General features: G+C 39.9%; 1 protein-coding gene across 1 annotated transcript; it reads right to left on the minus strand.

Moving 5' to 3' along the window:
- Positions 1 to 3,951: 3,951 nt before the first annotated feature.
- adamts6 (ADAM metallopeptidase with thrombospondin type 1 motif, 6) lies at positions 3,952 to 209,803 on the minus strand. Its single transcript, XM_052044773.1, has 24 exons — positions 209,450 to 209,803; positions 208,385 to 208,749; positions 207,149 to 207,320; positions 184,450 to 184,664; positions 177,428 to 177,511; positions 176,910 to 177,055; positions 115,654 to 115,697; positions 113,925 to 114,030; positions 99,796 to 99,942; positions 90,092 to 90,233; positions 82,559 to 82,666; positions 56,178 to 56,323; positions 49,617 to 49,680; positions 44,051 to 44,153; positions 43,001 to 43,134; positions 39,310 to 39,433; positions 32,344 to 32,424; positions 31,735 to 31,898; positions 23,717 to 23,855; positions 20,573 to 20,702; positions 16,491 to 16,695; positions 12,281 to 12,457; positions 6,080 to 6,236; positions 3,952 to 4,061 (listed from the first exon to the last, which is right to left on the minus strand). The coding sequence occupies exons 1-24, from the start codon at positions 209,544 to 209,546 to the stop codon at positions 3,952 to 3,954; spliced, it is 3,360 nt and encodes a 1,119-aa protein (XP_051900733.1). The 5' UTR covers positions 209,547 to 209,803.
- Between the last annotated feature and the right edge of the window lie 49,163 nt (positions 209,804 to 258,966).

Raw genomic sequence — 258,966 nt, forward strand, 5'->3', positions numbered from 1 at the left:
TTGTTGACATTCAGTTACACTTCTTTTGATTTCAGTTTCATTTATGTGGTGTAGTGGTACTTGAAACAAATATTGTGCCATTTTTAAAGTTTTATCTTACTGTTGACATTAAGCATATATCACAACAGCACAATCAAATACGCTTCAGGCTATTAGAGGATGTTTAAAAGCCAGCTGTAGTATCCCAATAGCCTGTGACTAATTGCAACCACTATATAGAAGTGTGTAAGTATATATTTACAGAACATTTATTCAGTGAGAGAAAAGTGTATTGTTGCAAATAAGCAAAATGGCAATAAATCAGGATCAAAATCATTTACTTGTACAGTGGAAGAACTTAGGTCTTATGCTAACCGAAAATGTATTTTATTTCTTCAGTTGAATTAGTGATATGTGATGTAAATGTTCCAGCTCTAATAGCAGCACCATAACAAATTATCAAATACACTACACTGGATCATCTCGAGGAAAGTATCATTTGGAAAACAACTTTTGCAATCAATTAGTTTACATGCACAGAACTACGACAGATATTGCAGAAGGTCAGGAAATGCTTTTCTACAAGATTGTATATGAGAAAACTAGATCCGGATTCTAGCTGGTTTTAACATGACTCTGCAAATGAAGTCTAGAGTTATATAGTTGCTTCAAGACATATATATTGGACTATATATGCATTACAAGGTTATATTACCCAGCAGATGCTTTATATAATTAATCTATTAAAAAAACAGCAGGGTTACAAGATTGTTTCTATGTTTAGAAGCTGCACTTTTATTGTTTTAAATTACCTAGGAAAAAACAGTCCTGTGTCACAAATACGGAACACCATTTCACTGCATTCAGCATTAACTTTCAATATACGTTGTGAAATGAATGGAGAACAAGTGTCATGAAACATTGCAATAAATTAGCATATAATTACAAAAAAGGAAATATTTAATAACAGTGTACCACATTAATACTGAATGTAAAATATAAGCAACTAATCACAATAATACAATGCTAGTTCCATTCTGGATAAGGATATTTATGTGACATTCAGTGATTAATAGAGTCCATAATTAAATGTACCGCTCCATGAAGTATGCACCTTGGGGGTATTTCTGTGAACAAGCCCTTTCTTAGTCTGTATGACCAGATGCTGATAATACTGCAGTGGTCGCCTTGGGCTCTTCATTGTACTGGCTACAATGTACAGTTCTTCTCAGTATTGCAGGCCTGTCAAACTCCTTTACAGCTTGCACAATTAACTGTTATCAGCTTGAAAACTACAGAGAGGATTCAATTTCTGATACAACTTTGTGGCTACAAGGTAGCAGCAGCAATAAACTGTGCTATTTGAACAGTTTCTGGTCCAATTTCAGTTTATTTGGGTCCCAGTTGGAAATTTCTTTTCCTCTTAGTTTATTAATTCAAAATATTTTGCATCCTTTTCCCTTTAATAATGTTATCCAATATAGCTTGAGGGAGTTGCATTAATTCCACTGTCAGTGCTGTCCTATAGTGTAGATATACATTCAACTCCCTTGTTATATAGCACCAATACCACAAAATAAAATAAAAAAACCAATCCATGGAAACAAGTCTTTGCAATGTTAATACCTAATTTGAGGTAAAGAGGAGTTATTTAAGTATATTTCCTTGTTGAAATGAAACATTTATTGATTAACACATTCATGCCCTGGAGTATTAAGCACTGATTCTTGGGATTGTCTTAGCAACACTGTTCCCTTTATGATAGCTCAGATTTCTCAAGGCATGACAGCACCAAGGTAGACTGATCAGTTTTATTCAAAAGGATGTCCAATATATGGAACTAGTTTGTTAAGCAAGCCCAGTGATAGGCATTTGAACAAGCACCACATTGGCATGGCCAGTTGTATTGTGGAAGAAAGCAGTTTTAAAAATACTGTCGAGAGGTAGTAGATGACAGACAAGATTTTCATGGCTATGATTGAGTGTGCAGCACAACATCCTATATAGATTGTCAAAAACTATGTTGTTCTGCATTACATCCGAAAGGTTTTCTCGTACCTATGACTTCATAAAAAAATATGTGAAATGACAATTTCCTCTGTGCAAGCTGCCATCAGAGGAAATTGGTCAACTTGTACATTTTTGTTTAAGAAATGACATCCTTGCTGATTAATATTTTAGCTGATGTATAATTAGCTAGTTAGTTTTCTTTATTTAAAAAATCACATTTTTTTCACGAAAATTACTTTAAAATAATTCCTTTGAAATGAAAATAAATGTACTCTACTAAACATTTGTTTCATTCAAAATCTACAGAATCTCACTTAACTGATGAAAAGTGCCCTGTTTTGCATGTTAATGGATTTTGTACACAATGATTTACAAATATTCTCACTTAAGATAGGTTCATTGCACTAGACAAAAGAGGCACAGTTCAACACAAATGCACATTCATTAAAGTACTTGCTGCTATCTGCAAGTGTTCAAGTACTATAGTAATATGAACAAGTATCCTCTTTTATTATCTCCATATTGAGTCTTTAATCAAGCTAGGCCATTTACTTTGCAAGCACTGGGCTTTGGAATCATGTCTGTTTTTACCTTTAGTGTACAAATACTATGTGGTTTCACATTTAAATATTATTTAAACACTACATTGTCAAATCTAAACATAATGTATTGCTAATATTCCTACTGAGAGTTAGTGCTACTAAATATTCTAATGTCATTTATATTTTCTCTTTTTCAAATATTCTTTGGCTGCATTTATCTCTACAGCAGCACAAAAATGATTTTGAAACAGGTGTTTCCCCTTTTGAAACAGAGAAGCATCTGGAGCATTTTTTTGTTTTTTTATTACAAGCTTTCTTTAAAGGTGTGCCTCATTTCAAAGTAGATAGTCTGTGTGTTATACCTAGCATGGTGGTCTCAACCAGAACTGCTTGAACGGAGCCTGGTTTAAGAAACTTGATACCTGTGTGGTCAAAGCCACTCCAAAACCAGTGGTGTAAACAAGGGCAGTTAGAGCAGTACATTTCAGGCTGTGGGCATCATTTATAGTGGGAGTGCAGTAGTTGAGTGCATGATCTCTGCCTTCCCTCACTTCACAATGGTAAAGGAACATCCATGTTTCCCTTTAATTTGTTTAAAAAAATTGTCAAATTGAAAGGTATTAAGATTATTTTGTACACATATCTTAATCTGAAATTTCAAGTCTGGTTGGCAGCAAGAAATCTTCATTGATTTGGATGCACACTGCATCCTTACTGGAATAATGTTTCAATTCGCTTTCATTTTTAAATGGAGTAACTCTGACTCAGATTTCCAGTGTTGGAGTATCATGTTTTTAAACCACATAGCCTTGAAAAGTAGGAGTTTTAGTGGAAAGGACTAGAAATTTAGCACCATGTACAGAAGAGAATCTGTTCCATTTTTGGTTTTTATTAAATAACTTATCTGTTGATACTATAAAACTTCTTTTGTCACTGTTGTGAGAGATAAATAATTGTAATTGTTCCTAAAGTGTGTTGAAAGCATATCTTTCAGAGTTTTTAATTCAGCTAGGCAAGCTCAGATAATTATTATTTCTGCTTTATCAGCTTTTGAACATATACAAACTGTTCTCTCCTTATTTAGGTCCAATATATATTACATTAACTTTCTGGTCCCTGGAGATGAACCAACTATTCAATTTGTTCAAGTGAACGTGCGTGTCCTTAACAGCTGAGTGTTTTTTCATGTTGCTGAGCAGAAAACTTAGAACTGGCATCTCCTCCGCTCTGTGTCCAGCACCTTAGTAAAAAAAAATCCCACTTCACAGAAGTTAAAATAACAGCAAATTATTGTCAGCTGAAGCTGACCAGTGGTTACAATTTCCACAGGGTAGAGTTTGTGGGACGTCAAATCCCGATCCTTGTTGAATTCAGGGCAGGCACGTTTTTCCATGACAGAATTAACGAGGCTTGCTTTGGGTCAGTGTCCTTGGCAGGTCTTACAGCACATCTGTCTAAAGTACGCCCTGCTGCAGAACTTGAACTTCAGCACCAGTGGGCAGTAAGCCACTTTGTTCACATCTTTGCATTCTATGAAGTAAAAGAATTGACAGCACTGAGTAAAGCTACAAAACTAACTCACTTCCAAGATGTACATGTCTCTACCGGAAACATCCCACATCCTCCAAATGGATGAACTAAATTTTTAATGAACTGTTGTGGAATTTTTCTCCATGTTTTTCTTTATTTGTGGTGCAGAAACCACTTGTTTTTTTAAAATCTTTCTTGCTTTTCCATACATAATCATTCATATGGTACACATATGGATACATTCCCCAGACCTGTACTCATTGTGGGGAACTAACTTTAAGGAAGCACAGGTCAGAGATACGTTTAAAACATTCTAGCCCTGTCTCTCTGAATCATGTTTCCGTCAAGCTCAAATCTTCACTGGCATTTATCCTATAATTTGTTGCTATGAGAACTTCTGGTTGGTCATATACAGAAGCTTTATATTATGGTTTCCAAAAATCTGTCAAATATCTTTTTTTAAAATATGATATTTGGCTTAGTCCAACCATATTGAAAACACATTAAAATTTCATCATTCGTAAAAATACAACATCAACTGTAAACAATGTCAAAATTAACTTGTTCCTGAGAAAATTATGTGTTTATCAGGTCTGACGATGGATTCTCTCCAGAAGATTAATCAGTATTTCTCTTTCAGATACCGTGCTTATTTTCAGCATTTCCAGTTTTTACTTTAGATTTATGACATTCATAGTTTACCTTTGTTTAATGATTTACTTCTGCAAAATGTACAATAACCATGAGTGAAATGTTCTCTGTGAAACTTGCCTAGCCATTGGTTAAAATAATACTTCGTCTGGAATCAATGAATCGTAAGGAATATCCATGTCTTGACTTACAGATGTGGAATACACCAAGGATATACATTACGGTCAAAACAATAAATACTAAATGGCAAAGTACTTGCAGCTACTGTGAGGGGTGCATTAACACGCTACATAAACTACAAAGGAACTTGAAACTGCATGAAAAATGATTAAAATGCCATTTTGGTTCAGGTTTCGGATGACCTTGGACTGTCTGGATCCTGCAGCCACACACGTACTTTAAAAGAAATGGTACAGAACTGTATTTCATCCACTGTAGCTGTGGTTGGACTATTGGTGTTTGTACTACAGTATAGTCTCAACAGCAAATGTAACATTACACTTAACAGAAGCAATCCCTCAAAGTCTGGCTTCAAAAAAATACTGTAATTCAAAAGTACAACTCAAGAATTCAAACAGATGCTGAGTTCAACATCATGTCTTTCATTGATATAAACTTTCACAACTGGTTAAAATTGTTCTGCTAAATGCAGCCTCACTTCTGTCATCAATTGAGAAAACATACAGATATCTCCTTCAAAACTTTTTTAAAACTGATTTATTGCAAGGAACTGATTTTGACTGTTTGCAAATGCCTGATATGCTCCAAAACCAGGCACCATATTTAACACTAAGCAAGGAGAGTAGAAGAAGCTGACTTTGTCAGTTACTCAAGATGAGAACAGTGCACTAGTTAGATTGTTTCATTATAAATAGCAATCTTGCATGAGGTTCGGCTGGCAGCGACATTATTTTTTCATACTTCCTTTTAAAATCTGGTGTTATTTATATGGTGAAATGATCTATCAAATTGTGCATGTCATCAAATTAAATACTTGAATGAACTGACCTTTATCAGTATATTAAACTAATTTTTTGCCATTTGTAATAAAAAGCTTACGTCAAATGACATAAATCTGCTGCTTTGTTACAAATTACTACGTAAGTATGATTCTTTTGAAATATTACTGAGGAAAAGCCCAATGTTTGCAAATTCCATGGTTTTAACTTGGCAGAAAATTTTTTGGCACAATTAAGAGACCCAGGCACTCAAACAGCAAGCAGCACACCACACTGGAGCAATTTAGAAAGCTACAGTGTCAGAGAACATGTGTACAAAAATTCTTGAAATGATTCAAATTGAAGAGATCCTAAAAGAATCATTCTTGAAATGTCACCCACTCAAGCTGTGTATTTGTAAGTACTTACCTTCTGCATTGGTGATAGGAGTAGCATCACATTTACTCTCACACTGTTGCATTGAGGGTGGTCGAAGTGTTTCAGGACACTCAGTGGATGGCTGGCCGGTATATGAAAGACATTGAACTGTCCTCATCTGCTGGCCAAGACCACACTGTGCAGAACACTGCAATAAATAAAGAACAAAAATGCATGTTAAAGGCTGTCCTGGTAGACCCCTGGTTTCAGCCTGTTCTTGTCCCACAGAACATATTTCTTCCTACTTCAATTCTGTTCATTACCCATTGTTTAGTCTTTTCCCATTTGCAGACATGAAACCTCTGATGCCCTCCAACACTTTGACAGTCTCTAGTTTTGGGTCGCAGCAGGTTTATTTCCACCATGGATCTCCAAACCTCTATTTCATAACAGGATGTTTTGGGGGCATTTCTCTATCTTAAGAGGCCCAACTAGTCCCCCTCCACCACTACCTTCATTTGCCAAAATGAACTTCTTCTTACATTTCACAACTTCACTTTTAACTCCTCTCACTTCCTCCAAATCAAAGGTATGGCTATGGTTATATGGGTCTAAGCTACGGCTGACTCTTTGTGCAATACTCAGAATAGTTTTTGTTCCAGTCCAAATCTAGTAAACTGTAATCTTCCCTCTCTATAGATACTGCCTGACCTGCTGAGTATCTACAGCATTCTGTTTTTATTCAGATTTCCAACATCTGCAGCATCTCATATCTTGCAGGTTCCAGCAACTTTTGCCTTTCATTTATCTCCTTCTATTTACCATGTCCTCCAACAGATCAGCTATGATTCACAAGCCTTCACCACCTGCTCTCAACTGGCATCACCACCACTATTGTTATTCTCTCTCCCTTGTTCTCCACCCTATCAACCCTTTATTCTCTCTCCCCCTTACCACCCCCCTGTTCTGCAACCTAAAACACAATTAATTTCTCAAATCTGACAATGGGTCATTCATTGGAAATGTTTCAATCCATAGATGCTGCCTGGCCTAAAGAGTATTTTCTGTTTTATCTCAGGTTTCCAGAATCTGCATTTTTTTTTGCTTTTTAATCCATGTTTAATTTTAACGTTCATCCAGAGAAAGTGGACAATAAAAATATGATCAACTTAAAAAAAAGTTACAATTTTAATTCTGCAAAGTCATCTTGGACTAAGCTTTTACTCTATGGTAGTTATATTGCAAAGGTCGGCCATAATGTCAGCAGGAGTGTAATAGGGAATTCAGTTGGCTGCAAGTATGTACAGCTGGTTTCAGACATCTGAATAATCTTGGTGGGCTTCATATCTCTATTTAGAGGAATGCACTGCTCTGGTGTAAGATAACCCTTAGCTTCCTGCAGTGAGAACCTTCTCTTGGCTTTTTATGAATAATTCATCTCACTTTCTGACAACTTTCTGAAACCTAACCAGTCTGTTCACAGTCTTGAGATGTGCTTCAGAATACTTCAGGCACGAAGACTACCTAATTCTACTTCTGTAATATTGTTCAACCTTGTCCAGGTTCAGATCCTCTACCACAAAACTCTCCTTCCAATGTATGTTATGTCCATAGCCTACTACTGCAATGCCCACCTGCTGGCCTCACTCATTCTATCCTCCAAGGTTCTCCCAAATTCTGCATCCGTACTCTCATTGAAGACCCTTTCACCAACACTCACTCACAACTTAATGTAACTTACAGTTAAACAACAGCTTGATTTTAAAATTTCCATCCTGATTTCAAGTTGCTCCACGGTCTTTTTCGTGTTATCTCTGTAGTATCTTAAAGCTTTACAAACATTCAAAATAACAGTGCTCTTCCTAATCTGACATCTTGATCAATATAATTTTATTCCTTGCAGCACTGACAGTTGTGTCTTTAATCTTAAACTCTAGAATTCCTTCCATGAGTATCTCATGTGCTCTGGAACTGGCTGTGTCTCTAGTCAAGCTGTTCCAATACACTTACAACACTGAGGTCAATCCAACAATGTGAAAATTGCCCAGGTACATCATGTTCACAAAAAGCAGGACTAATCAGTGGCATCACAAGTAGACAGGATGGTGAAGAAGGCATTTGGCACACTGGCCTTCATCAGTCAGGGCACTGAGTATAGGAATTGGGATGTTATACTGCAGTTGTACAAGACGTTGGTGAGGCCACACCTGAAGTATTGTGTACAGTTTTTGTTACCCTGTTATAGGAAAGATGTCATTGGGCTGTAAAGAGTGCAAAGAAAATATAGACAGTGGAGTGCTGCAAGGATCAGTGCTGGAGGTCTAGCTGTTCACAGGCTATATCAATGATTTGGATGAAGGAATTAAGTATAATATATCCAAGTTTGCTGATGATACAAAGCTAAGTGACAGTGTGGGCTTTATGGAGGATGCAGAGAGGCTTCATGGAGGATATAGCCAGCTTAAGTGAATGGGCAAGGACCTGACAGATAATGTGGAAATGTGAGAGGCGATTAACTTAGACAGAAAAAATAGAAGCGTGGAGTACTTCTTAAATGATGAAGGACTGAATGGTGCTAATGTTCAAAGGGACATTAACATGCAGGTTCAGCAAACAATGGGGAAAGTGAACAGCATGTCAGCTTTACTGCAAAAGAACTGAGTACAAGAGCAATTATATTGGGCCCAGGGGAGATGACATTTGGAACATCGTGCACAGGTCCGGTCTTCCTACCTAAGGAAGAATATACTTGTGATAGAAGGAGTGAAGTGAAGTGAAGGTTCACCAAATTGATACCCGAGGAATTCGTCATATAAAGAAAGATTAATGTAGGGAAGTGCTGTTGAGATAAAAAAAAATTGGCCCTGATCTTGTACAAGGGACAGAATGCTTCTCTACTTTTGTTCTTAACCGATTCACTGATGCTCAGCTTGGGTTTCAGCAGGACCACTCAGCTTCAACCTTATGACGGCCTCGACAGGCAATGACCATCTCCAACAAGAGGGAGATTAACAACCAACCTTTGAAATGGAATGGCATTACCTACACCAGATCCCCTACCATTAATGTCCTTTGGGTCACCTTGGACAAAAAACTTCATAGAATCAATGACAAAAATACAATGGGTACAAGAACAGATCGGAGGCTGGGCTTTTCCTCATTCTGTTATTGTTCTTCTTTGTTCTGTTATTGCTTTTCCCTACAACCTCAATGTACTTACGTTTTGAAATGATCTTTATGGCCGGCTTGCAAAAACTAAGTTTTTCACTGTATCTCGGTACATGTGACAAAAAGAAACCAATTCCAACGGTTATCTGCAGTGAATGACTCACCTCTTGACATCCCAAAGTCTTTCAAAGTCAAGGCTCAAGACAGGACAGTGATGGAATACCCTCCATTTTCTTGAACCAGTGCAGGTCTAACAACACTTAAGAAGCTTGATGCCATTCCAGACTAAGCAGACCACGAGATTGGTACCCCACTTGCCACTCTAAAATCCACCAGCAATGCACAGTGACTGCATGTTTATCACCTACAAAATGCAGTTTCTTGCCTCAGCTACTTTGATAGCACTTCCCAAACCTATCACACCTACCACGAAGAAGGACAAACGCAGCTGGTGCACAGGAAAACAAACTAAGATATAAGGCGCCTTGATTTGGAAATTTATCACCACTCCTTCATTGTTTCTTGGTCTTGCAATTCCATACCCAACAGCACTGCTGAAGTCTTCATCAGGACTGCAGCAGTTCAATAAAACGGCTCAAAGGAAATTAGGGATGGGAAATAAATGCTGGCCTTTCCAGTAATAACCAGATCCCAAAAAGTGAAAGAAGAACAAAAAACGTAACTTATTCCAGAAAATGCATAGTTAAATTTCACAAGTGGAATGAGCTGCCAGAAAAAGTGGTTGAGGTAGGTCCAGTAACAACAGTCAAAAGACATTTGGATAAGCATATGGATAGGAGGGGATTAGCCGGGATATGGGCCAAATGCTGGGAAATGGTCTAGTTAGGTGGGCACGGTCGGCATTGATAAGTTGGGCCGAAGGCTCTGTGTGCTGCAGTACTCTATAACTCTACAAGTGACACAAAATAACGCAGGAATGGCTGTAATTGTGTTTCACTCCACAAAAGAGCAAAATTGATGTTCATTTTCAGAGCATGGATAAAAAGGTTTATGCAGCTGAATTTCTTGGTAAGCATTGTGTCAATTTAATGAGAACTTTGATCTGTAATGAGCTTCAAAGTCAAAAAAGGCTGGAAGGAAATGAAGAGTGAAAAGCAGTAACCATTAGAGTTTCATCTCCTGTGTGCAATGTACTTTTCATAAGATCATTGTTATGAAACTATATCAACATTCCCCAAGTTATATGTGTTATGACAGGTTCACATCTCATTTATAGAAGCTTCTTCTTCTCCTGTAGGCCCATCAGAAGATAAACCGATTTAGTACCAGTGTAGATTGCACCGCTGTGGTAAAACTGCATTTAGTAAAGAGTAGATACACAAAGTGGTTGTGATGTGGAACTTGCCGACACATGGAGTGTGGCAGCAGCATATAAGATTGTAGCATTTAAATGGATGCAAGGAGGAGAAGGGAATGAAGAGATACAGAGCCACGGCAAAAAATGGCAATTTGTTTGGGTGGTGGATTGTGTGGAATATAAATACATCATGGATAATTTGGCTGAAAACACAATTCCTGTGTAGGGGGTACTTTGGCCCTGATGTCTATGCAGTTGCAAGTTCACAGTAGGATATGGACAGAAACACGGGAGTCCGGGCTTCTGAATGTCCTGCATGTTTTAACTTTGGCTCTGGTTGCTGCACTTTTATTTTTCTCATTGGTTTTGCTTCCAACAATCAGTCTGAATGGCAGGCTGACTGTGCATTGAGCAGGAAAGCCTGCAGTGGAAAGGATGAGTGGGGATACTGGGCATAAAGAGTTTGCATTTGAAGAGGTCTACTTGAGTGGAGGACATGAGGTCATAGTAGAAGAGGGGATGGGTAGCTCAGGAATAGATTGATAATTGATAGATAGATTAAATATGGTTGTTTTTCCATCTATTGGAAGTTACAACCTACAATCTTTAATTTAAAATGTTGGGACAGGTATCTTATGAAGGGGATACATTCTGGGAAATAAAAAAAGACATTTCCCATTAGTTTCAATGTAAAATCTCTGGTTGCATAAATCTGGTTGCTCAAGAATTTCAGTCAATAAAAATTTACACTTAAAAATACATCAATACAAATATGTGAAATAATAAGATATTATTTTATTGGCAATTAAATCTTAAGGAAATAATATACATAATGTAACCATTCAAGGACTCACTCAGTGAGACATACCAAATGCCACCCTCCTACTCCCACCCCTGGCCCTCTCCGAACAATCCTGCTGTGAACCCCTCGCTCTTATCCTCTCATTCTTTTCCGCCTTTACATCCCTCATCCCCACACCCTTTTCTCCACCCCCAACTTCTTCAACCTCCTGTAGACGTTGCCTGTACCCCACAGCCCACCCCCTCATCCCATTTAATCTCCACTCCCCTTTCCCTTCCCCATTCTACCCTCTCCTTCCTCACTCTGGCTCTTCCCATTCCCCACTGCCCCCCTCCTCTACTCCACTCTCCCTCTTCCCTTCCTCACTTTCCCCTTTCTAATTCCTGACTCTCTTATTTTCCTCATCCCTACACCCACTTCTCCCCTTTTCCATTCTCAACTCTTCCCTTCCCACTCTCTCTATTCCCCTTTTCTCCACTCTTTCCCCACTGTCCCTCCCTTAGGTAGCTGTGTCAGGTGGTTTGCAATCTTTATTGAGACAACTGAGCAGCTCTGCTGTGTCAACAAAGATCATAATCCAGTCAGGTTATTTCAGTTGCATGGAATTTCAATCACCATTTATTGTGAAAATAAAGCATTATTCATTTTTGTAAAAAATACTTCATAAATTAAGGACATAGATCCTAAACAGTCAATTGATAAAAATGATAACAATTTGTAAATGGAATGTTCCAAAATTGAAAGATACCTATATTCATATGATTTAGGTTTGTATGAGATAATAAAAAAAGAATGTATAAAACAGAAACTTGTACAATCTGGAGATCATGATGGACTCTTCAAAACTATTTATACAATTTCTTTGCATCAAGTGCAGCTCATGTTAATTTACGCACCAGGAATTGTCAGGTAAATGAGTGTTAAGGAAGCAGAACACTATAACTTTAAATTAGTGCCAACTTACCAGGCCCCATTCTCCGGTGACCCATCGAGGAGGTGGGCATCGCCCAAGGCTGCAGCGAATCCGGGCTGGAGGTTTGCTTTCATTAGAGCAATGGGAGGGTGGGAAAGTCTTGCTCAGGTCGCTGCTCTTACATAAAACAATTCGATGCTTAAACCCTGGGCCACATTTTGGAGTACACTGCAAAAGAAGATGGGATTACACTTAATATTTCATCAGTCATGATATTCATAAAACATTAAAGCCTATTCAGGTTTTCCAGTTGTATTGGACATTGTAATGTCTACACTCAAGACACAAATGACATCAGCAGCATATAGTGATGGTAGTTTAAGGAATTTGGAAAAAATCTTTACTTTTGTTTGTAAGTATTTGGCATAAATATTTATAAATCACTGTGATTACTATGTAGTGAGATACCAAATGTGAAAAAGCTTTCAACATTCACAAACTGACCAAATTTGGCATTGCAATCATTACTGTGAGCTACTGGATGTCAGCTGATCATAGGTTAGAACTCAACATCATTGCTCTGATGCAAAATAATTGCTGTCATTCATAATCTAGGCATACAAAGAAGGGTGCCAGAAAGAAGACAGTAGAATACTAAAACTGCATTACTCTAAAGTTTCAGGTCAACAGCAGCAAAACACTCCCAGGATGCAACAAATACCTGCCACCAACACAGGTGACAAAATATTACAAAGGAATACATTTGACACAGGAGTCAATAATTCTTGCCACCATATACTCAGCAGAAAATCAGAATCCTCAGAAAAACAGCGTGATCAGTAATACCTCTGCCACGATTATTCTCAACACTGGTGCTCCACAAGGCTGCATCCTCAGCCCCCTACTCTACTCCCTATACACTCACGACTGTGTGATCAGATTCTGCTCTAACTCCATCTACAAGTTTGCAGATGATACCACCATAGTGGGCTCTATCTCAAGTAACGATGAGTCAGAGTATAGGAAGGAAATAGAGAGCCTAATGACATGGTGTCACAACAACAACAACCCTTCCGTCAATGTCAACAGAACAAAAGAGCTGGTCATTGACTTCAAGAAGGGGGGCGGTGCAGATGCTCCTGTCTGCATCAACGGTGCTGAGGTTGAAAGGGTTGAGAGCTTCAAGTTCCTAGAGTGAGCATTACCAGATAGCCTGTTCTGGTCCAACCATGTAGACACCATGGCCTAAGAAAGCTCACCAGCGACTCTACTTCCTCAGGAGGCTAAGATATTGGTATTCCCCTTTCGCCCTCTACCAATTTTTATTGATGCACCATAGAAAGCTCCTAGTCCAGACGCATCACTGCCTGGTATGGCAACTGCTCTGTCCGTGACCGCAAGAAACTGCAGAGAGCTGTGGACACAGCTCAGCACATCACGGAAACCAGCCTCCCCACCATGGACTCGGTCTATACTTCTCACTGCCTTGGTAATGCGGCCAGCATAATCAAAGACCCCACCCACCATGGACATTTCTCTTCTCCACTCTCCCATCGGACAGAAGGTACAAAAGCCTGAAAGCACGAACCACCAGGCTCAAGGACAGCTTCTATCCCATTGCTATAAGATGATTGAACGCTTCCCTAGTACAATAAGATGGACTCTTGATCTTACAATCTACCTCATTATGACCTTATTGTACACCTGTACTGCACTTTCTCTAACTGTAACACTTTATTCTGCATTCTGTTATTGTTTTCCCTGTACTACCTCAATGCGCTGTGTAGTGAATTGATCTGTATGAACGTTATGCAAGACAAGTGTTTTACTGTACCTCAGTACATGTGACTATAATAAACCATTTTACCAATTTGATCAGGCGTATATACCTTTCTTCCAAGGCTTTGTTTATTTTGTGCTGAAATCATGATAGGAAAACAGGAATCCTCAGTTGGAACTCTTTCTCTGTGCTTAGAAGGAGTCCCATGAATCAAGTTCTCCTATCTCCTATCATGAAACTCCATGAGAAGAGCAAAGCCTTTAAATCTTTGCTTCTAAACTGTATCCCCAGGTTGAGCCCTGCTAATAACCTGAACAACATCTAAAATTGATGAGACCAAAGGGAAACAGACCAGCCCAGCCTACTCAACTCTGCCTTATGTCTGAGAGTCCGCCTTTAGGAAGAAGGAACAAGCTGACATTCATTCAGCACTTTTCACAACCTTAGAATGTCCCAAAGTACCCTTACAATCAATGAAGTACTTTTGAAGTACTGCTATACGGTAGGGGAATGTTGTAAAAATAATTTAAATATCTGACAGGACTCCACGCTAATTTGTTTCTTTCATATTTTTAAAACAAAACTTTAACTATCAATGATTGGATAAACAAAACACAGCCAGAGATCCCAGCACCTATACAACTCAGAAATCAATTTGAATAAATTTATGACGACTGAGCTCAGACTTACTTGGAAAGCAGAATCATGACCAGCTGGAAGACATGTCAAACCTGTTCAGGGACAGTAATTTAAGTTTAGAAATATAACCTGTCTTGAAAACTGCATGCAGCTTGGCAGAACTGCAAGTTTGGATGCCAATTCCATTCACTGTCCCACTGGTGAAAGGTGACTTCTTGTGCACCAGAAATGTAAAAACCTGTCCAGAGGGCAAGGGTCTATGTCTTAGCAGTGGAAGAAGAAAAAAATGTGTCCTTGGCCATCTGCTGATGCACTGGGCTGGTAACAGAGTCACAAAAGGACGCCATTCAGCCCATCGAGATCTCTATTTACAGCAATGCAGCTAGTCCCACATGCCTAAAATCTTTTGGTAAATCTCTTCAGCAACCCCTCTAAAACCTTCATATCTTCCCTAAAATATTATACCTAAAACTGGAGACCAAACCAATGTTTTATGAAAGTTCATCAGGATTTCATTGGCATTGCTCTTTATGCCTCCCTTTATAAAGTCCAGGATCCTACTCTGCCACATTCAAATAATTATGCACATATACTCCAAGTTAGCTTGTACCCCTTTTAGAATTGCTCCCTCCAATTTATATTGCTTCTTCTCATTCTTCCAATCAAAATATAACTGTGCATTTCTCAGCATTAAATTTCATCCTGCCATCGATCCACCCATCCTGCCAGATGGTTTATATCTCTGTAAAGCTTGTCCTATTGAACGGCAGAGCAAGCACAAGGGGTTGAATACTATTTCCTGTGTTCTTATAGTTATATCCTTATGGTTCTCATAGTTCACTACATCTCCAGGTTTGTGTCATCGGCAAATTTGGAAGTTGTGTCCCAGACACTGAGGTTGATAACCAGCCTTTGTAGTTAGTTGACAAAACGAATTTGACCTCTTCTCTTTTGTGCTCGCCCTCCCCTGCCTTTGGGCAGTATATCAGGGTTATCATGAGGAATTATATCATCCCACGGGGGACCTCTTACCATTTTCTGATGTCACATCAAAAGGGGAAAAATAGAAGCAATGTTTACCCATCCTTAACCAACTCCTTATCCAGATGTAATGGCACAAAGAATCCACAGCACCCCTCAATTTCTGTTCACATGAGACCTCTTCCACCTTCCCCAATAATCCCAATAGTAGGCCAGGTGCCCTGAGGAAATTAAGAATCCGTGCACTGATCCATATCTCACAAGTAAACATTTCCTGAAGGAAATGGATAATTACTAGTGCAGTTCTACTGAAGAGATTGAGACAACTGTTTGGTCCCCAGTAAAGAGTTTTACTCTCAACCACTATCCCTCATCTTGATAAACAACCAAAAGGACAATCCTGTCTCAAAAGTAGTGCCAATGAAGCAGTGCTCAGAAAACATGTTAAACTTGCACAAAATCAGTTTTTATAATAACTTGGCAAGCAGAGAAAGCATATAAGAACTGCATCATAAAAATCTGTAAATGACATTACAAGTTTGCAGGCCATGAAACTGCACCCCTAAATGTTTTGATAACCAATGCAGAATATCAGATGACAGTAGGTTTCTTAGCTATAGAAAGTTCAGTCATAAATCGTCCTTTTCACTAAGCACCCTGCAGAGAATGTTCAGGGTATAAAATAAGCACATGTGAGACTCATTACTCAGCAATAATACCAAAGTGGTGTTCCTTGTTTTCCTTTTTCTTAAGCTAGCTTGAGTTTGTACTTGTAATTACAACAAATGTCAAGAATTGCAAATGCCTTTGAACAGAGTAAACATGAGTAGCAAAAGCAGGGAAGCACATTGGTGTCTGTACCTCGGACCAATCCAGCGCAACCCACTGTGGAGGACAGGACTGATTGTTACAGGGCTCTTTCTCAATAGGCCTGTGCGTGAGACAGTGGCTGTCATCTAGAGTTTCTTCCTCAGAAGGTCCAATTTTCCTAATGCACAATACAGTTCGTATACGCATTCCACCATCACATGTTTTGCTGCATTCTGACCAATCTCCAATAAACCATCTGGAAGTCAGAGAAGATAAAGTTAGAGTTACAGAATCATACACACAGAAGGCCAGTTAGTCCATCGTGCCAGTGCAGCCTCATTGAAAGGGCTATCCGATTAGTCCCATTTCTTTTCATGTACATGCCCAATACCCTTTGGAAATTGTTATTGAATCTGATACAAAATGTCAAAACTTTCCTCATATTGCAACAACACAACTAAAACCTTGAAACACTCACATAAAAATGTAACATTAAAATTACTTAGGTGGCTTGCATAAATGTGTTGGCCAGAGAATGGCCCTTCTGATGGCAGAAACTGCTAATACCAATACACTTGTTCAAGGATCACAAATGCATTGTCCAAGAAGCCCATCTAGATACCAAAGGGTTATCAAGAAGAGGATCCTTATAGTTTAACAAATTTCATAATGTTGCCTGATGTTGTGTGATCCCAGAATTCAAAGTGTGGGCTTGGTGCTGCCACACACAGCTGGCAGCACATACAGTGCTTCCTCCCACCCCAAGCAGAACTCCCTGCAGCTTTGTAACCAGATAATCCTTATTGTCAATAAGGAACTGATTGTGGACTTCAGGAAGGGGAAGTCAGGACAACACGCACCAGTCTTCATTAGGGGGTCAGTGCTGGAAGGGGTGAGCAGCTTCAAATTCCTGGGCATCAACATCTCAGAGGATCCTATCTTGGGCCCAACACATTGATGTAATCATGAAGGAGGCATGCCAGCAGATCTACTTCATTCAGGGTTTGAGGAAATTTGGTGTGTCACCAAAGACTCTTGCAAATTTCTCTAGATGCATGGTGGAGAACATTCTGATTGGTTGCATCACCGCCTGGTACGGAGGCTCCAATGTGCAGGATCGAAAGAGGCTGCAGAGGGTTGTAGACTCAGCCAGCTCCATCATGGGCACAATCCTCCCTGCTATTGAGGACATCTTCAAGAGGCGGTGCCTCAAGAAGGCAGCATCCATCATTAAGGACCCTCACCTCCCAGGACATGCTCTCTTCACGTTGCTACCATTGGGGAGGAGGTACAGGAGCCTGAAGACCCACACTCAATGTTTCAGGAACAGCTTCTTCCCCTCCACCATCAGATTACTGAACCGTCCATGAACCCATGAACACTACCTCATTATTCTTCTTTTGCAATATTCATTTTCGTAACTTAGAGTAATCTTTATGTCTTTCTGTCTTGCTCTGTACTGCTGCCACAAAACAACAAATTTCATGACATATGTCAGTGATAATAAACCTGATTCCGATGAATCAGAATACACTCAACTATGAAGTGAATTAGGAGCTTTTTGTAAGGAAGTTATTGAGCATGTTTTATGGAAGTCTCAGTCCAACATATCAAAGGCTATTCCAAAATCCACCAAGGGGATCACTTCCTCCAACAGGTCTGTCCAGCAGAATTTCTGTATTCTGAATCATGACTGAATACCGTTTACAAGACCATTGTTTTATACATGATCCTTGTTTATTTCTGAGAAGCAATTCCATTTGTTTACTTTGCAGTGAAGTAATACAAATTGAAACGTTGAATATTAGCATCACATGAATCTGTCTGCTGGTACCCCTTAGTGTTCATTTCTCTGGTGGCCACTGATGCTTCACCAAGCACCTTTCTGGAATAGATATAATTCACCTATGAGGTTCCTTTGTTTTTAACCTATTTACTATGTTAGGACTTTAATTTCATTTGTATTATTTGAAATCATTAATTCTACGTAGTTGCACCAAGATAGGGAGATCATTATGCTTGTGAAAAGGCCTTTAATTTTATAAACCTCTTTTAGGCTAGGTTGTTTCGTTTCCAATTTTCTAAGTGCTTCTATTAAAATTTCAACAGTACAAGGTTTTAATAAAGAAATCTTACACTTGCGATTGGTGGTTATGATTTCTGCCATGTCTCTTTCTGCCTTGATCATCTCTTCAATGTGTTTCTCCAAGTTCCTCCATTCATTCCAGTCTGCTGTTTCCTCCCTGAATTATTTATACAGGTTGTTCTTCCTCTTTATTTTGCTTTTGATTTGGGTCATGCTTGTTTAGTCTAGGTCTTTTGACCTTAGGTATTCATTTATCCTTCATGTTCAGCAGTATGTATTACTTATCTTCTGAAATATGTAAGAAGCCCAACCGATCAACCTACTTAAGATGCTTCCAGATTGCTTTTAAATTAGACTTTGCTCATGGTTCTTTGAATTTCCAGATGTCATATCATACCGAAGTTGGTAATTTTGAGGTCACAGTTCCCTTATGATGATACCAATTTTCTTTCCTGCATTTTCTCTGGATATTACAAAGTTAAATGTGCATCGTCTCTCAAGGCTTTCTTGATACACTTGATCACCAAGCAGTTATGTACCTCAGACTCCAAATTACTTGGGTATTCCCAAATTAATGAAATTGCTCAGAAAATAACCTTCCTGTTTAGATGTGCCCTTCTTATCTATTAAAAAATCAGTCTTCCATCTTTTTTCTAACTTAGTGAGCTGTAATACACCTCTAGTGTTTTGTTTGTTTCTTTAAAAATATTAAACCCAAGGAATACAGTTTTAACTTCACAGCTCCTATAGAATCAACTTCATTAACCTCCCATGTGTCTCTGACATATAGAACTGCACTACCCCCTTTCCTGTCTGCTGCTACTTTGTTGAGTGCTGTATACTCCTGTATGTTGTATTCATTACAATCCTCCAGAGTCAATCATGTCTCTGATTTTCTTATCAGATTGCATTCCTTACTGCTGTAATGGCTTCCATTTCCAGCATAACCAATGCTTCTGGTAATTCACATAGAGAATATTTTAACTGTAGATTTGCATCCTTTCTCAGGGCTGTGCCTGCCTGCTCCTTGTTCTGCCTCCTATTTGTCCTAGGTTTCTGAGCTGTATGTGAGCATGTACCTTCCACCCTGTGATCAGCTCTGACTGGGATCTAATTTCCTCTCTGCCCTCTCCCCTGCCTATCTGGTTTAAATTATTCTTGCTAGCTGTCTCCTACGTTCCTTGGAAGTCTCATGTTCCTGCTTATTTAGGTCCTGATCCAGTCCTTATTTTCTCCAAAGTATTCACAATTAAACAAGAAGAAATATTTTTGCTCCTGATATCTGCCACTTCTTTACATCCTTAGATTTCTTGGTCAATGCTTTAACAAAATGCTAAATACCAAATAACATTACTTTGCATTCCTATTCTTTGAATTCTTAAATAATCCTCAGGCGGCTTTAAGAGCTGTATATTTTTTCTCTCTATATGCTTACTGCTACATAAATTAGTACCATTGGATCCTTTCCTGTATAGTTCAGTTAGTGTCTTCAATGTGCTTTGCCATAACTTCAGGTAAACAAGCCACCATCCTAAAGTTACTATCCTTTGGGCACACCAGAAATTCCACATTCTTAAGAAGAGAGTTCCTGCACCAGATGGATTATCGAGCTGATTAAAGGGTAGGCAATCCATTTTGAAGGACTTTCTGCTATGTAGTGAACTATTATTTCCTTTATGACCAAAATGAATAAAGTATTGCACTTATATAGCACCCTTAACAGAATCAAACATTCTAGGTTGGTTCACAAGAGCAGTCTCTGGCAAAATCTGCCACAGAGCAATGAAAGGTAATTCTAGTGGGAGTAACAAGAAGCTTTACCAAAAAAGGGAGCAAAAAATGAGATAGAGAGGTTTGGGGAAGAAATTCTGTAAGTTAAAGATTATGCAGTTTAAGGGATGGCCACTTATGGAGATAAAAGGTTAATTTACCCTGCGTTACATATCTCATCCTATGACGTCTCTTGACTTAAATTGCACTTGGAAAAAAACAATGTTACTGCTTCTAGAATGGACATAAGTACAAAGAAAAAAATCTGAAAACTTACTCTGGTGGACACGGCTCTGTGTTGCAAGCTCTCTGAGTTTCTGGTGGCTTACTGTCAGGGTCACAGTAACTATTCTGGACAATGGAATTGTCATCTAATCTTTTACAAACTACTTCTTGTTTCTGTGCACCTGTAAAAAAGAAGTGTTTTATCCCTCTTTATTATGAATAGTACATTTTAAAAGTAATAATTCATTATTAAAAAATCTTTGTTAATATATCTTAATTGAAGAAATGGGAATACTTTGAGATTTGTTGGGATCCTTTGAAAAATATTTGACATATAGCGTTACATTCTGAATTTGCCATAGTATGAAAATGTTTATTTACCAAAAGGATCCAACTTTTTGCATGACAATAGATCTCGTATCACCCAGCATACATCAATAAATCATAGCTAGAGGGATGCTACTTTTCTAACATGTGCATATAATGTTTAGACAGATAAATTTCATAATTTTTTTAATATTACTCAGTGGAGGGGGATAGTAGCAGACTTTGGGAGGACACAGATGTGTAGGGAAATTTAATGCAGATGTGTATGAATGATGCCTTTTGGAAAGAAAAATTAGAAAAGATGTTATAAACTAAATGATAAAATTTTAAAAGCTCTTGCAGAAAAAGAGACCTGGGGTTTCACATGCACAAATCTTTGGAGACATCAGGACAATTTATAAGGCTGTTAAAAAAAATAATGGATTCTTGGCATTATAAAGGAGATAGAGAGATTTATTAAGTCTGTATAAAGCAGTATTTCAGTTTTAGCTGGAGCATTATGTCTAGTTCTGGGCACCAGGCAATAAGAAGGATTTCAAGGCTTTGAAGAAGGTGTGAAAGAGATTTACCAAAGTGTTACCAGGGATGAAGGACATTGGTTATTATGTAAAGACTGATTAATCTGGGATTATTCTCCTAAATGCATTGAGGGTTCAATGGAGATTTAATAGTATTGTTCAAAATTGTGTACAGTTTTTGAAAGAATGTGTTTGAGCAAACTGTTTCCACTGATAGAAGGTTCAGGAGGCTTATATTTAAGACAAGGGCAAAAATGCATGTGGAAATAACAGACTTTATTTTTAGCAGTGAATTGCTTACTACAATCCTGAAGAATGGAGTTCAGATTTAATTGTAACTTTAAAAATGGAATTGTATATATGGTTGAGAAGAATAACTTCACAGAACTATGATCAAATGCTGCGGTGTCAGATTAGTAGGATCGTCTTCTAAAGAGCCAGGATTGTCATAGCGGTTCATGGCTTCCTTCCGCGCTTTTCATTACTTGTACATGTAAAACAGGACCACAACAAAAGTAGAATAGGTGGAAATACTCAACGAGCAGGCCAAATCCTGAAGAAAGGACAGATTCATATTTCAAGTGCAGAAGCATTATCATGACCAAGTGAACTTAACAGCTAAATTTCTGATTAATCATTAAGACTGAGGGATAACTTCATGTAAGAAATTCACTTTAACTATAAAAAGTTGCTTAGTTCAATTTTCCTTCAGCTTTAAGCATCATTACTATATTGATGTTATTCTTTCCCATACTATTCTCAAAGTCAATAGGTGGAGAAGTGCTGAAGACAACATTTACATCATCTTCCAGGAGCTCTGGCTGCCTTCTGCTGAAGCAAGAGCTTGTGATTACACTAATCCCTTGGAAATTCAAGCCCATTGCATTTGAGGTGATGTAGTTTGATTACATGCAGTTATCCCTCAATTTTGTTAATTATTAATCGGAAATTCAGCTGTTATAATTTGATTGCTGAAATCACCTGAGTAAGTAACTCATGAATTCAGTATCCTTATTAGAAATAATCACCACTGGGGAAAAAAACAATAGAATTCTTTTCTCCTCTTCAAAATATTAAGGGTCAATTTCAAATGTGTATCAGCACTTTATGAAACCAGGCAGTAAGCAGCAGCAAGATGGTCAAATGTGGAATATGTCAGGGCTGCATCCAATTCTACTGTCACCCTACTTCCAGATTTTCCATGAAAGTCAAGATTTGGAGCAGGAATCATGGCCAAATTTCCTCTCTTGCCCAGGTGAGCCAAATTCAACAGTATACATTTACTGCTGCCTAGCGTGATTCAAAAAGATTTGCATAGGATGAAAATTGTGCCAACATGTTAGTGTGGCCTCACCCTGCTGGAACTATGTTCTTTGTTCTATCTATCCCTCTACCACTCTCTGCAACTTAAAACTAACTTGTTTTCTCTGTTACCCAGTTCAGATGAAAGGTCTTTGACCTGAAGCATTTACTCTTGTTTCTCTTTTCACAAATGCTGTCTGACCCACTAAAAGTTTCCAATAATTTCTGTTTTTATTACATTCTGGTGTGTATGGCTTACCAAGCAATCCTTTATCCCCATTAGACTATTTGATAAATTATAACTGACCCTTAATGAGGTCTTTTATTTCCTCTTAAATGTAACTTAAAGAGTGGCACAACGGCACAACTAGTAGATATGCAACCTCACAGCGCCCAAGACCTGGGTTCAATCCTGATCTCGGGTGTTGTCTGTGCAGCGTTTGTACCCAAGGCCACATGGGTTTCCTCCGAGTGTTCTGATATCTTCCCACATCACCAAAGATGTGTGGGTTGACAGGCTAATTAGTTGTTGTAAATTGTTTCTAGCACGTAGGTGAGTGGTAGCACTTTGGGGGAGTTGACAAGAATATGGGGAGAATAAAAATAAATGGGAATGATGTAGGATTAGTGTTGTAATTGGGTGGTCGATGGTTAGTGTGGACTTGCTGGGTTGAAGGGCCTGTTTCTTTGCTGTGTCTCTATGACTCTATGTAACATCTAACACAGCAAGGAAATATGATAATATCATATTATTGCCGATTTCCAAAGTGGCGAAGGAGCAGAAAGTGGGACTAATTGAATAATTCCCTCTTTGGACCAAACAGCCTCCTTCACCACTGCATAATTTTGAGATTCCAAATACTGCAAACTGTATTATAATCAGACATGAATATTTGGGGAAATGACTTTAACAATCGATTTAAATACACCCTAGAAAGATTTCATAACAAGTGCAGTTACACCGCTTTGGGATTTTTACACAAGATCGTTAAAATCCAGGTTAAGAATCAGGGGTTATCTATACTTCTGCAGTATTCATGTGATTCTACCTCCAGCACAGGTGGCTGAGCATTCTGACCATGGCAGATGATGCCATGCAAATCCCACTTCTGTATCACCACTACCAGAACGAATGATTGGAACGTTAAACTTGTACCGAATCCCCTGGTTTGGTTCTTGTAGAAGCACCTAAGACAAAACAAAACAGAATTCAGTCTAGAACCCTGTTTAAAAGGTTCATGTACACCATAACGCCATACATATAATGCTATTCCATGTAACTTTTAACATAACAACTTTATTGCATTTCACTGCCTAAAGAAAAAGTACTTATCTATTTATCAACTTCTTCCATACTAATTAAACAATGATATCAGTGCCACATGATTGGATACTTTATACATATTTGCAAACCATTATTATCTATGAGATTCCCCAGTCAGGAGTTTGCAGTATTTCTAGCACTGTAGGCCAATAATGGGACTGATGTAGCTAAAAGCCAGAAACTTGTGGTGAAAACCATTTACACTTGCTCTCTGCTTTCTTTGGGGGTTTACAGAAGAGTGAGGGTGGGCAAGTCTTGAGTCCAACCCACCAAACTGATGAAAGGGTGGCAACATCCAGTAGAATTCCACACAATCCTGCCTCTTATTTTTGGAAGGCACAGGGAGCTTTAGGAAATAGCTATATTGATTTAGAAAACATTAGTGGAGGAGGAGAAAGAAAGAAAGAATTTTGGGGAGAGCAATCAGACAGTGGAAACGTGGGGGCGCAAGTAGAAACAGGAAACATGCAGAACTCTAGTAGAAGCCATCTGCAGACAGCCTCAGAGGGAGTATATGTCAATATGGAGATCAAAGCAGCATGTTGCAAAAACAATGTGGTGGTCAAAATGGGAATTTTTAGTTTTCATATAGACTGGGAGATGCACAGCTTAAATGGCAAGCAAAATAACTTAGAAATTGGACCAAGCTCAAACTGGGGTGCTGTCCAGGAGCAACACAAACTGGAATGTGGCTAGACTGTAGGACCTTGGTTTGCCTGTCTCAAATGTGCTGAAATTTGGATGCCATGGGTGGCACCAGGTTCACCCTGACGACTGCAGGGGATAAAGCAAGTTTGTCTGGCTCAGAATCTAGCCCAGGGACTCAAGAGGAGCTGGGTAAGAGGAGGAGAGACAATTGGCTGAAGGTGTGAACACTGACCAGCAACGGTTCACAGTCTCATATAGAACTTGGAAGGCTAAACCTGCTCCTCGTGGTTCCACATTAAGTGTTGCAAATTTGAAAAATCTTGGATAAAGGAATTTCATGCCAATGTATTAATTCATTTACAGTTGCACTAAGAAACTTAATTGGAAATGAATTCAACTGTTTCTCTTGTCAAAAGTTAAATGGAGTTTCTTGAGCCTGCAGGTTCTGCTGGCAAGGAAATAAACCTTGCTGCATGTTACCCCAGAAAAGCCATTGCAATGCCAGCTAAGAGCAGATTTACTAATAGCTGACAAAGGTCAAACGCTAACTGAATGCTCAGTTCTACCAAGGGCTCCTATGGAGGTGATTCCACAAAGCACAATTTCCACAAATATGAAGGGGCAATTTTCAAAGTCATCAGCTTGAAAGTTATTTCAGCAATTAAGTATGCAGGGTTAAAGAATAAGGCACATACTGTAGACAGAGAAAATGAACAGAGAAATAGAGTCAGCTTTAAAATCCTTGTCCAGGCCCACAATAGTAGTAAAATGGTAGATTTTATTTAATGCGATATTTTTTGCAGTTTGATCACATTTAAGTGACACAGTTTTGGTTTCCACATTACTATCAACTCCATTGTAATCATAATCTTTTAAGTTTTAAGTCCTTCTCAAATGCTCTCAACCATATTGTGAGGGTGTAATTTGGTAATTTGTGGATTGTCATTGTATGCCATCCCCAACTGCTAGTAAATTTAATGTTAATGGAATCTAAGGGAAAGCTACCAGTGACTATATTCATACCTGCCATAAAGGACATTGTTTGTGTCTGTCTGAGGTCAATATTCAAAACAAGAGTCCTCAGAGAAACATACTCAGGCTAACATCTTCCGTATTTTTATCTTCTGCATTAACATCTTCTGTCTTTTCCTCAATCGTGATGTCACACATGATTCCAAACTGCTCAGTCCATTCACTGCTCCTCTGGTAATGAAGCAGGCACTGCCTCCTGTAGCCCTTGAGTAAAACTGAAGCTTGGCTGGACCCATGGTAGGTAATACTCAATCAAGAGGAAGCAGAGCCAAATGACCTTATCACTAGTTTTGAGCCTGATCAACATCTTCAGCGCTGTAATTAATCAGCTATATCTTTTTATTTTATTCATTAATTTTTGGATGCAGTTGACAAGACCAGCATTTATTGTCATCCCAAGTTCCCTTGTAAGGCTTCTGGTGAAAGTACTCCCACAGTGCTGTTGGAGCAAGGATTCCATGATTTAGACCCAGCAATGATGAACTAATGGTGATATGTCCCCAAGATAGCATGGAGTGAGACTTGGGGGGGCGGGGTGTGGGGGAAACATGGTTTTCTCATGTGGCTGCTACATTGTCCTTCCTGTTGATAGAGGTCATAGGTTTGGGAGCTGCTGTCAGAGTAACCCAGGTGAGTAGCTTTGGGAATGGTGTCCTGGTTTTTGAAGGGAATAGGAATTTAGGTTGGTGGATGGGGTACCAGTCAAGTGGGCTGCTTTTCTATTGAGCTTCCTGAGTGTTGTTATGCCTGTACCCATCCAGGCAAGTGGTGAATATTATATCATGTGCCCTATAGATGATGGAAAGTCCCTCACTGCAGAAGACCCAGCTTCTGACCTATTGGTGCAGCCACAGTATTTATGTGGCTGATTCAATTTGAGTTTCAAGTCAATCATGACCCAAGGTCATTGATGGTTATGGGCTCGGTGATGGTATTGCCATTGAATGTTAAGGGTAGGTGGTCAGACTCTCTTTTTTGGGGGGATGGTCATTGACTGGTAGCGTTGTGGTGAGAATGTTACTTGCCACTTATCACCCCACACCAGAATGTTGTGTGTGTGATGTTGCTGCATGCAGGCATGGGCTGCTTCACTTGCTGAGGAGTTGCAAATGGAATTAAACATTGTGCAATCGTCAATGCAATTACCCTCCTCTGTCCTGGTGGAAGGGAAGTCATTGATGAAACAGCTGAAGATGGTTGGATCTAGGATATTACCTTGAGGATCTCATGCAGTGATTCCTGAGACTAGGATGATTGACCACTAACAGCCATGACCACCCTCCCATTGTCATGTAGATGTCTATTTGGCCAGAGGTTAATTTGCTATAATGGCTACAACAGCAGGGCATAGGATAGTACCCTGCAATAAACTGCTCACCTCCTAACATTTCAAAGCTTCTCTACCATCAACCAGACTCAGGTTCAGATGGAAATAACTACAGCAATGCTCAAGAGCTCAACATCATTTATGACTAATCTGTTCACTTGGTTGGTGCCCTTGCTACTAGACTCGATGTTAATTCTGCTCCATCAACAACATACTGTGTCTGCAAGGTGCATTGCAACAACTCACCAATATTACCTGGATATCAAGCCACACCACCACCTTTTCTGCAATCTCTATGACCCAGAAGGAAAACCAAAACACGAATATCATGAGAATTCCAGCACCTTCAAGTCACATATTATCCTGATTTGGTCAGATAAGTTGTCATTCTTTCCATCATTCAGTTAACAACCTGTGATTCCATGCAAGCATCACTGTGCAAACAGTGTTAGCTGGTGGGCAGTGTGGCAAAGAGAAGGCTCACCACCATCTTCTAAGCGATATGCAATAAAAGTGCCCTTATCATATTTGACCATTTTCCAAAAATATATTTTTTAAATGGTGAGCAACTACCACAGGATTAAAAAGTCAGAACTACACCCCAGTGAATGAATGAAGAGAATTGGGTAACTCAGTTACAGTGAAGTATTGCAAGACCTGCTGACCAATATGTCCAAATTCCTAAATGCCCTCTCTATAGATAAATCTCAGTACTTGGAATATGGATTTTTAAGGTTCTTTTATGGCCATGAACACATTTCCTTGGACAGATTCCAGCTCACATAATTTCAAATGAGCCAGATGAGTAAATATATAAATGAAGACGACACGTTTATGACCCTTCATTAATTCTGATGAAGTCTTTGACCTGAATCATTAACTCTGTTGCTCTTTCCAAAGATGCTACCTGACCTGCTAAGTGTTTCCAGTATTTTCTGTTTTCATTTCAGATTTCCAGCATCGGTAGTTCTTTTTTATTTCAAGATGTGTTTATGTTTGATAAGCTCTTTTTTATTTAGCGAGGGAGTATATCCAGAAGAGCTTTACTCCCAATGAGGGCTTGAAAATTGATATAGTGATGCATTCTGACATGATTACTGTCATCACATTGTGTGCTTGTAAACAACAAAAAAAACGTTTTTGACATCTGGTAAAACTAGTGTCCTTAGATTAACAGGGCAGGCTGGTATTCAAGAGGATAAGTGATATAAAGCATTGCTAGTTGCCAAAACAAATTTCAACCACTCCAATACAGGGCACCAACACATTAGCAGTTCTGTATGCACCTACTTCTCCCTGCAAATATCCATAACCACAAACCCTTTCATTTCTGTAACGCACGACAGCAACCTTCAGTTTTCCAGCAAAATGTCCGCATTAACAGAAATCTCTGAGTGGCATGATATGTCTACACCAAGTAAATCTTATTACAGCAACTGCCTTTTCATCTTAACCTAGTCCTGCAGTTCTCCTGGGTGGTACTTGAGCAGAAGAGACAGTCCACTACACTTGTAAAGAAGTCTAAAGAGATCCACGTGAATCTCATCTCTTGATAGCTAAATTGTGAGATGGATCTGCTCATACTTCATATTCGATCAAGTGCTGGTGCCTGAAGAGGCCATCAAGGGAACACAGATCTGCTGAAGTACTGCGACCACAACCATTCCCGGTTTGTTATTACTGATGGGACCACCAGTTCAGCATGGTTTTTGAATGGTGGGAAAACAAACCTCATTGTTCCAAAGAAATCAGTGATGCACAGTCTCATAGTTGTCTGCAACCAGTCAGGATTGCCAATCTGGCACCGTAGGCGTTCATAGCAACACTGCGGGAAAGGGACAAAGCTCCCCCACAGACTGTACAAGAGCTGCTGTAACTGCAAGAATCTCTGGAGCTGCCATATGCTGCATGGAGGCCCATGGTGTTACATAACAATTCTGTAATGAACTGTACATTAAACCGATGAAAACCTCCAGCCAGCATCTGATATGACTCCTCATGAATAATGCCCAATGTTCTTTTTTAAACAGGACCTCCAAGATCTAAATTTATTGAATCTTCCAACAAGAAATGATGTGTCCTGACTCCTCGATCAGCAGCACACCTTCCTCAAATGACAGTGCCTGCTGATATGGTGTGTTAACAATGCACTCATCTCAGCCTCACTTCCTGAGCTGGATGTATCTGAGGGGCTGGCTGAAAAACAGAGCACACATTACTTTCAGCCGAAGGGATAACGGGTTTCAGAATATAATTCAGTGAATATTAACAAAGGAAGAAAAAGAGGCAAAAAGCCTTCACGAACCAGTATGCTCTCTTGCTCTTAGACCTCTGACATCCTCTATAGCCTCCCACCATAGGATTTGGCACACTCTCTCCTCATGGGTTTGGCTGACCGTTTTCATCTGAGAAGTAAGGAGCTGGGAAAGGAGGGTGGAGAATGAAGGGTTCTGTGGATGGAAACCCATACCCCTTAGATATCTGGACTCAGATATTTCTAAGAAAATAGATAATTGAGAGCTCTAAAACTGATAGTGGTGGTGGAGATGATGTCTGGTCTATTCCCCATTCCAACATTTAAATTCTGCAACAGCCCATGGACAAGCATTTCAGGCCTTCCCTTTATTAATTCCTTTGCAGAACTGAGATGACAGGGAAGGGAAAGGATATGGATCCCCTCACAATCCCATCCTCTATAATAGTCCTGATTTTTTGCCTTTCATCCAAAATACAAGAATTTTTTTTCAGCAGGATTTTGGCTCATATAACAAGCATCAGTAGTAGGGCACTTCAATGAACATCGCCATGCCCTCTCTGAATATGATGGTAATATATTAGTTAGCTATGGTCAAGGGAACGTAGGGTTCTCCCGTTATAGTGGTCAACATTTGCCCCTCAACCTATTCCATTAAGCTGGACAGCCCAGTCAGTGCTCTGTAGGAATTGACTGCCAGGTTTACTTCATCACACCTACATATTTAAAAAAACTCAACTGCCTATAAAGTGGTTTGGAAAGCCACCATATAAATACAAATACTAACTTTTTTTCAAATCATTGTGAAGGGCAGAAGTTTCAAAAGGCCAAAGACACTTTGCAATTTCATAAAAACTCCAGATCTAGTCCCTTTATCTGCTTCAGCCCGACAGGAGGACAATTAATCAGTGACATCCCTCGAGCCTCAGCATTTTACTATCTTGAGGCTATAGATTTTCCACACAGAGGTGATGTATTATTTCTTACAAGTGATGACATGTGGGCAGTTTTGAATTTTCAACCTTTTAAAAGTAATTTAAAAAAATTAACTGAAGAGATGTCACAAATGTAGTTGAAATACGCATCATCAACTTTGTGCTTGTTTCGGTCACATTAAGTTATTCTCCTGTGATTCAAAAACAAATACAAGCACTTCCCAAGATTTACACAATAACAATTCTGCAAAACACCACAGATTGAAAAAGTGAAATGCTTTGAAGATAATGTCTGACACATCTCAAAGTTAACACACTGTGAGCATCAGCCAATGTTAAACAGTGCTCTTCTGCTAAACTGAGCTCACATTGAACAGCACAGCAAATTTAGACTCTATGTGCATGACTGGCATATTTTTGCTTGATAATACTCCTATAAAGTGTCTGCAAATATTTTACATTAATTTATCTATGAACTGCTGTTACATGATGTAAAATAATTCTACTCCTGAAAAATATTAATTCTTATCTTCACGAGAACAAAAACCCAGTTAGTAAAATATGAGCCAAGTAGTTTCTGCACCAATGCAAAGGCAAAGTAGGATGGATTTATCCTGACCTGGCCCACTACCTGAATTTGCAAGCTGTCAAAGACTGTGTAACAACTTCTAAATGTTTCTGACAGTCAGAGACATTTAAAAAATAATCGAGTAGAGTGAAATAATTAAAAAATAATAAAACATATTTAAAATAAAAAATATAAAGTACAAATAATCAAAAACACTGAAATAAAGTTAAGCAAATCAAAGGTTGGCAAACCCATTTTAATGAATGGATAGTCCAGCAGTGGCAAGAGAGTATTGACAAATGAGCAGATATATTATACGAATCAAGCGGGCAGAGGGTTGATCCTAGACATACCTGATTTCAGCTGGGGCACAAAAATATGCACTGGTGGACCTAAACTAGAAGGCAAAAATCCACGAGAATTCCAGCCACTGTTTGGAAATATGGATAGGGACGGGGTCTAATGTGGCTATAGTTGTTGCCTGCAGATACTTGTTCTCAAGGCAACAAGTAAAGAGTGGACAGTAAACAGCCCATCAGAACTAACACAAGGAATTTTTCATATTTTCTCAATACACAGACCATTTGGCCCACTGAGTTCTCAGAGCAAATTCATTCCCACTAATTTCCCTGTAACCCATTTTCTTTCACAGGCCCATCCACTCTACCCTTATTCTTCTACCACTCACCTTTGCGCCAGCATCAGCTAACAATGGCCAATTGACCTACTGACCAGTACATCTTTGGGAAGTGGGAGCACCTGGGGGAAACCCACATGGGCACAGGGAGGAAGAGCAAACTCCACACAGACAACACTGGAGGTCAGGATGAACCCAGGCCACGAGCCGTGAGGTATCAGCATTACCTGCTGCACCACTCTAATGCCCATAGTGACACATTTGAAAAGGAAGGAGAGGGTGAAAATAGACAGAATAAATAGGAAGAAAGTAAATTAATGCAGATTTTTTTACATAAGTTACCATGACAACTAAATTTTCTGTGGTGGGCCCTAATGCCTCCAAAGACTCTGGCTCGTCTGCAGGTCGCCTATAATGGAAAGCTGTGCCAGCAACGTCAAATTTTCTCGGCCAGTCAATAGTCCAGGCACCGTTTATGTAATATTCATCACCTTCAGATTTCAAAGCTACAAGTAAAAATGTTTCAAATTATTCTTAAAGCAAAACTATAACAACTTCAAAATCAAAAAAAGAAAAACAAATGCATGTAGTTTGTATGTAATATAGAAGTGTTCAATTTAAAATTGCAACAAAATGCTGGAAGAGCTCAGCAGGTCAGACAGCTTCCGTGGGGGGAGGAGGGAGGGAGGGAGGGAGAGCTGACATTTCAGGTCAATCCTGCCTGCAGTACTGAGTGCCTCCAGCATTTTCTATTTATATTTCAGTTTTCCAACATCTCTGACGTTTTGCATTTGATTTTACTGCTTAAAAGTTGTTTCACCAAATCAGTTTAAACATTTAAAAAACTGATAGTTTATTTAAAATTTATAAGATTAGCACTCAGTTTTAATTTTTGCAAAGAAAAACTTCAAATAAATTAAGCAATTAACCCATCTCCATACGCATACTCACCAATATAGTTTTTTGACATTGCCAGTTCCTGTATTTCAATATGGACCGATCCTCTTGGAATCTGAACTACTTCCATGTACCCTAAAAACACAAAGTTTGTATCCTGAATTATTTCATGTAGTTGGAAAGACTGAAAAATAACCATTTTTTATTATACCTTTTATTTAAAAAAAACAGCCTTAATTGGTTTTGTCATTTATTTTCACATATGCCAAATACAAAATGAAATTCCAATTACCATTGTAACTTACCTCAAAAGGATTTGATCTGAATGATGTTCCAATGCAAAACAGCTGAAAACAGGGAGACAATAAACCAAATATCCTTTGGAAAAATTACATTTGTTGTTTTAATGCTGTCAGTCCTCGTATCCTTCCATGTAAATGAATTCCTAAATGCTAATCTACATCACACCATTCTTTTCAGCTTCTTCCCAATGACACCCTTCATCTCTGTGATGAAGTTAATTCTTTCAAATGGCTCATGACCCATTTGATCACATTGGTCTCTTGAGGGTGAATATGTCTCTGCATCACTGACCTGAACCATTTCTCATTCATTTCCTTTTTCATTGTGTGCTCACAGTAAGGGTTGCTCATTGGTAGAAATGTAACATTTTTCTACTTGTGCATTCATTGTCAGCATCAAGAACTCTGTTAGCAGGAAGGCCACGTGATGGTCCTGTTCTGATGAAGGGTCATCAACCTGAAATGTTGACTGTTTCATTCTCCAGAGATGCTGCTTGACTGGCTGAGTATCCCCTGGCATTCTCCGTTTTTATTTCAGATTTCTAGCATCTGTGGGCTTTGCTTTTCTATATGATGTGTCCCTCTGCTTTGAGATTGAATTTCTTGCACCTCAATCCATTTTTAAGTGGGAATGGGTTAGCAGCTGAAGGCAAATTGCAAAAGTGAGACACAGTTTTGTAGAATGCCATGACGTAAATGTCCAAGGTGTTTTTTAAGGCAGAAATGGATAGATTCTTGCTAAGGAAGGGGTTGGAAGATTACGAGGAGTAGGCAGGAACACAGAATTCAGTTAATAATCACATTAGCCATGATCTTATTAAATGGAAGAGAAGGCTCGAGGAGCCAACTGGTCTACACCTGCTCCTGATTTGTATATTGGTATGAATTAATTTTTTTTGAATTACTTTTTTAAGGATCATTGGTAAGGTTACAATGTCTGCTGCAACTAAGCGGAACCTGTGAGATAAAATGTTTCACCCTTCTGATCTTGAATTTGCTATTTAAGGGACAGGCATTTAAGCAGATGTAACATGCTGCTGGCACAGTTTGGGTAAGACAGATCACAATCTGTAATTTTGGGATTTTACAAAGAAGGAAAACACACAGCTGTTGATTGAATTTCTTTCCATTTTTTTCTTAATTCCACCCTTGGAGAAACATATAATGCACCAGCCCAAATAGCTCCCCATGTCTCTGATCGCCTCTGTAAATGTCAAAACCAAATCAGTGCTAATGAGGCATGTTATTAGCACTATAGCGATATATACTTAAACCTACCATAATTGAATAAAAGATAATTTTTTACCAAAAACTTAATTTATTTTTGCATCATGTATTACCTGCTATATCTTCAGTATATTTCAACTCCACTAAGACAGTTATTATTCCAGGTTTGTATGTGAGTTTCAAATAAATAAATATTTTCAAAAGCTGCACGAGGTTTAAGTCACAGTCTTGGTCAATAATTTCTTGATAAACCGAATTTTACGAGATTTTCTTTCAGTGCAATTTACATTTTCTGAGCACAACATTCATAAGCAGATTAGGTGATTAGCTTGTTCTAGCTTTTACTATTAATCTTGATCATTAAAAATAAATCTACTGGATGCTACCATTTGTGTGGACTTCTTTGGTACTAATTTCTCAAATTGCTTTTTTTGTTTTCTGACTAACTATGTATTAAAGGACTTCAATTGCATCTGCTAGGAGGGCAAAATTGTTTGGATACCCAAGACTATCAGTCACTCAGCCAACAAATGTTACACCCCATCATCAGAAATTTGATTATGTGTTTTAGAATGTGTTGATCAGGCCTGGGTTGCTTATGAAGACTTATCTCAATCCTTCCAAATCACCAACTATTTCATCTGTTATCTGCTTGAACTGTACATTTCTCTGTGGTATAGTGAAGGACTGTAAAGGATTGATGGTGTGAAATGGAAAGTACATTTGTTAATGTTAGCAGATACTGTGAAACAGTCATTGCTCTACTAATGTTAGAACTATCCTTTAGAAGAGCCAAAGGGATGAGTTCCCAGATCATTGATAAAGAGTGTCTGGCATTAACATGTGCTGCAACTCTACCAGAGTAGGCTACAGACCACTGGATTCAAAGGGGGAGAATGAGAACTTGGTTGAGATAAGGATATTGATCATGTTCTCCCCCATCCTTTCCCCATTGTTAGACATAGATCATATTCTAGGTCATGAACATCTGATTTCTCTGATAATCCAGTGCTTGAACAGTAAGCAATATCACCAGAGTCCACACCAGAGGTAGGACAGTATCCTTTCTGGATTATAAACTTAAAAGGTAGACAACTCCAGTAATTTTTACAGAAAGCTTTGTTTATTTCTGCACCACTTTTCACCTAAGTCTCAGTAACTTCAACTCTGCTGAGGCAGTTATTATCCTAGCTTTGAATGTGTGTACAAGTTTTAGATAAATAAATATTTCTAAAATCTGAGCGTTAAAGGTATATTTAGGTCTCAATCTTGGTTAATAATTTCTTGATAGTGCTGCTGCTTCACACGCTTGTGGCCTGCGTTAGGTGCAGAATAGAATTTGCATGCCGTCCCTGTAACTGCGCAGATTTTGCCTGGGTGCTCCAATTTCCTCCCACATCCCAAGGTGTGCTGACTGGTGATTAGCTACTGTAAATTACCTCTAGTGTAAGTAAGTGGCTAAAGAAGTAAATGGGACTTGACAGGCATGCAAGAGGAAATAAGTTGCAAGGTTACAAGGAAACAAGAGAGAGAATGGACATGTGTTTCCTCTGCTGGGCGCCAGCATGGACTCAATGCGCTGAATGACCACCTTCTGTGTCAAAGTAAGTAAATTAATCCAAATGGAAAAGTAAGACCACAGTTCTCAAAAAATTGTACTGCACAGCACCATGTTTTTGTGCACCATGCGATTCAGTTTCAATAAAAAAACAAAACAATCAGGAACATAACCATGTGGGTTGCAAAGTTTGCAGTCTTTCTTGCAGGGCTGACCTGCTAATGCACAGAGAATCCCTTATGTGTGCAATGGTGTCAAATGATGGGCAGCACACAACTGAACACCTACTTCCGCAATTTTCATTCACGTTTGCTGAACCCATACTTTCCACTTGGGACGCAAACAGCAGGTATCTGTGCCTATGTGGCCTGCTTTCTCATTACTTGAAGGACCACCTGAGCATATTCAAATCTGGCATCAAGAGCCTGAATCATCTGGGTCCTCTTCAACTACTTTATTTACCTGTCTCTCACACCCAATCTTGCCTCCCAATCCTGGTACTGAATCCCATGCCTCCACAAACTTTTTAACCCTTAAGCTACTCCTTCCTTCACTCAGAATCTGTCACCTTCCACACCATACATCCTCCCTGTAGATTTCCTCAGAGCCCTCCATCCAGATGATCACCTCCTCAAACACCTATCCCCTCATCATCTCTTGTCCTCATGATCATCTTGCCAAATCCTCCAATTGTCTCCGGCTTTAATCATCTGCAGTTCCCACCCTACCACAATCATTTCCATAATATCCCTTGGTCAACCCTGATCACTTCCACAATCCACCCCTACTAATCATCTTCCACCAATATGACGCTCCACCCCCACCCCGCCCGCACCATTCCCCCTGAAGTATCTAGTAGGGGTGCAATTGGCAAAAAATGCTGGCAGATTGTGTTGGGGCACTTTGGTCAAGTTTCTATGCAAACTCATTAATGTTCACCTATATTGCCATAAATCTGTCAAATTGCACAATGTAATCAATTCATAGTGACTCAGCACATTCTTTATGGCTGGCATGGATATGATGGATCAAATGGCTCTTACTGTGAATTAAGTGTTATGATTCACATAGAAGAATAGCATTGATAGGAAATAAACCTTTCTCCAACTGACTAATTTAATGTTCTTGTTCTTACATTTTAAACTGGTTTCAATTGATGGCTTGGATATAAAAGGTTCATGATCTGCAGTCCATTAAGAGAAATTTAAAAGAACTGGTGTTTAGACAGACCTTGTACACAAATCACTGAACATTAATGTGTAGGTACAGCTAACAATTAGGAAGTCTAATAAACGTTGATGTCTATTCCAAGAGGATATGAGTACAAGAGAAAAGATATCTTACTGCAGTTGTATGGGCCCCTGGACTATTGTATGCAGGTCTGATCTCCCTATCTAATGAATGAGATACTTATGATGGAGGACATGCAATGAAGTTCACCAGATTGATTCCTGAATGGCAGATTTGTCCCATAAGGATGAGATTAAGGAATATGAGTTTAGACAAATGCAAAGTGAATTCATTGAAACTAACAAAATGCTTAATAGGTTGACAGGGTAGATGCAGGGATGATGTTTTCCTTGGCTGCAGTGGCTGGAACCAGGAATCGATATCTCAAAATAAGGGGGTGGCCATACTGGATAGGAATAATTTCTTCAACCAGAGGGTGGTGAATCTTTGGAACTCTCTACCCAGAAAGTGCTATGGAGACCCAGTCGCTGAATACAATGAAGACAGTGATTGATATATGTTTTGATATTAAGGGAAAGTGTCACTAAGGTAAATGCTCAGCCACGATCTTATTGAATGTTGGAGTTGGCATAAGGGGCTGAATGACCTGCTCATGTGTCTATTTCTTATGCTCTTATGACCAGAAAAGGATGGCAGATTTTCCTCCCAGACAATCATTAGTGAACCAGATGGGTTTTTACGACTATCTAATAGACTTATGATGACTTTAGTTCAACTAGATATCTTTTAATTTTCCAGATTTATTTAATTACTTGAATTTGAAATCCACAGCTGCCTTGATGGGTTTGAATTCATATCACTGGGTCAATGGTCCAGAACTTAGTTTGCTACTCTCGTAACTTAACCACTATAATAACCTACTGAGGGATAGTACATCAATGTGATGTCCAGGGAGGTTAAGAATAGATACTTCAACACCTGAGAAGGGGTGAAGAGCCAATGCAGCTGCTTCACGAAGTATGATTTGATAAGTAAGACCAAACAGGAACAGTTCCATACATGTGACAAGACAGGATGGGTAGATGAACTATGTTGCAGGCTGCTGTTTGGTCCAGATGACAATGAATAGATTACCATGGTCACAGTTCCAGAAAATGACATTTGTTACACAGCAAAGCATGGATTCACCACTCTGACAGGGCATGAAATGAGATTGGAAGGACTCAACTCAGATCTCATTAAAACCTTTGCTACACATCTCCTAAAGCATAGCTAGCTGCAATCTTGCATTGTGCTCTGCTTACTGACCTACATTAGCTAAGAAATCTTGATTTTAAAATTTCCCCCCAAGGCCTCATCAGTTCTTATCTGAATTTACCAGAATTAGTGCAGTCGTTCCTTGAACTTGGTATTTGTAAGATTCTAAGAACCCTAAGCACTCTGGTGTTAGGTTTGTGCATTCTTTAAACTCAGTGGTTTTGGCACCATCTGCTCTCTGAACTCTATTGTGTTGGTGCTATGTATTCTCTGAATGTGATTGTGTTAGTACTGTATATTTTCTGAACTCTGTAGTTTTTGCATAGCAACATCTTCTGAAATAGTTTTAGCAATCAGTATTCTCTGAACTCCAGTGTTGATCCTCTGTTCTCTGGACGTATTGTTAATCCTGTCCATTCCCTGAACTCCAGTCTGTTAGTACTGTGTTCTCAGAATTTATTAGGACTGCTGTAGTGTGTTCTGTGAACTCAATGTTTGCACCTATACCCATTGCCTGAACTTCATACTTTTGTATTGTGTATTCTCTGAATCTGAACTCGATAGCAGTGGTGCTGTGGGTTCTCTAAAATAAATAATGTTAGCACTATGACTTTTCTGATCTCAGCAGCCTGCCTGACAATGACCAGATCATATTATGCATAGCATGAACTTGTATTACTCTACTACAAACTGTATCAAATTACACATACCAGACAAGTGCTGGCTGAGTACTGTACTCATATACGTTATACTGGTAAAAATAAGAAATTCAGGTACTTGCATCACAATGATGTTAAAAAGGGAGATGAATCACATGAGTTCCTCCCACAAAAAGTAAAAGACGTATGGAATCCAAGAAGAACTGATTGGGTGTAATGATGAGAGGACACAAGGATGTTTCTAATCTGAATGTGCTGGAAGGCTTTTTCCATTCTTGTGATGTTTTGAAATTTTGGGTAAGTTTCATAGCAGAAATTATAGGCAGTTGGACAGGTCTAAAATTTTAAACCTGAATCACAGTTGAAGGTTAACTTGCAAACAAGTTCTGATTGCACCTAGATACAGCAGACATTCAAAATGGCCAAACGAAAGACATAAGAATACAGTCAAACTGCAGCTGCTCTTCATAAAAAGTACTTATCACTTTATCAGCTTCTGTTCCTCTATCTTCTATTAGAAATAGAACAAGTTATGAATAACTTGTCAATGAATAATATAATATGTGAATGAATAAAAATATGTAATATTCAAAGCAGAGAGGTCCCACATAGCAATAATGTTTTGATTGAATGTCTAGCTGGTCTACTTTTCAGAGAAAATCCACATAAATTTGCTACATTACAATTGCTTTCTCTTAATCAAAAAGTGATCTGGCTGACAAAATTATTTAACTCTAAGGAAAATAATCAGTTTTGCTGCTATCCAAGAACGAAACTTATCGCTATGGTTTACTTTATCGGCAGAATTAAAATAATGTACACCAACCTCCACGAGGCAGGGAATCATTGAATAAACCTTCTGTTGCTTCACAAGTGCTTCCATCACCCCCACAAACACGACATCTGTCTTCTTTTGCATCAGAGCCCAAAATGTGATCGCAGCCTACATGCTACAGAGGGAAAGAAATATGAAAACAAAACAGTTCAGCTCATACTGTAACACTGACTGAAATAAAACTACTTAAGAATAATTCATGCTGTACGATCGGTATGCAAGACAAGTTTTTCACTGTACCTCGGTACAAGTGACAATAATAAACCAATTCCAATACCAATATAAAAATCAATTGTAAAGAAAGTGTAATATACTCTTTACATTAAAGAATATCAAGCATAAACTTTCTGTGCCTCTTCAACTTCTGTAACTACTGCGCACATAAACTTCTTCAGTTTTGCAAAGAATGTGAATCTTACATTAGGTTTCAACCTCTATCAGTTGAACTGTATCATTCAGCAGTTAAACCTAATGATTATGTAAATAAATTGACAATTTCAGAGTAAAGGTCTAACCTTTGCCCTTCACTCCTTATGTATGCTTGTTTGATAGGGAAAAAAGTAGGGGACTGTTTTACGAACAGCAATTAAAATGTGACCTTTACCCATTTGTGCCAAACATTCTAAATATCGACTGCTGCAAGATTTCTTTCACCAAAATAAATGTTTACAAGAGCTTTTTTGTTGATCTAACAATGTGGGAGGGAATGAAAGAAAGAATGGAGCATTTTTTGGAACACTTGCTGTAGATTGTGGCCATCGACAGTATCTATTTGTTATTTTTGTGTGGCGTCTGTGCAGGTGTAGTCTATCTTTAAACATTCTAAATATTGGATATGTGGATACACAAGGGATTTACAGATTTCTCTTTGGGTTGATGGAGGGGAAAGCCTGTACAAAGATCCTGCTGCTTTTGTATTTCTGTGCTTCGTAGCATTTGCAGCTGTAGGAATTATCATTTTGTTTTATTCTGATGCTTTCTTTTAATCAAATTCCTTGGTTAGTTTAAATGGGTTAGCCTGAAGAATTAGGGCTAGAAATTCAATGCCTGAGAACAATGTGCTAAAATGGCACAACCCAGGGGATTTATGCCAGTTTCCTTTGAGATTGCAAATAGCCATTGTCTTACACACAAAATGTACAAGTACCATGAACATTGCATTACTCATATAATCTCACACAAAATCTGCATGTTCACATCTTTAAATGTGATATTCTGTCACAATGAGAGCAATTTGAGAAGCAACACCTCACATAAAGGAGACACAAAAAAACCAACACCTCACGTAATGGGTCTGATTTGCAATTGTTTTGCCTTTGATTCATGTGCAGTAATGGATGACATTACCCTGAGATATCCTACAGTTAGAAGTAAGGCCTCAAGGTATGATTGGAATCTCTGTTACTCCAAGAAAGGAAAAGTCCTTACTTGTGAGATCAAATACATGGGACCATCTGCAAGACTTTCAGAGCTTTCTTCCCTGGCAGAATCCCTAACAGCAACTGAGGCACATACAGCCTGTAACTTACACTGGTGCAGGCCTTCACCCCAGCTAATGGGGTGCTCTTGCACTTGAGGGGCATGCCAATTCTGAAGCATGTTTGCATGAAACAATAATGCAGAAGTGACATGAATCAGATGTGCTGCACTTTGACCAAGGTCACTTAAGCACATTCCCTGGTGTCCTTGTGAAATCACTTTCTATATTGCACGACTGCCATAGTATTTATCACAGCACCTGAAAGTGCCAATGGGTTCTAGCGGTGTATGTGTGCTTCCATAGCATTATGTAAAATATTAAAATATTGTGCTACATGACAGAATGTCTTGCCCTTAGCAGTGTTAAATACTTTAAAACACGGAAGTCAGCAGGTTGAGACTTCTTAAACTTGACAGTGAACTTTGAAAGGTTGCATTACTGCAAATTCACTTGTTTTCATTCTTTCCCGGGATGATGTATACCCAGGAAAAATGGAAGACATGGAAGATTGAAATCCTGATGAACTCCACCACTGTTCAGGAAAATAAAAACAATATTTACAAAATAACTGTGGAGGGATTATAACTTTAGAGCATTTAGAAGTAAATCTCAATATCATTTTGTCATTGTTACAAATAAAAAACATTAACCAGCGTCCATGTCCCTTCTGCTTCCTTCGCTATTTTTATTTATTTAAATGATGAACTTAGTGGGAATTAAGCTTACAGGATAATACTTATTAATATATCAAATGGAGGTGAGCACTGGGTCACATGGGTTAGTATCATTATTATGCTCTAACTTAAATTTAGTTTCTCATTGAAGTTTTAGCTTAATCAGGGCTCCAATTATTCTACCTCATGCAAGTGTTGGATTACGTTAAGCATAGATAAAAGTATCTCTCTCTCTATAGTCAATGACTCTTCCTGTGTGTTCATGATCAAAATACTTTTTTATAATCCTGTTCTACTCTCTGACGAGATCATTTGTCAGTCAGACAGATCCATGAATATGCAAATCAATAGTAGGTGTTTATACACTGTATTTACATGGATATGTTACGATACATCACAGGCACATCCCTCCCCACCATTAATAGTATCTACAGGAGGCACTGCCTCAAGAAGGCAACATCCACAGGTCCCCACCATCTGGGCCATCCCCTCTTCTTGCAGCTACCATCAGGCAGGAGGTACAGAAACCTCAAGTCCCACACCACCAGGTTCAAGAACAGCTACTTCCCTTCAACCATTTGGTTCTTGAACCAACCGGCACAACCCTAATCACTGCAGTTTAGCAACACTATGACCACTTTGATCACGTTGCACTAAAATAGACTTTGTTTTTTTTTTGCCCTAATTGTGTTCTTTCTTGTAAAATTTGTATATAATTTATGTTTAAATTATGTTTTTCTTGTGAATGCTGCTTATATGATGTTGTGTGCCTGTGATGCTGCTGCAAGTAAGCTTCTCATTGCACCTGGGCATACATGTACTTGTGCTTATGGCACTAAACTGACTTTGACTATACTAATAACTGTAGAAACTTTTTCTCCATTTTAATGGATGTGACCAAAAGAGGCCAAACTGAGGTAGGACAGCTTAAACCACTAAACTGAAGAATGAGCTTGTTCATGAAGATAGGCAGTTGTTAACCATTGTACAGTATTACTACTGTGAATTGGTTACGTGAAATTCACTTCTGTATGTTCTGTTGAGATTGTTCCATTTGACATATCTGAGAAGTAGATGACATGGAAAAAGAGCTATTCAATCCAATGTGTTTACTTGCCTCTCTCAAAAAGCTACAATCTCTTTCTCCTGAGATTTCTACATAACCAAAAATTATTTCTTTCAATTATCAATCCCTTTCTCTTTTAGAAGTTATTCCTTGTTTATCTTCTCAAAACACATCATAATTTTTAATTCGTCTATTAGATGTCCTCTCAGCTTTCTTTTAATGAAAAGTTTGAGGTTTCCTCTAATATTTTCAGATTCAATTAACTTCTTAGAAGTTAAAAAAGGGTGGATTTATTTAATTCAAGTTTTTTTTACAATTTGACATTAATTTTTAACAAAGAGAAAGAATTTTATAAGTTCATCACTGGGCGCAATATTTTCTCATAGCTTTTCATGAAATGCTTAAAAGGCATGAGGAAATGGGAACTATTTCTGAATGGTTTAACAGTAAAGTATATGGAACCTTGCATTCTCCATTGATACAGATGTCCAGTGAGTCTGCATGACAGCGAGTTCCATCAATAACTGCAGGAGACCGTTCAGTGTAAAAGTTATATCCTTCCGCCAAGCAGTTTAAAGCACATGGCTTAACACCACCTGATGAATGAACAGAAATAGTTAAATGCAAATGAAGTGCTTTAGTGGTACTTTTTAAAGGTAAAACTTCAGAAAAGCAACATTTCATATAGTGTATTCAGCTTTAATCTTCTGAGTTCATAAATGTTCCCTATAACAAGAAAATTAAAACACTGTGACCAGTTCTATCGGTCATCTTCTTTCACCTGTCCTGGAACCCATGGCTGATGCTCGGACCTAGCTACAACGGCAGCGTCAGCTTCCTAACCTCCCATCCATAAAACCTTAGATCACTTTCAAGCCTAGACAACCAGTGAAAGATTTTAACTTTTGGCAAGGATTGGACCATAAGCAGTTGAAGACAAGAAGTATACCAGACAAGGTGTATATCAGGCAGCTGGTGTCTAACCATTCACTGACATTAAGACCTAAGTTTCAGTGTTTAAAGGAATTTTGTCCTAGGGTGGGATGTGGAAATGCTTCTAATGAAAGACATTTCCAACATTTCCTGTCAATCATAGACAAGTGCTTTATGTTTCATATAGATACATTACTTGTTACTAATATTAAATGAAATTAAGAATTAAGGAATGGCTTCTTTGATTTCATCAGTATTTACTATTATAAATAGAGAGCAGAATAACACAGAACTTCAAAGCAACAGCAACAAAGTAAGGCATGTTTGTTTCTGTGCTTCTTATATTTGTTGGCACAGGAAGCAGATGCAAGATCCAGTAACAAGGGAGGGAAAAAAATATTTAGTTGCCTTCACATTTCATCCTAGGATCAATTATAGAGTAGGATTGATAGCGAACTATTAGTTGCTTGTCCCATTGGTTTGAGAATTACTTGGTCAAAGCAGACTGCTAAGGGAAAAAGGAAAAATAGTGAGATAAATGGTAAACAAAAAGCCCAAGTGAGACACCATCACACTAACCTCCAGTGTATGGCTTCCAGTTGTAATACTTTCCACGGAAAGGTAAGTTATCAAAGTCTGCACACTGCTTTTCACGAAAGTCTCGTGATCCAATTGGACATGGCTAAATGGAGGGGGTGGGGGCAGAGAAAGACATTTTTTTGCTTTATTTTGTACAATTTTTTTTCAGTTTCTGACAATATTTTTCTCCCAAGAACAATTACATTTCTGTCATCACCTGCTACAGGAATTGAATGTACTTAGCACTGAACAGACATCTTATAAATAAAGAAATTATTTTTCTACAGAAAATGAGAACGTTTCTTGAAACGTAGCCATGTACTGACCTTGAAAGTCTGAAGTCTGAAGTTTAGCTTTAGATACATGTAAGAAAATAACTACAAATATATTATTATCTAATTTAAAAATCAAATTGTAGCTGAGTACTTATTATCAAGTATGTTTAGCATTTGAGTGTATTGATGTTGAAACCTGAAGCAGAACAAGGCAAAACTTATCTATCCCTAATAAATAGTCTATCATGATAATTTCGTTACAGACCATATAACGTCTTATTGTCACTGCAATAGGATCACTTTTGAGTCTCTCCACTGTTACTGACAGTCAAACAGGAACACTTTAGCAAATCACAATGGACAATCGTGATTAACAATTAATTTTAAATGCTAGACAATTGTCAAAGCGTTTGCATAGCATTTGCTATTTATGCAAATAAAAATCAACATGAAGTGAATTAGACAGTCAGTTTCTATCATTTTTGTTGCTGAGTCCAAATTGGTTATTGGCTTGTGTTTTTTAGTTGTGGCACTACATACATCAGAATTGGAAATAGGTATGCGAGTGGTGTTCCACAAATTATAAAAGGCACCTGTCAGAATAATATAGACGATTAAGTTGAATCCAAAGATATTTGCTCACTTTGATGACAACAACAGAAACTGACTTAAGACTGCACTGGAGAGAGTGCAAAGGAGATTCACCTTTGATTGGATTGGAGGACTTCAGTTATAAAGAGAAACTGGATAAGCTGGGCTTGTTTTTTCTGGACTGAGGGAGGCTGAGGAATGATCCAATAGAGATATATAAAATCATGAGAAGTACAGATAGGGTAGATAGAATCTTTTTCCCATGACAGGGCTGTCAAAAACAAAAGGGCAAAGATTTAAGATGAGTGAAAGGAGTTTTAAAGGGGATCTGAGGGGGAAAATATTTCTCACAGAGAGTGGATGATATCTGGAGCATGCTGCCAGAGGAGGTGGTGGAGTCAGATAGAACATAGAACAATTACAGCACAATTCAGGCCCTTCGGTCCACAAAGCTGTGCCGAACATGTCCCTACCCTAGAAATTACTAGGCTTACCCATAGCCCTCTATTTTACTCAGCTCTATATACCTATCTAACAGTCTCTTGAAAGACCCTATCGTATCAGCCTCCACCACCGTTTCCAGCAGCCCATTCCATGCACTCACCACTCTCTGAGTAAAAAAACTTACCTCTGACATCTCCTCTATATCTACTCCCCAGCACCTTAAACCTATGTCCTCTTGTGGCCACCAATTCAGCCCTGGGGAAAAGCCTCTGACTATCTACCCTATCAATACCTCTCATCATCTTATACACCTCAATCAGGTCCCCCCTCATCCTCCATCTCTCCAAGGAGAAAAGGCCGAGTTCCCTCAACCTGCTTTCATAAGGCATGCTCCGCATTCCAGGCAGCATCCTTGTAAATCTCCTCTGCACCCTCTCTATGGCTTCCACATCTTTCCTGTAGTGAGGCGACCAGAACTAAGCACAATACTCTAAGTGGGGTCTGACCAAGGGACCTATATAGATACAACTATATGTTTAAAGAAGGATCTATACAAACACCTGAATAGACAAGGCATGGAAGGATATGGACTTAATGCAGGCAAATGGGATTAGTGCAGATGAACAAAATGGTCAACATGGATGTGGTGGGTTGCAGGTCCATCTCTGTGCTGTATGATTCTATGACTCTAATGAAATAAAATTCAAAATGACATTTTATCTCACCTTAACTCAAATGTGCCTTCTGCAAAACTATCCTGAAGTGAAACACTATATACTGATTAGATTCATTGCAGTGTGTTACCACAGGGGCAGCACAATGGTACAGCTTGCAGAGTCACTGCCTCACAGGTCTGGTAACCCAGGTTCAAGCCTAACCTCTGGTGCAATCTGTGCACAGTTTGCACGTTCTCCATGTGACTGTGCGAGTTTTCTCTGGATTCTCCAGTTTCTTCTCACATCCCAAAAGTGTTCAGTTTGGTAGGTTATTTAGCCACAGTAGTGTGTAGATGAGTGGTGGAATCTAGAGTAGTCTATGGGAATATAGGCTAGGGTATAAGAGTGTTAAAATGGGTGCTTGATGATTAGTGGGATTAGTGGGCTGAAGGGCCTGTTTCCATGCTGTATTTTTATCTATAAATATATTGAGATTGAAAATCCCTGTAGCTGACGTCCAGGCAGAAGTGACAGGATGCATCTGCTCAGGACTATTGATGTTGACCTGCAAAGTTCATGGCTAGATAATGATCTCAACTGGTTAGGTGCCGATTCCAGTTGCAGCATAACTCAGGAGCTGGCCAGATGAAGGAATCACAACTGAGTCAGTCATGTCTGGTGCCAGGACCATCCAAATAAGAAGGGTTCCATTCCCACTCTATAAATGTGGGTATATTTTATTTAATATACACATCAGTGCTCGGCTCCGCACAGGGATGCAGAACTCCCTAGTTTGCTCCCTTCTCTACCACTGGCTTTTCTGGTGGGTGGGTCGAGGTTATGTTTCAAAAAAGCCTCTAAGAAACTTTGGAGTAAGTCAGGAACCCCAACTGCATCCACACCCAGGTAATTTGCAGCAATCTCCACCCACCCTCCCCAACTCTACCTCACCCCACCAAGAGACACTCAGTGGCCCTAAGGTGGGACTGCACTGGAGAACTTCTGTTTTTTAAGCTCATTAATTTATTTGCAGACAGTTGTGTATATCAGTTTAGCTTTGCCTGACTTGGGCCACAAGGAGGGCACCACAACTGCAGGCTGACCAGAAGTGTTTCTACATGAGAGTGATCTGAGGCATGGAGATACTGAAATTCCTGTTGGAGGGAATCCTCAGCCCCCCTTATCACAATGCCTTTGTTTATGACAGGTTGCAGCTCCAGACATCAAATACCACCCACAGCCTTCAGTACAAAACTGCTTCATGGTGTATCCAACAATGGCCTGGTTTCTGGCTGAAGTCACAGCCAAAATATCTTTGAATTTTTGCAATAGTCTCTTTGGGTTTTTAAAAACCATTTTCTCTATTTTGTATACGAGTGAACTGAATTAGTTGCCGGTACTGCTCAAACTATTATAATTGTCTTTGACAGATGTCCAGGGACTGTTTGTGTCCAAAGTAAAACTATACAACTTTCTCTGGAGCTTCCCTTCCCCACATGCTGATTTTTAATACATTTTTTCAAACATTACTCTGTTGCTCTACTGGCCATTGGTAATAAATCTGCAACAAGACATGTTCTTGAAACTGCTGCCTGATGTGAATGCTTCCACCACACAAGGTCAAAGCTGCATATCAAACTGAGCTTCTAAACTATTCACAAGTCTGAAAAAAAAACTGGAAAAGCACTTCATTATAATGGACACTTTCACTAGTTATAAGGAGAAGATAATGCAGAAATAAACAGCTTTCTCTATGATGTGCTTGCAATATAATTAATGCAATTATTCAGCAAGAAAATGCATATTACAAAGTTCAGTTGTAAGTTTCTACTGCTGATGAATTTTATCTGTTCAAATTTTGAATGGTTTAACTATACCCAAGAAGAGATAGCTTTTTAAACATCGCACAAAAGAAATCACACCACATTGAAATCTTATTCTCTGAAAGGTGACATTTTGCTCAATTGTTAGCTGATACCTGCCTGTCTTCTTTGGCATTGCCAGCAACATGAAATTAAACATAGTACAACAAAATGACCCCCAACGTTGTTTCAAATTCTGGACTCAAATTATCTGAGACACTTTAATACCGTTTTGAACTAGCCTGGAGCATTTTCAGGCAAGTTCAAATTGGTTCTTTCTTCTTAAATCACATACCTGCTGCTAATCTACAGATCTATTATAGATTACTAATAGACAATTTAATTGTTTGAAAGGGTTTAGGGAGCATTAAAAAAATTGTAGAGGAGAAAAGGAAGATTCTAGAGAAAGCTGTGTTGTTTAATGGTGGACCCTAACAGTCAGGTAAATATTGTTGTCTGCACTATTACTTTGGCCCAAATCTCAAAGGACAAATAACAAATTTCAAATTGAGCTCTCCAAAAAACTTTCAGGCCTTCTCAATGCTTCAACTATACTTTGAATCTTGAACACAGTCTAGTTAGCAATTCTCATAGGAATAAAGTTATAAAAGTTTCTGGATTCTATTATTATATTTTAGTGAAGGAATCCACAACTGACTGGTTGTCATGAAGTTTAGGAACAGGCCATCTCGTGCAAGGTCACAGCTGGCTGATGTTTAGTGCTGGGTCTTTTGTATGGGGAACAATTCAAATACCAAAATCTAAAAATATTGGCCTAGAAATTCTTTCACACAGCATAAAATTTTAGTGTACTACACAAAGGAATTTAATCAAAAGCCCAATTGCATACAGCATGGGTCACTTTTGGAGAAACATCTCTCACAAAACAAGCAAGGCTTGCTTCTACAGAACTTAAAGGGTATCATCCAAGGCCATGGAATCTGGAGTATGGATCCACCTACAAATGGATCCCCTTAAGGTTTTTCTTATTCTCTCTTGGTTCCATATTCTCTCGCTGTATGTCCTTCAGGGCCCACACAAATGAACTCTGACTCCTGGTCCTGACTCCCAGTGTCATAACCTCTGCCTACACTAAATGAGGCCCAACGTGATCCACTAGATCCTGATCCCCTACCAACAAGACAGGCATCCCTCAACTGCCACAATCTCTGCCCCTACAAATCATTTCTGCTTCCCTACATTAGCTCCACTATGGCGAGACTAGCAAAAGAATGGTCTATTTGTACATACAGGGCCCAATCTATTGCACACATGCCTTGGCCTTTGGGGAGTCTACCCACAAAACATATGTTGGCCTTGTCCCCCACCCCACATCACTGGTTTAATGCAACTCAAGAATTTCAAGGCCACAGTTTAAATGCTTTACACAAAAGATAGAGTGAAATTTAAATTGAGTGTGCTATTCCAAAGTCAAAAAGAGAAACTAAGAATACTGAAAACCTGAAAAAAATGCAAAATACGTATCAGGTCAGCCAAAATTTAATAGGCTTATACGAGTTACTGCTTCTTCAGAACAATTATAAAGGAAAGGTCCCATGGAACTATAAACCAATCTTTCAGGTGCAAATTATGATTAGATGAATGTATATTTCCAGAGCATTCTGTGTTTAAACTCAGGTCAATAGTTGTTTCCTCTGGGGGGCTGAATAATTGCACAAATAAAAGTTTACATTTTTATCCATTACTATTGCAAGCAAATGGTAAAGGTTCTACTTACATCAGTGTTACAGGAGCGATAACGTTTTCTTTCTCCAAGGCAGTACTTCCCTCCACCAGAAGGCCTATTTTACAATTTTAAAAGAAGTGATTAGTGAAATAGTACTCTTATTTTCCTACACAGGATTGAGAAGTCAACAAAATAAAAAATTAAGCTGACCTTAGAATAAAATTACCTAAGCAATCACTTAAATGAAACATGGAAAATTAAGCCGTATTTTACCACCTTTGTTCACAGGAGCAAAATGTTCACAGTGGGAAGGGAATTTAAAATATCAACTGAATATTGCTGTAACAATTGTTTTTGCAGAAGAACCATTGTGAACTTATTATTAAAATCTCTTGGAATATTCTACATACACCAACCAAAGATATGTGCCCAAAAATTCATCTGCTCTGTGACTGGAGCCCTAATACAGCATTGTGCAGTTCACCCACACCAATTCATGGCAGTGCATTGGGACTGAACTTCAGCTCGCAATCCTAGTGCGACAACACAGGCTTGTTTTTGCTAGGCCATGCTACTTAATAAGGGAGGCAGCACAGATCCCCGATACTTTGTAACTAATGTCAGTGCAACTACTGGTACTTAGCTGTGCAGCAAATACATCACGGCTTGAGTGCCTCTTCACAAAGTAACATCACTGCTACCGGTAGTGAGACTTCCTCAAAAGAGAGAGTGAGAGTGAGAGAGAGATAAAAGGAGAGGAAGCATAGCTGATGTAGAGGGGTGTGCTTTGTGCCAGAGAAACCAGGAGGACTTTCAGCAACCAAGTGAACCAGGCGTAAGTTTGGTACAAGGAGGATACACATCACAATATGCAGGGAGGACAAAAAATGTATCAAGGTGTCAACTTTCATTTCAAAGCACATCTCAAATGTGCTGACTTCAGCTTTAGCACCCCCTCACATCTACCCAGCACCCCTTCTGTACAGACATAGGTAGGCACATGTACATGCCTACACCTGACATTCAAGGATGGGCAGGTATCTCCTGCTCCATACGTACACATATCTCCCAGTTACCACCACCTCACACTCAGACACAGGTAGGCATAATCTCCACACACCCTCCAATACTCATAGGGAGGTTAGAAACACACCCACAAAACCTCCAAATTCAAAGACAGGGAGGCATGTTCCGATACACAACTCCCCTCTAGAGGCAAACCATCACACACTCCCTTCAACAGAGATAGATGGGTGCACACTCAGACACAAGCAGGCACACACCTACACACCCTCTTACCCCACACTAAAACACAAGCAGCTACACAATCACACATGCCCCCTTACCCTCACACACACAGGTACACAGTCACAAGACACATAAAAAAAGTGTCCTGAAGAAGGGCCTCAGCCTAAAATGTCGACTGTTCATTTCCCTCCAATAGATAGAAACATAGAAAACCTACAGCACAATTCAGGCCCTTCGGTCCACAAAGTTGTGCCGAACATGTCCCTACCTTAGAAATTACTAGGCTTGCCCATAGCCCTCTATTTTTCTCAGCTCCATGTACCTAATCCAAAAATCTCTTAAGAGACCCTATTGTATCTGCCTCCACCACCATTGCCAGCAGCCCATTCCACACACTCACCACTCTCTGAGTAAAAAACTTACCCCTGACATCTCCTCTATACCTACTCCCCAGCACCTTAGACCTATGTCCTCTTGTGGCAACCATTTCAGCCCTGGGAAAAAGCCTCTGACTATCTACCCAATCAATGCCTCTCATCATCTTATATACCTCTGTCAGGTCCCCCCTCATCCTCCATCGCTCCAAGGAGGAATTGTATTGTACCATTTAGTAGTTGACAAAACAAAGATTTAATAAGTTCTGCAAATGGATACCGAGTGCATTTATTTAGAATCAAATGGAATAGTACAGTAATTTACATTCTAGACTCCATGATCAAAAGGAGTCCATGATACGATGACCCAATTCAGCATTCAGATGCTGCCTGTCCTGCTGAGTTCCTCCAGTATTTTGTGTGTGTTGCTCCAGATTTCCAGCAACTGCAGTCTCTCTTGCGTCTACACAGTCACACAGAAACCCATGTTCAGTAATAGTAGAGAACTACCTTTTGTGTATTTTTGGGAGCACTTTGCTGCCAAAAAGAATGCCACCTTCTGATAGCTTCAGCATGTGGAGTTAAGGGGAAGGCAGCCACTGTGCTCACCAAGAGCCCTTGGTCAATGATAATAAATGGCTGTGACTGTATCCTTAATCCCATACTAGTGGTACATTGGTTTCCTTGCAGTGGCTCTCAGCGGTGGTGACTGATGAAAGGACAGCTGTCACGTGCCAAAAAAGGAAGGGAGAACCCATCTCTCCCAAGTTACAGCCCTTGGGACTGTGCTGCCCTTGAAATAAGGCAGGCAAGGCAATGAGGAGTTATGCAAGTTCCCTAGATACCTGAAATTGACCGTGAATGCAATACTGGCAAATCCATGCGTGCACTCAGCTTCACATTCTCTGCAAAAGGAAAAGTCGAGAAAGATCCTTTTCATTGGATGCAGGGCATCAATGACCTCTGTAACACTGCAGGGAACTATAAACTGCAAGGTTAGACCACACTTGGAGTATTGTGTTCAGTTCTGGTCGCCTCATTATAGGAGGATGTGGAAGCTTTAGACAGGGTGCAGAGGAGATTTAGCAGGATGTTGCTTAGATTGGAGGGCATGTCTTATGAGGACAGGTTGAGTGAGCTAGGGCTTTTCTCTTTGGAGAGAAGGAGGATGAGAGGTGACTTGATAGAGGTGTATAAGATGATAAGAGACATAGATCGAGTAGACAGTCAGAGACTTTTTCCCAGAGTGACAAAGGCTAACACGAGGGGACATAATTTTAAGGTGATTGGAGGAAGATATAAGGGGGATGTCAGGGGTAGGTGTTTTACCACAGAGAGTGGTGGGTGTGAGGAACGCACTGCCAGCAGAGTATGCGGGGGCAGATACTTTATGGACATTTAAGAAACTCTTAGGTAGACACATGAATGATAGAGAAATGGGGTGCTATGTGGGAGTGAAAGGTTAGATAGATCTTAGAGCAGGATAAAATGTCGGCTCAACATTGTGCGCTGAAGGGCCTGTACTGTGCTGTAATGTTCTATGTTAAGATGTGCCTTGGGTCGGCTGATGTGGCCTGAAATAAGTTGAAGGCTAGGATATTAAAGTGACAGTGATTTTGACTTCAGTGGGCAGAGCAGTGTAAGGAAAGGTACACGCCTGAAGTTGTTGCTGCAGGAGGTTACAGATCTCTGTCACAAATGACTGGCAAACTCTCCAAACCCTCCAAAGATTTTGCTCTTTGAAAAAGGCCAGGGTAAGAGTGTGGGTTCTTGCTTACTCAATAGGGCATGGTGTTAGGCCCTGCAATTATAAGTCCCTCCTGGGCTTCCTCCCTCAGGGTCTTCGGCTGTGTTGAATGGTAAAGATATCATGCAAAGTACCGCAGGCTGAGGCTCAGCAGTCACCCTCCAAAATGTTCTGCAGCAGTAGACTACAGAAGTTTGAACACCTTAAGTGTGCAGCTGCACAGCAAAAAAATACCATAACAACCTTGTTCTCTTGTCACTAATCAATAACTGATTTTATCTGGATCAGAGACTAATTTCTCCCTACCATGCTTCAAGGAAGTACGACACAGGGATTTATTTCATTACATGAATGTCCCACACAGAAAATGCCTTATTTGCACAAGTGCCAATCTTTATGAGAAGTGTATAGTGAAATTTCTACGGTAAGTTGGACTATAAAACACAAAATTGCATTCCATTCTGAAGAGCAATAATCTTCCACCATGTAGTGCTGAGAAAGCCAGTGCAATGCAGTTTTTGATCTGTGCAAATAATAAACAAATTGTTATTACTGTAACATTGCAGCTTCCTTACACTTCCCAAATACCTCAGCCCTTTCCCCCTAGAAAGCGAAAGTGATCAACACAAGAGGCTCATTGGAGATCCCCATGCTGTTGGTTCAGTTGAAGGATGGCCCAAATTGAAACAGGACCAGTGAACTGCATGTGGAAATGGGATCCCTGGGCCACTGCAATATCAGATGAGGCTGGTAGGTCAGTCATTTAAGTGAAGCCCAGAAGAACCCTGTTCCTTCTATAAGCACTCTTAAAAGTGAATACTCACCTCCTGGCTCTTCTTTGACACAGCCCCCAGCCAGAGTGAACTTGCTCCACCCAGTTAAAATCAGAGTTTTGTTGACATCATTCACAGACTGAGTTAAGCATCCAATTAGTAGTCTGCTTGTTTCTTGCAACCACCTGCTTTAAAGATCTCTATATATGGGTTATGGCTATAGCAAGGCAAGGATGTGGGAGAGAATGTTTTCTTAAAATATTAGGATTGCCAAGAAGCTTCAAAATTTTTCCCAATTTGTACTCAGATATAACACATTCAATATTGATCACCCATTATAAACCTTGCCAATCTTACATCGTCTATTTAGATCCCACCAAAATTTAGTTCACCGTACCTACAAGTCTCTCTGAATCTTTCTTAATTTCATACCAATAGACATCTGTGTTGTCTTGTCATAGAGACTCTGAAAGTTTAAGTACACCACATCCACTGCAGTCCACCAAACTTATCTTTTCCTCAAAGAATTCTTATTTGTTAAACACAATTTCCCTTTACGATTTTTACTTTATCATGATATTTAATAATTTTAATCTTCAACTAAAGAGTCAAAATTTTCTCAGGAAAGAATATTAATATTGACTATATTTACTTGGGTTAGCATGGGATACCTGCTTAAAAATTGAAATTAGATTCACCAGTGTCCAATACCCTGACATGCTCTACTCTGAATGGCATGCTAAAATATAATGGGTGAATTTTCATAACTATTTGTCCAAGAAGGCCATCTTTAAAAATTTTCCAAGTTTGTTGAGATAGGAGAACACTAATATACACCTAACTCAAAATATTTGCACCATCAATCACTCTTAACATTCTCTGTCAAGATCCTTGGATATGTTCCATCAGATTCTGTGATTTTGTTCTCTTTAAGTCAAAGAATAAAATTTCTCTCTATATCCTGATCACTAATAAGAAACATTATTTTAGACTAGATCTGTTTTATATTTATTAAGGGAAAAAAAAGAAAACTGAAGATTTATTTCCTTTGAGGACAAAAGATTTCTTTGTGTTGACAGCAGTGCTTCATGCTCATCATGACTCATTGAGGAAACTTTAATTTGTTGCAAATGGTGTTAATGGGTGGTAACTGTTTCAAAGTAGATTGGTAGCCTTAACCCTATCCTCCCACCCAGTTAATTCAAACAATATTGCAAACACATTTCAGAAAGGCCTACCACAGGAGAGGGCCAGTTGAGAGAATCTGATTACTTCATGTGATATACCCTTGAAAGACCCTGACAGTTCAAAGGCAATAGGTTGTGGATGCCAAATAAGGGTAAGTTTGCTTTGGGACACAGCAAAGCAGAACTGTTTGTCTTGGGACCTACAACATTACTTATGGACTACTGTTGACCTGGTACCCTCTCCTCACATTTGCCTTGCAGTTGTCTTGGGCTGAATATTCATCAGGATGATTTGAAGTTTAAATTATGAGGACAACTTGGCTTGCCATCCTTGGATTTATTGGATTAAGAATAAACCAAATCATCAATGGATTTGTTAGGGTAGATGTAGAAACCTATTTCTACAGGCAGGAGAATCCACAATAAGAGGCGTACACATAATAGCTAGGTTGTTTATGTGCGAGAAAAATTGATGGATACTGAAATCTGAAGCTTGGTCTGAAAATAAGTTCCCAGTGTTGGGTCAACTGAACTTTTCTAAACGGTGAGATCAACATATATTTTTTTGTTAAGTGTATCATGAGATTTGCAGCAAAGATAGGTAAATGAAGTTGAGGTACTGATCAACAATGATCTAAGTTAATGGTGAGTAGTCTAGCCCTGTCACCATGCGTGGATTTCAGAGGTGAGACTTAATCAGATAAGGCACCATTAGGTCAATACAAATGGGGCCAAGCCATAAAACTGCTGCCATTCCTTCCCCATGACTAAGTTGCTGGTGTCCCAAATTAACATTGTATGTCACTAGCTTCTGTAACAAGGAGGACATCTAAAACAGGCATAACTGGTTCTTACCTATGTATCAAGACTTTTTTTAAAATGGATACATTTAAAGTGGATAAGCATCACCTCTTCAGTTAGACCATAGGTTGTCGATATGAATATATAGATATTTTATAATGGGTATGTTATTTAATAGTGACTTGATATCCCACTATTTTGGTAAAGGTCTCTGAACAATACATAAATATCTTACAGGTGCTTCATTGATAGAAATACTGACAATTGAACGTTATCCAACTCATACAATTTAACCATTGTCTGTGATCAGAGGCATGGGATAAATAGTATAATTTACAGGTGTTATTTTAGAATTATAGAATTTTTATATAATCTTATTCTACCATAACCCTTCTGATTCACTTTATAGCAAATACATGAAATAAAGTTACTGTGCTGTTTTCAAGTATGTCTTTTTGCTCTGGCTTACTTTAGTTACTTACGCTGGACTGTCACAGTGCCTCAGAGATGAGGAGACTCCTCCCCCACATGTTCTACTGCATTCTCCCCATATGGACCATGGTCCCCAGCCCCCATCTATACTCTGAGGCCAAGTACCAAAAGGTACACATTCGCCTTGATAACACCACTGTAAGAGACCAGAAAACACAATTAGCTTTTTAAGTGACATAGTGCAAACAGTCCTACACATTAAGCAATGATGAATTGGAGCCATGAATATTCCTGACAAAATGTAAACTATAGTGTTAAATACCAAACATTTCTGTAAAACTATTAAAGTTTCAAAGTTAGAGGTATCAGAAGTAAAAAAAAATTCTGATTCCTCTGAAAAACTATTCTGAAAGTTTGTATTCATTTCATGATCATAAAGTTGAGTATAATACATTAAATAATATTGTTCAAAATTGCTATAATTGAAATTATATTAGTTCTTGGATATAAATATGTACGGAAGTTGGTTCTGATAAGTGCAACATTTCTTCACATAGCATCAGCATCAGAAATTCAAAAATTTAGTTCTGACCATCAGATAATGGTCAACTTTCACTCTGCATTGTCTCATTAAGATGCTTTAACCCCAATTTAAGAAATGAATCTATTACTGCACCTGTGCAAATTTTTGTTTTCCATTCCAACCAACCTTATAACTTTTCTGACAAATGGAGCAGACTCGAAGGGCCGAATGGCCTAATTCTGCTCCAATGTCTTATGATCTAAATATCATCGATTTAGTGTTAAATATATATAGATTTGTGCTTTGGTTAACATCCACAAGAACTAAGATGAGACTGCCCACATCAACGAGACAGTGGACCCAGGCAAAAATGAAGAGTGAGAGACTGGTGAATGGGTACAAAGAGTGAGGCGTCAGTGAGAGCAGAGAGAATGGGCCTGGGCAGTAACAGGCAGGGACTCAAATTAGGCAGTGGTCTGAAAGTGTGATGTCAGGGTTCAAAAATTTCCAGCAAAAGGCAGATACATCATAGGTGAGTAGCTGATGAGTACTTTCATCTGTCGAAGTTCAGCTTTATAATTGATAATCAAAGACCCCACCCACCCCGGTCATTCTCTCTTCTCTCCTCTTCCATCAGGTAGAAGATACAGGAGCCTGAGGGCACATACCACCAGACTTAAGGACAGCTTCTATCCCACTGTGATAAGACTACTGAACGGTTCCCTTATATGATGAGATGGACTCTGACCTCACGATCTACCTTGTTGTGACCATGCATCTTATTGCACTGCACTTTCTCTGTAGCTGTGACACTTTACTCTGTACTGTTATTGTTTTTACCTGTACTACCTCAATGCACTCTGTACTAACTCAATGTAACTGCACTGGGTAATGAATTGACCTGTACGATCAGTATGCAAGACAAGTTGTTCACTGTACCTCGGTACAAGTGACAATAATACACCAATACCAATATGCTATAAAGGTATGGAATGGTAGGGCAGGCTGGCTGAATAGAATGTGTAACCTGTGCTACAATGAGGAAGGTTAGGATGCATCCACTCATCTATGCAGCCATATGCATAGGATGTGCTTCCAGTTGCATAGCTTGAACTCTGGATTACAGAGCTTGAAGAACAGCTGAAGTCACTGTGGTATATCCACCAGCCTGAATCACTGTATCCTTTCTTACTGAGATTTTCTCTTTTGGATACTGGTGGGGGTAATGGTTTCTTTTAGGGCAGTGTCGCCGGAGAAGGGACTATAGTGGCTCAGCTGCACAAGAGGACAAGAAGAAGAGTGAGAGAGCAAATGTGACATGGGATTCAATAAACAAGGGGACAAAAAGACGTTTGGTAACCATATAGGTGAGTCTGGGATGGTATGTTGCCTCCTGATACTAGGACCAATGATGTCACTGTGCAGCTGCATGACATTCTGAAGGGGAGGTTTAACAAATAGATGCTGTGGTCCACATTGGTATTTTAGGGAGTAAGGGAAAATGTTAAAAAGTAGTAATTTCAGTATTACTCCCATTGCTATGTGCTAACAAGTACAGAAATAAGAAGACAGAGGGACTGAATCTGTGGCTGGAGAGATGGCACAGGAGAGACCGTCTTAGACTTCTGAGCCATTGGAACAATTTTTGGGCAGGTGGGACGTGTGCTAGTTTGACTGCTTCCATCTCAGCAGGATCAGGACCAATATCCACACGGGCTGTTCAGGAAGATTTCAACTAGCCTGGCAGGGGGATAAGCACCTCAGAAGGCATTCAGTAAGGTGAGAAACAAAGCAGGAAGTGGAAGTTAGAAAAGTAAAATGCAAAATAAATACGACAGGAAACAAAGGCAGCAATAAAATGAGGTCAAAGTATAGTAAATATTAAATGGACAAGGTTAAAGTTGTTTTACCTAAATGCATGCAGCATTCTCAACAAGGCAGATGAATTAATAGCACAAATAAAAGTAATGAGATATGACCTAAGTACTACAAAGCTTAAAGTTCAAGGGTATTCAACATTCGGGAAGAATTAGCAAAAAGGAAAAGGAGTTGGTAGCACTGTTAACAAGGGATGAGATTAGTACAGCAGTGAGGAATGATCTTTGCACAATAGATCAAGATGTAATATTAGAATCAGTTTGAGTGGAGCTGAGAAAGGAAAAATGGCAGAAAACCTCTATGGAAGTTACAAAATAGTAGTTGTAATGCTGAAAATAGCATAAATCAGGAAATTAAGAATGCCACATGGCTAATGCAGTATTAATGGGAGAGTGGACAGGTCAAATTAGCAGTAATATGGTGGAGGATGAATTCATGCAATGTACCAGAGGTAGAAAAGAGTAGTTTAGTGTTGTGCAATGAGAATGGTTTATTAATAATCTGGTTGTAAAAAGGCCTTTAGGGATGAGTGACCATAATAACATAGAATTCGACATTGGATTTGAAAGTAAACATAGAATTCGACATTCAATCTGAAACAAAGGTTTTAAATCTAAACAAAGCAGATTACAATATTGTAAGGGGAGAGTTGGCAATGGTTAATGGGAAATAAAGGTATACTGGTGGACAGGCATTGAAAGAAATATACATGATTTGCAAAAATAAAATTGTTTTAAGGCACAAAAACCCAACAGGTAAAGTGGTCTGTTCATGATTTACAACAGAAATTAATGACTTCATAAAATCCAAGGGAGAGGCTAATAAAGTTGCCAGAAATAGCAGCAGGCCTGATGATTAGGAGCATTTTAGAACTCAGCAAAGGAGGACCAAGAAATTGATAAAGGGAAGGCAGAATATGAGAGTAATCTGGTGAGAAACATAAAAATGGAATCTAAACCATCATTTGGGACTTGTAAAAGTAACTATGGGTTCCTCATAAACAGAAACGGGATCATTTAAAATAGCGAATCAGAAAAAATTAAATATTTACTTTGTATCTGTTTTAGTGGAAGAACACAAAAAAAACTGCCAGAAAAAAAATACCAACAAACTGAGGGCCAAAAGATTGATAGATTTCTGGATATTAAGGGAGTTGAGGGATATTGAGATAGTGAATGAGATTGGTGCTTATGTTGAAGATTAAGAGATCTTAGACGTTCCAAAGACATACAGGTTAGGAAGTTGTGGGCATGCTATGTTGGCGCCGGAAGCGTGGCGACACTTGCAGGCTGCCCCCAGAACATTCTATGCAAAGATGCATTTCACTGTGTGTTTTGATGTACATGTGACTAATAAAGATCTTATCTTATTTTAAGATTAGCTATGGAAAAACAAAAGTGTGGCAGAAAGATAGAAAGGTGATATATTACTTAAAAAGAATTAAATCGGTAAGTATTAGTGTACGATGAAGCATAGGTGTCGTTGTACTACAAACATGCAGGTGCAGCAGGCAATTAGGAAGGCAACTAATATGTTGACCTTCCCAGCAAGATAATCTGAGTTGAGGAGCTACAAATAGACTGATACAAATACAGCTGCTACAAATACAGCTGCTACAAATATACAGAGATTTGGTGAGACCATACTTGGCAATGTTGTGTACAATTTTGGTCTGTTTACCTCAGAAAGGATATATTTGCCATTGAGACCAATTGAGATTTACCAATCTGATGATGGGACTGCCATATGAGGACTGATGAAATGAACAAGGTCTGAATTCACTAAACCTTAGAAGAATGAGAGTAGATGTGATTGAAAATTACAAAATTCTCAGAGTTAGACAGACCGGATGTGGAGAGGATGTTTCCCCTGGCTGTGGGTCTAGAACAAAGGATCACAGCCTCAGGTTAAAGAGCAAGAGGTTTAGAACTGAGCTGAAGCGAAGTTTCTTCACTCAGAGGCTGGTGAAACTATGGAATTTGCTACAACAGAAGGCCATGGAAGCCAAGTCACTGAACATTTTGAAGAAGTTCTAGACACAAAAGAGATCAAGAGAATGGCAATGTGGTACTGATGTATATGATCAACAATGATCATTGAGAATGGTGGAGCAGGCTCGAAGGGTCAAATGCTCGACTCTTTCTCCTATTTTCCATTTTTCCATTCCAACTTTGATGAATGTTGCAGCTGGTGCAAAGAGCCAGATGGCCTACTACTGTTCCTAATTCTTATGTTTTGTTTACATTTCTTAATTCAGTGCCAAACTCTTGTTAATCCATCAATCTAAAACAGTTTCAAGCACAAGCTTTTGGGTGAGTGTTATTCCCTTCTATCACCCATCTTCCCAAATGAAAATATTTTATTGCTGATAATTATATATTTTCATTATGGACTATTTAAATTCAAAACATTTTCTAACATGTTCTGCATTTTGCATTAAAAGTGTTTTCCAAAATGAATGCACTGTTTCAATCCATTTAACAGACACAAGTACAATACATTAAAAATGTAAAAAAAACACCAAGCTATTCATTTTAAATTGATGCCATGAACTCCCGTCCAGCACCTCTGACTATTCCATTCATTACAGGAAATAAAGTGAAAGGAAAGAAAATGGGAGATGTCCATTTTCACACACTGGTTGAAGATCTCCCACCACATCATTCAGACAGATTATTGAAATATCAAGATGGATTTTTTAAATATCCATATTATCAAATGTACAGCAAAATTTCAAAAAATTTATTTAACTTCTACTCGAGAATTGCCAAATCTCACTTGCATCTTTTAGTTCATGAGTACATGACATATCTTGGATATAAACAAATCACATTAATCTAATGCATTTATTCAAGAGTAAATAGGGAATTCAGAAAGATTTTACAGGAAAATTAATGGGCATAATAAACAAGTGAAAAGTAAAGCCCTTTAACTAAATTGGTTCGAACACCAACTAGTTTTGTTCCTATAAGAGGCAATGAATTGATATGGGAGAAATGCTGACATAGGATTAAGATGCTTACATCGGGTTAAAGTGTCACAATGCCTACATTTGCCCATGCATACATAGCATTTTTTCGCATTCATAGTAAGCTTTTGGTGTAAGGTCTTAAGGTATATGCAAGGCAGGGAAAAAACTCTAAATAATCAAGTGGGAAAGTTAACTAAATTGGCCCAAAGAAACAGATAGATTGTGAAGTTCAGTCTGCCATAATGGGAAGAGTAGTAGCACATGTAATACTTCCATTCAGTGAAAGGACACAGGGTATCTGGATTAAGACTTTGGTCACAGTGCAATGCTGAGCTGATGCCAACCACTGTCGAACTGGATCATAACAATCCAACTACTGGAATGCTTTCAATTTGGAGAGATGACAGAGAGTTTAACATCAAGAAGTAGCCCCTGGCCCATTCACCCAAATTGTGCCTTTCAGAAAGGTGACTTGCAGGTTTGTATATGTTTCAGTTAGATAGTGCTAGTTGAAGTTAGTTACACACTAGTCTTGTTCCAGATGTTGTGGTCATTTTGGTAACCTTCAATAGTTGGTTTTACAGAAGGGTGTGAGTGTGCATTTCTTTTAAGCTTCAAAACAACGCATTGCTTCCAGATCTAGGTGCAGCATGATAGAGAGAATAAGGAGAGGGCATACCATGCAGTGCCAAGGTAAGAAGGAAAATCACCTTCAGCTGGAGGATTCATCCAGTATAGGTGCTTAGGGAACATTTTTCCTACATACAACTCAGTGAGAAGCAGTGTCTTGGGAGACTCTGCTTCATGAACAAAGCCCGAGATATGCCACATGCTGCAGCCACAACCGCACTTACTGAAGAGCCCCAGAATCATTTTGCTGTTAAGATCAAAGTAGGTGTAATGTCTTCACAAAGATATTCATGTATATCCAAAGAAGCAATGAGTTATTTGCAAGACAACACACTTTAGCTACTTCCACACTGATTCCTCAAACTATTTAAGAGACAACAGAATTATTGTGACATGTAACACTGCCACAAATTGCAATCCTATTGGACCAGACACACACATGGCACTCATGTCCAACAGGATCTCAATATGAATACAAACATGGGTACATAAAGAATAGTATGTTTCATGCTTAACAGTAGAGCAGAGTGTCTAACAGTTTTATGCCTTTAGATCTGTTCATGCTAGTTCATCTACAACATTTCACACTTTGCAGACAATAGCAGGAAGCAAAAGCTTACAGACCTGCCAGCACTATGAGATTCCTAACGATCCATGGTATCAGCAACAGCACTTACACTGAGATTTGGGCAGCATATCTGAATGCCGAGGTGTTCTGTAAGCGAAAATACCTTAGTTTGAAGTTAGTTAGCGTCCATACTCAGAGCATCATGATGGTTACTGCTCAATAGACAGGTTTTTAGCAAAAACAGTCTTCTACTTCTAAGCCACAATTAGAGACCAAAACGTTGGCTATTAGAGATGTGCTATGCTCTCAGCATTTGACTCCTGTCTCTAGTGAGAAACCCTGGATGAAAATATGCCTAGAACAAGAGTCACCCTGTCATCCATAACCTCATCCAGAGATTATCAGCATACTCAAATAACTCTTTCACTGCTTGGATGTGATAGCAGCCGTGAGTTTCAAAACACTAAGATCTGCTTCAGGAGGTATCTCACTTCTCCACTTAGCATCCAAGGAGGCCATGGAAGAAGAGGAAGGGACTGGCATTTAAGGTGAAAGGGGGCAAGTATAAAGGAGATGCGTGGGGCAAGCATTTTTTTTTACAGAGTGGTAGGTACCTGGAACAGGTTGCCAGGGGTAGTGGTGGAAGCAGTTATGATAGTTATGTTTAAGATGCTGTTAAATAGACATATGAGTCTGCAGGGAATGGAGACATATGGATCATGTACAAGCAGAAGAGATTTAGTTTAATGCAACATCATGTTTGGTGCAGACATTGTGGGCTGAAGGGCCTGTTCCTGTGCTGTCCTGTTTGTTTTGAACACTTTGATTGAACCTGGCTGGAGACTTCATGATTTTAAGTACCTCTCTCAGATACCCTCTCAAGCTCTTCTATTCCAAGGAAAATCCTGATTGCTCCAGACTATCTAGTCCCTCAGCTCTAGAATCATTCCAGTAAATCCCTTCTGTACATTCTCTGAGGTATGTCTGTTGTGCATTTTTAGTTGAGACAATTATTTTGAGCATTTGGTTCCAAAATGGTAGTGTTGGTCTCAAAACAGCATCGTACAATGAGTGACTGATGTCATGATCTGCCTAGGCTTTATACTTCCTCTGGCTATTCATTGTGCAAGTACTAATGCCCTATCTTATATGATGCCCAACGCTACCTGTTCCACAAGGATGCACACACTGCAATTCCATTTTGAACCTCTAAGGTTCTCATAACATTCGGAAACAATCAATTGTGGATAGAAGGTTCTTAAAAATCAGCAAACAACCAGACTTTATGACTGTTGGTGCTTTTTAAGGGGAAAGTGGTTGCGAAGTCAACAGGATAACTCTTTGCTCTTTTATATTCACTCAAAGAAGCAGACTTAATGTCACATCTGAAATGGTGCTGAATTGTCAGCCTAGAATTTTCTGTATGTGAACCATGTCACTGTTGCAGCTTCTAAAAAAAGATAGATTGGCTAGCAGCCTAAGGGGAACTTGTCCTTGGGTTTCCAGGGTGAGATCAATTACATTCCCATTGGTGCAGCAACGTACATCAAACAGATATAATCAGTTGAACTACTTAGAAAATCCCAAATCTACGACCTCCACCCAGAAGGGCAAGGGCACCAGATGCATGGGAACACCAACACCTGCAAGTTCTACTCTAAAATGACATACAACCCTGGCTTGGAAATATACTGTTTTTCTTCATTGTCACTGAACCTCAATCCTGGAACTCTCTATCCAGTAGGAAAGAGGGAGGTACTTAACAAGCCAGACTGCGGCAGTTCAAAAAAGCAATTCACAACCATCGCCTCAAGGACAATTAGGCAATGGACATTCAGTACAAGCCTTGCTAGTGATGCATACATCCTGTAAATAAATCAATAAAAAGATTCCTGAGCTGTGTAGTCTGCAATTCAGACTATGGTTTAGACAAGTTCATGATGAATGATGTTTGGCTCTTTAACTTTACTTTCAACTAACTTCATTGCATATTTTATCAAGATTGTTAGTATACTTTTACAGAATAATGTATCCAAATTTCATAAGAAAATACACTGATTTTAAAATATCCTTAAGAAATAATTTTAAGCTGATAGAGTATAACCCTTCTATGTGACAATTACATGATTTCCATTCTTCCTGCATTATCGATCATATCCATGTAGCAAAAAAAATCTATTTAAAAAAAAGCTAAACATTGTGCACATGTAAACCATCTAAACTACATTTAAGTAAAGCATGTGGAGTCATGAGTCTACTGTCATGATGCAGTCATGAATAGCTTAGATTGTGATCTGGTCTGGCCTGTTCACTATGCAGGTTCTAAAATAAACACTAAGGATCTAAATATCCATGGTCCTTCCAACACAGTCCAGCCATAAATCCAGTGTCAGGTTGACCGAAGGATCAGGAATGAGGCTGGGACATCCACCAGGCCCTGATCTGTAGTTCATGCTTTTGTAGAACCTTGTTTGGGTATAAACTTTTGTTTATCCTAAACAAGATCATGTACATTAGAGAGTGATTGAAACAAGTATGAAAATACAAAGAATCATACTGCAGTTGCTGGGAATTTGAAATAAAACCAAAAAATGCTGGAAATGATCTGCAGATGAAATCCAGGAAGAAATTTATTCTGTCAAAATTTTGACTGAAAAAATGCTTTGTGTGTATAATAGTTATACTGACTTTTTCACTAATATCATAACCAAATATAATTGTACTCTCTATGGCCTAGAAATTGGACACTGCTTCACCAGTTTGCCAGATATAAAACTTCCATCATAAATGAGCAATTTTGGAGGGTTGTGTCTTGCATCCTAACAGCATAATTTACACATTTACACCTTAAACAGGTGTATTGGCTCTTGCATATTCCCTTGCACACGCGCGCGCGCGTGTGTGTGTGTGTGTGTGTGTGTGTAGTAGAGATTGAAAAGGTGTGGGTGGATGGCTGCTAATGACTATCTAAAGATCCCTCTACAGTTTGTTCAGTTGCGTGGAGCAGAATCATGTTGATTTCACATAGGCTTTCATCAACTGCAATTGGCAACTGAAAGGTAAGATTTCAGTTTTAATTGGCCTCCCAGCTCCACAATCTACAGCAGGTCACTGATGACTCTCCTCCTTACCCAGTATAGCATGGCTTTATTCCTTTTTAGAAACTTGCTAATGAGACTTAAAACCTAATATCAGGCAAGTTGACTACAGATATTGCTGTACGTTGCTGTTGTATTAACCATTTGAACCCTCCAAATGGGCTTGGAAATGTTCAAAGTAAGCTGTCAGTTCAAAAGTAACATGACATTAGAATATCAGAAACAGGAGAGGAGCATTATCCCCTGGATAATAATAACCCTTGATTCCTCTGAGTCAAAAAATCTCTATCAGGCTTGAATAGACTTCATGATTCTGCACTCACGGCTCTCTGCAGTACAGAAATCCCAAGATTCACAACTCTATGAGATAGAGAGGGAGTTCAATGAAAGATACTCAATGAAAAAGAGAGAGAATGAAAGGGAGAGAAAACAAGATCTGCAGCCCCCTTTCTCTTTCTCCCTCACTATTTGACAGCCTGTAGAATACATAAGAGCTCCTTTTTTCCTTCTTAATTCTAACCGAATGGATTCTATACTTGACATTTCAAGGACATCCTCTCCCTCTGCAACAATATATCTTCCTTAATTAGTACTGTAGAAGGGAATAAGAAGAAGTAAGAATTAGCAAAACTAATAGATAGTCCCAAGGGTTAAGGGTGGAAACAGAAGCAATTGCCATTTGTCCTTGGGTATAGCTGCACCTTGGAGCATATTGTGCTGGGAAGGGAGGCTTGCAAGAACCTCTCTAATTAAATCTGAAATGTCTCTGAAAACCATTGCAGAATATTTGATGAAGTATTGTAAAAATTAATCTGATTAACATTAACCTTGTGATACCAAAGGCAGGATGAGATGAAGGCAGGACAAGTTGACATGATCAAGGAAAAAGTGCAGAGACATTGACTAAGTTAACACCTCTGGTGCAAAGACATGGGGAAATGATTGAATAAACAAAAGATATCTGTTTTGCCTGATCCTCTATGTACATTAGAAGTATATAAACAGGGGGAACCTCAGAACAGTCTCTGAGACTTTTAGGGCTGTTCTGATTTATCAGTACTGCACAATAAAGCTTCTCTTTACTACTCCGGACTTCTTGATTTTATTTCGCCTCGGCAGCTGGCATAGTCGGCAAGATATCTCAATCCACCATGAGACTCCTGGTTGGGTGAGTACTTTTAAATATACACCCTGTAGGTTAGAGGATAGCCTGTAGTCGATTGCGACTGTAAGCTGTGGTACAAAAGAACAGAGGCTGTCAGAGTCTGAAGTGTAAAGACAAGTGAAACCGTGTCTGAGCAACCTGTGGACAGGGTCCACTGAGTTGCAGGGAGGTTGTTGTCGGTTTGGGAAATCAATTGATCAACCTAAAATCTGTGTCTAGGCAACCTGTTGATAGGATCCACAGAGTTGTGGGTAGGTTACCACTGATTTGGGAAATGGATTGAGTAACCTGAAGTGCTCTTGAGCATTAGGTTTGTGGAACCAGTGGACACACAGTAAGAGATGGCCACGGGAAAAAGTGGAAGAAGCCGGCAAAATCATGTGGGGATTGGAAGGGTCTCTGGTAGCGCACCATAACCGCAAGTTAATTCAAAAAGTGATGAAGAAGTGGTACCATCCAGGGGGTAATATCCCTGAACAAATTGCCTGGTGGAAGAGTCAGGAGAAGGACAAGTACAAGAAGGCATGCGTAACTTTAGCTGCCCTAGTTAGAAATCATAATCGGTTAGCAGCCGCGCAGCAGGTAAAGCAGACTTGTCCAGAACAAGAAGTAATGTTGAAATTAATGCACCCCCCCCAAGCCATCAGAAGGGGATGATGATAAAACCAGCTGGGATAATTTTGCTGAAAAAATCCCATGAATATGAAAGTCGCGACATAAATTCATTACCTCCTCCCTATAACGAAATGGCTAGTGATATAGCTGTGGTCTCAAAATTAGCCCCCCTTGGGTCATTAAGAAATACAAAGGTAACAGAATAGTAGAGACCTGGATGGAGCAACCCCTTGCAGCTGCAGAAATACAATGTTATTAAATGAACTTCTTGCTGTAAGATGTAATGATGCTAATGTGCCACTTTGGCAGATTACTGGATGAAGTGAGAGAGGCACACCACCTCACCCTTGAAGATATACGCCTTCTGTTGAAGGTGAAATTACCTTGACAAGTCTGGTCTGTGTTACCGGATAACTTCCGTAACAGAGACTGGCTTAAAAGTAAGCAGCTCCAGGTTGCAAAACCATAAGAGTTCACGGAAGCCGTAAAACAAGTTATAGGCAAGGGGCAGGCGAAATGGACAAAAATAACTTTAATTAAGCAGGGCCCCAAGGAAAGGGTGGAGGATTATGCTGAGTGAAAGTTTCAGGTGTACGGACAACGTTGTGGCCTTGGAAACCATGGACGGGAGGAGGACTTTTTCCTACAGCTTTTAAAGGATGGTGTGGGCCCACACTTGACAAGCATAATAAAAATGGGGCTGCCAGTGGGCAACACGTTCAATCAAATCCTTAATTGGGCAATGGAGGCTGAAGCTGGGATGAGCCAGGCAGGGGACAGGATGACTCCAGTGGCAGCAATCATCTGGGGGAGCAGAACGATATAGAATGCTTTCGGTGTGGGGAAAAGGGGCATATGACCCAAGAGTGTAAGAATAAGGGAAAGGAACAGAGAAAATGTAATAACTGTGATAAGAAGGGCCACAAACGAGAAGATTGTTGGTCAAGAGGAGGTGGTAAAGCGTAGCAGGGACCCAGGGGACAAGGAAACAGGAATCCCACTCTTCCCACGCCCGAGCAGAGATGATCAACCTTTCAGATCTCGGTGGAGGATCTGAAGCGGATCCTTGCACAACAACAAATAGCGGCCCTCGGTAGGCAGTATGAAGAGGATCCCCAGTTGTTCATCACAGTGCAGTTAGGGGTCCGGCAGTGCACAGTTTTGATAGACACAGGAGCCTCAATATCTCTGACTAATCTTGATTTGCCCACCATAGATGAAACACTGGTAATGGGTGTAGGAGGAGGAAGAACCATGACCGCCCCACTAAGTGAACCCGTCCCGACAGAATTTGGTGACATGTCCTCTTCCGTTATATTTGGGTATGTGAAAACTCTGAAGGGATGATTTTAGGGATAGGTTTGTTAGAACAGTTAGGGGCCACAATTAGGACAGGGACCAGGGAATTTATATGGAATACAAGCCACCTAGGGTGGCAAGAGCGGAGTAGGAGGGTTGGCAAAATTTTGGTTGTGGCAGCGAATTCCCTTAAGTGTGATCAGGTCGGGGTTTGGGGGGGATTATGGCGAGGATATAAACCCGAGTCTGGGCAACCCACAAACAGGATTGCAGACTGATTGATACAGCACCAGTCCAGATAGAGGGTCCCTCACATCCACGCCATAAGCAATACACTGGTAGACCTGAAGCCTGAGGTGATGGTTGTAAAAATCATCACCTGCCTGCAGGAACAGATCATACAGGAACACTGTACGACCCACAGTATCACATACGGATTTGCCCATTTGGCTGATGCAGAAGCCAGATGGTTCGTACAGGCTAACAATTAACTACAGCTTTGAATAAATATGTAACTCACGAATATCCGATCATGGCTAATCCCACGTGACCATTTTAAACAAGTTGAAGCCCATTCACAAGATCTTCACCGTTCTTGACATTGCAAATGGCTTCTGGTCCCAGTGTATCCTGATAGTCAGAACAGAATTTTGCTGTCAGGGGACAACACTACACCTGGGCAAGATTGCCCCTGCGCTTCCATAACAGCACTGCAATTTTCCACTGATGTATGGCGTACATAACTGGTCAGGTACCCTTGACAGACACCAATAGTACGATCCCGCAAAATGTGGATGACGTTTTTATCACCTCCACTAGCAAGAACGAGCACATAAAAGTGGTCTCGAGGACACTGCAGACTATTGAAACTGTGGGACTGAAAATTAATCCTTCTAAAGTGCAACCTGGCCCACCCAAAGTAAGGTACTTAGGGTGTAGGATTAGGCAGGGAGAAAAATCAGTTCCAGGTGAAAGGAAGGAAGTGATTCTTAAGTTTCCTTGCCCTCCACTACTCCACTTAGGCTTTAAGGTGTGTACCATGGTTAACTATGCTTAAATCCTACATCCTGGGCAAATGCACAAGTCTTTAATCTCTCATTTACTTGCACAATGTTAGATTGTGTCCTAGTAAAAAAGACTTCAAAGTGCTTGTTAAGATGGGGGGAAAATTTTCAATGGTGAGATTAATGGAACTAACTTTTCTTTGACCCCTTGTGTGATAGCTTAGAAAAATAGAGGGCTATGGGTAAGCCTAGTAATTTCTAAGGTAGGGACATGTTCAGCACAGCTTTGTGGGCCGAAGGACCTGAATTGTGCTGTAGATTTTTTATGTTCTATACGGTAAGGGCTATTCAGCAGACACTTGACCCACCGAATTATTGCCGGAATTTCTTTGAAAATTATACAGAGCTTGCAGAGCCTCTGCAAGTCCTTGTAAATGGTGGGGGGGGGGGGGGGGGGGGGAGCTGGTGGGGTGGGAGGGGAACAGGGTACTGAACAGATGGAATGGACGGCAAGAGGTTGATCAGGCTTCTTCAACACTGAAGCAAATCCTGGCAGCAGTGCCGGCTTTGGGGTTACCAGATTGAGACAAGCCCTTCCATCCCTTTTGTGACAATGAGGGGGATTATTATATAGCAGTAGTGTGTCAGACGTATAGGGATAGACTGCAACCGGTAGTTTATTATTCAGCAAGAAAGGATTCCATTGTGGCCGGCCTGCATTGCTGTGCCCAGGCTCTGGACTGTGCTACATGGGAGGTCATAATCTCAGAGCCCAGTATGCTATTGGGCCAGATAATCCTGCACACCTCCCACAGTCTGGTGACACTTCTGGAAACTGGAAGGTTCAGTGCAGTGTCAGATAGTAGACAGGCAAAATGGGGAGTGGTATTGCTGCCTGCCAATAGGAATATACAGATAGCTAAAGATAACTTAGTGAACCCTGCAAGTTTTATGGTAATGAGCTGGACAGCCACATGAATGTATAAAGTTAATGGAGAATACTGAAGGAACAAATGTGGCTGAGGAAACCCTCAAGGGCGATGATGTTTTGACTCTGTTTGTAGATGGATCCCCGAAATACCAGAACTGGGGGTGGGTGGTTGTGGATGGATTTGCTCAACTAATGTCTGGAGGAAATCTCCCGAGTCACATGTTAGCTCAGGCAGCAGAGCTGAAAGCATTAACAGAAGCCCTAAGAATAGGAGAGGGTAAGTGAGTAAATGTCTATATAGATAACAGGTATGCCTTTGGAATAATGCACGATTATATGGCTGCATGAGCCAGGAGAGGGGACACATCCAACATGAAGAGATCCAACATTTAAGGACCTAGTGGAAGCTGCAAAACTGCCACAGCAGGCAGCAGTGATTAAGATAAAAGTACATCGTAAGGCACAGACTGCAGAACAGCAGGGTAATGCGTTTGCTGACTGGGCAGCAAAGGCAACGGCAGAGTCACTTGAGAGGGCTCCGGTAGAAGTGGCCGCCATAAAGGAGATGAAAGAGGGAGATCTGAAGTATATACAGGAAAGTGCATCCTTGGTTGGTCTGGGAGCAGGCAGGAGCTGAGTGTGTCAGGAATAGCATGTGGCAGAAGGGAGAGCAGATGGTAGCGCCAGAATGTATTAGATACACACTATTAAAGGTATACCATGGCCCAGCCCGTGTTAGCTGGGATAAAATGGGGTCACGGACTAGGAGGTGCTGGTGGTGGCTTGGGATGGGAAGAGATGTAGCTAAATTTTGTCAGCAATGCCTAACCTATGCTCAATGCGATCCAGGCAAGGCAGTGAAAATTTGGCTGAACCACCATTTGAAACACAAGACATTTTTTTTTGCAGATGCTGGAGTCTGGAGCAATACACAAAAAGTGCTGGAGGAACTAAGCAGGTCGGGCAGCATCTATGGAGGGAAATAAACAGTCGACGTTTCAGGCCCTTCATCAGGACTGGAAAGGAAGAGGGCAGAAGCCAGAATAAGAAGGTGGGGGGAGGCGGAGGAGCACATGCAAGCAGGTGATAGGGTTCAGGTGATAGGCAAGTCCAAGTGAGAGGGGGATGGTAGGTGGGTGAGGGAGAGGGAGAAGATGTAATAAGACCTCGGGGTCCATGGGAACAGCTACAGATGGAATTTACAGGGCCACTGCCCCCGTCAAGGGGGACGAGATATCATCTGGTGATAATAGATCATTTTACCAGATCGATGGAGGCCTTTCCCTGCCAAAACTGCTCTACAGAGGCAGTGGCCCAGATTTTAGCTGAAGAAATAATACCATGATGGGGAGTACCAGTCCTCATTGACTTGGACCAGGGGACCCACTTTACAAGGAAAAAAAATCAAACAAGCCTGTGCTGTTAGGAATAAAGCAGTGGTTCCACTTACCATACTGACCACAAAGCTCCAGCATAGTGGAATGTATGAATTGTACCCTAAAACAGAGCCTAACTAAAGCTCTAATAGAGACAGCAGAGAGTTCGGCAAAGGTTTTACCAGCAGTAATGATGAAACTCCAGACGAGCCTAGCCCAGGGGACAGGGTTTACGCCATTTGAGTTAATGACAGGAAGAGCTATGCAATTGCCAGAGGACATTATTGTTGGTAGACCAGAGAGTTGCAAAAGGAAGGATAAAATCACTCAATTTGCATGGAAGCTGGCAGTGCAATTGCACAAACTGAAAGGTGGGGTAAATGACCGGCAAAGAATCCAAGACTGGGAGCAGGAGAATGGTCAAGTTGAAGCCGACATGCTATCAACCACAGATAAACTAACGGGTAAAATTATACTCGTCAAGGCTGGATTGCGGCCTCGGTGGGCTGGATTGTTCAAAGCAGTTATTGCAGGGAAAACATGTGCTTTGCTAGATACAAAGGAGGGGCCCAAGTGCAAGCACTGGACCCAGTTGAAGAAATATCATAACTGTTGTTGCAGGTGGAATTGGGATTACCTCTTCTCCTTCTTCGTCAGATTTGTGCTAGAAGTAATTTCGTACCATACCCCCATGGAGTGAAATGTATTGCACCCTCAGGACCAGTATCAATGCCACTTTATTATCAGGATGAATGGAAAGAATCAACTGAATGTATCAGTGGACAGTTGCAGACTGCAATGAATGTTACGGTAACACTTATGTGTCAAATGCATATGCAGATGAATGTTACTATGCATGGAGGTATCAAGGGGCCTATTACTGAACAGAGGGCTAATGTATAGGTAAATGTAACATGGAAGGGGTTGGAGCAAGTTTGGCTGCAGTATAGTCTGATAGATAGGAGTGAATGGACTGATGTCTTCAACTTGCTCAATGTGTGCCTGGCTCCACAGAAATGTATGAAGGCATTAAAGATCCTGATACCAGATACTGTACGGAGACGGGACCGAGTTGTAAGAATATAGGACTAGTAGTGTTATTATTAAAGCCATCTACTGTTATTACTCCGACACCTGTAATTCCCAGTACAACACTGGCACCATTGTGCAGCAAGAGCCAGAGAAATACTGGAAGGATAGGTTTAGTGTTAGCCAATACAGGGGAGTTAGTGACTTTGGTCCCAGGATATAAGCATGTACAGATTATTTTCAATCTGACTGCACTACAACTCTCGGATTGGTGTGGATCGAACACCCACCGGCTCTTTGGGTATTTGCTCCGTAAACAGTTTATTCGTAATGAATTCAGAGCAGGAATTAATAGAAGGAAGAGAGACCTAACAGAATTAATGGGAGCAGGGTATGCAGCAGGTGTAGCCACAGTTAATACCTTGGATATGGCAAAGATAGATTTGCACTTAAATTCACTCAGGCAGAAGACGAGGACAATTCTGGGGCAAAACTATGATGACCACAAGCGAAAAGGTGAAGCAGCAGAAATAGTATTAGATACCATTCAGTTACTGAGACCGCTGGAGAGCAGATGAATGATAGAATGACCAGTGAACTGGCTCAGCAGAATAAGAATACAGTCTGCTCCACCTCTACAAGCTGCCTTTTATCCATGATTAACAGAAATATTCTTCAAATGGAAGCCCATAGTGTCCCAGACTGGAATCTGATGAACAGTTGAAGACGTAGATAGGGGAGAAGCCCCCTGTTTGTCATATCAGGAGGCTCACTCTGGCAAATTATGTTCTCAGGGCTTGTGAAAATGAGGAAGGCCCATTGTATATCGGGGCAGTGCTCCATATTCGTCAGCATGTTGACAACCACACATACCTACTAATGAACCTACATAATTGAGGTATTTGGATTTCGCTAAGTAACCCACCTTACATGGATCAAAGAGGGGGTTGGATTTGACCCAGTGCCACTGAGGGGGAGACCACTGGGCCTGTCCTGAAGAATGACCGACTGTGATTTTACAACATACTAACTGCTCATTGACTATTTTGCCTGTGAATAACAAAACCCTTTTAAAATATGCCCGAATGGGAGACACTTACTATATCACTACATCAGTCAAGGGATATTGTAAGGGGCAAATATGGTGTGATCTTGAGGGACAGCATGTGGCTTTAAGTGACATCTCTGTCAACCTGGTCATCACAGTTCATGGCCTGTCAAAGCCACAATCCAATGATCCAATGAAAGTAAAGCTTACCATCTATTGCGGGGAAGTGGATAAGGAACTATAACAAGATGTGGCCACCATACTACCACCTATCCCACATTTCACTGCAGATTGGACCAAGGTTGTCCAGGAGGCAAGAGAAGTTGTCTACAATTGGACAGAACATATTAGAGGCTTTGCTGAATGTGAAAACAAAGCTAATGAAGACTTCATGGAATCATCCATGTGGAGCAAGGTGTGGAACTGGGGCTTGCATGTTAAGATCCATCCACGGATTCATATAATTTCACACATTGTGGTCCTAATTCAATTTGTGATATTGACTATTATGGTCATAATGATGTGTGTATTGAGAAGGTGGATGAAAAGGTGGCAGAGACAGAAGGAGGACTTAAGCAATCACCAAATACAGGAGTTCAATAGTTAGAGTTAGTAGGCCTCCTTGGCTTGCTGGCTAAGGGCCTAGAGGGGGGAGTTGTAGAAGGGAATAAGGAGAAATAGGAATTAGCAAAACTAACAGTTAGACCCAAGGGTTCAGAGTGGAAACAGAAGTGATTGCCATTTATCCTTGTGTATATCTGCACCTTGGAACATATTGGGCTGGGAAGGGAGGCTTGCAAGAACCTCTGTAATTAAATCTGAAATGCCTCTGAAAACGATTGTAGAATATTTGATGAAGTATTGTAAAAATTAATCTGATTAACACTAACCTTGTAATACCAAAGGCAGGATGAGACGAGGGCAGGACCAATTGATATGATCAAGGAAGAAGAGCAGAGACACTGATTAAATTAACACCTCTGACACAAAGACATGGGGAAATGATTGAATAAACAAAAGATATCTGTTTTGCTTGACGCTGTATGTACATTAGAAGTATATAAACAGGGGGAAACTTGGGTAGAACAGCCTCTGAGACTTTCTAGGCTATTGTCCTGATGAGAGGGGACCTCATAGAAACATTTAGAATGTTGAAAGGACTGGACAGGGTAGTTGTGGCTAAGCTGTTTCCCTTGGTGGGTGAGTCCAGGACCAGAGGGCACAATCTTAGAATGAGAGGGTACTGGTTTAAAACAGAGATGAGGAGAAATTTCTTTAGCCAGAGGGTAGTGAATTTATGGAATTCTTTGCCACGTACAGCAGTGGAGGCCCAATCACTGGAGGCGTTTAAGGAGGAGATAGATAGGTATCTAATTAGTCAAGGTATCAAGAGATATGGGGATAAGGCTGGAAATTGGGACTAGAAAGGAATAGTTTTTTCTTTCTTTTTTTTTCTTTTTCTTTTTTCCCTTTCTTTTTTTCTTTTCCTTTAGCTCATGGAGCAGACTCGATGGGCCAAATGGCCTACTTCTGCTCCCTTGTCTTGTGATCTTGTGATCTGATTAATCAGTACTGTGCAATAAAGCTTCTCTCTACTACGATGAACTTCTTGATTTTATTTTGCCTCTACAGTACTGCCACCCACACTTTGTTTCCTTTTTTATCTTTTCTGAGCACCTTGCATCCTGGAATATTGTGTGCCCAGTCCCGTCTTTTTTTCAACCACATTTAGTTACAGCAACATCATAATCCCACAACCCTATTTGTACTTGCAGCTCACCAAAATTATTCACATTTAAATAAAAATAAAATATGCTGGAAATGCTCAGCAGGTCAGTCAGCACCAACAGAAAGAGAAATGGAATTGACTATTTAGGTCCAAGACACTTTGTCAGAACTGCGAAAGAAAGAAAACAAAGTAGTTTTCAGTTGCAGAGAAAGTGGGGGAGGGATGGGTAAAACAAAATGAATATTTCTGATAGGGGGAGATCTGATAGAATTTGGCATTTAGAATCAGATTATGCTTATGTGTTGTTAATAGCAGGGCTGAGAGATATGCCCTGAAGGCCAGGCTATACTAAATAGAGAGAAAAAAACAGAGCCAAGATGACAGATGAATGATTGGCAGAAATGGTCAGTTCTGATACAGACATCAAGAAAGAGTGAGTTACTTAAAGCTGGAGAATTCTGTATTGAGTCTGGATGGCTGCTACATGGCCATATAGAAGATAAAATGTTTTTCCTCAAGCTCATGTTGGGACTCTTTGTAACTGTGTAGGAGGGCACAGAAAGGAGTGGGAGTGGAATGGAGAATTAAAGTGGCAGGTAAAGGGAAGCTCAAAGTCACTTCTGCTGACTGAAGTACAAAATCTGCATTTTGTCTCCCCAATGTAGAGGAGGCCACATTGTGAACACCAAATGCAGTACACTAGATTGGAAGAAGTGCAAGTGACTCGCTGCTTCATCTGGAAAGGTTTTGGTCCCAAGGTGGTGGGAAGGGAAGAGGGAAAGAATAGGTTGTATGGGAAAGTGACAGAAGATGTGGAGTGGTTGATGGGGATGGAGAGCGGACCAGCGAGTGATCCCGTTGAAATGCTGAAAGGGGAAGGGAGGGGAATATGTTCCTGGAAATCGCAAAGAATAATCCATTGAACGGGAAGGGATTGATTGGCAGGAGTCAGCGTGGTTCGTGCAAGGGAGATCCTGCCTCACAGATCTGATTGAGCTTTTCTGAAGAGGTAACTAAGAAGATTGATGAAAATATGGTTTACGTGGACTTCACTCAGACTTTTGACATGATCCTGCATGATAGGGTGATCTAGAAAGTTATGGCACAAGGGATCTGAGACATGTTGGTAAACTGGATTCAGAATTGGCAGACAGTATCTGCAATAAGTGGTGTATGGCAGCGATTGGTGTTGAGACCTTTGATGTTTGTAATATATAAAAATGACTTGGATGAGAATGTCAGTGGTCTGATTAGTAAGTTTGCAGACTATACAAAAATTTGGCGGGGTTACAGAAAGTGTAGAAAGACACAACGGGACATAGATCAGCTGAAAAGTTGGGTGTAGCGGTGGCAGATGGAATTTAATCTAGATAAGTGTGAGGTAATGCACTTTAGAAAGCCAAATTCTAGCATGACACACAGAGTAAATGGCAGGGACCTTAGAAGCATTGATATACAGAGAGACTTTTTAGCTTGCTGAAAGTGATGACACAGGTGGATAGGGTAATAAACAAGGCATTTAGTATGCTTGCCTTCATAGGCCGGGGCACAGAGTATAAGAGTTGGGATGTCCTATGGCAGCTGAATAAAACATCAGTTAGACCACATTTGGAGTGTTGTGTACAGTTTTGGTTGCCACACAATAGGAAGAATGTGGTAGCAATAGAGAAAGTGCACAAGGGATTCTTAAGAACATAAGAAATAGGAGCAGGAGGAGGCCATCTGGCCCATCGAGCCTGCTCGCGCCATTCAATAAGATCATGGTTGATCTGGCCGTGGACTCAGCTCCACCTACCTGCCTTTTCCCCATAACCCTTAATATATATTTCATTATATATATATATATATATATATATATATATATATATATATATATATATATATATATATATATATATATCTATATATCTATATCTATCTATCTATCTATATATACATATATATATGTATATATATATAGATAGATATAGATATAAAATTTTATATGTTTCTATAAGATCCCCTCTAATTCTTCTGAATTCCAGTATGGTCCCAAGCGACTCAATCTCTCCTCATAGGCTAACTCCCTCATCTCCAGAATCAACCTGGTGAATGTCCTCTGCACTGCCTTCAAAGCCAGTATATCTTTTCTCAAGTAAGGAGATCAGAACGCACGCAGCATTCCAGGTGCGGCCTCACCAGTACCCTGTACAGTTCCTGCATAACCTCCCTGCACTGAAATTCAATCCTTTAAGCAGTAAAGGCCAACAGTCCATTTGCCTTCTTGATAATCTGTTGCAACTGCAAACTAACCTTTTGTGATTCATGCACAAGCACTCCCAAGTCCCTCTACACAACACCACTGATTGCCAACCAGAGAAACACCCATTTATCCCAAATCTCTTCCTTCTATTGGTTAACCAATCCTCTATCCATGCTAATACATTATACCCAAGTCCATGCATCTTTACCTTATGGATAAGTCTTTTAAAGTCTTTTATGTGGTACCTTATTGAACGCCTTCTGGAAATCCAAGTACACAACATCCACCTGTTCCCTTCTATTCACTGCGCTCATTATATCCTCAAAGAACTCCAGTAAGTTTGTCAAACAGGACCTGCCCTTCCTGAATCCATGCTGTGCCTGTCTCGCTATTTCTTCCCTAATGATAGCTTCAAGCATTCTCCCTACCCACATTAAACTAACTGGCCTATAGTTACCTGTCTTTTGTCTATACTATACTCTACTACACAATGCCTCTACTATAACTTCCGTCGTTTCTTTCAGTACCCTGGGATGCATTCCATCAGGACCACGGGACTTAACTACCTTTAGGCCCACTAGATTGCTCAGCACTACCTCTTTAGTGACAGTGACTGTATTGAGGGCCTCATCGCCCATTGTATCCATAACATCTCTCTGTGGCATGTTAGATATGTCCTCCACCGTGAAGACTGACACAAAGTAGTCATTCATAGCCTCAGCCATTTCTGCATTGCCCAATATTAATTGCCCCATCTCGTCTTCCAAGGGACCTATGTTCACTTTAGCCACCCTTTTCCGCTTTATATAATTATAAAAACTTTTACCATCTGTTCTTATATTTTGTGCTAGTTTACTATCATAATCTGTCTTCACTTTCTTTATTGCTTGCTTAGTGGTTCTTTGTTGCTTTTTAAACTTTTCCCAATCGTCCAGTTTCCCACTGCCCTTGGCAATTTTGTATGCATGAGCTTTTAGTTTGAAACCTTCTTTTATTTCCTTAGTTATCCAAGGCTGGCTCTCTCCACCCTCACGGTCCTTGCTTTTAACCGAATATACTTTTGTTGAGCACTGTGAAAAATCCCTTTGAAAGTCTTCCACTGTTCCTCAACTGTCCCTGTGCTCCCAGTCTATGCTAGCCAACTCCTCCCTTATCCCATTGTAATCTCCCTTGTTTAGGCATAATACACTAGTTTTAGATCGAACTGTTGCACCCTCTATTTGCATGAGAAATTCAGTCATACTGTGGTCACTTTTTCCAAGAGGATCCCTAACTACAAGATCATTAATTTTACCTGTCTCATTGCACAGGACCAGATCCAAGATAGCATTTTCCCCTGAAGGTTCAGTAACATGCTGTCCAATAAAGCTATCATGGATGAATTCTATTAAGTCCTCCTCAAGACTGCCTCAACCAACTTGATTCACCCAATCCATGAGCAAGTTAAAGTCCCCCATGACAACAGCCGTTCCATTCTTACATGCATCTGATAATTCTTGGTTTATTGCCTGTGCTGCTGTAATGTTATTATTCGGTGGCCTATAGACAATCCCACCAGTGATTTTTTTCCCTTTACTATTCCTAATCTCTACCCAGATGGATTCAACATTCTGCTCCTTAGATCTTATATCATCTCTCACTATCGCCCTGATCTCATCCTTAATTAAGAGGATAATTAAGAGGATCCTTAATTCATGAGGATATTGCCTGGAATGGAGGGCGCTGGTTACAAGGACTGATTAGATAGGCTGCGTTTATTCTAAATGGAATGCAGGAGGCTGAGAGGTGACTATGTAGCAGTTTATAAAATTATGAGGGGCATAGACAGAATGGAGCGAGCTGCCAGGGGAGGTGGTAGAGGTAGATACAATTACAGCATTTGAAAGGCATTTGGTCAGTTACTTAGATATGAAAGGCATACATTGATATGGGTTTAACACAGGCAAATGAGTTAGCGTAGAAAGACATCATGATCGGCATGGACGAGGTGGGGGGGAGGGGCATAAGGGCTTGTTTCTGTGCTGTACAATTTTATAGGAGGCTGGTAGGATCGAAGGTGAGTACCAGGGGAACTCTGTTTTTGATCTACCCAAGAGGAGAGGGGCGTGAACTGAAGTGTGGGAAATAGATGATCTAGAAATAGAAACATCTGTATCCACCATGGCAGAGGGCAACCCATGGTTCAGAAAGGAGGTAATTTCAGAAGCACCTGTGCAGAACATCTCATCATCAAAGCAAATGCAATGGAAATGGAGGAATTGGGGGAATGGGATGGAATCCTTGCAGTAGGCAGGGTGCAAGAAAATAGACTCAAGGTAACTGTGGGAGTCTGTGGCTTTATGACGATTGTTGCTGGCCAGCCTATTCCCTGAAATGGAGATGGAGAGATTCAGAAATGAAAGGGAAGTGTCAGAGATGGACCACCTGAAAGTGAGAGCAGGGTGGAAACTGGCAGCAAAGGTGATGAAATTTTCAAGTTCTGTGCAAATGCAGGAAGCAGCACCAATGCAGTTGTTGATGCACAAAAAAAGGAAAGTTGAGGGAGTGGGCCTAAGTAGGACTGAAACAAAAACCCTTCCATATATCCCATAAGAAGACAAGTGTAGCTTGGGCCCATGTGAGTGCCCATAGCTACATCTTTGATCTGTAAGCTATACTTTGTACATTTACTTTCATGCATTCGAAATCCATTTTTGTATTTCTTGTAGTCTCTCTTGGTCTGTTCCCAACCAATACTATACTACTCCCTTCCATATTACTATCTAAGACTCCCATTCCTTTTGCATCTTAGTCTCGTTTCTATTACCATTGCTGGTGTCCAGCTCCACTGCCCTTCTTCTAAATCCCAGATGTTATAGATCCAATCTACTCAATACTTCCTCAAAAAACAATCCCAAAATCCCCTCATCTCATGAGTCAATCTTGTGAACTTAGTCTGCATTGCCTCCAAGGGTATATATATCCTTCCTTGAATGGGTTATCCAAAACTGTACATGGAGCTCCACTTTGATGAGAAAGCAAGGGACAGTTATAGCAAAACTTCCCAGCTTTATACTCTTTCCATTTACAAAAAAGACCAACATATAATTAGCTTTCTTAAATACTTGCTGTACTTGTACTAACTATCTGTGAGACTACACATTGAGTCTTCCAGCTAACTTGTGATGTTCAGTTCCTTGTTGAAGTGCACACAAAATCTAACCATCTTACTTACATTTACACTTTAATCACATTTGCTGTTGAATTTCTTTGGAAAATGATTGATAAATTCCTGGAACCTTTTCAATATATTTTCCAGATTTTTCTGACAGTTTGATATATGCCAACACTTAGCTGACTCTTTTTCAAAGTTTGCCAGATGTAGTCTCCCCAGTCCTCCTTGTGAAAAATGGTAAATAAAATTTCAGGTGCTGCTTCCAAAATCATCAAAACCTAACAGAAAAAGTTAAAGCCTGAGAACAGGTTGGAAGGGCAAACATGCTTTCCAGTTTGTTTATACAATTTGTATGGGAACACCTTCAGGAATGGTACAGTTACTTCACTCATTTTCAAAAAGATTCAGCTGCCAGCTAGACTGAATCCAAGTCTTCTGATACCTATTAAACTTACAATAACTCTATATACCCACTTAACCACAACACTTAAAGTGGTCTTTATAGCTTAAAAAACAAACAGAAACTATCGTGACAGAATCAGGAAAATGAACAGCTTGAAATCCTTGGTTTGGCTTAATTTAGCTTGAACTTGGCCAGATCTGATATTGCTTTGGTTCCCTTCTTATTTTCACCTTTTTGCATTGTTGATGAAAGTAAAAAGAAAGAATCCAAATCTTACCAACCCCCAAATAAGTGAATATTCTAATTCAGACAGTTTGCACGAGTTATATGTTCTTAGTTATCCTCTCACTTGAAAACACAGAAAATCCTGAAAACTATTCTACTGGTTCCACTATCACTTTATTTGGAATTGAATCTAGTGTAATGTAAAACTTCCCACATTAGGTTACTCGAATACTTTTTCAATTGTAGGTACTAAGACCAATGGAAGTAGTGACTCCAGAATCCTTATCATACTAGTTATAAAGTTGATTGGAAAAACAAAGGTAAATAAGATTCCAGTGATAGCATCTTCCATCCCCTGAATAGGTACCTTGCAGTCGATTGTCTGCATAGAAATGCCGAACAATGAACAATTCAAACATTTAGCACCAGTAGGATTTCAAATGAGATCAAGTAAGTTCGTTAGTCTAGATAAGAATCTTATCAGAGCTCTGTTTCGTAAATTATTAACAAGCATGCAAAAAAGATTGAAAAAAAGTTACTTACCCCTTTTTCAATAGTTCCTGTCTGGCATAGAGTACCTTCAGCTGCAGGGATGCTGTTGGTTACACATCGATTGCTCTTACTGAGGCACCAGAGCTCTCTGCACACTTCCTGGGAAAGAATGCAGAAGCAAGTTGATTAGAATAATGTTTTAATGTGTATATGGTATCAACTACAGATGTTCAGGTCTTGTGTGGCAAGTGGTACCACCACTGTGAACTTGCCAGATTTGCTAAATTCAACAATCAGAGAGATACAATAAGATTGTGAGCAGACTAAGAGCAACTCAAGAGAGACACAAAAGACTACAGATGCTGGAATCTGGAGCAACAAGCAATCTGCTGGAAGAACTCAGTGGGCCAAGCAGCATCTGTGGGGCAAAATGGGCACAACAAATGGCTGCAATTTCAGTGCAGCCTCCAATTTCCCAAGAAGGAAACTCTAGGTCTGCAGGTGCTCTAATGTCACGATTCACTGCTCCTTTACAAGCTTTTGGCTTTAAGTGATCTAAATTCCACTCAGTGCATACTCTAAGTTCAAGTTTATTGTCGTAGGCATACATTAACAGGGTATAAATGCCACGAAAATTAGCTTTTTGCAGAAGCAGCACAGTACATTACAAACATTTCCTTTGAACCATTAAGTATCTGCATTTAAGATTTATCAAAACAACTGTAAAATCAATCCTTAGGTAATTTAGATATTAAAACTTCACTTTTTGCTAGTTTTCCAATGCTGGCATTTTGACTGAGCAGATACAGTACAGCAGCATGTCACTGTCAGCTAAGAGTTCAATGTTTGCAGCAAATAAGATTATAGCCTGTCAGCCTGCAACATTACTTAATCTGGGAGTGGAATGTTGTTGACACTATTTCAGGGAAGACCACTGGATGTATCCCTGATATTCTAGCCAATAATTATCCTTCAACCAACATCTAGAAACAGATTATTTGGTCCCAATCCAGTGGTTGTTTGTGGGAACTTGCTGTACACAAATTGGCTGACCTGTTTCTTACATCAGAAGAGTGAATTTCTTTCAAAAGTATTTCATTGACTGGAAGGTACTTTGGGATGACCTACGGTTATGAAAGCCACCATGCATATCCAAGCTTTTTCTTTCATCTATCTCTGGATGTATGAGACTTTCACTAAACTTAATTATTTTTGATCCATAAATAGATTAAAGAAAGACTTGCACATTTCCTGTGGTTGTACTTGGTTTTTGTGGCCCTACAGTCTGATCATACCAGATGTCGCACTGCTGTAGCTATCCCACAAACCAGAGAAGATCACAACTGTGATTAGGCCTGAGGCCCTGCCTCAAGACCACCTTGATGGCCTTTTGAAACTTTGCTGCTGTTAAATTCCTCTGAACCGCTTTAAGATCTCTAAAGGTTAGATGGTTAATAAGTTCAAAAGGATTTCAAAATTACAAAAAAAGATTTTAAAAATTATGAAGTAATACATTTACTTAAAATACTTTTAAGTGGTAGAAATCAATTAAAAACACTAAGATAAAGCAAGAAAAAAAAACAAACCTGTTTACCTTTTCAATCAAGGTTTACAATCCCATTCAAATGAATGGGGTCACGCTGCATGCACCAGCGAAGTATATCCAGCTCGGTACATCTGTGCTGCACTTCTGGATTTGGTGCTGGATTCCAGCAGCGGAGAAAGTAGTAAGTTGTAGAAGAAAAGAGCTGACTTATGCACTGCAGATTTCCACCATGATTAAAATGATACATAATTAAACTTTAACTCAGCCACATGCTGTTTTGCAGCTATGCAGAAAACACCAATTTAAATACAGATGTTTAAGTAGTTTCCTTATATGTATAGCTCGGCTTGGAAAGTTGGAAAAGGATGTATTTTTTCCTTTTCTGCTAATGCTGTTTCCATCTCAGTATAAAAAAGCTTTTTAAAGTAGCTTCCATTTACACAAACAAATTTTATTCTGTGCTATACACAGCAGTGCTCCAAACTATTTTTCCAACAGTAATTTAGTTACAGCACTGTGAATAATATCATATGAATTGACTACAGCACCTGAAACTGTACATTAATATTTATGGTTGGCTTGGCTATCTGAACCTTCAATTATTTACAGTGCTCTAGGCCTGTGAAACTTCATTGACTTGAAAAATGTGGATTAAAGAAGTCTAGTCTTCCTGACAGTATCAAAACATTTTAACTACTGCAAAAATAAACAGATGCAATATGACAATTTATTTTCATTTTGCTATCATTCCTTTTCTCCTTTATTGGTGTCGTTGAGCAATACAGCATTCCCTGACCAAAAGGGGACGCAATCTCCTTATAAGCATCTACCAGGTTATCCATGACAACTGCCTTCAGAAATTCAGCCTCTGATTTGGTCTTGCTCTTTCCTGAAGTCAAGTCAAGTCGAGTTTATTTTATGTGCACAAGTACGGTGAGGTACAGATACAATGAAAAACTTGCTTGCAACAGCATCACAGGCATGTAGATTCAGACAACACACAGAACCTGTTGTACATAAATTATACAAGACAATGAAACAAAAAGACTGCAAAACAAGACTTTAGAACAAAAAAATGCAATCAGAGACAGGTCCATAGTAGTGCAAGAGGTAGTGCATATTGTTCCATTGCCAAAGTAGGATTAGGGTTGTGCAGGTCGGTTCAAGAACCTAATGGTGGTAGGAAAGTAGCTGTTCCTGAACTTGGTGGTGTTGGACTTCAGGCTTCCGTACCTCCTGCTTGAGAGAGCATAAACTAAAGTTGTTGCTTTTTTTTTATCAATTCAAAGACCGTGGTTCACTCTCAAATATCCTCTGAAATGGACTAGTAAGTCATTCAGTTGTAATAATCTGCCAGAAACCATGGAAATAAAATTGGACAGATCACCTGGAATTGATCCAGGCACCAAAAATAACAATGGCAAAATCTGCCCTGTTGACCTTGTAAAGTCTTCCTTGCCAGCATCTGGGGGCTTGTGCCAACATTGGGAGAGCTGTCTCACAGACTAGTCAAGCAACAGCCTGACGTTGTCATACTCACGGTATCATACATTACATTCAACAATCCAGACATCACCATCTCCATCCCTGGGTATACCCTGTCCCACTGGCATACAGTCGGGAGGGAACTGCCCTGGGAGTCCTCCACATGACTCTTAAACTTGGGCAAGGAAACCTTCTGCTGATTACCACCTGCCCCTCCCCCCCCCCCCACCCTGCCCCACGGCTGATGAATCAATACTACTCCATGTAGAGCTCCACTTGGAGGAAGCACTGAGAGCAGCAAAGGCACAGAATGTACTCTGGGTAGGGAATTTCAATGTCCATCATCAAGAGTGGCTCGGTAGCACCACTACTAAGCGAGCTGGCTGAGTCCTTCAAGACATTGCTGCTAGAACGGGCATGCAGAAGGTGGTGGAGGAACCAACAAGACGGAAAAACCTACTTGATCTTGCCCTCACCAATCTACCTGTCGCAGATGCATCTGTCCACGACAGTGTCAGTAGGAGTGACCACCACACGGTCCTTGTGGAGGCAAAATCTTCACAGTAAAAATACACTTCATAATGTTGTGTGGCACCAGCACTAAGCTAGATGGGTCAGACTATAAACAGATGTAGCAGCTCAGGACTGGGCATCAATGAGGTGCTGTGGGTCATCAGCTGCAGCAGAGTTGTACTCAACCTCATGGCCTGGTACATCCGCAACTCTGCCATCACCGTCAAACCAGGGTATCAACCCTGGTTCAATGAAGAGTACAGGAGGACATGCCAGGAGGAGCATCAGGCATACCTCAGAATGAGGAATCAACCTAGTGAAGCTACAAGACGGGACTACTTGCATTTCAAACAGCATAACCAGCATGCAACAGACGGAACTAAGCAATCCCACCACCAACGGATCAGATCTAAGCTCTGCCATGCTGCTACATCCAGTCATGAATGGTGGTGGATGATTAAGCAACTTACTGGAGTGCGGGCTCCACAAATATCCCCATTTTCAATGATAGGGGAGCCCAGCACATCTGTGCAAAGGACAAATACAAAGCAAAAGAGAAAGACAAAAGACAAAGACAGTCCACAACCAAATGCAGCAAGACCTAGACATTATCCAGGCCTGGGCTGATAGGTGGCAAAGTAACACTTGCGTCCCACAAGTGTCAGGCAGTGACAATTTCGAACAAAAGAAAATCCAGCTATCACCCCTTGAGGTTCAATGCCCCCATTATCAATATCCTGGGGGTTACCGTTGACCAGAAACTGGAGTGGCATATACACAATGTAGCTACAAGACCAGGTCACAGGCTAGGAATCCTACAGCAAGTATTTCACCTCCTAATTCCCCAAAGATATAAATACAATCTCTGCAGTTAAATACACGAAATCAACAGCTCAATCTTATGTACAGAAAAACAGTATCTTGATACTCTATGCAGCAAAATTGTTGGAACACATACCAACATGTCAGTAAGCAACTGTACATTCCTCAAGTACAAAAGTATTGCTCAATGAAAGGGCAAGTTACAGGCTGCCATGCATTGGAAAATCAACATTTTGCCCTGCAGGATGGTGGAATACTAACATCTTGTCCTGCCTCTTTGCAGAGTATGATTACAGTGAGGAGATTTCTCTATTATTGCGAGCAGACTTCAAATGCTCTTCAAATGGGGAAAGAAAAACAAAAAGATCAATAATCCAACACGCTTTTAACTTTTAGGGACCAGGAGCATGGATAGCTGCTGTCACAGCTATTCTAACAGATGCCTGCATTGTACTGCCTCTCATTTTGACCAGAATCAGAAAAAAAACATTAGAAGTAGAAAAAAAAGGCAGCAGAGCAAAAATAAATAATAATACTGCATTGATAGATGAATGAAAAATAGACCTCAGTTCAGCTTCGGAATATTTTATGGAATTGAAGGTGTTCTGTAATCTTTGTTAGAAGTGCACACAGAAAATGTTTGTAGATTTCATCTGTGTAACAAAACCTGACATTTTTATTTGCCATCTTTAATACAGAATAAAGAAGGGAAACTTCCTGGTTTTGGAATCAACAGTGTTTAGCCAATCAAAAGAAAGTAATTCTCAGAACTGTATGGATTCACTGCTAGTCAGTGACTTACTGAGCAACAGATGCTTGGGATAGATGTGGTGCATAGTCTTGCCAGGATTCCCCAACTATTATACTGGGGATTTATCACTTGGATCTTATACCAAGTCAGACATGGCATTAGCTTGAAGTCTGCATTCTTTTGAATTTAGATTCTTAGACTAGGGAACAGGGAAAGTAAGTTAATATACTTAATTATGTTAATTTAGTTTAACAAGTCAGTAATTTTTGAGTGTTGTGATATGATTTTAATGAATTTTATTTCTTGAAAAGAATTAAAGAATAATTGTTTAAATAATTGCTTCAACTTTTGAAGTTTTTAAGTATCTTTAACCTATACACATTTAAAAACTGTTTAAATACATCACAGCTTTGACATAAGGCAAAATTCCATTCCCAGTTTTGCCTTCTGCCAGGACATTCTGGGGAAGGGACTCAGTACTATGCTCCCTGAAGCCTACTCACCATAGGGATATTGCCATCTGACTTCACTGTGCGGAGTCCAGTGACATCTGCATCTGGTCCAGGTGACAGTGGCCACCAGAGACTACAAGCAGTACCTCTAGACAGCAGGCAGTATTCAGGAAGATCCAGCTAAAATACTACATCATGCCATCCAAAGAAAGCCTGCCCAGCCAAAGCTGGGAGGGATTAGGGGCGATAGAAACATCAGTTTACTATTTCAGGCTTTCAACAATTTAATTTATAAACAACACAATGCATGTTATAAACAGTGAAAAACAATTTAGCATCAGGTAATAAAGTGCAGATTTTCTACCACATTGGAATAACATTCCATCCAGGAGTGGAGATTCCTGATAACATCAGCTCTATGAATACCCCATGGCTGCTGAGGTCTCCCTCTTTAACACACACACACACACACACACACACAGATAAGCACAACGATATAAGTTTAAAAGCAAAATACTGCAAATACTGTAAATCTGAAATAAAACTGAAAATATTGGAAACACTCAGCTGTCAGGCAGCATCTGTGAAGAGAGAAATAATGTTTTAGGTCATTAATCTTGCATCAGATGCTACCTGATTTGTTGAGCATTTTCTGTTTTGCTACAGAATAGGAATTTAGATGAATCCTATTTTAACCTTGCTGGTGTTTCAAAAAAAAGCAAAATGTAGAAAATCAAGGTAGTTCCAATCTGCCAACAAGAAATGACATTTTAAAATAAAAGTATGCTCGAGTCCACATAGGGTCTAATCCTGCAGTTTTGAAAAAAATGGTCTGGATTTTTCATTAACCAGTGAGGGGAAAGTGCTAGCTGCTGAATGGAAGACATTTGCACCCAAAAGCTTCAACAAGCTTTGTTTCGTGGATTTTCCTTTTCTGATTTTAGATGCTGTCAGCTGTCACCTGCAGGGTTCCTGTGGTATTACGCAACATCAGATTGAAGAATTCTCACAGACAGCAAACCAAGTACTATAAACCATTAATTTTATTTAACTTTTTAAAGTTCCCGTGGAAAGCAAAATAAAACCCTGGACATGCAAGGGAGAAACTGAAACACCATAAATGTAAAAAATAAAAATTAAATATTAATATTTTAAAATTCAATGAATTTCAAAATATTTATTGAAGGGATTTTTTTGCACACGTATAGTTTCTCAGGGCCTTGGAGTAATTATGACTGAGTTCACTGTTTAAACTCATATTCATTAAGGCACTAGTTCATAAACATTTCATGTCAATTTACTGGTAGTGCATTGATTGCCATGAAAAACTGGGACAGCACAACCTGTAGTAATAAATCTCTGACAGAAACTACTGGGTTTCCACATTTAACAGTGCATGTATTCTCCAGAAGTTCCTGCCAGAATCCTCCTTTACAGTGGAGAGTACTGATAGCTTCTCCATTACTCTCATCAAAAGTTCCAGGTCACTACTTAAGTATCCGGGATTGATAGGATTCAAGTTTGTGCCTGGAATTCTCACCTGCTATTTTCCCAGTCCTGACCATTCTGTTGATGAAGATAGCGAGGAAAGGTCAAGATAACCTCCACGTCTGTATTAGGAAATTAACTGTGCTCTGTACAAGAAGTGCTTGGGCACTTGTCAGCAATTAACAAAGAAGTGCACTGACAATAATCTGGCAGGGACACCATCTCATCTTGGAGATGGTGCGTGGGTCATGTGGAAGAAAATGTTTATTAATTGAATGTGTGCTTTGTGTGGTAATATCCAACATTATAACAAAAACATTAATAAAAATGTCAAAGCTACTGCATCATAATCATTCAAATGTATTCACAAAATTTTGTGCAAAATGGAGAGGAAAAATAGATTTTTTCATTTACATATTACCTAAGTCGGTGGTAGTAAGGTCGTGAAATGCCTATAATTGAATTAATTGTTTGTTAAAACACACAAAAGGCTATAGTTGAGCAATATTAGAATTCAGATGTCTTACCCCATATTTACACTGTCGCGATGTGGTGCCGTACTGGAACCGACACTGTTCATCAGCATCATACACCTGTCCTGGTGCTATTGTTGGGTAAAGAAAATCACGTTTTGGTGGTTCATTATCCAGGCAAGTTCCACGCCCAGAACTGTTATAAAAATGAATAGTTTTACCATGTGAGGAAATGGTCTGTTCTAAAATAAACTTGAAAATACATCAAGAAAATGTTTTAAAAGGTTTACACTTTGACTTTTTAAAGTTATTTATTTTCATCTTTTTTCTATTTACTGATAGCTTTATAAAACACGATATTTCCATGCACAAGAAATAATAATTATTAAAATTAATTAAATCATTAATTAGCATTAGTGAAATCTAAAAGTTGATCACAACACAAAACATTGAAAAACAGATTTTAATGATGGTATTGAAACAAAAACTATAATTTATAACTATAAAGGACTACATATAAAATATTGGATGGTGAATTTAAGACTGTAATCTAACCATATAGTTCAAATGTTCTAAATAAGCCAGTTAAGACTCTTTCATGCACTTTACAGAATGATCTGGAAGCTCAACTAGATGATAGATTATTCACTCAGTCCATTATTCCAACTGTCATATTAAATTGATTAATTTCCTTTTAAACATAAATAATATTATTTCAATTTAGCCAATAACCATTATCATGTTACACTTCAATGTTTATTTCTTTTATCAGTTCATTAAGATTCCTAATGAAATCAAGGTATGCCAACATTTTTATAAAATTGTGATTCTCTATTACCTTGGGATGATGGTACTGAATTTCATTAATTTGTGTGGTTTGGAAATAATATACCACAGAAGACCATCCACTAACATCCACATAATCTCCAGACGTGATAGATAGGGGCAAAAATTGCACCCAAACCAAGAAACATGTGAAACAATTTTCCAGACTATATAGAACATAATCTTAATTTGACCAAAAAGGTTCCTTTATTTGTTTTTAATCAAAACATACCTACATCTGGTTGTATGATTAAAAGTGAGACTAAAGGTAAAACACACAGCTGCACAATGAAAAACTAAACCATTCAGGCAGACTTTATACAGATTTACACTACACAGTTCCTGAGCAACATCCCCCAACTCCCCACACACAATGTAACAGGTATGCCTAATGTTACCAAAGGTCACATCTCTACCAAAGATCCATGGAAGTACTTTATGGTGCAAAATTCTAAAACTACGTGAAGCAACCTTTACTGTGCAGGAAGTTAATTTAAATTGTAAATGAAGGGCTTTAAATAAGCAAGGGATTGTCCAGTTTCTAGGTGTTAAAATGGTGTGCTTTATGTAGGATTTTTCTTGTATTTATTTTGGATTTGGAGATTATTAGGGGAGAATTTGGACAGAAAATTGGTGTGAGACTCATCTAGGATTAGCCAGCAGCAGTTTGAGCCTGTGGAGGTCTTGCAGAAAGTTTGTGCCCAGACCCCCTCAATATGATTGTGGCAACCACATGTCCTGGCACTGATTTGTGTTTCCCAATGTCTGAAGTGGTTAGAACCAGTTAGAAATAACCAGCAATAACTTAGCCTGATACTTTACAGCGAAGATGGTTTGTGACTGGAAGTCATTCTGCACCTGGGAGATTGTACCAGTAGCAGGTGCTGGGCTACAGAAGGGAACAAGCCCATTCTGGAGACACTGCGGAACAAGGTGAAATGAAGACATTCTTTATCCACAGGGGTACAAGAAGGGATCAAAGCACACCGTCAAGCGTTAACGGAAGGAGACTGCAATGGAAGTGTCAGAAATCTAGATATGAGGAACTAAATCTAGTCCAAGAAATTTAATAACTTTACACACATTCCTTACCGATGCATCACTAACTTGATGCATTGACCCACAGTATATGTCCACCTAAATAATATAAATCTTGATCAAGAGCCTCAGAAATAACTGACGTCCCACTGCATCCTCACACATTTATCAGTACTCCAACATTTCTATACAAGTCCAACAGCTTCCACAAACTGCCAGATGAATAACCATGGCACATAACCCAAACATCGTCATAATTCTCACTAACGTACTTTCCACCTCCACCCCTTTGCTTGCAGAAAAACATGGTGCACAGCTGCAGGTAACAACAGCAAATTGACAAGGTCAAGCCAAGAGGAGAGAGCTCTTGCAATCATTGGAGTTGCCACTGCTATAATAAATTTGTGGAAGGAGATGCCACTTATTTCTTCCCCTTCCCATCAACATCACCCTACCCTTAAACTTTTCTACTTATGGAAGGCCAAGAAACCTCTTCTGCCAGGAAGAGAGGGTAGAGCTAATCCATAGCAACATGGAAGAATCCATCCTATTACTTGGTTTAACAGTGGCTGCCATCAGCTCAGATCGTGGTTGGCACATGTCAGATTAGAGGCAAGCATCTGTAGATCATGATTCTCCAGAAACAAGCTGGCTACAAGATGAAGGGTGAAGTTGCATGAGGGTTCTGGTACTGATTGCTTAGCTGAAGACAATGATGGGCCTCCATAACGGCAATATTCATTCAGAATGAAACATTTTGCACTTTGGCTGGCCTGCCAGTAGGTTTGAGTGCAACCTATAGAAGCATGATGTAATACAGCGGCAAATCTAACCAGCAAGCAGTGCCCCATGGTCAAAGACTCTGCTTCCAACACAGCTCAGTCAGAAGCCAACCAATGTTGGTGTGCTGCAGTGGAAGATCAGACTGCAGCCCTCGCAACTCCAGGCATCAGTCCAACAATCTCTTCCAACAGATCACTTGGAATGCTAAGAAGCCAGCCCAAAGAGTCGCACTGATTCCACGGAGCACAAAGCAGCAGACCTTCCAGGAATGTCAGCATTTGTCCTCACATCCTGTCACAGGATGTAAGGACAAATACTGACATTTGATACCTTTGCTGTTGCCTGTCAATCAGGCATCCCAGACTCCTGCCACACATCGTGAGTTGGTGCAGACTGAAGCAGGGCCTTCTACGGCTGGAGCTTTTTTTGACTCGTCCTTCACAGTGTTCTGTAGCCTCCTCCGCTCTGAGTCAGTAGTCTATCATCAGTTCAGAACACCCACCAAGGAAGTACTACATAGGAGCACCAGGACAAACTCAGGCACAGGGTATCAAGGGAATGCACAAGGCTGAATCTATTGATTATCATTTAGGGATTTTTTGACGAATACATATGCACAAAAAACATTGTTTATCAGAAGGCTATGCAGTGTATTTCAGTATTTTTGATGAAGCAATACTAATAAGGTTAGTTTAAAATAGGTCCTGTAATGAATATGTTGTTTTATAGGATGGTCTTTAGGTGCATCACATTTTAATCAGCCAAACAGAAGACCATGCACTGCAGATACGGTCTTCTGCCTTCTTGCTTCTTCACCTCATTCTTCTTTTCCTTTTGCATCTCCTCCTGGTGTTTCCACCTGCTGGAGAAAGCTCAGCCGATGTTTCCGCCAAGGCTACAGAGACTGACACAAACCACTCTGATCTTGAAATCCTTGCCGGACTAAACTGGAAGGCACTTCAGGCAAGAGAACAGCTACTTCAAGACAGCTATGGTATTGTTCAATGACAAAATGTGCTCATGGCTCTCATTGTTTACCTGTTTTGTTGTGGTTTCAGGATGATGCAGTGGTATCATTAGCCAAGTCATTCAACAGGTTACCAAGTGGTTGGCAGCTCATCTGGCACAGTTTTGTAAGTAAAATTCCAGGGTCCAAAGTTCATGGGTGCTGTGACCTACCTTGAACAGCAACAAAGGGATGGAAGGAGACAATGAAGGGGGAATAGGAGGAGATGTATGGACCTGCTTTGGCTGCAGCATGTGATAAATTTCTTTGATTACATCCTTAGTGAAATTCAGTCCCCTGATGAACAGCTCCTCAATTAGGTCAGCATATGGAATACCCTCTATGGATGGTGCCTCTGTCTGGGCCTTTCTCCTCCTCCTTTTTCACTCATTGCATGCTCTTGCTATTGTCCTTGTCGTGAGTAACTGCAAGTGATAAAGCAAAATGTGCTATGGTGTATTTGAACATTACGAAGGCTTTTGACATGGTCCCCCATAAGAGATTAGTACGCAAGATTAAAGCACATGGGATTTGGGGGTAATAATGTACTGTCATGGAGAGTGAGCTGGATAGCAGATAGGAAACAAAGGGTAGGAATAAATATTTTTGTTTGCAAGTAGCAAGTAGTGATTAGAGAGTTTCCACATGGTTCAGTAATTGGACCCCAGCTATTCACAAAATATATCAATTATTTAGATGAGGGAATTAAATGTAATATCTCCAAGTTTGTGGACAACATAAAGATGGGTGTGTGTGTGTGAGCTGTGAGGAGAATGAAGAGAGGCTTCAGTGTGATATGGGCAGGTTGGGTGAGTGAGCAAATGCATGGCAGATATAGTATAATGTGGATAAATATGTTCTTACCCACTTTAGTGGCAAAATCAGGAAGGCAGATTATTACCTGAGCGGTGATAGATTAGGAAAGGGGGAGGTATAGCAAAACATGGATGTCCTTGTGCACTAGTCATTGAAAGTAAGTATGCTGGGCAGCAGGCAGTTAAGAAGGCTAATAGTATGCTAACCTACCGTTGAGTACAAAAATGGGAATGTCTAACTTCAATTGAACAGGGCCTTGGGTACTATGTGCAGTTGCTTTTTCTTGTTATCTGAAGAAGGATATTCTTGATTTGGAGGGAGTGCAGGGAAGGTACACCAGGCTGATTCCTGGGATGGCAGGACTGATATTTGAAGAGAGAATTGAATAGTTGAGCGAATATTCACTAGTGATAAGAAAAATGAGAGGGGACCTATTGAAACTTATAAACTCCTGATGGAACTGGATAATCTAGATGCAGGAAGATTGTTCTTCAAGATAGGGAAGTCAAGAACAAGGGGTCACAGCCCAAAGAAACAGGGTGATCTTGGAGTTAGATGAAGAGAAATTTCTTCATCCAAAGTGTGGTGAAACTGTGGAATTCTCAACTATTGAAGACAATTGAGGCCAAATAATTAAATATATTCAAAGAAGGGTTAGATATAGTACTGAAGACTAAAGAGATTAAGGGATATGGCAAGAAAGCAGGAAAGGGGTACTGAATTTGGATGATCAGCTTTAATCATATTGAATGGCAGAACAGGACTGAAGGACCAAATGGTCTATTCCTCTCTCTGCTTTCTATGTTTCTATGAAAGACCCCAGCTTTCAACTTTTTCCAAAGACAGTACAATTGCAACTTCATCCCCAAAGCAGATGCAAGTATACGATGCTCCTTTTAAATAACACGTTATTTGAGTGAGGTCTCTCAATGTCCTTCATCTCCTCCACTTAGATACAAACAGCCAGAAAAACGAGGGAGGCCACCCATGCAGGTGGAGAGGGGAGGTGGGGTGGTCCTTCATTTGTGCAGCTCTGGACCCACAACAGGGAGTCAATCCACCCTGCACCTTAAGAACAGAGGAGTCACCAAGCCTCAAACCACCTTTATAACAAGAAAGATATGCAATCTGCCAGGTATGAATATTGTTATATTGCTTCATTGAGATCACTTGGAGGCAATCTGATTGTCTGTGCAGAAGAGGAGGAGACGGAGCAGGAGGAGTAAAAGGGGATACTGCAAGGGGTTGACAAGGACAGAATGACAACAATGATGAAGAGCACAGTGTGTCATTGCACTTGATGTTCCACTGTGTCACTGAGCAAATCAGGGACACATCACAGAGAGATCTGGTGCAGGCCTTGCCTTAACGGTCTGTGGAAGAGCAGCATTTCACCAGGGAGCAGTTTGATGTCCACAGAGAGTAGGGAGATGCTACTCTAGAGCAGATCACTGTCTTCATTAAGCAGCCAGGTGCCGTAAGCGAACACACAAGAAGTCTACAGTTCGTCAGGAGCAGCTAGCTGTTTACCACCAACAAAGAGATACTGTCATTTAGAGAGGAAATCAGCCATCTTCAGAGTCTGGCTTTATTTGACTCCAATCCCACAGCAGTTCTGATGAAGGGTCTTCCATCTGAAATGTTAATTGTTTCTTTTTCCACGGACGCTGCCTGACCTGTTGAGTTTTTCTAGTATTTTTTGTTTTATTTCAGATTTCCAGCATCTGCAGATTTCTGATTTTGACCACAGCAATGTGGTTGGCTCTTGACTGTCCTCTGAAGTGGCTGAGTAAACTAGTGTTACATCAAAAAAAAACTATGTAAAAACAGAAAAAGGATTAAATGTTCCTGGGCACCAAATTCAAACGTGGCAAAAATCACTCCTAGCCAACTGACCTTGCAAAGTCCTCACATATATCTGGGGTCTGAAGTCTAAATTTAGACAACTATCTCATCAGCAAGTCAACTAACACCTTGACACAGTCACACTCACAGAATTATGCTTTATGCTTTATAGGCATGAACATTGAATTCTCCCACTTTAGGTAATCTACCCCCCCCCCCCCCCCCCCACTATGCTTCGTCTCTTCTTCCCTTTCTTTGCCTCTTTTTTTCTACCTGTTTTTTCCTTTCTCTCCTTACCTTTGACCCATCCTCTCTCCCCTCCTCCCCCACATCTGCCTATCACTATCTCTTACCTGCATCTTCTTATCACCACCTTGTGCCCATCCGCCTCCCCTCTTTTGTCCACCTACCACTGCTCTGCTTTTCCCTCCTATATATTGGGCTTCCCCTTTTCCTATCTTCAGTCCTAAGGAAGGGTCCTGACCCGAAACATTGACTGCCTGCTCTTCTCCACGGATGCTGCCTGGCCTGCTGAGTTCCTCCAGCATCATCGTGTTTTTCATCTAGAGTCCAGCATCTGCAGTTCTTTGTTTCTCTATTCTTTATAGACAATGTGTCAGATCTGTCCACTACATTCCATGGGTACGTTTTGTCCCAGTGACAAAATAGACCCATTAGAGTTGTCACTTCAGTGGTACACAAGTAGGAAAGGGTAGTTTGGGGAGTACTCAATATCGACTCCAGACCTGTGCAGTTTCAAGGCATCAGGCCAAAAATGGGCAAAGAAATCTCCTCCTGATTACCACCTTTTGACTTCCCTAAGATGACAAATCAGTGTTCCTTCATGTTCAAAACACTTGGAAGAAACACTGATAGTAGCAGGAGCACAGAATGCCTTCAATGACCATCAACATGTGTGTTTTGGTTGCACTACCACTGACCAAGCTTGCCAAATCTCAGAGGACTTAGTTGCTTCCCGGTCTGCAGTGAATAGTGAGCAAAGCAACACAAGGGATAAATCTACTTAAGTTCATCCTCATCTACAGACTTATTGCAAAGTACAAAAACATTGGAAGAAACTCATCTTCACATTGACAATACCCTCTACTAAAATGTGTGACTCTGTAATTGCATGAAATGTGATAGATTCTGTTCATCAAAACATGTACCACAGAGCTGAATTTCACAGGTGAGGTGAGAGTGACTATCCTTCTCAACAAGACAGTACTTGACTGAGTGTGGCATCAAAAAGTCCTGGTAAAACTGACATCAATATGCAACAAAGGGTAAATGTTCCAATGGCTGGAGTCATGCCTCTCACAAAGGAAGATGGCAGTGGTTATTAGAAGTCAATCAGCCCCTGGACATCACTTCAGGAGTTCCTCAGGTGCAGTGTTCTGACTCCAACCATCTTCGGCTATTTCATCAACAGTTTTGCTTCTACCATAGGTTTAGAAAAGGTGCTGTTTCTTGATGACTGTGCAACATAGTTCCAACCAGTTCACAGCATATGAAGCAGCCCACACCTGCATGCAACAAGACCTAGATAACATTCATATGTGGGCTGGTAACAGGCAACTAACATTTGTGCCACCAAAGTGCCAGCCATTGGCCATCTCCAACAAGAGACTCTATCATCTATTGAGTGCCCCCTCAGCTTTTTCAACACCAGGAAAAACAAACCCAGCTTATCCACTCTCCTCATATATGGAACAGCCCATCCCAGGCAACATCCTGGTGAATCCACTCTGCACCTTCTCTAACGCAATCATGTCCTTCCTGATAGTGTGGTGACCAGTACACAGTACCACAGCTGTGACCGAACCGATGTTTTATAAAACTATATCATAAATCTCCCTGCTCTGATATTCTATGCTCAAGCTAATGAAGTCAAGTATCCCAGATACCTTCTTCAGCACTTTAAGGTGAAATTTTTTTTCCCCATCAAAAAAACACAGGCTGAGAAAAGTTACTGCAAACCTCTAATTGCCTGGAGCAGCATTAAGTAATCCATCTGACAAACAGAAACAACAATTGCTGACAGATCCTAACAGGAGCTAGCCCTGAATATAGAATGAAGAAAGTTCACTGGTTGGCATAAAAGAATTGTGAAGACAAAACCCACTGCTGAAATTTTCTTGTCACATATGTTCCAATTAGATAGCCTCCTAAATCAATTTATGAGTTTACATGCTTATGGTCTTAGTGTCTGGAGATTAAGCTCTGTCCCAGCTACTCTATATTCATAAGGTTATCTTTTCACTTAAATAATTAACGTCACTGCTGGCAGAGTTTGGATTTTTTTGCATCTCATTTTGTGTAAAAAAGCCATCTGATCACCAGGGTAAGTTTTGGGCCAGTGGTCTGTTTTGGAAGAAAACATTAAATATTGCCCCCGTCTTCAGGGAATGCACACAGCTGGATTGCTGCTTTATTAAGGACAACTCTCAAGATTTCTGTAGATTTTTCCACTTTGGGGAATAAAAAAAAATGACCTTGAGTCTGTGGACAAGTGTTAAAGGCAGATCTGAGTATTCCTCAAAACCACACTTCATTCTGGGTGGAAAAAATCAGTGATTACCCCCCACTTTGCTTCCAACTTGCATAAAACCCCCATAGGAGCAGTAAGCTATTATTTATACAAGGCGGTATATCAGTTCCACATGTCAGCAATACAGAACAAGCCGTTATAACTCATCCCTGCTCAAGCTCCCACCGGCTGATAATGGAAACGAAAATTTTGGAGCCAAAACCTTTTAACTGGTTTGATGCTCTGTATTTTCTTCAGTGATCACAACCAAAGGGAATATGAAGGTAAGAGTCAGAGCCTCTGGCATTATTTTTACAAGTGCATTGCTGTCAATAATTAATTAGAAAAACACCAAAGATTAATTTCAAAAATCATTCACACTCTGCAATATTTATCACACAAAATATGGTTTGGAATGTTGATCTATTTTTGATATTTTTAGCACATCTCATGATGTTCCCCCAGCCTCATAAGCAAATGTTGATTAATTAATTTGTTAAGGGCTTTGTTTAAACATATAACAATGAGATGGATAAATCAAAAACAACATAAGCAAAACAGCTCAAATTCCATCAGACATATTTGCTCAATGTGGTAACAAATAATCACCATTTTAAAATATTTATATTTCTATCCTTAACCAACATGCCGAAGTGACAGCATTAAGAAAGACTAAAGGAATTAAAAATAAGAATTTTTCATCTGGTTTTCTTTCTTATAAATCTATGCTTACTTTAGATGGGTCAACAAATGTCAAAAATCAAGTACATATCCATTTTATTCAGTTAACCTAAACCATTCAGTAAGCGTCAAATCCAATAATATCAATTAGTTCTATGTTTATTTTGGGGACAAATAGTGGCTACCTTCTTTATAAATCTGATAATCTAATTTTCTGTGCTACTGGACACTTACTCCAAAAAGCTGGTGATATAATCTCTGCTGCATGTAGACCAGGAGAATGGATTGGTGTTGGCAGTAATGTGAGCTGCCATGAGCTTTGCTGCTTCATGACCTTTCGTCCCACAGGAGTTTCCAATTCCATCATGGTTCATGCCGAAACTATAAAGAAAGAAATATTGTATCAGCTCAATATGCAACCAGACTACTATCCAGCATGCCCCCATCTCATTATCAGAGCATCACTCCTAGTAGCAAATGGTTTTCAGAACCCTTTATGCTTTGAGATTTGTCTCTGCTGTATATTTATTCTCAAAATATTTTCAATTCCAATCTGCCTTCATACTAAAACACTCCACTGATTTTTCCTTTAATACTTATTTTTGTTGTTCTTCAGCAACAGTTGACGTTAGCATATGCTCCGTGATGGACAGATGAAATGTAAGAGGTAGCAGGAAAATGGCTCAATCCATGAATGAGCTACACCTCTTGTGATATGGATTATATATTGCTACTGAGTACATATTTATTGGCCTGTGCCCAATCTGTGCAGATGTTCAGCATACTGCATAACAGCCCAAGTGAGCATCTAAAGCTCTTGTTAGTCCCCTTGTTTATTGGTAAGTGAGGCGTCCAAAAGATGCTAAAGTATTCCTCGATGAAATTAGTCAATGAATGTGTTCCCAACTCCTTTCTCATTCCAGTCAGTGTCCATTCTCTGAAAGTTTCTCCAGTCACCCTCCCATCAATACTCGAGGGCCACAGTCAATAAGGAGGGCATCTCATGATAGTGTGGGCAGGCACAGTAGTGTAGCAGTTAGCGTAACACTTTACAGTGCCAGTGACCCAGGTTCAATTCTAGCTGCTGTCTGTAAGGAACTTGTACGTTCTCCTCATGTCTGCGTGGGTTTCCTCCGGGTGCTCCAGTTTCCTCCCACATTCCAAAGATGTATGGGTTAGGAAGTTGCATGCTATGTTGGTGTTGGAAGTGTGGCGACACTTGGGGGCTGCCCCCAGAACACTCTACACAAAAGTTGCATTTCACTGTGTGTTTCGATATACATGTGACTAATAAAGATATCTTATATATTTTCCCTTTTGGTGACCTATCTGTGGAGACATCACAGGCCCTTGCCCCAAATGCATAGATTTACACATTCTATGACAGAACAGGAGGCCATTCCGCTCCTTGAATCTATGCCAGCTGTCAGAGCATTCCCATCGGTCTCATTCTCTCACATAATTTCCTGCAATCTACTCTCGCTTACATGCCCATTCACTCCCTCTGATGTTCCTGGCACCCACCTACACTGGGGATAATTTATAGTAGTCAACTGACCTACCAGTATGTCTTTGGGATGTGGGAGGAAAACAGAACAGCCAGAAAACCACACAGTCACAGGAGAAAATGCAAACTTCATATGGGCAGCACCAGAGGTCAGGATTGAATGTCCTAACTCTGGTACTCAATGCCTTAGCCGACAAAGGCAAGCATATCAAGTGCCTTTTTCACTACTCTATGCACCTGGGTCGCCACTTCCAGGGATTTGCATCCCAAGGTCTCTCTGCACAGCATTGCTCTTAAGGTCCCTGTCATTTACTCCATAATCCTACAAGAATTTGAGTTGATGAAGTAAAATTGAGTCTCATGCACAAGATAAGCTCAGAAGAAAACAGAAGAGGGAAGGGAAACTATAGGGCTAGAGCACTGTAGAAATCTAGAGAAAGTCTGGCCCAGTGGGTAGTGGAAGCAAGGGAAGAAACAGAGTCAGTAATTTAAAATGGTGAGAATCTCAGTGCTGAAGAAGTCCACGTGTTCCTTATATTTGAAGAAACCTGTGAGAAGGATTTGCAGAGGAGAAAAAAGTTAGGGTTATCTTTGAAATTCTGGAAGCACCTGGAAAAGTGAAGAGTTTTGGTAGATGAAAGCAGTGAGCACAAGTGCTTTGCGTGATCCAGCCAGATCAGGTGAAGAATGGCAAAGCAGAATTTGTGTGTCTTGTTCACTTAAGTTGCATGACTTGGAATCAAAGGGACTGGAGATGAGGGTTATTCGAGGGAAATGATCTGGATGAGGAAAGTAACCACTTTAATGGAGACAAGGGCATCAAAGGTGGCCTTGAGATTGTTTGTTCCAATAGTGAACATAGTATGAGATAAGCTTGGAGCAGGGGAAGGAAATGAGTGGTACAAGGAAGTGATCAGAGACAGTTTTACCTCTGACTGCAGGTAATGAGGGAACATGAAACACTCCGGTCAAGGAGGTGCCAACGAATGTTCACTGATGGCAAAAGTAAACAGCCATACTGAGGGGAGGTGTAGTCGACAGAGGTAGTGACAGTTGACCCATTGCCAGAATGCGCAGGGTGGATATTGAGAGTTTTAAGTTAGATGGGAAGAGATCAGTCAAATTACCCCTGCAATGGTTTGCTGGTCAGGAAGGTTGGGGAGAGTGTAGGATGGGGTATATTGAGTTATTGCTCATTGAGACAGCAACAAATGTTCCTCTCTTGAACCATTTGGACAGAGAGAAGTTGTAGGTTCATCAAGCACAGGATGGGAGGGGAAAAGTAGGAAAGTCAGGGAATATTGTGGGGTTGAGCCAGAGATTTGAGAGGGCAGAGTACTAAAGAAGGCAGAAATAGGAAGCACGATGACAGGAGAAAGAAGTTGATGTTGTGAAGTAAGGGAGCAGTCATGTGATGGGACAAAGTTGATGAAGGTAGGGTGAATTTGGCTTGGAGCATCAGTAAGCTGTTGTGCATGTTTAGAAACAGGTGGCTGGCAAATGAAGTCCAGGAAGTAAGATATTGGAGGACACATTTATGGATGTATTTTCATGAAATTGAAGACCCATGCATGCAGATGCTTACAAAGGGCAGGGGAAAAAAAAAACAGTGAAATTGGAGGTCACCACAAGATCCAGAAGTGGCAGAAAAATGTATTTGGCCCCAAAACATGCACTCCTGGCCAAGAACCAGACTGCAGCTGAAGCTGAAAGCTCAGTCACAGGCACAGCAGCAATGGGTGGGGGATGGGTTGTAAACTCAAAATGTAACTTTAACCTTTAACTAAAAATAAATCGCAGAACAGAACCACTGCAATTTAATCTTATGATGCAGCATAATCTTGATGTTCAAAAAAAGTGCAAGATTTTAGAAACAATATTTGAGAACAGAACTAGGTTCTCTGAGGAAAACAACCAGCGAGGATGGTTGGGCGGGGGGGGGGATGGGCAGTGGCAGTTGACCCAGTTAAAACTAAAATGCACCCACTTTTAGATGGGAGAAGGAAAAGAGACTGAGGAGCACCAGAAAGGATGGCAGCAGATGACGAAGGAGAGAGGAACAAACTCGATGTCACTAAGTTCATTGCCCAGGAGCCATCTTTACCTACCAGTAGAGATTGTTCCCTTTGTTCTTTCCTCTCACCCCTTAGCTTCATTATTTCTTATAAACTGCTAAACACCCATTTTTTTTTAGTTCTGATTACTTAAATCTTTAACTCATCCAAAAACTGGAAACTGAATCTTTTTCTCTCCAAAGATACTGTCTGACTTGATGAATATCCCTTTACTCTTTTTATTCCACAGACTTTGTTTAATGTGTGTTGACTGAAATTCTCTCCAGTTCAGCTCCTTTGAAAACATCCTGCAAAGTGGTTAATTTATACCCATGACTATCTCAATAAACATCAAAGTTCTTAACTATGAATTAATCAAGCCTTTTAAAACATGTGTCTTCTAGCTGGAAGTCTATTCCATATATCCAATGCTCTGGAAAAAGAAGCTTTAATTCTTCTGGGGAAGGGAGGAAAAACTGGCAGGACACTCTACAATGCCTCCTCTTGGTGACTCAATCTAGGAGTGGCAAGATGGGAGTGAGGAAACTGTGCAGGAGGGCTGGAACCTTTTCCACATTGTTTGAAAGCAGCCCATCCTGCTGAGTCAATAACAAGTATAGGGACATCTGTGGGGTGAGCAAAGTTTTCTTCTGACAGAGAAGCATATCGTGGGAAGAAAAATACAGAAATAAGTGAATCAGAATGGTAGGAAAGCAAATTGAACTGACCATTCTGATGTTCCAAAACATGCCAAGGAAAGTAACTGCGGTTATATCTTGTGCATGTGAAAATATTTCTCTGTGTGTGTGTGTGTGTGTGTGTGTGAGAGAGAGAGAGAGAGAGAGAGTGTGTGAGAGAGAGAGAGAGAGAGAACATCTTTTTTTGCCTACAGGAGCCCTTTTAAGGTTCAAAGGTTTGGAAATGAAATAAATATGAAACAACTTGTATTTAAAAGGAGCATTGGCTGCCTGGTATCATACTGCAAAACAAAGCCCTATTTTCCTTATGATTTTCCTGATCCAAGCACAGAACCTTAAAGGATGAGTCCCATCCAGGAAAAAATTGATCAAGATTTTTATTGGAGAGTCCTGATGACTTGCAGTTGACCCCAAAAATAATTTAAAACTTACTGAAGAATAGATGAAATGTCTAGCAGTAATTTCCAAAACCACTGGGAGGATTCCTTCAGAGTTAGTTAAAAATCCTACCCGATAATATCCCCACCCATGACAAACCCTGCCCAATCAACTTTGCAGCAGCAGTTAGTAGTTGAATATCTATCATTGACAGCTGGCTTAATTCAGGAACACCGTTTAGCCAGCTGTCCGGAGAATGACATTTAATTGCTGGATGTCACTACTGAAAGTGGGAAAAGAGGAGGTGGACAGGAGGAGAAACATTGGAGGAATATGGTTGCCAACTGTCCGATTTTGGATGTGACGCCCTGGATTTAAGTATGACATTGACTGCCCACAATGATGTCAATATAAAATGTGACCTTTTGGGAGCACTCTTAGAACAATTTTCTTGCTGTTAGTGAAAGTCCCTGACTCATTGTTCACCTCCTTGTTATATGGCTAATTAAATCAGCTCTTAATACCTGAATATAAAGTAACTAGACACCAATTCATTTCTACACCTGATGTGGAAGGTCAATAAGAATGAATGGAATAATGTGTCAAAGGAAAAATCCAGTCTTTTGCTCAATTTCTGTAGGTGTCAAGAAGTAGTATTGCAAAATGATTCCTTCAGAGGACAGATTGCCCATGAGCAGCGCCAAGGGTACACTGGATATTATGGTGATTATTTTTTTATTCTTCCAGTTTTTATTACTTAACGCTCATATTCTGCTTGCAATCTTTTTAGAAGGATTCTAGGCAAAAGAAGAAAACTCTCCTGCTTAAATTTCTTATCACAGCTATGCATTGGGTCTACAAACAATCTGCTGGAGGAACTTAGCGGGTTGAGTAGCATCTGTGGGAGGAAAGAAACCCTGCATCAGGACTGAGAGCAGAGAGGCGAGATGGCCGGCGTAGAAAGGAGAGGGGGGGTGGTGAGAAAGGAGTCCGAAGCAATTGGTGGACTGAGGAGGGGTGGAAGGTGACAGGCAGGCAGTGCCAAGTAGGGGAGGTGAGCGGGGGTGGAGTTGGAAGACTGTGGCAGGTGAATGATGGATGGAAGCAGACTAAAAGAGAGAGGAAAAACAAAAAAACAGATGGAGCAAGGTGGCAGGAGGGGAGTGTGAAGATGGGACACAGCTGCTGGAGGGAGATAAGCTGGAACACAAAGCAGTACCAGAGCTGGATTTGGATAAGGAGGTAAGAATGGGAAACATTAGAGGAGAAGGGAGAGGTGAATGACAGTTGGAACCAGATGGGGGTGGAAACCTGTGTGTGAAGTTGGGGGGAAGGGGACAAAGATGGGTGAAGGGGAGCTGGGGAGGAGGGTGAGAAGGGGGACAAAAAGAGGAGGTCCGGAAGATCAGAAAGGGGTGGGGGGGGAAGAAAGAAAAAAAAGCAGGCGTGTTTACCTAAAATTGGAAAACTCAATATTCATGCCAGTGGGTTGTAGACTATTGTAGACTAGTGGAATATAAGCTGTTGCTCCTCCAGTTTGTGTTGGGCTTTATCCTGGGCACAACATAAGGTCAGTGTGGGAATGGGAAGGGGAGTTGAAATGATCTTAACTGGGAACTCAGGATGGCCATTGTGGACTGAGTGTAGGTGTTCTGCGAAATGGTCACTCAGTCTGCGCTTAGTCTCGCCGATGTACAGGAAGCCACATCGGGGGCACCAAATGCAGTAGACAAGGTTGGAGGAGATGCCTGTAAACCTTTGCCTCACCTAGAAGGACTGTTTAGGTCCCTGGAGGGTGGTGGGGGAGGAGGTGTAAGGACAAGTGTTACATCTACTGTGAGGGCAGGTCAAAGTGCCAGGGGTAAGGGAGGGATGGGTGTGGAGGGATGAGCGGACCAGGGAGTCACAGAGGGAGTGGTCCCTGTGGAAGGCAGAAAGGAAGAAGTGTTGGGTCTGGTTGGTTGGTTATGACAGAGGTAGGGGTTGCAGGGCAGAAAAGCCATAAGTGTTTTGTGGAGGGGAAGAACTAGCACTTCAATCAAGGGCATGGATGGGGCTTAATGCTTGCTTAAGGATGTCGGGACAGGGACTGGTAAGGGATTAGAAGGCCTGAGGGATAGCTGCTGCAGCTGTGAAAGCCTTCATGAATAAATGGTCCAGGTAATACATGTGTGGGCCAAAAGTATGAATGAGGTTTTTCAGTTCTGTTATCAGATGCTTCTGTGTTCCTCCAGGTACCTTTGAATGAGGTGCTAGAGTAACTAGAAGAAAACTTACAGATCCTCATAGCAAGTGATAAGTGCTCAATTTCTTTAATAAACATTTTTTTAAAATTGTGCTCTGTAGCATCTATAAATTGCAGTAAGAAATTGAGTTTCTAGGCCACAATGTACTTGTTTACAACTTATTCCTTAAACAGTGACACTGCTTCACTGATTAAAATTAACAAAACTCCCTACATTTTTAAAAAGGGGTTGTTTGAATTATGCACAACAGGAACTCAAATGTCTCACAGGGGATTTTGTGCGACTTCATTGTTTTTCTGATCAGCCATGATGATTAAGAAAATTCCAGACTTGATTCTCAGTCTGCACTGAGGTTGCTTATCTCAGAATCAAAATCAGAAATCAGATTTATTATCACTGACATATGAGGTGAAATCTGTCGTTTTACAGCAGCAGTACAGTGCAAAGACATAAAAATCTATAAATTACAAAAATAAATAAATAGTGCAGAAAATTGAATAATGACGTAGTGTTCATGGCTTCATGGATCATCAGAAATCTGACGGCGGAGGGAAAGAAACTGTTCCTGAGTCATTGAGTTTGGATCTTTAGGCTCCTGTACCTTTTCTCTAATGGTCGTAAGGAGAAGAGGGCATGTCCTGGATGGTGAGTGTCCTTATCAATGGATGCTGCCTTCTTGAGGCACCACCTCTTGAAGGTGTCCTCGACAGTGGGGAGGGTTGTGCTCATGATGGAGCTGGCTGAGTCTACAACCCTCTGCAGCCTCTTGCGATCCTGCGCGTTGGAGCCTCCATACCAGGCTGTGATGCAACCAGTCAGAATGCTCTCCACTGTACATCAATAGAAATTTGTAACAGTCTTTGGTGACGTACCAAATCTCCTCAAATTCCTAATGAAGTAGAGCCGCTGGTGTGCCTTCTTCGTGATTGTATCAATGTGTTGGGCCCAAGGTAGATCCTCTGAGATGTTGACACCCAGGAACTTGAAGCTGCTCACCCTTTCCACCACTGACCCCTCAATGAGGACTGTGTGTGTTCCCCTGACTTCCCCTCCCTGAAGTTCACAGTCAGTTCTTTGGTCTTGCTGATGTTGAATGCGAGGTTGTTGATGCAACACCACTCAACCAGCTGGTCTACCTCACTCCTGTACGCCTCCTCATCGCCATCTGAGAGTCTACCAACAACAGTGGTGTCAGCAGCAAATTTATAGATGGTGTTTGAGTTTAGCCACACAGTCACAGGTGTAGAGATAGCAAAGCAGTGGGCTAAGCATGCAACCTTGATGTGTGCTTGTGTTGACTGTCAGTGAGGAGGAGCTGTTGCTACCTATCCGCACTGACTGTGGTCTCCCGATAAGGAAGTCAAGGATCCAGTTGAATAGGGAGGTACAGAGGCCCAGGTTTTGAAGGTTGTTGATTAGGACTGAGGGAATGATGATGTTCAACACTGAGCTTTAGACAATAAACTGTAGACTGATGTATGTCTTGCAGTTGTCTAGGTGCTCCAAAGCAGAGTGGAGAGCCAGTGAGATTGCGTCCACAGTAGACCTGTTGTGGCAGTAGGCGAATTGCCGCAGGTCCAGGTCCTTGCTCAGGCAGGAGTTAATTCCAGCCATAACCAACCTCTCGAAGCACTTCATCACAGTAGATGTCAGTGCTACTGGGCGATAGTCATTGAGGTAGCTCACCCTGCTCTTCTTGGGCACCAGAATGATTGCTGCCCTTTTGAAGCAGGTGAGAACCTTAGACTGCAGCAGTGAAAGGTTGAAGATGTCCTTGAATACTCCAGCCAGTTGGTTGGCACAGTTTTTCAGTACCTGGCCAGGTACACTGCCGGAGTCCGATGCCTTGCGAGGGTTCACCCTCTTGAAGGATGTTCAGACATCAGTCTCCGAGACAGAGATCACAGGGTCGTCGGATGCTGTGGGGATTCACACAGGTGTAGTGTTATTCTCCCTTTCAAAGTGTGCATAAAAAGCATTGAGCTTGTTGGGGAGTGAAGCATCACTGCCATTTATGTGGTTAGGCTTCGCGTTATAGGAAGTAATGGCTGCAAACCCTGCCACGGATGTTGTGCATCCGATTGTGTTTCTAGCTTCACTTGGAATTGCCTTTTTGCTTTCCTAATGGCCTTCCGTAGGTCATACCTGAATATCTTGTAGGATTCTGGATCACCGGTTTTGAATGCCACAGATCTAACTCTCAGCAGTCAGCGAATCTCCTGGTTCATCCAGGGCTTCTGGTTTGGGAAAACTCAGTATGTTATTGAAGGCACACACTAGTCCACACAGGTCTTATTCATTCAGATCCAAAGATGAGTCCCTGAGTATGTCCTGTAAACGGTTCTCCACCTCCCTTGACCATATCTTTACCATCCTCACCACTGGTGCTGTGGTCCTCAGTCTCTGCCTTTGTGCTGTATCTTAGAATGAGTAGTGGTTGCGTCTCTTCAAATGGCGTCGATGTCACTGTAAGAGTGGGGAAAAGATTCCCTCTCCTTTTCACTATACAGACACCCCTGCTAAAAATGTGCCTGTGAACATGTGACTGAGAGAAATTAGGTTTAACTGCTGCATATCATACAAGATAAAGGAATAACTGGCTGTACTGGGATAAACATTTTCAGGAGGTTAAGAGTGCAAAATTCCAGATAAATATATCATGTGGAAGTTGCACAAAAATAGGTTTTGGTTAACTTGGGTAAACATAATGCATACGGTTTCCGGAATTTAGTGATTTATTTACTTGCTCCACATTTCAGTTTGTTATAGCTGTTCTTTGATAATATTTTTTACTGCTTGACACTAAACTGATTGCTGAATAGTATTCGCATTTGATAAAACTTGGCAGAATCCACACTTAAGTATATTGACAAAGTTTAAATGTAACAGTAAGGTAAAGATTAGATTTAAGCTATTTAACCCTTACTTTTCTTCACAAATATAACCAGTGGCTGATGTTCTGATGTCTGCTTTCAAAAATAAATTTTAATTGCACCTTTGTTTGCACATTAGGGAGTAGAAACTATTATTATCTGAGATCTATGAATAAATGATGGAAAATTTTTAATATTAAATGTTTCCTACATTTAAGAACTAGAATAAAAAAAAATCAAGGAATAGTTTTCAATATTTTTTGTGTGAAGACATTCTAAGAGTCATAAAGAGTTATAGAGCTATACAGCATGGAAACAGGTCCTTCAGCCCAACTCATCCATGCCAACCAAGATGTTTATCCGAACATTTTGCTGCATTTGGCCCATATCCCTCTAAACCTTTTCTATCCACGTAGCGTGCTAAATGTCCTTTAAACATTGTAATTGAACCAGCCTCTTCGGCCTCCTCTGGCAGCTCGTTCAATATAGCCACCACTCTCGCTGTAATAAAATCCCCCCAGGTCCACTTAAAATCTTTCCCTTCTCACCTTAAATCTACATCCTCTAGTTTTAGACTCCCCTATCCTGGGAAAAAGACTGTGACCATCCACCTTACCTACGGCCCTCATAATTTTATATACCCATATAAGGTCAGCCCTCAGCCTCCTACGCTCCAGGGAAAAAAGTCCCAGCCTTTCCAGTCTTTCCTTATAACTCGAGCTCTCCAGTAACATCCCCGTGAATCTTTTCTTGACTCATTCCAGTTTAATGACATCCTTGCTATAGCTCGGTGACTAGAACTGTGCACAATACTCCAAGCGTGGTCTCATCAACGACTTGTCTAGTTGCAACATGACATCCCAACTCCTGTACTCAATGTCCTGACCAATGAAGGCCAGTATGCTAAAAACCTTCTTCACCATCCTGTCTGTCTTTGTCTCCGCTTTCAGGGAAAATTGTGATAAAGAAAACTCTCACAACAAAATAATCGCCCCTCCTCTGCATATCCTCTGGTGAGAAATCATCTTTCCCACAAGGTGCAAGGAGACAAAATTATATGAGCAAAACATCAAGACCAGGAAAAAAACAGTTATCCCTCTCAAAAGTTTCAAAAAAATATCACTGATTGTACATTAAACAGTAGTTCTCCCTTCTCAACTGGGGCAGTATGTTTTGGTTCCTGAGATCCAGACAAGGACAGCAGTTGAAGTAGTTTTCAAAGTATGATTACTTTCATGCACTAACATTTCCATGCATCTCATTCTTTTCAAATATGGTATTCCTTTATTAACTTAACAAAAAACATTCTTAGAGTCAGAGAGCCAAAGAGGTGAACAGCACAGAAACATTCCCTTCAACCTATCAAGTCCATGCCAACCTTATTACCCATCTACACTAATCCCATTTGCCTGCATTATAACCATATCCTTCTATGCTTTCTATTTAAGTGCCTGTCTAAGTGTCTCTGACTTCACCACTGGCAGTGAGTTCCAGATATCTACCACTCTCTGTGTAAAAAACATTTCCCTCAAATCCCCTTTAAAACTCCTTCCTTTCACCTTAAAACTAAGCACTCTTATTTTCAATACCCCCTCCATGGGAAAAAGATTCTGAATATCTACCCTGTCTATGCCTCTTATAATTTTATATACATCTCTCAGGAGACCCCTTAACCTCCTTTGTTCCAGGGAAAATAAACCCAGCCTATCCAATTTCTCGCCTTAACTAAATTCCTCCAATCCAGACAACATCCTGATGAATTTCCTCTGCTGCACAACCACATCTTTCCAATAGCATGGCAACCAGAACTGCACACAAAACTCCAAGTGTGATCTAACCAGAGTTTTATAAAGTTGGAATATAACATCCCAACTTTTATATTCTGTGTCCTGACCAATGAAGACATGCATGCCATATGTCTTCTTCACCACCCTATCTCCCTGTGTTGCCACTCTCAGAGAACTATGGACTCAAACCCCAAGGCCTCCCTGTTCATCAACACTCCTTAGCACCATACAACTTACTGTATATGTCCTATTCCTATTTGACTTCCCAAAATGCATCACTTTGAACTTGCTAGGATTAAATTACATAGGCCAACACTCTGCCCACCTTTCTACCTGTTCTATACAGAACATAGAACAGTACAGCACAGGAACAGGCCCTTTGGCCCACGATGTTGTGCCGAACTAATTGAACTAGTAATGCCTAACTAAACTAATCCCTTCAGCCTACATAATGTCCATATCCCTCCATTCTTTGCACATTCATGTGCCTATCTAAGAGCCTCTTAAGTGCCTGTTTCATATTTGCCTAGCAGCATATTCCAGGCACTCAGCACTCTCTGTGTAAAAAAAACTTGCCCCGCACACCTCCTTTGAACTTAGCCCCTCTCACCTTAAGTGCATGCCCTCTAGTATTAGACATTTCAACCCTGGGAAGAAGATACCGGCTGCCTACTCTATGTCTCACATAATCTTATATACTTCTATCACGTCTCTTAACCTCTGCTGCTCCAGAGGAAACAACCTAAGTTTGTCCAACCTGTCCTTATAGCACATGCCTTCTAATACAGGCAGCATCCTAGTAAACCTCTTCAGCACCCTCTCCAAAGGCTCCTCACAGGGAGGCAATAATGGGGCAACCAGAACTGAATGCAATACTCCAGGTCTGGCCTAACCAGAGTTTTAGAAAACTGCAACATAACTTCCTGATTCTTGAACTCAATGCCTTGACAAATAAAGGCAAGCATGCAAATTATCCTCCTGTAGCCTTAGACTACCAGTTTCATATTAACACCACCAATTTTGTATAAACCCTACCAATTTTTGTATAATCCACAAATTTACTAATCATATCTCCTACATTTACATCCAATTCATTAATATATATCACCAACAACAAGGAACCCAGCATGGATCCCTGAATTACACCACTGGTCGCAAACTCCAATCAGAAAAGCACCCCTCCACCACCACCCTCTGCCTCCTATCACCAAGCCAATTTTGGATCCTATTATCCAGTTCGTCTTGGATCACATGTTCCTTAACCTTCTGGACCAGCCTACCATCCAGGACCATGTCAAATGCCTTACTAAAGTCCATATAGGCAACATCTGCTACCCTGCCTTCATCAATTTTCTTAGTTACCTCCTCAAAAAAAACTCAATCAATTTAGGGAGGCAGGATTTCCCAACACAAAGCCATGTTGTTTATCCCTGATCAGCCCCTGCATTTTTAAATGTACATAAGTCCTATCTTTTAGGACTTTTTCCAATAATTTCCCTGGGCTCAGTGGTCTGTAATTACCTGGTTCATCCCTGCTGCCCTTCTTAAGTAAAGGAACACCATTAGCAATCCTCTAGTCTTCTGGCACATCACCTGTGGCTAGCGAAGATGCAGAAATCTCTGTCAGAGCCCCAGCTATCTCCTCCCTTGCTTCCTATGGCAACCTGGGATAGATCCCATCCAGTCCTGGGGGATCTATCAACCATTGTGTGTTCCATGACATCCAAAATCTCCTCCTTCACTTTGCTGACCTGCAAAAAGATTATCCATGTAATCCTTCCTGAACTCACTATCTTTCAGGTTCTTCTCCTTGGTAAATACAGATGAGAAGTAGTCATTTAGAGCCCCTTGCACATTCCTTGACTCCACATGTGGATTACCCCTTTGGTCCCGAAGGGGATTCACTCTTTCCGTAGCTACCCTCTTGCTCCTGATATACTTACAAAATGTCTGGGATTCTCCTTCTGCTTACTTACCAAGGATATTTCATGGCCCTTTTTGGCCCTCCTAATCTCTTTCTTACGTTCTTTTCTACACACTCTATATTCCTGAAGAGAGTCCCAGTTGCCTATATTTGCTATGTTTCCTTTCTTTCCTCATCAAATCAATATTCTTTGCCCTCCTTCAACACCCACTGTCATCCAAATTTAGTAATACTTCCAATTAAAACTGCACAGCAAGCCATCCTTTAATTTTGTGTACAAACATGAAATCAGTTAGATGGTGAAGTATGCAGTACAACAGTTTAGTAATGCCGCAGGGTAAGACTTGTATTCTTGGTAGTGTCCCTCTGCACGAAAGAATTTCTAATTTGATTGAGTCGAAGGATAGCACAGTACTGAATGAGTTCATTTGTTCACTGAATCAGCACTGCAATTTTAATTGTCAGTAAATGGGAAAGTAAAAACTGAAGACTTGTTACTCCCCCCCCCCCACATCAATCAATGTTATTGACTGATTTATACCACTGCAATTCTTATTGATCAGATGGGGCAATGGCAGAAGTCAAGATTAATAGTACATTTTGTGAGAAAAGCCAAAAGGAAAAGGGATGGGGAAAGGGATGGGTGGGTGGTGGCAAAACTAAATGAGGCATTAACTTAATAAAAAAGTCTTTAGACAGAAAGCAATATTTGCAGCTACTGTACTGCAGAAAGGAGGCACAACAGGGGGAAATATCATTTCTTTGACATTTGTAGTTAGGATTCATAAACTAATATCACTTCAAGTTACTAAAAGCTGCATTTCTGTGAACTTGGCAGAGTTAAACAAAGAATTCATTTTAAAATTGGGAATAGGGATTACTTTTAATTCACTCACTTGTGACCAATCTCATGTGCAATTGTGAATGCTGAACCCAAGCCAATATCTTCATTGATGCTGCAGCTTCGCTCAGGCTCACACATTCCAGCCACTGAGGCCAAGCCTAAATAAACAGAGGGAGACACAAAGGGTCAAGCCAAGGTGTTTCAGTCTTAAATACTCTTGTTATAATGGTTTAGGTTCTTTTTTTATACACATCTATATAACCTACATACACAGAAGGAATTATTGGCACAAGGTTAAGTTTACAGTCATTTGCAAATTCACTGGAGGGAATTGCACTTTACAGGCCAGACATTAATTTTTTTTGAGCTACAGCCAGCGCTGGAAAACGTCTAGACTAGGGGTTAGATTTATAAATTTACTTCTGGTAACTTGGGACCACCTGAAATTTGAGCCTGAAGAGGGAACTAAAATCAACATTTCTATTATTTTTCTATTCTTACCTAGCAAGAAGTAAAATGTACTTTTTGTATGGCAATTTTTTTTGGATTAGTAATTTGTTTATATTGCAGCAAACTGTTGAAATAGGTAAGTGTTATCTTTACACATCTGAATTTCTGTTTTATAAATAGAAGAAAAATAGCTCTTAAGTAGTTCAGAATTGCTGTTCAGAAGAATTTCTGTTTCTTTTTTTTTAACATAATGAATTATGCATATGAAAATATCTAAGTATTTATTAAAATTGGTATCTGACCGTAAGACATTCTTACATTTTAAACCAAAAAAAACTTGCTGTACAACATTTAAGTATTTTGGAAACCAGCGTATTTTAAACTTTGAACAAACTACAGAATTAGAAAGAACGAGTCAGCAGTTTTTGATTATTCTGGTATAATTTGTACCATTGGTGAAAATGACATATTATGTGTTGTAACTATTTTCAAATTACATGCAATTAGTTTGCACTGTAACAAACTGCAGCAGTCAAAAACCTACAATGCAACAAGTAGTAATTTAATAATTTTCTCTCCTGGTGTGGGGTGTAAAAATTAACTACACTTATGACAATAGAAATCAAATGGTTTGTGCCAATCACCTCCCTCCCACTCTAGTCGACAAGCTTTTGCTCTACACAGGTCGCCCAAAGGTTATGGCAGGGTTCCGTTCCTGAAAACTGTTCGTAACCCAAACAGTTCACAAGTCGGAAATGTGGCCGCAAACTGAGTTCCCACACGGAAGAAGATGCTGGCAGCCCTGCAGCAGCTGGCAAATCCATACCGCCGGACTTCCAAACACTTGTTTATATGTACAGGGTATACATAAGTCGGGCGTTCATAAGCTGGGGAGGACCTGTAATAATATCAGTCAATAAGATCAGTCACTCAATTGTGGTAGTCTTCTGAAAATGATATGTAAACGATGAAAGGATAGAACAGTTGTTACCATGAAAAAAAAGATACAAGATTATATTCACTCGTGCAATACCAGTGCAAATATCACATATTTTGTTTATATTAGCACAGTGCTCCAGGTTGAGAAAAAACATAATAGAATTGACTTTTTGTGGCAGAAATATATTGTAAAGAAAGAAAACAATACTTCATCTAATTTAAGTGCTATGTAAATCTAAAGGTTCATATGAAACACCACAAAAATAAATACTTTTATCTTTGCAGTTTAATTTAAAAAAACTGGCATCAAAATTAAAAGAAATTTAATAGATCAATAAGACTATTGGGAAACAATATAAGAACATTCGTTAGTTGCAGCAGTAAAATCTTACCCAGCGTTCCACAAGGCTTATTTTTATAGGTGCAGATGTCATACCTACAGGGAAGAAATAGTGAAAAATTCAGTAGCATATAAAATATTGTTTTGTTTTGTATAGTTATTCCATTAATATAGCATAGTTAACATTAGTAGATGATGATCAGTGAAATTATATTTTGCCAGCTAGCTTTGGTGTTTTCAGCACTACAGTGAAAATGATGTGAACAGCACGCTTACAGGATCTGGCTTCAAGCCAATGGGATATCTGCCAGTTAAAAAAGTTAAACGTGATCTTTGTAGTCACAATGCTCAGTGAAAGGAGGTGAAGAGAAGCAGCATGTCTGGAGACACAGCCACAGTAAATGGTTGGATCTGTTTTTTTTAAATAAGAACATGGATGATGGTCTTCCAAGATGGTCAAATTAGTGCACATTTCCAAAAGGTAATTTAAGTGGCTAAATAAAAGTACATCATATATATTAAAATGATAGAATACTTCTCTAATCCAGTCTTTTTCATTCTATGACAGCAAGTGTCTTCCCCAAATCAAAAGCATTATTTCATGTTTACAGTGCTGTAAACTTCACATTAGTCATTCTTTTAACTGTCGATAATATTTGATATTAGGCTGTTGCTTCCACTGGCCTCTTCATGTACCACATAAAAGTAATGCCTCTCCTAAGCAATGTCAGTCCCCGGGAGAGGCAATGTAATGTGTAAGATCACCATAATCAGAAAGCATTAAACAATTTATAAAGAAAACCTTACTTTCAATCTGAAAAGATAAATACTGTGAGAGGTGGTACATGTAGTGCACTTAGTGGCTACTCTGAAGGGTGATTGAGACCCTACTCAAAAATATATATCTTTGTTCATTAAGCATATCACATAGTATACTGATGTGTAACCTGTACAAAGGAAGGTGGATCTTTCAGGTGTTTTAGGGAAATTACTACTAACGTGGCTCTTTGGAGCATGTGCTTACCTGAGGGAAGGAGGGATAGTAAGTTACCTGGATGGAGGAAGTAATAACATTCAAAACGTAAAAGCAGAAAATCAGAATGCGTAAATAGTCTTTTCTGCAATTGCAAGCATGAGTTCTAGAGAGCATGTTGCCTCCTTAGTTTTAATGATGGAAATTTAGGATAGGTGGAGAAAATTCCTGGCTGAGGGATGGGGGAGATGATTGGAATTGGAATAGGTTTAATATTGTCACATGTACCGAGGTACAGTGAAAAGCTTGTCTTGCATACTGTTCATACAGATCAATTCATTACACAGTGCATTGAGGTAGTACAGGTAAAATGATAACAGAATGCAGAATAAAGTGTAACAGCTACAGAGAAAGTGCAGTGCAGGTAGACAATATGGTGCAAGGTCATAACGAGGTTGATTGTGAGGTCAAGAGTTCATCTTATTGTACTAGGGAACCACTCAACAGGGTAAAAGCTGTCCTTGAGCCTGGTGGTACATGCTTTCAGGCTTTTGTATCTTCTGCCCAATGGGTGAGGGGAAAAGAGACAATGTCCGGGGTGGGTGGGATCTTTGATTATGCAGGCTGCTTTACCGAGACAGCGAGAAGTATACACAGAATCCATGGAGGGGATGTGCTGAGCTGGATCCACAACTATCAGAAATCATTCCAGTAAAATTCTGTGACATAAGACAAGATCAGGTTTGAGATTTTAAAAGGGAGTTTAAAAAGTGAAGGATTAGATTAAAGAGCAGGACATAAGGAATTGTTCCCTGTGTCTTATACCTGGCTAGTTTGGGAAAGGCTTTAAGGACTACATAAAGAGGTGCATTTCAGATCTCTAGGATACAAAGACATATTCTGGGATAGGTGGCAGCTGTACAAAGGAAGCAGTTATTTGCATACTTGCAAAGCGGAAATGGCAGTAGCATGGAATTAAGTTGGAGAGACAGAGGAAAATACAATTTAAGATTTTAACATACATATCTTGATGCTTTTGCAAATGTATCTGAATTTGAGGCAGGAAAGATCTTAAGAAGAAAGGAGACCAGAAAATTAGGAAACTGAAATAGCTGAGTAGCTCCAGCAAAAAAAATCTGGACTTACTCAGCGCCTCGGGCAGCATCAATGATCTGAATCATTAATGCTGTTTCTCTCTCCACAGATACTGCCCAACTTGCTGACTATTTCTAGCTCTTTCTGTTTATATTTCAGATTCCCAGCAGATACGATAATTGTTTTCTAACTTCAAGGCAATCATGTGTTATTAGTTTCAACAGGGCAGGATGATAAACTTAAGAAAGGAGATGACGGCTTCAAATTTCTATGCACATGTATATCTGCAAGAAGTCAAGAAGTTTCTCAAGTGGAAAACAGACAAGTTGAGAAACTTTCAACAGTTAAAATGTGTGTTCTTATATGGTTCTTATATGTGTTATATGGTTCTTATATGTGTTCTTAAATCATTGATACTGCCTGGCTTGTTGATTGTTGTTGGCATGTTCAGTTGTTGCTAAATAAGCATGCAGAAGTATTGGAATATTTCAAACAAAAGATAAGGATGGAGAGAGGGGTGAGAAATAAGTTAAATGAAGCATTATATAACTTGCTTTCTTACCTAATTAAATGGAAGAATTTTATTGAATTTCCTTGATACTAACACAGAATTTTTCTTTGGACTTTTGCTTTCCCATGGAGTTAATGTTGCTAGTTATTGAATAGGATAGTGCTTAAAATGCAGTTTAGCAGTTCAATTAAGAGCTATCTTTCTGTTTCATTTTCAAAACAGAAATTCATAACTCCAGCACTTTTCATGTAAGGAATTACTCTATCATATTGGCAGATGAAGCTTTCCTTGGAACTAATATTTTATAAAAATAATCTTACAGTGTGGTCTTTTTCACAATTGCTCACGTGCCTCCTTATCATGCCATGCAATATGCCTTTTAGCATCTTCCTGAGACTAGTTTGATAAAGGCAGACACAATAACTACCAATCCATGTACATGACTCAGTCATTTTGAAAGGCAGAATACTTCTTCAATGACAATTCTTATTGAATGCAATAAGATTTTCTTCACGGAAAGTAATTACAATGGCACACGCAGTTTGCTATAAATCTGGCAAGCTTCAGTTAAAAAGAATGCAAGTCCCACAAGAAAAAAACAATGGTTTGGTTGTACTGAAATCTTTTGTTAAAGGCCTACTTGATACTGACTGAATGGATGTACCACATGATTTCCAAAAGATGGGCAAGTATCCTTGAGTAAGATGTCATCCCCACAATATGTTAATATTGGAGCCTTGTTATCTACATCAATTGGTCTGCCAGAATACCTATGTTGTAATCATCTACAGGTAGAAATAACCAGAAAGAGATCTCTAAGTTTTGTAAATCCTCTTAAAGTACCAAAGCCATTGTTAAAGCCGAGTAATACCATTTTTATAAAGTGATTCAAAAAATTTAAATGAAAATGTAAACTGTTTAACATAAAAACATATCCAACTGGCAAGGTGACAATCCTCTTTTGATTAACCTATTTTCATTTGTTTATGAATCAAAGGAATATTTTCTAAGGGGTTCTTAGAATTTTGAAAAGAAACACTGTTGCATTAAAGACACATAAAACTCTGATTAATCCAAATTTATGAGTTTTTCATACTCCAATATTTCAAAATCACAAGAGATGGAATCAAAGTCTTAAATGCAAAGGTGTATTTTCTAACATTTAACATACTCCTTTAGAAACTCTGTTTCTTGGAATTGCTTAAGTAATGACAGCAGACAATGGAAGGTCATTAATAATATGTGTTCATACAACAATCAGAATAATTAACTGGAAGTTGCTTTATGATAGACACATATGAGACAGGTGATTTAAAGGATAAAATCAAATCATGCGTTCAAGTACATCTTAAATAAATACAAGACATGAGTTTAGTGCCAATCTTTTCAATCAGAGGCTATTTGAAGATGCAGTGAACTGGAAAGCTAGCAGGAAGGCAGATAAGAAAAGAGGCTGATCTTGTTCCTGCAACAGAATTGAGGTAACCTATTGTTTGTAATGGTGATGGATTGGTCTAACAGAATTGCTGAAGGTGATAATTAATGAACTCTGAAGTATAGTTTCATTGCAATAGTGGTTGGCAGTCCTACTTAAGACATTAGCTATATCCTGAAACTGATCAGGCAAGAAAAGTAAATAAGAATGTGAGTGAGCTAATGATCTTTACAAAACGTTCAACAGGTTATGCTTGCTATGAGATGCAAATAATAAAAGAACCTCTTTCAGGTTTCTTATATTGATTCCATGGTTTGTGATGGATATCAAAACATGGGAGAAGCTTAAACTGAAACATACTTTGAAGACAAAGGAGACTACAAATGCTGGAATCTGGAACAAAAAACAGAACACTGGATCAAGCAGCATCTGTGGAGGTAACAGGTATAAATTGACGCATCTGGTCTAGACCCTTCATTAGGATTGAGAGGGAAAAGGAAAGATTGCCAATATATAGCAGTATGGGTGTGTGTGTGTGTGTGTGTGTGTGTGTGTGTGTGTGTGTGTGTGTGTGTGTGTGTGTGTGTGTGTGTGTGTGTGTGTGTGTGTAGGCCATGGGTGTGGGTTACCTGAAAACCATCTTTCCCTTCCCATCTGCTTTCACTTATCATGTACCAGCCTCTATCTAACCCCCTATATACTGCTGTATATTGGCAATCTTTCCTCTTCCCACTCAGTCCTGATGCAGGGTCTCGACCTGAAATGACACCTGTTGCTTCCACAGATGCTGCCTGACCTGCTGAATTCTTCCTACTTTTTTTAAAAATACTTTATTGGATTTCTGAAAATAATGTTCTGCATCACGTCAAACTAAAACAGAACTGTAATATCTTTGGTTAAGTGTCTAAGATAAATTTATATTTTAAAATTAATGTTAATTAGCTGAGTTCTTAAAAAGAAACATCTGGGACCAGGTGATTAAGGGAGCAATGATACTAATTTATCCAATGATAGCAGGGGTCGGGGGGTGGGGGGAGTAGCTGGTACTATTGTGCTATTGATAATGAAAATGAATTTCCCTCCTATCTTTCAGGTTTTTTTTTACTGAACGTAACATGTGCTGATACCTGGCAGACATGAATAGGTGCTCCCAAAACTGAAGCTCCATTACTTTAGCAGGGGATTTACAGAGGCAACAGATAGCCTTTTTATTTCTGCAATTAATATATTTATTTTAAATCCCCTGCTAAAGTAATGGAGGGCTGAACACCAAACAAGTGTGTTAAACATCATTTTACCATCTTAATTCCCATCAACCTAAATAAGGAATCCATCTAGTAACATAACTGTCTGTCTGGAGAGGTAAAGTATTTTTCATTTGGTATTGCATCCGACTTGGACACCAGAGTATTAGTACAATGTGCTTGGGATTTTCCAGTTTCAGCATTTCAGTTTTCAATGCTTCATAAAATTGCAGTTTAGCCGAGATGGAAGGCTTCAACAAGTTTCATTCACTTTAACCTCTTTCACAGAAGAACACAGGCAAATAGTAAACTGTACATAGGTATACTAAAATCAATCTTATACTTTTAAGACCTCAGACACAATTCAAGTAGTCACCCTGGCATCAGTCACTTTTTATGGGAACTATTCACAGAGTGTGTCAAAGTGCTCCCCTAATAAGGTGGAGACCTCCATTAATTTGCGTGATCATCAGCACCCTAAGGAAAATCAAAAACATCTGTAGATACTGAAAATTTGAAATACAAACAGAAAATACCGACACATTCAGGAGGTCAAGTAGCATTTGCTGGAAGAGAAAGTGTTAACATTTCAGGTTGAAAATGAAGGGTCTTCAACCTGAAACATGACAACGATTCTGCTTCCACAGATGCTGCCTAACCTGCTGGGTGTTTTTAGCATTTTCTGTTTTTATTTCAGAGCCTTAAGGATCCAATTGGACAACTGATGCACAGGCTGCAAGCATTTGAGCCTACTTGTGATTTTGCATATGTTACTAGTACCCCATTGCCCTCTGCTGTGCATAAAGCTGGGGAGCAGTGCCAGGTATGCTCAACATGGCAGACCATTAAAATCACGTCAACTTTAATGAATAAATATAAATGGTGTTGTAACTATAGCCTAGGAATGAGATTCACCAATACTAGCAGATAATCACTTTCTGAATGACTTCAATATGTTGGTTCCTATTTTACATCTTGGATTAATACATTTACTTTAAATGTCTTTGCTAAAGTAATGAAGAGAAGAATATCAAATATATGTATTAAGTGCCATTTTCCACCAATATTGCCAGCAGACAGTTCCGGGCCTATATTTTTTATTAATAATATAAAATAGTTTAGAGCTTCTTTTAGTTCATATATAATTCAGATACACTGATATACAAGAAATTTTAACATTCCCTCGGTGCTGAATAAAGGCATGAAGAATAATGTAGTTCTACTTAAAAGATGGAGAAATTACTGAGCCATTTAAGAGTATTAAATCCAGCTCCATGTCTTTTAGATATGCTGTATATACAAAACCCTAAGTTTAAATATCCAATTATTGTTTCAAAATATGCTGCAGAAAAAAAGTTCTAATGACTTTGTCCATACAATGATTACTTTGAAAAGCTTACTTAGTGTGTTTGCTTAGAGTTCAAGGTCAAAGAAGTTGAGCAATAAATGTCTTGGTTCACCATGTTAGGGTCGTTATTTACAACTTTTATCTTGTACTTGAAAATATTTCGATTGCATTGCAACATTTATCACAGCTACCCAAGGTGAGGCAGGTAACTATTCAACAATTGATCAAAGAGTAGTTCAACCAATAGCTTACCCTGTGTCAACTTCTGGGGGTAAACTCAATCCTGCATATTTGAAAGAAAACAAATGTTTTCCATTTCTGTTCAATACATAAGAATCACTTTGACACTAAAGATGCTGTGCTAATCTTAAAGAATTCATAGAGATGATGCATCTACATTTATTTATCAACTTCCTTCTCAGAATTAATAACCTCATGCTACTTTTCAAGGTAAACCAAGTCTATTTTTAAAAACAATTAATGTTGGGATACAATATTGTGGAACTACATTTAATTAACCTATAGAAGTCCAGAAAGCACCATTGCCATTATAATCTGAGATATGCTTTTCGTGTCCTCAAATGTCAATTCCAACTTCAGAACAGCAGCATTTCTCTCCTGGTTTCCCCTCCCCCTCTGTTCCCGCCCTCCTCCTGAACTGCATCAAGGATCTATCACTAGGCTCTCAGGGTTAACTTCCTCATGGGACTCCTATAACACTCTACCACCAGTTTCCTCCCAAGGTTAACACAGCTTTCTACCAGATGGAGTTTTTTCTCCATAAACAACTGTAGTCCTCTGCTGATTCACTTTCTTCCCAATGTTACTCTAATTCTCTTCTGTTCCCCTTTCCACAGATATAGTTGAGCATTCATTTATGCATTCTCCAAATCAATGCTTCATCTTCTCACTTCTCTCCCATCCCCACATCACCTCTACCCCTCTCATTTGCCCCACTAATCATCGGTGCTTCTGAATTATGAGACAGGTTAGTAGTTGGATGTGGCAGTATTGAAAAGTCTTCTTAAAAGAGTTCATTCAAAGGTAACTGGGGAAAACATTGCAGAATACTTTTAATAAAATAGCCTTCCTCATCTTTTAAATTGATCCTTCCCCCCAAGCCCCACCCTGCTAACCATAGCCACTCTCCCTTTGGCATAAGCTGACCACATTGTAGTTTAAAGAACTTGCAAAATGTGTTCCTGGACATTGGTAAGAAGCAACTGAAAAGGATTTCAACACTTTTAAAATTAAAAGCGTTGAAATCACTTTAAGAACTTAAGCCCAGAATGTAGCATTTAACACCACAGGGGACAGGCGCTTAAAGCTTGAGGTCAGGTTAGATGTCAAAGCGTGGGGGAGGAGACTCCAGGCACAGAGGGGAACACAGCAGCTGCAATGCTTAAGGTTGTTGAGACAGGGAGGTGGCAATCATTTGGGGGCAGTCAAGGATCAGGTCACAGTCCCAATTTTGGTAGCTCTAACACATATGAGGCTGCAAACTGGCTATAACACCACCTATCTTGGAGATCAACTTGGAGGATTCAGTCAGTACTACGGCAAATATTTGTGACAGTAAAGCATGATAGATGGAAATGCTGAACACTTTGTGCACACATGCAAGTTCTATACAACTCCAGCACTTCCACAAGCAGAATAATGTAATTACAATTTAACAACTTCATGTTGATTGTTGCCATTATAAATGTGGTCACAGAAACTTACAATGGAAAACCTTGACAGAAAGTGCATGTAAATTTATGATCCTTGATATAAACGAAACCATTGAACCCAGAAAGTCATAGCCAAGTAAAGCAGGATCAAAGAATGAGCGTAAATAAATGAGGATCAAGGGAAGAATGTGACGCTGTGCACCTATGAAGGAGGGCAGATTGAGTTAGAAGCTAATGGAGACCATAGATTAATGGCCAGAGGAAAGGATAGAGTGGATGTGGGAAGTGGAGAAGGAAGAGATAGGTAAAGAAAGATTAGGGTTTAGACAAGAATTGGAAATCTGTGGATGGGGCAGAGAAAGACATAGAATATCTATCTACAGAACCAGTTCACAAATGATAGGGCAACAGTGTGGGCCAGCGATTGTGGCAGAAATAGCTGAGAAAGGAGAGGCAACACCACAGACATGCAACTTCTTCAATGGATAGAGGAGTATCGTTCCACTGGATATGAGCTGAAGTAACCATAAAGTGAAATGCAGCCGCTGGGGGACCCTGGCTAAACTGGTGTCAATGGGAATCAGGAGGAAAACCCTCTGCTGCTTGGAATCATACTTAGCACAAAGGAAGATGGTGGTGGTGGCTGGAGGTCAATCATCTCAGCTACAGGACATCCCGGCAGGAGTTCCTCAGGGTAGTGTCCTAGGCCCAACCATCTTCAGCTGCCTCATCAGTGACCTTCCTTCAGTCGAAGGTCAGAAGGAGGGATGCTCACCGATCACTGCATAATGGTCAGCATCATTCGCTACTCCTGAGATAATGAAGCCTTTCGCATCCAGATGCAGCAAGGCCTGGACAATATCCAGGTGTGGACCAATAGGTGGCAAGTAACATTCGCACCACACAAGTCCCAGGCAATGACGATATCCAACAAAAAAAAATCCAGCTATCATCCCCTGATATTCAATGGCATTACCATTACTGATTCAGTAATGGTAATGCCATTATCAATATCCTGGGAGTAGACCATAAACTGAATGATATTTGTACCAGCAGTTTAACCCCAGCTTCAGTTAAGATATAAATTTTAAATGGTCACCACGAATCAGTTGATAACGTTCCTTGAAAATGGCAAAACAAGTGGATGGGGTAGTGTAGAAGGCATTTTACATGCTTGCCTTCATAGACTAAGACATTGGCTATGAGAGTTCGGATGTCATGTTGCAGCTGGATAAAATATTAGGCTGCACTTGGAATATTATGTACAGTTCTGGTCGCCACACTACAAGAAGGATGTGGTAACACTGGAAAGAGTGCAAACGAGATTCACTAGGATGTTACACACAAAACACCAGAGAAACTCAGCGGGTCAGGCAGCATCTATGGAGAAAAATGGACAGTCGACGTTTTGGGTCGAGACCCTTCATCTTTGAAGAAGCATTTCAGTAGGATGTTGCCTGGAATGAAGAGCTGTGGTTAAAAGGAGAGACTGGATAGGCTGGGTTTATTCTCAGTGGAAAGTAGGAGGCTGAAGGATGACCTTATGGAGGTTTATAAGATTAGAAGGGGTATAGATAGGCTAGATAGTCAGAATCTTTTCCCCCTCCAGAGTAGAAGGATCCAGAGCAAGAGGGCACAAGCTTAAGGTGAGAGGGAAGAAATTTAAAAGGAGATCTGAGGGGTATTTTTTCACACAAGGGGTGGTGATCATATGGAACAAACTGCCAGAGCAGGTTGTGGAGCTAGAAAAAATTACAATGTTTACAAGGCATTTGGACAGGTACTTGAGTAGGAAAGGCATAGAGGGATATGGGCCTAATCTGGGCAAAGAGGATTAGTGTAGATAGGCTTCACAGTCGGCATGGATGAGTTGGGCCAAAAGGCCCTTTCCTGTGCTGCACTGTTATGACTCTATGTTTGCCACAGAGTCAGAAAAATCTTAGTTCAAGTCCATTCCAGAAATAAAGAAGAAAAGTTCTAGCGCAGGACAGAGGGAATGCTGCTCTCTTAGGTGCCATCTTAGGCGTCATGTGTCAGTGATAATAAATCTGATTTTGATTCATTTTTCAGATGGGATACTGAATTGAGACAATGCTCTATTCTTTTAGCTGAATGAAAATAAAAACAACGGCATTACATCAAAGATATCGTTCCACTATGTTGAAGAAGAGGAAGGGAATTCTTCCCAGTGTCTTGACTAATATACATTTCTCAACCACAATCACAATGGCCAGTAATGTTGCACAACAAAATGATGGAAACAGGATCTATCCCAAAAGTAATTCTGAGATCATTTTATGACTACTCCACTGACAGCTCAAGAACTCTTAGGTTATGTCATCCTACATACAAGTTACAAGTTCCTGGAATGCATCACTAGAGAATTAGTTCCCTTACTGAGTCTGTGTTCTTCCAAGAACAGGATTCAGACCTAAATGGAATTGTTGCAACCAAGTTTTGAATCTAGCAATGGATTTTGAGGCTTCTCAAAAGAAATTCAAGTCCAAAGCAGCCTTTGTATATCTGCTATGCCTGTGACATGTCTACAATAGCTTATGCTGAAGCTTTCAAGGACCCTCACTAGCATCAAAACAACATGACTGAAATTGATAGTGCAAAGCAATGTGCCCATCTGGGAAATAAAGTCTCTCAATAACAACATGCAACAAGGCTCATTTCTTTTGCCAAAGCTATACAACATCTACACAAGCAACCTGCCACTAGAACTAAAGCATCTGAGCTCTGGTCTTAGTAGAAGATTAGGGAGGGATAGTTTTAAATTTGAGCACCCATTATTGATTGTGCTCAATTTTTATTTCCATTGCAGATGTTTTTTTCTGATCTTCACCATTGCCCCACTTGTAATGAACTCTTCAATCAGTGAATCTCCAGTAGTATTGCTCAGGACAAGCCTGAGATAATTTTGTTGTGTACATCTTTGTCTTGCTCATATAGCTTAGACACAAGGACCAACCAATTATGTTTGAAAGGAAACAGTTACTTTTATTTGATCATATATAAGTATTGTCATTGAAGCCAGTCCATCACTGCCAGTATAACAGCAAACAGGTAAAATCCATAGATTTGCGCTATAAAAATGTCCTTTTAACTATTATTAAATAAGCATATTCCTTTTAAATTTTCTTCATGCTTGGAAGTATGAAATATCTTTCTGAACAAATTGTGAGATTCTCTAATTGGAAATTGGTGTAGTGAAAAGAGTGTTAGTGTAAATGGTTAACAATAGCACAGAATAAAAAAGAGTACTGCCAAAATCTGAAAGAATTTGTTACATATTAATACTAAATAATTCCTTGAGCATTGAAGATATTGCTGAAAATAATCACATTACTTAAATGATATTGTACAACAAAATAAAATCAAACTAACTAACTAACTTAATTTCTAATAGTGACTTCCCTTGGTTGTTTCAGTTATGAACTTTGTTCCTTTGAAGAAAAATAGGAAGAATAGCAAATTAAAACCAGTAAGACTGGCATGGACAATTACTTCTCAATCGATTTGTCAAGTTACAAAAATAATTTTGGAATTGAAATATAAGTAGTAGCCAAGCAAATGTTTCTAGAGAAAGATGTTGAAAATATAGGGTTACTGTCTAGGGTGCAGCACGTGTTCTTATAATGTTCTATCCTCATACCTTTTCTACTTTCTGCTTGTAAGCCTAAGCTGTGCAAAATCACCAGGAGAAGACACAGAGATTTGCAAGACTGGCAGCTCTCTAGATCCTTATCCACATGAGCAATTGGTCCTCGCTGTTTCCAAAGGAAGCTGTGAAAGACTTTGAGGGCATCATTTGGTGGCAAGCAGACACCCTACAGAAAAAAAATTACACAGCACTTCTCATGACCTCATGCATCCCAAGTAATTTTAGGTCAAAGAGGTATTTTTGAAGTGTACACACAGTTGGAATTTAGTTTGCATGCCACTTTTGGTGACATCTTTCCTGCATTCCAGTATTCTACTCCTGGGTCTACAGGGGTAATAAAATTGCTGTTATTTGCTAGTACAAAAGTGCAACCGTGAACTAGCAGCTCATAGCATTTTGTCTTGCAATAATTTAAATCAATCCTATCCCTTGTAAATACTTAAAATCTTCATAAACTGAGAGAAAACATTTATTTTGAACAAACAATGGTTTGGATGGCAGCTATCATGATTAAGTCTTACTTCATAGTTCTGTTTTGACATTACAAAAACATGAATTTGGATTAAGCATTAATAACCAGGCAGTCATTCTGCCAAACATTTTGGTGCTGCACAGTACATTGTTTCCACTTTTCCCCACACAGTGTTAGGAGGTTCTTACAGATGACATGATGTAATTTAAATGAATCCAGCTGTTGCATTAGTGGTTAGCATAGGAACACCACAGATAACCAGCCTGACTCAATAAACTTCAAATTAAACCTAACCTCAAGACAGAAAAGAGAGATCTTTGTGATTTTTACTCATTACACAAGCATTCCGGCAGACAGTAATGATAGCATTTGACAGTCATGTTGTTTATGAAGAGCAATTCTGCATGGCATTCTTTTACCTAACTCAACTTCTGAGCTCATAAGATTGTAGCCAAAAGTGCTGACCATCACATTAAATAAATTAATGTTTCCCTTCTCTTTCTTCTAATAATGTATAAATGACAAAAGCATAATTTGATCTAGCACTCATTTCTATGGTGAAATTAATTCTTTGGGTACACATGTTTTGCTCTTAGCCTGCTGACTTGCATTAATAAGACCCTGTCCTTTCAACTGACAGCTGGCCACCAGCTTGAAAAATGGAACAAAGGAGTTTTTAATCTGGGAAAGAGGTATCTAAGAAATAATCATAATCCAAATGTGGGATGAGATGTTAAAACTTTCTGAAAATTTGTTTGCTCAGGTAGACACAGGAGATCCCAACACACTATTTCAGATAAGAGCAACGCATTTCCCAATGTCCTGGTCAAAATTTATCTCTCAGCAAACTGATAATCTCATCGTTATCACATTGCTCTTTCTGGGACCTTGCTGTGTGCATATTGGCTACTGTGCTTCCTATTGTAATGACTACTCTTTACGTGATGATTTCTTGAATCTGGGGCACTTTAGAACCAGCACAGCAAAGAAAGGTGGTACATAAATACAAGCTCTTTTATTATTTAATAGTAAATAGTGCAGATAATATTAATCCACAATATTGCTTGAAATTAAACTGTAAAAGTAACACAATGCAAGGGGAGTTTCAGGCTAGCAAAAGTTCAATCTTAGGACTGATGTTAGAAAACTTGGAATTCTCCTCCCATCACAGACTCTCAAACAATTTACTCACTTGTACTCCATAGCCAGCTTTCCCACACCACTGCCACTTTAGTTGGAATGCATCAGTCAGAAAATGGCCATTCTAGGACAACAGTTCATCACTGGCAGCACAGATAGCTGCTTCGCCTTTCATGGCCAGGTGACAGGCACAGTGGAAGCATCACAACAACTTGGTGAAACCATGCAGCCAACATAAAAGCCAACACAATAACAAGTGACTGGATTTCTAAAACTGAATATAAATTGTGCAATTATAATCCTTTACATAATGTATTTGTTAATTTTATCCCAAACTTGCGCAGTTTCTTTGTGACCATGTGTGTTTCCTCTGGGTGCCACAGTTTCCTCCCACATCCCACAGGTATTGTGATAAGTTAATTGGCTATTATCAAGTACACCTCAGTGTAGGATAATGTCAAACAGAATCAAAGGAGAATCGATGGGCATATGTGAGACAGAGTAAGTTGCAGTGGTATAGAGAAATAAGAAAAGGGTTCAATGGGTTTAAGGCCACAGACGTGATTGGGTCTGCTCTGTGACTACAACTGGTTATCAGAGCTGTGCATTTTGAAGAAGTGCAATGGATGGGATGGACAGTGGAAATGAGAAACCAACATTAAGGACATTGTGGGGAAAGAGAATTGTGACCAACATTTGAGATGTATTGGGGAGGTTGGGGCATTTGGAATCTAGATCAGGACCAACATTTTGAATGTTGGGGTGGGAGTGGTGAAATCAAGAACTGACAAAATTAGTGATTGAAGTTGGGGGACAGTAGTTTGGTACCTGGCCTCAACCAGAGTTGGGACATGCCCTGGAGATCAAGGTATGGTAAAGATGGGGGCAGGTAGGTTTGGATCAGAGGCCTTGACTGTGTGGGAGGGAGGGGCACTCACAGGGGGTTGGGTATCAGATGTCAGAGAATCATGATCTGTTCAAAATTTTGCCACATCTAGTTGTGAATGATGGTGGAAAATTAAACAATAAGCATATGATGCTCTATGAAGATCTCCATCCTCAACAACGACAGGTCCAGCATATGAGTGCTGCAGACAAAGCTGAAATATTTGCGACCATGTTCACCTGAAGTGCTGAGTAGATGATCCATCTTAGCTTCCTTCTGAGATCCTCAATATCACAGATGGCAGTCTTCAACTAATTCAACTCACTCCACGTTATATCATGAGATAGCTGAGATCACTGGATGCAGTAAAGGCTATTAGACTAGACAATATCCTAGCGGTACTGAAGATGCACTCCAGAACTAACCATTTGTCTAGCCATGCTTCTCCAGTAATTACAACATTGGCATCTACCAAACAATGGGGAAGCAGCACATACTCAATCTGGTTAATTACTGACCAATCAGTATACCCTTAATGATCAGTAAATTGATGGAAGATGTCCTCAACAGTGCTATCAAGCAGCACTGACTTGCCTATCACTGGTACCCTGTTGAGTTTTACCAGAGTCACTCAGCTGTAGACCTCATCACAACCTTGGTCAAACATGGATCACATAAGCCATTCACATCGAGGCATCATTTGAAAAAGTGTGGCATGAAGGAGCCCTTATAAAACAGAAGTCAAAGCACATCAAAGGCAAAACACTCGAGTGGTTGGAGTCATACCTCGCACTAAAAAAAGTGGCTGTGGATTTTGGAAGTCAATCATCCCAGCCCCAAGATGGTCACTGCAGGAGTTCCTCAGGGCAACCTCATCAATGTTCTTCCTTCCATCAAAAGGACAAAATTGGGACGATTACATGATGTTTAGTTTCGTTCATGACTCCTAAGAAAGTGAAGAAGTTCACACCTGCATGCAGCAGGACAAAGACAATATTCAGGTATGGGCTGATAGGAGGCAAATAACGTGATTCTTTGACTCTAACATTAGTGCCAGAAATGTTACTAGGCAATGACCATCTCCAAAAAAGAGAGTCTACACCTAGTCTTGACAACTGATAGGGTTAAAACTTCTTGTGGTTCATCATTGACCAGATACTCAAATATACCAGCTACATAAATATTGTGGCTATAAGAACTGGTCAAAGGTTGAGCAAGGCATAAGTCGGGAATGTGATGGAATATTCTCCACTTTTTTCAAAGACTTCAACTCCAACAACACTCAGGAAGTTCAATGCCATCCAGCCTACTTGCTTGGCACCCTACCCTCCACTCTGAACATTCATTCCCTCCACCACTGGTGAACCTTGGCTACCATGTGTGCCATCTAAAAAATATACTGCAGTTACTTGCCTGTGCCAGTCCAACAGCACCCCCCAAAGCCATTATCTCCACCAGCAACAAGGATAAGGGAATGAGGACATATGGGAGCACCAACATCTGTGGGTTTCCCACCAAGTCACACACCATCCTAACTTGGGAATATGTCATCATTCCTTCAGGGTTACTGGGTCTAAATGCTTCAACTGTCTGCTATACAGCACTGTGGGATTACCTTCACCAGAAGGACTGCAGTGGTTCAAGGTGGTGGCTCACAACCACCTTCTCAAGGCTGTTAAAGATGGGCAATATATACTGGCCTTGCTAGCAATAGCAACATCATAAAAATGAATGAGTGAAATGATGGCCATCCCCAGAATAACATGTTCCAAGTTCCTCTGTAATGCTCCAAAGTAACATAACACAGATGTGACATTTTCCTGTGCAGCTATGATGTGGAAATCACACATAGGACACCAGGGTGACTCATGCCCAGCAATGCCTGGTGCAATTTACGAGTAACGCAAAATGACCTGGAGAGGCTGCTACTGCAATTGATTCTGGAAAGTAAAAGACTTTCAATTATTTAAAGCTGAATAAAACCATATTATGGAAATTGAATTTCTAGGTTTATGCAGGTTTTAGTCAGTTAACAAAGAAGGGAGAGCTAAATTTCCAACATTTTACTTTATTTCATATTGAAATCATGATTCAAACCAAAGTAACTACATACAGTAAAGCTCCAATTATCCAGAACCCTTGGTGCCAGACTGGCAGGTTTTCCAGACTATTGGATATTATTCCTGTTAATCCCCCAACATATTTTTAATTCACCATTTTGTTGAGAGTAGTATAATAAATGTTGCACTGAACCTGATGTTTTTCAAGAGAACATTGGGGACAGTGAGTCCCTGGTGAGTTTAAAGGGAGCTCAAGAAACAGGGCCCTGGCATGTTTAAAGGGAGTATGGGAAACAGGGTCTCAGTGTGTTTAAAAGGAGTTGGGAAAGGACCTCAGTGTGCTTAAAGGGAGTGTGGGAACAGGGCCCAGGTGTGTTTAAAGGGGCTGCAGGAACTGAGGCACAGGTGTGTTTAAAGAGAGTATGAAAAGCAGAGCCTCAGTATGTTTAAAGAGAGTGTGGGAAATGGCCCCAATGAGTCAGTTACCAAAGCATCAGGACTTCCAAACAAATGGAGAGCATATTATCAGAGTTTTACCGTGGTTGAAATAGCTTACACACTTTTGCACTGAAATATGTGTATCTAACATGATTATATGGTTTGTTTAGTGTTTATCTTCATATTTCACTTCAAGGTGGCAAATCAGATGCATTTTTCCATTCTCCCAATAGTATGGAAAGATTACTAACTTTTTTTACTCTCCAGTGATGTTGGCTGACTGCTGAATATTTCCAGTATCTTCTGCCTTCATTCCTACAGGTATCTATTTGACAAGTTGCACATATTTGTTCACCTTACAAAAAAATATTGACAACATGTTCTACCATAAAAAACATACAGGGCAGATGTTGGAAAGAAGAGGGTCAGTCAGCAGTTTCTTTAATTTAATATTGGTACACCTAGCATTAAACCAAAATAGTGATAGATTTCTTCCCTTTTTTTTATAATATCACTTCCGTTAAATTAACCCAGGCCATTTTACTATACACCAGTCAGACAATATATTTTGCTTGAGTGTAATGTAAAACCTGCACTGATTCATCACAAAATGTGCAGAATATACATGTCAGACTGTCATCCCTTTGTATCTCCTCACATGTGCAATTGGGAGCCTCCATTTCTTAGACCGCCTATTAATAAATTGCTGGACATTGCTCGTGGGATGCATCTTCAAACAGTACCATATATATGTACATATATAAACCCACATTTTTTATATATATATATATATATATATATATAATTTTCTATGGTGTTGAGAACCACAGATTTTTTTTGTACTATTCAGTTTCTTAATAACAGCAATTTTTGCCCTTTTGTGTATTTTTGTTACTATGCACCAAACCATAATGGTTTCACTGGGAAACTGCGACAGGGACATAGATACCCCAATTCATGCTCACCTGGGCAGCTATTACTGTGTCAGTTTCAATGAACTCATATCTACACACACCAGGACTTCTTACACAGTGGGAACGGACATCAGTTATTGATTTATCTCAAACACTGACCTGTAAATTTTGTTGGCTGAACCACAATCTAATTCAAGCGGCACTTACTTAGCAACTGTTCACAGAAGTTCAGTTTGGGTTCCGCTAAAGTCACTCAGCTCCTGACCTCACTACAGCCTTTGTCCAAACATGGACAAAAGAGCTGGACTCCAGAGGTAAAGTGAGAGTATCTGCCCCTGACATCAAGGCAGCATTTGATCAAGTATGGCATCAGGAACCCTGGCTAAACCGGAGTCAATGGGAATCAGGAGGAAAACCCTCTGCTACTTGGAATCACACCTAGCACAAAGGAATATGGTTGTGGTAGTTGGAGGTCAATCATCTCAGCCACAGGACATCCCTGCAGGAGTTCCTCAGGGTAGTGTCCTAGGCCCAATCATCTTCAGCTGCCTCATCAGTGACCTTCCTTCAGTCGAATGTCAGAAGGAGGGATGCTCACCGATCACTGCATAATGGTCAGCATCATTTGCAACTCCTGAGATAACGAAGCCTTTCGCATACAGATGCAGCAAGGCCTGGACAATATCCAGGCCTGGACTGATAGGTGGCAAGTAACATTCGCACCACATGAGTCCCAGGCAATGATGATATCCAGCAAGAAAAAATCCAGCTATCATCCCCTGACATTCAATGGCATTACCATTACTGAATCCCCCATTATCAATATCCTGGGAGTAGACCAGAAACTGAATGATACTTGTACCAGAAGTTTAACCCCAGCTTCAGTTAAGATATGAATTTTAAATGGCCACATTGAATCAGTTGATAACATTCCTTGAAAATAGAAACACAAGTGGATGGGGTAGGTAGAAGGCATTTTGCATGCTTGCCTTCATACGCTGAGACATTGGCTATGAGAGTTCGGATGTCATGTTGTAGCTGCATAAAATATTAGGCTGCACTTGGAATATTATGTACAGTTCTGGTCGCCACACTACAAGGAGGATGTGGTAAAACTGGAAAGAGTAGCTACTTTGGAAACAATGTAGCTACAAGAGCAGGTCAAGCTAGGAATCCTGCTATATGTAACTCAAGTCATAACTCCCCAAAACCTGTCCACCACCTACAAGAATCAAGTCAGGAGTGTGATAGAATACTCTCCACTTGTCTGGATGAGTACAGCTTCAACAACACTCAAGAAGCTCAACACCATACAGGACATAGCAGCCTGCTTTATAGGTACCCCATCCACAATCATTCGATCACTCCACCAGCAACGCACGGCAGCAGCAGTGTGTACCATGTATAGGATGCACTGAAGTCATTTACCAAGACCCCTTAGGCAGCACCTTCCAAATCCATGACCTCTACCAGCTGGAAGGACAAGGGAACAAAAGCACAGGAACACCACCACTTGGAACTTGCCTTCCAAACCACATACCATCCTGACTTGGAAATATATTGCCATTCCTTCACTGTTGCTTGGTCAAAATCCTGGAACTCCATCCCTAACAATAGTGTGGGTATACCCACACCTCAAGGACTGCAGTGGTTCAAGAAGGCAGCTCGCCACCATCTTCTCAAGGCAATTAGGAATGGGTAATTAAATGCTGACTCAGCCTGTGAAACCCACATCCCTTGAATGAATAACAAAAATATTCTATTTTTGCTTGCCTTTTACATCATTTTCACTTTAATTTTCTTCCTTTGATTTTTCTGTTTAATTTCAAGAAAATTTGATGAGGTGAGATGAGGTGGGAGGAGGCAGGGAAGGAGTATAAATACCAGCATAGATCTGCTGGGTTGAGCAGCTTATTTCCATATTAACAAACTGCATTTAACATTCTGTCCACATTTTCTATTCTTTGTCATTGTTACTACTGCAATATTAGATATTAAGATTGCTTTATGATCCTTTTCAAGTATCTAATCCACAAATGTTTTGAATCTGTGTATGGAGTTGTGTAGTCTTTATGACTGCTTATATGCCAAAATGGGGCAAGCTCATATCTGTTTATCCATCCAGAGCATGCTAAATGTTTATTTGTCCCTATAGTTGAATATAAAACACAGTTATTTAAAAACCTTTAGCGACTTTTGAAATGTACAAATTGTCACAACCTGGCAGAGCGAAAGAACAAAAACAGGGCACAGCATTCAACCTGCCAATGTGATTTGGGACTGCAATTTGGCACATGCTTCAAAGCCCAAACCAAGGAGAACAACACTGCAGGAAGCTGCATGGTGCTTTTCTCCTCTATTTTGAATAAATGACATCTGACAAGACTTTCAAATAATCACATTTAGAAAAAGCACACATTATGAGAACGTTTCCCCACTTCTACAACTTTCTGAACAAAATGATGACACAGAATTGATCAACTTCAGCACTTTGCTGTTTATTGATCAGAAAACATATATTACAATTTGAAAGCACTGCGGTCAGGAAGGGCAAGGGTATTTTTTTATAAACAGGAAGCAGTCACACCTTTTGATTCTCTTCATTTTTCTTAATATATTCTTATGCGGCCAGAGAAATTAATGCATTAACTACTCCCCTAACTCTTAAGCAGAATGACACTTCAGCTACCCTGTCCTTTCAACAGCATATTATTTTATCTGCATGCCAGACTCAATAACTCCATTACCACAGCCTAGCTAACTGGGTATCTCCTGCAGCATTGTATTTTGCAACTTTTACATCCCTCTATCTGTGTTCTCACTCTTCAACGAGCCTCATTTCATAGCTTTTATGAACAGTGATCCATGTTCTATCTTCCTAACTGCCCCTATCCTCTTACAGCTTATCCCCAGCACAACTCTGGCGACTTACCCCTGTCTGATTCATCTCTCCCCTCCCTCCAGCTTAATACTAACTTATTTTCTTTCTTTTCTAGTTCTGATGAAGATTCTTCGACCTGAAATTTTAACTTTGTTTCTCTTTCCAGATGCTACCTGACCTGCTGAGTGTTTCCAGCATTTTCTGTTCTTTTTCTGATTTTCAATAGCTCCTTTGTTATTTCATGCCAGGTTACCAGTATAAGGTGTTAAAACTGCAAAATAACTTTAAAGGTTTGCGGAACACTTCAGTAGAAGAACCAAAATGGGAATTTCACTTTAATTTTCATTGAATCTCTTTTTAATAATTGCAAATTCATCGAATACAGAGAATACCAACATTTTAAGACCAAGCCTTTCAGAGGTTCTTTCTGCACTCTCCTTTTGTTCTCAACAGGAAAGCAGTGGCTATTGCTAGGTGCCATTCTAACAGTGTTGCAACCCTTGTTCAATTTTACATTCTTTGCAGCATATTTAAACTTACAATTTCTTGGATAAAAAGCAGATTGACTGTCTGTTATTTTCCCTTCCTGATTTGCCTTTCCATTCAAGTCATGGATACCGAAATTGGGTGGTGAATATGACAGAAAGCTGAAGATTTCTCAGTATCACAGCAAGTCATCTTTGGGCTTAGGCTGAGGGAGCAATTTTGACTTTGGATAGCTAGCAACCCTGTCTTCCATCCGATAATCTCAGCAAGGGGTACAATAGCAAATCCTCATTTGGATAGCACCAGTACTTTATGTGTCTTCTAACGAGCCAGCCAAGGTAGAAGTTTGATGTTGTTTGTGGAGGGAAGCCAGGAAGTGGGGGAGGGAATAGGGAGGGCAAATGTGGGGGCTGCACTGGGAGCTCCTCCAGGCTCCATTAAAATCATCCTCAAAACATATGCTTACCTGTTCGTGGAATAGCCTGCAGCAGTCCCTTTAAGGATTACTGGCTTGGCTGCTCAGTGCCTAGACAGCCATAAAATCATTTCCCACCCTTTGTTAAATAAGGATCCCTTCTGGGATTTGAAAAAAATAACCAAGGCATGCATAGACACAAAGGTCCTTTTGCCTTCCATAGAAAATCAATATAAATGAATACACTCTGTCAAAACAAAATGGACTGGCTGATAATAATACCACACTTAAAATAGTTCTTAGTACGTAATGCTGCTAAATCTTTACAATTCGTGTCTTACAATTCATTATGAAGTAAGTATTGCAAGAACTCTAGTTTTGTTTTCATACATTATACAAAAATGTGCCATTGTGAGTATCAGCCAAGATGTCCAGCTTGCCAAAAAAAAGTAATACTAATAAGCATTCTTGTAATATTTGATCCCAGATTTAACAGTGCTTTGGACTTGTGTTTTGCACCCTTTCTTAATTCCTCCAACATGCGTTCAATTCTCAAAACTAAGCAAGAAATCCTAGTCCTCTTCCTAACATTCCTTAGGCACAGTAGGATACATTTGTCTGCAATAGCAGTGATATCCCAATCAGTTAGTTATTCTCACTGTGTTCACTGTCCAAACATAAGAAAATGTTTCACAACAGATTTGACAGACCAGCGCCTGCTGTCATTTTGCTGTCAGTTTCCAAAGAAAACCTTTGGTGTACACTGGCTTGTTCACCACCAAAAAACACTAGTTAGATAACAAACACAGCAGCTTAAATCTGTATCCACTGACAAACTTCCAATCATTACTAAAAATTATTTGCTGTGCGGTAATTAAGCCATTATCTTTAAGAATGCAACATGAAATATTTCAATAATTTAATAAAAAAATCAGAGTTTTGATTCATTTGATGAAAAGAACCAGACATTTTACAGCATCTTTGTTTAAAAATTTGTTGGCACCTCAAGGGAACATGAGCCATTCGACTTGTTCTTGGGTCTGCCCATGGGAAATTCAGCAGTTACGAGGTGCAGGGCATCATGCCCTGATGAAATGTCCTTGCACACCCGAGGCCTTTCCTTTGTGAACTTTCACATTGCAAAGGAGATCAGGAGAGTACAGGGTCTGGGGCTGGAGGGTGGTGGAAACAGAGGAAAGAAACTCTGGATTTGTTGGGGAAAGTCAGGGATCAAAAAAAGATAGTCACCAATCAAGGATGGAGGAGGTCAGAGTGAGGGAACATTTAATTGCCAGGGACTGGCTTTGGAGTGGCAAACAGGAACTAGGCATGGCTGGCAAGGGAAGGGATGGCATGGTCAGGAGCCACTGGTCATGTCTGGAAATAGATGGGCACAGGGCGTGGTGATGGGGCAGGCTGTACAAAACTGAGCTGAATAATTATCTACTTTAAAGGGCTCCTATTCAAGTCAGAGTTCCCACTCCTAGCCTGAACTGCTGTCAGATACAGCAGCCACTTGTGTGCCATTGAAAACTACAAAGGTTCCATCCAAGTATACACAGGTGACCTACGCCTTACAAGGGAGTTCCCTTCTGAGAGGATGGTCTGTATTGTGATTTCTCTAACACGAAGCTGCTTCATCTGTGCATGTGTAAAGCAACGCAAATTGGAAAAAAATTGTTTACTTATTTACTTTTTTTTCACATAAATTCCGTCAGAGCGAATTTTATTCCGTATCTTAAATTTTTGGGTAATGATTTCTGAATTCTGTATGGGCACATTTCTGCTACCCAAATGACAAAACGTGGGGATTGCCTGTATTGCACACTGCTGGATACCAATGTACATGACCAGTTGTTAGCACAAGATGCACAGAGGACTCAGAACAACAGCAACTCAAATGAAGTTCTTCATGTTTTATTATGTTATAATTTTTCATTCAAATTGGATGACATGGACACAAGAACGTCCAGTTTCTAAGCTCTATTCTGTAGCTTTCTGTGTTGAAAAAAACCTTTGCGAATCAGCAGCACAGAAGCTCAGCAATAACAGCAATAGTTGCAAGGACAGAAAAAGGAAATCATGAAGTGAAAAAGAGGAAATAGATTAAGTGGTTAATTGAGGGTAGAATGGATACATTATAAATCATGATTCTTAACAAACACAGAGATGGAGAACAAAAGTCATTTCAAAAAAGACACAGAGACATACTCAGGAATCTCATCAGCTGGCAGGATACTTAGCCTCTGGTATTGTAGCCACAACATTTATGTGGCTAGTTCAGTTAAGGTTTTGGTTAATGGTAGTTGACTTAGCAATGCTGACGGCATTGAATGTTGAAGGTAGACAGAGAGACTCTTAGTTATTAGAGGTGGTTATTTTTTTGGCTCTCATTTGGCGCACATGTTAATTGTCACTTTTCACCTCATGCCTGAACATTGTCCAGGTACTGTTGCATGAAGGCATGGTCTGCTTTATTTGAGACATCACAAATGGAATCAACCATCTCACTTATAGTAGAAGGTGGATTCTTTATGAAGCAGCTGAAGATGGTTAGGCACAGGACACTATTCTTAAGTAAAATATTACATACATTGTTGGAAATATTCAAAAGTTCCTGCAGCATCTGTGGAAAAAGACAGAGCCAAAGTTTCAGGTCATCGACGTTTCATTAGAATGAAGTTCTGGAAAACTCCTTCAGCTGTATTCTGGTGCTGAGATGATTGACCTTCTGCAACCATAGCCATCTTCCTTTGTGGATGACTACAGCCAATGGAGAGGTTTTCCCTGGCCTACTGACTTCATGTTGCTCTATTGAGCCGCCTACTCTGATTCGCACTTCCAAAGGCAATTTCTGGCATTCAACTGCTCCCAGGTAAGCAAATCCTGAACTTATGTCAGACCTCAGTCAGCACATCTGTCACCTTTTCCATCTCTGGACTCAGTCCAATAAAGGAGCCCTACCTAACTGGGATTTCCTGGTATTACACCAGGCACCTCTGATACAAAGCGATAGGATTTAAGGCCTAGAGATTAGAAGGAGAAAAGGTAAGTTCTGTATTCTTTCCTACTTTATAATAATTTTGGAGATTTTCTTTATCATTTACAGATATCATAATAATGTTTCAAATGTCCTGAATATTGATACTTTTAAATTACAAGGTCTGGCATTGACAGAGGACAAAGCTTCACCTCCAGATCTGCCTCCTGTCAAGGATTATCAGGGATGGAGCCTCAGGGTTACCCTGTCTCAAGTCAAGTGGCTCACCTGACCCCTCCTGAGTGAGGAAGGTCAGCTCAATCAGCCCTCCTTTCTGGCCCCAGGTAAGTGCAGGGAGGTGGTGACTGCAGGTGACACCAAGCTGAATTCAACTCAATTAAGCTCAATATATTTCTTAATAGATGGCTCAGTACACTTTTGGAAGAAACTGGAGTATGTCATCTGTTGGACTACTCACTCAGTTTAATTTGGTCCAGAGCCTGGGGAAAGTAGCAAAAGGACGAAAGGAAGCATATGCACAAGAAAATAAGGAATAACTTTCCTTTCAAGGGCTATGGCTCAGAATGAAATGCGCTTGTCACATGAGTCATACATGGCTTCAGTTTCTGATTAAACTAGCACTTCATTTTAAACATTACAGTTTAGGAGTTTGCAAAAATAGATCTGTCATCAGCTTTCAGATTTTTTTTCCATATTGAAAGTGCCTGGTCACTGCAGATCAAATACAACATCAAAAGGGCAGTTCTTATGCTGTGTTATTTTTAAACACACAGAAAGAGAACAAAAGCCAGCAAAGAAACTATCATCAAACATGTAATCCAATGTCAGTACAATGCTAGCAGATTAAAAATCAAATATGACACCTGGAAAAATATTGCCATTATCTGTTAACTACCTTAAGTACCTGTTAGAATCACATAGAAAATTTATGGTGGAGTGAGGGTTCCAAAGTTCATAAAGCTTAATTCAAATGGGCCAATTTAAAAAAAATTATTTTAAACAATTAGTGAGCTCCATACTATGCAGTTCATTATTTATCTTTGCAAAACAGAAATTTTTTTCCGTAAAGGATTCTTTCTGATTTATCAGTATGCTGCAGATTTTATATGCCAACAAAACTCCAAGCTGTGTCATAATGTTGCTTTAAAATAAACTTCCTATGATCCAAGGCCGCACAGTAAAACTCAATAGTTATAAATGTGATGGCAATTTAAAACAAACAGCCTTCACGGGAATTACAAATTTCACTAGTAAACCTCAGCTGAAAAATATAGGAATGGCATGGGAACATGTTCTGGTTCTGACCACATTATAAGCCATTTGAGTTTTGCTCTGTGATTACTATTTCCTCCAAACTCCTCAATTATATTTATCCTTTAAAAAGCCCATTATTATTCTTTGTGTTTTAACTAATATTTTTGGAAATATTCTTACATATTTGGACTGTAATTTACAAATGAAATCCAGTATTCAGTAGGTTAATCTATTGTGAATTAGATATTTGTTTTCTGCTATGGATACACAGACATGAATTGGATGCAAGCCTGTGTGATAAAGATCATTAGGTCACAAGTTCAAACTGAGAAACATGACGTATGCCCCATGTTCCTAGAATTTGACCCAGTGTTTAAAAAATCACATGGAAGAGAGTGATTAACCATGATGATGACAAGGAAATAACTGTATCATGTACCAAATTCAACTTCAACTAACAGATATTCTTAAGAATTTGCACATGAAAATTAATAGCTGACCCTTGAAACCGGCACTTAAATTTATTGGAAACCGAACCCTAAACTGAATCTGAGATGCAAACATCAATTTTATCATCCCAACAGACAAAGTAAGTCAAAACTAAATAACAGGATTTAACCACACTACACTGACCCGATTAACTAATTTTATAATACTAATTGAACATATATATATATATATATATATCCACATACACACATATATATACATACACACACACAGTTGTGTATGGTTTAGAATTTACCCAGGCAGTAAGAATATCAATTTTTTAAAAATAATTCTCTACTTGAAAGGAAAATTAGTGGTATTAAATAATTCTTCCATTATGTTTCTGGCAGTATTAGGGAATGAAGAAATGGACTGAAAAAGGGTGAAAATAAGGTCAGCTTAGATTATCTATGACCGTAATATACTTTTATTTCAATATATTTGCAGAAAGAAGAATTCAGTCATGAATTTATTTGGTATTTGAAAGTGGGAGCAAAAGATATATAACTGAAAGACACATTTGCTCAACTTTTTTCATGTCCCCGAATGCTTCAGAGCCAATCAACTACTCCTGGGGTGCATGAACCACTATGCCCACAGCAAATTCTAATAAGTGGCAATGTGATAATCCATTTAAAGGATAAAGTAACTTCCTCTGTTCTCCTTTAAATAGTACCCTGATCTTTCACATCCCCCTGAAAAAGTAGATGTAGGCGTAGTGTAGCGGTTAGCACAACACTATTACAGTGCCAGCGATCGAGGTTCAATTCCTGTCACTGTCTGTAAGGAGTTTGTACATTCTCCCATGTCTGCGTGGGTTTCTTCTGGGTGCTCCGGTTTCCTCCCACATTGCAAAGACGTACGGGTAGGTTAATTTGGGTTTAAAATGGGCGGCGTGGACTCGTTGGGCCGGAAGGGCCTGTTACCACGCTGTAAATAAAATTTAAAATTTTAAAAAATTTAGTCTCAGTATAGAGCAGCAATGTAAATACTTTTTGTGGGGAAGACCAGAATCACATTTTGAATCACTTCCGAAGGCCATGCACGTGAAGTGTTTCATTTTAACTATACATAACCACACAATGATATTTTTAGCTATGTACCAGCTCTATCCAATCCTGGAAACTCAACAGCTGTCTGGTTTTTTAATATGTCCACTATTTTACAAAATAAACACTACTTTCCAAAGAATATTTATGAAGTTGGCATTGTTTAGATTCTCTTCTTAAAGTTTCTTTCCATGTTCTCTCCTTAGTTTAAACATAATCCTAATTGTATTTAGCCATATATATCTATGTTTTTCCTTATTAATCATCCAGCTCATAATCCGAGATAGAATTCATTTCCTTTCAGGTAAATCTAATCTATAGAATTGTGATTAAATGTTTCAAAAAGTATTCTAATGCTCTTCAGTGCCTGTAGGACTTCCAATGAGCAACTTACTTTTTTTTATTTCTTACTTTCATCACATGTATAAAGTGTATATGTAGTAGAATGTGTTACAGGTAGTGTCTAGTTTTTATTATATAAGATATAAGATACTTATTTATTAGTCACATGTACATCGAAAAACACAGTGAAATGTGTCTTTTTGTGTTACTGAGAATGTGCTGGAGGCAGCCCGGAAGTGTCGCCACTCTTCCGGCGCCAACATAGCATGCCCACAGCAATTAACCTGTACGTCTTTGGAATGTGGGAGGAAACCCAAGGAGATCAACGCAGACATGGGGAGAACATACAAACTCCATACAGACAGCAGCGGGAATTGAACCCAGGTCACTGGCACTGTAATAGTGTTAAGCTAACCGCTACACTACCGTGCTGCATGGGCACTAGCATGCGCGTACTACTATGAAAATAGGTAAGCTATTGTGAATTATGTTTCAAATTTTGAGGTGGTATTTCTTAAGGTGAACCTGCGCTCAGGCTCTGAATGCTTTACAAAAGATGCTTTAATTTCCAACTTCCTCCCAACCTCCAACTCCAGGACACTACAATCTTACTTTAAGTCAGCTTTCTGACCACAGCCCTGATCACCTTTACCAGTTTCTAATTCAAACTACTGAAAAAAAAATCTGAACTTGCACAATTGCACTTGTTGTTTCAGTAATCTCTCCATAAGACTTTGTCCTTTCAATTTATAGCTAAATTGCTTGAGTTTACATATAGCTCGTTAAAAGAGTTAGAGACCATTAAGTACACTGATGGATGCTATTGGAGCTTGTCTGGCTTATATCCCCACTCTGCTTTCCAATCCTGCAGGGATAAAGTTCCTGGTCAGTGACCAGTAAGACAACCTACTTATCTGGCACTCCTGACCATATCAAATGCTCCAGAATGGGCCATAAAGAAACATCTGGTGGGGAGGATACGGCCCACCAGCCATATGATGTGTATCTCTGGTTTAATGTATCATCCAAATAAAGATACCTTGAACATTGCAGTGCTCCCTCAGTACAACTGGATTATGTGCTCCAATCTCCAGAGTGGGGCTTGAAAACAAACTTGTGACTCTAGAGCAAGAAAGCCACCGCTGAGCTAAAGCTGCCACAGTTAGAAAAATGATGCAGCTTTAGAAAATAAAAGCATTAAATAGAAAATGGTGTAAATTTTATCTTTCTTAGCTTCCTTCAAAATGCTAGTTGACTTGCTGTAACATTTCTAAATTTTCAATCAAATTTCTAATTATTGTGTTTATATTACCTAGATTTTTTTAAAAATTATATTCAGATGGCTTCAGTCAACCTTGAACATGCATCAAGGTTGGAAATGTTCAAGAAATGCTTACTTTGTCTGCAATGTTTACATCAAATGAATGAATAAAGAAAAATGTTTTCATGATTTGTCACTAGTATCTTATTGATGAGATGTTAATTTATATCACCTTTCCATTTCTACTAACGAACTAAACTGAAGCAAGTTTGTACAGTTACTTTGTGATGACTACACTACATTTCAATGCAGAAGTATATAAACATGTTGAAATGAATATTTCTATCTTCCATAAAATTATAGAACCAATTATATTGTTCAAATTTATTTAAAAATACATCCTTTTTATTATCATAGTCATTTCAAAATGTGAATAAACTATCTTTCATAATATTTATTGGCTTTGGTTGGGTCTATTTGACAATTTCAGCTAATACCAATCTTTACAAAAAATAGTGGTGATTCAACCAAGACAAATTGTAGTGGAATGCTCACATAAATAATGTCCTCGAGAATATTGTTTTGACTGAATGTAGACATAGTTCAATTCTTTCAGCATTTAAGGCTGCCCTGTGAAAGCAGTAAAGATCTGGGGCCAAAATGGAACTAATTACAGAAATGTAAACACAACGTAAAATTGCTTAGTTTTCTTTGTAAAAGCAGACATATTACAGAAACCTAACAAAACCATTCTGCTCTGTCAACTCTAATCTGTAAAGCCCCTTATTCAAAAACATGAGGATTTAGCAAGCTTCAGTTCATTACAATCTCCATTTACAACCACATGTAATCTATTTTTGAACTAAAAAATATAACAGTTAATTCAGAAACAGACAGAAAAGGATCTGTAAGACACTTTGTATGTTTTTGAGGATACCGGGTTACACCAGTATTCAATAACATGCAAAACTTGGGGCCCACGCTCAAAACGTTTCAATTGATAAGGAAGTGTTCTCCCTATACATCCAATACTTGGCAAATCAGCAATTTCAACATATCTCAGGAAAGCAAAGTGCAGGTTGAAAAATGAAAAAGAAACTCTCAATATTGATCACCTTTAATTCCTTTACCATTGTTCATAGATTCACAGAATCATACAGCATAGAAAAGGGCCCTTTCAGCCCACCTAGTCCATGCCGACCATTACACCTATATATGCTAATCCCATTTGCCCATGTTAGGCCCATATCCCTTATGCTTTTCATATCCAAGTACCTGTCCAAACGCTTTTAAAACGTTGTACCTGTATCTGCCCCGTCACCTCCTCTGGCAGCTTAGTACACATATTCACCATGCTCTATGTGAAAAACCTATCCCTCAGACCTCTTTTAAATGTTTCCCCTCTCACCTTAAACCTGGGGCTGCTAGTTGTAAACTCCCCTGCCCTGGGAAAAAGATCCTGACTATCAATCTTATCAACGCTTCTCATAATCTCATGAACCTCTATAAAGGACACCCTCAGCCTCCCATGTTCCAGTGAGAATAAACCCAGTCTATCCAATCTCTCCCTATAACTACAGTCCTCCATTCCAGGGAAGAGTTTGGTGAATCTCTTCTACACTCCCTGTATTGCTACCACATCCTTCCTGTAGCGGGGCGACTAGAACTGTCTAACCAATGTTTTGTACAGTGCAACATTATGTCCCAACTCTTATACTCAATGCCTCAGCCTATGAAGGCAAGCCTACCAAATACCTCTTCACCTACCCTATGCTCCTGTGTTGCCATATTGAGTATGCTGTGGTATTGGTATATTATTGTCACATGTACCGAGATACAGTGATAAACTTAGTTTTGCAAGCCACCCATACAGATCATTTTAAGAGATATATACTTTGAGATAGTACAAGGAAAAAGCAATAATGGAATGCAGAGTACAGTGTTATGGTTACAGCTAAAGAAAGTGCAGTGCTGGTAGACAATATGGAACAAGGGCCATGACAAGGCAGATTGTGAGGCCAAGAATTCATCTTTACCATACAAGAGGTCTGTTCAAGAGTCTTATAACAGTGTTGTAGAAGCTGTCCTTGAGGTTGGTGGTGCATGTTTTCAGGCTTTTGTATCATCTGCCTGACAGAAGTGGGGAGAAGAGAGAACATCCAGGGTGGGAAGGGAACTGGCTGCTTTTCTGAGGCAACGAGAAGTGTAGACAAAAAGTGTAGACAGAGTCCATGGAGGAGAGGCTCGTTATGGACTTGCACCCCAAGGTCTCTCTGAAAGCCAGTGCTCCTAATGTCCCTGCCATTTACTCTATGTGTCCTACCAGAATTTGACTTTCCAAAGTACATTACCTCACACTTGTCTGGATTAAATTCCATCTACCACCACTCAACCCTACTTCTAGCTGATATATGTCCCACTGTATTCTTAGACAACCTTCTTTGTTTTCTATGACTCGACCAACTTTCATGTCATCTGCAAACTTATTAATCATAGCACTTACATTCTCATCCATGTAATTTATATATAATTACAAACAACAAAGGTCCCAGCACTGATTTTTGTGGTACACCACTTGTTATAGATTTCCAGTCAGAAAAACACCCATCCCTCATTACCCTCTGCCTCCTATCACCAAGCCTATAACCCCAAACAAATCAAAAAAATCTTGAACAGACTGTATATTCTTGAAAAATAGCACCTCTCATTGTCACCACTTTGGTATGACATCCAATGGGTCCACCTGGTACAGTATTGGGAGATACTCGATATGCAAATGAATCTGCCAACACATTCAATTATCCATATTTCAGAAACACTGAAAAACAATTGCTGGTTCTTTCACAAATAAAGACATCTTTCACCCTCATCTCTTGAAGGTACTCAAAATATTCCACATATCAGCCATTCATTGATACCTCGTCCACAGCAACACAGTTAACTCTTTTAATTCCAATTGCTTGAATGTTCAAATGTACAATTCACGTATTCATCCACAATTGTATGCACAAACTACAATCAGAAAAAATACTCTGGCTATATATCCATAGCCACTAGATTGATTGATACAGTACATGCATCATTATTTTGCTCAAGTAATGTGATTAATTTACTGGGTATGAAAAAGATTTAACACTCATCTATCATCCTTTATTTAAACATTGTTAATAATAAACACCAGATGCAATCTGATACTTAGTAAAATGCAATGTATTCCCATTAAGACCAATTTCACAAATTATCCTTTGTGGTATGGCCCGGCTCTCACGATAGGGTCAATTTTATTATTTTATCCAGTGTTAGCAGCACAGTGGCTTCAAACTGGGCTCAGCAGCCTAACAGCCTGTTAACCTTAACACTGCAGAGGGCAACAATTTCAAAAGAGTCTACCAGCCACCGTTTATCAAACCCACCTGCCTGATTCATACTTATTTTAATATACAAATTGGGGTTACTGATTCATCTTTTAGGTTGGAATGGATCTAAACATATGCTTTGTATATTCCATCCTGGGGACTGTTCTCTTTAGAGTAATGAATGTTAAAAAAATAACAGTCACAGAATATCTACAGTACAAAAGGAGGCCATTCAACCCATTGAATGCACACTGGTTCCCTATTAGAGCAATCTAGCCAGTTCCATTTCCCCACCCTCTCCCCAAAACCCTGCATTTTTTTTCCTTTGTTATACTTATCCAGCTCTCTTCTGAACACCACAATTAAGTTTGCCTTTACTACAAACCCTGGTCATGCATTCTGGACCATAACTACTTGCTGCGTTAATTTTTTTTTCTCATGTTATTTCTGGGTTTTTTTGCCAGTCACCTTCACTTATGTCCCTTAGTTCATGACCCTTCCTTAAATAGTCTGGGTTTATTCTTACCGGAATGTAGAGGCTGAAGGGTGACCTTATGTAGATTTATAAGATTAAATACCTCTATCAGATCTCTTTGGTAGCTCCTGTTGTGGCTGAACCAGGTTTTATAAAAGGTTTTTCATGACTTCAGTACTCTTCAGTTCTGTGCCCCTGATTATATAGCCCAGGGTCCCATATACTTTATCAACTAATTTCTCAGCCTGCTCTGCCACTTATACATATATCCCTCCGATCCTTCAAAAAAAGTGCAAGTGCTGACAAGCACCGGCCTCTCTCAGCTTACACCACGACCGTTTGTTTAATACAGTCTCTTGATCTCCACCCTATCACTGATGCTTCTTTTGTTCTTTCTAACCCATTCCTTTTCTTCAACTTCAATCATGTTTGAGTTCTAACTGGCTGAGTTCTGCTGAAAGATGCATAGAGAGAATCAGAGTTAATATTTCAGTTCGATGACCTTTGATCAAAATTTGGAAATGCCAAAAATCAACCATGTTTTAAGGGAGGGGGTGGAGAGAAGAAAGGGAATGCCTGTTATAGGGCGAAGACCTAGAGAGACTGAAGGGCACAAATAGAGGTGTTGCTGGCTGAGAGAGGCCAGTGAAAGCTTGTTAATCGCAGCTAATCTATCTGAATGATATGTAAATAGCAGGAGATGAACGAGGGCAGAAAAGAAAGAAAATAAAAACATTGCTCAATCTGTGATGCAAAACACTTCTATAGCTGGAAATCTGAAATAAAAGATGTTGGAATTACCCAGCAGGTCATGCACCATCTATGGAGTAAGAGACACTTCGTTAACATTACAGCTTGATGACATTTTATTCAACTTCGTCACTTCAATTCTCCGTCTAACTACCATTCCAAACCCTCTGTCTTTGGCCTCCAATGCTGTTCCAAGGAAGCCCAAAGTATGCTGGAAGAATAATATCTCATGTTCTGACCAGGCATGCTGTAGCCAACACTGAACTCATCAGTTTCAGACAACCAGTTTTTTCACTTTATATCGGAACTGGCCAGTTTTAATGAAAGGTCATCAACTTGTAACATTGACTCTGTTCCTCTCCCTCCATTGATGCCAGGTATTTCTGGTAATCTCTTTTATTTCAAATTCCCAGTTCCAGTATTTCATTTTCCTCTTGCCTCTTTCATTTGCTATTTCCACTTCCTCCAAACAGATCAGCTGTGATTAACAAGCCTTCACCAGCATCACTCAGCCCACACCACCGCCATTTGTTTCATACACTCTTTGTCTTCACCCTATCACTGATACTCCCTTTGTTCTTTCCACCCCTGTTCCTTTTCTGCAACTCCAATCATGTTTGATTTCTAACTTTCTGAGTTCTGATGAAAGTTCATCGACCTGAAACACTCTCTGCTTCTCTCTCCCCATATGCTGCTGATTTGCTGAATATATTCAGCATTTTCTGTTTTTATTACCCCCATACTTTTCTGTTCTTTTAACCCCTTCAGAATTATGGCCTCTAGTTTATATTAACTCTTCACATTTTCCTACTTGTCACATTTTAGATTTCTCAGCATTAAATCTGCTGTTAGTATGTCCCTTCCTAGTCTGTCATATTTCCTGGATTTATAGAGATGGTTCAAATTTTGAGGGGTTTAGAATGACTAAATTTCAAAAAACTGATTCTACTGGCAAGGGTATAAGTAATCACAGGACACAGCTATATAATTATTGGCAAAAGCTCTTGAAGTGAGTGTGTTATTAGGACTGGAATACATTGCAAAGTCATGGATAGATAAATAAAAAGTTTGCAGAACTATAGTGAAAGGGCAGGGGAATGGACCAACTGGGCAGTTTTTTCAAAGAGGCAGGACATATGGGCTGAATGTCCTCCCACAAGGTTTTAAGATCCTTCGTTTCTATATAAAAAAAAGTAATACTAGAATCTTATTTCAAAAGATATTCCAGTATTGCTACAATAATAGACAAATGCAAGTACTTAGTATGACATTTTCAAGGGTTAGACTAACTCTAGGATAGAAGCTAACAATTAACAGACCCATATTTCAAAAAGACAAGGCTAGGATTCAGTCTGTGACATTATACACTTAAAATAAATGCTCTTGTTATTGTGCACTTAACAAAATAGATTTCATATAAACAAATGGGAAGAATCTGGTCTGTTAAAAAATACTGTACACTCAACAAGTATATACTTAAGTGGAGTGCTATACTTTAATGCTTACAGAGTAAAGGCGTTTATAAACATTCATGTTAGAGGCATGTGGATGAAAGATAAAAGTCTGCATGTTGCATATAATAAAATGCCCCTTAAAAAAAGTAGAGCTCTTTATTTTCAGGTATACTTTCATGGTCCAATGTGGGTAAAATCTTCTTCAGTGCTAGATGCTTAAAGCATATTTAGTAGTACTTGTGTTCTGAATAATTGGTCATAAGAAACACTTAAGTATTTGTCATGAAAAGCTCTATTAACATTTAGCAAAACATCTGAAGAGAAATCAACATTATCTCCAGAACATAGCAGACTTCATTAATAATTAATGGAAATAAGCAATAATTGAAAGTTGCAAAATTTTGGCCTTTACACAAATGGTACAGTAATACTCAAGGGACAGGAATAAACAAGTATAATAATGTAAACAAATGGTATTCAATAGTACTCTGATTTAGGGTGAGATTGAAAGTTGTAGAGATTAGACATCATCTGTGTTTCTAATATTGCTCATCTATTGATTGAGGACAACATCACTATGGAACAGGAGGTACTGAGGTAGAGTAATAGCCAAAGGAAAGATCATCAGGGGACTCGAATGGTAATGGTGCTGGTAATGAAGGAATGACGACACACAATTTTCTGGAAATGACTGAACAGATAAAAGTGGAACCAAGAAAGAACAGTCCACTAAGTTGAACAGTGGAAAAGATTTTTTTGGGGAAGATTGTGTGATTGACCAAGTCAAGGAATATGGTGAGTGCAAAGGTAAAATACCCCATACTCCCAGTCACATCTTGCAATTTGTAGCTTTGACTATGCTAGTGGCAGAGGCAGTAAACTAACTGTAAATATTCAGACATAAAATCCTGGGAATAATCACGATTTGAGGGGGAAGGGTTGGAGGAGGAGGATGACAGCAATATATTCAAGAACCTGAGAAGAAAGGAAGACTTACTTGCAAAGAAAGAAGAGCCAAAGGTATTTACTTTCAGGAACAGGGCAAGGATGGTGTCACAACAGTGAATTTCTGAAAAAGAGGCCATTCCAATGATAACTAGCACAGGAGCCAAGATTTAGAATGTGATTCTGAAAAGGAATGGGGTTGATATCAGTTGCTCCCTCAAGCAAAGCATACATCCTGTCCTAACCAGGAATTAATTGATGTCTATTAGCAAGTCTTCCTGATACAAAGAGGAAATATAATAGAAAGAAGGCATATGAAAATTGGTTGTACAGATAAGAAGTAATGTGAGTGCAACTGCAGAAAAAACTTATTGACCAAAGAGTTTCAAAGTCTCTATGAAACAATTATTCAATATTCTTCAAAATTGTTGCACAATGAAGTCACATCTCAACATAATTGAGTAATTTAGAGAGGATCCATCTCTTTCTGCTCACTAATGCATTGTACTGGCATATTAAAGATGCCACGAGCCACCCCTTAATTACAGTGATTTGTGTTAATATTGATATAATGTTTATGTTAGCAAAGATCTAATGCTATGCATAAAAGAATATTTTGCCAGTGTCTACAGTTAGATTGATATTGACTTTATCATAATTTTTGGCCCAGTAAGAAGTGTTCAGAAACCACTTGCATTCAAAAAGAGGAGAACCTAATTTCCACTTCAGCCATAACTGACAGTTCTAAAATGATTGTTGGAAGAAAAAATCAAAACTTTGGCCCAGATTTTGTAGTAAAAGCAATGATAATCCTATTAGCACTGAACTGTTGTTAAAAAGTAAAATGGACAGCAACTTCTGGATACGTTGAGGACATATACCACAATTTCACACCCTTCATGTGTTGATGGTAATGCTCTGAAGGAAAAGGCCATTTTGCATAGCAAATTCTGAAGTTAAAGATGGAAGGAAGGGTGTGAAGTTGTGGTACTTGTCCTCAAGGTACCAACAGCTGAAAAAAGTCAATGATCTTAATACTTAATTACTATCAAACAATTCCTTGGCAGTAAAAATTAACCTATAATTATGGGGTTTCATTTAAATAGATTTTAATTATTATTTGAGATTTAAATTTAGAAAGCATTAAATAAAATAGTTTCCTTAATTATTATTTGCTTCTTATGTCTTTTTCCTGTTTTCCCCAATTTTAGTTTCTGATTTCACAACTGATTACAAATTCTAACATATACATCCTGATGTAGATACTTTATGCCTGAGGAAGACAGATTGATTAGGAACAAAAAATATTGATTGCCTGGTCACACAAGGCGCAGATCCCCTGAAGAAGGCATCCTACCGTAACGGTTATAAAAATTACAGGAAGTTCCAATATAAAAGCCACAGAAAATCTACAGGCAGTTGTAAAGGTATTTGCTGACTACAATATCTAGGCTGTTGACCTTTATGAAATGACTAAATACTTGTTTATATTCTTTTTCATACAATAAAAATGTAAAAAGCAAATGTAAATATTTTTCTTGACTTATCAGTGAAAAAATGTTGATATTTCATTTAAGTGATATTTACTGTTGTCTTAAATCAGGTACACCATAAACAATGGAGTTTGGTCTGTGTATGAATCCTCGAGTGAGTCATGGCTGAGTAGACAAACTGAAATTTAACGTGAGCCTGAAAATTGCAGTACACCCTACTTGGCTCAATACATGGTCAACATGCAGAGAAACAATAACATAAATTGTAGTGGGCCTGTAACTGTAAGCTTTAGAGGCACTAATGAAGGGTCGATACACTTAATTGATGAAAATGTACCTCCTAGGATCGAACTTGGGTCTGCAGGGGTGGGGAGGCGGGGGAGGGGGGCATGGTTGAACGGGGCTTGGGGCCAGGTCAATGATCAGGTTAGTAGCAGGAGGACTGTTGAGTGTTGGAGGCTGGGATTGCAATCAGGATCAGATCCTGGGGTCAGTTTAGCAATTTGATACATGACCAGAAGCCACTGTAAATTGGAGATCAGAGCCTCCAGTGATGACCTCGATGGATTTCTGAGTCATGGGAGGGGGAGGGATATTGACTGGAGGGAGAGATCACGTAGGAGGAATGTATTTTACCTCAGTGAGATCCCAGTCTGGCATTGCATTACAAAGACTTGGTTAACTTATGACAAAGATTGCATCAGGAACCAGAACTAATGTTCTTTGGCAATGCTCCAAAAGGTGCTATGTATGGATAACCATGCACATGATGCAGAAATCGCTGTGCAACAGCATCTTATACTAGGAAATACCAGTCAAGTTTCAGGATGAAATGATCTAGAAATGGCTGTGACGGTGTTTCACTCCATGTATGTGTACAATTGCATAGATAAGTAACACTAAGAAATCTAATTCATTAGCATTTAAAATAGAACATCAAAAGAAACTGTAAATTAATCATCAAACAACAGAAACTGCATGCCAGTGATAGTGGTCAATCAGCTGTAAGTATTTGCCTTGCGGCACAGTGGCAAAGCTAGCAGAGCCACTGCCTCACACTTGCAGAGACCTGGGTTCACTCTTTTAGTGCTGCCTGTGTGGAGTTTGAGCATTCTCCCCATGACAACGTTGGTTTCCTCCAGGTGGCCTGGCTTCTTTTGACATCCCAAAGATGTACTTTTTGGTTAATTGGCCACTGTAAGTTGCCCTAGAGCATAGGTAAGTGGTGGAATCTGGGGGAGGAGTTGATGAGAAAGTGGAGGGAATAAAAACATGGGATTGTTGTAGGATTAGTGTAAATGGGTGGTTGATGGTCAGTGCGGACTCAGTTGACTGAAGGCATGCTTCTATAACTCTCTTTGACTCTATGAATAGTGAGTAATTACTGCAAGTAGGAAGCTGAGGGAGAAGATGTAATTTGTGGCTTAAAGTAGTACAGGGGGAAGGAGATGCTGCCTTTTGCCTCCAATACATTATATAAGCTCAAGGCAATAAATACTAAAAAAATTGTGTGGTGCTTTAATGCTTAATGAACATAAGTAATTATTTAAAGTTTTCAAGAGAGTAAAATTTTAAATATGGTGAACATAAATATTACACAGCAGGTTGTAGGTTATGGGAAAATATGGTAGTGGAGAGTGAGATTACTCTGTGCAAACACATCTACAGTAAATGATTCCACCGCAGTCACTAAGTTGCGGTTGGAGAGAACTCAACCCATAAGAAAGGGGGAGGAACATCTGGACAGTCTTCTCCAGGCCTCAGTCATACTTCAGAGATCTAGGATCAGAATGGAGCTAGTGCGATATATTCAGTGAGGCTGAAAACATGAAATTTCCATTGGTGGCCCTATCTAACAGGGACAAATTATTTATTACCAGTACGAATAAAGAGTGTTAGGAGGACAACCAGAAAATGATCATGGCACAAAGTAGGGATGCTGTCCAGCAAAGGAGGAGAAAGTGAATTATAATGCAATGGTTGTAATGATTCCATATTAGGAGGGCATGGAACATTGTTTCTAAGCAGGATGGAGTTCCACATCACATGTTTCCCACCTGGCTTAAACACATCAGAGATGGTGAGGGAGGGAGGGAGGATTCATTCATTGTGGTCCATGTTGGAATAACAAGACAGGAACAATAAGCAGGAATTATTTGTACATAATGCCTGGTGCAAGGAACGAAAATAAATAACAGGACGCAAAGAGCTATTTCCCCTGAATTATTATTTAAGAACTTGGAAAATTGAATAGACAAAAGCAGATTAGGTATTTGAAAATGTGCATGAAGGAGTAGTATGGGAAGGATCTCTTAACACTATCAATAATGGTAGCACAGGAATGGACTTTTCTGCTGGGACAAGTTTCATCCGAATAGTGGTTCCTGTGGGAACAATAAATGATGAGAGGACAGGGGCCTGAGGACTTCAAACTAGCCAATGATATATGGGCTTGGGTGTAAAATATAATACTAATTATTAGTTAGCACTAATTATTTGGGCAGCACAGTGGTATATCTGGAGAGCTTCTGCTTCACAGCTCCAGTGACCCAGGTTCAATCTTGACCTCTGGTGCTACATGAGTGGAGATTCCATGTTCTCTCAGTTACTGCATAGATTTCCCCTGGGTTCTCCTGCTTCCTCCCACATCCCAAAAACAAGTTAATTGACTGTTGCAAATTGCCTCAAGAGCATAGGTGAGTGATAGAATCTGAGTGGAATTGATGGGAATGTAGAGAAAATAAAATGGCATTAGAAAAGGATAAACGTAAATGGGTGCTTGATGGCTGCTTAGACTTGGTGGGCCAAAGGGCCTGGTTCCATGCTATATGATTAATAATAATTTTAAACTGATAAAAGGAATGACAGTGATAAGGGTAATTGAAAGACTAAAGGATGTGAAGTAAGTATACCTGGAGAAAAATATAGTGAAAGGACAGGTGATGGTTCCTGCCTACTATAAACTTATGTTCTATAGCAGCACATCGTATAAAGGGACAAATTCATTGAATCACTGGTGCAATTTAAACATGGAAGGAAATCCCATAGTAACAAACAAACTAAGAAATAAAATAATTTTAGACTGTAGTTAGGTCACATAAAATCAGTAGCATAAAGTAATATCATGGGTCATTATTGATTTAATTATTAATGATCAATAATTCTCATAATATTGTCCATGTGCTTAAACACACAGTGAAAACAATTCAGTAGCTGAACTCTTAATCTATTACCCCAAGCATATGCTTAACATAAATGTTGAATGACTTACTTAGAATTTCAACATTTGCAATATGCTGATCAATTTTATTTTCAGTGATATCTCATAGCAACATTTGAGAAGATGTCTTTAATCAATGTTTGGAGTGATAACATTTAACTTGATACAAAGACAGCTTCTTAATGCTGTTAAGAAACCAATGCCGACTCATAATGTGACACATTCGCTCCATCCCATTTGACAGAGAATACAGGAGAGTAATTCGCATTAGTGCAGGAGGGAGATTTATTCAAAGAAGATTAAAGCATTAAAGGAGCTGACCTCGAGATAAAAGAGTAATGTAATTTCTTGTGGCAATCTGCAACTCCTGGATTTTACTTCTAAAAATGTAATAGTTTTGAACAGAGTTAATATTATTAGATGGAATCAACTTAGTCAATCTTTCTAAACACCAAATGACTTCACCAAAAGTAAACTAAGTAATTGGTGGTAAAATGGCTCATTTAACATTGCTGTTGACTGTGGAATAGAGGATCATAAGATGGATTCAGCTATGTTTATTTACAATGTTTGTTTTCTTAGATTGTATTAAATCCACTCTGCAAATTTGGTACTTGGATCCAATATTTCATTATCTTAGGGAAAGTAGCATTTGTTTTATTAAATATACAAAAGAAAATTGATATGAAACAAGCCATGGCAATGGAGAAGGTGCAAAAAAAATTATGTTATCAAAGCTGGAAGAATGTACTTATTAGGAAAGGCAAAGCTGGCGAGGGAGGTCTCTTCTATAGAAAAGACACTTGTAATATAATTCAGATCTTTACACTAATAAAGGGGTTTTAAAGGGCTGCCATACAGGTTTTTTTTCCACTTCTAAAATTTAGAATCATAAAGATGGTCACTAATAAATTCAAGAAGAAATTCAAGAAAGACTTCTATGCCCAGAGATTGATTGGAAAGCTGAATCTCACTTTCCTTCCTTTGTGCTATCTCTGTAGAAGATTGGCTCTTGTTTATGGTGTCACTGCTTCTTTCCCAATTCTTAAATTCCATTAGTTAAGATGTTAAATTCCTGATCATGTCACTTACCAAGGTCCAAGGTGCCCCATTAGTCTCAACATGTTATGATCAGCTCCATTTCACGTAACATTCAGGCACAAAATCTTCAGGCTGAGGAGTGAGGGGAATAGTCTAACTAATGAACCATGCCACAAAATGCACAATTCCAACAAATTCTGGGCCAATGAAAGCTGGTTTATTATTCACTAAACCACTTCATAAAAGTTGTTTATTTAGTTTTCATCAAAGTGATTTTTTTCTGTTCACTGTGGAAGAAGTCAACCGTTAAGAATAAATAAGTCATAACCACCAAACATGCAGCATTACAAGGATTATTGCTTCTTTACAGATTGTTGGTGCTTTATGAACAAGCATAGATGAAAGGTGTAAATGATAAAGTACATTGGAAAACCATTATGTCAGGCCCAATATTTGGGGTAGGTAATGAACCAACAATACCACCTATTCATTACACTTAAAATTGATATTATGCAATTAAAAATTAACACAGGAGAAGTTTAGTAGATATATGTTAACATACTAGAGCAGTAGGTATGTATCATGCAAACATGGCAGCTTCATACTGTTGCATGTGCCACTATAGCAAGTCCCTGGACAAAATATTGGTCTGAAACTTGCTGGGTCCATGGATTAATTCTTTAATAATAAAAAACACTTTACACCTCCCCATTATTTTTGCTATGAAGTCTGGGACAAAGCTTTTTCTTTATTTGTTTTATATAGTTCATAACTTTATGAGTGGCTTCTTATATGTTATATAACTTGCAATGTCTTGAACATTTTAAATGCAGTGCTGTTACTTGATCAAAGGAATGGGAGTAGAGCATTCAATTATTCAGGCCTGTTCATTCCAGTATTAAATGAGATCTTCGTTGATCTGCTTCTTAACTCTATCTACCTAATTTAATTATGTAACACTTAGTATCATTGATTAACAGAAATACATGAAACTCAGTTTTGAAATTTTCAATTGACCTAGTTCAAATTTTCAGCTCACCCCAGCCTCAGTAACTTGTTGAAAAAGAGAGTTCGAGATTCCATTATCCCTTTTCTGAAAAACAGGATTCCCTTAAACTTCCATATCCAAAGAAATGACTACTCAGGTACTGAATTTAAATATTCAAAAAGAAAAATCAATCTATCACACCTGAAAGTGTACATTTGACAGCCTCATGCATGCAAAATAGATTAATTTGATGGTTGTGGAATTCAGGTGGCCATTTTGAGTTAAGATACACACAAGGCATAATCCAAATTAATGGCAGCTCAAGTACCTAAGATGTTAATTTGAAGAAAATAAATTTGAATAGAAAGAATGTCAAACATTTTCTACTATTTTCTGCTGTGCTTAGTAATCAAGAAGAAGGAACTGGAATTTACATACAGCCTACAATCTAAATGTAAGCATCTCTTCATGGAAATTATCCTCCTATTCACAACAAGATATACAGTGGCATGCAAAAGTTTGGGCACCCCTGGTCAAAATTTCTGTTACTGTGAATAGCTAAGCCAGTAAAAGATGACCTGATTTCCAAAAGGCATAAAGTTAAAGATGACACATTTCTTTACAAGATTACTTTTTTATTTCCATCTTTTACAGTTTCAAAATAACAAAAAAGGAAAAAGGGCCCGAAGCAAAAGTTTGGGCACCCTGCATGGTCAGTACTTAGTAACACCCCCTTTGGCAAGTAACACAGCTTGTAAACACTTTCTGTAGCCAGCTAAGAGTCTTTCAATTCTTGTTTGGGGGATTTTCGCCCATTCTTCCTTACAAAAGGCTTCTAGTTCTGTGAGATTCTTGGGCCGTCTTGCATGCACTGCTCTTTTGAGGTCTATCCACAGATTTTCAATGATGTTTAGGTCGGGGGACTGTGAGGGCCATAGCAAAACCTTCAGCTTGTGCCTCTTGAGGTAGTCCATTGTGGATTTTGAGGTGTGTTTAGGATCGTTATCCTGTTGTAGAAGCCATCCTCTTTTCATCTTCAGCTTTTTTACAGACGGTGTGATGTTTGCTTCCAGAATTTGCTGGTATTTAATTGAATTCATTCTTCCCTCTACCAGTGAAATGTTCCCCGTGCCACTGGCTGCAATACAAGCCCAAAGCATGATTGATCCACCCCTGTGCTTAACAGTTGGAGAGGTGTTCTTTTCATGAAATTCTGCACCCTTTTTTCTTCAAACATACCTTTGTTCATTGCGGCCAAAAAGTTCTATCTTAACTTCATCAGTGCACAGAACTTGTTTCCAAAATGCATCAGGCTTGTTTAGATGTTTCTTTGCAAACTTCTGACGCTGTGTTTTGTGGTGAGGATGCAGGAAAGGTTTTCTTCTGATGACTCTTCCATGAAGGTCATATTTGTGCAGGTGTCTCTGCACAGTAGAACAGTGCACCACCACTCCAGAGTCTGCTAAATCTTCCTGAAGGTCTTTTGCAGTCAAACGGGGGTTTTGATGGCCTTTCTAGCAATCCTATGAGCAGCTCTCTCGGAAAGTTTTCTTGGTCTTCCAGACCTCAACTTGACCTCCACTGTTCCTGTTAACTGCCATATCTTAATTACATTACGAACTGAGGAAAGGGCTACCTGAAAACGCTTTGCTATCTTCTTATAGCATTCTCCTGCTTTGTGGGCATCATTTATTTTAATTTTAGAGTGCTAGGAAGCTGCTTAGAGGAGCCCATGGCTGCTGATTGTTGGGACAAGGTTGAGGAGTCAGGGTATGTATAAATCTTTGACATTTGCATCACCTGGCCTTTCCTAACGATGACTGTGAACAAACCATAGCCCTAACAAGCTAATGAAGGTCTGAGTAAAAGTTATCTGCAAGCTCAAATCTCTTGGGGTGCCCAAACTTTTGCATGGTGCTCCTTTCCTTTTTTCACTCTAAAATTGTAGAAAACAAAAGTAATACACTAATCTTGCTTAAAATGTTGAAAAGAATGTTTCATCTTTAACTTTAAGACTTTTGGAATCAGTTCATCTTCTACTCACTTAACTATTCACAGTAACAGAAATTTTGACCAGGGGTGCCCAAACTTTTGCATGCCAGTGTATCTTCTTGGAACACTTCATACTGATTTACATTCTGTAGTCTAAATTAAGCATAACTCTAGCTCAGTATTAAATAGTTTTCCTTCAGGCAGTCTTTCCGTGCCCATTAGAAAAGGACTACAAGATGTAAACACTCTGTGCCTTATTATAATGTACTGCAAGTTATGCTGTATCATTTAAAATGCCAATCATCTTAGATTAATAAAACGTAATTTTCAATCACTTCATCACCTTTTAATACTGTTTTCATAATCCTGAAAGTGAAATCCCTTCAGTTTTCTCAGAATGTAACTTCTACTTATCACAAGTCTATCATACTCATTTCTCAAATCACAAGAATCTGACCAAGAGACAGTTTGTCGGTCTAAACATGTCAGTATGAATGATCGCTGACTCCATTACATATCAGCTTTCAACCTCCCATATTAATATTTGCAGTGCATGGAATTCATTGCTTAAAAAATTCAAATAGTTCCAACATTAAGTCTCCTTACAAATTACCAAACTTTTTCAAGCGAAAGCATTGCTGTAATAATCTGCATATCCTGATGCTGTGGAATTCATCCCATAATATCGCTGGACACAAAGCACAAGAAAAACAGTAACAAAACTTGGGTGCAGGTTACAAAATTACATCTTGTTTTTTGCCAGCTGTAGAACTGTCAAGTTGATTTCTCCAAACAACAGAGTATTCAGCCTACCTGTGACTAGAAATCAGCAGCCAGCAGTGCTTGTATTTTCCATTTTCAGCTCAGCTGCTAATGGAAGTGGCAGAGTGAGAAACAAAGTCACCTTTACAGATGGTCTTCAGCAAATCCTGAGGCAATTACTGAATTCCCACGCAAGATGGGGCTTTTTCATGTGAAAGGGGCATAAAACCATAAATGTTTCGTGATTGTGACACCCTATTAATAGCTTCCCATCATAAGTTTGAATAATTAACGTTCAACTGAAGTTTAAGTAGAACTTGGTTAAACCTGGCTCTAATTTAAAGCTAATATCATTTATGATGTACATTTGAAAAGATATGTGAATTTATGGCTTGTCTGTCATGCAGTAAAGTATTTTTCAATGTAACCAGAGTTTTCTGCAATAAAACATTTATTATCTTCTAAGCCAGATACTTTCACCTTAAAGGGAGAAAAGATTTTGATTGGAAAATAGATAATAGGCACTACTGAATAGAAAACCTATGGTTTCATTTAATAAATTAAACTTTATCATCCTTGTCAATGGCATTGGAAAATATAAATAAACACTTTGCACTTTGTTAAAATACATACTGCCAGGATGTAAAACGTATGATAGAATAAAACCATGTGAAATTAAAACTCTAAATTGACCAGCCACTGTGCCAAGGAGGCTAAGTTAGATTTCATTATTTGGCACTGTGAAGGCATTCCACAGATTCAATCCACACATTAATTAGCTGCAAATCGCTTGCTGTCTGACATTTGCCATGGAGCTGGCAGCTTTTCAGAAACACTTCCAAATAACCAGTTTTGTTTCATCCACATGATTTAGTCTCAATTTATTGGAATCTCACTAATCTAGTCACCCGTTCCACTCATCCTTGTACGGTTCATTAAAACTTTTCTACACATCCTATTTTGCACACTTAGTACTGGTAATACACTGTCAACAATTTCATTTTTACACCTCCAAAGGCAATTATAGTACTTCACACCAGCACTCAAAATGTTTCCTACTCTCTAAACAGTAATGGCCTTACATTATTCAGTTCACAGCTAACATGTATTTGAAAAGTCGATATATGTCATCGCCTTGTTTTATTTTCCAGATATTCATAGTCAAAACTTGGCAAGGTTTATCTCAGCTGAGAGCAAACAGTACAGTACACTAAAATAAAATTAATAGTGCTGGAAATACACAGTGGGTCAGGCAGTATCTGGAGAATAATGTTAATATTTTCAGACAATAGTGTATAATCTGATCTGAAGAAAGATCATCAACCTGAAATATTAACTTTGGGCCAGAATTTGCTGGCATCAACAGACTACCCATGCTTACTGCTAAACAATACTGACCTTGAATGATCTATAGTGTCAGCTTGCTGGTAAGTGCTATCCTAGCCTTAAATGACAAAGCTCTACATGGTATTATGCCTTCAACCCAGATAAGTGTGAAGTGGTTCATTTCGGTAGGTCAAATATGTTGGTGGAATATAGTATTAATGGTAGGACTCTTGGCAGTGTGGAGGATCAGAGGGATCTTGGGGTCCGAGTCCACAGGAAGTTCAAAGCGGCTGCGCAGGTTGACTCTGTGGTTAAGAAGGCATATGGTGTATTGTCCTTCACCAATCGGGGAATTGAATTTAGGAGCCGTGAGGTATTGTTGCAGCTATATAGGTCCCTGGTCAGACCCCACTTGGGGTATTGTGCTCAGTTCTGGTCACCTCACTACAGGAAAGATGTGGAAGCCATAGAGAAGGTGCAGAGGAGATTTACAAGGATGCTGCCTGGAATGCGGAGCATGCCTTATGAAAGCAAGTTGAGGGAACTCGGCCTTTTCTCCTTGGAGCGAAGGAGGATGAGGGGGGACCTAATTGAGGTGTATAAGATGATGAGGGGTATTGATAGGGTACATAGTCAGAGGCTTTTCCCCAGGGCTGAATTGGTGGCCACAAGAGGACATAGGTTTAAGGTGCTGGGGAGTAGATATAGAGGAGATGTCAGGGGTAAGTTTTTTACTCAAAGAGTGGTGAGTGCGTGGAATGGGCTGCCGGAAACGGTGGTGGAGGCTGATGCGACAGGGTCTTTCAAGAGACTGTTAGATAGGTACATGGAGCTGAGTAAAATAGAGGGCTATGGGTAAGCCTAGTAATTTCTAGGGTAGGGACATGTTCGGCATAGCTTTGTGGGCCGAAGAGCCTGAATTGTGCTGTAATTTTTCTATGTTCTAAATGGGTAAACCTGAAGTCAGTCCAGATGAAGGGTCTCGACCCAAAGTGTCAATGGTCCATTTCTATCCATAAATGCTGCTCAACCCACTGAGGTCCTCCAGCATCTCCAGTTTTGCTTCAGATTCCAGCATCTGCAATCTCTTGAGCCTCCATTTCGCTACTCCATTACAAAATCTTTTCAAGGTATGCCCACTTTGAAGAAGTTTTCCTCCTCTCTTCGACAGGAGTTCTATGAGACCCTCTCTCATTGCTCCCCCTCTGTGATCTCCGCTGCTCTCCTGCTCTTCGACTACATTCTTACCCAGACTTGCTAATACAGCCATGTGTCTCAACACGAAACGTCACCTGTCCATTTCCTTCCATAGATGCTGCCTGACCCACTGAGTTCCTCCAGCATCTTGTGTGTTGAAACTTGAAGTTTGGTCCAACAAACAGCTGAAAAATCTTTGACAGTCAGCCAAGTCATTCCCCATGGTTTTGCAAGCTGTCAAACCTGTCAAGGTCTTTGAATACTTTTGAATGCCTCTGATTAAAAATGCTAAATATTTTAAAAAGAATCAAAACACAAAACCATTTTATAACACTTCATTTAACTAAGCTCAATTATTTAATATCAATGCATGCTGCCTGACACCTACTTGGGTCCCTCACAGCCATTCCTCTCCATTGAAATGAATGGCTCAATGTTCCTGCATCAGGGCTTGACCTGGCACAGCTTCAGCACACAGATTCCCCAGCATAACTGCTGAGGAATTGCAGCAAGTCTGCATTCTCCTGGACTCCATGAGGAGTTCAAAACTAGAGCACAGTTTGGGAATCACTGTCAAAAAACAGCCAGCAAATTTAAGAACAGCTGTAAGTGTCTGTGTTGGAATCCCCAATGCAGTGGCACTTGCATGTGGAAATGCTGGTAGTTTGATGTGGATCTACTGGCATTTCCCTACAAGATCCAGGACTTTACCACTTGAGAGATACAGTCTGACCTGAAACACATTTCCAGAATTTTCAGTTCTATTGCAGTGTTCCAACATCGATGGCATCTACTATTTTACACCTTCTATTTCACAAATAAAGTGTCACCATTACTAGTCAACCAAGTATAATCATCTGCCTAGCTAAATGCATGAATGATTTTATGGTTTTGTTCCGTCCTGATCTGCTGAATAATTTTGTACATGATCTGAAAAAGACTAGTATTGCTGTGTTTAACAAACCCCCACCACCCTCTCAGTCAGCACACTCACTATGCATGTCATTCCTGGTCTCCAAGAGACAATGTCATTCCTGGTCTCCAAGAGACACTTTGTATTTTCCACACCCTCCCCTTCTCTGCAACTTAAAACCTGTTTGGATTCTAACTTTTCCCAGTTCAGATAAGTCAACAACATAAAACACTAACTCTTCTGCTCTCTCCACAGATGCTGACTAACCTGCTGAATATTTCCAGCATCTGTAGTTTTTTTGTTTTCAATGACTTGCATCCCCCTACTTTTTGGAAATACTAGAACTATTTTTATATTTCAAAGCATACAAAAAAAGACTAACAAAGCTTCCGTTTTTTAAAGTATCACAGCCACAAAAGATTGCAAGGCAAATATGTTATCAAATATAAGTTGATACGCATCATCAGTGCCTTACTCTCCCCGTTGGGGCCCTTTAATTACAAAGTGCTATGTATTGTTGGACTACTGCACCCCTGACACTAATGGCACTTCCACAATAATAAGCTGTTTTAGGTCACATAGAAAGTAGTGTTAAACATACTACTACTATATTGTGTAGTTATACATTTTCACATGCAATGTATCTTCCTAAATACAAATCTGCCATGTGTCATGCAACTACAAGGCTTCATTATCTTTCATTATAATGTAATGCATGATGACATACTGCTGCATTAATCAATTGTTGATTCTTTCTTTAAAAAAATGCTATGCAGATATAACAACATGAAACATTTGATATAAACTGACAATTATATTTTAAACTTAATCTAATGTTTTGCACTAAGTTAATAGGGATCATGGAAACATCCTTCTGCATGTTTAAATGAATAAGTGCACAAAGAATCTGGTCCAGCTTACTCAAAGTCAAAATACCAGACCTAGAATATATCTAAGTAATCTTTTTATATTGTGAGGAATGAGATACGTTGCCATTTTTTTCCATACCAAAAGAAAATTTTTATAGCTAAATTGTACCTTAAACAGCAATTTAACAGCGACCTGATGAGTAAACATTACAATTCAGAGATTCACAGAAGCCCCTAAACGTAAGCTTAAGATCAAATTGCATTTAATCATAGTGGCACTCAATGCTTTCCCCTTAATTCCACCAGACGGGTTGTTAAAAAACAATGAAGAACCATGTGCCTCAATATCATAAGAGGATTCTTTTTCTTTCTCATCCAAAATGCTGGACAGGTTGAGAGGAGAACACCTAACCTCTGTAGCTAATATGTCCCCTGCATTATTAGGCAACAGTTCAAATATGCTGTTGCCTTAAGATGTGGCCCTTTAGCATTTTCTTAGATTCAGAGGAGGCTGAATAGAATGGCCCTGAATCTGCGTGCAGGGATCTCAATGAAATAAGCTGCACCCATTGTTTCTAATGCAGCAAAACACCAAATTCATTTTTGCCTAATCCTTATAATATTTATGTGCTAACTGTGCTCTTGAAAGAATGGCATTACATGGTAGAGAGCAGGTCCTATGGCAGCACTTGAAGCATTAGTATGAGGGATGATTTGTTTCCACATATGGTTGGGAAACCCATTAGATATTCACTGCCACAGCATTGGGAGGAAATGGCAAAGGAAAGCTCAAAGTCAAGCCAAGAGAATCGGCAAGTTTACATAGTTTCTCATTGGAATTCAGATACCCAAATTGTTTCATGACCACACGGAGTGGATACGGTCTCCAACTGAGAGCTTTTCTCGCTGTACTCAGCTTCATCTTCCAGCCACCTGTCTAGCTCTGTGTGCTCTCTGTTCAGTCTTTTAATGATGATGCACTTTGACATGACTGGCTACTAAATGCACCCATAACTGGGAGCAAAAGGATTGTGCAGAAGCTTGATCTCTGCACCTGTAGACTTTGGCAACTGCTACATCCCCTGGAGACATTAGCAATTTCAAAGAAGTGTAAAAAGCAGCAGCATCCAGTAGAAATTAGCAACTAACTAGGATGCAGTTGTAATTTTTTTTAAACAAGGTTCCATCTAGATTGTGAAATCAAGTTCAGATGTGCAAAGCGTTAGCTGTAAATCTGGATTCTAATTTGGTATTATTGGCATCATACCAGGGTCTCATAGACTAATTTCATTTTATGCCTACTCTGCTTGCTTCTACTGGGAATTAAACATGCTCTCAAGCACTCTGTACTCTCACATCATATACATGCAAACATATACATAGAACAGTACAGCACAGAACAGGCCCTTTGGCCCACAATAGTGTGCCAACATAGCTAATCCCTCCTACCTACAGAATGCCCCTATCCCTCTATTTTCCTCGCATTCATGTGCCCATCCAAGCCCCTCTTAAAAGCCCCCAATGAACTTGCCTCCACCATCCTATCAGGCAACCCATTCCAGGCATCCACCACTCTCTCAGTAAAAAACGTACCCCTCAGGTCTGTTCTGAACCTACCCCCCCCCCTCACCTTAAATACATGCCCTCTGGTATTGGATTGCTCAGCAATGGGAAAAAGATGTTGCTTGTCCACCCTATCAATGCCCCTCATAATTTTATACACTTCCAACAGGTCACCCCTCAGCCTCCACCACTCCAGAAAAAAGAGTCCAAGTTTGTCCAGCCTCTCCTGATAGCAAATGCCCTCTAATCCAGGCATTCATGCCCTCGATCCATATATTGCATACCATACTGGAACCAATCATTGCTGAATTTTGTAGCCAGCATCACCAATAATTATGGATTCTACTCTCTTCTTCCTTTACCTCTTGAAGTTAACTGTTGTTGCTTTTCAAATTATGATAATGCCTCAGAGTTTAGCTGCTTGGTTGTGTAGGGATGATAGGGGGTGGCCGTGCTCTGAAGTCTACCGAGTTGCTCATTTGGTTTCTGTTCTGTTATTTTAAAGCTACTGACAAAGGCTAAAATATCTTAGAGGTAGGAAAGGGAATATGCAAGTGGGTTTTTACTTATGATCACTGTCTGAGACTAACAGCAGCTAGATGAGCACTTCTCTGAACTCCAACAAGGACTGAATCAGGCTTGACGATGATGTATTGTACAGTTAAACACACTTATAGTTGCTGGCCAGGTTCTTCCATGAATGTGATCACTTGAAGTGCCTCGAACTAATGGAAAAATAGCTTTATGGAGAGGAAAAAAAACAGCCAAAAAAGCACAACTTATAATTACTATTAAGGGAAAAACCAACAAGCAAAATTATACTCACAGAATGAATTCTTCTATTTATTTTTATTTTAGAATGAATTTTATACTTTTCAAAGTGAAGGGTGGAATTTGTAAATCTTTTCCATCCATTTAAAAAATTTCATTATTCTTTTCAAAACCCTCTATGGTCTCATCCCTGGCTGCCTTTGTAATCCTCTTCTGTCATAAAATCTTCAAGATATATGCCCTTCTCTCACTCTGGCCTCCTGAGAACATCTTAGAAGAAAGTTTGAGGAGGCAATTCCAGAGCTGAGGTCTGGTTAGCTGAATGCCTGGTTGCTAATGGTGGAGTGATAGAAAGCCCTAAGAATTACATAGAAGGCCCTAAGAGTGATAGAAGGCCCTAAGAATTTAAAAGGACCAGATTGAATCAGCGGCTTTTGACGCCATTCCTGGACTATTATACTACTTTTTCTCATGGGATTTCATTCTATAAACTTTTGTGCAAATAGTTGAACTTTCTTTGCCTCCAGCATTACCATTGCCATCAATGGAACCACCCTAACTGAAGCACTTACAAGAAGAGAATCACCAAAAGCACAGCAGCCTGGTTAGCTTATATGCTCAGCTACCACAAATCCAGATGCAACTTTTGAACATCTTTCTGCAGATTCAGGGAAATGAAGTTCTGATGAAAGATCATATTATTATATTCAGATAATATGCTGAATATTTCCAGCTTTTAGTTTTTTATTTCAGATTTCCAGCATCTGAAATACTTTATTTGATTTGAAAACAGCAATTCAGTTACTTATTTCTGTGTATGAATACTTTGTATTCAATTGGATGACAGTCAAGTGATGTATTTACACAGCACCTAGACATCTATCGTGAAAATAGTCTCACCAAGAAGCTGGAGGACTCCACGTGTGCATTTGAGAGCTCATTCTTCATAAATAAGCCACCATATTTTGAACTTTTGAGCATTTGTTAAGGCTCTGTACAGGGTGAGCTAGGACAAGCCGCACCAAAAAAAAACTCCTCCATAAGCCTTTGACAGATGGCAAAATCCTGACCCCGAAGCTGTCAAGATGTTTCAAGACACCTGGCTTCAGAAGCATTTAAAAAGGTTAAAAAAATGATTAAAAAATATTTAAAAGATTTAAAGATCAACCAAAAGCTCTTCAGTGCACCAGTAAATAATTCAAAACATTAACCCAAACACGAATAACTTAAAAAAAAAACTTGCTTGCCTTATTCTTCCTTTATTGCAAATGGATGGGTTCACACATCCTGTACCACTTCAAATGTGGTGCAGGATCCAGAGCAGATACACCAACATAAATCTAAACCAGCTTCTGCTCTGTCTTTGGACCTCGGGCAGAGTTCAGCATCAGAGCTCAATTATGAAACTGCCAAAGGAACTCAGCCAACAAGTTTGGGACTTCTGCATTTGCATAGGACTCCTGAATCTTGCCAGCACTCACGCTGAAAAATGCCAGTAGTTCCATGTGGAATCTCTGCAAAAACACAGCTAAACCCTGGTCACTGTTGCACCTAACTATCAATAGACATGGGGAACTATTTTCAGATACAGAGTACAATGCTTGGTGCAAAACATAACCTGCTTCCAAATTGCTCAGGAAAACAGCAATGAGTGAGTAACAGCTCTGGATTATGCAGTCTCAAGCCTTCATATGTATTTTTCCTTTGCATTCATTTTTGCTCATCACTTCTTAATCATTGTGTCATTAGTAAGAGCTGCTAAACCAGTTGAGATGTCTTTTAAATATGTACTTTCTAATTCGGAAATTTTATATCCCTATAATAATATTATTACACTTCTTTAAATTATCCAGCCCAAGGTAATTTTCTGCTTCCTACCAATACAAACTGAAACGCAGGGCCTAAGCCCCACCCCTCTCCCCCACCACCCTCCTGGCTAATGTACAGTCCTTGGAAAATAAAAATGAAAACCTCAGAACAAGACTACAGTACCAGAGGGACATCAAGGATGGTTGTGTACTCTGCTTCACAGAGACATGGCTCACTCCCAGCACTCTGGACACAGCGTTCCAGCCCGAGGGCTTCACCATCCACCGCATGGACCAAACGGCGGCATCAGGTAAAAATAGAGGTGGCGGTGTTTGCTTCATGATTAACTCAGGTGGCGGTTCAGTCTCAGTCCTGTTCCTCCCACTTGGAACATCTGATGGTCAAGTGTCATCTATTTTACCTGCCGAGGGAGTTCTCTGCCGTTATCCTGGTAGTGGTGCACATTCCACCCCAGGCGAGTGTCGAGCTGGCACTGGAGGAGCTGAGTACTGTGATCAGCAGTCACGAGACAGCGCACACTGATGCCTTCCCAATCATCACGGGGGACTTCAACCAGGCTAGCTTGAAGAAGTCTCTGACAAACTACCACCAACATGTCATCTGCGGAACCAGAGGAGCCAACACACTCGATCACTGTTACACCATCATCACGAACGCTTACCGTGCCATCCTGTGCCCGCACTTTGGTAAGTCCGATCACCTGGCGTACTTCTACTTCTGATATATAGGCAGAGACTGAGGAACACAACACCAGCAGTGAGGACCGTGAAGGTATGATCAAGGGAGGTGGAGGAGCATTTACAGGACACTTTGAATTGGTGGACTGGACCACATTCAAGAATTCATTGTCATACCTATGTGAATATGCCACAGCCATCACCGACTTCATCAAGACCTGCGTGGATGAGAGTGTGCCTTCGAAAACATACCAAGTCTTCCCAAACCAGAAGCCCTGGATGAATCAGAAGATTTGCTGAGGACTAGATCTATGGCATTCCAGACCAGTGATCCAGAACCCTAAAAGAAGTCCAGGTACGACCTATGGAAGGCCATCGTGAGAGCGAAAAGGCAATTCCGAGTAAAGCTAGAGACACAAATGGATGCACGACAACTGTGGCAGGGTTTGCATGCCATTACTACCTACAAGGTGAAATGTAACAGCATAAATGGCAGTGATGCTTCACTCCCCAATGAGCTCAACACTTTTCTGCACACTTTGAAATGGAGAATAACACTACACCCATGCGAATCCCCACAGCATCTGGCGACCCTGTGATCTCTGTCTCGGAGGCCGATGTCAGAACATCCTTCAACAGGGTGAACCCTTGCAAGGCATCAGGCCCCAATGGTGTACCTGGCAGGGTACTGAAAATCTGTGCCAATTGGATGAAACGTTCAAGCTCTCACTGCTGCAGTTGGAAGTTTCCACCTGCTTCAAAAGGGCATCAATCATACCGGTGCCCAAGAAGAGCAGGGTGAGCTGCCTCAATGATAATTGCCTGGTAGCACTCACATCTACTGTGATGAAGTGCTTTGAGAGGTTGGTCACAGCAGGAATTAACTCCTGCCTGAGCAAGGATCTGGACTAGCTACAATTTGCCTACTGCCACAACAGGTCTATAGTGGATGCAATCTCACTGGCTCTTCACTCGGCTTTGGAGCACCTAGACAACAGCAATACGTCAGGCTGCTCTTTATCGATTACAGCTCAGCGTTGAACATCATCATCCCCTCAGTACTAATCAACAAGCTTCAAAACCTGGGCCTCTGTACCTCCCTCTCCAACTAGATCCTCAACTTCCTTACCGGGAGACCACAGTCAGTGGAGATCAGTAGTAACATCTCCTCCTCGCGTACAATCAACACAGGCGCACCTCAAGGATGCGTGCTTAGCCCACTGCTATACAGTCTCTACGCTTGTGACTGTGTGGCTAGGCACAGTTCAAAAGCCATCTATAAATTCGCCCATGATAACACTGTTGTTGGCAGAATCTCAGATGGTAATGTGGAGGCGTTCGGGAGTGAGATAGATCTGCTGGCTGTGTGGTGTCACATTGTGGACTGCAGAAAGGGGAGGTTGGGAGGACACAAACCAGTCCTCACTGAGGGGTCAGTGGTGGAAAGGGTGAGCAGCTTTAGGTTCCTGGGTGTCAACATCTCAGAGGATCTATCCTGGGCCCATTTGATGCAATCACAAAAAAGGCATGCCAGCGGCTCTACTTCATTAGGAGTTTGAGGAGATTTAGTATGTCACCAAAGACTCTTGCAAATTTCTACAGATGTACGGTGGAGAGCATTCTGGCTGGTTGCATCACAGCCTGGTATGGAGGCTCCAATGTGCAGGATTGCAAGATGCTGCAGAGGGTTCCATCATGGGCACAACCCTCTCCACCATCGAGGACATCTTCAAGAGGCAGTGCCTCAAGAAGGCAGCATCCATCATTAAGGACCCTCACCATCCAGGACATGCCCTCTTCCCTCTTCATATTACTACCATCAGGGAGGAGGTACAGGAGCCTGAAGACCCACACTCAACATTTCAGGAACAGCTTCTTCCCCTCTGCCATCAGATTTCTGAACAGTCCATGAACTCTACTTCATTATTCCTCTTTTGCACTATTTCATTTATTTATTTTTTGGTAGCTTACAGTAACTTTTATGTCTTGCATTGTATTGCTGCTACAAAACAACAAATTTCACTACATACCTCAGTGATAATAAACCTGATTCTGATTCAATATTTTGCAATCTACAACAATTTTGTACTGGAATTACGAATAATAGTGTTGTCAAAGGATCTGGATTATCAAAAGCATTTTAACACTTTACCATTCTAGCAAGAAGAGCACCAGTGCTTAACCATTTTTACCTGATTACAAAGTCCAAACAATTATTCTTTATAATAATAAATTACACCAGAGAAAATAAGCCGCAGAGTCCTAAGCAAAACATTTTTTTCAACACAATGAAAAGCCAGCAATGTATTTCAATTTGCCTCACTTTCAGTTTGGACTCTGAAATTCAGAGGAATTTTGTTTTTTATTTGATACCTCACTACCAAAGATCAGAGTCACAAATCCTTTTCATAATCCACTATCATTGGATTATGGTACATAAAATTCCAACCTGTCATTTTTCTTGCCAAAGTTATTTTTAATAAATGAGGTTATAAAATCACAACTAAATCATATTTAAAGCATACAAACAAATTAATCCATGAATTGTATAAACACATCAACTGGCAAACATGAAAACATTTATGCAAGGCTCATTTGTGAAGCTCCTATTTACACTACAGCAGTTCATACTGTCACATCTTAAATAAATGTGAAAGCTTTTAATTTGTCATTATTTCATCAAAAATGTTCCATTGCATAAGTGAGCTTTCAAGGCACGCAAATGCTGGAGAAATAACATTATAACTTTAATGTGCCTAAGTACCTATACCAGCAACATTTGATCATGATTAAAGGAGATTTATGTAGTATTTAAACAATATTAAATGTTATTATCAGTTATAAACAGGGGTATTTTGAAGTTGGTAAGAGCAATGCTTGATGGTACTGCTTGAGATAAGTCATGATCATAATAGCACACAACCATGTGGTGAACTTTCGGATATATACATATCCTATTGTGTAGTATGTTTACACATGAACCCACTGTACCACCAGTTAGATTATAGGATTTTGGTAATCTCTGTGTGCAAGCATTAGCCAACAGCTTAGCAGAGGTTCCAAGCCTCTGCATTTCATAAGCAGTTACACACTCCACCAGAATAGACCAGCTTGCCAACTTTCTTTCTTTCATGTGGGAAATATCTGTTATGTATTTCTTCCTGATTCTGCAGCTGAAATTAGAACCTAACTACATAAAGAAACCGTAGGCACAAACTTGCTTCCTATTGCTTCATGGCAAAATTCCTTGAAGGTAATACCTTGCAACTCCATGGAGCTATTTTTGATTCTAATTTATACAAGCATTGTTATGTTGTACATTATCTGCTTTAATTAATGCCAAAGTCAACAGTTCTAGTACCAATAATTGTACTATAACATTGATTGTATAAATCAGCCTTTAAAAAATGTCCAGGTTATATATAAATTTTCCAACTCATATTTCCAAAGTGACAAACAATGATTCCCAAGATTTCTCCAAATCTATCTAGGCAAAGCAATTTCCCCACATGGTATATCATAAGAGTCAACAATGTTGTTAGAAGTTTCTAAGAAATAGCCCATTTCACCATAGAAAGGTGGAGGGATAATGTGTAGTTTCCTTTGCTATTGGATTTTCTGTTGATATCTGTTAATATGATTACATTCATATTACCCTAATTACAGATCAAAGTGATAATGGTCAAAGCTACAAATGTACTATTTACAAGTTTCCTAAAATATTTATATGTGTAAAGCAGAATTCTAATACAATTTCAAATAATGATGTTCTTTATCATAGATCAGCTTCAGCTTCCACCAATATGTGTAATTACATACCACACCAATTTGAAAAAGCAAGCATTTTAAAATTTTTGCTTCCATTCTGCCATTCTGTCCCAGACCAATCTACAATCACATTCCATTAAGTCTTTATCTCAGTCCAAATAGGGAACTGATAATACAAAATATGCAAACAGGACATACCTTCAACAACAAGAAAATATCCTAATTTTTAAAGACAGCTTTTTCCTTTGGTATTTCATGTTAAACATAAATAGTGTCACATGGGACTGCATTTCTAGGTCTAGTGTTTTTGGCTGTGACTATAAATGTTTTCTCTGCAGTGACATTTTCTCGTGTGTGAAGAAAGACATACATCTGACTTACTGAGTTTATTAGATAACAAACTGCAAGTGTGCTACCACATACCAGTATGTTCTGCTCATACTGCCTTGCAGCTAAAAACAGATATCCCTGCTTGTGACATCTGGGAATGGGGCCCAGTAACTCCAAGCATGGTTACCAGGAGTGATACTGTAACTTTCACTGGGCCAAATACAGTGTAATTGCAAAATTCATATGGCCGAAAAATGGAAATCAGTGACATCTTGATGCCTGGGTTATAAAATCAATATAAGAGTATATAAAGTAAGATTGGCTACCCAAACCTGGACACAGCAGAGCTGAGCCATCAACTGTCAGATTGGATGGATCACATGAAGTTTTATTGGGTTTTGCTCTTCTTTTCCAAATATCAGCATTGCTCCAACAGCATCTGGCAGAAGCACACAAAATGCTGGAAGAACTCAGCAGGTCAGGCAGCATCTATGGAGGGAAATGGATAGTCGATATTTTGGGTTGAGACCCTTCATCAGGACACTGGTGAAGTCCTGGTGAAGGGTCTTGACCTGAAACATCGACTGTCCATTTCCTTCCATAAATGCTGCCTGACTTGCTTAGTTCCTCCAGCATTCTGTGTGTTGCTCCAGATTTCCAGCATCTGCAGTCTCTCGTGTCAACATCTTGCATAGTCTTTTTTCCTGCAATGCCAGCAACCTCCTTTGCCATTTACCCAGACTTGCTACAAGTAAAATATGTAAGGAATTTACAGATTTCAACACAAGTACAATGGAGGCCACAAGTCTGGTGCCTCTCCTCCCTTCCCCATTCCTTCCCCTTGCCAAAATGCCAAAACCTCCTTTGTTCCCACCTTGCCCAGGTGCTGCAGCCAACTGAAGTGTCTGTAAAGAAAACTGATCAGCTAAAACCCAATAGAGACTGGAGATCAACCTGTTATCTTCCTGACCTATATAGTTCAGCTACTCACTGGCTAAACTGACTAAGCTACAAAGAAAACTGCCGATGTAATCTAAAAGCTAATTACAGATGCAGTTATTACAAATCACTGAATGAGATACATAGAGCAGTGTAGAGTACCGGACCTTCATATCGCTGCCTTCCTGATCACAAATGCAGCAGAGCACCCACCCCACCCCTCAGCTACAGTCAATGCAGGGCCTTGTAAAAACTGTGTACAATTTATGTTTAATTCAAGTTTTTCTTGTGAATGCTGCTTATATGATGCTATGTGCATGTGATGCTACTGCAAATAAGTTTTTCATTGCACCTGTGCACACATGTACTTGTGCATATGACAATAAACTGGACTTGATTAGATAAGACTGGGAAAAAAGGTGGATAAAAAGTACTAATATGAACAAAGGGAATTTCACCTTCACATAAAAACTTGTTTTAATTGATTAGGGAGTTAAAGTAAAAGCTTATTTTAAGCTATTATCAAAAACAGAGCAGTATTCCCACTTATGTTTGACACAAATTCAAAATGCGACTGACTGTAACTTTGCTGGCAGTTGCTCGAACCAAATACTCTTTTACATAATGTTAGTTTGAGAAGCAGCACTGATATTTTCTAAATATGGTACTTGTAAATTTCATGCATTTTGCTGCAGTTAAGTCACAAGTGACATAAAAAGAAAAATATTCAGAAATACATCATATGTTTTAAAATGTATTTTTATTTCTTATTCTCTGGCACAGAATTGCTAGTTTCTCCCAAATAGACAATTAGCTGCATTTGCCTTGCACACAGAAATTAATGTTGTGCAAATATATTTTTAGTGTTTTAATATTGCTCAATGCTATTTCTAGGTTTAAAATTATACCTGACTAATAACGCAATCAAGTCTCCATGAACGGCTGAAATGCTAGAGAGCTTTCCTTTACAAGCAATTGTCTAACTTGTTGTCAATCTATAGGATTGCTTTAAGAAAGACTCTGCAAGATGTTAACACAGGACATACATTAGATATATTAGAATTTCTTTGATGCAGTTATTTTATCCTGATTGGTATCAATTGTTCATAATCCCTTGATAACTCTAAAACTCAACTGCATGTAAACCCAAGTAATGTAAAGCACTACAGATCTTCAATGCATAGATTACTCAAAACAGTTACAACCAAATTGGAGATAGAAATGTTGGAAGTTTGGAGTTAGATTGACTCAGTAACGAAGCGTAACGAAGCTGGTACTCAAAGCAAACACTGCTCCGGTCTCCATTCATCTCCAAAGCTGAACTGTACACATTAGGTTAGTCACTGTGCATAGCCTCTCGAATAGTTAGAGGGAGGAGTGGAACCGCCTAGGAGTTGAGAGATTAGGTATTAGTAATAATCCATTCAGCACTTTCACAGACGAAGCTAGGTCAGGTCGATCAAAGATGACAACTTAAATAAAGGAAAGTTTAGAACAAGAACTTGAAGACTTTGAAGCAAAGACTGAAGTGAACACGTATATTACTAATCACAGAACAAAAGATTTTACTTTGTCTTAAGAACCCATATGCAAACATCCAGATCATCCATCTTACCTAGTAATTAAAACAGCATTATCATGATGAGCAATCCCATTTTCTGGAATGGTGTTTCCATCATTTTGGTGAGAAAGAATGGATTTCTGCCATTTACAGAAGCTGTCCAAGGACTTGTCTGCATGATGATTTATCTCCAAGTTTGGCTACAATGTAACAAGTATACCAGAGAAATCCAAACACATTACTCAACAGCCAATTTTTCTTCAAAGAATAATAATGAAGATGATAATTAGTAAGTGTAGTTTTCTTTTTTTGGAAAACTACCCTTTACTTCATTTAACAATTTTCTATTTTGGTACTTTCTGCTGCCTAATTTTGGCCCAACACATTATTAAACACTTCAGGGAAAGAAGAATCAAAAGAAGTATTTCTCACATAAACAAATTCCTATTGAAAGCATTAATAATGTGGCTAAATGTATTTCTACTACAGAACTTCACTTCTGATTGACCAAAACATTCATCCACAAAACATAACTATTGAAGGGAATGGCTGGTTTGGATTCCTCCTCTTACCTGATCTTCAGTAAGAACAATCAGTCGAGTGACAATAATGTTCACAACATTTCCTAGACTGGAATCACGGTAAAGTTTGGCAACCTGACCTCCAGAAAATAAGAAAAGACACAAAGTCAGACAAAAGTAAAATTCCTCAATTTCTTTCTATTTATTATGATAACTCTAATGACAGCAATATCATAATTAAATACAGCTTCATGTAGATAATTTTACACAATCATTGACCCAATGTAGAGCCTCATTTGCTGAAAGAACATTTGATTTAATGGACAAAAAGTCAGGGGAAAGCACACTGCAATTTCCAATTAATGCTCTCAACTGAGAGGACTGAGTGCTAGAAGTACGATGTTAGAAAATTATTCCTCAAATTTAAGAATCAATATCTAAAGTTTTAAAGTAACCATCAAATTAAATTTACATGTTCTTACAAATTTGCTTCTTTTATATATTCACACTTATACACAAGCAGAGGTCATTATGATCAGATGTACACTGCAGCAGGCAATGTGCCAGCCATGTACTTCAGGTAGCTATGTTAAATATCATCGACTGTTAGAAACTTTGGAGAAACATTAACCCTCTCTTTATCTGGCAAAAACTTGATATGGGCATTAGTCAACTTTCTGGGCCAATGTGGCTGACAGCAATTTTAAAATCCAGGCACTAAGAATAACTGCCCAAATCCAGCAATGTTTCATGGATCCATTGGCTAGAAGTGCATGAATTTTTTTAAATCAAGTAAGTTCCTTGTCGTCCGGGAACGATAGTCGTGTCTCTCCAGCCACCAAAAGGAAACCATTTGCTTCCCCTGTCCTTGCACTTCACTTGTCTTCTCCATATAGTCAGACTCACCTTCCAAAAGTGCCAAAGTGAATTCCCTTTGGTCCCCAACAGTGAATTTAACAACTAAGCAGCTATTCCCACCAACATCCATACTGTAATGATTCATAAGTCTGCCAACAATATGCTACTGAGGCCTGGCTGCTGATACTAATTGGGCTTCCCCAGATCCACTCTGGCTAGGCCAGAGTGGATCTTTAAGTACTTTAAGTACCTGGTACTTAAAGTATGCACCACTAGCAACCAATTATACCATTTGCAAATATGGATTTGTTTCTTCAGACTGCAAGTGTGAGCTCAACAGTGTTATTCTGAGAGGTGCTGAATGCAGGTGACATTTTTCCCAAAGGAAATAAGGGAAAATCTAGTGGACATAACTCAAGATCACCATCATGGTTGAGTTAAAAATGTTAAATATTTTGGTTGCCTGTCTACTAATTACAATTGTATAACCTCTGGAAATTTTATCAGACAGTGCAATCTTTATATGAGCAACATGAATCAATACTCATGATAGAAACTTTTGTTAAAGAAAATTGGTGACTCACTGCATTGACTTCAAAGTCCACAATTTTTCTTCCATCTCCTCTGTTTATCTAGCATATTAAGGAACCACATGAAGGAACTAGACATGCGCAGCACTGCCAATAGCATATAAATAACATCTGGATGCCAGTTCCATGATTTTCCATTTTACATGGATCAATGCTGGGAAACCTCTTCAGATAGATAGACCTTCTTTAACTTAAAAGCTCTTCTTCAGCTGCCCTACACCCAAGTTGTATCCAACCCTCCCTAAACCTGACCAAAAGGCAGATCATTGCCCCCACATGATCAATCAACCTTGCTTCACAAACCAATGACTTAGATGACCTTTCAGATCCTGATTTTGCCCCACCGTCCCCCACAACCAATGACTTGACATCCCCCGCAACTTTCCATTGATCTAGACCCCTCGACCTTGTGACCAACAACCACCCCCCTGCAACCCCTCGTGACCCACTAACCAGAATCACAACCCGTAATGTATGTGCGGGTTCTTTTTCTACCCATATATGATGATTCACTAAGACACATGGAAAACTTCTAAAAAACATTCATCTTGTTTATTCCATCCTCTCTAACTAAACTCTCCATCTGCACATAAGTTACATTTTTACATGCAGAACAGTTTTCCCCTTTTTGAAAAGAGATATTTATATAATCACATTTTTTACAATCTCCTTGATCTTTTCAAAGGATCTTATGTTCTTGGCATTGTATCCAATTCTTGACTCAAGCAAGATCTCATCTGACACAAATGTGCCATTTCTTCCACAGTGTCCGCTAAATCAATTTTTGGAATGCACTGATGATCACATAATGCTTTTGTATATCTCTTGCTGGAATTAAGTTATTTCATGTTCACTTCTGATTTTTATTTCCTATTTTCAGAAGATATCTCTGAACCAAATACTTCAACATTCCATTTCTGAATGTCAGATTTGTTGTTATTGGATGTCAAATTGTTAAATCTGAGCTTCCCTGAGATGCTTCTTTGAGAATTGTCGCTAATCATTCTTGCTGCACTATTTGATGAGCGAAGTATCATTTTATTTCATAAAACATTCGAATGAACTGAATGAAACTGAGAACCATTATCCAAGACTGGTTCTTCTGATAAGTCATGACAAAAGAAAATGGGAAAATGGATTTCACTGCTTTGTTAGTATGTTTTGTTGAAGTATAGGATCCAGTATATTTCACCTGGATAGATTGAATGTTTGCCTTTGAGTACTAAGATGTGATCAATCCCCTTTTCACATTAGTGTACCCTTTGGAATGGTCTTGTTGGCCATTTTCAACAGTGTATAGATGTTGTTGGAGACATAAAAACTGCAGATGTTATCTGGAGCAAAAAACAAACTGTCAGAGACACTCAGTGGGTCAAGCAGCATCTGTGGAGACAGAGGGATCATTGATGTTTGTTGCTGGATGATGTTGTTGCTGGCTTGGCTCTATAAGCTACACTACTCTACTAGTTCTTCAAGATCTTTATTCAACCCAGACCAGTAAACAAAACTTCCGGCTATTGCCTTGATACTTATGATACTAGAGCATTTGTTCAGCACAAAGCTCTTCTAAAACCTTCAACGTGAAGTTCTTCTCAACATACACAGTATGACCACTCTGTATTTCCATTTGATAAAATCTTTTCCCATCAACTCAGATTGTTGATCATGGTAAGGTTCCATGTCTTCATCAGGACATTTATCTGATTCAATACATCATTCCAAGGTTTTCTGTTTATTGATTCAGGAATGGTATCTTTTCTTCACTAATTTATTTCCATTGTTGTCTCCAGAACATGATCATTTTCTATTTTCAACATAAATATTGTGCTTTAAAATTCTATGTTTGAATTCTCAAATTGCAATCTTAATATCACATCTTTTATTTATTTTGTGATCATACTGACATTAGAGGAACCACTATCACTGTTGCTAACTTTGGACCAAAACTTCCTAAAATAAAAGTTGATGGTTGTGACCTAGATAAAACATCTGCCAAGTAAGAATTGATTAAGTGTTTTCACTTCAAAGAATCCTTAATCCCTCTTTCTCAATTTGAGTAAAATTTCTCTCATTCTTCATCAACATGGGATAGAAACACAATTGGCTTTTCTTGACTATCATTCATTACATGATAAATGACAGCTCCTTCTCTACAATTTAATGCATCACATGCAAGTTTGAACATGTGTTGTACTGTAGCAAACTAACCATTTCCAAGGATATTCTTGCATAATCCTTTGCTGTTCTTTGCTCAAATTCCTGTTTTCATATTTCTTTAGTAGTGACATAATGTCAGTTCCTTTGCAAGATCTGGCAGATATCCAGCATAGGTTATTCTGTAGCTTGGTAAAGTTCTAAGTTTTGCACTGTTTTCTGTTTTCCTTGTCTTCGCAATAGCCTCCAGTTTTTACTTTGACTGGTTGCAATTCACTTTCATTCTACTTTTAGTCCAAGATAAATCACTCCACTCTGTATGAATACACACTTGCTTCTTTGAATTCTTATAGCTACCTGAACTCTTTTCCAATATGCAGATTTTGTTCCTTTCTGGCTATTATTATATCCTCTTGATTGCACAGACAATGAACTAATCTTTTTGTACCTTGTCCAAGGTCGTTTGAAATATATCATTGTTGAAATTTTGTGTATGAACTGTCAACAATTGCACACACTTCTCATCCATATTCAATTAAGCACATGCATGTGTCATATCTAGTTCAATACAAATTTTGGCTCCTGCATACAGATCCTGTTAAGCAGTTAAGTTTGTCATCCACTGCCTTGTTCAATGCTATCTCATAATCACCATATCTCACAATTTTGTTTGCTTTAGCTACTACTACAATCAGTGCTGCCCATTCACTCTGGTTTGTCTTCACTAGGACTCCATTCTGTTCTAATTTATCTAACTTTTCATCAATCTGGTTCTTTATTGCATTTGGTCTTATAGTAGATTGTTTTTATACTTAACAATGCAAATAGGGGTACTATAAACTATAAAACCAGTGTACATATTTGAATATTACTGCATGCTATCCCAAAAGGATCCTGAAGCATCTATGCTAAATAACTCTTTCCTGTCAAACTTCAAATCTGAGCCAATCCTTGCCCATCAAAGTTAGTCAATTAATGTAATCAGCTAAAACTATTTACAGATATAATTATTGAGACTCATTAAAAATGTAATCTGGCCCAAGGTCCTTGCCCAAAATTGAGCAATCTGCTGCTGTGACAATACCCACGTAGACACAGTAACCACTTAACTATACTTTTGCTTTGAAGTCATTCTGCTTTTCAACATTGTCACTGGTGACATAAGTGCTTTATAAGCCTCATTCTCCATTGATCTCACTGGCCAGTGCTGTGTAGACTTGTTCTTCATGGTTGTGTGTTGTGTGTTGTGGAAGCTTCCTTTTGATGAAGAACTCGCACTACTGGAGTTACTTTGGTTGTCTAAGTTGGCTTTACACTTGCAGGCTGAGGATATCTGCCCTTTTTCAGACAGTTAAAGCATTTTGCCACTTGAAATTGACATACATGTGCAGAGGATGTCTTCTGTTATATTTGTTGCAACTGTCTATGCCAGTCTCATGCATATATTTAAGATGCTGCTTTAGAGTTCTAGTCTTTGATATTGCTCTACAACTGTAAACTGCCATTGTATTTGTACCCTGTATTGGGCAAATTCCTCTGGCATTTCTCAATGTCACTTCCTTAGATGTTGCAATTTTACAAATAAGATCAGCTGTGAGATTCTGTCGTTAATAACTTGACTGAATATGTTCATCAATTAAAGTGCAGTCCAAAAAAAATTGTAGTTATTCAAGGTGCTGAGATAGGTTGTTTAAGATAGTTGTCATCGACATCCTTGCCTGGTCTATTCTCTCTAACTACAGCATGCATGTGCACATGCATCATAATATCTCACATGTTTACATAAAGCTGGTTTTCCTTCATGCACCACTATTGTGGAGTATACAAAAGAAAGGCCTTTCATCACACTTAATACGTCAGACCTAATCTATAGAATATGAGGACTCAGAGAATGTACTGTAGAATTCTGCAGTGGTGGGCCCCGAGAAAAAAAAACAATCGTTGGCCCACCTTGTTCCACTGATTTAACATGTCTTTCCAGATGCAGAAGAACTTCTTGGCCAAAAACTTTTAAAATTTGACACAAGAATGAAGGTCACAAATTTGACACAGTTAACAAACAGGCCTGGACTGACAATGTAAATTCAAAAGGCATTCAACAAATATTAAACTATTATTATTAATCTGAACCTCTAAGATGGAGCATCATCCCCTGAGAGCACATCTTAGAATAACAGTGTTATTTTCAATACTCCTAGTGATTATCCATCCTTGCAGTTTAGTGGACAGAAGTCTTGGGAAGCGTTCATGCAATTTCCTGATACTGTGTGGGGTGAGGCTCTGTCCAGGAATCTGAATTTTAAAAATGAACACTAGAACTAATGGCCATTGTGATACAATGAACTATAAAGTGGAACACTGTTCACAACTTCTTGCAGGCTATCTTGAAAAATCCTGTCTGAATTTGAAATATTTGACCATGGAAAACATTCATTTGTGAAAAATTGTGTTTATTTATGTGTCAGAAGCAAACTAATCTATTGTTGAGGATAGGACAAGGGAACTCTAGAGCAAGATTACAGGACTATGTGGATCCAATCAAAAGACTTGTTTTAAAGTGAAATTTACTACTACTACTACTACTACGATAATTGATTCTAGCTAGAGACTCAACAAAACAGAAAGCAATACAGGAGTGTCCCAAATTTTCCTAAATTGCTTGAAGTTTATTCTTATTGTCTTGCATTCACATACACCATATCGCTAATAAAAAAAAAGGTTATTGGGGTTGACAAAAATGATTAATTTTAACTTGAACCAAATGGGAGAAAACAGTAAGTAGGCAGTTAATATGCCCAGGGGAGTTACCCATCAATCTCCCACCTGCTTTGCATTGGTTTTGATTTTAACAAGCACAATGGGCCTGAACTGCAATTTTTACCCCAGCTGTAGTTGAATAGCTGCTGCACAGTCTTGTCCAGTGAAGACATTGAGAGGAGGACCTACGACCAGCAAAAGTCATTTAAAACAGACAATGTTATTTTTCCTTGTGAGGGCCAGAAGTGCTCCTCTGGATCACACATTGCACGTTTAGGCTTGCCCTGCTCTGTGCTTCTCAATCATATATCCTGTTAAAATTGTGTGACTTACCTCTGACAAGGAACATCATTTTTGTGTCAAGCCAGTAATCTGAGCTCTGCACCCCCTACTCCAACCACCACTGGCCATCTGCAGCTTCCATTTGTATTATGCCTGCTAGCCTGCAGATGAGGTCCCCAGCCAAATGAGTAATGCTCCCATTTAACCGTCCCCCTTGGTCATTTTAGGAGAAGTTTAAGAATTATAATGTGTTGTACTAGATACAAACACTAAACATGTTTATTTGAAATCCCACTGTTCTATTTTAGTAGAGACATTTGTTCATTCATAATAAGTGGATCGATGTCTCTGCTAAAACAGCCAAAGAATTTTAGGCAAAATTTATTCAAAACCAAAAGAAAAAGTTGTAAAGTACAAAGGGATAAAACTTACAATATTCATTACAGACAAAATATAATGTTCGATATCCTTACGACCATGGTATCCCACCATCATTTTGTCTGCCACTACCAGAGTTTCCACAAAGCGTTCAAGGCTTACTGATCTCTTTTGTCGATGGGGACTATTTGTAGTTTTGTTATTTGGCAACGAGGTTGGAACAGCTGAGAGATCATTTAACCACCAAGGCTTTCTTCTTCGTGTGTGGTCTTCTGGAAATGAAGATAATCAACCACGTTAGCTGGGTTAGTGGCTTAGCATCTTATAGTCCAGCTGCTCTTAACTGTGGAGTTTCACTTTCATGAATTGAAGCTATCACTAATTAAAGGGCATGAAAACTAAGGGAGAACATCTTTGGTTCAAATTTTAAAGAAAATGAACACACAGACTTGAAGCTTCTATGTCACTTCTTGATAGTTGACTTGTGCGCTTCAAAGCCTTGACACGGGCCTCCTTGCAGTACTGCTTAAGCGGCACTACAGATCCAAGCCATGCCTTTAAATCCTGAAATGGTTCCAACTTCAGACCTGCTTCATTAGGCAGCCTTCCTCATGTCTTTCTAAATATAGTTGGCTGCCTACACTAAACAGTGAAGTCTACCTAGGTTAACAAGAAAATGAAATGTAAAAACTGGTGATAATTCCACCAAGATTGCTCTTCATGGTTATCAATAGTATGAATACTAGCACACAAGCATTTTTAGTGTTACAGCATCCTAACACGAGTCAGCGAATTCTAGTGTATTCAATGACTTTTTTTTGGCAAAGGTACTTGTCAATTTACACACAGGAAGATTCTACAAAACAACGGCCACAATCTGTATTGAATTGGGACAAAAATATTGCTCAGGATATTGGAAGAATTTGAGAGTTTCAGGAGAAGAATCATGAGATCTTTCACATCCAGCCAAACATGTACACAGAGCCTCAGCTTAACATATCATGCTCAGTCCAGTCCACCATCATGCCTGTACTCCCTCCCAACCATGCAATTCCAATTGAACTCTTGGCCAATTGCCACCCCAGGAAGCAGAGTGGGAGTGGACTGCAAGTGGCTACTGCTCTCAGGCATCAGATCTTGTGGCCCTGCCTCTGGATCACACTGATGACATTTTAATAGCTCACTGCTGCCAAAGGCATTTGAACTGTTTTTGGATGTCTCCAATCAGAGAAGTTTACAAATAGTTTAAATAGATTTATTTCTTAATTTTTTTTTTAAGTAATAAATTCGCTTAAACAGTGTAAGCTACTGGAAATTAATTATAAATAAAGATAAAGTAAAATGAAGAAAAGTAAACCATTTATCTGCACTTTCCTTTTCAATTAAAGCCTTCAATTTTATTCAAATGATTGGGGTTACCATTGTTACACCAGCCATCCCACACGAAAAGCTGATGAGCTGGATACCATTTATCTCTGGATACCTGTGCTCTGCTCTTGGACTCAGTGCAGTGGTCCAGTGCAGAAAAGATTTACAAGGATGCTGCCAGGACTTGAGGGACTGAGTTATAAGAAGAGGTTGTATTGGCAAGGACTTTATTCCTTAGAGCGTAGGAGACTGAGAGGTGATATTATAGAGGTGTATAAAATCATGAGGGGCATAGATAGGGTGAATGCACTCAGTCTTTTTCCCCCAGAGTTGGAGAATCAAAAACTAGAGGGCATAGGTTTAAGGTGAGAGAGGAAGATTTAAGAGGAACTTGAAGGGCAATTTTTACACACACAAGGGGCGGTATCTATGTGGAATCAGCTGCCAGAGGAAGTGGTTGAGGCAGGTACGATAACAACTTTTAAAAGACAGTTGGACAGGTATATGGATTGAAAAGGTTTAGAAGGTTATGGGCCAAACACTGGCAAATGGCTGACTGCATTCACTGTGTAAAATCCTATGTATTAAAGAGCTTTCTGAATGATTCTGTCACTATTGTCAGGTAGATCAAAGTCAGGAGAGGAAAATCACTGGGAAAATGGGAACTTTTAAAATAAAACCAAATTGCCTATATCCTACTTCAGACCATGACTCATTCATCCATTGCCCTTGTACTCGTTCATCTATGTTGGTATATAACCAATGCCTTAAATTTAAAATTCTGATCCATGAAGGCCCTGCATGCTTCCTCTCTCTGTAACCTCATGCAGACAACAATTATTCAAAACTTGTGTTCTTTCAGTTCTGGACCAGTTGGGCCAAAGGGCCCGTTTCTGTGCTGTATGGTGGACTTTATGGTGGAGCAGGCAGTCAGCTGGGCCAGCATCTAATTCCCTTTGGACAACAGATGTCAATTTGAAGGGGCAACTCGAATGTACAAATTTTTTTTAAAGTATTCATGAGCAATGGATTGCACCCACGCCACCTTATGTGCACTTCTTCCTTAAGTACAGAGGAAAAGGTATGGAAACCTAGTCTTTAAGTTACTGGACCAGAGCTTGTACCAGTATCTGGACCATTGATCCAGAGAAATGTCTTCAAGTCCCAGATTAGCAGCACGGGAAATCAAGTGCCAGTATTTAAATAAATCTGGAATTAAAATGCCTATACTAGAAGTGGTAACCCCAAAACTACTGAACTGCTAAAACAAAACCCACCAGGTGCATGCCAAAATACACTCCACTTGTTTGGATATATACAACGCCAACAGCACTCATGAAATTCAACAGCATCCAGGACAAAGCTGCCCACTTAATTAGCACAACATCAACCACCCTAAACATTCATCAGCACACAACTAGCTCACAGTTGCTTCAGTGTATCATTTATAAAAGAAAACGCAGTTATCTGCAGACAGAACCTACCAAATCCATGACCTCTACCACCAAGGACAAGGGCAGCCGGTTCTTGGGAGCACCACCACTGGTATGTGTCCCTCCTGTCACACACCATTCTGACATGGAAGTATATCGCAGGTCCTCCACTGTCACTTAGTCCAGATCCTGGAAGTTCCTACCTAACAGTATTGTGGGAATACCTTAACCAGAAGGACTACAGTGGTTCAAGAAGGTGGCTCAAGGACAATCAGGGAGGAGCAAGAAATTTTTCCGCTGATACCCAAATATTCAAGAAACTGCCCTTCGAGGTCAAGCCTACATTTGAATCCAGAACCATTAACGTGGTTGCTTATTAAATGCCTCCTCAGTTCATTCCCCTGTCCGTATGCAGCACATTTCTAACCAATAGTACAACAATGTGGAAAAAATCTTCACTTCTCTGGGAACTGCCCATGATGAGTCCACAGATTACTGGTATAATAAATACAAATTAAACAAAAGGCTGCTGAATCAGTGCTGGGTACTCTGCAGCACGGTCTGATAATGTCTTGAGAACTATGATTGTGTGCCATAATATTAAGCTTTACAATGAGTCCTCAGCACAAGAGCCCAAAAGGAAGAAAGGTTGGTGATTCAGAGCTTAAATTACTTGACTAGTAAACCAGAAGCCTAGAGTAACAATGCAGAAACCCAAGTTCAAATCCCACAATTGCTTTCAATTCAATGAATAATCTGTAGTTTACATAAAAGAACACAACTGGTTATTTTTAATGAGGAAAATCAATCTGGTTCACTCATACCCTTCAGGGAAGGCAATACGCACAAACTGGAGTATATACAACTTCAGACCCACAATATGGTGGAATCTTACGTGGCCTAACAGAAATTAATGTGCACATTCTGAAAAAAAATAATAAATATATAAATAAAAGTAACAGGTAGTAAGAAATTCTGAAGTAAAGCCTTAATTGGATTTGGAGGACACATCATTATTGGCTACAGGAAACATTCACATTTCATCTTTACTACCTACTCGGTTTGCATATTCCCCCCTCTCCATCCACCATCTATTGACTCTTTATATTACACAATCACATACTAGAACATGAAGGCAACATTCATACTTCTCCAGGAACAATGTCTCCACATCCAATGACTTCAATATAATTAACAGGAATACTACTATAATTGTGATTTTAGTTGCACTGTTTCTATTTATCTAACTGCAGCCCATATGTTTATGGATTACTTCCAAAGTGCTTCCTGTTAGTGATGGTGTCTGGAACCCAAAATAAGCCTTCTGTTTCTTCTTGATCCTTCTTCATTGGCAATACGGGTGGGGTGATTGGCTGCAATGTTGAAATCAAGGGAATGTGCAGGAATTTAGATTGACTTGCTTTTGGAGGGGCACTTTAAACAGACACATATGCACAAACAAACAAACACACACACACACTCTTAACAATCTCCACGGCTATTGGGAGGACCTAGCACCCAGTTGGCCACCCGCCATGCATGCCCCAGATTAAAATATGAGCCCCTCAGGACATAGATGACCGTCACCTCACAGCAGCTGTCCTTTGATGTACTCACTGTGGTTTGTGGGAGTGAAATTTAACACTGCAGATAACACAAAACAGGCAATAGTGAACCAGCAACCTGGTTTACTCCCCAACCACTGTTCTTTTTGTTGCATAATGAGGAAGAACACATAGCTGCAAAACAGAATGCTGAATCAGTACCATCTGTTTTATGCTACCCCTGATGTCATGGTAAGAAGATTTAGGCCTCTCCAGTCTGGCACCTAAGGCCCCTTAGGCAAAAGCCTCAGCATCAAAGGCAGAAGCACTCATTTCCCCATAGAGAGTGGCAGATCATTGTTCGAGCATTCCAGAAATGGTTGACAGACTCTTCTTATCTTGTTTGACTTGATATGATCATTTAACTTATTCCTGCACTGTGCGCCAATATATGGGACAATTCACCTTTTCCCTTTGTCACCAAGTTGTTAGCCTTGGGCCTTGCATTGCTTCATGGTTCTTCTACCTGGCCCCCTCCAGCAGCAATTCCTCAGCTGCAGAGTCTCCCTCCTGCTGAGCTCAGAGACCTTAGATAAATAAATTTCCTACAGCATGCAGATATTATGGCTGTCTTTTAAACTGCTCCAGGTTAAATCCTACAGCAATAAAATGTTTTCCTGTTCCTTCAATAGATAAATATTCAATATTTTATATTTGGAGCTGTTCAAAAAAGATTTAAAATGTGATTGCTCCCAGCAATATAATCAGTTAAATATATATACAGCATGGCAAGAGTTCTTTGGTAATTGATCGTGCAAACAGTTCAGGAGGAGATGTGAACCACTCAGGTTTTGTTAATGGTATCTTTCTTCAATCAATTTTGATTTAATATGAATATGAGATTTTTAAATTTCAATCAGAAATCTGAATCTGATGACCAAGATTGAGCAACCAGTTGTTCTATCCATCTAGCCAAATTAACATAATTAAACTGATCCAACTTTGTTGCTTCTCTATAAAGTTTCCACAATAATTATTTTAAACTTATGCCACTAAAAAGGAACAGTTAAAAAATTAAAACACTCGTAATATTTATAATCGTTGTCTTTCATATAAAGTGAACAGGCAACATGGATGCATCTGGTTAAATCATTTTAATATTCATACTTTCTTAAAAACAGTAGTAGTATATTCAGACCATTGAGTCTGTTCTTCCATTCAATTAGATCATTCCTGATTTAAATCAATTAATTCAGTTCTGCTACATACCCTTAGTGCCCTTTGCTTGCAAAAATTTATCCATCTTGCACTTACAAATATTAATCATGTTGGCACCCATTGCTTTTTTTGTGGAAGCACTTAATCTACCCTTTACATAAATAAGTGTTTTCTAGTTTTTATCCTGGGTACAGTGGCTCTAAACTTAAAATCAAGTTCCCTTCTTTTGGACATACTGTCAATCCTACAAGTTCCTTTCAAAATTCTAAACTCTTGTTCAAATCATTTTACAATTTTCACTATACTGGAGTATATAAATCCACCTTTTGCCTCATAACTCGTCCTGGTAAGAATGCCTCCCTGCATTCCTTCCAAAAGAAATATATCCTTCCTCTATGTGCTGAGTCTTGAACTCAACAGTGGTCAAAACTCAGCTGACAGTGAACTTGTACAACTCCCTCAATAAATTATTTTCCTTTAAGTTCTAGCCCTTTGATTAAATGATTATTAGCCTTTTTGATTATTTTTATATCTAGTTAGTCCATTTTAGCAACTTATGCACATGACCCACCAATCTCTCTGAACCTCGGTTGGTGCCAGCTTTCCATTAGAGTCAAACAGCACAGAAACATTCCTTTAAAAAGGTATGCCAATCTGTTCTTTCCCCTCCAAATTGGATGATGTCACCATTGCATTAAACTCCAACTCCACAGAACTATCCATTCTCTTACACTATTCTTTTATTGATTTCATAGGATATGGTAAGCATGGTATTGCTTGCCCACCTTTATTTCTCCCTGGAAAAGGTGTTGAAAACTTGGTTTACTGGAGCATTTCTGAGGGATATTTACAGTCAACCACACTGGGATCTGGGGTCACATTGAAGCCAATCCAGGACACTGGTTTTTATGACAATCCTACCAAGCTATCATTTACATGGTCATTTATAGTGATATCAGCTTTTTCTCAGGTTTATTTAATTAACTGGTTTTAAATTTCCCAGCTGTCATCATGAGATTTGAACTTGTACTTTTGGATCTAAACTCTGGATTAACATAAAAGAACCCCTCAAGGAACCGTAGAATAAAAAGAGGCCATTCAGCCAATTGTTATCCCCACAATGCTGACTTTTTGCCTTTACTCAGAAATTTTTTCTCCTTCAAATGTTTATCTAATTCCCTTTGGAAGACTACTTCTGAATCTTTTTCCACCATCTTAACAAACAAAGCTCCAAACTCCTAATCACTTACAAAGGTTTTCTTCATATCATCACTGGTTTTGGTTTCAATGAAACTTAGAGATGGGAATAACTGGCAGTTTTCCATACATTTAGCATTAGCAAGCATGATAAACTTCTTATCCTGTGGACAGATGATCCTTCAAGAGGTTAAAACTAAGCATTTTAAAAGAATTGTACACCAGGATTACGGAGTTAAAGAGCAAAGAAATAGGCCCTTCGGCCCACTAGGTCCATGGTGACAATCCAGTACTCATATACAGTAATCCCATTTACAAGCATTTGCTCCATAGCCTTCTGTGCCTTGGCAATTCAAGTGCACATCCACATATTTTTTGAATATTGTGGGAGTACCTGACTCCACCACCTCCTCATGCCCTGCTTTCCAGATCACAACCACCCTCTAGGTGATTTCCACCCCCCCAGATCCTCTTTAACCCTTTTATTCTTCACCTTAAACCTATGCCCTCTGGTTTTTAATGTTTCTGTTACAAGAGGAGAAGTTCTCACTATTTATCCTATGTATGCCTCTCATAATTTTGTACACCCTATCAGGTTCCTCCTCAGCCTTCTCTGCTCCAAGGAAAACAAACCCAGCCAATCCTGTCTCTCCTCATAACTAAATTGTTCCATTCCAATCAACATCCTGGAAAATCTCCTCTAAATACAGGGTGTGCAACCAGAACGGTATACAATAATCCAACTGTGATCTCACCAAAATTTTATGAGCTTATACCATGACCTCTATGCTCTTATATTCTATGTGCTGACTAACGAAGGCCAGTACCCTGTATGCTTTCTTCACCTTTAATAAATGGTCTAACATTAGATCTAAAAACATAAAAGAAAATAATTACAATAAAGAGGTGTGATGGAATGAAAAGAGAGAATGTGGATTTGTAGGAAGATGATATGCTGTAGCGACTCACTGCACTGGCATTGAACCAGCTCCCGAGATCGCAAACGTCGTCGGAGGCCCCAATCCAAGATGGCGTGGGGCCCTCCTTCTTCACCATCGTCAGGCTAGGAAAGCCCACGCACGGGAAGGTCAGGTGACCCACGCGTGACGTCAGCGCAGGAACTGTAGCGTGGGAAGTTTTCGGATATTAAAGGCGCACCGCACCCCTGTCATTCTTTCAACTTCTGATTTCAAACCAGCGACTGTCTTCATTTCGTAGTGTGTAGCTAGCCACTACATTGGTGACCCCGACGGGCCCCAAACGTTTTTGCACCCACAACATCTACACAACAAGAGGTACAGGCAGTAGCCCTTAAACTGCCCACCTTCTGGACCCTCGGGCCTCGTGTCTGGTTCGACCAGGCCAAGGCTCAGTTCTAGATTCGCCAGATCCACCAAGGATGACACCAAGTACTACTACGTGGTGAGCGCCCTCGACCAAGACATCACAGCCCAGGTCAAGGACTTCATTCAGGCGCCCCCGGAGGAGGAGAAGTACGATAAGTTCAAGACCCTCCTTCTCGAGACTTTTGGCCTTTCCCGACGTGAACGGGCCTCCCACCTCCTCCACCTCGATGGGTTGGGTGACAGACCCCCTCTGCACTCATGAATGAGATGTTGGCCCTGGCAGACAGCCACAAACCCTGCCTGATGTTTGAGCAGGACTTCCTGGAGCAGTTACCCAACAACATCCACCTGCTCCTGGCGGATGCCGATTTCAGCGATCCCCAGAAGGTGGCTCCCCAGGCGGATGTCCTTTGGTGGGCGAAAAAGAGCAGGGCATCCGTCGAGCGCGTTGCCACGCCACGTACCCAGCGGCCCAGCAGGCCAGACCCGGCAATCGAACGCACCCCACCCGCCACCAGGTCTGATACACCGACCGACCAATGGTGTTTCTACCACCAGTGATGAGGCACCGACGCTTGCAGGTGCCGGCCACCATGCAGGTTTCCGGGAAACGCCAGAGCCAGCCGCCGCTGATGGCTACAGCGGCTGGCCACTCAGATAGCCTCTTGCATGTGTGGGACGGGCATTCCGAACGTCGTTTCCTAGTGGACACTGGAGCCGAAGTCAGCGTCATGCCTCCCAACAGCCACGAGACTCGCAACTGCACACCAGGACCCACCCTCAGAGCCAATGGTAGCGCCATTCGGACCTTTGGCACCAGTTTGGTGCACCTCCAGTTCGGCACCTGCAACTTTTCTTGGAAGTTCATCCTGGCCGCCGTCGCGCAACCACTCCTCGGGGCAGACTTCCTTGGTGCCAACAGGCTGCTGGTTGACTGTGGGGTAAGCATTTGGTACATGCCAGAACCTTCCAAACGTTTTCATTGGGTGAGGCCAAGCTACCGGCCCCACACTGTCACCACATCGACCAATGAGTTTGCCAGGGTCCTGGCAGAGTTCCCGTCTGTACTAATGCCCCAGTTCTCCACAACCTTGCCCAAGCATGGCGTCCAGCATCAGATCCCCACCCAGGGCCCTCCCCTCCACGCCCGCGCTAGGCGGCTACCCCTGGACAAGCTCCGCCTCGCAAAAGAGGAATTCAAAAAAATGGAGGAGTTGGGGATCATCCGCAGGTCGGACAGCCCATGGGCCTCTCCGCTACACAAGGTCCCCAAGACAGCCGGAGGTTGGCGACCCTGTGGCGATTACCGACGCCTGAACGACATTACTACCCCAGACCGGTACCCCATGCCGCATATTCAGGACTTCACTGCCAACCTGCACAGGCGGTCCATTTTTTCCCCCCGAGATCGACCTCATCCGCGGGTATCATCAGATCCCAGTGCATCCGGTCGACATTCCAAGGATGGCACTCATCACACCTTTCAGCCTCTTTGAATTCGTCCAGATGCCCTTTGGCCTCAAGAACGCTGCTCAGTCCTTCCAACGACTGATGGACGCGGTCGGGCACGACCTTGACTTCATCTTCATATACCTCGCCGACATCTTGATCGTCAGCAGCAGCCGCCAGGAACATTTCACGCACCTCCACCAACTCTTTTCTCGCCTGAGGAATTTCGGCCTGACCATCAACCCAGCCAAATGCCAGTTCGGGCTGGAGACAATCGATTTCCTGGGCCATCGGATCGACAAACACGGCACCACGCCCCTGCCTGCGAAGGTCGATGCCATCCGCCATTTCGTCAGACCCACCTCCATCAGGGGCCTGCAGGAATTCCTCGGTATGGTAAACTTTTATCATCAATTCATACCATCCGCAGCCCGCATCATGCGCCTGTTGTTTGCTCTCCTATCGGGTGGAAGCAAGGACATTGTTTGGTCAGAAGAGGCTCACACCGCGTTCGTCGAAGCCAAGCAGGCCTTGGCGGACGCAGTCATGTTGGTGCATCCTCATACGGATGTCCCGACTGCCCTCACGGTCGATGCCTCCAGCATAGCGGTCGGAGGCATTCTAGAGCAGCTTATCGAAGGGCGTTGGCAACCGCTGGCGTTCTTCAGCAGGCACCTTCGACCACCAGAGCTCAAATATAGCGCCTTCGACCTCGAGCTGTTGGCGTTGTACCTGGCCATCAGACAATTCCGATACTTCTTGCAGGGCAGGCCGTCTACAGCTTTCACCGACCACAAGCCGTTGACCTTCGCTTTCAACAAGGTCTCAGATCCCTGGTCAGCACGGCAGCAGCGGCACGTCATACATCTCAGAGTTCACCACTGACGTCCGCCATCTGTCTGAGAAAGAGAATGTGGTCGCGGATGCACTGTCACGGCCCACCATCCAAGTTTTGTCCCAGGGGGTGGATTTCGGCACCTTGGCGGAGGCACAGCGAATGGACATGGAGATGCCCAGCTATTGCACTGCAGTCTCGGGCCTGCACCTGCAAGATCTACTGGTAGGCCCTGGTGAGCGCACCCTGCTCTGCGATATCTCCACAGGTAGACCCTGCCCCATTGTCCCAGCCACCTGGCACAGACGGGTGTTTGATTCCATCCATGGCCTCACACACCCATCCATCCGGACTATTGTCCGGATGGTATCCGACAAGTTCGTCTGGCATGGCCTGCGTAAACAGATTTCCGAATGGACCCGGTCCTGCACGCACTGCCAGACCTTGAAAGTACAGCAGCATGTCAAAGCCCCCCTGCAGGATTTTCAACCTACCCGCCAGAGGTTCAACCATATCCATGTCAACCTGGTTGGCCTCCTCCCAGTCTCCCGAGGAGCGCGGCACCTCCTCACGATTGTCGACCGTTTTACCCACTGGCCTGAAGCCATTCCCCTCGCAGACACCTCCACCCAGTCCTCCGCACAGGCCCTTTTGTCAACTTGGGTGGCCCTTTTCAGTGTCCCAGCACATATCACCTCAGACAGGGGAGCTCAATTCACCTCCAGCCTGTGGTCTGCCGTCGCCGACTTGTAGGGTTCCCGGATCCACCTCACCACCGCCTATCACCTGCAATCCAATGGGCTGACAGAGAGGTTCCATCGACACCTGAAGTTGGCACTCATGGCTCGCCTTAAAGGGCCCAACTGGGTAGACGAACTCCCCTGGGTCCTGCTGGGGATATGCACCGTGCCAAAAGAGGACCTGCATGCTTCGTCCGCGGAGATGGTCTACAGAACGCCCTTAGTCATCCCAGGTGAGTTCCTACCAGCCCCTCGGGGCCAGAGGAAGAACCTGCCGCGGCGCTCGACCGGCTGCGCGAGCGGCTTGGAAACCTAGCTCCGATACCCACTTCGCGACACGGGCAGGCCCCAACCCATATGCCGACTTCCCTCCAAGACTAAGTTTGTCTTCGTCAGGAGGGGCGTGCACCAAACACCGCTGCAGTGGCCATACGAAGGGCCATTCTGGGTCGTCAGGAACATGGGTTTACGTTCGTGCTGGACATTGGGGGGCGCGAGGAGGTTTTTACAATTGATCGGCTGAAGCCGGCTCATTTAGACTTGGACCAACCTGCGGTGGTCCAGTGACTGCGACGCAGGGGCAGGCCACCCAAGTCATAGTTTATTTAATTCTGGTTTTCACGACGGTATCACCAGTTCTTTGGGGGGGGGTTATGTAGCGACTCACTGCACCGGCATCGAACCGGCTCCCGACATCGCAAACATCGTTGGAGGCCCCGATCCAAGGTGGCGCGGGGCCCTCCTTCTTCCCCATCGTCGGGCTAGGAAAGCCCGTGCGCAGGAAGGTCAGGTGACCCGCACGTGACGTCAGCGCGGGAAGTTTTCGGATATTAAAGGTGCACCGCGCCCCTGTCATTCTTTCGACTTCTGATTTCAAACCAGCGACTCTGTGTCTTCATTTCATAGTGTGTAGCTAGCCGCTACAATGCATCAATTGTTGAAGCTAGCTGCAAGAAAGAAATTCAGTTCCAAATATATTGCAGGGCTCACAGTTGTCTAGTCATCTGATGGCATATATTCTGGACTGATGGGAGCACTAGTTTCCAATCCTTAAGTAGGCAAATTGGGTCAGGAGACATTTCTAATTAAACTAGTTATACAAATACTATTGACCGGTTATGGGTAAATTCGGACTCCAAGATAAACTTAGTGACCTTTTAGAAATCCAATGGAAAATCAAGCACAATCTGCATGGAATTTCTGAAGACTGGACATGTTTGTCAAATTCATGGCCATTATAATGAGCTAACAAAGGGAATACACTATACTTAATGTACGAGGGTTTTCAAAGGCACAAAAAAATGCTGTTTTATAAGAGGTTATCTCTAAGTATTGTATCATAGAATTTGTAATGGTATGGATGGAAAGTTGGTTAACAGCCAGGAAAGCAGTGTAAGTAAGTGTTGCTTGTATTGGAGAAGGGTGTTAAGTAGTATGCTGATGGGTCAGTGCTTGGTCTAGTCAAGCTTATATAAAAAAAGGTGATATCAAAATTTACTGTTGACGTGAAGAATTATAAAAAGGGTTACTTGAATTATTAGCAGAATGAATTTATAAATGGCAAATCCAATTAGATGCCAAAAAGTATAAAGTGATCACTTAGGCTGAAAGAAAAAAAATAATAACATAAACACTTTGAGAAAAACTGTGGAAGGCAGAGAGATTGGCTGAAAGTGCATAATTTCATCTCCAGTTGATAATACCAAATGCATAGTCACATCAGCACTTTGCACTCTGCCTCCAAAATTTATTCCACTGACTTAAATTTCAGAGTTAGAATACAATATGTTGACATTACAAATTTATTGCTACCAACCAGGTATGAATATCTCAGCAATGGCTGAATGTGGCTGGCAAATGCCGACAGTTCCAATTGAAAGAGCTGCCTTTCAGTAAAAGCTGGGCTTCCACTCACACGCTCTTTGCAGAAGTCTGAGACTCACTGAGTGTGGATGGTGCTGCATTTGTCACTACACCTGTCACTGGACTCCACATGCTGTCCAGAGTACAGTCCAGGAATCCCCACAGCATGCTAGGGAAACTGCCTTTCTGTCCTGTGCCAGGTTGGACCTAGGTGCAGGATGGGAGATACTACTGATTTTAGTGGGGATTCCAAGCCTGTGAATTAGGATACAAAGAGAAAGGCAAGCTTTTTCAAAATTTATTTTACTTTAGATTACTTCTTTTAATTATTTTAAATGCTTTTTTTATATTAATGTTTGTAAACATTTTCAATTATCTTTGTTTTTTTAAATAATTTAAACAGTTTATTTTCAATATCTCTGAATGACAGCAGATATATTAAAGCTATTAACATACTTGACAGCTTTGCCCCTTAGTTTTGTCCTCCATCACAGCCTGTCAAGGGAATTCCTGGAGCAATACACAAAGCACTGGAGGAACTCAGCAGGTCAGGCAGCATCTATGGAGGGAAATAGACAGCTGATGTTTCAGGTCGAGACCCTTCATCTGGACATTCCAGCATCTGCAGTCTCTTATGTCTCCAAGGGAATTCCTGAGCAGAGTATGAGACCTAGTCCCCACTGAGAGCTGGCAAGATATGCTCTCCACACTTGAACCAAGTGAGGACAGTCATGCAGTGACTGCAGACAGTATTGTCCAGCGAGATCTGGCTCATTAGTTCCATGAAAGTGTAAGTGCAGATATATAAAATTATAAGGAGGAAAAGACATCATTTGAAGTTTATGAACAGAGAAAAAGAACAGGAAACTAAAGGGCACGGTCAAAGAGAAGAACACTGCTTTGAAACTGCATATAATTTTCCATTTCCTTCTCCACAAGCCTCCCATCAACATCTCCCTCCCTTTCCACCACCACTTCCATTACAACCCCCCCACCACCACCACCACTACTAACTATATCCCCACAGCACCAGAGTATAAGTCTACCATCCAAAAATATAAGTAAAAATCTGTGCAACATATGTTAGCCACAACAAGTAATGTAGAAACTTTACCTGGAACTTGGCAAGTACTAAGCAGTCTGGAACACTTTCTTGGAAACCTACACACCTCCCACACAGATCCAGACTACCTCCCGAGGAAGTTAAAATGGAACCATAAACTAACAATCTTCTCCCAATTCTTTACAAAGGACAATGAGACAGCCGCAGGTGAGCCATAGCAAGCAAGATCTTTGATAACTCTAGTCTAAAACAAAGGGAAGAAACTGGTCAACTTTCTAGAATTTCCAAAGAGCATGCTATTTTCAACATGTGCATACCAAACCAACAATCCTGGTGTGATAATCATTCTCCCTAACAAACCATATGATCGAACTATAGTGACATCAAAAAGTACTTATAAAGCGCTTCAAAATCTTTTATCTCGTAAACTGAAAATCAGAAATAACACTGCATTAACATCTTTACAAAATAATGGTTACATTTCAAGACTGAAGTTGCTGATAAGGGGAGACAAAGGTAAACAAATTCTGTTTGCAACAGGACGTTCCTAAGAAGCTAAGACCATGGAAATGCTATTTAATTGGTTAGCTGTTCCGCAGTTTAGCTTGGTTAACTGTTCAGAAGGAAGAACTTTAACAACAACAGCTTCTACCCCACTGCCATCAGGTTCTTGAACCAACCTGAAAAACCCTAATTCTACCTCAGACTATATTTCCCTCAACTTGCACTAATGTCAATTTGTGTTTATTTTGTTGTTTAAGTTATGCAGAAGTTGTTAATTTAAGTTTATGTAATTCATGTTTATAATGTACTGTGCTGCTGCTGCAAAAAGCAAATTTTCATGGCATTTATACCCTGGGTATTATGACCATGACAATAAACTTGAACAAATATTTCCCCTGTATGTCCTCTGGAATGTTCAGAATCCCCAACAGAGAAGTTTTATATTGTAGATGGAATGTGCCTGATGAACTGGATGTTTTTTCCTGTTCTATGCTCTTGCACGCAGAAACAATTATGAGATGATAACTTAATAATTGTGAATTTACATAAACTAAACATGGAGAACTCTAAGCAAAAAACAAAATGCTGGAGGAACTCAGCAGATCAGGCAGCATTTCTGGAGGGAAACGGACAGTCAACATTTTGGGTCGAGATCTTTCATCTGGACTGAAAAATAGAGGTGAGAGGAAGGTGTGCATCAAGAGCTGGCAAACAATAGGCAGATCCAGGTGAGGAGGGGTGATAGGCAGATGGAGGAGGGAAGAGTGAAAATAGTGAGAGGCTGGGAGGTGATAGATAGAGGCAAAAAAGGGCTGCAGATGATGGAATCTGATAGGAAAGGAAGGCGCATCATGGAACCAAATAAGGGAGGTGAAGTGGACAAAAGGGAGGAGTAGGGGGAGGGGACACAGATGGAGCAGGGGAAAGAAGCAGGATAATGGGGGGGGGCTGGGGTGGGTGTAGGAGAAAATGGGTAGATCAGAAGGAGAGAGAAAAGGGACAAAGGGGGATCAGTTTACCTGAAATTGATGAATTCAATGTTCATGCCATTGAGTTTTAAACTACCCAGGTGGAATATGAGGTGCTGTTCCTCTATTTTGCATTTAGCCTCACCTTGGCAGTGAAGGAGACTGAGGACAGATAGGTCGGTGTGAGAAATGAGAGGGGAATTAAAATGGCTAGCAACCAGTAGCTCCACATGGTCATGGCAGACAGAGCGCACACAGGTGCTCAGTAAAGTGGTTGCCTAGTCTGTCTTTGGTCTCACCGACATAGACGAAGCCGCATCGAGAGCACCAAATGCAATAAACAAGGTTGGAAGAGTGCATGTGAATCTCTGCCTCACCTGGAAGGGCTGTTTAGGGCCCTGGATGGTGGTGAGAGTGGAAGCGTGGAGACAGGTGTTATACCTACTACTGTTGCAGGGGAAAGTGCCCGGGGAGAGGGAGGGATGAGCGAACCAGGGAGTCACAGAGAGAGTGGTCCCTGCAGAAAGCAGAAAGGGGTGGGGAGGTGAGGATGTGGCTGGTGGTGGGATCGCGTTGTAGTTGGCAGAAGTGTTGAAAAATGATGTGCTGGATGTATAGGGTGGTGGGGTGAAAGGTAACGACAAAGGGAACTCTATCCCTGTTTGGTCTGGGGGGAGTTGGGGGAAGAAAGTGCAGGAAAGAGAGGAGATGCAGGTGAGGGCTCCATCAACCACAGTAGGGGGAGGGGGAAGACACATTTTTGAAAAAGGAGGACATCTCAGATGTCCTCAAGTGGAAGGCCTCAATTCCAGAACAGATGTGGCAGAGACAGAAACTGAGAGAAAGGAATGACGTCCTTACAAAAGACAGGGTGGGAGAAGGTGTGGTCAAGGTAGCTGTGGGAGTCAGTAAGTTTGTAGTAAATGTCAGTGGATAGTCGGTCCCCCGAGATGGAGACAGAAAGAACAAGAAGTGGAAGAGAGGCGTCGGAAATGGACCACATGAATCTGAGGAAAGGGTGGAAGTTGGTAGTGAAGTTGATGAAATTGGTGAGTTTCGCATGGCTGCATGAGGCAGCACCAATGCAGTCATCCATGCAGCAGACAAAGGGTTGGGGAATGGTTCCAGAGTAGGCTTGGAACAAAGACCGCTCCAAGTGGCCAACGAAAAGGCAGGTGTAGCTAGGGCTCATGCGAGTGACTGTGGCTACACCTTTGATTTGTAGAAAGTGGGAGGAATCAAAAGAGAAGTTGTTCAGGGGTAAGCACAAGTTCTGCCAGGTAGAGAAGGGTGTTGACAGAGGGGAACTGGTTGTATCTGTATTCTAGAAAGAAACAGAGAGCCATAAGTCCTTCCTGATGGTGGATGGATATCCATGGTGATGAGGCAGTGGGGGCCAGAAAATTGAAAGTTGTTAAAATAGTGGAGAGCACGTGAGGTGTCTTGGATGTAGGCGGGAAGCGATTGGACAAGAGGGGGGATCAAGAGAAAGTCTAGGTATGATGAGACTTCATTGGGGGAAGAGCAGCCAGAAACAGTGGGCCTACCAGGCCAGGGCAGTCTTGTTTGTGAATTTTGGGAAGGAATTAGAAATGGGCAGTAGGGGTTTCTCCCCAGCTGTAATGAAAAAGCAAGAATTATGTACATCGAAGTAAAGGCATAATATAAAATGAATATGTAATAGTAAATATTCAACAATTATGGGGAAAAAAATCATGTGCTATATAACAGTTCTTCACTTTAACATATTGTTTCCAGATTTTCTATGCTATATTTCCTCATATTTCTCTCCAAAAATAATATTTTGGGATACGTATTATTTAGAATATGACATGCAGCAAATACAATGTGCATGGATGTGGCAAGTAATTTTGCAAATCTGGTCTCCAAAGCTCTACATTGCAGGGAATGTCCCATGTCAATGTTTGTTGTAGATTAATTGATCGAGATTGATTGCGATAATTTTTAAGTCCATCACTGATTTACCATTCAATTGCCAGGATGGTAGTAGTTAAGTTAAATAGACTAGTCTTTTTTCATCCAGAAATCCCTATCTTCCCCAATACCTGAAATCAGATAATAGAGCAGTGGAAAATTTGGCAGGAAATCTAACTGTGGCACCCTCACTCAAATGAGATTTTCCATTTCCTGTGATGGCAAGGAATTCAGTCAGCGTAATGTTTACTTCCCAGCTTCATGTAAATGCTGACCAAGAAGCCAGAAACTGTTCCATTTTCTTTGGCTCCATCCATTCTGCCAATCACAGTCAGGAAAGGAAGGATAGTAAGGCAGGTAGGACCTGTAAGGCCCAACTGGCTTTATGAAGAGATAGTACTAATAGGCTTCAACTCAGCCCAATGCCTAAAAACATCCTTGCTTTTCTGTTTGACCCTTATAAGGAACCCTGGATTCCCCTGTTCTTCATCAAAGATGCCTCAAGCAACTTTGGTGCACATTACAAAATAATGACTTCAGGGTAGTGGTCAAATCAAGACAGCTGCAGAAGACATGCCCTACCCTCCTTCTTCCTAGCTGCAAGTATTACTTTATATTCCTCCCAAGGCCAAATTGACAAAGTATGCCCTTAACTCTAACTGATATTCAGCCAGTCCTAATCCCAATAAAACCCAAGAAACAGATGCAAATTAGAGGAATTTTTATTCCATTCTGCACAATAACCCTGTACACAAACATATCCTGTAGATTTTTGGTGCCTGTACCTGAAAAAGGTGAAGCAATATAAATTAAATGCACAGGGCCTTTGCTGCAATTTTTTTCTCTAACAGATCAGGGGCAAACTGCCCTCAAAAACCTAGCACTACTGCTGTTGTTTTGGTGATACTGCTATTCTGCTTTCTTTACAGAAAATGCCCCATTTGGAGTGTTTCCAGTATTCAACAAAGTTATTTGCAAAAATGATTAACTAGATTTGATTTCACTGAGGGGTTGGGAGATCAAGGAACATAATTCTTCAATCAGTGGGAGATGAGAAAGCAAACATCTTAATGGCAGTGGGGAATGGTTCTTGGGACACAGCGAATTTCTTGATAACCACAAGGAAGAAGTTTTTTTTTAAAAAAGAGTTACAATGAACAAAAGGCCCTCAAATATGGCTGCCAAACCTTTATAATGCAAATGCAATAACACTTATATGCTCTGGGCAAGTGCCACATTATAAAATGTCTTGTGATGAAACATCTGGGAATAACATTGGACAAAACTTTCTACTAGGCAAGAGCATAAAACAATGAATATCAAGTTGCTGCTTTCTTATAAACTGCACCCAATTTTCCTTTCCAAGGAAGTCATGTGTGATGGTTCTTATACCATATGCTTTGTACCACTACTGTTGAAAATTCTACCAAATGTATAACAGAATGCAGCTGTCAAGCCTGTTTCACCAATTTGAGGAACAGCATTTATATATATAAATTCCTTCTAATTGTTGGTGTTTGAAGTTTTTGATCCCTATATGAACATACTAGTTTCAAAGGCAATAACCCAATATCTGAGAATTAATCACAACCTCCACATTTTCTAACCCCGTGCCTTCCCCCTGCCCCTCCTTCTTGCACCATCCCCGACTCTTCTCCCTGCTGTACACTGGTGAAATTTTGAGTGCATTAATGTCTGTGCATGCCAGGAGAAAGAGTTAACTGACATTATTTGGTCACTCTCCAACTATACCCAACACTGCAAATTTATCAAGGCACAATCCATGTACACTTAATGCCATTTTCTCACTCCATGATAGTCCAAATCATGCACACTATCAATTTTGTATTATTCTAATACCTATCAACTTACAATGAAGCAAAAATAACTTCAGAGCTAGATTCTAATGTATTTGAATGCCACAGTGTGAAAATATAGGATAAAGCCTTCTCACATTGTTGAGTTTTACTTCAAGTGGAGTAAAGCTCTATTGTACTCTCAAGTCAGTTTCAATAAACAAAAGGGTCATTGGAACAAAGAAACTGAAGTAAATCATTCAACTTCTCAAGCCTTTTCCACCTTTCAATTGAACCATGGCTGCTCTGTGTCTTAGATCTGTTTACCTGCCAATGGTTACATATCCCTTAATACTCCTACATAATCTGTTTCTATCAATTATAGTTCTGAAATTTTAAATTAATCCAACCTCAGAAGTTTCTCAGGGGAAAGAGTTCCAGATTCTCACTACGCTTTGTGCAATGAGGTAGTTTCTGGCACTACACCTAAATGGTCTGGTTGTATCTCTTGTTCTGGAACTTGCCTATTGGAAAGTATTTTCTATCTATTCTTTCAAATCCCTAACCAGTTCAATTGGATCATATCTTTATTTTGTACAATAAGGGATTGCAAACATAGTCCATGCAATCTGTTCTTATAATGTAACCCTTTTGGCCTCGGTGAATCTGTGTTGCAACTGCCCTGCACCACCACCACTAACTTTGAGGTTCATTGAACATTTGATAAGCTCAAGCTTAGGTTTTCCATCACTCTTCTCAAAATATCTGTTTTGAAATTCCCCGTTTTATCCTTTCTCTATTAAGCACCAAGCCCATAATTCATCTGGTAGGTAAGTAACTCACCCTAATCCTATTCTGCCAATGCCAGTTATAAAGTATATCATCCAGTCCACAAGAGTAAATGTAGTATTCCCTTCTTCCCCCAATCTAAAAGGACAGTTTAAAGCAGGCTGCAAACTGATTTTGTATTTATAGCCTCAAAGTATAAATAAAACATAATTTTCACTGTTAATTCTGAAAACATTCTCAGCCTTCCTTGACTTAATGGCAGCACTTTTGCTTCTCCATCAATTGGCTGTACGTTGAAGCCCCACTTCAATTGCCCAGCATATGGTTACAAACTTCAGCACAGTAATAGTGAAATACTGCACTATCACAGGTGCCATTTTTTGGATGGGACGTTGAAATGACAACACATAATTTCAAGACAGAAGCTGAACTCAGAGTTATCCTGATGTTTTAGCTAACATTTATTTCAAGTAACACCATTCTTTTTTATATGTCGTTGCTGGTTTTGGGACTTTACTGAACACAAATTGGCCAAAATGGATGCCTGCGATAAAAACAAGTGTCCCCACTTTGAGTACTTTATTGGCTGTAAAGTGCTTTGGAACATAAGAATCAGGAAGGCACTACATGAATGCAAGCTTGTTTCTATTTTTTTAACATATACACTTGATGAAAAAGTGCTGGAAATACACACCAGGTCAATCATTACCTGAAAGATGAATCAACCTTGATCTTATCCTGTGATACAATTTTGTCTGAAATACTAACCTGTCTCAGTCTTTAAGAAAATTGGATGAGTAGTTTTATGTGTGTGTCTGTGTGTATATACATACCAAGTATAGGTAACATTTAATATTATCTTCATTTTTTTGGTACAAGTTTCTTCATAATAATAAAACAAAAGTTCACGTATTCTATAATTTGTCAATAAAAATCTTTCACCAATCAGATTACACCTGGCTGTCACACTGCCCTGTACCCAATGGTTGCGCTGATCTCTGATCCCATAGAGCAACTGAACTTGTAATCAATCCCTTATCTTGCAGACCCTGTTTGACCATGAGTGCTAGATTGCACCCTACTACTAGTGTCTGAGGTCATAGAGTCATACAGCACAGAAACAGGTCCTTCAGCTCACCATATCCATGCCAACCTTTTTGCCCACCTACACTAATCACATGTGCCCATATTAAGATCCTCTCCAAAGGTTAACGCAGTATTAAATAAAACTTATGGAAAAAGCATGATCTTCCACAAATCATTCAGGATATTATGTAGCTCCATGTAGAATAAACATTGCAATTACTCAATGGTAAAAAATTAACAATTTGCTAAAATATGTATATAAATTGATGAAGCAGAGTCCCAGCAGTACTACAGAAACTGCAAGATAAAGGTCGTTGATAAAATATGTCTTTGATAAATATAGCATTTTCCTTATCTCAGAAAATCCCCAAGCACTTTACAGTCAATAATATACTTTTAAAGCACAGCTACCCTTGCAATGTCCAAAGCAATCAACTTTTACATACTTGCAAAAATAGCAATGACCAAATAGCAACTAGATATTCAGCCACAGAGCACTATGTTCTTATCCCCTACACAATAAAATTCTTTAAAGAAAACTATTTTATTCACTTGTTTGTGATATATATATATATATATATAAAATATATATAAACGATTTGGACAAAATGTAGGTGGGCTGATTCGTAGGTGACAAAATTGGCAGAGTTATGGATTGTGAAGAAGGTTATCAAAGGATTGAGCAGGACATAGCCCAGCTGAAAATGTGCAGAGAAATGGCAGATGGAGTTTAATCCAGACAAGTGTGAGGTGTTGCACTTTGAGAGATCAAATGCAAGAGGAAAGTATGCAGTAAATGTCAGGACCCTTAGGAGCACCGATGTACAGAAAGATCTTGAGGTGCAAGTCCATGGCTCCCTGAAAGTGGCAACACGAGTAGATAGAGTTTTAAAGAAGGTGTACGGCAGACTTGCCTTCATCGGTCGAGGTGTTGAGTACAAGAGTCAGGAAGTCATATTGTAGCTGTATAAAACTTTGGTTAGGCCACAAATTGAGCACTGTGTGCAGTTCTGGTTGCTACATTAGAGGAAGGATGTGGAGTCTTTGGAGGTGGTGCAGAAAAGTTTCACCAGGATGTTGCCTGGATTAGAGGCTATTAGCTATAAGGAGAGGTTGGACGAACTTGGATTGCTTTCCCTGGAGTGGCAACCTGAGAAGTATATAAAGTTATGAAAGGCATAGATAGGGTAGTTACTCAGAGTCTTTTTTTCCAGGGTGGAGATGTCAAATACTTAATATCAAAAATGAGGCTGGAGTTCACAAACTCACATCCCAGAGACGACAGTAATACCACCGAGAATACCCAACACCATGAGATTAAATCTTTAATTTATTTTGAGGATCTTCCAGCACTATCTACCCAGAACATCATAAAAGCCTTTTGATCAAAGTTCACTCTGGCAACATCATGCATTAAAAAATGCACAATATAATCCAAAATATCTAAAAGTGAAAAAAATTGTTACAGTGAATCAAAACTATTTGCAAATTAACAATCTAACAAGTTCTATGTGTTCTTCAGTTTTGCAACGTCATAAATCTACTCACTGAGTACTCATTTCATAATAAGGAAAAGGATTACATTTTAATATAGTCTCCTACAATGTCAAGTAAATTACCTGGAACTCCGCAGTTTGACATGTTGGTATGGTGCCTTTGTCGAATGGAGGAACGCTTGTAAACAACATGAGGGTGGCCTTCGCTATATGTAAAGTCACTGTTATTGTCCTTAGATATATTCTGTAATGGCTCAATGAAATACTGATCCTCTTCTGTTACAATAACACCATGCTTGGGAAAACAAAACATATCATTACTACATATTAGAACATTTAATAATTTTTTAATCAGGGCCAAAAACTCATCCCGATAAGTTCAGGATAGAGATGTATCTGAGCTGTGGATAATGTATTTTCCAAACTTTAAATAAGTATTTTAAGAAAAGTCATCACAAAAAAAGTGAATAATTAGTTTGTTAACAATGTGTTTACAGCTAATACTTATGAAGATTATCCAAAAAAAAATTAAAATTTGGAAAATATTAATCTGGAGAGTTAAAAGCTCCATTTTCTTTCAACACATTGCTTTCAAATTGCTATTTTTTTCTATTCATCTTGTTACTTAAGTGCTTGAACATTTTTTTTGCTGAGTGGTTACAGAGCAAAGCTTTGATTGTTATTCATTTATCGCTTTTCTTCCAAAAATTGAGTCAATGCTGATTTCAATGTATTTTAGTACTTTGAACTAACTGACTAGGTATCTGCAATAATGATTTGTATCCAAACCAAATTCAAAACCAATGAAATATTAAGTGAGACTAACTATCCATGCAGCAAAACTGTTTTATATTCCTTGTAAGTTAGCAGAGGCATATTATTCCCTTCCAGTGGCCATATTTGTTTATGGTAAGATATACATCATTTGCAAACATGAAAAAAAACCTGATCAATCTTCCAACTAATGCTGTTCTTACAATACCGCCAAGAAACATGTTGTTTAATTAAACTGCTGAATCGGCATTGAACCTTTTTTCAGAAGTCTGTACTTGGAACGCTACACAGGAATTTCGGTTTTTCTACTTGCTTCTGAATAACATTCTGTCTGCAGAGGCCAGTGAAAGGGACCTGCCTCTTTAAGATCTGGCTACCCTTCCCACTGTGGTGGATCATATGCAAATTAGCCATGTGCATCCTACAGCGGGGCAGCTGCTTATGTTTCCTCTCCCGCAACAATTCCATCGGTGCAGTTAAAATTTCTGGCTGAAACTGATAACAATTTATACTTTACGAAGCAAAGCAACCAAATGATTAAAACAGCTTCCCATATTGGAAAATCAAGCTTAATGTTCTACTCACCAGACCATTACAGTTGCTTAAAGCCACTTTTGTAGTGCTGTGCTCATGTTTTACATATCCCACGTAATAGCAGTTATCAATAAAATCGTGTTTCCATTCTGGACCATCATTCCCCCAATATTCTACGATAAAATGTCTGGAGATTAATTTAGTGTTTAAATTTAAGTTTAAATGAAAGTGCTTTCCATAGGCGGACAGTCTGTAAAATAATTTAGAATCGGTTGGATCTCGGGGTGTAACATCCGAACTTCTCCTTCGCCTTGAATGCCTATAGTTTTTCCCACTGTCGTTCAGGAAATCTCCGTTATGGTCCACTCGGACAGGAACCGTTAGCTGATAATGTTCAAGGTAAGAAAGGAATTCCTCTTTGAAATCACAAGATGAAAAGATCCAGGAAATAGGCGTGGAAGGAAAAAAAAGGACGTGACAAAGTACCACTAAAATACCAATCAAAAATCATTCCATCTAAACTAAAGGGAAGCAGCTGTCAAGTATTTCAAAAAAAAGCAGCGATGCTAAACTAAGCAACAACATCATATAATCCACATTAATATCTTACAAAATTAGTACAAACATCTCATATGTAGTAAGACAGAGTTCCAAATAACCAGACATGCAGAAAATATCAGTACCACCATTCCGTGAAGTGTCGTCCAGTAACAACTTGTAAACCGCAAGATTTGATACAAATCTGCCGTGAACACATCAAGTGCAATAAATGGATTCTGCCAATATCGGTAACGTAAATTGATGCAAACTTCTACTATTACACAAAACATTAAACAATGCATCCTGGACCTTGTTTGCATTGGATTACATGAGCTATTTTCTGCCAATCCTGATTTCCACACTATATATAACGGGACTGCATTGGGAAGGGCTCATCTAAAGCCAATCACACACAATGCAGCGCAATTGGCTTAACAGTTAAATCGTGCTGTCGCAATCGGTCAAACTAGAGAGTGAATGTGGGCCAACAAAAGCTAATGGGGTGTATTTGTGTTTGAAAGCATGGTGATGTGGCGCTACTCTACGGTGTATGTGGTCATGCTGAGATGATCCTACCTTGAGAACTGTAAGAAAGCCTTGTGTCACTGTCAAACTCCGAAGCGGCCATGACTAGGCTCAAAATCCAAGTCACCGTCTTCCACAAAATTTCCATAATTCAGTGAACCCAAAGCTGTGTGTGGCTACCTTTTGTTTTGCGCTAGACGGTTTCTTCGACTCCAGAAGTGCACCGTGACAAGCCCATGGGTCGCGGCGTCCTCGGCACGTCTCCGTGCGGCGGCGGCGGCGCCTCAGCGCCGAATGGCCGGGCAGCCCGCGTGCCCACTCATCCCCGCGCCCAAAGCCAGCAGCAAAGCCGCGACACCCTCAGCACCCACACTCATTGGCCGCCTACTTGGACTCACTCATCCGTATGCCTGCAAAGAGGGGAACACCATGCATTAGTCATGCCGTTGTCTGCTGTTTTGATCTGTGCCTGGCGCTTCAGCAAGCAAACAGTTGGTCTGTACAGGTTCGATTTAGGGTTTTTTTTCAATGAAATATTAAATAAATGCATGCACGGTTGCTGCTGACAGTATACTATTGCGGAAGGCTCGACTGGAGAGCACATGAAGCACATGAGGGAGGAAATGCAAATTCTCTTTCCTGCCCCTCTTTAGTCCTGGGTTTGCTGACTTCTAAACAAAGCCCTGGCAATAGTTGACTTCTAAACATCCGGTTTCTGACAAGAGAGAGAAGTGCAACTTCTAAAGGAAAATTCATCAGAACAGGGAGCAAACCGCTTCGTTATTCCGATCACTCCTGACTTTCGAGTTTTTGCCTGGATTTATAAGTGCCACTGCCGCACTTTTCTGGAGCTCGTCTCCTTCCCTGAGCCCAACATGAACCGTGCAACAGCAGAAAGGGGCATAATGAAACCAATGAATAGCAAAGCCTTGAGTGGAGGAGCCGAGCCCTGCCACCAGCCCCCTCCTCGCCTGCTGCTGGGCAGAGTCCGCTCATCGCCACCCACAGGTACAGCGCCACTGATCAGAGCCGACTGAACCATCAACCGCCTGAACGTAGCTGGAGCATTTGGAACTGGGGAGAAAGGGAGTCAAAGAGAGAGAATGTGGAGGACAATATTAAAGAGGAAGGCGAAGAGGCGGGTGAATGGGAAATGAAGGGATGGTAAAACAGTGAGGGTGGAAGGAAGGATTGGGAGGAAGAAGGTAAGGGTTGGAGAGAGGTTAGGTGGGGGGAGGAGGAGGAGGAGGAATAGGGAGAATTTTAAGGCAGAGGAATAAATGTGAGGAAGGAAGGGTTTGTTAAGGAGGGTAAAGGTTGGAGTATTGGACAGGATGAAGGTTGGGGGGTGGAAGAGAGACAACTGGCTGGAAGTGAATAAAGTGATGGATGCAACCCGAGGAGGGTAGGACTGGAGGGTGAGGGGAAGTTAGAAGCAGTGATTTGGAGGCAGGGCTGGAGGGAGAAATGGAAGGTGAAGGGAATGGGATAGAGGAAAAGAGTAGAAGGTAATTGGGAAGATGGAAAAGGGGAGGGGGGTTGTCAGTGACAGAGGGGTAATGGATAGGGAAGGAATAAGGTGGAATAAGACAAAGGAGGGGAGGGAGTGAATGGGAGAAGACAAATAAAGTGAAGAAAAGAGAGAGAGAATTAAAGAGAGGAAGGGTGAACAAAAAGTTTAGGAACAGCTGGAGGAAATGGGATGGGAAACAGAAAAGAAGTGGTGAATAGATCAAAGAAAGCAAGGCAAAGTGCACAGAGAGGTTGGACTGGAGAGACAATGGGAAGAGTTAATGGATGGAATGAGAATAGGAAGAAAGGGAAAGGTAAACAAATGGAATGGTCATCACCTAGAGTGGAAGAAATAGGTTTAAGTAGGTTTAAGGTGCTGGGGAGTAGGTATAGAGGAGATGTCAGGGGTAAGTTTTTTACTCAGAGAGTGGTGAGTGCGTGGAATGGGCTGCCAGAAACGGTGGTGGAGGCGGATACGATAGGGTCTTTCAAGAGACTGTTAGATAGGTACATGGAGCTGAGTAAAATAGAGGGCTATGGGTAAGCCTAGTAATTTCTAGGGTAGGGACATGTTCGGCACAGCTTTGTGGGCCGAAGGGCCTGAATTGTGCTGTAATGGTTCTATGTTCTAAATGGAAAGGGAGGTGAAGAGAAAAGAGGAGAATTATGAGTGGAGAACAGAGAATGAGAACATCAGAGAATAGGGGAGGAGTGTGCAGAAAGGAGTATACAGTAGAGGAAACTGAAAGATTAGGAGGATGAGGAAGTTCAGATATATCCCCCTTCCACGCTCCAATCCTCACTCTGTTATTTCTTATTCCATGCTCCGTCCTCTTCCTCCAAATTCCGCTTTTATTCCTCCTTCCAGTTCTCTATCCAATATCCTGCTTTTTTATTCAATAAATATTATTTTAAATGGGGCATATGACAAACTGCAAACCACTAACAGGTTGCTGACACCCCCAGCTATGCTAAATGTACATCTTGCCACCCTACATTCTATAAGGTTTCCATTCTATTATGCTAGCTACCCTATCCCCAGCAACATTTTTTTCTGATAATTCTGCCTTAAATTTCAATGATGCTTAAATATTTTCCCATTTTCTTGAATATTCTGCTCTACCATACTTTACAAGGCCTTCAATTTTGTCCCTTCTATTATCTACCCTTGCTTCCCTTGCAGAACCACACATTTTGTATTCTCCTTCCAGCTCAGCAGCCTTTACATTCGATAGATCATTCTTTACCAACATGAAACACATCCTCCTCTCTCTTTCCAATATTCTGAAAAGTCTGCAAAGGGGGAAAACTGCAGATCGGGAAACAAAAGATGCTAGAAACAGTCAACTAGTCAGGCAGCATCTGTGGAGAGAGAAATACAGTTAACTTTTCTGATGAAAGGTCATCAACCTGAAACATTAATTGGTTCTCTCTTCACAATGCTCTCTGACCAGTTGAGTATTATCAGCATTTTATGCTATTCTTCCAAAGCGACCATTCCCTTCTCAACCTCCTGATTCACCAGTAGTACAACTTTTTCCCACTCTCCTGTGCAAGCATAGAAGATGCAACATTACCCTTAATTCCTTCCTTCCCACCATTCAGAAGGCTATAATGTTCTTTTCAGGTGAACTTGTACTTAGTTTAGTATAGAGTACTGGGTGGTCATAACTTGGTCCCTCCTATATTGAAGAGACAAAATGTAAATTAACTGACCATTCTATGACCAGTTCAGTTCAATCCACAAGTCTGTACCCAAGTTTCCAGTCGTTTCCACTTTGACCTACACTGACCCAATGTTGCTCAATATAAACTGTATTTGCTGCACCTCATGGGCACATTGTATCCTTCTAGACTCAAAACTGTGTTTAACAATTTCAGATAGTGATTTAGCTATTCTATTTGCACTCTCTTCTTAGTTTTCTGACTAATTTATCGACCATTATCATCCTTAATTGTCATTTAATCTCTCCTGCCATTCAATTTATTACTGATATTTTGTTCTCACCTCTCCTCCTTCATTCTTCAACGTCTTACAACTTTCTTTATCTCGAGCTCTAATAAGAAGTCATTGGACTGAACTGTCAACCCTGTTTCACTCTCTACAAATGCTGCATGACCGGTTGACAATTTCCAGCATGTTCTGTTTTTTTTTATTGGAGAACAACAGAAAATGTGTGAGTCGTGGGATCAGTCAACAAACAGGGGACCAGGATGCTAATGGGAGGGCATCACTGGGAAGAATATGACAAAGCTAGAAAGCTGTGGGAAGTAATGAGAGAGAACAATAGGGGGAGATTAAAGGGGGGGGGTGGAATCCGTTTAAGGAAATGGAGTGCAATCGTGATATTGCAACAAAAAATAAATAGGAAAGAATTAAAGGGAGAGAAGAACAGCAATGGAGAATACCAAGTCTATCTTTGGGTGAGGAAGAACAAGGAAAGTGAGAGAACAGGTGGATTCAATAGATTAGGTTAGAGCAATGGGCAGGTGACAACTGGAAAAGGATGGCAATATAGGACAAGGAAAATAACTGTAAAGCCAAACAACAGGGAGAAGGAGCAAGAGGATATAGGGAAAGGAGCACAAGATTGAGGAAAATGTTTCCCAAGGGATTTAGAGCAGCACCAGGAGGACAGAAATATCGGTGAACCTATGAACAAATCTGGAGCCTCAGACAGTGCACTGGGCCAACCGCTCCCCAGCACAAAGTGAGCCCAAGGACAGCCTCAGGGCGATATCGGCAGAGTCCCGAAAGTGAACTCCAGAAACATTATCACTGTGGAGAATTAGATCAAGGCCACTAGGGGAAGCCGACCAGGGTGGTGAGATTCAGCAGCACCTCGCGGTGCGCCGGAGCCATGGAAGCGGGAGAATAAATTGTTCGCAAAGTCTGCAAATGAAAACAAAAATAGCCGATGCTGGAAATCGAAAATAAAAACAGCAAGTGCTCGGAACATTCAGAAAGTCAAGCAGCATCTGTGGAAAGAGAAATAAGAGGTAACGTTTCAGACGGGAAGACCCCTCAGATGCTGCCTGACCTGCTGAGCATTCGCAGAGTCCCGCACTCACCAGATCATAGACTGGCTTCATTCCACATGATCCTTATTCAAGGGAAAATATTTTTGTAAGGGACTGAGGCAGGACGTGGAAGGGGCAACCACTGCTGACTAAAAATCTAGATTGCGCCGTATTGGCACATAATAACAGCTGATTTTTGTTTTGCAGGGTGTAAAATGCAATAGATTGGCGACTCGGCGTGGAGTAGCATTGGTTCATGGCAGTCGACATCAAAATAACAGCGAGGTTGCGAATCTGAAGAAATTAGGCACGGATTATTGTGTGAATAATTTATTTGCAGGCACCTAAATATCCGCTGTTCTACTCTGGTAAACGTTTTACCACTGCTGATTGAGTCTGACATTACAGCACAACAGTTGTAACGCTGACCAAAGCAAACAATAGACTCGGGGCCACACAAGCGTCCTATTATTCAAATGCATACAGAAGTTTGTATACACTGGAAGCCCACCCCCCACCACCACCACCCCCCCCCCCCCCCCCGCCCGCACCCACTCCCTCCCCGGAATATAAAACGGGAACACAGTTTGAGATTCAAGATGAGAGCGTACCATAAACTTCCTAACCGAAGCGGTGGTACAAGTGGCATGTGTGTGTTGCTATGGAGTGAAGGGGGAGGGGCAGTAGCTCAGTCGAAGGATATAAAGTCTGCGGTTCCCCGCTGAAAAGGAGCTGCAGAACTGCTCCTTGTATTGAATGATTACCACTACAGCGAAGAGATAAAAAAAAACCTCCCTCAACTAACATCAGTATTCAGCACGAAAAAAAACATTTTCTTTTTTTAAAAAGAATCCATACATGACCCCGATACAATAATTGCAGAACATTGCTTTTTATCAAATTTGGGACGGAAATCACACCACGGATAGACTCTGGAAAGAAAACCAAACTTTGCAGACGTCACCAAAGCCAGGTTTGGCTTTATAACCTGTACTGTGTTTCCTGCGTCGTGCCAAGTTTTCCAGGAGCTGTCAGATTTCTGCTGGACAATCCCAAATTTTTCAGTGAAGGAGCTACGAAAAGGCTAGACACTACAAAAACACAGCGCACAGCTGGTTGTTCAACGTCGGCATTTCAACGTCAAAAATAAGAGAAAATTAAAACATTTCATACATAAGGGGAAATGGAATCGGCTCCGTACAGTCGATATAAAGTAACATTCAGCAGCCCATTCCCAGACAGCAGCTCAAATCTATTTGGATAAAACGCGTGTGTGACCCAGACAAGTTGGCATTTGGCCCAAATACATTACACCGGCAGCTCAAATAAAAAGAAGCGTCTCTGCACAATGAAGAATTGCAAAAACTGTGCCTTCTTGTACACTTTTCAAGTATTGTTTCGGTTTTAAATACATAATTGGATATTTGCTTTTCTATACATTCGCACTTCCACATTCAATTAATTGGATGGAGGTATCCTTAAAAAGAACCCTCACAAACCCACAACGAGGTACAGATTAAATCAAAGAACAACTACTCTGCACAGCGCTGGTTGCTCTCCTGAAACCATACACGAAATTTAGCTATCCTATTTAAAATGCACCAGGAGATAATCTGCCAAATTAGGGCTTCAAACATATCATCACATAACAAAACTAAACGATTTCTTAGTGCGTACAATTCAGCCAAAAGTGAAATAATTGAAATGCTTTAGTGTCCAAACCCACTAATTTACAATGCAATTTGTAGTGAGCTTCAGCAGTAAATCAACATTTTAAGATAGACAAAGGGGTCTGAAAAATTGTACTAATAGCCTTTAACCGTTTTCATCATTCATTCTGGGAAGGTTTTAAGTGCAGCTTTCAAACAATAGACCGTGCACACTGGCGATCCGTACCAACCAATTCTACTCTCTCGAAACCACAAGTTATTTTCATCCAGAACAGAATCCTGCAGTTTGGAGGGGGGTGGAGGGAGGTAGGGGTGGGGGGGGGGGGGCGGGGGGAGCTTACTGAAGTTACTGACTTGGCAGAAACTGGGATGCAATCAGCTACCACCAAGCAACATAGATTTTTTTCCCCCCACTGACTCCTCTCCCCGGGCAGCTGAGCTCGTACAAAGCTCTATGGGACAGTTGCAAAAGCAAGGCAGGAAGGCAATACAACAAAGTATATAAAACAGCCCGAACTGGCTACCGGCCTTCAGCCAAGTTTAGACTTGCAATCTGGCAATCCGATGTGAGCTCCACAGCGTACTTACGTCAGTGAAAAAATGCAGATGTATTTTTTTCACGGCCCGCCTTGTGCGCATGTGCCATGGATCACGTGAAGGGGAGGGGGACGAAGGGGTCCAGTCAGGGTGGAACTGACATTGGGGAGTCCAGCTTAAACCAACCTTCAAAAAAGGACTCCATTCTCATAGTAAAGTAAGAAAAGAGTGATTGTCCAGCTTGCGTGCCGTTTCTGTTTAATAGTTACAGTGTATCTAACTTTGCTGATTAAGGGTATTAGTTTTCTTCAATACTGGGAAGCACATCAACAAATCATACGTCGGAAACGCACAAGTCATCTTACTGTAATTTTATCGGGGGTATGTGAGATTGTTATTCGTCTAGATGAGCTTATCGTTGGCATAGTTTCCTTGTGAGAGTTTCCAATTAAGATTATGTTATCTTCAATATTAGGTGCACCGGGTCAATCTTTAAATCTCCTGTAAAAAAAAGTTTAACGTCGTTCAGTGCAGAACCAGCGTAGTCATTAGTCTCCAAAGCTCTTCCTAAACATGTCTTGGATTAGAAATTGATTTAACTAGTTACCTCCCAGTGTCAATACTATCATAAACTTTAAATAACCCCAAGCCATTGCAGCACTTCTAGAGTGGACGTATACATACCAGTGAATAACTTAGTTAACTAGATTGTAATTTCTCTCGTAGAGATTAATATCTGCGTTTATTAATGGAGAGAGGTTAAACGGTTGCCTTGGTATATCATGTGCCAAAGACATAGCATTTAAGCTCAGTCTAGAAGGAAGCAGCTCAAAAATTAGAAGGAAGGAACATGGTAAAAGTTATGTGGTGCTTAGATCTTCTATGCTTTAAAATTAGAACCTAACATGAAGGGATTTGCACTTTTTTAAAGGACTCCTATCACTAGCTGAACTCACGCTTTGCATATTGGCATATGGTACGTGTCTAGGTAAATGGCAGTTGCAGCTATTGTTGAGTTCCAAGACGCGAATTACTAAGAGAAAGCGGGATAGATAAATAATGTGCAATATGGTGAGTGTAAGACGGATCTGCACTACCCGTTCTCACGGACTGCAATATCAAAGAAACCCGTGCAAATGAAAAGTCTCTCAAACTTGGAAGAAAGTTCAATCGAACTGTCGTGTGCTTCTGGTTTACAATTGAGGGTCAAAATGACATTAGGCAATTATAGTGTGTAGATCCCGAAAGAAGGATAATGTTATTTGAGATTATATTGTAAAATAAAAATAAATCGTAAACCATAAAATGTATGTTCTTTTCAGCATCACCGTAAATTTAGATTTGTCAAAGAACACCAAATAAACATGTAAAAAAACAATCTACTGATTTGGACCATTGCATTTCTAAGAAATGTTCACGAACAGATCGTGTATTTGATTTTAATTGGATTGTTTCCAGTTAATACACAATATCCTGCACCTCTAAATAGACATAAGCGTTAAAGTGGGTGGAGCATAGGAGCACTATACCATTTGTGCAGGTATGTACCGCCGTGATCATAAAAATCACTGGTGCATTATGGACAAATGTTTATGAGATGTGCTAAGACTGTTAAATAAGTGGGCCTTTAGGCCGTTTTGCACTTTCAGTATTTTTTAATTTAAAAAATATTCACAAATCTATTTCAAACAATGTCATTGTACTGTTTGAACTGCATTTGTCTGTTTCATGTCTAGAAAAACAATTGAGAGTAGCAACTTCCTAAACAGCTCTTCGACCTAGCAGACATACAATTGTTTGCAGGCTATTACATTTGCCGCATGCAGGAAAATAACCTTTTTGTGAAATAAGCCTTGAAACTTTTAAAAAATTTGGTGGGCCACGCACTGACTTTAAACAGACAAGATACAATGCCTCCAGCCTCAATTACTTTGCACCTCGAATCAGGCTTTATTTCCATTAGACTGTTACATCCCACGCCGGAGGAAGTAGACGCAAGCCGTTTGGTGGTGTATGGAACCTTTCGTTGGATTTCTCAATGATTTAAATTCCGCCAACTCTCTTGTCAGTCTCCCCAACCACTGGTTCTCCGCGTTACCTTCTCTGTGCTTGGCTCTACGCCAAACAAGCCTAAACGGTATGCCCTTTGGTAGCTATTGACAGTCTTTTGTAAACATGCTCCAAATGTTATGTCAAACTGGTGAAGTGATTGTTCATAATAAAATACTTGAACTATAATTCCAGAACCGATTATTTTAATGAAAGACGGTTAAGGAGAAGAAGCCTTTCAACAACTGTTAGGATCATGTGTGTGAAAATATTGTGTGTGTGTGTGTGTGTGTGTGTGTGTATAGTGTATAAATATATAGTAACTGGTTTGGAATAAAAGTGAAACCAATTAACTGATATTTTACAGACATTCCCTGCAAAGTATATTTTCTGAGTTGCCACCACGAGTTTACGAATGACTGTCCAAAGGAAGTTTGAAAGAAAGTTCCAAAATATGTTAAATTGTGGCAGTCACATACTTCATAACAGTTTTCTGGGAACTACCCGGTTGTCATTCCTAGAAGATACCTCAAACTTGCTGAACCAGGATGAGATACTCAGTGGGAGACGTAATTACTTGCCGTTTATTCAGACAACGCCATCCTGCGGCTTCGGGGATTACGACAAAAAAAGGGGAAATCAATACAAAATTCGAGCAGGCAAGCAGAAAATCCCCGTAAATATTTCAGTGTGTTTTGAAATTTTTATAAGAAGTATTAACTATGTACAAGGAGAATGAAAAATTAATTACCGTATCTGAATGTAAATAGGGTTCCTTCTTGGAATAACGAAACCTGCCTGATTTTATTGCCCGATAAATCTATTTTGAAACGTTGCTGATTCGCACAGAATTAACACCAGTTTCCCACTGCAGTGATTTATTATTCCGTTTTCCATACAACAATGATGGCATTGCTGTAATTGTTATAATTTTCCTTCCCAGTAGAAAGTTTCATTATTTTACATAATTTACAAAAAAAACTTCAGCGTTCTTATTTGCTAATACAAAGTAACTTGTTCTTCAGTAATCTCAAAGTTAGTAACAGTTTTCTTCTTTGAATGAGCTTCAGGGAAGTCAGGGAATACGTAATATAGAATGGTCCATGTTAGACCATTATTGTCTTTCTTATCTGTTGGAACTGTGACATATATATCAGAACAATAAAATGCAATGGTGTTCCTTGTAATTATTAAGGGCTCCATCAACAACATCACTACAACCAAAAGTACTATTTGAAATGATTTTCTCTTCTGGTCGCAATAGCCCATGGGTGCATGTAGTTTAAGGTTTGATAGCAGGAAGTGCACTTGGCATCACCAAATTGGGAATGGAGAAGTTAGTCAGAATTCTAAGCACTGTCAAATGATAATTACTGAGAAACTTGCATGTTCAGATTTGGGGTGGGCTGATGGTGAAGAGTCATACGTAGTATTGGAAACTGTGGTGTTGCTGTAAATTATGAACTTTCAGATCCAGACTTTTTACCTTGTTTCACCTAATTCTGAGTTAGTTGAGCACACTGAAGTGGAAAATAGAGCAGAAATTCATTGCAAAAGTGAAGGTCCCCAGTCAAACATTCAGTGTCATTTATGCAAAAAAAAGGAAGAGCAAACAATTTTGCAGTGGGTAATTGTAAATAAAACTGAACTGATTTGTTTACGTCGTATGCTCCATTTGCCATCATTTTCTGCCTCATTTACACCGAGTATAAGTTACACAAGTGTGAAACAGATATTTGGATTTGCTAACCCTTAACCTGAAGATGGAAGTAGGTTTGAATTAGAAAAAGCAACAGTAGTCTAATCAATAGTGGAAGGTAACCTGTTTCTGCTGTGAGGCATTAATACTCCCCATCTGATAAATTGAATCTTTTTCCAGTACAACAGTCAACAAGGACAATTATATCTACTTTCCTGCCTTGCATAACATCAATGTTGCTATCATCTTATTTGAAATTAATATGTCCTTTGTATGCTTTGTTCTCTCTTTGTAGGCCTGTCTGCATTATGCATCCTTAATGTTATGTCTCTGAGGTGCAATATAACTATGGCTGACTAATGTATGTGGAAGACAGACTTCAGAGCTTGAGTGACTAAGACAATATATAAATGCAATTTTTTGTTATTAATGTCTGGCCTAACTTCATGGGTTTTCAATTATAACCTGGACCACCTCCTTCCAATGTCCTAAGTTGCTGTAATTTTGTTCCTCTGCCTATATTTCAAACAGGACCTCCCTGCTTACTCTACTTGAACATGGGGTCTATGCCCTGCAGCAGACCTTTTAATCTATCTGAAGCTATTTGTTCAATAAAGGGAGAAAAGCTTTCATATACAATTGTCTATTAAACTGCTGCAGGTATCTAAATCCAATTGTTGAATCATAATGCTCACACAAATCATGGGCATCTCCAATGCTCACAACTTACTTACATTATCTAAATAGGGTTAGCCAAGAAATGACAGGTAAATAGCCATTCATTGTGTCAGGTAGTAGCAAGAACAAAAATCCTTAGGAAATGCAGATTAAGCATTCAGAAGAATAGCATCCATTTGAATGGGAGTATGGGGGTAGCTGTTATTGATGGCCTCAGTGGATTTAAATAACAACAGGTGTCAAAAGAATGGACACATTTCATAAACCAGGTTTAGTTAAAGATATAAGGAAATTATGAGATTAATAAATTATTCTTCTATCTGTTGCTGAGGTTTCTCAGTGGAGCAATAATTCTGAAGCCCTTACTTGAATGCGACGTTGTATGTTAAATGTAGCATGGGAGATGATGGCCCAGAAGAGAGGTTTCATGGGCTTAAACGCAGCTAAGAGGACAGAGGGCATGTTGGTTTAAAGGCAGCTATGGTAGTAACTGAACTCATAATCAGTGGGTTGATAATATGAGCATTGGGGGACCATAATCTGCCGACATCTTTGAGGCTTTTTGGGAGACAGCACAAGCTCTATAGCTGCACCTGCAAAATTGGGAAAGGCCAGGGTGAGGTGATAGCCGAGGAAAGGAAGTGGAAAGGGTCTAAGAGGGAATGTGGTGAGTAAAAGAGGAGAAAGCTGAGAGAGAATGGGACTTCCTCCCCCCCCCCCACCCCCCACCCCCAACATTCCAGGCTGCCTCTCCCACAGTGGGCGTACTCCCAGCCCCGCTGCCCACAGCATTCCCCCTTGGAGTCACCATAACACACAACCTCCAAGTATATGCAACCTATTCCCTTAGTTTAAACTTGTAAATCTTGATGTAATTCTAGTCATCATTGTACTCCTTTCAAGGCCACTCACTCTTCATAAAGTACAAAGCCCAAAACCAAACACAGTAGTTCAGATAGAGTGTAGCCAAGGCTCTATACAAACATCATTTGAAACATTACTTCTTCACTTTGTACCATAATCTCCTTAAGATAAAGGCCACCATACCATTAACATTTTTGAATACATTTGTACCTGTTTACTTGTCTATAGTGGTTTTTATCCATGGACAAATCCTTTGCTCTTCCTTGAATCTTAGTTTTTACACTATTAAGAAAACATTCAGATTTGTCTTTCTTGGAACTAAAGTTCAATGACTTCACATTTAAGTAAATGGATGACCTCACATTTAAATCTACACACTAACAGTATAAACAATTAAAATCTGTTAAGACTCACTTAAGTGTATTTGTTTTGCAAGGCAGCTCTGCTGGTCAATGCATTTATCACAGTCATTTTGCAAAAAATACACCCTCCACTCTCTACCCCTCCACCTATGCCTGAATGGGTCTTGCTGAATACAGCTGGAAACCAATTGGCCTTTATATTTTCTTGAACTAAAGAGAATGGCAACAAATTAAATTATTTGTATTTGTCTTGTATTTTTAGTTATTAAATAATCAAAGATTATCCACTAATGCAGAAACAGTAGCAAAGAGAAGAATTATGGAATTCATGGTTGAAGCAATTAATACAGTGCAAGATTAGCCACAATATTCCAATTAGCAGGTTTGAAACCATTTTTCCAACCACCTTTTCTCGGCTTGAAATAGTCAAGTTGTCCTTTGTTAAATCAGACTTCCCAGCTCGCTGATTTGAGTGTACATGTGAAAAAGTTATCTTTCTGGCTTTGACCCAACTTTGTGCAGAAAAATTAAAAAAAAGTAACAAATCAACATAGCAGGCAATAAGATATGTTTTAATGCCAGATATACTAAATATGTAACTTCGAAAGTCACTACTAGTTAGGCCTGTTAATAATATCATGAACCTCCATTCCCACTATATTTATTTATTTACTTTTTTCACATAAATTTCATAACATCAAATTCTTCTTCCAACCTCAGATTTTTGGTAGTGAGTTGTGAATTCTGTGAGGATGAATTTCCATTACCCGAACTGCCATAATGTGGGGGTCACCTGTATTCACAAAAATATGGGCCTGTGATGAGACGATTGGATTTCATTACATTTTTCAATGGGACGTGACATCCTGTAAACTGGTACATCTGGCATTAAAACAAACCTCAATCTAGCTGCATTGTTTTGTATTAAAACATATTTAAATACAATTTATTCCCAAATATTAAATGTAAAAGCAAAAATTAGATGTGCCAGTGATTAACTAGAAGGCTAGAAAAGTGAATTAATTAATTTGCTTAAAGATCCAAATCACTTTGTTTTTTAAGTATTTACTTTTTAATGTTCAACTGTCAGGCACCATCCTGCATTATATTTGTTCCAGCTCTTCACCTGGAGCTGTCTACTGAAATACAATTTATCTTCACGATCTCATCTATTGGAACTCTTTGAAGAAGTAACATGTGCTCTAAATAAAGGGTAACCAGTGAATATACCAAGTTTCCCAGAAGTCATTTGATGAGATGCTGCATCAAAGGTTATTGTGGAAAACAAAAGCTCATGGTGCAGCAGCATGGGTAGAAGATTGGCTGGCTAACAGGAAACAGTAAGCATCAGTAGGTCATTTTCTGGTTGCCCAGATGTAATGAGTGGTATGCCACAGGAATTGATACTGAGGCCTCAATTTTCTACAATATATGTTAATAACTAAGATGAAGGAACCAAAGATATGGTTGCTAAATTTTTGATGACACAAAGATCGGTAGGCAAGTAAATTGTGAAGATCTGGTACAAAGAGTATTATAAGGTAATGGATGTCAATGGATAAGGTAAAATGGTTCATTATGGCAGGAAAAATTTTTAAAAACTTTATCTAAATGGTGTGAAATTGTAGAGCTCTGAAATACAGAGGGATCTGCTTATCCTGGTGTTACATGGGGTCCTGGTCAAACCACAGCTGGAATATTGCATACAGTTTAGGCCTTTTTTCACAAAAAACAATATACATTAATAGAGTAAGTGCAGTAAAGATTCACTAGACTGTTTCCAGTGACCAAATGAAGGAAGATTGTGTAGACTGAGCCTGCATTCACTAGAATTTAGAAAAACAAGAGGAGATCTCATCAAAACTTTCAAAATTCATAAGGTCTTGACAGGCTGGATGCAAAGAGGATATTTTCCTTAGCTGTGGCATCTAGAACCAATATCCCAGAGTAAGAGTTGGGCAACTTCAGACTGAAATGAGGGAAATTTTTTTCATACAGTGGGTGCTGAGTCTCTGGAATTCTATACTGTGGAAGGTTGTGGAAGCTGAATTGAGTTTATAGATTGATAGATTTCTGGATTTTAAGAGAGTCAAGTAATGTGGGGATAGTGATGGTGGTGAGGTAGATCAGCCATGACCTTAATGAAAGGTGGATCCAGCTTGAAGGACAAATGGCCTACTCTTGCTCCAGTTTCTTACACTTTATTTTCTTATGTTAAGCATAATTTGCAAAAAGCTATATGCAGGAACAGCAAGTAATTAGGAAAGCTAATAGAATGTTATTATTTATTGCTGGGAAATTGAATACAAATGTAGGAAGATTATGCTTCAATTATAAAGAGCATTGTGGAGACCACATCTGGAGTACTGAGTACAGTTTTGGTCTCCTTATTTAGGGAAGGATGTCAATGGATTGGAAGTGGTTCTGGGAAGGTTAACTACACTAATACATGGAATAGATGGGTTATCTTATGAGGAAAAGGAGGGACAGGCTAATGTTTTATCCACTGAAGGTTTGAAAAGTGAGGGGGACTTGATTGAAGCATGCAAAACTCGGAGTGTTCTTGACAGGGCAAATTTGGAGACAAAATTACATTTTGTAAAAGATCTAGAATTAGGGGTCACTGTTTCAAAATAAGGGTTTTAAGACAGAGGTGAGGTGAAATTTTTCTTTCAGATGTTTGTAAGTGTTTGAAACCCTCAAAGGACAGTGGAAGCAGAGTCTTTGAAGGCAGAGTTAGATAGATACTTCCTAAAGAAGGGAGTGAAAGTCTGCCGTGGATGGATGGGAATGCAGAATTGAGGTTGCATTCAGATCATCCATGAACTTATTCTAACATGGAGCAGACTTGAAGGGCTGTGTGGCCTATTCCTCTTCCAAATTCATATTTTTGTATACTCTTTTCTCCCCAAGCATTTTCCATGTATATATGATTTAAAGTATTCTGGAGTCTGGCTTAATTGTTTTATGTAGCAAAGCATTACATTTCTTTTAATCCTGTGTAAGCTCTATAAAAATCTTCCATGACTTTGGAAGTTCTATTAAATTCACCTGAAAATTCAATGTTCCCAGAAAAATATTTTTCTGCATTTCTTCCTTATTATAACCTTCTCGTAATGGCATGATTCTGATGAATTTTACTGTGCCTTTTTTACATGACTTCAATAATAGTTGTACATGACCAACATGGTTTTTGTTTTCTACAAATTCAACATTCCCCCTCTTGTATTCGTTGGCTCTAGGCATAAAATACAATTGCTAGAAATTCATATTTGCTATAAAGTGGTGGCTCTGCATTCTTCTCCATGCTAAGATTCATTTTCATTGGGCCAGAACCTGTTGCTTATGCTCCCCACTAATATACTTGCAAGTTCAGAGGTATCTTTTGTGGATCCACCACTGTAAACTTGCTTGCAGAAGACGTCCTGATCCTAAATCGCAAAGTCTTGTGCAGCAGCAAGGCAAGCCCAGCCATTGAAATGGGTGAAAACTTTTAACAGCGGGCTAAACAATAGCCCCATCTTAGCCAACCATCAAGCTTTTCAAAGGCTTCGAATGGTCTTGAACATCATTGAAACCCAGGAATATTCAAAGTTTAAAAAAATAAATAAGTGAAACAATTTTTAAAAATATAAATAAAATTAAACACTACAAATAAGTATTTAAATAAGTAAATGTTTATGTGAACTCATTCAAAAAGTATAAGTTACCTTAAATTCATCCTTCTTCCTTGGTATTTCCATTCAAATGAATGGACTGGTTGTGACCCACTGTGGGTTCAGTGAGCAGACCCCCAGGCATAAGTGCTGGCGGTTTGCAGCCGGCTTGCCTCCCACCAGTGGATTTCAGAGAGGCCAAAACTAGAAATGCACAGGTGGAGCTCAGCCAGTAAGTCCAGGTTACCTGTGTTTGTCTGGGATTCCTGGACTTCCTTTACACGAAGTAAATGCCAATAGTTCAGAATGGAAGTGGTGGCATTTCCCTCCAAGCTCTGACAAAATTAAATGAATGGAACTGAATTTCTGAAATGGACTAAAACACGTAGTCACTGCTAAATGGCACATTTGGTATTACCCAGCAAGGATGACTTTCTGGAGTAATAGATTATTCTTATGTTGCTTTTTGGGTACTTTATGTGAGAGAAATGTTGAGGCTATCTGCTAGGCAATAGTGTTCTTTAAATAGTGGCTATTTGCCAGATCCCTGCTGACAGCATAGCTAACACCATCTTGCTAGGGGCCTGCATCTAAGCAGCCAATCACTCATCTTGGTTCTTTTAATATGCAAACCATGATCCTCTGTGGCACAAAGGCTCAGTTGGGCAGAGCATATGATGTGCACATATCATCTATTTTTTGCTGCCAACCCAATTTCTGGAGGTCTTTTTTCAGTAGAAGGCACAGGAAAAAAACGAATAATAAGTGATAATCAAGGAGCTATAGGAAGGGAGAACTTAATGACAAAGACTAACGGAATGCTGGCCTATATTGCAAGGGACGGAGTGTAAAAATAAAGAGGTTCTGATGCAGGGTGCAGTGCAGTGGAATTGATATGGTCATATCTGGTTTAATTATGGAGACAGTGCATTGAATTTTATACTGCCTTCCTCCCTTTATAAGTTTAAATAAGCCATGAAAATTTGGCAAAGATATGTGTATATAATAATATAATTTATATGTTAGTCACAACTTGGTGCTGTCTTAATTCTAATTACATTCCATGATGTAAAATAAGGTGCATCATGGTAGATGAATGCAGAAGCAATTTGTGTTGTTTAGGAGAGCACAGTGGTGTAGCAGGTGGTGTTGCTGCCTCCAATAGCTCCAGCAAGCAGGGCTCGATCTTGACCTCTGAGTGCGTGGAGTTTGCACATTCTCCCTGTAACTGTGTGGATTACTCCCAGGATGGTCCAGTTTCGTCCTACATTCCAAAGATGTGCTGTCTGCTAGATTAATTGGTTACTGTAAATTACAATAGTCTAGTTGTGTTGATTGGAGGATTCAGGTGAAGTTGATGCGCATCTGAGAGGGAATAGATTATAGGGAATGAAGAGGATTGATTGGATTGGTCTGAGAGCTGGCATAGACCCTTTGGCATAGTTGAATGTGTCCACATCATAAAAAGCAACAGTATAATTTTTTTGTAGTAATCCAAACAGAACAGAACTTAGACCATCATGATTTTGAATAACTTGGTAGAACAAACAGAAATAAGTTTTGATACCAGTGTGATAATGAAAGAAGTTAAAGAAAATAATCAGTATGTTCATATTTATGGTGTATTACATATGCCATGCAAATTAATGATTCTAGTTATGGATAATAAGAGCTTATTGGATAAGCAATAGCAGATTGCTAGGTCACAACTTTTAAGTTAGCTGAAATTTTCAGCTGTGATTCTCAGAAATTGCATATACAGAAGGTGCCACCATGTGGACATTGTTGATGCAACACTGTTGAATTTAAGGCATAAACACAGAAAAATCAAAACTGTATTTCACTCATGTTGAAACAGTTACAAATATTAACAGAGCTGTGTTAACATTTTACACTTTTAATCAAACTGCATAAATAATAGTGAAAATGTGAACCATAATAATAATGGAGGACCTGTTCTAAAGTCTTAAAAATATCCACATTTATAGGACCTTTATCCAAATCTGCATCAGTTCCTATAATAACCTGTAGTGCACAGTACAAGATACAAAGTAAAGAACTTCACTTTAAGAAATCATGGAGTAATTGAGTGGCTGGTAGAGTCAACAAAATGTGCAATTCATTCATAACATTTACAACCCATTACAAACTACAACACTAATATGTTAAAAAGCATGGTTTTATTGTGGTGAAGTTTGACTTAAGAAAAACATAACACTCTAAAATTAGGGTAGAAGTTTAATATGGAAATTATATGGTTTTAATTTTCCCTCATTTTTATCACCCTGAAAATTGTTTTGTTTGTATAATCATTAATGATGTTGTGGTTCGTGAAGTAACTAGATTAAGTTAATTTTCTAATATTCTAATTAATTGCAATAAAGTACAGAAGGAGCACTTTAATCTAAAATTGAGCCAAATTAAATGCTTCAGATTTTGTTTGAGAGTGTTTACCCAGGGGCTTAACTAATGTTTATATTGCATGACATTTGACATCATGCATTGGAAAGCCACTCTTTGGCACAACAGGAAGGGAAAACAAAATAAGCTTCTGACAGTGGCGACAGAAGTTCTTGATGGCTCGAACACTGCAATGACAACAATAACCTTCAGCCAGAGAATGTTTCCATATTTAGACCTGCAGTTTAGTTATACAGAGTCACTAATTGTTACCCTTGAAATTTATTATTTGAAATTTTTTTCAGCAAGAAATCAAAAATTAAAAAAGAAACACAAAAAGTTGTGCAGTAATGATCAACAACACCAGTGAGACCCAAGATGTTCACCGAAATGTTATCAAATAAAAATTGACGCCATTTCACATAAGGAGATATTAGGTCAGATGACCAAAGGCTTGATCAAAGGGGACGGTTTTAACAGATATTAAAGGAGGATGTGGAGGTAAAGAGGCAGAACAGGTTTAGACAGGGAGCTCCAGAGGGCAGAACACTCTGTGGCTGAAGGATATTACAGAGAGAGTGAGGGGCAAGTCTGAGATTTGAAAAGAAGTGGGTTTAAAATTGATGTGTTGCTTATATAGGCCCAATATAGACCAGTAGGCACAGAGGGGAAGAATGAATGGGATGATGCCAGTTGCAACAAAGGCAGTGTAATTTTGAATGATTTCAAGATTACGGAAAATAGAATCAAAATAGATGTACTCATGAACTAGCTGCACCTCTAGTCAAGCTGTTCCACTTCAGTTACGACAATGACATCAACCCCAACAATGTGGAAAATTGGCCAGGAATATCCTGTTAACACAAAGCAGGACAAATCCAATCAGGCTAATTACCACCCAGTTAGTCCACTCTCATTTATCAGCAAAGTCATGAACGGTGTCATTTGATGGCACTTACATTCCAAATCATATGAAAACACAAATTAGGAACAAGAATAAGTCACCCGGCCCCTCAAGTCTGCTCCACCATTTACTAAGATCATGGCTGATCTGATCAATATCTGACCATATCAATCATCTGATCACAAATGTCCAGTTTGGGTTTCACCAGGTCCACTCAGCTCCAGACTTAATCACACCCTTGTTCAAAACATGGACCAAAGAGTTGATTTTTAAGGGTTAGATGAGATTGACTGCCCTTGACGTAGTGTGGCATCAAGGAACTTGAATAAGATTGAAATCAGCGACCATCAAGAGGAGAACACTCCATTGGTTGGAATCATATCTTACTCAAAGGAAGATAGTTTTGTTTGTTGAAATCAAGCATCCCCAGCCCCAGGACATTATTGTGATAGTCCCTCAGGGCAGTGTCCTGGGGCCAACTATCTTTAGCTGCTTCATGAGTACCGTTCCTTCCATCATAAAGTCAGAAATGGGGATATTTGATGATGATTGCAGAATATCCAATTCCACTTAAAACTCTGCAGCAAATCAAATAATGCACATCTGCATAGAGCAAGATTTAGAAAATATTCACGCATGATAAGTAACAAATCACATTTGTGCCACAAATGTGCCATTCAATGACCATCTCCAATGTGAGAGAGTCTAATTTGGCATTGTGTTCGGCACAGGTGTGAGCCGAAGGACCTGTTCCTGTGCTATACTGTTCTATATTCTATCTACTCTTGAGATTCAATGGCATTACCATCACTGAATCACCCAACATCAACATCCTGCAGGTCACCACTGACCAAAAACTGGGGCACCACATAAATACAATGGTTTCAAGAGCAAGTCAGAAGCTGAGTATCCTGCCCCAAGTGACTCACCTCCTTACACCTAATATCATTCTCATCATTTATAAGGCATAAGTCAAGAGCAAGTGAAGAACAAAATAGTCTTTCTTTGCCTGGATGAATACAGATCCAATAATTCACATGAAGCTTGACACCATCCAGGACAAAGCAGCCTTCTTGATTGACACCCCATCAATGACTCCAAACATTCATTTTGAAGTCCACCATCATGAAGTGCTTCGAGAGGCTAGTCATAGCACACATCAGCTCCAGCCTGCCAGACAACCTCGACCCACTGGAATTTGCCTACCGCCAAAACAGGTCTACGGCAGACGCCATCTGCCCGGCCCTACACTCATCTCTGGAGCATCTGGACAGTAAAGACACCTACATTAGACTATTGTTTATTGACTACAGCTCCGCCTTCAATACTATTGTTCCAAGCAAGTTCATCTCCAAACTCTTAGACCAGGGACTCAATACCTTCCTTTGCAATTCAATCCTTGATTTCCTGACCAATAGACTGCAATCAGTAAGGATAGGGAGCAACACCTCTGCCACAGTTATTATCAACACTGGTGCCCCACAAGCGAACTCAGCCCCCTACTCTTCTCCCTATACACTCATGATTGTGTGGCCAGATTCTGCTCTAACTCTATGTACGAGTTTGCAGAGGACACCACCAAGTTGGCTCGAATCTCAAATAACAATGAGTCGGAGTACAGGAAGGAGATAGAGAGCCTAGCGGCATGGTGTCATGACAAACACCTTTCCCGCAATTTCAACAAAAGAGCTGGTCATTGACTTCAGGAAGGGGGGTAGTGCATATGGTCCTATTTAAATCAATGGTGCTGAGGTCGAGGGGGTTGAAAGCTCCAAGTTTCTCAGAGTAAACATCACCAATAGCCTGTCCTGGTCCAACCACGTAGACGCCAAGGCCAAGAAAGTGCACAGGCACCTCTACTTCCTCAGGAGGCTAAAGAAATTTGGCATGTCTCTACTTCCTCAAAAGGCTAAAGAAATTTGGCATGCCCCCATTGACCCTCACCAACTTTAATCAATGCACCATAGAAAGCATCCTATCTGGATGTATCACAGCTTGGTATGGCAACTGCTCTGCCCGAGACTACAAGAAACCGCAGAGAGTTGTGGACACAGCTCAGCACATCATGGAAACCAGCCTCCCCTCCATGGACTCTGTCTACACTCGTTGCTGTCTCGATAAAGCAGACAACATCCCACCCATCCTGGACATTCTCTCTTCTCCCTCCTTCCATTGGGCAGAAAAGCCTGAAAGCATGTACCACCAGGCTCAAGGACAGCTTCTATCCCGCTGTTATAAGATGATTGAATGGTTCCCTGGTACAATAAGATGAACCCTTGACCTCACAATGTACCTTGTTATGACCTTGCCCCTCATTGTTTACCTGCAATGCACTTTCACTGTAACTGTAATATTTTATTCTGCATTCCATTACTGTTTTCCCTTGTACTTCCTCAATGCACTGTTGTGATGAAATAATCTGTATGAATGGCATGCAAAACAAAGTTTTTCACTGTACCTCGGTACATGTGACAATAATAAACCAATTCACCTATTTACCAATTTACTTATCCAGTACTAGGTATTCGATAAGCAGTAGGACAGTTTAGTGTCAGTGGAAGGTTCAAGCGAGATGATGGTGACGTAGAGCTGAATGCTATCAGTGTATAAATGTTGCTGTATTTTTGAATGTGGTTGCCAATGGGTAGCATGTAGAGGAAAAGTAGGATTCAATGTGTATTTTTCATCCATATGGTGTTGATGCTCTGTTTGACAACATTCTCACTGGTGTTTATCAGATTGGGAACATTTTCTTAGAGAATGAAAATCTTGAAGGGAATCCTAAACTTTACAGCACAAGTTACTAAGGTTCCATTGCACTAACACTACAAATCCAGTCTTAGGTCTCCCTTCTTACCACTGAAATAACAGGAAATAATCAGGAAAAAAAACAATTCTTCAACCCCATCTTGCAATCGGTATGATATCAATCCCAGCATTTGATCTCAAGATCCAAACTTAATCCAAGTAACACAAAGCAACCCTTAGGCCTATCAAGATGATCGGTTTCATCTGCTGGTTTCATGTTTCTAAAAGGTGCAAAATTATTGAATTCAGGAATTTATCATATTCATAGATTTGTATTCTTACAATAGTGTCATTGTGTTTATTTTGCACATGTGTAGGTTATATATAATTTATTTTAATTTAAGTTCATGTTAACTAATGTTTGTCCTTGTAATGCACTGTGCTGCTGCTGCAAAAAGCTAACTTTCATGGCATATATACCCTGTGTATGTAGGCCTATGACAACAATAAACTTGAATTTGAACTTATATTTCAAAAGATTATTAGCATCAAGGACTTACACCTTACAGGTCGGAAATTTGTATCACCTTGTGCTTAATAAGATGAATCAGATTTGCAAGAATAAATATTATGTTTTATCTTAAAATATTTGGAACTGTAAATTCTATCACACACTTTTTTAAGCCATCGAAAACTGACTTAACAATGAGTGAAAAGCAATAATGACCATTTCCAGATTGTTTCGCATCACTCCAGAAACTTGACCAGACACTTGCCAGAGTGATTTGTCCTTGTGTGCCTTACATGACTTCTGTGTCAATCATTGGAAACTTGTGGAGAAATTTACACTAAGTTATCTCAAGAGTGACCATTAATTTGGTTTCAATATAGCAGCAACGGTCCAGGATGCATAAGATAAGTCCCTTGCTTAGCTCTGACCCTTCTTGACACTATTCCTCCACAAGGCACTGATTCCATCCCACTTCCAAATCTCATACCCAATAACCCCAGACCACTGACCTTCTGGTGCCCAGTGGCACACAACCCTCCCTCCCCACTCCAACTCTTCTTCTCCCAACCAGATCTTCCAATTACCTAACTCCAAACTCCCACCCACCACTTACCTGATTGCTGCCTGAGCCCAATCCTGATCTTCTTTGAAAGCCCCCACTTAGTCTCAACTCTCTTTGAAGACATCCTTTGTTCACTCCAGGCCACTTACTTTTCTCACTGAGTCCAATCTTTGGCCTCTTGCTGCAGATCCTTTCTTCCTATCGAACTTTAGACCTCCTTCTTAGGCAGCACTTTTACTGTTACAGAAAGTGCAATGTCCTCTCAGTAGGGCCTTCATCACAGCAAAATCTGCATCTGAAATAGTCATTAGCCCCACTGCAGTACCCATCTATGGAACCCATTTATCTGCACTAGAATTTCAAAGCATTAAGGGTGGTATATAATTTTGGGGTGGATTGGATCTTTATAAATCCATGCAAGTACTTGAATTGGATTTTCTAAAGAAAGTGATGGCGGACTTATACCGGATTTTGTCATTCTTACTCCTATTATCCAGTTATTGCTGCTTTAATCTGTATAAGATTCCAACAGTATTCTCCTGAAAGATCGTCATCACGAAAGTTCACCTTATTTTCTCTGCTAACTGGCTCCAGCATTTTCGGCTTATATTTTAAGAAAATGTAGGACAGCAAAAGGCTCTGTTATTCACTTGGCTAGCCCAAATATCTCCCACTTGCTCACTCACCTAAATTTGTTGCCACTGCCTGCTCGCGCAGCTTCCCTGAGCAATCCATTCCATACAATTACCATCCTCAACATAAAGTGGTGAAATCTAATCCATTCCCTTGAGCCTGCCTTATCTGGTTCAAGTTTGTAGCAATTTCATATTGTCAACATTCAAGTTATCTACTTAGTCAAAAAATGGAATACTTGAATAATATATCCCTCATGCTTTCGTTCTCCAGAGTAAACAAACCCAGGGTCTTCAGTCCTTCATCACAAGTGGGAGGCATAGTGGTGCGTTAGTCGAGCTGCTAACTCACAGCTCTAGTGACCCGGGTTTTCCTGTGGTTGCATGGGTTTCCTTTTGGTGCTCCAACTTTCTCCCACGTCCCAAAAGTGTGTGGGATGGTAGGTTAAATGGCCACTGTAAATTGCCCCTAGCGTGCAGATGACTGGTAGAATCCGGGGAGGGGAGTTGATGGGAATGTCTGGTGAATAAAATGGGTTAGGGTAGACTTAGTGTAAAAATGGGTGCCTGATGGTTAGCATTAACTCAATGGGCCAAATGGCTTGTTGCCATGCTGTAAGTCTCTATGACTGTAACTCAGATGCCTTAAGCCAAGTTTTGTTCCGGTCCTGCAATGCCTGGAATAGTAAGATATATCTGTAAGTATATATAAATCAGATTTGTGTGCAGTTCTGTAGGTGTGGCTGTGCTAATGTCTCACTGTAATTCATTATTATCTCCTGGGATTTATGTATTAATCCTTTAACAATATATAGGTCCAATGAGCTTTCCTCATTGAAACCAATAGTATAGTTCAGCAGCAGCAATCAAGCCTCAAAGAACCACTCTTTTCTTGCTTGCATTTTCTTCTGCATCTTGGGGATATTTGGTTTTGCTCTGTTTATTTCTCTTCCCTGGCCTTATTAATTTGCCTTTGTCCACATTAATTATCACATGCTAGTCTCAAGATCATTTTCTCAATTTATCCAGATCTCTTTGTATTTGCCTTAGCTCTTTATCATTGTTAGCAATACTCTAAAAAATGGCATCAACTGAATATTCAAAGAGTTTTCCCATCTACTAATTATCTACACAGGTCATATGGTCCCAGTAGTAATCGCTGTGGTGTCCTGCTGTGATCATTTGCCATTTTGATGGGGCTCCATTCACAAATTCTCTTTCTCTCATTTTTATTTTCAGTTGCCAATTGATCTCATAAACTTGGCTCCTATTCCCTGTCTTTTAGCTGTGCAAATTAATAATTTGTTTGCTGGAGTCTTAAAACCCTTGAAGAAATCTAAACATATCACATTCACAAAATTTCTGTAGTTAACAAGGTCTATAATTTTGTCAAAGAACTCAAGTAAATCTGTATAACAAGACTTGCCCACTATGTGTTGAGAATGCCTGGTTTATGGCCAAGTCTTTTTGCATTATGAATTGTTCAATTTGGCCAGTTTATCCATTGGAAGCTACTGATGAAGATATATCAATTTCTTCCAGGAAATTAAGTAAATTAAATGGACTTGCAGCATCACATCGTTCTCACAACTGTTCTCCACTGACTAACTAAAGGTTAAATCATTTGGCCACCATCTTAACGGAATTTTAATGTGCAATATTTTTAATGGCTCCTGACTAGGACAGAGAGTACGTTATAGAGCTAGATATTCAGCATTACAGTCTCTTGGATTAGTTTTGATAGCCTGGAGAAATCAGAGAGGAAATTTGTTCCCAATCAACCTTGGGTTCTTGAGATAGTTTTTCCTCTCTTCCAGGAAATTTTTGACATCTAGAGAATATGCATAAGACATCACAGCTAAGTGGGATAGACTAATTGAATCAGGTTATCTTTTCACTTTAATGTTTTCATATATAAATTGTCAAAAGATTGGAGTACTGGGCTCTCAAACTGCACAAGAATGATAAAAAAAGGGAGAAATTAAATAAATATGTTTCAGATTCTAGTAGCTCCACCCAGTTTAAAACCACAGCAGCTAAAATGGAAGAGTAATTTGTTTTTCACTCAATTATTCAATTTGTAGACAATGCTAACCTGTATTCACCTATAAAGGGCAAGACCCTCAACAGTGTCGAAGAGCAGAGAGACCTTGGGGTGCAAATCAATGGCTCATTGAAAGTGGCTACACAGGTAGACAGGGTGGTAAAGAAGGCTTATGGAATGCTTGCTTTCATTAATCGGGGTATTGAGTATAGGAGCCAAGAAGTTATGATGCATCTCTATAGAACCCTGGTTAGGCCGCGTGCAATTCTGGTCACCTTACTACAGGAAGGATGTCAAGGCTTTAGAGAGGGTGCAGAGGAGGTTTACTAGGATGCTGCCTGGATTAGAGGGCATGTACTATCAGGAAAGGCTGGACAAACTTGGGGCTCTTTGAAGCGGCGGAGGCTGAGGGGTGATCTGTTGGAAGTGTATAAAATTATGATGGGCATAGATAGGGTGGACAAGCAATATCTTTTTCCCATTATTGAGCAATCCAATACCAGAGGGCATGTATTTGTGGGAGGGGGTAGGATCAGAACAGACATGAGGGGCACTTTTTTTTACTGAGAGAGTGGTGGATGCCTGGAATACATTGCCTGATAGGGTGGTGGAGGCAATTCATGGGGGGCTTTTAAGAGGGGCTTGGATGGGCACATGAATAAGAGGAAACCGGAGGGATATGGGATGTCTGCAGTGTTACGGACTCAGTGAAAGTCCCTTTAAGATAGATAGTGTGTGTGTTTGTGTGTGTGGGGCGTGCTTACGTCAATAGAAGATAAAGGACGTAATGACGTGGTTGAAGAAGGCAGAAGAAGAAGGAGAGAGAGAGAGAAGGGAGAGAGACACCAGCCTGCTTGTTTTCTCTATCGATGGATGAGAAACAATAACTGTGTTTGCCACTGAAATCCATGTATGGAAGTCGGAAGTAATCCGGTGGAGTTCACTTTGTTGCTGACCTGTAGAAGGAAACAGGTATTTGTGTGTGGACGACCACGGTTCGGATGCTTTTCGGGGTGAGGAAGTCACTACCGAGTAAACACTGGAGTGTCGTTTGGGTTCCATCGTGGAACATTTGGATTTCGTATGTACTCTCTCTATGTTTTTCTACATCTACATCTTATCTTCAGACAACGGTGGTTGTTGAAGAAGCCCTTGCTCATGTTTCACCTTATGGCTTGCGGAACTGAACTTTAAGAACCATTCAGGAACTGGGAGTTTTGGACTTTGTCACACACACACACGAAGAGTTTAGTTTTGGGGTTAATGTTCGAGGTTTAACATTTTTGAATTCTAACATACTAACATTTTTACTTTTATTTTACGTATTATCATAAGTAGTGATTAATAAAATAGTTTTTAACACTGAATCATGCTCAGTGTGTTTCTTTTGTTGCTGGTTTGTGACAGCAGGTAGAAGGGATTAGCTATGTCAGCACAACATTGTGGGCGAAGGGCCTGTTCTGTGCTGTACTGTTCTATGTTCTATAAGACATCAACAGCAATTTGCATTTCATTATTTTATGTGCATACTTTGACAGTGAATTCTAACACTCTTATACTGTGACAGAAACACAGCCTGGTTATATCTGAACCTAAACACATCCAGTGGGATTAATCAAGAACAGGCTCTTCATTTTTGACTCCTTCCTTAATTAAATTTGCTGAGGCAATTGTAGCACTCCAAAGAGCAGCCTCACCTGAAATGGCCTAATTCTGATGAACATTTGTTGTCCTTTCCTCTCTCTTTCTTCCTTTACGAATGCTCCCTAGCTAACCTTTTCAGGAAGTTTCCAATTTTCATTCACGTTGCCAGCATCTGCAGCATCCAACTTTTGTTTTATTTAATTTACTGCAGCCTATTTGAACTTGTATGCTTTGTTCTAGTTTGAATGAAGTAGTGTCCTTACACATTAAATCATTAAGGGAGTGGTTCAATTATCATATGTCATATAAAAATTCTTCTTTGTAGTCAAGTTACTCAAAGCAGTTAGTTTTATTATCATAATTTTAAAAATATGCAGCCAGTTTTAGAACAAATAACCTGAATCTATAGCTTGAGTCCAAGATTCCAAATGAACCTTCAAAGAAGAGTTGACTATTTATTTTAACTAAATATGGGCTTGTGCTTTCAGCAGCACCTCAAGTAGTGAGAAACTGCTTAGCCTGGAGAGCTGCTGAGGCAAACAGGCCACAAATCTCCTGAGATTCCAGTCTGCCCTCTCAGGTGAAAGGTCAGGGCACTATCTCAGAAAGCTGCAGAAGCATTTCCTCTGTGTCCATTTTCTCTGGCCGCTTATTCCTCATTCAGCATATAAATTATTGGATATAAGTTATTGGATCTTATCACTTTGCCATTTGCAGGAGTTTGGTGAGTGTAGTTGATCATATTTCCAACATTACAGGAATATTAAAATTTAAAATTATTTCATTGGTTATAAAGAGCTTTGGGAAGATGCAAAGCTCCAAAGGACACTTTATAAATGCAAGTCTTTATTTATGCTGTCACATTGCAAGAAGAGGGGAAGGGGCAGAGCAAGCATGACTCTGCTGGAAAGTGTTTCCGTAAATTGATTGATCTCAGTGGTGATTCCCATATCACCCACCCCATGCCTGCCCCCAAACCCACACCCATGCCCAAACAGTCTGCTGATATTCATTGTATTGGTTCTCACAAGGAGAAGGGCATTGGTGAGTGCCTGTGGATTTATTTCTCAGTAAAGGATTCCCCTTTTAGCTATTTATGACAAAATAATGTTGAATCAAGTGTGTCCCTAGCCTAATAAAAATCATTTGTAGAAAATACTTTGTACAACACTGTGAAGTGTTAAAACAGAAAAGCAAAAGCTCGTCACACTTTGGGGGGTGGAGGGAGGAGTGGTAGTTTGTTTATGGCAAATCACTCAGTACATACTTTGCCTTCAGATTCTGTCACTTAAAGCATGACAGAGATTGCATCTAAACAGGAAGCTTCTACCCACACATCCATCATTTGAGCAAGACAGTTCTGCCTGCACACACACATCAGGCAATGCATAATGAATTTGTGACAGATCAAACAAAAACAGAATTACCCTGCTGAGCTGCACACAGATAAGCACAGAGACATTCCCAAATAATGGTAATAGATTTCAGGGAAAATAAAAATATGAACAAAAGAGCTTGGTTGTGAAAGAGACCCCCCCCCCCCCAAGTGAAGCTACTGCTTTTTGTTTTCTTGACTTTGCCTGTGTCTTGACTGGAAGGGCTGAGGCAGTTGTGATGCTCTGGAGCCAGGAGCAGTCCTACTAAGCTCCAGTAATGCTAACTATTTTTAATAAAATGGCCTCGAAATTTTAGTGCATCTTCATGGATGTGCTTGATGGTTGTAGCAGTAGCACACCTAGCAGTTGTATCAGCCCTAAGTCCATCACTGCGAACCCCAATTGCTATTTAAGGGGTCTTGCATTTCATTGCAGTTGAAAATGTGCTGTCAGGGACTGAGGCCATGCCAGAGTTGGAGGGACATGTGGGTCAGAGGTCAAGGGTCAGGTCAGTAAGCAAGTGAGTGGAGAGGTGGGGGAATGTCTATTGTTGAGTAAGACTGGGTCTAAGAAGATAGAGAATCAGGGAGCAAGATCAGGATGGAGGGTGCTGATCAGATAAGTGGCTGGAGTGAATTGGTGGGTTGGAAGGAATATATGCAGAAGTACAGGTGTATAGAGACCAGTGACTCCATTGTATGCCTAAGGGGACCATGGGCCTCAGAGACTGAGTGGAGAGATATGTGGGTCAGTGAAAGGTGATAGGAAGGTTATATGGGGACAATGTGTGGGTTTTGGACAGTTGCTCTGTGAAGAAGGATGGTTGTTGCTTTGGATGGAGGGACACTTGGAGGATAAAAGGTAAGTATGGCAGTTGTCTTAGTGGGGTCCCCGTCCAATGCTGCACTATAAAGTCATAGTTGTCCCAGGGGTGTCAAAATATGGACACTTCCAGGGCAACTTAACAACATTTCCCCTGCATTGCAACAAAAGAAAAATTACATCATCCCACACTCAGCTGAAATGGAACCAGATCAGGTGCACAAAGTGAATCGTTGTCAGATCATAAAATTAAAATAAAGACCACCAAAGCCAAGTATTTGGTTGAAAAAGCGTTGATGAAGCCAGGCCAGCATACACAAGCTTTGAACATAACTTCAAGCCTGACACACAAATGTGTTAATTAGACACCTGTAACCTTCCTTATCTGTCAGTAGAGATTTCAATATCCTTGATTGTTTCTGTGATGACATTGCCTCCGGCATCTCCTTCAGAGAATGGAAAAGTGATGATTCTCCTTTCAACCTACTTATTACCAATGACTGTTTTAGAAAAAAAAGTTTTCTTTTCCTTCAAGATTATAGAGAAGGAAATGAGAATCCAAATCTTTCAGCAGATCTTTGCTCTGTCGGTAAATCCAGCATCTTTTACTGTTTTGGCCACAGAATGGAAATACTCTATACTCACAAGCAAATGTATACATGATTCTGACTCTGTGGAATCGAAAACAAAATTCTTTGAAGCTGTCGTAACAGTTAGTTATATATTGGAATGCAAGATCAGATATCAAAGTAAAAGTACAGCTTCAGACAACTTATAATTAATAGTTTACTTCCGTTAACACCTGTTGAGTGAACATTTCTGTTAATGAACATATATTAAAAAATACATTTTTGGTGTCTTCTTGTTTAGTTTTCTTTTTATTGTTTTTAATCTCATTTTCCCATGAAGGTGCCCCATTGGTCAGTCAGTCAATGTGATCTTACCAGGGTTTATTAACTTATCTAAAGTAAGTTACCAACCTTAAATAGGAAGCATCAGTTCATAGTTGCTTCAGGAATGAAAATAAGGTCTGGAACTAATTGCATGAAACGTGTGCCCTTGAACCAATAGTATCATTCCAGTACTCTTTGTTAATACTCTCAATTTTTTAACCTTTTTCCAGTCAAGCCTTTACTATCAGTTATCATTGTTAGCTACATATATTTCATGGACAACAAAAGTAATAATGACTTACCTTTTTATAATATATTTAGCACAGATAAACATTCTTGGGTGTTTCACAGGTCAATAATTAGATGAAATGGATGTCAAACTAATGTCATCAAATGCATGGTCAAGCTGTTATGTTTTAAGGAGGATATTAATAGAGAAATGGAAGGTGGAGAGATAGAATATTTAGGGAGGATATTCCAAGGAATTGAGCCTTTAGAGGCGAAGGCACATCCACCAACATTAGAGTGAAGGAGGTGGGATGCAGAAGAAGTAAACGAGACATCCAGTGGATTGTAGGGTTGGAAGTGACCCCTGACCTTACTTCAATTCTGATGAAGGCTCATCGGTCTGAAAACGGCAGTGTAGTGTAGTGGTTAGCGTAATGCTATTACAGCACCAGTGACCCGAGTCCAGTTCCGCTGCTGTCTGTAAAGAGTTTGTACGTTCTCCCATGACTGTGTGGATTTCCTCCAGGTGCTCCAGTTTCCTCCCACATTCCAAAAAGACATATGGGTTAGGAAGCTGTGGGCATGCTCTGTTGGCGCCAGAAGCATGGCGACACTTGTGGGCTGCCCCCAGCACATTCTCAGACTCTGTTGGTTGTTAATGCAAAAAGACGCATTTCACTGTGTGTTTTGATGCACATGTAACTAATAAGTAGATAAACATTATTAAACACTAACTTGTTTCTTTTCTCTACAGATGGTGGCTGACCTACTGAGTATTTCCAGCACCTCTTTTTATTTCACATTTCCAACATCTGAACTTTTTGATTTATAGAAGAAAATTACATCAGGAATGTCAAAACATGCAATATTAATAATACATAGAATAAGTTGAGCTAGTATTTATAGTTGCAGTGACAGCAAAGCTATCAGTGCTGATCATCGTTGTTGTATGAAACTAACAGCCACTTCTGATGCTGAAACATGCACAGTTCAATGTGGAAATGCTGAGGCTGCTGCAAGCAATACCCTGTTCCTCCACAGGAAGGGCTGCTGATGTTTTCACAATGGATTCACAGATCAAGGACTTGATATGAATTTCAACATTTTATGCACTTTTCGCTATAAAATTTTAAGCCTTGTTCAATCAGGAGAAATATATTGGAACAGCTACTCAGCATTATCTTTGATTCTTAAAGTTTGGTGCCTCGTTCCTTCAAAAGAACATAGAATAGTACAGCACAGGAACAGGCCCTTTGGCCCATGGTGTTGTGCCAAACCAATTAAACTAGTAATTAAATGCCTAACTAAACTAATCCTTTCTTCTGATACAATGTCCATATCTCTCCATTCTCTGCACATTCATGTGCCTATCTAAGAGCCTCCTAAATGCCTCTATCGTATTTGCCTCTACTACCACCCCTGGCAGCACATTCCAGGCACCCACCACTCTCTGTGTAAAATAACTTGCCCCATGCATCTCCTTTGAACTTAACCCCTCTCACCTTAAATTCATGCCCTCTTGTAATAGACATTTCGACCCTGGCTGCCTATTCTATCTATGTCTCTCTTGGTCTTATAAACTTCTATCAGGTCTCCCCTCAGCCTCCACTGCTCCTCTTTAAGGTTTACCAGGATACTGCCACTAAACATTAAGGTCCTTGAAGGAATGAGGCACCAAACTTTAAGGACTTGGTAAACCTCTTCTGCACCCTCTCCAAAGCCTCCACATCCTTCCTATAATGGGGCAACCAGAACTGAATGCAATACTCCAGATGCAGCCTAAACAGAATTTTATAAAGCTGCAACATAACTTCCTGACTCTCGAACTCAATGTCTTGACTAATAAAGGCAAGCATACCATACACCTTCTTTACCATCCTATCAACCTGTGTAGCCACTTTCAGGGAGATATGGATTTGGACCCCAAGATCCCTCTTAAGATAATACTTAACAAAAATAATGATGTTCGAAATAGTAAACATTGTTTTAAAAGCTTTTTTCACTTTATTTCAAAATCTCCTTGAAACAGAGGCAATCCGTGTCTGTAATCTGGTAAATCTTTGTGGGCAGCTTCTTCCATGTCAAGTAAGCACTGTCCTTTTGGCTCAGGCCTAAAATATAGTTGTTGACAAATAGGAAAAAACACTTTTAAACTGTCAAAGGATGGATAAAAGCATCAGAAGAAAGAAATTGTAGGTTAACGTTCTGGATACTTGCAAATGTGACTTTCTGCTTTTATGAAAATGGCAAAAAAAAGTATTTACCGTTAAAGGTATCTTTGCTGTAGAATGTGTTGCTTGGATCCAGAGATATGCATTGATAGGGACCCGATGAGGAATTGTGGCTGACCAGTAAACAAAAGAACACCACCAAGTCTAGTAAATTATGAACAATTGATACAAAGACATTTAATTTAAAATATTCATTTATGTATTGGGCATTTGTCTTGAAATAATTAACTCATTACAAAAAGACTAAAATTTGTAGTATAGTCAAGGGTACCTGGTATGAGGAAAAGTGACTGCATAACACTATTTTTGCCAGTGGACCTCTGTACGGTATGTGCAGATGAACAGAGTTACTGGAGAAGTGGAAGAACTGAGATCTAGACTGGCAAGGTGACAAGGATCAAAAATCACAAGGCAATGAGATAAATATGAAGAAATATGGCATGGTGATATGTACAGGGTAAGTTGAGTGAAATGGAAACAGATACAAATATAGACAATCACAAATAAACCAGTAATTCCATATCACTGATATATAAAAGCAATGCCCCATGTCCAAAAGGTAATATTGTGTAAATGTGCGTTTCATGGATAATATATTCATTGTACAATTACTACTTCCCAAATATACAAGTTTTTAAATTATTTTTATGTTAAGAATCAAGTTAAAAATGCTAGATATAAATAACTAGTGTTTACCTGTTCCATTGACATAAAGTTAGTTTATTCCAACAATATCATCTACAAGTACCATTTTTTAAAAACCTTAGTTTATACTTCCATCCAGTTCAAGGTCTCTAAATGCTAAAACTAGCAGCTAAATAGATAACTCATATTTGAAATGTATTATCCCCACTAATATTTGCACAGCCTGGGGTTACTAGGTTACTGTGAAATTTGACCTGACCTATATTAAGGAGTCACCTTTGAGACTGAACTAACTGGCTGCTTAAGGCAAGTAGCTATTCAATCCAATTGACAGATACTGAATATTTGCTGTTGTGCTAAATCCAACCAAAAGGGCCATTTTGAATAGTAATCACATGGTGAAGGGTGAATGCTTAATCCAGGTGCAGAGTGCATTTATTTTTTTTAGCCTGTCATTCCCCACATCAACAACCCCCTTCCCTTCGCCCTGTACTTATGGGTGCATCAACAGATAGCTACATAATCCAGCTGTCGTTCTAATGAATTAAATCATTGTTGTTCTGAGAATAAACTAGTTGCTAAAATGGGTACTTATTTTGCTATGGTGAACAGAAAGGCAGATCTCACTGCAGTTAATCATACTGTGTTCCTCTATAGCTTAGGGCCTTTTTCAACAAGTTTAGTTTTTATAGTCCAGATAAACACTATAGCTTAAAGCTACTTTGGAAAGCATTCGGTTTAAAATAACAGAGGCTTCCAAGATGGCCAAGTTAACTAGATCGCAGGTAACATTTACACTCAGTCTTCCCCTACAGGGCAAGTTTCACCAGCCTTGCTCAACTTGTTTGGGGGAAAGGGAGGGCAGCTGGGAAGAAGTCTTTTCAAGCACCATTTGTGTGCCTCTTAGGAGGTCAACAAAGGAACACCATCAATTGTATTTGTATAAATGTCTGCAGGGTGGATGGTATCATCACACCCCCTCCGATCAAGGGGGATGGGGTGGTGACAGAGTGAGGGTTGGGTTTAGTCCACTTGGCTAATTTGGGGAGAAAGAACGATTGGGTTGTTACTTTCACATAAAATTATACATTAAAATTTACCAATGCAGGTGAATCCTTTTGAATTTGAAAACAAGATGCTTTGAGGATCTTTTTTTAGAGTCACATTTACTTCTATTACAGTTGGTTGAAGGACAAGGGAGCTATAATTCATTTGTAGAGAACTAGGTGAAACACCAAGAATTGTAGGCAGTACAACAGCAAAATGTAAAATCAAAAGAAAGAAGATTGGTTTCAGGCAGCCTGTGCATCATGAATTACAAAACAAGTATTTTCAAATTGTATGAAAAGCACCATTGCTCTGTGGTTACGCATTTAGAAGCTTAGAGTTTACAGATGACATTTGCAGACTAGTTCCTGGTATGTTCGCATATCATTCTTCTGTCTATTATTTTAACACAGGCAAAATAAAACAAGCAAACATGTGATTATATTAAAGAAATGCATGTTAATGTGGCCACAATAATCTCCAGGTTAAACCACTCCAGTGTAAAGATTGAAAGTTGAGGACTTCTGTAACCCGTACAAAAAGGTAATTCTCATGCAAATGCACATATTTGGCTTTATTATCTGTATCATTAAGAATAATTAAGTACATATTAAGAATATATTTGTCCTGTTCCTACTCAAGTATTTGAGGTGCTTGTTTGAGATAGGACAACCTGCTTTATGTCCCACCAACTCTAGGTTTCCTCCTTGATTGAGGTGCTTCTCTTGGCCACCAAGCTGCTGCCTATTTGCTGTTGAAAAACATTCTAAATAGATACAAAAACTTCAATCTTTACAGTGTGCATTCTGTTCATCATACTTGAGAGCTAGCACCAGCAGAAAATATCATTCAGATGAGGAGGAAACTAGGACATTTTTATTTGTGACAAATATTTAATACTCATTTCCTACTGCCTCCCTCTAATCACTCATTAAACCACTTCAGATTCTACATATGTCACTTCTGGCTCAAACCACCCCCTCCCCCCAGAAAAAAGATGGTAGAGAAAGCTAGAAGTGAGTGTAAGACCTGGGATGAGGCTAATGTGGCAAAAATCTCATCATTCTCTTAGAACCTGAAGATTGCAAGAAGAAAGGAAGACTTCACACCAGTCCCACTATTTTACAGTCTCTTCTAGAAAACGTGCAAAAATATGAGGAAACTGAGGTCTCTGGAGACAAGGGTGAGGATTTGGAAGGAAATCAAGGTCTCATTCATAAAAGATATCATTTTGGACTTTGATAATAGCTATCTTTAATTAACAATGTCAACAGAGAAATGTAATTTAGCGCTGGTTAATAATTTTGAATTACTTTACCTTGTATAGCCTGTTTTCCCAATTGCCTCCAATGTGAATATGAGCTGGATGCAATCGATTCAATGTGTTACTCCTCACTCCAACAGCACTTCAGCAGTTAAAAATGGACAACAGAATCGGCACAAATATTGGCAATTTGTCTAAAGATAAAATAAATCACTTAAACAGAATCCTCAAGCCTGCCTGTTCTACCCACCACTGTGCCCGTGGACAGTACAGAGGAAAAAAAAATTGATCAACATAAATATGGATGACATGGTGAATGCAAAGTATGCTATTGTTGAGTATACACTGTGTGGAGTTTCAACACTGCTCTGCCCTGTGCCATTGGATCATCTGCTCGATTTTGTTATACCAATCTTTAGAAATTTTGTGACCAATTATAAATATGATGGTGTTGTAAATCCTTGGGTGCACTTTACCAGTGTAAGTGGAGTGAGCTGGCACCATTGATCTCTATTCCTAACTCTGCCAGCGTATCCAGGGACAGAGGAATGTTACCTGATTAATATATGAGAAGTAAATAGCTGTATCACTGTGAACAACCTGAGGACCCACCCAAAGGAGTGTAGGTTGGAAGTGCTTCACTGCCTAGTTGCTAACAGGGCTGTTTTCAAATTAGTGATAATTGCACACCCTCCCCCATCCCTCAAAGAGTGCAGATTTCCATGTAACCTGGCAGGTTTTTGGTGGGTAGATCTGAGTTGGGTGATGGGTGATAGGATTCAGGTTTGAACCCTGATTTCTCCAGTGTCCTGTATATCCTGCAGCCAGGTTGCTGGGGGACGAGGTAGGGGGGTGCAGTAGCCAAGGAAACATTGTGACAATCTCTCTCCTTACCCTGTCCCTCTGATATCAGAAGCCATGTTTGCAACAAATAGAAGATCTACCTCAATCAGGTCCTATTCTTGGCCTGGATGAGACCTGGCAGATTTTGATCCTCCCTTATTTTCCACAGCTCCAGTGTACTTCAATTAATTCATCATCAGAGCAGTTGTGGTCCAGTTTCCATTTTGAAGGGGACACCTTCATGAATAAGTATCTAATTTTTAATAAAAATGAATCTCCTTGAGAAATGACAAGGTTAAATGAGATGCTTACAACAAACAAACACTTCTGACATCCAAATGCATCCAAATCCAGAGTATCTGGCCAATTTGACTACTCTTTCCATTAGTATTACACAACTGAGCTTTCAGCCTCAAAATTTTGTTTTATTTGAAATCCCGCTAACCTGAGTGCTGTATTCTCAAATTTTGCTATCAAATCAATCAGTTATTTAGTGAAGATTAATTTTACAGAGTTACATAATTGCCTCACATGTTTTCTATATTTGATATTTAAAGGTTCTAGAATTTGTATATTCACACATGGAAAAAACTTGTATGTAAATTGCAGAATCTTTGTTCATGTATAAGCAGCAAAACAGTGACAAATACATGGAATGGAGTTTGGAACTTAATTACACAAATACAGGTGTGGAGGGCAGCCTACCAGGATCAACTAAGGTCATACATGAATTAATTACCACCAAGCCAGGAGGCAGCCCCAGAGCACATGTCAGAAAGGCATTTTTTTGCCCTTTGAATGCCATTAACCTGTCAACCAAAAAGGATGTTAAAGTTTTAAAATCAAGAATAATTCTTATGATGTAATCTGTGAAAAGTTAACTGCGGCTATGTTATACAAGCCAAAGTAAATATCTACAACTTATAATCCTGCAATTAATTAAAACATTTTCATGCTGAAAGTCTCTTGTCGTGATACAAAGTTAAATTCAGCAGATGGTGATTTAGTGGCTAAATGCAGTTAATATGTAACAGATTGTCATATATTTATCATCATGCAAATACAAGTTCAATTTAAGCTGATGATATACTGTGAAAGTAGCTTATGTATTTCTAATAAAAACGTCAGATGCCCACAAAATATAAATTTAAAAAAAATCGAAAGCTCTCTATAGAGGCTCTTAAAAGACTTTTTTTTGAAAATCCGATACAATTAATAGGGGGCAATGAATGATTAACTCAAGGCGAACAAAACTATTGGGTATCAGTTGTTGATTTTTCACATATAAAACATTCAGGCAATAAAGTAAAGGTCATCAGAGTACCAATGCACACTTCTATTGTCCAGGCACAGTGCTGAGAGATAGTGGCAAAGGTAATTTGTTATCCTCTAAAGTATGAGGACACATCAAAGGATGTTACCTGATATTTGTGCATCTTTTAGTGGCTGCCCAAGGAAGGTATTAAAATGGGTTCAGGGGCAGTTTTTGCTTGGTGGCAGAAATGCACAACCTGGAAGGATTTGCAAAAAATGAATGCTCAAACAAACCTGTAGAACAGCACCATACCCTGACCAGTTTCAGATTTCATGACTTAATTTTTGCCATAGTTTGGAAAACAGTCATGCCTGCCATCTACTGGCCTGAAAACTAAACAAAATCAAAAGGATGGTTAGTGCACACACTTGCTGAAAACAATGGGCCAGATCTTGCGACGACTAGCCCACTGTTTGCAAGATGGAGGACCATGCCATTTCGTCTGATGTGGTCCTGGGCTCGGCTCAGTAAGGGAGGACTGACTCCCAAATGAATAGCAAAGCCCTGCACAGTGCACAGCCTTGTGGCTATGTCATACCAGCTAAAGTAAGTAGCCAACTCCACTCTTGAATGGCCTTGATAATCATCAATGACCCATTCTGGGTTCATCTGCTGTAAAAGCTGTCAAACCATTGAGTACTTGCTTTCAAAGGTTCCCCTTCTTTCATATTGACAATTTAAGTCCCTGAAGTGACAAAGAGAAAAACACTTTTCTGTAAAACGTGGTTCAATGGTTAGAGCTCCCAGCAATAGATTAAATGAAATGGTAAGTAAGATGAGGGCCTCGCACTCTTCTGGCTCTCCAGGCCTACAAATACAGGCTGGCACAACCAGGTTTGATGGCAACAGGGGACTTTGAATTCCAACACCTTGTATTTCCTCTTCTTACTGACCAGAAATAAAAGCCACCACCAAATAAACATTCTGTGTCAAGAGTATATATGAAATCATGTCATGACATCAACTAATTACCCTTGTGCACTACCTTAGTGCTTATCTTCCAAGCAGTGTGGTTGACAGAAGACTACAAACTTCCAGTGGTCTTGGAAGACAACCTCAAGAAGGCCAGGTTATGGACTGCACCATCAAATGGTCTGGGCTGGCTGGCTAACAGGGCAATAGCAAGGGAACTGACAGAGTGGCTGGGTTTGGAGAATGACTCCTTTTCTTGAAAGGGAAGAGCAAGGTTGTGTTCTGGTGAGTCCTTGCCACTCCACTGCCATGGCACCTCAACTGTCCATGTAACCTAGAGGACAACCTGCTCATCTGCTCCAACATCCCGCAAGCCCTATTGAACATCGCTATTTCAGCTTTCTAGAATATGCAGGTTTTTTTTTCCCCATTTCTGGCAGACTTCCCAATGCACCAAAGATTCTGTTAGCTTTCTTCTGTAGAGTGGAATGTCCCACAGAGATGCTCAACTGTTTCCTCAATTGCAGGACTTACAGATGACCCCACCCTTCAGTGAGCTGCCATCTGTGCCATTCCACATCTGACCTGGCCACTCATACCTGATGCCTTATTGATGTATAGATCGCTCCCATGGTGAGAGTATCTGATCTGGTGGCTATGCAAGTCAAATTGAGCGATGATGTGTTTTCTTGCTGTTCCTCCATGCCTGATCAGGTGGGACTTATTGGTTATCTTAAAAGAGAAAGGAATGAAGATAAACATGATGAAAGGAGTGGGGGAATGTACGTGTGAGCCTACTCTATTTGTAATTTACAAATCAGAAAAGATCGTGGATGTGGAGGCAGTGGTATATGACAGGAAGGATTAGATAAGAGGATATCATCTTCTAAGATTTCATATGATTTCAAAAGAAATTGATTCAGTTTTGTTGACAACCATAGGTTCAGCAGTTGCTATTCCCAAAAATGGTCAGCACCCTCCTCCATGATCTCTAGGTCATGCAGGTAAGCCTGTCTTTCCTCAGTTAGATCCTGCTAACTTTTTTCTGCACCTCATATTGCAAGAGAAATAGGGGCATGCACAGATGTGAATGGGCAAGCAGGGACACAGCTTTAATAATCATTAAGCAAGTTAGGGACAGGCATATATGGACATAGGCCAATATGTATGCACTTAGTGTGCTCCTGCAAAAAGGATCATATTTGATTTTGTGGAGAGAAATGCAGTGTGCTGTGCTTTCTAAGTGATATAGTTGTCATGGCTGAACAGCTATAGTCTGCACCAGTTGTGAAATATAGGTGTGAGGCTAGCAGTAATGTGATAGAACATATGAATGACTAGTATGAGTCCTGATTGATTGAGGCTGTTGGTCATTTAAGTGATGGGGGTATGCTCTATTGAGCAGTGTCTGAGGCCAGTGGTGCACTTGGTAAGTTACCGACTGACCCTGATCACTCATGTGAGGTCACTGAACATTTCACAGATCTGCACCCAGATTATTAATCTCCAAGACATTCTGTACTGCTACCTTTTCCGATTATGAACAGAAGGCCTCTTGGTCCCTGGTAACATTGCATATAATTCCTGCATTCTACCTCCTCAATTTGTGCATTATCCAAAGATCCAGGGGCACATTTATTTGCTGCGATGTGAGTTTTGTACAACAGGGGCAAGTTGGTAGAGGATCTTGGCTGAGGGGGAGGCCCATTCTCTAGTAAGCAACAGTGAATGAATTGATAGTGAGTGGGAGCCCACACTCCAAACTCAAAAAAATACAAGCATTGTCTGTGTACTGTAGTTCGATGAGTGAGTTGGAGTGACCCAGGTTTTGGAGTGAAGGCAACACAGATTACAACATTTCCCCAGCCACTTAACCAAAATGTCACCCTGATACTTCTGTATGGTAGCTGGTGTGCAACATTCATCCTTCATTAAAAGAAATTAGGCATAGGAATCTTCCACTCCTCAAAATAAATTTCGGTATCTGGAATATCAGAACCCATATAGCCAGTCCCAAAAGCAAAAGATTTGAACGTCAATTTGCTTTGAGCTAACATATTCTACAGCATGAGTGTCAGTCACTGCTCTAAACTGGAAATTTCTTTGTTAAGTAATTAGTATTTGCTTCAGATATAATGATTACAATGTGTGTACAAAGTAAAGCCAAATTCTGTAATTCTTACGTGGCTCACTAACATCCCCTTGAAACACTAGGAGGGAGGGATGGTAAATAGCTTTACACAACAAATTTGTGGTTTACACGGTGCTCAGGATTGTTACAGTTTCGAAGAAGGTAGTAACAACATCAAGGAATGAAGTAATGCTTAAAGAATGACAGCAATGTGCTCAAACAGAGCATCACCCTCACCAAATCTGAGATCATGCTCTTGGATTGCAGCAACACCCTTTTGTACGCCGTGTATGACCTCTTGGAAAGTGATGGTAACCGAGTATCAACGGATGACACAAAGGAGAGCATATTTTGAACAATATTTTAAAGCAGGTGAGGATTGTATGGGTGTTGGAAAATAAGTACCCACCATCCCTGATTGTTGGTGGAAACTAGCTAATGTGCACTGGATAAAATCCAGCCCTAATTGTTCCCACTATGTCTGATGTAGACAACTATGATCCTTGGTTCATTCGGAGGTTATTGAGTGAACAGCAACATATCTGTAAAAACATAATATTGTGCAACTGTAAAAGAGGCAGCAGTTACCGAGGCAAAAATCAGTACCTGTTGGCTGAATCGAAGTCATCAAATTCAGCAAACCAAACTGAAAAGCAGTGAGGTGAAATAAGAATGAAGTTCTGCATTTATGATTTAGTGCTCCTGTAGAACAAAGTTTAGTTTGATAATAGAATAGAATATCTGCTTTGACTAATATTAATTTGCAACTAAGACTGGAACTCCAGTTACTGGAATTCATTACAGCTTTATGTTGCATGGAATTACAAAATAATTGTAAAGTTAAAGTTGTTGGTATCTAAAGTCATGAGGCATGTGATCCATGCAGACAAGTCATGAGGCATGGGATCCACGGAGACTTGGCTGTGTGGATTCAGAATTGGCTTGCCCACAGAAGGTGGTTGTAGATGGAGCATATTCTGCCTGGAGATTGGTGACCAGTGGTGTTCCGCAGGGATCTGTTCTGGGACCCCTGCTCTTTGTGATTTTTATAACTGACTTGGATGAGGAAGTGAAGGGATGGGTTAGTAAGCTTGCAGATGACATGAAGGTTGTAGGGACTGTGGATAGTGTAGTAGGTTGTCATAGGGATATAGACAGGATGCAGAGTTGGGCAGAGAAGTGGCAGATGGAGTTCAATCCAGAAAAATGTGAAGTGATACACTTCGGAAGAACAAACTTGAATGTGGAGTACAAGGTTAATGGCAGGATTCTTAACAGTGTGGAGGAACAGAGGGATCTTGTGGTCCAAATCCATAGATCCCTCAAAGTTGCTGCGCGTTGATAGGGTTGTTAAGAAAGTGTATGGTGCGCTGGCTTTCTTTAGTTGGGGGATTGAGTTCAAGAGCCGTGAGGTAATGTTGCAGCTCTATAAAACTCTAGTTAGACGACACTTGGAGCATTGTGTTCAGTTCTGGTCACCTCATTTTAGGAAGGGTATGGAAGCTTTAGAGAGGGTGCAGAGGAGATTTACCAAGATGTTGCTTGGATTAGAGAACATGTCTTATGAGGAAAGGTTGAGTGAGCTAGGGCTTTTCTCTTTGGAGTGACGCAGGATGAGAGATGACTTGATAGAGGTGTATAAAATTATGAAAGGCATAGATAGAGTGGACAGCCAGCACTTTTTCCCTCAGGGCACTGCCGGGGGTGGTGGTCGAGGCTGATACAATAGGGACACTTAAAAGACCCTTAGATAGGCACAAGGATATAAGAAAAATGGAGGGTTATGGGCTGTGTAGGAGGGAAGGGTTAAATTGACCATGGAGCAGGTGCTTATATAGGTTGGCACTACAGCGTGGGCCAAAGGGCGCATACTGTGCTGTAATGTTCTATGTTTGTTGTATAATTATACATTTAATCTAGTTGCTATTTTAATGACTGAAAAGTTTACCACCTGACAGTATTCTTTAAACAGCAATTAATACTCTATTAAAATGCTGGTTATTGATTGCAATATATATATATAAATAATTCAAATGCTAAAGGCAAACATACTTCCAACATTGAAACCTTCTTAAAAGAAATTAAACATAAAAATGTAAAGATCAACTAGGTGCCTTCGAATAAAGGCTACAAATTTACAATTTTCAAAGTAAAATAATTTGGAAAAATAGAATGTGCAGTTATTATATACATTACATATCTAAGTTAGAATAAAAACAAGACCAGGTAGAAATGGCAGCAACTGATATTTGTATAGAGCGCACCTACGTATTCAGATGCCACAGCATGGCAGCCAGAAATCCTGCAATTGTCAAGTGGGGTCAAGGATTCTTCACCAGAACTGGAAGTGAGAGGACAAGTGTGTTTTAAGTTGCAAAGAGGTGAATGGGTGGAGGGAACAAAGGAGTGTCTGCGAAAGGGTGTAAACCAAAATTGTTAAGGTAATGGTTACTTAAAAAACTGGAGTTGGAGATAGAATAGAAAAATAAAACAAAATGAAACAGCAAGGTACAGCTATATTCATGGAGAGAGGGAAAAGGGTGTGGGGTGGCGGGGGGGGAGAATTAAATTCAATATTAAGTACCAAGGGCTGTAATGCATCCAGATGAATGTCAAGGTGATTTTTCTCAAGCTTCCATTGTTGATAAGACTATTGAACGGTTCCCTCATATGATGAGATGGACTCTTGACCTCACAATCTACCTTGTTGTGACCTTGCACCTTATTGTCTACCTGCACTGCCTCTGTAGCTGTGACACTTTACTCTGCACTGTTATCGTTTTTACTTGCACTACCTCAATGCACTCTGTACTAACTCAATGTAACTGAACTGTGTAATGAATTGACCTGTATGATCAGTATGCAAGGCAAGTTTTTCACTGTACCTCGGTACAAGTGACAATAATAAACCAACACCAATACATTGGACCTCGTTGAAGCAATGCAGGAGCAGGAAGAAAGAGGGGTCAGAGTGGGAATTGGGCGGAGAATTAAAGTGACAGGCAACAAGAAACTGAGGGTCACCTTTGTGGACTGAACAGAGGTGTTTTGCAAAGCAGTTATGCAATCTGCATTAGGTTTCTCCAGTGTGAAGGAAATCACATTGTGAACACTGAATGCAATATATTGAATTAGAAGAAGTGCAAGCGAATAACTGCTTCACTAGAAAGATTCTTTGGGTGGGAAGGGAAGAGGTAATAAGGCAGATGTTGCATCTCCTGTGGTTACATGGTAAAATGTCATGAAAAAGGCAGTGATTGGTGGAGATGGAAGACTAAATCAGGGAGTCACAAAGGAATGTTTTAAGGAGACGAGAACGAGAAATGATTATGGAGGATGATCTGTTGAATGTGGAAGCTAGTGGAACAGAAGATAAGGAATAAGGTAAGGAACTCTATTCTTGTTTTTCCTAGGCAAAGAGTAGCTGAGAGCAGAAGTGCAAGAATAGAGGAAAATGGGATGCAGAGTCCTGTTAGGTATGAATAAGGGAAAGCTACAGTTAAGGAAAAAGACATCCTGAAGCAAGTCTTGTCATCAGATGAGGATCTGATGACTGAAACTGGGACAATGGAATGGATCCTTGCAGGAAGCAGGGGTAGAAGGAGGCACAGTTGAAATAGCAGGAATTAGTGGGCTTATAAAGGATATTGGTAATGACCTATCCTAAGATAGAGATGACAGGTCAAGGATAATAAGGGATGGATAATAAATGTTAGCAATGTCAGTAATTCATATGCTGTGAACAAATAAAATTGATATACAATAAGCTGAACTTCCAATGGTAGAATTTGCCATGCATGTACAAAGGCTAGTTGGCTAATCTGAAGTCAGCAACATCACTGAGAATTTTAGTTCATGCAAGAACTTTAGTTGCATGACCTCCCACATGGTTTTGTTTTTTTTGCATGTTCAATTTGCGATAGATGAATTCTGTCGAACAGACATTTTGCAAGTCTTGAGGTCTCTGAAACATAATCTTTCAAAAAACAAGTACAGTTATTAAAAAAGCCCATTCACATTTTTACCAAGAATGCAACAAAGGAGAAATAATGAGTAATACAATAGAAATGCTCATTTTACCAATGCTTTTCTTAGTCCAACACAATGGAGTCAGAAAGTTGTTTGCTGATTACTGCCCCTTGGCAACATTATCTGCTCCATTGGGACAATTACCAAATGTATGCTGATGACATCCAGCTCTACCACTTTTTATGTTTTCTTGACCTTCTCACTTCTTCCGAGTTGTCAGTCTGCTTGTTCAAAATCCTGTCTAGGGTGGGTCATGATTTCCTTCTGCTCTGCCATAAATCCATACTTTTGCACCAATTCCAATTCCCTTCCCTATCAACCTCAGGCTGAACTAAGCTGTTTGAGATTTTAGTTTAGTACACCACTCTCAGTGGAATTTATGCTCCATTTACTCTCTGTCACAAAGACTACCCATTTCCACTTCTACTGTATCACAGTATTATCGAACTGAGTGGTCATTTTGAACATCAATATATTGCATTTATTTAATGTATTTTAATATAATAAACCATCTCAAATACATTTAAGTTTTATGAAATGCACTTATGTTCTAATCAGATATAGACTGCTGTGCACCATTCTGATGTCCAGTATAATATTAAGGACAAAGTGGCACTGAAGAATATGCAAGAATAATTTACAAGGATAATAACAGAACTGATAAATTTTACCCATCAGGTCACATCGCACGCTTTTGTGCTGCCAACTCCAAGTAAACATTGCACAAATACACACATCTATTGACACAAACATTGTGCAAAGCCATCATTCTGTTTTTATTTTTGGACAATCTCAGGAAGATTAGAGGGACCCTGGAACTCAAGTGAATATGACCTGAAGTCTCCGGTTGTTTGTGAAAAATAATGAGGATCGATGGGCTTTGGGGACATCTGAATCCATGCAAGCAGAAAGATGTGCACCCTCAGAGGTTCAAGTGTACACCTGACAATACAACTGGCAAGTCCCTATAAATTGGACCAGAAACCAAAAACCTCAGGTTCAGCTAACTGCAAAATTTGCCAGATGTATTTTACGATCTCAGTAATATATCCATCATCCGATAATACTGAAAGTTACCCAGATATACTCTGTTCACACAAAGCAGGACAAATCCAATCTGGCTAAATATTGTCCAGTCCACTCTCAATCATCAGCAAAGGGAATGGAGGTGTCATTGACAGTGCTATCAAGCAACATTTACCATTAACCTATTCACTGATGCCCAGTATGGGTTTCAACAGGACCACTGGGCTTCAGACATCATCTGAGTCTTGGTCCAAACATGGACCAAAGAGCTGAATTCCAGAAGTGAGCTGAGAGTGACTGCCCTTGATAGCATTTGATTGAATGTGGCATCAAGGTACCCTGGTAAAACTGAAGTCAATGGTCTTCAAAGAGAAAACACTCCATTAGCATCAGAGGTCCCCAAAGCCCATTGATCCTCATTAGTTTTCACCTGTGCTCGGGCCAATTTATACACCTCTGCTTGGATCTAATACAATCCCTACTTTCCCTTATTCATGACCATTGAGCCACCCTTCCTGTTTTATTTTTGTCCCAGGCAGAAATTGGTATTGTTTTATTATTGTCACTTGTACCGAGGTACAGTGAAAAACCTGTCTGGCATACCGATCGTACAGGTCAATTCATTACACAGTGCAGTTACATTGAGTTAGTACGGAGTGCATTGAGATAGTACAGGTAAGAACAATAACAGTACAGAGTAAAGTGTCACAGCTACAGAGGAAGTGCAGTGCAGGTAGACAATAAGGTGCAAGGTCACAACAAGGTGCAAGGTCACAACAAGGTAGATCGTGAGGTCAGAGTCCATCTCATCGTATAAGGGAACCGTTCAATAGTCTTATCACAGTGGGATAGAAGCTGTCCTTGACCCTGGTGGTATGTGCCCTCAGGGTCCTGTATCTTCTACCTGATGGAAGAGGAGAAAAGAGAGAATGACCCGAGTGCCTGCTGCCTGCTTCACCAAGGCAGTGAGAGGTAAAGACAGAGTCCAAGGAGTGGAGGCTGGTTTCGTGATGCACTGGGCTGTGTCCACAACTCTCTGCAGTTTCTTGCGGTCCTGGCAGAGCAATTGCCTTACCAAGCTGTGATGCATCTAGATGGGATGCTTTCTATGGTGCATCGATAAAAGTTGCTGAGTGTCAAAGGGGACATAACGAATTTCTTTAGCCTCCTGAGGAAGTATAGGTGCTGGTGAGCTTTCTTGGCCATGGCATCTATGTGATTTGACCAGGACAGGCTATTGGTGACGTTCACTCCCAGGAACTTGAAGCTCTTAACCTCAGCACCATTGATGTAGACAGGTGCACGTACATCGCCCCCTTTTCTGAAGTCAGTGACCAGCTCTTTTGTTTTGTTGACATTGAGGGAAAGGTTGCTTTCATGACACCATGCCACTAAGCTCTCTATTGCCTTCCTGTACCCCGACTCATCGTTGTTTGAGATACGGCCTACTACGGTGGTATCTGCTACAAACTTGTAGATGGAGTTAGAGCAGAATAAATGAATAAATTTTGGAGTCCATCCATCTGCTTCTTAAGTATTCACCATTGCTAATCCACTGTCAATCCCATAAGTAACATTTCTACTCCATCTTGACTAACAAGCGCCTCGTACATTAAAATTTCCTTTATTTAAATTCTGAACCTTAGATTCAGGATTCATAACATCACTCTCCATCGTAATGAAAGGTTTTATATTATGGTCATTCCTCTCCAATGGGCTTCATACAACAATATTGCTAATTAATCCTTTCTCATATGGATGATGAAAGTCATCTATGAATACAGTTGTACCTTTATTGCATGCATCTCTGGTTTCCTTGTTTAATGGCATACCCAATATCAGTACCAGTTTAGGGGTTTGCAAACAATTGCCACTAACATTTTTGCCCCTTGATATTTCCTAGCTCTACCCCTGGAGATAGCACATTGTCGAAGCTGAAGTCCTTCCTCACTGTTGTGTTTATCTCATCTTTAACTAGCAACGCTACCCCATCTCCTTTTAGTTTTTGCCTGATCTTCCTATATATTGAACACCTCTCATAGACATCATAGAGAGTCATCACGGAGTCATACATCATGGAAACAGGCCCTTTAGCCTGACTCGTCCATGCTGACAGAGATGCCTATCTATGCTAATCCCGTTTTCCTGCGTTTCGCCCATATCTCTCTATTCTTTTCCTATCCATGTACCTGTCCAAATGCTTTTTAATTGTACCTGCCTGTACTACCTCCTCTATCAGCTTGTTCCATATACCCAACACCCTCTGTGTGGAAAAACCTGCCCCTCAGATCTCCTTTAAATATTTCTGCTCTTACCTTAAACCTATGTTCTCTAGTTTTAGGCTCTCTTAACAACATGCAGCCAAGTCACTGTGATCCCAGTTATATTACACCCATCTGATTTATACGATTAATACACCTACCATGCTGTGAATGCTCCACAGATTAAGACACACAGCCTTTAGGATAGACTATTTCAGCATTCTTATTTTCCTTAGCATTATTTTGCACTGTGGTCCTGTTTGTTATTTGCCTTTGATTTCTCTCCCTTTCACTTCCTTTCTTGCTTCTTGTCCTTGGTTCTATCCTTGTTTCCCCTTAGAGTCATACATCACAGAAACAGGCAGTTTGGTCCACCATGTCAATGCCGACCATTAAGTACCCATCTATACTAATCCTATTTACCAGTACTTGGTCCATAGCCTTGGCAATTCAAGTGCTCATCTAGATAGTTCTTCAATGTTGTGACAGTACCTGCTTCCATCATCCCCTCAGAAAGTGCATTCCAGATTCCAACCACTCTCTGGGTGAAAAAAATTCCTCTTCACATCCTAACCCTAAGTCTATGCCCTCTAGTGTTAGATACCTCTGCTACGGGGAAGAATTTCCTAATATCTACCCCATCAATGCCCCTCATAATTTTTATACCTCTATCAGGTCCCTGTGCTCAGCCTCTTCTGCTCCAAGAAAAACAAATCCAGCTGATCCAGACTCTCTGCCTAACTTAAATGTTCCATCCCAAGAAACACCCTGCTAAATCCTTCTGCATCCTTTCTGGTCCTTCCTATACTGTGCTGATGAGAACTGTACACAGTACTACAGCTGTGGTCTAACCAATGTTTATAAAGATGTACTGTAAATTCCCTTCTCTTATATTCTATGCCCCAGCTAATGAAGGCAAGTATTGTATATCATATGCCTTATTCATCACATTATGAACCTGTGCTGCCACCTTCAGGGATCCTTAGACTTGTACATCCAGGTATCTTTGTTCCTTAATACTCCCTGGGGTTCTATCATTCACTGTGCATGCT

Source organism: Pristis pectinata, chromosome 2 (genome assembly GCF_009764475.1).
Source record: "Pristis pectinata isolate sPriPec2 chromosome 2, sPriPec2.1.pri, whole genome shotgun sequence".
Taxonomy (NCBI): domain Eukaryota; kingdom Metazoa; phylum Chordata; class Chondrichthyes; order Rhinopristiformes; family Pristidae; genus Pristis; species Pristis pectinata.

Coding starts and splice junctions, on each gene's coding strand:
- adamts6 (XM_052044773.1), bottom strand. CDS start 209,546: ATGGAAATTTTGTGGAAGACGGTGACTTGGATTTTGAGCCTAGTCATG. Junction 32,425..39,309: donor TGATTCCCTGCCTCGTGGAG/GTTGGTGTACAT, acceptor TTGTGTTTTTAG/GGTACATGGAAGTAGTTCAG. Junction 4,062..6,079: donor TCCTATCACCAATGCAGAAG/GTAAGTACTTAC, acceptor TTTACTTCATAG/AATGCAAAGATGTGAACAAA.